This window comes from Somniosus microcephalus, chromosome 19 (genome assembly GCF_052327205.1).
Source record: "Somniosus microcephalus isolate GS21.2 chromosome 19, FLI_Smic_1.0, whole genome shotgun sequence".
Taxonomy (NCBI): Eukaryota; Metazoa; Chordata; class Chondrichthyes; order Squaliformes; family Somniosidae; genus Somniosus; species Somniosus microcephalus.
Genome location: NC_141005.1, coordinates 78,388,026 through 78,674,756, shown reverse-complemented (window position 1 = coordinate 78,674,756; position 286,731 = coordinate 78,388,026). Strand labels below are relative to the sequence as shown.

The window sequence follows — 286,731 nt, the reverse complement described above, 5'->3', positions numbered from 1 at the left end:
CTCTCTCCCCCGTCTCTCTCTCTCTCCCCCGTCTCTCTCTCTCTCCCCGTCTCTCTCTCTCTCCCCCCGTCTCTCTCTCCCCCCAGTCTCTCTCTCCCCCCAAGTCTCTCTCTCCCCCCCAGTCTCTCTCTCCCCCCCAGTCTCTCTCTCCCCCCAGTCTCTCTCTCCCCCCAGTCTCTCTCTCCCCCCCCAGTCTCTCTCTCCCCCCCAGTCTCTCTCTCCCCCCCAGTCTCTCTCTCCCCACCAGTCTCTCTCTCCCCCCAGTCTCTCTCTCCCCCCCAGTCTCTCTCTCCCCCCCAGTCTCTCTCTCCCCCCCAGTCTCTCTCTCCCCCCCAGTCTCTCTCTCCCCCAGTCTCTCTCTCCCCCCCAGTCTCTCTCTCCCCCCCAGTCTCTCTCTCTCCCCCAGTCTCTCTCTCCCCACCAGTCTCTCTCTCCCCCCCAGCCTCTCTCTCCCCCCCAGTCTCTCTCTCCCCCCCAGACTCTCTCTCCCCCACACTCTCTCTCTCCCCCACAGTCTCTCTCTCCCCCACAGTCTCTCTCTCCCCCCCAGTCTCTCTCTCCCCCCCAGTCTCTCTCTCCCCCACAATCTCTCTCTCCCCCCCAGTCTCTCTCTCCCCCCCAGTCTCTCTCTCACCCCCAGTCTCTCTCTCCCCCCCAGTCTCTCTCTCCCCCCCAGTCTCTCTCTCCCCCCCCAGACTCTCTCTCCCCCCAGTCTCTCTCTCCCCCCCAGTCTCTCTCTCCCCCCCAGTCTCTCTCTCCCCCCCAGTCTCTCTCTCCCCCCAGTCTCTCTCTCCCCCCAGTCTCTCTCTCCCTCCCAGTCTCTCTCTCTCCCCCGTCTCTCTCTCTCTCCCCCGTCTCTCTCTCTCTCCCCAGTCTCTCTCTCTCCCCCCGTCTCTCTCTCTCTCCCCCGTCTCTCTCTCTCTCTCTCCCCGTCTTTCTCTCTCTCCCCCGTCTCTCTCTCTTCCCGTCTCTCTCTCTCTCCCCCGTCTCTCTCTCTCTCCCCCGTCTCTCTCTCTCTCCCCCGTCTCTCTCTCTCTCCCCCGTCTCTCTCTCTCTCCCCGTCTCTCTCTCTCTCCCCCGTCTCTCTCTCTCTCCCCCGTCTCTCTCTCTCTCCCCCCGTCTCTCTCTCTCTCCCCCGTCTCTCTCTCTCTCCCCCGTCTCTCTCTCTCTCCCCCGTCTCTCTCTCTCTCCCCCCGTCTCTCTCTCCCCCCCAGTCTCTCTCTCCCCCCCAGTCTCTCTCTCCCCCCAGTCTCTCTCTCCCCCCCAGTCTCTCTCTCCCCCCCCAGTCTCTCTCTCCCCCCAGTCTCTCTCACCCCCCCAGTCTCTCTCTCCCCCCCAGTCTCTCTCTCCCCCCAGTCTCTCTCTCCCCCCCAGTCTCTCTCTCTCCCCCAGTCTCTCTCTCCCCCCCAGTCTCTCTCTCCCCCCAGTCTCTCTCTCCCCCCCAGTCTCTCTCTCCCCCCCAGTCTCTCTCTCCCCCCCAGTCTCTCTCTCCCCCCAGTCTCTCTCTCCCCCCCAGTCTCTCTCTCCCCCCCAGTCTCTCTCTCCCCCCAGCCTCTCTCTCCCCCCCAGTCTCTCTCTCCCTCCCAGTCTCTCTCTCCCCCCCAGTCTCTCTCTCCCCCCCAGTCTCTCTCTCCCCCCCAGTCTCTCTCTACCCCCCAGTCTCTCTCTCCCCCCCAGTCCAATTCCAATTCCAATTCAAATGCTTTATTGGCATGAAAGTTTACAGAGAACCATATTGCCAAAGCTTACATAGCAAAAAGGTACAGTTTTCCAACATTCTGTAGGTGTCAATCGATTTGACATTTGTTGGGTACATACAATATTACTTTTAAACAATATTAATTTTAAACAGTCTTTGTACTTCATTTGGTACGTTCAATATTAATTTTAAACAGTCTTAATTTTAAACAGTCCTCAGGTTGTGACATGTTGTTACATATTTGGCCCCAAGGTATGGTCTGTCTCCTTCTCCTAGGACTAATCTCAATTTTGACAGGTCATCCAATTCCTTGAAATCTGGGGTTGTTTGGCTTAGCTTGTTGAATAATATGTTTCTTGATGTGTTGAATTTTTCGCATTTTAGGAGGAAATGCATCTCTGTTTCAACCTCGCCGGCCAGACATTGATCGCATATTCTATTCTCTCTAGGCTGCCAGGATTTCTTGTATCTGCCTTTTTCAATTTCCAGTTGGTGGTCGCTTAGTCTGTACCTGGTGAGGGTCTGTCTCTGTTTTGTGTCTCTGATGGTCGTGAGGTAGTCTGCCAGTTTATAATCTCTTTTTAGGGCCCGGTAACATTCTAATCTGCTTTGGCTTTCGGTTATTTTGTTCCAATGTTCCAGGTAGGTTTCTTTGCATTTTTTAATGATTTGGTTCACTCGGATTGGTGTTTGGACGGCTGTGTTGTTCTGGGGCTGGTCAGGGTCCGGCTGAGTACTTAGTTTCAGTAGCAGCTGACTCAGGGGACTCTTTTCTGGGTTTAGCTCTTGGGTCTGAAAGGCTTTGAAATGAAGGGTGTCTGGGGAGCTAGATTTGAGGTGATTTAGGAAGTTTAGTGCTCGTTTTTGGATGTTTATTATCAGTGGGTATCTGCCTAGTTCGGCTCTGCATGCATTTGTTGGCGTTTTTCTTTGGGTGCGAAGGATGCTTCGGCAGAATTCTGCATGTAGGGCTTCTATTGTGTGTTTTTCCCATTTAGTGTAGCTTTGGTGATTTAGCGGGCCCTATACTTCACTACCGTACAGTGCAATGGGCAGGATTATGCTGTCAAATATTTTGAGCCAGATTTTGATTGGGATTTGGATGTTGTAGAATTTTCTCTCTCCCCCCCAGTCTCTCTCTCCCCCCCAGTCTCTCTCTCCCCCCCCCAGTCTCTCCCTCCCCCCCAGTCTCTCTCTCCCCCCCAGTCTCTCTCTCCCCCCCAGTCTCTCTCTCCCCCCCAGTCTCTCTCTCCCCCCCAGTCTCTCTCTCCCCTCCAGTCTCTCTCTCCACCCCAGTCTCTCTCTCCCCCCCAGTCTCTCTCTCCCCCCAGTCTCTCTCTCCCCCCAGTCTCTCTCTCCCCCCCAGTCTCTCTCTCCCCCCCAGTCTCTCTCTCCCCCCCAGTCTCTCTCTCCCCCCCAGTCTCTCTCTCCCCCCCCAGCCTCTCTCTCCCCCCCAGTCTCTCTCTCCCCCCCAGTCTCTCTCTCCCCCCCAGTCTCTCTCTCCCCCACAGTCTCTCTCTCCCCCCAGTCTCTCTCTCCCCCCCAGTCTCTCTCTCCCCCCCAGTCTCTCTCTCCCCCCCAGTCTCTCTCTCCCCCCCAGTCTCTCTCTCCCCCCCAGTCTCTCTCTCCCCCCCCAGTCTCTCCCTCCCCCCCAGTCTCTCTCTCCCCCCCAGTCTCTCTCTCCCCCCCAGTCTCTCTCTCCCCCCCAGTCTCTCTCTCCCCCCCAGTCTCTCTCTCCCCTCCAGTCTCTCTCTCCACCCCAGTCCCTCTCTCCCCCCCAGTCTCTCTCTCCCCCCCAGTCTCTCTCTCCCCCCCAGTCTCTCTCTCTCCCCCCCAGTCTCTTTCTCTCTCCCCCAATCTCTCTCTCTCCCCCCGTCTCTCTCTCTCTCCCCATCTCTGTCTCTCTCTCCCCCAGCCTCTCTCTCCCCGTCTCTCTCTCTCTCCCCGAGTCTCTCTCCCTCCCCCAGTCTCTTTCTCTCCCCCAGTCACTCCCTGTCTTTCCCCCCAGTCTCTGTCTCTCCCCCGTCTCTCTCTCTCTCTCCCCCCCAGTCTCTCTCTCTCCCCCGTCTCTCTCTGTCTCTCCCCCCCAGTCTCTCTCTGTCTCTCCCCCCCAGTCTCTCTCTGTCTCTCCCCCGTCTCTCTCTTTCTCCCCGTCTCTCTCTCTCTCCCCCGTCTCTCTCTCTCGCCCCCCGTCTCTCTCTCTCTCTCCCCGTCTCTCTCTCTCTCCCCAGTCTCTCTCTCTCCCCCCGTCTCTCTCTCTCTCCCCCGTCTCTCTCTCTCTCTCTCCCCGTCTCTCTCTCTCTCCCCCGTCTCTCTCTCTCCCCGGTCTCTCTCTCTCTCCCCCGTCTCTCTCTCTCTCCCCCGTCTCTCTCTCTCTCCCCCGTCTCTCTCTCTCTCCCCGTCTCTCTCTCTCTCCCCCGTCTCTCTCTCTCTCCCCGTCTCTCTCTCTCTCTCCCCGTCTCTCTCTCTCTCCCCCGTCTCTCTCTCTCTCCCCCGTCTCTCTCTCTCTCCCCCGTCTCTCTCTCTCTCCCCGTCTCTCTCTCTCTCCCCCCGTCTCTCTCTCCCCCCCAGTCTCTCTCTCCCCCCAAGTCTCTCTCTCCCCCCCAGTCTCTCTCTCCCCCCCAGTCTCTCTCTCCCCCCAGTCTCTCTCTCCCCCCAGTCTCTCTCTCCCCCCCCAGTCTCTCTCTCCCCCCCAGTCTCTCTCTCCCCCCCCAGTCTCTCTCTCCCCACCAGTCTCTCTCTCCCCCCAGTCTCTCTCTCCCCCCCAGTCTCTCTCTCCCCCCAGTCTCTCTCTCCCCCCCAGTCTCTCTCTCCCCCCCAGTCTCTCTCTCCCCCCAGTCTCTCTCTCCCCCCCAGTCTCTCTCTCCCCCCCAGTCTCTCTCTCTCCCCCAGTCTCTCTCTCCCCCCCAGTCTCTCTCTCCCCCCCAGCCTCTCTCTCCCCCCCAGTCTCTCTCTCCCCCCCAGACTCTCTCTCCCCCACACTCTCTCTCTCCCCCACAGTCTCTCTCTCCCCCACAGTCTCTCTCTCCCCCCCAGTCTCTCTCTCCCCCCCAGTCTCTCTCTCCCCCACAATCTCTCTCTCCCCCCCAGTCTCTCTCTCCCCCCCAGTCTCTCTCTCACCCCCAGTCTCTCTCTCCCCCCCAGTCTCTCTCTCCCCCCCAGTCTCTCTCTCCCCCCCAGACTCTCTCTCCCCCCAGTCTCTCTCTCCCCCCCAGTCTCTCTCTCCCCCCCAGTCTCTCTCTCCCCCCCAGTCTCTCTCTCCCCCCAGTCTCTCTCTCCCCCCAGTCTCTCTCTCCCTCCCAGTCTCTCTCTCTCCCCCGTCTCTCTCTCTCTCCCCCGTCTCTCTCTCTCTCCCCAGTCTCTCTCTCTCCCCCCGTCTCTCTCTCTCTCCCCCGTCTCTCTCTCTCTCTCTCCCCGTCTTTCTCTCTCTCCCCCGTCTCTCTCTCTTCCCGTCTCTCTCTCTCTCCCCCGTCTCTCTCTCTCTCCCCCGTCTCTCTCTCTCTCCCCCGTCTCTCTCTCTCTCCCCCGTCTCTCTCTCTCTCCCCGTCTCTCTCTCTCTCCCCCGTCTCTCTCTCTCTCCCCCGTCTCTCTCTCTCTCCCCCCGTCTCTCTCTCTCTCCCCCGTCTCTCTCTCTCTCCCCCGTCTCTCTCTCTCTCCCCCGTCTCTCTCTCTCTCCCCCCGTCTCTCTCTCCCCCCCAGTCTCTCTCTCCCCCCCAGTCTCTCTCTCCCCCCAGTCTCTCTCTCCCCCCCAGTCTCTCTCTCCCCCCCAGTCTCTCTCTCCCCCCAGTCTCTCTCACCCCCCCCAGTCTCTCTCTCCCCCCCAGTCTCTCTCTCCCCCCAGTCTCTCTCTCCCCCCCAGTCTCTCTCTCTCCCCCAGTCTCTCTCTCCCCCCCAGTCTCTCTCTCCCCCCAGTCTCTCTCTCCCCCCCAGTCTCTCTCTCCCCCCCAGTCTCTCTCTCCCCCCCAGTCTCTCTCTCCCCCCAGTCTCTCTCTCCCCCCCAGTCTCTCTCTCCCCCCCAGTCTCTCTCTCCCCCCAGCCTCTCTCTCCCCCCCAGTCTCTCTCTCCCTCCCAGTCTCTCTCTCCCCCCCAGTCTCTCTCTCCCCCCCAGTCTCTCTCTCCCCCCCAGTCTCTCTCTACCCCCCAGTCTCTCTCTCCCCCCCAGTCCAATTCCAATTCCAATTCAAATGCTTTATTGGCATGAAAGTTTACAGAGAACCATATTGCCAAAGCTTACATAGCAAAAAGGTACAGTTTTCCAACATTCTGTAGGTGTCAATCGATTTGACATTTGTTGGGTACATACAATATTACTTTTAAACAATATTAATTTTAAACAGTCTTTGTACTTCATTTGGTACGTTCAATATTAATTTTAAACAGTCTTAATTTTAAACAGTCCTCAGGTTGTGACATGTTGTTACATATTTGGCCCCAAGGTATGGTCTGTCTCCTTCTCCTAGGACTAATCTCAATTTTGACAGGTCATCCAATTCCTTGAAATCTGGGGTTGTTTGGCTTAGCTTGTTGAATAATATGTTTCTTGATGTGTTGAATTTTTCGCATTTTAGGAGGAAATGCATCTCTGTTTCAACCTCGCCGGCCAGACATTGATCGCATATTCTATTCTCTCTAGGCTGCCAGGATTTCTTGTATCTGCCTTTTTCAATTTCCAGTTGGTGGTCGCTTAGTCTGTACCTGGTGAGGGTCTGTCTCTGTTTTGTGTCTCTGATGGTCGTGAGGTAGTCTGCCAGTTTATAATCTCTTTTTAGGGCCCGGTAACATTCTAATCTGCTTTGGCTTTCGGTTATTTTGTTCCAATGTTCCAGGTAGGTTTCTTTGCATTTTTTAATGATTTGGTTCACTCGGATTGGTGTTTGGACGGCTGTGTTGTTCTGGGGCTGGTCAGGGTCCGGCTGAGTACTTAGTTTCAGTAGCAGCTGACTCAGGGGACTCTTTTCTGGGTTTAGCTCTTGGGTCTGAAAGGCTTTGAAATGAAGGGTGTCTGGGGAGCTAGATTTGAGGTGATTTAGGAAGTTTAGTGCTCGTTTTTGGATGTTTATTATCAGTGGGTATCTGCCTAGTTCGGCTCTGCATGCATTTGTTGGCGTTTTTCTTTGGGTGCGAAGGATGCTTCGGCAGAATTCTGCATGTAGGGCTTCTATTGTGTGTTTTTCCCATTTAGTGTAGCTTTGGTGATTTAGCGGGCCCTATACTTCACTACCGTACAGTGCAATGGGCAGGATTATGCTGTCAAATATTTTGAGCCAGATTTTGATTGGGATTTGGATGTTGTAGAATTTTCTCTCTCCCCCCCAGTCTCTCTCTCCCCCCCAGTCTCTCTCTCCCCCCCCCAGTCTCTCCCTCCCCCCCAGTCTCTCTCTCCCCCCCAGTCTCTCTCTCCCCCCCAGTCTCTCTCTCCCCCCCAGTCTCTCTCTCCCCCCAGTCTCTCTCTCCCCTCCAGTCTCTCTCTCCCCCCCAGTCTCTCTCTCCCCCCCAGTCTCTCTCTCCCCCCCCAGTCTCTCTCTCCCCCCAGTCTCTCTCTCCCCCCCAGTCTCTCTCTCCCCCCCAGTCTCTCTCTCCCCCCCAGTCTCTCTCTCCCCCCCCAGTCTCTCTCTCCCCCCCAGCCTCTCTCTCCCCCCCAGTCTCTCTCTCCCCCCAGTCTCTCTCTCCCCCCCAGTCTCTCTCTCCCCCACAGTCTCTCTCTCCCCCCCAGTCTCTCTCTCCCCCCCAGTCTCTCTCTCCCCCCCAGTCTCTCTCTCCCCCCCAGTCTCTCTCTCCCCCCCAGTCTCTCTCTCCCCCCCAGTCTCTCTCTCGCCCCCCAGTCTCTCCCTCCCCCCCAGTCTCTCTCTCCCCCCCCAGTCTCTCTCTCCCCCCCAGTCTCTCTCTCCCCCCCAGTCTCTCTCTCCCCCCAGTCTCTCTCTCCCCTCCAGTCTCTCTCTCCACCCCAGTCCCTCTCTCCCCCCCAGTCTCTCTCTCCCCCCCAGTCTCTCTCTCCCCCCCAGTCTCTCTCTCCCCCCCAGTCTCTCTCTCCCCCCCAGTCTCTCTCTCCCCCCCAGTCTCTCTCTCCCCCCCAGTCTCTCTCTCCCCCCCAGTCTCTCTCTCCCCCCCCAGTCTCTCTCTCCCCCCCAGTCTCTCTCTCCCCCCCAGTCTCTCTCCCCCCCAGTCTCTCTCTCCCCCCCAGTCTCTCTCTCCCCCCCAGTCTCTCTCTCCCCCCAGTCTCTCTCTCCCCCCCAGTCTCTCTGTCCCCCCAGTCTCTCTCTCCCCCCCAGTCTCTCTCTCCCCCCCAGTCTCTCTCTCCCCCCCAGTCTCTCTCTACCCCCCAGTCTCTCTCTCCCCACCAGTCTCTCTCTCCCCCCAGTCTCTCTCTCCCCCCCCAGTCTCTCTCTCCCCCCAGTCTCTCTCTCCCCCCCAGTCTCTCTCTCCCCCCCAGTCTCTCTCTCCCCCCAGTCTCTCTCTCCCCCCCAGTCTCTCTCTCCCCCCCAGTCTCTCTCTCTCCCCCAGTCTCTCTCTCCCCCCCAGTCTCTCTCTCCCCCCCAGCCTCTCTCTCCCCCCCAGTCTCTCTCTCCCCCCCAGACTCTCTCTCCCCCACACTCTCTCTCTCCCCCACAGTCTCTCTCTCCCCCACAGTCTCTCTCTCCCCCCCAGTCTCTCTCTCCCCCCCAGTCTCTCTCTCCCCCACAATCTCTCTCTCCCCCCCAGTCTCTCTCTCCCCCCCAGTCTCTCTCTCACCCCCAGTCTCTCTCTCCCCCCCAGTCTCTCTCTCCCCCCCAGTCTCTCTCTCCCCCCCAGACTCTCTCTCCCCCCAGTCTCTCTCTCCCCCCCAGTCTCTCTCTCCCCCCCAGTCTCTCTCTCCCCCCCAGTCTCTCTCTCCCCCCAGTCTCTCTCTCCCCCCAGTCTCTCTCTCCCTCCCAGTCTCTCTCTCTCCCCCGTCTCTCTCTCTCTCCCCCGTCTCTCTCTCTCTCCCCAGTCTCTCTCTCTCCCCCCGTCTCTCTCTCTCTCCCCCGTCTCTCTCTCTCTCTCTCCCCGTCTTTCTCTCTCTCCCCCGTCTCTCTCTCTTCCCGTCTCTCTCTCTCTCCCCCGTCTCTCTCTCTCTCCCCCGTCTCTCTCTCTCTCCCCCGTCTCTCTCTCTCTCCCCCGTCTCTCTCTCTCTCCCCGTCTCTCTCTCTCTCCCCCGTCTCTCTCTCTCTCCCCCGTCTCTCTCTCTCTCCCCCCGTCTCTCTCTCTCTCCCCCGTCTCTCTCTCTCTCCCCCGTCTCTCTCTCTCTCCCCCCGTCTCTCTCTCTCTCCCCCCGTCTCTCTCTCCCCCCCAGTCTCTCTCTCCCCCCCAGTCTCTCTCTCCCCCCAGTCTCTCTCTCCCCCCCAGTCTCTCTCTCCCCCCAGTCTCTCTCTCCCCCCCCAGTCTCTCTGTCCCCCCAGTCTCTCTCTCCCCCCCAGTCTCTCTCTCCCCCCCAGTCTCTCTCTCCCCCCCAGTCTCTCTCTACCCCACAGTCTCTCTCTCCCCCCCAGTCTCTCTCTCCCCCCCAGTCTCTCTCTCCCCCCCAGTCTCTCTCTCCCCCCCAGTCTCTCTCTCCCCCCAGTCTCTCTCTCCCCCCCAGTCTCGCTCTCCCCCCCAGTCTCTCTCTCCCCCCCAGTCTCTCTCTCCCCCCCAGTCTCTCTCTCCCCCCCAGTCTCTCTCTCCCCCCCAGTCTCTCTCTCCCCCCCAGTCTCTCTCTCCCCCCCAGTCTCTCTCCCCCCCAGTCTCTCTCTCCCCCCCAGTCTCTCTCTCCCCCCCAGTCTCTCTGTCCCCCCCAGTCTCTCTCTCCCCCCCAGTCTCTCTCTCCCCCCCAGTCTCTCTCTCCCCCCCAGTCTCTCTCGCCCCCCCAGTCTCTCTCGCCCCCCCAGTCTCTCTCTCCCCCCCCAGTCTCTCACTCCCCCCCAGTCTCTCTCTCCCCCCCAGTCTCTCACAATTCACAATTCAAATCGTTTTATTGGCATGATAAGTTACATCTTATGTTGCCAAAGCATCAAAATACATTTATGGTTTAGCACATAAACGCAGTTCTATTCATACAGTATATAAACAGGTATATCCCTGAGTGTATAAATATACATTCGCATTGTTTATATCTATTCTTTTCTTAGTTTACTGGTTGTCCCTCTGTTCATGGCAAGCTGTAACATAGTGTGCCGCCAGTGTTATACAGCTTCTCTCCTCTCCCAGTAGGAATGGGAGTTTTTGGTTGTCATTCAGATTTCTGAAATCAGGGCATATTTGTGAGAATTTTTGGTAGAAATTCTCCCTGATGCCCTGATATTTTCCACAAGCTGTGAGGAAGTGCATCTCTGTCTCCACCACTCCCTGACTGCAGTGAGAGCATATCCTGTCCTCTCTTGGCAGCCTGGTCTGCCTGTGTCTGCCTTTTACGATCGCTAGGCTATGTTCGCTAAGTCTGTACCTTGTCAAGGTTCTTCTCAGTTTGTTATCCTTTACCATGGTCAGGTAATCAGCTATGTTGTATTGTCTGTTTAGGGCCAAGTAGCAATTGAGTTTGCTTTGGGTTTTTGTTGTTTCTGCCCAATATGTCAGGTATTTTTCCTTTTGCTTAGCGACGATTGTGTTGGGTCGAATTCTTTGTGTTACCCTGTCACTGTCCTGGGGCTGGTTATTGTTAGTATTGTTAGTAGTTACTTCACTGAGTCCCAGGACTAGTTGACTGAGGGTATTCTTCTTTATGGTCAGCTCTTGGCATTTCAGGGCGTCGTAGTGATAGCATTGGGGATTGCTCATTTGTAGGTGATTCCAAAATTTGGTGGCTCTTTTTTGGATAGTGATTATTAATGGATATTGGCCTAGTTCCGCCCTGCATGCATTGCTTACTGTTTTCCTTTGAGTCCGGAGGATACTTTTACAGAATTCTGCATGTAGGATCTCAATTGGGTGTTTGTCCCATTTTCCAAATTCTTGTTGAGTTAGCGGTCCCCATACCTCACTGCCATAGAGTGCAATTGGTTCAATTACTGATTTGAAAATTTTGAGCCAAATGCTAATTGGGATTTCTATTTGGATTGATTTTTTGATGGCATAGAAAGCCCTTCTTGCTTTCTCTTTCAGTTCATTCACAGCCAGTTTGAAGTTTCCCGTAGAACTGATTTTTAAGCCCAAGTAGGTGTAGTTAGTGGTTTGTTCAATTTTGGTTGTTCCTACTGTGAAATTTATTTTGGGTCCCTGATGTTTGGATCTTTGCTGGAACACAAGGACTTTGGTTTTTTGGGGATTTATTGTCAGGGCCCAAGTCTGGCAGTACGACTCCAGCAGGTCCAGGTTTTGCTGTAGCCCCTCTTTAGTAGGTGACAGCAGTAGCCCAGCCGCCGCTCGGGCTGTGCCTCGTTCGCCGTTCGGGTGCTGGACTGCGGTCGCGGCCGTCGCTCGGGTGCTGGACTGCGGTCGTCGCTCGGAGTGCTGGACTGCGGCCACCGATCGGCGCCGTGTCTCGTTCGCCGCTCGGGCTCCCCGAGTCACCTCGTTCCGGCTGCCGCTGCGTCTCCGTGCGGCCTCCCTGATTCGCCTCGTTTCCCGAAGCGCCTCCCCGAGTCTCCTCGCTCCGGCTGCCGCTGCGTCTCCGTGCGGCCTTCGCGCCTCGGTTCCCGATGCGGCCGAGTCACCTCGCTTCTGCTGCTGCTGTGGCCCCGTGCGGCCGCTGTTCTTTGGTTTGTATATATTTTTTTCCCTTATTTCTTTTTTTTCTTGGCTTTTTTTTTTCTAATTTCCTCTGGTTTTTTTCCTTTGGTGGTCTCTTTGGTGGTCTTTTCCTTCCTTACTTAATCTAGACTAAACTAAACTTAAACTTAACTAAACAAACGAAACTAACTTAAGTAGAACTAAATTTAACTTTAAAACCTTTTAAAACTTGAAATGAACCTTTTTTTTCCCCACTTTAAACACTAAAAACACTAAAAATTCAGCAGCCCATCTTCAGCGTGTGTATTCACTCTGTCTGGCTGTCTGGCTCACAGCTGTCTCTCTCTCCCCCCAGTCTCTCTCTCCCCCCCAGTCTCTCTCCCCCCAAGTCTCTCTCTCCCCCGCAGTATCTCTCTCCCCCCAGTCTCTCTCTCCCCCCCAGTCTCTCTCTCCCCCCCAGTCTCTCTCTCCCCCCCAGTCTCTCTCTCCCCCGCAGTCTCTCTCTCCCCCCCAGTCTCTCTCTCCCCCCAGTCTCTCTCTCCCCCCCAGTCTCTCTCTCCCCCCCAGTCTCTCTCCCCCCCAGTCTCTCTCTCCCCCCAGTCTCTCTCTCCCCCCCAGTCTCTCTCTCCCCCCAGTCTCTCTCTCCCCCCAGTCTCTCTCTCCCCCACAGTCTCTCTCTCCCCCCAGTCTCTCTCTCCCCCCAGTCTCTCTCTCCCCCCCAGTCTCTCTCTCCCCCCAGTCTCTCTCTCCCCCCCAGTCTCTCTCTCCCCCCCAGTCTCTCTCTCCCCCCCAGTCTCTCTCTCCACCCCCAGTCTCTCTCTCCCCCCCAGTCTCTCTCTCCCCCCCAGTCTCTCTCTCCCCCCAGTCTCTCTCTCCCCCCAGTCTCTCTCTCCCCCCCAGTCTCTCTCTCCCCCCCAGTCTCTCTGTCCCCCCCAGTCTCTCTCTCCCCCCCAGTCTCTCTCTCCCCCCAGTCTCTCTCTCCCCCCCAGTCTCTCTCTCCCCCCCAGTCTCTCTCTCCCCCCCGTCTCTCTCTCCCCCCCAGTCTCTCTCTCCCCCCCAGTCTCTCTCTCCCCCCCAGTCTCTCTCTCCCCCCCAGTCTCTCTCTCCCCCCCAGTCTCTCTCTCCCCCCCAGTCTCTCTCTCCCCCCCAGTCTCTCTCTCCCCCCAGTCTCTCTCTCCCCCCCAGTCTCTCTCTCCCCCCCAGTCTCTCTCTCCCCCCCAGTCTCTCTCTCCCCCCCAGTCTCTCTCTCCCCCCCAGTCTCTCTCTCCCCCCCAGTCTCTCTCTCCCCCAGTCTCTCTCTCCCCCCCAGTCTCTCTCTCCCCCCCAGTCTCTCTCTCCCCCCCAGTCTCTCTCTCCCCCCCAGTCTCTCTCTCCCCCCAGTCTCTCTCTCCCCCCCCCAGTCTCTCTCTCCCCCCAGTCTCTCTCTCCCCCCCAGTCTCTCTCTCCCCCCCAGTCTCTCTCTCCCCCCAGTCTCTCTCTCCCCCCCAGTCTCTCTCTCCCCCCCAGTCTCTCTCTCCCCCCCAGTCTCTCTCTCCCCCCCTGTCTCTCTCTCCCCCCCCAGTCTCTCTCTCCCCCCCAGTCTCTCTCTCCCCCCCAGTCTCTCTCTCCCACCCAGTCTCTCTCTCTCCCCCAGTCTCTCTCTCTCCGCAGTCTCTCTCTCTCTCTCTCTGCAGTCAATTCAATTCAATGCAATTAAAATCGCTTTATTGGCATGATAAGGTACATCTTATGTTGCCAAAGCATCAAAATACATTTATGGTTGAACACATAAACGCAGATCTATTCATACAGTGTATAAACAGATATATCCCTGAGTGTATAAATATACATTCGCATAATTTATATATATTCTTTTCTTAGGTTTACTGGTTGTCCCTCTGTTTATGGCAAGCTGTAACATAGTGTGCCGCTAGTGTTACACAGTTTCTCTCTTCCCCTAGTAGGTATGGGAGTTTTTGGTCGTCATTCAAATTTCTGAATTCAGGGCATATTTGTGAGAATTTTTGGTAGAAATTCTCCCTGATGCCCTGATATTTTCCACAAGCTGTGAGGAAGTGCATCTCTGTCTCCACCACTCCCTGACTGCAGTGAGAGCATATCCTGTCCTCTCTTGGCAGCCGGGTCTGCCAGTGTCTGCCTTTTTCGATCGCCAGGCTATGTTCACTAAGTCTGTACCTTGTCAAGGTTTTTCTCAGTTTGCTATCCTTTACCATGGTCAGGTAATCAGCCATGTTGTATTGTCTGTTTAGGGCCAAGTAGCAATTGAGTTTGCTTTGGGTTTTTGTTGTTTCTGCCCAATATGACAGGTATTTTTCCTTTTGCTTAGTGACAATTGTGTTGGGTCGAATTCTCTGTGCTACGATGTCACTGTCCTGGGGCTGGTTATTGTTAGTAGTGTTAGTGGTTGCTTCACTGAGTCCCAGGACTAGTTGACTGAGGGTGTTCTTCTTATGATCCTCTCTTGGCATTTCAAGGCTTCGTAGTGATAGCAGTGGGGGTTGCTCATTTTTAGGTGTTTCCAAAATTTGGTGGCTCTTTTTTGGATAGTAATTATTAGTGGATATTGGCCTAGTTCTGCCCTGCATGCATTGTTTACGGTTTTCCTTTGAGTCCGGAGGATACTTTTACAGAATTCTGCATGTAGGATCTCAATTGGGTGTTTGTCCCATTTTGCAAATTTTTGTTGTGTTAGCGGTCCCCCACACCTCACTGCCACAGAGTGCAATTGGTTCAATTACTGATTTGAAAATTTTGAGCCAAATGCTAATTGGGATTTCTATTTGGATTGATCTTTTAATGGCATAGAAAGCCCTTCTAGCTTTCTCTTTCAGTTCATTCACAGCCAGTTTGAAATTTCCCGTAGAGCTGATTTTTATGCCCAAGTATGTGTAGTTAGTGGTTTGTTCGATTTTAGTTGTTCCTAGTGTGAGATTTATTTTGGGTCCCTGATGTCTGGATCTTTGCTGGAACACGAGGACTTTGGTTTTTTGGAGGTTTATTGTCAGGGCCCAGGGCTGACACAACGACTCCAGCAGATCCAGGTTCTGCTGTAGACCCTCCTTAGTTGTGACAGCAGAACCAGGTCATCTGCATAGAGGAGGAATTTAACCTTGGATTCATATAGGGTGAGGCCGGGTGCTGTAGATTGTTCAAGTAGTTTTGCCAATTCATTAATGTAAATATTAAAGAGTGTCAGTGAGATTGGCGAGCCCTGCGTCACCCCCCGCCCCTGTGGGAAGTATTTTGTTTGTTTGTCTCCAATTTTAACTGCACATTTGTTTAACTGCACAGTCTCTCTCTCTCCGCAGTCACTCTCTCTCTCTCTCCGCAGTCTCTCTCTCTCTCCCAGTCTCTCTCACTCCCCAGTCTCTCTCTCTCTCCCAGTCTCTCTCTCTCTCCCCAGTCTCTCTCTCACTCCCCAGTCTCTCTCTCACTCCCCAGTCTCTCTCTAACTCCCCAGTCTCTCTCTCTCTCTCCTTTAGTCTCTCTCTCTCTCTCTCCCCCAGTCTCTCTCTCTCCCCCAGTCTCTCTCTCTCTGTCTCCCCCAGTCTCTCTCTCTCTCTCTCTTTCCCAGTCTCTCTCTCTCTCTCTCCCCGTTTCTCTCTCTCTCTCTCCCCCAGTCTCTCTCTCTCCCCAGTCTCTTTCTCTCTCTCTCTCCTCCCCAGTCTCCCTCTCCCCCCAGTCTCTCTCTCTCTCCCACCCCGTCTCTGTCTCTCTCTCTCCCCCCAGCCTCTCTCTCTCTCTCTCCCCCAGTCTCTCTATCTCTCTCTCCTCCCAGTCTCTCTCTCTCCCCCAGTCTCTCTCTCTCCCCCAGTCTCTCTCTCTCTCCCCATCTCTCTCTCTCTCTCCCCAGTCTCTCACTCTCTCTCCCCAGTCTCACTCTCTCCCCAGTCTCTCTCTGTCTCCCTGTCTCTCTCTCTCTCTCTCCCAGTCTCTCTCTCTCTCTCCCTCCCACCAGTCTCTCTCTCTCTCTCCCCCAGTCTCTCTCTCTCTCTCTCCCCCCAGTCGCTCTCTCTCTCTCTCCCCCAGTCTCTGTCTCTCTCTATCCCCCCAGTCACTCTCTCTCTCTCTCCCCCAGTCTCTCTATCTCTCTCTCTCCCCCAGTCTCTCTCTCTCTCCCCCAGTCTCTCTCTCTCTCTCTCCCCGTCTCTCTCTCTCTCTCTCCCCGTCTCTCTCTCTCTCTCTCCCCAGTCTCTCTCTCTCTCCCCCCAGTCTCTCTCTCTCTCTCTCTCTCCCCCAGTCTCTCTCTCGCTCTCTCCCCCAGTCTCTTTCTCTCTCCCAGTCTCTCTCTCAGTCTCTCTCTCCCTCTCCCCAGTCTCTCTCTCTCTCTCTCTCTCTCTCCCAGTCTCTCTCTCTCTCTCTCTCTCTCTCCCCCAGTCTCTCTCTCTCTCCCCCCAGTCTCTCTCTCTCTCTCTCTCCCCAGTCTCTCTCTCCCCAGTCTGTCTCTCTCTCTCCCCCAGTCTCTCTCTCTCTCCCTGATGTGCCTCAATAATTCCGAGACTCGAAGTTAGCAGAACAAAAACAAGGCTTTTATTAGCTTAGAAAGTAACACGCAAATCAATATCTCTAAGGATATGGTGTTAAGGAAGCTAAAGGGATTGAAGGTGGACAAATCCCCAGGGCCTGATAACATGCATCCTAGGGTACTGAAGGAGGTGGCCCTAGAGATAGCGGATGCACTAAGGATGATTTTTCAGAATTCATTAGACTCGGGAACAGTGCCGATGGATTGGAGGGTAGCTAACGTTACCCCACTATTCAAAAAGGGGGGTAGGGAAAAAGCAGGTAATTACAGACCTGTAAGCCTTACATCAGTTGTGGGCAAAATGCTGGAGTCCATCATTAAGGATGAAATAGCGGAGCACTTAGCAAATGGGGACAGGATAGGACAGAGTCAACATGGATTTACAAAGGGTAAATCGTGCTTGACTAATCTATTGGAATTTTTTGAGGGAGTAACTGGTAGAATAGATGGGGGAGAGCCAGTAGATGTGGTGTACCTGGACTTCCAAAAGGCCTTCGATAAGGTCCCACATAAAAGATTAGCATGGAAAATTGAGGCTCATGGGATAAAGGGGAAAGTTTTGGCGTGGATAGGGAACTGGCTGTCAGATAGAAAACAGAGAGTTGGAATAAACGGCTCATTTTCTGAATGGCAGGCAGTAACAAGTGGGGTACCACAGGGATCTGTCCTGGGCCCCCAGCTGTTCACAATTTACATTAATGACCTGGATCAGGGAGTCGGATGCAGCATTTCCAAATTTGCAGACGACACTAAACTAGGAGGGGGGGTGGGCTCAGAGGAAGAGACCAGGAAGCTCCAGAGCGATTTGGACAGACTGGGCGATTGGGCGGATAAATGGCAGATGCACTATAATGTGGACAAGTGCGAAGTTATCCACCTTGGGTGCAGGAACGGGAGGGCAAATTATTATTTAAATGGCAATAGATTGGGAGAGGGGGAAGTACAGAGAGACCTGGGTGTTCTTGTACACCAGTCACTGAAGGCGAGCATGCAGGTGCAACAGGCGGTCAAGAAGGCAAACGGTATGCTGGCCTTCATAGCAAAAGGGTTAGAATACAGGAACAGGGATACCTTGCTGCAGCTGTACAGGGCACTGGTGAGACCACACCTCGAGTACTGTGTACAGTTTTGGTCGCCTCATCTGAGGAAGGATGTTCTTGCCATGGAGGGGGTGCAGCGGCGATTCACCAGGCTGATACCAGGAATGGCGGGAATGACCTATGAGGAGAGACTATGTAGTTTAGGGATGTACACACTGGAGTTTAGAAGATTGAGAGGGGACCTCATAGAAGTGTATAAAATTCTGACAGGTCTAGACAGACTGGATGCAGAAGGAATGTTTCCCTTGGCGGGTGAGAACAGAACTAGAGGACATAATTTAAGGATAAGGGCTAAACCATTTAGGACAGAGATGAGGGGGAATTTCTTCACTCAGAGAGTGGTGAACCTGTGGAACTCATTGCCACAGAGGGCAGTGTATGCCAGCTCATTAAATATATTTAAGAGGGAATTAGATATATTTCTACGGGCAAAAGGGTTAAGGGTTACGGAGAGAAGGCGGGGACGGGATACTGAATTAAAGGATCAGCCATGATCTCATTAAATGGCGGAGCAGGCACGAAGGGCCGAATGGCCTACTCCTGCTCCTATCTTCTATGTATCTATGTATCTATGTAAGAGAGAGAGATGTCTTCCTTCTGGAGACTGGGGCTAGACTGAAGCTAGCTTACAAACGGGGCCAGGTATGGGCGGAGCCCTACACACAGCACATTCCAGCACATTCCAGTATACAATACAGCACATTCCAGTACACAATACAATGAGGTCTGGGGGAAGGGAAATGACACTGAAACCGATCTCAGTCACAGGCAGTGGTGAATGGAATATTTCATCACATTCACCCCTTCTATAGATTTAGTCTGTTCGGGGGTTTGATAGTCCTCTGCGACCGACGTGGCTGTTGCGGTGCCGCGGGTGTCGGCTGGGTGTCCCCGGTAGCCTCCTGGGTCTCTGCCGGGGGTGCCGCCAGGGTTGTTGGAGGGGTAGTTGGTGGGGGTGCCGTTGGTCGGTGTTCTTCCGGGGGTGATGAAAGAGTAGTGGGTGGGTAAGAGTTGCTGTGATCGTCGTTGCCGCTATTGCCGTGGTTGTTGTCGATGCCGGCTGGGGCGACGTCTTTTATGGACACGGTGTCCTCCCTTCCGTCGGCGTGCCGGACATATGCGTATTGGGGGTTGGCGTGGAGTAGGTGTACTGGCTCCACGAGAGGGTCCGTCTTGTGGCCCCTCACATGCCTTCGCACGAGTACCGGACCTGGGGTGGAGAGCCATGACGGCATGGATACGCCTGAGGTGGATTTCTGGGGAAAGACAAACATTCGTTCATGAGGCGTGGTATTAGTGGCCGTACACAATAGCGACCGTATCGAATGGAGCACATCCGAGAGGACTTCCTGCCAGCGGGAGATAGGGAGGCCCTTGGTCCTTAGAGCTAGAGTGACTGCTTTCCATACTGTCCCGTTCTCTCGCTCCACTTGGCCGTTACCCCGGGGGTTGTAGCTGGTGGTACGGCTCGTGGCGATCCCCTTGGACCATGTACTGGCGTAGCTCTTCACTCATGAAGGACGCCCCCCTATCCGTATGGATGTAGCTCAGCATACCGAACAGGCAGAACAGGCTGTTGAGGCATTTAATGACCGTGGCGCTGGTCATGTCTGGGCAGGGGAAGGCGAATGGGAACCGGGAGTATTCGTCCACAATGTTCAGGAAGTAAACATTGCGGTCGACGGACGGGAGGGGGCCCTTGAAATCTAAGCTGAGCCGCTCAAAGGGCCGTGTAGCTTTGATTAAGTGGGCTCTATCTGGGCGGTAGAACCGAGGCTTGCACTCAGCGCAAGTGCGGCAGTTCCTGGTCAGGGACCGAACTTCCTCAATCAAGTAGGGTAAGTTACGGGACTTTATGAAGTGGAACAGCCGTGTGACCCCTGGGTGGCAGAGGTCGTTGTGGAGGGTCTGTAGCCGATCCCCGGTGGCGCTGGCACACATCCCTCGTGAGAGGGCGTCAGGGGATTCGTTAAGGGCCCCTGGCCGGTAAATGATGTCGTACTCGAAGGTGGAGAGCTCGATCCGCCACCTAAGAATCTTATCATTTTTAATCTTCCCCCTCTGTTTATTATTGAACATAAACGCTACCGACCGCTGGTCGGTAAGTAGGGTGAAGCGTTTTGCCGGCTAGGTAGTGGCGCCAGTGGCGCACTGCCTCCACGATGGCTTGGGCCTCCTTTTCCACGGAGGAGTGTCTGATCTCGGGCCCTTGGAGGGTCCTCGAGAAGAAAGCTACGGGCCGCCCCGCCTGGTTGAGGGTGGCCGCCAAGGCGAAGTCAGACGCATCACTTTCCACTTGAAATGGAGTGTTCTCGTCCACTGCCTGTAGCGTGGCCCGCTCAATATCCTGCTTAATGCTTTTGAAGGCGGCGTGGGCCTCAGCAGAGAGCGGAAAAGAGGATGCTTTCAAGAGGGGGCTGGCTTTGTCGGAGTAGTTGGGGACCCATTGGGAATAATAAGAAAATAACCCCAGGCACCTTTTCAGGGCTTTGGGAGTGTTGGGCAGGGGCAGCTCCCGTAGGGGGCGCAATCGGTCGGGGTCTGGCCCGATTTCCCCATTCTCCACCACGCTGCCTAGTATGCAGAGGCGCGTGGTGTTGTAAACGCACTTGTCCTCGTTGTAGGTGAGGTTGAGTTTTTGTGCGGTTTTCAGGAACCTCTCGAGGTTCGAGTCGTGATCCTGCTGGTTGCGACCGCAGATCACAGAAATCAGAAATCACAGAAACCCCACAGTGCAGATAGAGGCCATTTCAGCCCATCGAGCCTGCACCGACACATATCCCACCCGATCCCCGTAACCCCTACACCAACACATATCCCACCCTATTCCCGTAACCCCACATATTTAATCCCCCTAACACTAAGGGTCAATTTATCATAGCCAATCAACCTAACCCGCACATCTTTGGACTGTGGGAGGAAACCGGAGCACCCGGAGAAAACCCACGCAAACACGGGGAGAATGTGCAAACTCCACACAGACAGTCGCCTGAGGCCGGATTCGAACCCGGGTCCCTGGTGCTGTGAGGCAACAGTGCTAACCACTATGCCACCGTGTCTGCCGATGGTGACGTTGTCGAGGTAGGGGAAGGTTGCCTGCAAGTGGTGGTCATCGACCATGCGGTCCATCTCCCTCTGGAAGACCGAGACCCCATTCGTCACCCCAAAGGGGACTCTGAGGAATTGGTGGAGGCGTCCGTTCGCCTCGAAGGCGGTGTACGGGCGGTCCTCTGGTCTGATAGGGAGCTGGTGGTACGCTGACTTGAGGTCGATGGTGGAGAACACCCGGTATTGGGCGATTTGGTTCACCATTTCTGATATGCGGGGTAGCGGGTAGGCGATAAACCGCCTGTCCTCCCAGCTGTACCTCCTGCTTTTGGTCGCTATTGGCCGGCAGTTGGGAGTAAGGTTCGTGAATAGCGAAGGCGGCTTTACCTTCAGGGTAGCCAGACCGCACACTGTGAGGGGCGGCTAGGACCCAGCGTACTTGAGCGTGATGCTTTGGTGGTTGCACTGGAATCCAGGCCCAAGATCACGCTCGCACATAGGTTCTTCATGATTAATACTTTTAAATTATCATATACAGTTCCGTTAACGCACAATTGTACCGTGCAGTAACCCAGAATGGTCGATGTCTGGGTTTTATCAGCCATAGAGATGGTACCCTGAGTAGGGACCACCTTTAGGGAGAGTTGTTGTGCCAGTTCTGGGTGGATAAAGCTCTCCGTGCTTCCACTGTCAATTAAGCATTTAACCCGGCACCCGTTTACCTCGATGTCCACCATTGATCTGGATAGCGGGTGCGGCCTGGTCTGGTCCACTGTGACCGATGCCACTGTAGGGCCCTGATCGATACAAGATGGCGTCCACGCTGTCTGCTCACAAGATGGCGGACCCCACGAGGTCGGGCAAGATGGCGTCCAAGATGGCCGCTCCTACGGCGCACACGCGGCGGTGGCGGGTTTTCCAGCGGTTGGTTTTCCGGCGGGGTTCCCTCTGCACACCTTCCCGAAGTGCCCCTTCTTACCGCACTTAAAGCAGGTGGTGCCTTTCACCGGGCACAGGTTTCTGGTGTGCTTTGGCTGCCCGCAGAAGTAGCAGTTGGGTCCCTGACGCGTCGCGGCTGTCGTTGGGCTTCTGGGGGGAGAGCGGGGCCCAGCCGGTGTCGGGCTGTCGGGCGGGGAAGATGCCTTCCAAGATGGCGGCGCCCTCGGTGCACACGTGGCGGCGTGGACGGCGCGGGCTGAAGAGTAGGCGTCCGAGTTTCTCTGGGCCACATCCAGGGATCGCGCGGTGTCTGCAGCCTGTTTCAGGTCCAACCCCGTTTTTTCCAGCAGTCTTTGCCGGACGTAAGTGGAGCTGAGGCCTGTGATGAAGGCATCGCGAACAAGCTCGTCAGTGTACACTGCGGCTTTTACATCTCGGCACTTGCAGTCTTTGCCAAGCATTTTCAGGGTGCTTAGGAACTCCTCCACCGATTCCCCAGGTCGCTGTGCGCGGGTAGCGAGCAGGTGCCTAGCATACACCTCATTCGTAGGCTGCTGGTAATGCGCCTTTAAGATGTCGCAGGCGGCCAGGTACGTCTCGGCGTCTTGGATGAGGGGGTAAACCCGGTGGCTTACCCAATTCCGCAGAATTCCGAGTCTCATCCTCGCAGCGTCCGTAGCGTCTTTGACGGCTGCGGAATTGTCCAGGAAGAATTCCATACACTCAAACCAGTGTCCGAAGCGTGCTGATGCGTCCGGAGCATGTTGATCCAAATCCAAACGTTCGGGTTTCAGGAGTTGATCCATAGTGTTGAAAAATAAGCTCATAAAATTGATGTGCCTCAATAATTCCGAGACTCGAAGTTAGCAGAACAAAAACAAGGCTTTTATTAGCTTAGAAAGTAACATGTAAGAGAGAGAGATGTCTTCCTTCTGGAGACTGGGGCTAGACTGAAGCTAGCTTACAAACGGGGCCAGGTATGGGCGGAGCCCTACACACAGCACATTCCAGCACATTCCAGTATACAATACAGCACATTCCAGTACACAATACAATGAGGTCTGGGGGAAGGGAAATGACACTGAAACCGATCTCAGTCACAGGCAGTGGTGAATGGAATATTTCATCACACTCCCCCCAGTCTCTCTCTCTCTCACCCCCTCTCTCTCTCTCCCCCAGTCTCTCTCTCTCTCTCCCCCAGTCTCTCTCTCTCTCTCCCCCAGTCTCTCTCTCTCTCTCCCCAGTCTCTCTCTCTCTCTCTCTCCCCCAGTCTCTCTCTCTTTCTCTCCCCCAGTCTCTCTCTCTCTCTCTCTCCCCAGTCTCTCTCTCTCTCTCCCCGTCTCTCTCTCCCCCAGTCTATCTCTCTCTCCCCCAGTCTCTCTCTCTCCCCAAGTCTCTCTCTCTCCCCCCAGTCTCTCTCTCTCTCTCCCCCCAGTCTCTCTCTCTCCCCCCAGTCTCTCTCTCTCCCCCCAGTCTCTCTCTCTCTCCCCCCAGTCTCACTTTCTCTCCCCCCCGCCATCTCTCTTTCTCTCCCCCCCACCGTCTCCCTTTCTCTCCCCAGTCTCTCTCTCCCCCAGTCTCTCTCTGTTTCTCTTCCCCAGTCTCTCTCTCTCTCTCCCTCCCCCAGTCTCTCCCTCTCTCTCCCCATCTCTCTCTCTCTCCACCAGTCTCTCTCTCTCTCTCCCCCAGTCTCTCTCTTTCTCTTCCCCCAGTCTCTCTCTCTCTCTCCCTCCCCAGTCTCTCCCTCTCTCTCCCGTCTCTCTCTCTCTCCACCAGTCTCTCTCTCTCTCTCCCCCAGTCTCTCTCTTTCTCTCCCCCAGTCTCTCTCTCTCTCTCCCCCAGTCTCTCCCTCTCTCCCCCAGTCTCTCTCTCCCCGCCAGTCTCTCTCTCTCTCTCCCCCCCAGTCTCTCTCTCTCTCCCCCCCAGTCTCTCTCTCTCTCCGCCCCCCAGTCTCTCTCTCCCACAGTCTCTCTCTCTCTCCCCCCAGTCTCTCTCTCTCTCTCCCCCAGTCTCTCTCTCTCTCCCCCAGTCTCTCTCTCTCTCTCCCCCAGTCTCTCTCTCTCTCCCCCAGTATCTCTCCCCCCAGTCTCTCTCTCTCTCTCCCCCAGTCTCTCTCTCTCTCTCCCCCAGTCTCTCTCTCTCTCCCCCAGTCTCTCTATCTCTCTCTCCCCCAGCCTCTCTCTCTCCCCGTCTCTCTCTCTCTCTCCCCCCCAGTCTCTCTCTCTCCCCCAGTCTTTCTCTCCCCAGTCTCTCTCTCTCCCCAGTCTCTCTCTCTCTCCCTTCCCAGTTACACTCTCTCTCTCTCTCTCCCCAGTCTCTCTCTCTCCCCAGTCTCTCTCTCTCTGTCTCCCAGTCTCTCTCTCTCTCTCTCCCAGTCTCTCTCTCTCTCTCTCTCCCCCCAGTCTCTCTCTGTCGCTCTCCCCCAATCTCTCTCTCTCTCTCCCTCCCCCCAGCCTCTCTCTCTCCCCCCCAGTCTCTCTCTCTCTCTCTCCCCCCAGTCTCTCTCTCTCTCTCTCCCCCAGTCTCTCTCTCTCTCTATCCCCCCAGTCACTCTCTCTCTCTCTCCCCCCAGTCTCTCTGATGTGCCTCAATGAATCCGAGACTCGACGTTAACGGAGCAAAGCAAGGCTTTTATTAACTAAGAAAGTAATGCACAGTGGAGATGTGTCTCCCATCCAATGATCTGCTGCACTGTCTGTGAGACAGTGCAGCCTGCTTAAGTAGTGGCCAGGTATGGGCGGAGCCCTACACACAATACAGTACCGGAGGGGAAATGAAACTGAAACTAAACTAAACACAGAGAATACAGTGCCTGAGAACACAGAGAATACAGTGCCTGATGAATGGCATATTTCATCACATTCACCCCTTCTATAGATTTAGTCTGTTCGGGGGTTTGATAGTCCTCTGTGACCGACGTGGTGCCGCGGGTGTCGGCTGGGTGTCCCCGGTGGCCTCCTGGGTCTCTGCCGGGGGCGCCGCCAGGGTTGTTGAAGGGGTAGTTGGTGGGGGCACCGTTGGTTGATGTTCTTCTGGGGGTGATGAAAGAGTAGTGGGTGGGTAAGAGTTGCTGTGATCGCTGTTGCTGTTGTTGTCGTAGTTGTTGTCGTTACCGGCTGGGGCGACGTCTTTTATGGACACGGTGTCCTCCCTTCCGTCGGCGTGCCGGACATACGCATATTGGGGGTTGGCGTGGAGTAGGTGCACTGACTCCACGAGAGGGTCCGTCTTGTGGCCCCTCACATGCCTTCGTACAAATACCGGACCTGGGGTGGAGAGCCATGACGGCATGGATACGCCTGAGGTGGATTTCCGGGGAAAGACAAACATTCGTTCATGAAGCGTGGCATTAGTGGCAGTATACAATAGCGACCGTATCGAATGGAGCACATCTGGGAGGACTTCCTGCCAGCGGGAGATAGGGAGGCCCTTGGTCCTTAGAGCTAGAGTGACTGCTTTCCATACTGTCCCGTTCTCTCGCTCCACCTGGCCGTTACCCTGGGGGTTGTAGCTGGTGGTACGGCTCGTGGCGATCCCCCTGGACAGCATGTACTGGCGTAGCTCTTCACTCATGAAGGACGCCCCCCTATCCGTGTGGATGTAGCTTGGCATACTGAACAGGCAGAACAGGCTGTTGAGGCATTTAATGACCGTGGCGCTGGTCATGTCTGGGCAGGGGAAGGTGAATGGGAAATGGGAGTATTCGTCCACAATGTTCAGGAAGTAAACATTGCGGTCGACTGACGGGAGGGGGCCCTTGAAATCTAAGCTGAGCCGCTCAAAGGGCCGTGTAGCTTTGATTAAGTGGGCTCTATCTGGGCGGTAGAACTGAGGCTTGCACTCAGCGCAAGTGCGGCAGTTCCTGGTCAGAGACCGAACTTCCTCAATCGAGTAGGGTAAGTTACGGGACTTTATGAAGTGGAACAGCCGCGTGACCCCTGGGTGGCAGAGGTCGTTGTGGAGGGTCTGTAGCCGATCCCCGGTGGCGCTGGCACACATCCCTCGTGAGAGGGCGTCGGGGGACTCGTTAAGGGCCCCTGGCCGGTAAATTATGTCATACTCGAAGGTGGAGAGCTCGATCCGTCACCTGAGAATCTTATCATTTTTAATCTTCCCCTTCTGTTTATTATTAAACATAAACGCTACCGACCGCTGGTCGGTAAGTAGGGTGAAGCGTTTGCCGGCTAGGTAGTGGCGCCAGTGGCGCACTGCCTCCACGATGGCTTGCGCCTCCTTTTCCACGGAGGAGTATCTGATCTCGGGCCCTTGGAGGGTCCTCGAGAAGAAAGCTACGGGCCGCCCCGCCTGGTTGAGCGTGGCCGCCAAGGCGAAGTCAGACGCATCACTTTCCACTTGAAATGGAGTGTTCTCGTCCACTGCCTGTAGCGTGGCCCGCTCAATATCCTGCTTAATGCTTTTGAAGGCGGCGTGGGCCTCAGCAGAGAGCGGAAAAGAGGATGCTTTCAAGAGGGGGCGGGCTTTGTCGGAGTAGTTGGGGACCCATTGGGAATAATAAGAAAATAACCCCAGCCACCTTTTCAGGGCTTTGGGAGTGTTGGGCAGGGGCAGCTCCCGTAGGGGGCGCAATTGGTCGGGGTCTGGTCTGATTTCCCCATTCTCCACCACGCTGCCTAGTATGCAGAGGCGCGTGGTGTTGAAAACGCACTTGTCCTCGTTGTAAGTGAGGTTGAGTTTTTGTGCGGTTTTCAGGAACCTCTCGAGGTTCGAGTCGTGATCCTCCTGGTTGTGACCGCAGATGGTGACGTTGTCGAGGTAGGGGAAGGTTGCCTGCAAGTGGTGGTCATCGACCATGCGGTCCAGCTCCCTCTGGAAGACCGAGACCCCATTCGTCACCCCAAAGGGGACTCTGAGGAATTGGTAGAGGCGTCCGTTCGCCTCGAAGGCGGTGTACGGGCGGTCCTCTGGTCTGATAGGGAGCTGGTGGTACGCTGACTTGAGGTCGATGGTGGAGAACACCCGGTATTGGGCGATTTGGTTCACCATCTCGGATATACGGGGTAGCGGGTAGGCGTCTAGCTGGGTGTATAGATTAACCGTCTGGCTATAATCTATCGCCATCCACTTCTTCTCGCTACCCCTCACCACCACCACTTGGGCGCGCCACGGGCTGTTGCTGCGTTTGATAATGCGCTCCTTCAGGAGCCTGTCTACCTCGGTCGCGATAAACCGCCTGTCCTCCCAGCTGTACCTCCTGCTTTTGGTCGCTATTGGCCGGCAGTTGGGAGTAAGGTTCGTGAATAGCGAAGGCGGCTTTACCTTCAGGGTAGCCAGACCGCACACTGTGAGGGGCGGCTGGGACCCACCGTAATTGAGCGTGATGCTTTGGTGGTGGCACTGGAAATCCAGGCCCAAGATCACGCTCGCACATAGATTCTTCATGATTAACAATTTAAAATTATCGTATACAGTTCCGTTAACGGACAATTGTACCGCGCAGTAACCCATAACGGTCGATGTCTGGGTTTTATCAGCCATAGAGATGGTGCCCCGAGCAGGGACCACCGTTAGAGAGAGTTGTTGTGCTAGTTCAGGGTGGATAAAACTCTCCGTGCTTCCACTGTCAATTAAACATTTAACCCCGCACCCGTTTACCTCGATGTCCACCATTGATTTGGATAGCGGGTGCGGTCTGGTCTGGTCCACTGTGACCGATGCCACTGTAGGGCCCTGATCGAGACAAGATGGCGTCCACGCTGTCTGCTCACAAGATGGCGGACCCCACGAGGTCGGGCAAGATGGCGTCCAAGATGGCCGCTCCCACGGCGCACACGCGGCGGTGGCGGGTTTTCCAGCGGGGTTCCCTCTGCACACCTTCCCAAAGTGCCCCCTTCTTACCGCACTTAAAGCAGGTGGTGCCTTTCGCCGGGCACAGGTTTCTGGTGTGCTTCGGCTGCCCGCAGAAGTAGCAGTTGGGGCCCCGACGCGGCGCGGCTGTCGTAGGGCTTCTGGGGGGAGAGCGGGGCCCCGACGATGTCGGGCTGCCGGGCGGGGAAGATGCCTTCCAAGATGGCAGCACCCTTGGTGCACACGTGGCGGCGTGGGCGGCGTGGGCTGAAGAGTAGGCGTCCGAGTTTCTCTGGGCCACATCCAGGGATCGCGCTGTGTCCACAGCCTGTTTCAGGTCCAATCCCGTTTTTTCCAGTAGTCTCTGCCGGATGTAAGTGGAGCTGAGGCCTGTGATAAAGGCATCACGAACAAGCTCGTCAGTGTACACTGCGGCTTTTACATCTTGGCACTTGCAGCCTTTGCCAAGCGTTTTCAGGGTGACTAGGAACTCATCCAGCGATTCCCCAGGTCGCTGTGCGCGAGTAGCGAGCAGATGCCTAGCGTACACCTCATTCGTAGGCTGCTGGTAATGCGCCTTTAGGATGTTGCAGGCGGCCGGGTACGTGTCGGCGTCTTGGATGAGGGGGTAAACTCGATGGCTTACCCAATTCCGCAGGATTCCGAGTTTCATACTTTCGGTGTCCGTAGCGCCTGTGACGGCTACGGAATTGTCCAGGAAGAATTCCATACACTTAAACCAGTGTCCGAAGCGTGCCGATGCGTCCGAAGCATGCTGGTCCAAATCTAAACGTTCGGGTTTCAAGAGTTGATCCATTGCGTTGAAAATTTAGTTAATAAAATTCATGTGCCTCAATAAATCCGAGACTCGACGTTAACGGAGCAAAGCAAGGCTTTTATTAACTAAGAAAGTAATACACAGTGGAGAAGTGTCTCCCATCCAAAGATCTGCTGCACTGTCTGTGAGACAGTGCAGCCTGCTTAAGTAGTGGCCAGGTATGGGCGGAGCCCTACACACAATACAGTACCGGAGGGGAAATGAAACTGAAACTAAACTAAATACAGAGAATACAGTGCCTGAGAACACAGAGAATACAGTGCCTGATGAACGGCATATTTCATCACACTCTCTATCTCTCTCTCTCCCCCCAGTCTCTCTCTCTCTCTCCCCCAGTCTCTCTCTCTCTCTCTCTCCCCCCGGCTCTCTCTCTCTCTCTCTCTCCCCCCAGTCTCTCTCTCTCTCCCCCCAGTCTCTCTCTCTCTCTCCCCCAGTCTCTCTTTCTCTCTCCCAGTCTCTCTCTGTCTCTCTCTCCCTCTCCCCCAGTCTCTCTCTCTCTCTCTCTCTCTCCCCCAGTCTCTCTCTCTCCCCCCCGTCTCTCTCTCTCTCTCTCTCCCCAGTCTCTCTCTCTCTCCCCAGTCTGTCTCTCTCTCTCCCCCAGTCTCTCTCTCTCTCTCTCCCCCCCAGTCTCTCTCTCTCTCTCCCCCAGTCTCTCTCTTTCTCTCTCCCAGTCTCACTCTCCCTCCCCCAGTCTCTCTCCCCGTCTCTCTCTCTCTCTCCACCAGTCTCTCTCTCTCTCTCTCCCCCAGTCTCTCTCTCTCTCCCCCCAGTCTCTCTCTCTCTCTCCCCCAGTCTCTCTTTCTCTCTCCCAGTCTCTCTCTGTCTCTCTCTCCCTCTCCCCCAGTCTCTCTCTCTCTCTCTCTCTCTCCCCCAGTCTCTCTCTCTCCCCCCCGTCTCTCTCTCTCTCTCTCTCCCCAGTCTCTCTCTCTCTCCCCAGTCTGTCTCTCTCTCTCCCCCAGTCTCTCTCTCTCTCTCTCCCCCCCAGTCTCTCTCTCTCTCTCCCCCAGTCTCTCTCTTTCTCTCCCCCAGTCTCACTCTCCCTCCCCCAGTCTCTCTCCCCGTCTCTCTCTCTCTCTCCACCAGTCTCTCTCTCTCCCCCAGTCTCTCTCTCTCTCTCTCCCCCAGTCTCTCTCTCTCTCTCTCTCCCCGTCTCTCTCTCTCTCCCCCCCAGTCTCTCTCTCTCCCCCCCATCTCTCTTTCTCTCTCCGCCCCCCAGTCTCTCTCTCTCTCAGTCTCTCTCTCTCTCCCCCAGTCTCTCTCTCTCTCTCCCCCAGTCTCTCTCTCTCTCTCCCCCAGTCTCTCTCTCTCTTTCCCCCAGTCTCTCTCTCTCTCTCTCCCCCAGTCTCTCTCTCCCCCAGTCTCTCTCTCCCATAGTCTCTCTCTCCCCCAGTCTCTCTCTCCCCCAGTCTCTCTCTCCCCCAGTCTCTCTCTCCCCCAGTCTCTCTCTCTCTCCCCCAGTCTCTCTCTTTCTCTCCCCCAGTCTCACTCTCCCTCCCCGCCTCTCTCTCTCTCCACCAGTCTCTCTCTCTCTCCCCCAGTCTCTCTCTCTCTCCCTCCCCCAGTCTCTCTCTCTCTCTCTCTCCCCGTCTCTCTCTCTCTCTTCCCCCCAGTCTCTCTCTCTCCCCCCCATCTCTCTCTCTCTCTCCGCCCCCCAGTCCCTCTCTCTCTCAGTCTCTCTCTCTCCCCCAGTCTCTCTCTCTCTCTCCCCCAGTCTCTCTCTCTCTCTCCCCCAGTCTCTCTCTTTCCCCCAGTCTCTCTCTCTCTCTCTCCCCCAGTCTCTCTCTCCCCCAGTCTCTCTCTCCCCTAGTCTCTCTCTCCCCCAGTCTCTCTCTCCCCCAGTCTCTCTCTCCCCCAGTCTCTCTCTCCCCCAGTCTCTCTCTCCCCCAGTCTCTCTCTCTCTCCCCCAGTCTCTCTCTCTCTCCCCCAGTCTCTCTCTCTCTCCCCCAGTCTCTCTCTCTCTCCCCCAGTCTCTCTCTCTCTCCCCCAGTCTCTCTCTCTCTCCGCCCCGTCTCTCTCTCTCCCCCGTCTCTCTCTCTCTCCCCCCTAGTCTCTCTCTCTCCCCAGTCTCTCTCTCTATCTCCCCAGTCTCTCTCTCTCTCTCTCTCTCTCCCCCAGTCTCTCTCTCTCTCTCCCCCAGTCTCTCTCTCTCTCCCTGTCTCTCTCTCTCTCCCTGTCTCTCTCTCTCTCTCCCCCAGTCTCTCTCTCTCTCCCCAGTCTCTCTCTCTCTCCCCCAGTCTCTCTCTCTCTCTCTCTCTCTCCCAGTCTCTCTCTCTCTCTCTCCCCCAGTCTCTCTCTCTCTCCCCCCGTCTCTCGCTCTCTCTCTCCCCCAGTTTCTCTCTCTCTCTCTCTCCCCCAGTCTCTCTCTCCCCCAGTCTCTTTCTCTCTCTCCTCCCCAGTCTCTCTCTCACTCTCTCTCTCCCCCAGTCTCTCTCTCTCTCTCCCCCCAGTCTCTCTCTCTCTCTCTCTCTCCCCCCCAGTCTCTCTCTCTCTCTCCCCCCCAGCCTCTCTCTCTCTCTGTCCCCCAGTCTCTCTCTCTCTCTCCCCCAGTCTCTCTCTCTCTCCCCGTCTCTCTCTCTCTCTCCCCGTCTCTCTCTCTGTCTCCCCCATGTATTGATTTCTTTGTGGGTTCAATGACGAGACATTTGTGAAAGAGAATGGCCTAGAAATTGAGTTTTGGCGCAGCCAGGGCTTTAGCGCCGGAAGTTAGTGCCGGAGCTAAGTCGCGCTGGTCGGGCCCAAAATTCAATAGTTCTGCGCCCAAACGGCTGCCGGCGCTGCTGAGAGGTGTTTGCGCCTGAAAACTGGCACTACGCGCTGAATATCGGCGCTATTCCGGCGCTGCGGCGCCCGCTGCGGTGCGGCAGGTTCGGGAAGTGCAGGCCTCCTCCTTCCCTTAAGGAGGAGCTGCCTGCACCCGGCCGCGGCCCGCGAAAATCGTTCTAAAAATGAGCCCGGCACCTCGGACAAGTGCCGGGCTTGCTTCTGTTCCGGGGGGGGGGGGGGGGAAGTCCGGGGAGGGAGCTGCGGCCAGGCGGCCGGCGGGAAAGCGGCCGGCCGCCGTGGGGCCTTTAATGCGCCGGCGCAAAGTCAGGTAAGACTCTGTTGCCAGAGTCTTAGTTGCGGCTGCCACGGGCGAGGCGGCCGCAACTGAATTTTGGCGCTGGGGCCCGTCGCCATGGCAACCGGGACGCTGCGCACACCGATGACGTCATCGGTGCCGGCGCAGCGCTACCGGTCTAGCGCGGCGGAAGGGCCCCAGGCAATTTCGGCGCCGGCGCCAATTGCAGCGCTAGGCCCTCTAGCGCCCCAAAAGCGGCGCTAAGGCAACTCAATTTCTAGGCCACTGTCTTTTAATCTAAAGTCTGTTCAACTCTTTATACAGCTTTACAGGAGACACGATGCTAGTGATGCATCTAGAACGAAACTGAAACTAAACCGAACTGCCTTGCTTGTCTCTGTCACATGCCCTCTGCTGGTCAGGCACAAGCAATCAATACATGCAAACATGCTGTTAAGGCATCATAATCAAACAGGCAAATACCATCTCTATTTGCTGATATCATTACATCTCCTTTTCTTAAAACAAATGTATTTTACTTTTAACTAACAACATGTTTTCTTTGTATTAATCTGCATTTTAACTGTAACACTTAATGAACTTACATTATCATTATCATGATCAAGGTTTTTTAACCTTGCTCTGTGTGTTCACATGAAATATGTCAATACGCTAGAACTTGAAGAAAGAATAAGATAACATTACTTCCTTCTATAACAATAGTCCTTAAATTTGCTCAATGAGTCTCTCAGGAGGCTTCACGTGTCTTGAGGATTTTCTGATTGATTGTCCTTGAATCTGAGTTGTTGCCTCAGATGATGGTTTCTCAGCTGTGTGATCAGGTTGTTCAACAGTATCAGTCTCTTGACCTGCTGTGGCTGGTCCCATGAGAAGATCTCGACGATTTCTTCTCAGAACAGCACCCTCATCTGTCTGAATGGTGTATGATCTTGGTTGAACTTCACTCAGGACAGTTCCCTTCTGAGTCCATGTGTTTGTTTTGTCTTTGAACCTTACTTGGTCACCAGTGTGGAGTTCAGGTAGGTTTTGTGTTCCTCTGTCATAGTAGTACTTTTGCTTTTCTTTCTGTTGCTCTTTGAACTTCCTCACTTTCTCCCCCTCTTTTGTTTTCAGGAGGTTCTCCGGGATGGGTAGGTTTGACCTTAGCCGACGTCCCATAAGGAGTTGGGCTGGTGACATACCACACTCGAGCGGCGTTGTGCGGTATACAAACATGCTCTGGTAGAAGTCAGTTCCACTGTCTTTTGCCTTGTACATCAGTCTTTTCACTGTCTGGACCGATTTTTCCACTAGACCATTGGACTGTGGAAAGTGAGGACTTGACGTTGTGTGGACAAAGTCCCACTCTTTGGCAAAGTGTCGGAAACTTGCATTGTAAAACTGGGGTCCGTTGTCTGTGAAGACCTCGCTTGCCACGCCATGTCTGGAGAATATGGCTTTCATACATGTTATCACAGCATCTGCAGTGGTGGTGTACAGTCTACAAACCTCTGGATACAGGAAGTAATAGTCTGTGACTACAAGATAGTCCTTCCCTTGACATACGAATAGGTCAGCGCCTACCTTCTGGTAAGGTCTGTCTGGCGCTGGGTGTGGCTTTAGTGGTTCTACCGGATTGCTTGCTCGATATTTCAGGCATATTGTGCAGTTTGACACCTCATTTGTCACATCTTGGTTGATTCGTGGCCAGTACATCACCTCTCGTGCTCTTTTCTTACACTTTTCGATTCCCAGATGTCCTCCATGGATCTTTTTTAACATCTCTTTTCTCAGACTCTTTGGGATAACTATTTTACTTCCTTTGTAGATGATGTCTTCGACCACTGATAGTTCCGCCCTGCAGTTCCAGTACTCTGCCATGTCAGGTGAGCAGTCTTGCTTCATGTTGGGCCATCCATCCAAGATGCTTTTTCTCAGTCGTCTCATTGTTTCATCTTTGTTTGTCTCAGTCTTTATGAGCTCCATTTTTGCATCTGCTATGGGCAGTGCACTTGTGATCATGTCCACGTAGGCGTTCACTTTTTCATCCATTGTGGTGTTTGCGGGCTCACTTGGGTCAACAGCTCTGGACAACGTGTCTGCTGTATATATCAGTTTACCCGGTGTGTACGCAACATTCAGTGTATAGCGTTGCAGCCTGATCATCATTCTTTGTATTCTAAGCGGACAGCTATTTAGTGGCTTTTGGAACAATGCAATCAAGGGCTTATAGTCAGTCTCTACACTGATTGCTTGTCCTGCCACAAACTGGTGAAATCTTTCACAGGCGTATGTGATGCTGAGCAGCTCCTTTTCTATTTGAGCATATCGCATCTCCGCGTCTGTCATTGAGCGCGATGCATATGCAATAGGTTGCCAGTAGTCATATTGTTGCAGAAGAATGGCACCGAGCCCACTCTGTGATGCATCTGATGATATCTTGATGGGTCTCGCTGGGTCATAAAACCTCAGAACTGGTTCCTCTGTGAGCAGTTTCTTTAGATCGCTCCATGACTTCTCATGCTCATGATTCCATTCCCATTCTATGTTCTTTTCAGTTAGTCTTCTCAGTGGCGCCATCTTTTCTGAGAGGTTGGATATGAATTTCCCCATGTAGTTGATCATTCCATTAAACCTCTGCACGTCCTTTTTGCATTGTGGCTTTGGCATATTCTCAATGGCGGACACCTTTCTGGGATCTGGTCTGATGCCCTCACTGCTAAGGATATCTCCCACGAATGTCAGTTCTGTCACCCCGAGCTGGCATTTCTCTCTATTCAGCTTCAGGTTTGTTTTCCTTGTTGCTTCCAGCACTTTTTTCAGTCTCTCGTCATGCTCAGTTCTCGTGGTTCCCCATACTATGATGTCATCCATTGATGTATCAACTCCCTCCAGGTGCTCATAGATCATATGGATAGTTTTGTGATACACTTCAGGAGCTGAGGCAATGCCAAATGGTAACCTTAGGAATCTGTATCTGCCAAATGGACTGTTGAACGCGCACAGTCTTGAACTTGCTTCGTCCAATTTCATCTGCCAAAATCCTGATGATGCATCTAACTTGCTGAAATACTTTGCATTTGCAAACTGTGCCATGATTTCCTCACGTGTAGGAAGCTTGAAGTGCTCTCTCTTTATTGCTCTGTTTAGATCTCTTGGATCCAGGCAAATTCTGAGCTTTCCATTCTTTTTGTCCACTACGACGAGGGAACTCACCCACTCAGTTGGCTCATCTATCTTCCGAATCACGTTCAGGCTTTCCATCCTGTCCAACTCTGCCTTCAGTTGCTTTTGAAGAGCAAACGGGACTTTTCTGCATGGATGTATGACCGGTGTCATACTTTTATCTACTCTGATCGTGTGTTCTCCTGGAATGCAGCCTAGACCCTTAAATAGGTCATTATACTCTTTCATGAGTTCATCATAGACTTTCTCTCCTTCGCTTTCCACAATGAGGACTCTCTTTACCAGGTTCAGTCTCTCACAGGCTTTTAAACCTAGTATGGCTTGCACATCCTTTGGCACCACGATTAATGCTAGCGTGTGCTCTCTGTCCTTGTGTGTTACTTTGACAATGCATCTTCCTTTCACTGGTATATCAGTACTTGAGTATCCTGTCACTTTCACTTTTATTCTATGTATCTTTGGTCTGGGTCTAATTTTCTTTAAAGCAGTCTCTGATATCACATTAACTTGTGCTCCAGTATCCAATTTAAATGGAATGTGTATGTCATTCACTTTTAGTGTCAACATCCAGTCTCTTTCTTCTTTTTTGTTTTCAGACACCACATCTACATATGTCGCTTTCATCTACTGCATGGACCTTGCTTTGTTGCACTTGGTTCTTGCAGCAACGGGCATAATGGTTGTTTTTGTTGCAACAATTGCATGTTTTACCATATGCTGGACACTTTTTTGGTGGATGCTGTGTACCACATCGACTACATGTCTTTCGATTGTCCCTTTCATTTTCGTTTGCTGGCCACGCCTCTTTTTTCACATTGGCGCTCTTTTTGTTAACCAGTTTGTGTCCGTTCATTCTCACTGCATCCACGTTGCAGCAATTGTCACTGAACAGCTCCTTTGCCTGCAACTTCACAGTCTCTGTAGCCCTACACAGTGCTATGGCTTTTCCCAGGTCTAGATCTTGCTCTCTTAGCAGTCTTTCCCTTAGACCATTATCTGGAATACCACACGCCAGTCTGTCTTTTATCAGCGAGTCTGTCAGTCCCCCAAATTCACACGATTTGCTTCTGTTTCTCAGTTCAGTCACATACTGATCAATAGTCTCACCCGTTTTCTGTACACATGTGACAAATCTGTGCCTCTCAAACGTCACGTTACGTTTAGGTATGCAGTAGGCCTCAAACTGTTCCATTATTTTATCTAGCTTCATTTTGTCTCCATCAGCAGTGAATGTGAAGTTATTATACACCTCCAGCGCTTCATCACCCACGACATGTAAGAACAGTGACGATTTCTTTTTATTACCTTTCTCGTCAGCTCCGATTGCTGATAAATACAACCCCACACGTTGTTTGAATCTCCTCCAATTTTCAGCCACATTACCTGTCAACTGAAGCGTCGCCGGTGGGTGTAAACTTTCCATTTTTTCACTTCGTTAGCTATTCTCCAATGGTAAGCAACGATGTTCTCTTTTGGCTTGCTAATTTGTGGAGAGCTGATTTAACTTCAGATTTTTTCTCTTCATCTCTTTCAATCACTTCTGACACCATGTATTGATTTCTTTGTGGGTTCAATGACGAGACATTTATGAAAGAGAATGTCTTTTAATCTAAAGTCTGTTCAACTCTTTATACAGCATTTATAGGAGACATCATGCTAGTGATGCATCTAGAACGAAACTGAAACTAAACCGAACTGCCTTGCTTGTCTCTGTCACATGCCCTCTGCTGGTCAGGCACAAGCAATCAATACATGCAAACATGCTGTTAAGGCATCATAATCGAACAGGCAAATACCATCTCTATTTGCTGATAACATTACACCCCAGACTCTCTCTCTCCCCCAGTCTCTCTCTCTCCCCCAGTCTCTCTCTATCCCCCAGACTCTCTCTCTCTCCCCCCCAGTCTCTCTCTCCCCCAGTCTCTCTCTCTTTCCCCCAGTCTCTCTCTCTTTCCCCCAGTCTCTCTCTCTCTCTCCCCCAGTCTCTCAGTCTCTCTCTCTCTCTCTCTGTCTCTCTCTCTCTCTCCCCCAGTCTCTCTCTCCCTCTCCCCAGTCTCTCTCTCTCTTTCCCCCAGTCTCTCTCTCTCTTTCCCCCAGTCTCTCTCTCTCTCTCCCCCAGTCTCTCTCTCCCCCAGTCTCTTTCCCACAGTCTCTCTCTCTCTCTCCCCCCAGTCTCTCTCTCTCTCCCCAGTCTCTCTCTCTCTCTCCCCAGTCTCTCTCTCTCTGTCCCCCATCTCTCTCTGTCCCCCAGTCTATCTCTCCCCCAGTCTCTCTCTCTCCCCAGTCTCTCTCTCTCCCCAGTCTCTCTCTCTCCCCAGTCTCTCTCTCTCCCCAGTCTCTCTCTCTCTCCCAAGTCTCTCTCTCTCTCTCTCTCACCCCGTCTCTCTCCCTCTCCGCAGTCTCTCTCTCTCCGCAGTCTCTCTCTCTCCGCAGTCTCTCTCTCTCCGCAGTCTCTCTCTCTCCCCAGTCTCTCTCTCTCCCCAGTCTCTCTCTCTCCCCAGTCTCTCTCTCTCCCCCCAGTCTCTCTCCCCCAGTCTCCAATTCCAATTTTTTTCCAATTAAAATGCTTTATTGGCATGAAAGTTTACAGAGAACCATATTGCCAAAGCTTACATAGCAAAAAGGTACAGTTTTCCAACATTCTGTAGGTGTCAATCGATTTGACATTTGTTGGGTACATACAATATTACTTTTAAACAATATTAATTTTAAACAGTCTTTGTACTTCATTTGGTACGTTCAATATTAATTTTAAACAGTCTTAATTTTAAACAGTCCTCAGGTTGTGACATGTTGTTACATATTTGGCCCCAAGGTATGGTCTGTCTCCTTCTCCTAGGACTAATCTCAATTTTGACAGATCATCCAATTCCTTGAAATCTGGGGTTGTTTGGCTCTCTCTCTCTCTCCTTCCCTCTCTCTCTCTCTCCTTCCCTCCCTCTCTCTCTCTCTCCTTCCCTCCCTCCCTCTCTCTCCCTCTCTCCTTCCCTCCCTCTCTCTCCCTCTCTCTCCCTCCCTCCCTCTCTCTCCCTCCCTCTCTCTCCCTCCCTCTCTCTCCCTCCCTCTCTCTCTCTCCTTCCCCCTCCCTCTCTCTCTCCTTCCCTCTCTCTCTCCTTCCCTCCCTCTCTCTCCTTCTCTCTCTCTCTCTCTCTCTCTCCTTCCCTCCCTCTCTCCTTCCCTCCCTCTCTCTCCCTCTCTCTCCCTCCCTCTCTCTCTCTCTCTCCTTCCCTCTCTCTCTCTCCTTCCCTCCCTCTCTCTCTCTCCTTCCCTCCCTCTCTCTCTCCTTCCCTCTCTCTCTCTCTCCTTCCCTCTCTCTCTCTCTCCTTCCCTCTCTCTCTCTCCTTCCCTCTCTCTCTCTCTCTCCTTCCCTCCCTCTCTCTCTCTCCTTCCCTCCCTCTCTCTCTCTCCTTCCCTCCCTCTCTCTCTCTCCTTCCCTCCCTCTCTCTCTCTCTCTCCTTCCCTCTCTCTCTCTCCTTCCCTCTCTCTCTCTCTCCTTCCCTCCCTCTCTCTCTCTCTCTCTCTCTCTCCTTCCCTCCCCCTCTCTCTCTCTCTCTCTCCTTCCCTCCCTCTCTCTCTCTCTCTCTCCTTCCCCTTCCCTCCCTCTCTCTCTCCTTCCCTCCCTCTCTCTCTCCTTCCCTCCCTCTCTCTCTCCTTCCCTCCCTCTCTCTCTCCTTCCCTCCCTCTCTCTCTCCTTCCCTCCCTCTCTCTCTCTCTTTCTCTCTCTCTCTCCGCAGTCTCTCTCTCTCTCCGCAGTCTCTCTCTCTCCCGTCTCTCTCTCTCCGCAGTCTCTCTCTCTCTCTCCGCAGTCTCTCTCTCTCTCCCAGTCTCTCTCACTCCCCAGTCTCTCTCTCACTCCCCAGTCTCTCTCTCTCTCCCCAGTCTCTCTCTCACTCCCCAGTCTCTCTCTCTCTCCCCAGTCTCTCTCTCGCCCTCCAGTCTCCTTCTCCCCCCAGTCTCTCTCTCCCCCAGTCTCTCTCTCTCTCCCCGTCTCTCATTCTCTCTCTCCCCGTCTCTCTCTCTCCCCCGTCTCTCTCTCTCCCCCGTCTCTCTCTCTCCCCCCGTCTCTCTCTCTCCCCGTCTCTCTCTCTCCCCCGTCTCTCTCTCTCCCCCGTCTCTCTCTCTCTCCCCATCTCTCTTTCTCTCCCCCGTCTCTCACTCTCCCCCCGTCTCTCTCTCTCTCCCCATCTCTCTCTCTCTCCCCATCTCTCTCTCTCTCCCCGTCTCTCTCTCTCCCCAAACTCTCTCTCTCCCTCCCCAATCTCTCTCTCTCTCTCTCCCCAATCTCTCTCTCTGCCCCAATCTCTCTCTCTCCCCCCAAACTCTCTCTCTCTCTCCCCCAGTCTCTCTCTCTCTCCCCGTCTCTCATTCTCTCTCTCCCCGTCTCTCTCTCTCCCCCATCTCTCTCTCTCTCCCCCGTCCCTCTCTCCCCAGTCTCTCTCTCTCTCCCCAGTCTCTCTCTCTCTCTCCCCAGTCTCTCTCTCTCTCTCGCCAGTCTCTCTCTCTCTCCCCCAGTCTCTCTCCCCAGTCTCACTCCCTCCCCCGTCTCTCTCTCTCTCCCCAGTCTCTCTCTCTCTCCCCAGTCTCTCCCTCTCCCCAGTCTCTCTCTCTCCCCAGTCTCTCTCTCTCCCCAGTCTCTCTCTCTCCCCAGTCTCTCTCTCTCTCCAGTCTCTCTCTCTCTCCCCAGTCTCTCTCTCTCTCTCTCTCTCCGCAGTCTCTCTCTCTCCGCAGTCTCTCTCTCTCCCCAGTCTCTTTCTCTCCCCAGTCTCTCTCTCTCCCCAGTCTCTCTCTCTCCCCAGTCTCTTTCTCTCCCCAGTCTCTCTCTCTCTCTCTCCCCAGTCTCTCTCTCTCCCCAGTCTCCCTCTCTCCCCAGTCTCTTTCTCTCCCCAGTCTCTCTCTCTCCCCAGTCTCTCTCTCTCTCTCCAGTCTCTCTCTCTCTCCCCAGTCTCTCTCTCTCTCTCTCTCCGCAGTCTCTCTCTCTCCGCAGTCTCTCTCTCTCCCCAGTCTCTCTCTCTCTCCCCAGTCTCTCTCTCTCTCCCCAGTCTCTCTCTCTCTCTCTCCCCAGTCTCTCTCTCTCTCCCCCCAGTCTCTCTCTCTCCCCAGTCTCTCTCTCTCTCTCCCCTGTCTCTCTCTCTCTCTCCGCAGTCTTTCTCTCTCCGCAGTCTCTCTCTCTCCCCAGTCTCTCTCTCTCCCCAGTCTCTCTCTCTCTCCCCCAGTCTCTCTCTCTCCCCCCAGTCTCTCTCTCTCCCCAGTCTCTCTCTCTCCCCAGTCTCTCCCTCTCCCCAGTCTCTCCCTCTCCCTAGTCTCTTTCTCTCCCCAGTCTCTCTCTCTCTCCCCCAGTCCAATTCCAATTTTCCAATTAAAATGCTTTATTGGCATGAAAGTTTACAGAGAACCATATTGCCAAAGCTTACATAGCTCTCTCCGCAGTCTCTCTCTCTCCGCAGTCTCTCTCTCTCCCCAGTCTCTCTCTCTCTCCCCAGTCTCTCTCTCTCTCCCCAGTCTCTCTCTCTCTCTCTCCCCAGTCTCTCTCTCTCTCCCCCCAGTCTCTCTCTCTCCCCAGTCTCTCTCTCTCTCCCCCCAGTCTCTCTCTCTCTCCCCCCAGTCTCTCTCTCTCTCCCCCCAGTCTCTCTCTCTCCCCAGTCTCTCTCTCTCTCTCTCCCCAGTCTCTCTCTCTCCCCAGTCTCTCTCTCTCCCCAGGCTCTCTCTCCCCAGTCTCTCTCTCCCCAGTCTCTCTCTCTCCCCAGTCTCTCTCTCTCTCCCCAGTCTCTCTCTCTCTCTCCCCAGTCTCTCTCTCTCTCTCGCCAGTCTCTCTCTCTCTCCCCCAGTCTCTCTCCCCAGTCTCACTCCCTCCCCCGTCTCTCTCTCTCTCCCCAGTCTCTCTCTCTCTCCCCAGTCTCTCCCTCTCCCCAGTCTCTCTCTCTCCCCAGTCTCTCTCTCTCCCCAGTCTCTCTCTCTCCCCAGTCTCTCTCTCTCTCCAGTCTCTCTCTCTCTCCCCAGTCTCTCTCTCTCTCTCTCTCTCCGCAGTCTCTCTCTCTCCGCAGTCTCTCTCTCTCCGCAGTCTCTCTCTCTCCCCAGTCTCTCTCTCTCTCCCCAGTCTCTCTCTCTCTCCCCAGTCTCTCTCTCTCTCTCTCCCCAGTCTCTCTCTCTCTCCCCCCAGTCTCTCTCTCTCCCCAGTCTCTCTCTCTCTCTCTCTCCGCAGTCTTTCTCTCTCCGCAGTCTCTCTCTCTCCCCAGTCTCTCTCTCTCCCCAGTCTCTCCCTCTCCCCAGTCTCTCCCTCTCCCTAGTCTCTTTCTCTCCCCAGTCTCTCTCTCTCTCCCCCAGTCTCTCTCTCTCTCCCCCCAGTCTCTCTCTCTCTCCCCCCAGTCTCTCTCTCTCCCCCCAGTCTCTCTCTCTCTCCCCCCAGTCTCTCTCTCTCCCCCCAGTCTCTCTCTCTCTCCCCCCAGTCTCTCTCTCCCTCCGTCTCTCTCTCTCCCCCAGTCTCTCTCTCTCCCCAGTCTCTCTCTCTCCCCAGTCTCTCTCTCTCCCCAGTCTCTCTCTCTCCCCAGTCTCTCTCTCTCTCTCCCCCCAGTCTCTCTCTCTCTCCCCCCAGTCTCTCTCTCTCTCCCCCCAGTCTCTCTCTCTCCCCAGTCTCTCTCTCTCTCTCCCCCCAGTCTCTCTCTCTCCCCAGTCTCTCTCTCTCCCCAGGCTCTCTCTCCCCAGTCTCTCTCTCCCCAGTCTCTCTCTCTCCCCAGTCTCTCTCTCTCCCCAGTCTCTCTCTCTCCCCAGTCTCTCTCTCCCCCAGTCTCTCTCTCTCTCTCCGCAGTCTCTCTCTCTCTCCGCAGTCTCTCTCTCTCCCCAGTCTCTCTCTCTCTCCGCAGTCTCTCTCTCTCTCGCCCCAGTCTCTCTCTCTCTCTCTCTCCCCAGGCTCTCTCTCTCTCTCCACAGTCTCTCTCTCTCTCCCCAGTCTCTCTCCCTCTCCCCAGTCTCTCTCTCTCACTCCCCAGTCTCTCTCTCTCTCCGCATTCTCTCTCTCTGCAGTCTCTCTCTCTCCGCAGTCTCTCTCTCTCTCTCCGCAGTCTCTCTCTCTCTCCCAGTCTCTCTACTCCCCAGTCTCTCTCTCTCCGCAGTCTCTCTCTCTCCGCAGTCTCTCTCTCTCCCAGTCTCTCTCTCCCAGTCTCTCTCTCTCCCAGTCTCTCTCTCTCCCAGTCTCTCTCTCTCCGCAGTCTCTCTCTCTCCCCAGTCTCTCTCTCTCCGCAGTCTCTCTCTCTCTCTCCGCAGTCTCTCTCTCTCTCCCAGTCTCTCTACTCCCCAGTCTCTCTCTCTCCCTCCCCCAGTCTCTCTCTCTCTCTCTCTCCCCCCCAGTCTCTCTCTCTCTCTCTCCCCCCCAGTCTCTCTCTCTCTCTCTCCCCCAGTCTCTCTATCTCTCTCTCCCCCAGTCTCTCTCTCTCCCCCAGTCTCCCTCTCTCCCCAGTCTCTCTCTCTCCCCCAGTCTCTCTCTCTCCCCCAGTCTCTCTCCCCGTCTCTCTCTCTCTCCCCGTCTCTCTCTCTCTCTCTCCCAGTCTCTCTCTCCCCAGTCTCTCTCTCCCTCCCCAGTTACACTCACTCTCTCCCCCTCCCCAGTCACTCTCTCTCTCTCTCTCCCCCAGTCACTCTCTCTCCCCAGTCTCTCTCTCTCCCCAGTCTCTCTCTCTCTCTGTCTCTCTCTCTCCCCCCGTCTCTCTCTCTCTCCCCCCCAGTCTCTCTCTCTCTCTCCCCCAGTCTCTCTCTCTCTCTCTCTCTCCCCCCAGTCTCTCTCTCTCTCTCTCTCTCCCCCAGTCTCTCTCTCTCCCCCCCAGTCTCTCTCTCTCTCCCCCCAGTCTCTCTCTCTCTCTCTCTGCCCCGCAGTCTCTCTCTCTCTCCCCAGTCTCTCTCTCTCTCTCCCCAGTCTCTCTCTCTCTCTCCCCAGTCTCTCTCTCTCTCTCCCCCACAGTCTCTCTCTCTCTCCCCCGCAGTCTCTCTCTCTCTCCCAGTCTCTCTCTCTCTCTCCCCCAGTCTCTCTCTCTCTCCCCCCAGTCTCTCTCTCTCTCTCTCTCCCCAGTCTCTCTCTCTCTCCCCAGTCTCTCTCTCTCCTCAGTCTCTCTCTCTCCCCAGTCTCTCTCTCTCTCTCTCTCCCCCAGTCTCTCTCTCTCTCTCCCCCAGTCTCTCTCTCTCTCTCTCTCTCTCCCCTGCAGTCTCTCTCTCTCAATTTTCAATTCAATTCAATTCAATTCAAATTGCTTTATTGGCATGACAAGGTACATCTTATGTTGCCAAAGCATCGAAAAACATTTATGGTTGTACACATAAACGCAGATCTATCCATACAGTGTATAAACAGATATATCTCTGAGTGTATAAATATACATTCATATAATTTGTATATACTCTTTTCTTCGATTTAATGGTTGTCCCTCTGTTTATGGCAAGCTGTAACATCGTTTGCCGCTAAAGTTACGCAATTTCTCTGTTCCCCTAATAGATATGGGAGCTTTTGGTGGTCATTCAAAGTTTTGAATTCAGGGCATATTTTTATGAATTTTGGGTAGAAATTCCCCCTTATGTCCTGATAGTTTCCACAAGTTGTGAGGAAGTACATCTCTGTCTCCACCACTTCCTGACTGCAGTGAGAGCATATCCTGTCCTCTCTTGTCAGCCAGGTCTGTCTGTGTCTGCCTTTTTCGATAGCCAGGCTATGCTCACTAAGTCTGTACATCATCAAGGTTTTTCTCAATTTGCTATCTTTTACCGTGGTCAGGTATTCAGCCATGTTGTATTGTCTGTTTAGGGCCAAGTAGCAATTGAGTTTGTTTTGGGTTTTTGTTGTTTCTGCCCAATTTGACAGATATTTTTCCTTTTGCTTAGTGACAATTGTGTTGGGTCGAATTCTCTGTGCTACGATATCACTGTCCTGGGGCTGGTTATTGTTAGTAGTGTTAGTAGTTATTTCACTGAGTCCCAGGACTAGTTGACTGAGGGTATTCTTCTTTATGGTCCTCTCTTGGCATTTCAGGGCTTCGTAATTATAGCAGTGGGGGTTGCTCATTTTTAGGTGTTTCCAAAATTTGGTGGCTCTTTTTTGGATAGTAATTATTAATGGATATTGGCCTAGTTCTGCCCTGCATGCATTGTTTACGGTTTTCCTTTGAGTCCGGAGGATACTTTTACAGAATTCTGCATGTAGGATCTCAATTGGGTGTTTGTCCCATTTTGCAAATTCTTGTTGTGTTAGCGGTCCCCACACCTGACTGCCATAGAGTGCAATTGGTTCGATTACTGATTTAAAAATTTTGAGCCAAATGCTAATTGGGATTTCTATTTGGATTGATTTTTTAATGGCATAGAAAGCCCTTCTTGCTTTCTCTTTCAGTTCATTCACAGCCAGAGGAAAATTTCCCGTAGAACTGATTTTTAAGCCCAAGTATGTGTAGTTAGTGGTTTGTTCAATTTTAGTTGTTCCTAGTGTGAAATTTATTTTGGGTCCCTGATGTCTGGATCTTTGTTGGAACACAAGGACTTTGGTTTTTTGGAGGTTTATTGTCAGGGCCCAGGTCTGGCAGAACGACTCCAGCAGAACCAGGTCATCTGCATAGAGGAGGAATTTAACCTTGGATTCATATAGGGTGAGGCCGGGTGCTGTAGATTGTTCAAGTAGTTTTGCCAATTCATTTATGTAAATATTAAAGAGTGTCGGTGAGATGGGCGAGCCCTGCGTCACACCACGCCCCTGTGGGAAGTATTTTGTTTGTTTGTCTCCAATTTTAACTGCACATTTATTGTTTGTATACATTGATTTAATTACATCATGTTTTTCCCCCTACACCACTTTCAATAAGTTTCAAGAATAGACCGTCTCTCCCCCGCAGTCTCTCTCTCTCCCAGTCTCTCTCTCTCCCCCAGTCAGTTCAGTTCAGTTCAGTTCAGTTCAGTTCAAATGCTTTATTGGCATGAAAGTTTACAGAGAACCATATTGCCAAAGCTTACATAGCAAAAAGGTACAGTTTTCCAACATTCTGTAGGTGTCAATCGATTTGACATTTGTTGGGTATATACAATATTACTTTTAAACAATATTAATTTTAAACAGTCTTTCTACTTCATTTGGTACGTTCAATATTAATTTTAAACAGTCTTACTTTTAAACAGTCCTCAGGTTGTGACATGTTGTTACATATTTAGCCCCAAGGTATGGTCTGTCTCCTTCTCCTAGGACTAATCTCAATTTTGACAGATCATCCAATTCCTTGAAATCTGGGGTTGTTTGGCTTAGCTTGTTGAATAATATGTTTCTTGATGTGTTGAATTTTTCGCATTTTAGGAGGAAATGCATTTCTGTTTCAACCTTGCCAGCCAGACATTGATCGCATATTCTATTCTCTCTAGGCTGCCAGGATTTCTTGTATCTGCCTTTTTCAATTTCCAGTTGGTGGTCGCTTAGTCTGTACCTGGTGAGGGTCTGTCTCTGTTTTGTGTCTCTGATGGTCGTGAGGTAGTCTGCCAGTTTATAATCTCTTTTTAGGGCCCGGTAACATTCTAATCTGCTTTGGCTTTCGGTTATTTTGTTCCAATGTTCCAGGTAGGTTTCTTTGCATTTTTTAATGATTTGGTTCACTCGGATTGGTGTTTGGACGGCTGTGTTGGTCTGGGGCTGGTCAGGGTCCGGCTGAGTACTTAGTTTCAGTAGCAGCTGACTCAGGGGACTCTTTTCTGGGTTTAGCTCTTGGGTCTGAAAGGCTTTGAAATGAAGGGTGTCTGGGGAGCTAGATTTGAGGTGATTTAGGAAGTTTAGTGCTCGTTTTTGGATGTTTATTATCAGTGGGTATCTGCCTAGTTCGGCTCTGCATGCATTTGTTGGCGTTTTTCTTTGGGTGCGAAGGATGCTTCGGCAGAATTCTGCATGTAGGGCTTCTATTGTGTGTTTTTCCCATTTAGTGTAGCTTTGGTGATTTAGCGGGCCCCATACTTCACTACCGTACAGTGCAATGGGCAGGATTATGCTGTCAAAAATTTTGAGCCAGATTTTGATTGGGATTTGGATGTTGTAGAATTTTCTTTTTATTGCATATAGGGCTCTTCGGGCTTTTTCTTTTAGTGCATTCACTGCTATGCTGAAGCTCCCTGATGCTGTAATAGTTAGACCAAGGTAGGTGTAGCTCATAGTGTGTCCTATAGTGGTATCACTGAGGGTAAACTGGTATTTGTTTTCCTGACATCTGGGTCTTTTCTGAAAAATCATGATGTTGGTTTTCTTTAGATTTACTGTTAGAGCCCAATTTTGGCAGTATTTGTCGAGTAGGTCTAGTTGTTGCTGTAATCCCTGTTCTGTGGGAGACAGCAGAACCAGGTCGTCCGCATAGAACAGGGACTTCACTTCTCCATCCAGGAGACGGAGACCTGGTGACTCGCTTTGCTCCAGCATGTCTGCTAATTCATTTATGTATATGTTGAACAGGGTCGGGCTCAAATTGCAGCCCTGCCGGACGCCTCTTCTCTGGGTGAAGAAATCGGTGCGTTTGTCTCCAATTTTGACCCCGCATTTGTTTTTCAGATACATTGATTTAATAAGGTCATAGACTTTGCCCCCTATTCCACACTGAAGAAGTTTATAATAGAGCCCTTCGTGCCATATAGAGTCAAAGGCTTTCTTGAAGTCGATGAAACAGGCGAATATTTTCCCATTTTTTGTTTGGTGTTTATGTTTTTCAATGAGGGTGTGAAGGGTATAGATATGGTCGGCGGTGCGGTGTTTTGGAAGAAAGCCTATTTGGTTTTTTCTGAGGATATTATGTTTGTTAAGAAAATCAAGTAATCTACTATTTAGAATACTGCAGAATAACTTCCCTAGACAACTGTTGACACAGATGCCGCGGTAGTTATTTGGGTCTGATTTGTTTCCACTTTTATATATGGGGGAGATTAGTCCTTGGCACCAGATATCGGGAAAACAGCCTGAGCGTAATATGATGTTGAATAGTTTGAGTATCGCACCCTGCATCTCCATATTGCTGAACTTTAGCATTTCATTTTTGATGTTGTCTGGGCCACAGGCTTTCTTTAGGTGGAGAGATTTTGTTTTTGTGGCCAGTTCTTTCCATGTGATTGGGGAGTCTAGAGGGTTTTGGTTGTCTTTAATTGTTGCTTCTAATGTGTGGAGTTTTTCTGTGACCTGATGTTGACTTGGGTTTGTTTTGTTTTTTGGGATGTCTTTGTAGAGGTTTTCAAAATGTGTTCTCCAGATGTCGCCATCTTGGATTGGTAATGCTTGCAATTGTGTTGTACTCAGGTTATTCCACATTTCCCAGAATTGTTTTGGATTGGTGGAGTTTTCAATTTCTTCGAGTATTTTGTGGGTATAGTTTTGTGTTTTGTTCCTAATGGTGTGTTTATATCTTTTGAGGGTTTCATTGTATCTAGTACGTAGGTCCGGATTGTTTGGTTGCCGATGCTTTTGGTTTGATATTTTTCTCAGGTCTTTTCTGGCATTTTTGCATTCGTGGTCAAACCATTTCATATTTTTATTTTGTCTTTTGTGATGCTTCCTCTTCTGTTTCACGAGGTCGGCTTTTACAGCTGCCTCATGGAAGATCATATTTATATCCTCTATGGCCGTGTTTACACCATCTCTGGTGATCTCATATAGATTTTCTTTAAATTTTGAAATTTTACTTGTGAGATCAGGTGAATTTAGTGCTGTGATGAATTTATCTCCACTGTCTCTCTCTCTCTCCCCCAGTCTCTCTCTCTCCCTCCCAGTCTCTCTCTCCCGCAGTCTCTCTCGCTCTCTCTCTCTCTCTCCCCCAGTCTCTCTCTCTCTCTCCCTCCCCACCCATGTGACTCCCCTGGCGCGCGGTGCTGTCACGTGCTCCCCTCACGCACTCTCACGGCCAGGGGGCGGGGTGTGGCGGATTCAGCCAATCAGGAGGAGGAGGGGGCGGGCCTGCTGGACGCTGGCGGTTGTTGGGCTGCAGCCGCGCAGGAGACGAGCCGCTACCGACCGCGCCTGACAAACACAGCAAACATGGCCGCGGCAGAGTTCAGCTCGCTGGAGGAATATCTGGAGAGTCACTTGCCCCCGGAGCAGCTCCGCCAGGTCAAGAGCCTTCTTTACGGCAAAGAAATCAGGTTAGCCGCGGGGAGCTGTGGGAGGTGTAGTTTTCCCGCACTGTCGCTCGGTCCGCGCTGAGGCTCCGTGAACTACAACTCCCAGAGGGCAGCGCGTAGCCAGCTGCGCAGCCGTGGTGGGTGTGGAGTGGAGCATCCAGCTGTGAGCCTGATGTTAATGCCTTTGTCACTCGCTGCTCCCAGAGCTTCATTTCAGTTTTTTCTATAATCTGAAAAAATAGTAATAATCAGATACAGACTTCATAAAAACATTGCCCACCCTTCTCCCCCACCAAAAAAAAATTATTTTTCTATATTATTAAGCCAAATAGAGCAGTACTGAGGGAGTGCTGCACTCAGAGGTGCCATCTTTCCCACGGGTGGGCAATTATCTGGGCTGGAGGGCTAATTAACAAGATCTGTTGAGGGCCGCACACCCATGTCCCTCCTGTGGTGTGCTGCCACGCCAATTGCCTAGTCCCGCACAGGCCACTCACCAGCTCCTTCCGCTGGAAGAGATACTGCGCATGCGCTATTGTTAAGTGGCCCTCCAGCCCAAACAATTGGCCACCTGAGTAAGAGATTTTGAAACCAGCCAGCTACATTTTCACTGTCTTTGAAAACATACAGGGGTTACATGTGTGACCGTGTAGCTGGCCGCCTGCCATATTATTTCCAGTACCCCATGCAGGTATCCATTGCCCCTTATTTTGCTATCTGATTTCAAGGCTATTTCTGTATGAGGCTATTCTCGAAACGATACAGGGCGCAAAACCCTTTATCAGCCCCAGCACAGTCCAGACTCCACAGAAGTTCCAGTTAACATGAACACTAACCCAGTGAGCAGAAATAAACCCACATCACATCCCCTGGCTAGAGCAAGGTTGAAATGAAAAGCCCTCCATTACCACAGAAACAATATTGACCACAAAAATGATGGCAGACTGAACACGCTGCTCCACAAGCAATGAGGCCATGCACAGTATCTATAATTGTGTGCCATTACCTGGAGTCATAAAGTCATAACGGCACAGAAAGAGGCCATTCGGCCCATCGAGTCCGCGCCGGCTCTCTGTAGAGCAATCCAGCCAGTCCCATTCCCTCATAGTCATAACTTGTGCTCCGGGATCCACTCCCGTGTCTAAGATGGTGATAAGAACTCCCCGGTTGTCGTACTCTGGGTACCGGGAGAGGAAATAAGTAGCACCGGTCTCTTCAGTAAAAGAGTCATCGAGATGAGCAGCCATGACTCGATTCTAAAGTGGATAGGGCATATTCATAGACGCTCTGAATGCAGATGTCCCCCATTGGGGCCCAGAATCGTGGAACGGATCCTCTTAAGATCGGGCCGGGGATAATCACTTTTGCAAATTGATAAATTGAATCAAGTATTACTGTGTGTGCCCTAGCTGCAGTTCGGTTCCATCTCTGTCCCACTAGAAGTGAAAGGGAAGTGTAAGACTAATGTGCAACTCGAGCTCCAGCTCGCGTTCTATTTCTGTTCCGTCCGGCGGGCCGGATAGAATGACTTGGTGGGCCAGTAGTTTGCCCACCACTGGTCTTTCGGATGAGATGTTATACCGAGGCTCCGCCTGCCCTCTTGGGTGGATGTAAGAGATCCCATAGCACTATTTTTAAGAAGAGCATGGGAATTCTCCATGGTGTCCTGGCCAATATTTATATTCCTTAATGAACATTACTAAAACAATTACCTGGTCATTATCTCATCGCTTGTTTGTGGGATCTTGCTGTGCACAAATTGTCTGACGTATTTCCTACATTACAACTGCAACTACACTTCAAAAGTAGTTAATTGTCTGTAAAGTGTTTGGGACGTCCTGAGGTTGTGAAATGCACTGTATAAAATGCAAGTCTCTCTTTCATCTTTCAAAATGACCAAATTGGCGCGCTAAATAGTTGTTCAAATTGTTTTTCTTAACCTGACCCTGAAACAGATTTGTTAATAACTGACCTTGTGTTTACAGATTAACAGGGACAAGTAGAAATTTAATGACCCTGCTAACCCATTCCTCCGGTCCAAAGACCACTGGCTGCATTTACAGTGGAGAAAGGATTTGAAATGCCATAGTACTTAGCAATTGTGCAAGTGACTTTAATTATTCCATAGCTTTGCTGAGCTTATGGATTTTTAGATTGTTGAATGCTGCAACAACTTGTATAGCGCCTTCAATGTAGAAAATGTGCCGAGGCGCTTCACAGCTGGGCGATGGAGTGGCGGATGAGCTAGAAAGACTGAGATTAGAAGACGAGATAGAAAGCATGGCTGAAGAGTTGGGTTATGGGAAGATTTTATAGGTGGAAAGAGAGACCGAGAGCTCATGGGAGAGTTCCAGAAAACAGGATCAATGCGACCGAGAGCTCTACCACCAGTGGTGGGTCATTGGGAGGGGAGCGAGTAGAAGGCCAGACTCCGAGGAGTGGAGTGTGGCCCAAGGACTTTTGCTCCAGTGTAGCTGGGTGTTCATTTTAGGTTCCCACAGGAGCAGCAGACCAAGCTGCTGCAAATGCCACGTGATATTTGAAGGTTTTGGATGAGCAAGTGAAGGATTGGTTGGAGGTTGGAGCTGCCAGCAGAACCACCTGGCCATTCCTGGCGTGACGCCTCGGAGCAGGGCTGCCCATCAGTCACAAATGGCAAGTCTGGAGGCCAAGGCATAGGCTGCAGTACTTTTGTGGTTTCTGCTGGGGTACCAGAACCCATACCTTGGTCTGTGATACATCCATAGCTGGGATTCAGAGTGTTCGTTGTAAGCACCCTCTGGCACCAAGAACTTCCTCAGTCGTGATCCTGCCTCCCAAACTCACCTTTGTCTAATTGGACTCAGTCTTCCCCAGAAATGATCATCAGCAAAGTTATTAGTCTCAATATCAACCCCCACGATGAGTGGGAAAGTGTTGGTTGGGGATGTAGGTTAAAATATAAAATCCGCGTAACCCCACCCCAACATCCACGCCCGCTGGCATTTGTACGGTGGCGGATATCGGGGTGTCCGAAAATGTTCCCTTTAATTTTTTAGGGGTGCGTGGTCCCTTTAAGGGGCTGCACGGTCCATTCAAGGTACTGCACATGCGCGATTTTTCCCATTTAAAAGCCGATCAGCCGGCTGTTGGTGTCCCACCGTGGAGAGGCGGGATGCTTATTACCATATTTAAATTGGGCCCTTGCAGTGTAATTGGGAGCCCGATTTGAAATGAACTGGTGCGGCACAGTTTTCCCAGGGGTGGGGAATCTCTGCAGTGAAACAGTGGCAGGAGCTCTTTTAGCACTCTTTGTAGGCCCCTCAAGGAAGTCTTCAGCCTCCCCAGCACCAATCTCCACCCTCCCACATCCTTTCCAATCGCAGGCCCCCTCGTCCCCTGCCCACTGGCCAGGCTGTCCATTGGCCGGCTACCAGGTGGGAGGCGGACCTACAAGATGCAGATGAGACCCTGCCGTTAAGATAGGCTGTTTTCGGCCTCACCCACACCCTCCCCGGTTCCCTGTAAATATCAGGACCATTATCTTTGTTTGCAGGAGGAGCCTCCATGTTCCTTTTATTGTTCTACTCTCCAGCTACTTAAACTGGTGGTAGTACAACGGGCTTCTATCCTCCACCGCAGTTGAGCAGGCTCCTGCAGACCAGGTGACTTTTCGTCACACTATTTCACGGGTTTTCAACTTGCAATTATTAAGCGCCTTTAATGTAGAAAAATGTCCCAAAGAGCTTCACAGAGGCGTAATTTAACAAAAATAAACACTGAGCCAAAGGAGGAGTGACCAAAAGTTTTTTTTATTCGTTTATGGGATCTGGGCGTCGCTGGCAATCCCAGCATTTATTGCCCATCGCTAGTCGCCCTTGAGAAGGTGGCGGTGAGCCGCTTTCTTGAACTGCTGCAGTCCGTCTGTTGAAGCTACTCCCACAGTGCTGTTAGGGAGGGAGTTCCAGGATTTTGACCCAGCGACCATGAAGGATCGGCGATATACTTCTACGTCAGGATGGTGTGTGACTTGGAGGGGAACTTGGAGGTGGTGGTGTTCTCATGCGCCTGCTGCCCTTGTCCTTCTAGGTGGAAGAGGTCGCGGGTTTGGGAGGTGCTGCCGAAGAAGCCTTGGCGAGTTGCTGCAGTGCATCTTGTAGATGGTACACACTGCAGCCACGGTACGCCGGTGTTGGAGGGAGTGAATGTTTAAGGTGGTGGATGGGGTGCCAATCAAACGGGCTGCTTTTTCCTAAATGGTGTCGAGCTTCTCGAGTGTTGTTGGAGCTGCACTCATCCAGGCAAGTGGAGAGTATTCCATCACACTCCTGACTTGTGCCTTGTAGATGGTGGAAAAGCTTTGGGGAGTCAGGAGGTGAGACACTCGCCACAGAATACCCAGCCTCTGACCTGCTCTTGTAGCCATAGTATTTATGTGGCTGGTCCAGTTAAGTTTCTGGTCAATGGTGACCCCAGGATATTGATGGTGGCGGATTCGGCAATGGTAATGCCGTTGAATGTCAAGGGGCAGTGGTTAGACTCTCGCTTGTTGGAGATAGTCATTGCCTGGCACTTCTGTGGCGCGAATGTTACCTGCCACTCATCAGCCCAAGCCTGAACGTTGTCCAGGTCTTGTTGCTTGCGGGCATGGACTGCTTCATTATCTGAGGAGTTGTGAATGGCACTGAACACTGTGCAGTCATCAGCGAACATCCCCATTTCTGACCTTATGTTGGAGGGAAGGTCATTGATGAAGCAGCTGAAGATGGTTGGGCCTAGGACACTGCCCTGAGGAACTCCTGCAGCGATGTCCTGGGGCTGTGATGATTGACCTCCAACCACCACAACCATTTTCCTTTGTGTTAGGTATGACTCCAGCCAGTGGAGCGTTTCCCCTCCCCCTGATTCCCATTGACTTCAGTTTTACTAGGGCTCCTTGATGCCACACTCAGTCAAATGCTGCCTTGATGTCAAGGGCAGTCACTCTCACCTCACCTCTGGAATTCAGCTCCTTTGTCCATGTTTGGACCAAGGCTGTAATGAGGTCGGGAGCTGAGTGGTTTTGGCGGAACCCAAACTGGGCATCAGTGAGCAGGTTTTTGGTGAGTAAGTGCCGCTTGATAGCACTGTCGATGACACCCTCCATCACTTTGCTGATGATTGAGAGTAGACTCATGGGGAGGTAATTGGCCGGGTTGGATTTGTCCTGCTTTTTGTGGACAGGACATATCTGGGCAGTTTTCCACATTGTCGGATAGATGCCAGTGTTGTAGCTGTACTGGAACAGCTTGGCTAGAGGCGCGGCTAGTTCTGGAGCACAAGTCTTCAGCACGATAGCCGGGATGTTGTCGGGGCCCATAGCCTTTGCTGTATCCTGTGCACTCAGCTGTTTCTTGATATCACGTGGAGTGAATTGAATTGCCTGAAGACTGGCTTCTGTGATGGTGGGGACCTCAGGAGTAGGCCGATATGGATCATCCATTCAGCACTTCTGGCTGAAGATGGTTGCAAACGCTTCAGCCTTGTCTTTTGCACTCACGTGCTGGGCTCCATCATCATTGAGGATGGGGATATTCATGGAGCCTCCTCCTCCTGTTAGTTGTTTAATGGTCCACCACCATTCACGACTGGATGTGGCAGGACTGCAGAGCTTTGATCTGATCCATTGATTGTGGGATCGCTTAGCCCTGTCTATAGCATGCTGTTTACGCTTTTTAGCATGCAGGTAGTCCTGTGTTGCAGCTTCCCCAGGTTGGCACCTTATTTTAAGGTACGCCTGGTGCTGCTCCTGGCATGCTCTTCTACAATCCTTATTGAACCAGGGTTGGTCCCCTGGCTTTGTGGTAATGGTAGAGTGAGGGATATGTCAGGCCATGAGGTTACAGATTGTGGTGGAATACAATTCTGCTGCTGCTCATGGCCCACAGCGCCTCATGGATACCCAGTTTTGAGCTGCTAGGTCTGTTCTGAATCTATCGCATTTAGCACGGTGGTAGTGCCACACAACACGATGGAGGGTGCCCTCAGTGTGAAGACGGGACTTCGTCTCCACAATACTATGCGGTGGTCACTGCTACCAATACTGTCATGGACAGATGCATCTGCGACAGGTAGATTGGTGAGGACGAGGTCAAGTAGGTTTTTCCCTCGTGTTGGTTCTCTGACCACCTGTCGCAGACCCAGACTGGCAGTTATGTCCTTCAGGACTCGGCCAGCTCGGTCAGTAGTGGTGCTACTGAGCCACTCTTGGTGATGGACATTGAAGTCCCCCACCCAGAGTACATTCTGTGCCCTTGCTACTCTCAGTGCTTCTTCCAAGTGGTGTTCAACATGGAGGAGTACTGATTCATCAGCTGAGGGAGGGCGGTAGGTGGTAATCAGCAGGAGGTTTCCTTGCCCATGCTTGACCTGAAGCCATGAGACTTCATGGGGTCCGGAGTCAATGTTGAGGACTCCCAGGGCCACTCCTTCCTGACTGTACACCACTGTGCCGCCACCCCTGGTGGGTCTGTCCTGCTGGTGGGACAGGACATACCCAGGGATGGTGATGGAGGAGTTTGGGACATTGGCTGAAAGGTATGATTCTGTGAGTATGACTGTGTCAGGCTGTTGCTTGACTAGTCTGTGGGACAGCTCTCCCAATTTTAGCACAAGTCCCCAGATGTTGGTGAGGAGGACTTTGCAGGGTCGACTGGGCTGGGTGTGCCGTTGCCGTGTCCGTAGCCAGTGCCGAGGTTGATGCTGGGTGTCTTAAAGGAGGCGAATGAGCTGGAGAGATGGAGTGGGTTTAAAGGAGTGAATTCCAGAGTGTGGGGCCTAGACAGCTGAAGGCACAGCCATCAATGGTGGGTGAAGAGAGGGGGCTGCACAAAAGGCCAGAGTTAGAGGAAGTATTGGTTATAGCCTGGAGGATAGCCTGCCAGCTACAGCAACTCGAGCTCTGGGTTTCGGAGCTTGAGCGGCGGCTGGAGTCACCTGCGGTGCATCCGCGAGGCTGAGAGTTACGTGGATAGCACGTTTCTAGAGGTGGTCACCCTGCAGCTTAAGAGTGTGCAGGCAGAGAGGGAATGGGTGACCGTCAGACAGAAGAGGAGGATCAGGCAGGTAGTGCAGGAGTCCCCGGAGTGCATCGCACTTTCCAACCAGTATTCTGTTCAGAGTACTGGTGAGGGCGATGGTTCCTCTGGAGAATGCAGCCAGAGTCAAGTCCACAGCACCACAGGTGACTCAGCTGCACAGAGGGGGGAGGAAAAAGGGTGGATGAGCAATAGTGGTAGGGGATTTGATAGTTAGGGAAGCAGACAGGCGTTTCTGTGGCCGTAGACGTGACTCCAGGATGGTATGTTGCCTCCCTGGTGCCAGGGTCAAGGATGTCACTGAGCGGCTGCAGGATACTCTGAGGGGGGGAGGGTGAACAGCCAGAGGTCGTTATCCATATCGGTACCAATGATATAGGCAAAAAGAGGGATGAGGTCCTGCAGGCAGAGTTTAGGGAGCTAGGAGAGAGATTAAAAAGCAGGACCTCAAAGGTAGTAATTTCCAGATTACTCCTGGCGCCACGTGCTAGTGAGTACAGGAATAGGAGGATAGAACAGATGAATGTGTGGCTGGAGAGATGGTGCAGGAGGGAGGGCTTTAGATTCCTGAGGCATTGGGACCGTTTCTGGGGAAGTGGGACCTGTACAAGCCGGACGGGTTACACCTCAACGGAGCCGGGACCAAAATTCTCGCAGGGAGGTTTGTTAGTGCTGTTGGGGAGGGTTTAAACTAGCTTGGCAGGGGGAGGGGCACCAGCATATAGGAGTAGAAATGAGGAATAAGGTGCATAAAAGAGTGAGTGTGTTGGATAGTACTAGAGGCAGTAGTAGTACCATATTAGATATTGGATGATCAGCCATGATCGCATTGAATGGCGGAGCAGGCTCGAGGGGCCGAATGGCCTACTCCTGCTCCTATCTTCTATGTTTCTAGATAGGAGCAGACTAAGAAAGACTACGAAAAATTCAAAAATGGGTTTAGAATGCATGTACGTAAATGCACAAAGTGTGGTGAATAAGGTTGGTGAGCTACAAGCACAATTAGATGTGTGGCAATATGATGTTGTGGCAATAACAGAAACGTGGCTTAAAAATGGTGAGGACTGGGCACTTAATATTCAAGGTGTTCAGAAAAGATGGGGAAAGAAAAAAGAGAGGTGGGGTGGCTGTGCTGATTAAGGAAGACATTGTAGTGTTGGAAAAGGAGGATGTTCTTGAGGGGACAAGGACAGAATCCATTTGGTTAGAGTTGAGGAGCAAAAAAGGTCTGATCATGCTATTGGGGGTATTCTATAGGCCTCCAAATAGTAAGAGGGAGGTAGAGGAGCAAATCTGCAGGGAAATCGAAGAGATATGCAAGAGCTATAGAGTGGTGATATTGGGGGACTTTAATTACCCAAATATCGATTGGGATAATGCTAGGGTAAAGGGAAAGGAGGGGGAGGAATTTCTGAAATGTGTTCAGGAGAATTTCCTTGACCAATATGTTCTTGGCCCAACTAGGAAGGAGGCATTGCTGGATCTGGTGCTGGGGAATGAGGTGGGCCAAGTCGACCAAGTGCCTGTGGAATAAGACTTTGGTACGAGTGATCATCGTACCATAAGATTTAGATTAGCAATGGAGAGGAGCAAGGAACAATCTAGAGTGGAACTTCTAAACTGGAATAGGGCTAACTTCAATGGGATGTGAAAGGATCTAGCCAGGGTAAAATGGAACCAAAGACTGACAGGAAAAACTGTAACGGAACAATGGGTGATCTTTAAGGAGGAGATGTTCCAAGTACAGGCGAGGTACATTCCAACAAGAGGTAAGGGAACCAAAGCAAGGGCTCCTTGGATGACGAGGGAGATAGAGAAGATGATGAAACAAAAAAAGAGGGTGTATGATGAATGTCAGGTGAATTCTTCAAGTGAGAACCAGACCAAATACAGTAAGTTGAGAGGGGATGTGAAGATGTAAATAAGATTGGCAAAGCGAAAATATGAGTAGAATGGCAGTTAACATAAAAGGGAATCCAAAAGTCTTCTACCGGCGTGTAAACAGTAGGCGGGTAGTAAGAGGCGCGGTGGGTGCTATTAGGGACAAAGAAGGTGATATATGCTTAGAGGCACAGGGCAAGGCTAGAATACTCAATGAGTACTTTGTATCGGTGTTTACTAAGGAGGTGGATGCTGACAAAATATCGGTAGAAGTGGAAAAGGTAGAAGCAATGGAAGGGGTGAAAATTGATAGACAGGATGTACTTAAAAGGCTGGGTATGCTTAGAGTGGACAAGTCGCCTGGTCCAGATGGCTTGCATTCCAGGTTGCTAAGGGAATTGGAGGAGGGGATAGCGGAAGGGCTTGCCATAATTTTCCAATCGTCCCTAGATGCAGGGGAGGTGCCTGAGGATCGGAAAGTGGCAAATGTGACACCATTGTTCAAGAAAGGGTGTAAAGACAATCCTAGTAACTACAGTTTAACATCAGTGGTGGGTAAATAATAATAATAATAATTCAACTTTATTGTCATTGCACAAGTACATGAACAACGAAATGTGATCTTGCAAGCTCCCATGACTGGGAGAAGCAAAGCCGCTGCGTCGGTGCGCGCCGCCATTCCATTTCCACCATTCCTCCTGTCCGACAATCTTCAGCCCAATGCCCGGGCCTGCTCACCAGCCGCTCCTCCTTCCGTGACCTTCTCACCAACCGCCCCTCCTCGGGGCTCCTTCCGTGACCTTCTGCACCTGGTCTTCCCTGATGGTCACCCCTCCAGGTACTAACCAGGCCTGGCTCTGCTTAGCTTCCAAGCCTTGCCATTGACACAATAATCAAGGAAAAAATTAACGGCACTTGGAGAGGTTTAAGCTAATTAAGGAGAGCCAACACGGGTTTGTAAAAGGCAGATCGTGTTTGATTAATCTAATTGAATTTTTTTTTATTCGTTTATGGGATGCGGGCATTGCTGACAAGGCCAGCATTTATTACCAATCCCTAATTGCCCTTAAGAAGGTGGTGGTGAGCTGCCTTCTTGAACCGCTGCAGTCCGTGTGGTGAAAGTACTCTCACAGTGCTGTTAGGTAGGGAGTTTCAGGATGATGTGCGACTTGGAGGGGAACTTGGAGGTGGTGATGGTGTTCCCATGCCTCTGCTGCCCTTGTACTTCTAGGTGGAAGAGGTCGCAGGTTTGATGAAGTAATGGAGAGGATTGTTGAAGGGAATGCAATGGATGTTGTCTACATGGATTTTCAGAAGGCATTTGACAAAGTACCACATAGAAGGCTGGTTAACAAAATTGAGGCTCATGGAATAGGTGGGTCAGTGGCAGCTTGGATAAGGAATTGGCTTAAGGACAGAAAACAGCAAGTTGTGGTAAATGGCTGTTTCTCAGACTGGAGGATGGTAGACAGTGGTGTTCCCCAAGGGTCAGTGCTGGGGCCACTACTTTTTTTGATGCATATAAATGATCTGGATATTGGAATACAGAGTAGAATTTCTAAATTTGCCGATGACGCCAAACTTGGGGGTGTGGCAAACAGTGATGATGATATCAATCGATTGCAACAGGACATAGAAAGGCTAGCAGAATGGGCAGACAAGTAGCAGATGGAATTTAATACAGAGAAGTGTGAGGTGATGCATTTTGGCAGAAGGAACAGGGAGAGGCAATATACCCCTATTGAGTACAAAAGTAGAGAAGTTATGCTGAACCTTTATAAAGCGCTGGTTAGGCCACAACTGGAGTATTGTGTCCAGTTCTGGTCACCACACTTTAGGAAGGATGTGAAGGCCCTTGAGAGGGTGCAGAGGAGATTTACCAGAATGGTTCTGGGGATGGGGGATCTTAGCTACAAGGACAGGTTGGAGAAGCTGGATTTGTTTTCATTAGAGCAAAGGAGGTTGAGGGGTGATTTGATCGAGGTGTACAAGATTATGACGGGTTTGGATAGGCTAGACGGGGAAAGGCTGTTCCCACTAGTTGATGGTACAAGGACTAGGGGACACAGATTTAAGGTTTTGGGCAAGAGATACAGGGGGGATGTGAGGGAAAACTTTTTTACGCAGCGAGTGGTGAGGACCTGGAACTCGCTGCCGACGGAAGTGGTGGAAGCGGAGACACTCAATGTTTTCAAGGGGAGACTGGATCGGCACTTGAGGGGAATAAACTTGCAGGGCTACGGGGATAGAGCAGGGGAATGGGACTGACTGGATTGCTCTACAGAGAGCCGGCACAGACTCGATGGGCCGAATGGCTGCCTTCTGTGCCATTATGACTCTATGACACTAGGTCAGTAAGCACCAGTGTGGTAATTGAACAGGACCTGGTGTATAATGCTATACGGGCTGGATGAGCTCAAGTTTAAGGAAACTGGCGGTTGGGAGTCTGACCAGGAGAGCGTTGGAATAGTTGAGTCGGGAGGTGATGACAACAAAAGATGAGCTTCAGTAATAAGTGGGCTGAAGTATAGATGGAGGCAGACGGATGTAAGTTGTTTTGGTGATGAGCGGATATGGAGAATGGAAGCTCGGCTCAGGGTCAAACAGGCAATCAAAGTTGGGAATAGTCTGGTTCAGCCTGAGACAACGATCGGGAAGAGGATGGAATTGGTGGCGAGGTTCTGGAGTTTTGGCTGGAGATGATGACTTTGGTTTTCATGATCTGGACAAAATTGTGGCTCATCCATAACTGGGTATTGGACAAGCAGCGTGACAAGTCAGTGAAGAGGTCGAGAGAGGTCGAGATGGATGTCATCAGCGCACATGTCTACGGTTGATGTCGCCGAGGGACAGCAGGTAGATGAGGAAGGAGGGTGTCAAGGATAGCTTCTTGGGGGCTCCAGAGGTAACCGTGTGGGGACAGGAAGAGCCGCCATTGCTGGCGATGCTCTCGCTATGATTGGATAGATAAGAGTCGAACCAAATGAGGACAATCCCATTGAGCTGCACAATGGAGGAAAGGCATTGGAGGAAGATAGTATGGTCAGCCGTTTCAAAGGGTACAGAGAGGTCAAGGAGAGATAATGCACCACGATCACCGTCACAGAGGATGTCATTTTTGAGTTTTGCTGGGACGATTTCAGAGCTGTGGCTGGGGCGGAAACCTGATTGGAGAGATTGAAACGTGGAGCTTTGGGAAATATAGATTTGGGAGGTGAGAATGTGTTTAAGAACCTTGGAGAGAAAGGGGAGGTTGGAGATGGGGTGGCAGCTTGCAAGGACGAGTTGTCAGAGCTGTTTTTTTGAGAAGGAGGTTGATGGTGGTGGTTTTTGAAAGCAGAGTGACTGCTGCCAACGACCAGAAGCTGTGTTGGTTTAAGTATTAATGTATAATAATGTAATATCTCATAAATCTGTGGCGCTCTGGGTTGGTCTAATAATAATGTATAATAATATCGTGGGTTGGTTTAAGTATTAATGGGCCAGAAATTAGAATCGGGAGCTTGCCGCGCGTGCAAGCCCCCGATGTGCACTCACCCGGCGCGCCGACATCTGAAGCCTGGGCCTGCTTGGAATTCCTGTCACTGGCCCGGTTCAGATGTCGGCGCGATGTGCTTACCTGATCCAGCGGCGTAGTTAGTGCGATGTGCCGGCTGGGATCAGGGGAGCACTCTGCAGCCAATCAGGGGAGGGGAAACTCATTCATGAGCTTGATAGTAAAGACTGTCAAACTCATGAAAAGTACGGGCGTCCAAAAGACTAGTTTAACTTTAAATAAAATTTTAAAAAACATCCCAATAATTAAATAAACTATAACTAACTTAAAAACTATTTTAAACAATTAATAAAATTTTTGAAAAATTTTTTTTTACGAAATCGGGTCTAAAAATAAACTTACCTTACTGTAAAGTCCTTAAAAACAATGAAGCTGTGGAAAAAATGTAATAATTTTAAATAATAGACCACTTACCTTCAAGAATCCACTCCTTACGCCTCCTTTTTATATGTCTAAAAAGTTTAGGCCCTTGCACACGCGCAAACCTGTCAAAAAGAAGGAAGTTCAACGCGTGCGCGCAGAGTGCTGTGCGCACGCGTTGGACCTCTGAACCCCTTGGAGGAAATGCCGGTTTCCCGCGCATGCGTTGTGCATGCTGAAATCCGGCACTTCCAACGGGCCCACGCGTGAGTACACCGTCCGTACTCACGCGTTGGGACCGGAATTACTGGGCCAATGTATAATAATTTCATGGGGGGAGGGTTGTGGAGATTTATTTGTTCAGAGCGTGAGCTATGTGTGAAGAGAGAGGAGAAGAAAATTAATAAAAATGGATGTTTGCTGAGTTTTGCTGGGGCAGATTTTCTTTTCCTGATGTGGCTCTGTTCGGCAGTAGCGATGCTGCTGACCCACTCGGTGCAGAAGCGGGGCGTGTAGGTTCTCGTTTGGGGCTTGAGGCCTATACCGGGTTTTTACAAAGCCTCCCCACCGGTTCCATTGCTCCCCTGCGCCCCACCACCTTCTCCCTGCTCCGAAATCTTCTCTCCGCCTTGTCTCCAACACTTGACTGGCGATACTGCTCACCCGCCCCCCCGCACTGAGCCTTCTCCGAGCACTAGGCCCCTGCAGTGTTTATAGGGCCTATTCTATCGCTGGGAGTGTTCGGGGTAAAAAGCATTTCAAGCTGCGCATGCGCAACTACTTCAACTTCGTTGTCGGCGTTCGCTGCCTTTTGAAAGAGGGGGACAATTCCTGAGGAGTGGGAAGCAGTTACAATGTCAGCTAGCATGGGGGCCACAAGGGGAAGTTGGGTGATGAGCAGTTTAGTGAGACTGAGGCTCAAGGGAGCCGGAGTGGGAGGCCTCATGGACAAGATGAGCTCAGAGACTGCATGGGGGGAGATAGCAGAGAAGCTGAGAAAGACGGAAGAAGTAGTGGGGGGTGGGGGGAAGGAGGATCCATTGGTAGGAATGTATGGGGGTTGGGGGAACATCAGAGGCAGCAGAATGGTCTGAATCTTAATGATAAAGAAGTCCATGGGCTCCTTGCATTTTTTTTTTGGAGAGGGGGTGGAGGGGGAAAAGGAGAGGGGTTTAAGGAGAAGGTTGGTAGTAGAGAAAAGTTGGGTTGTCTATTCTTTCCAGGGTGATGCTGGAGTAGTGGCTGGTTTTGGCAGAGGAGAATGAGTCTTGATAGCAATTGCAAAGGTCCAGTCCGATCTGGTGATAGATGGTTAAATTAACTGTGCCTGAGCTAGGCTGGTCAGTGCCTCTCGTACTTGAGGAAGTGAAGATGGGGGCCATACAGGGCAAGCAACTGGGGTGGGAGAAAGTAAAGGTTTTACTGGGGACAGGGGCATCAAAGGTAGACGTGAGCCGAGTGGTTGAGCAGATCAGTGGCTGCAGAAGTATCGTGGTGAATGGAGGGCCAAAGGATGTCAGACCTCTGAATAAGGAGTGAGGTTCAAGAATCAATGTTCAAAATGATGGTGGGTTCTCCTATTATTCATACAGTGTGCACAGGAGACTGACTACTACAATTAGACTAAAAGGATGACTCCATTCACATTTACTTTCTTATTCAGGTTTCAGTTTTCAAGATCCTAGCTACCAGTACCATCTGCACCCGCCTTTTCATCCACTCCTCAGGCCCCATGGTCACCATGAAAGGTGTCCCTGTTAATGCAGCCCACTTGCGCTACAACAGGTGCCTATCTATCAGAAGTGGAAATCCTGCCTGCTTATCCTATCCCTAGTTCTGGGAAACTGAAAACCTGCTGCTGCTATAACTGAGATTGGCTGGCTCAGCAGTGAACAGCCCCTTGGCACATGAGGTGATTTACCCCTTTGCACTTGGATCCTCGAAGGTTTGATTTTTTTTCCTTGGCCAACTATATTCCAGAAATTAAGATTTTGAAGAAGGCACAGCAGTATATATAAATAAAATTAAAAACCAAGCTTTCAGATTGTCAAACTTTGATTATAATTGTTTGCTTTGCTCTTTTTCAGAAAGCTGGATTTTCCCAAGTGTGCTGTGGGAGCATCCGTGGAAAAAAATTTTGAGCTGCAGGGTTTTGGGTTTGAGGCAGCCCCGGAGCAGCTCCGTCAGCCTCGGATTGTCAGAGTGGGAATTATTCAGAACAAGATTCTCCTTCCTACCGATTCACCTGTGTCTGAGCAGGTGCGGGAAATGCATGGGCTTATTTTAATGTTTAAATTAAAACCGATATAATGAATATGTGGATGTCATAAGGAATATAGAATTACATAGAACTTGCAGCACAGAAACAGTCCATTCGGCCCAACTGATCCATGCCGGTGTTTATACTCCACATGAGCCTCCTCCCACCCTACTTCATTTCACCCTATCAGCATGTTATCCTTCTACAGGAAACTTTGGTTTATCCGGAGGTTAACTGTCCAGAATGCTCGAGCCACCGGCAAAATTCAGGAGTCGGTTCAGTAAGTTTTTTTTCTTTTCGTTGCTTTTTTTTCACCAGTCAGGCTCTGCAAGGTCTAGCTAAAGCTGTTGCTTAGCTACAGAGACGCTTGCAAGCTACGGCAGACTGTTTAGAAGCTGTTGAGCAACAGGGTTTGTTGCTAGATACAGAGCTCAAAAGCTTCCGTATGTTTTAACATTAGCGCTGGTTTGTCCAGCAGTTTTGATGGGCCGGCAACAGCTCGGTCCCATCGGTGCCGGATAGCACAAAGTTTCCTGTATTCCTTTCTCCCTCATGTACTTATTTAACTTTCCGTTAAATGCATCTATGCTATTCACCTCAGCCACTCCATGAGGTAGCAAGTTCTACATTCTCACCACTCTCTGAGTAATCAAGTTTCTCCTGAGTTCCTTATTGGATTTATTAGTGACTATCTTATATTTATGGCCCCTAGTTCTGGTCTCCCCCACAAGTGGAAACATCTTCTCCACATCTACCCTATCAAACCTTTGCATAATCTTAAAGACCTCTATCAGGTCACCCCTCAGCCTCCTCTTTTCCAGAGAAAAGAGCCCCAGCCTGTTCAGTCTTTCCTGATGGGTATAACCTCTCAGTTCTGGTATCACCCTTGTAAATCCTTTTTGCACTTTCTCCAGTGCCTCTATATCCTTTTTGTAATATTGAGACCAGAACTGTGCACAGTGCTGCAAGTGTGGTCTAACCAAGGTTCGATACAGGTTTAGCATAACTTCCTGCTTTTCAATTCTATCCCTCTAGAAATGAACCTCCGCGCCTTGCTTGCAATTTTTATGGGCTTGTTAATGTGGATTGCTACTTTTAATGATTTGTGAATCTGTAATGTACCATAACAGAATGCTGTGTAATATGAGAAATATGCTAGGCAATTTAATAATAACTTAATGTTTAACAGCTGGGAAATTATAATCTTCGCAGTTCTACCTAATAGTTGTGCCTGGGGTTTGAGAAGATGCAGGCGCAGCAATTGTCTGGCAGTCGGTGATCAATCTAGTGGCTCTGAGGAGATGGTAAATTGCAAGAATGAAATTCAAACAGTTGGTAAACATCAGCAGAATAGGCAGATTGAATTATTAGATCAGGCACACTGACAGAGAGTGGCTGTTCTTTATAACCTATAGTCCATTTTTAAAGTAAACTTTCTGTAATGGTAAGTGGATGAAAGGATAATTGGTGATAGTGAGAGTAAACCCTATTATGGGATGAGTAGACTGCACCGTGAATTAATAACAACTTGCATTTATATAGTGCCTTTTGTGATAATAATAATAACTTCCGGGAAGTTATGTCATCACTTCCTGTGAACTATGAACTGTGTACATACCTCACTTCCTGTCATATGTCACTTCCTGTTGGACTGGTATAAATACTGGACTGTTCAGTATTGTAAGAGGCTTCTACCAGAGGCATGGTAAAGACCTCTCTTGTATATAGTGTGTTTGTAAGTTGCTTAAAGCTTACCTTAAAGTTACTTGATGTGTAAGACTCCTTTTCTTACATCACCTTTATTGTAGTAAAACGTCCCAAGGCCGTTCACAGGAGCATTAATCAGCCAATGAAGGAGATAATAGGGCAGGTCAAAGAGTTAGGTTTTAAGGAGCATCTTAAAGGAGGAGATAGAGGTGGAGAGGTTTAGGGAGGGAATTCCAGAGCCTAAGGCCTAGGCAGCTGAAAGCACAGCCACCAGTGGTGGGGCGAAGGGAGTGGGGGATACGAAAGAGGCCAGAATTAAAGGAACGCAGAGTTCTCGGAGGGTTATAGGGCTGGAGGTGGTCACTGATAAGACTGAATAACTGAAATAACCATCTGATAGGTGAGTTACAAAGGCTTTCGTCATTCGTGGGCCAAAACTAAATTTCATAGTTATCATTATGCTATGGGTTTTTAAAGTACTTTTTTTTGGAATTTTGACCTCAAGGTAAGGGATATCCACAGTGGGGAATGGGACACATGCTCATTTCAGGCACTGAATGTTAGCATTGAACTCTCCCAGGTCAGGTATAGTGCAGTTGGTTGTAGAGTAAAGCTCCAGTGCTTGTATATCCGGTACAGCAAGCTCGGATACAGAATAACATCCCCTCTACTCTGCCCCAACACTGTGCTAGCCAACCTGGACCTCTCTCTGAAATGGGGTGCTCTGGGTGCCTGCCTGTTAGAAGCAGGATTGAGACTGGGTCAGACACATTTCATATAGGATCCTTACCGCCAGCAGACGGAGACTTTCATCTCCTGTGTCAGGGCTGGATTTGATCCAGGGCCTAGATTTTCCTTGAAATGAACCAACTTCCCACCTCCTCCTTGATCAGGTAATCCTGATGGATGCTGCACCTCATGAATCTCAGTCTAATGGACCCTGAGTGCATTAGCAGTGCCAAACCAGGAAAATCACAGCTGCTGCACCACTGGCTCTCACTCTGACGTACATCAATGAGGCCAGTGGGGACTCAGTGGACGGATCACAAGAAGGCTCAAAAAGCACGAGCAGTCTTGCCGGGGGATGGGGGAACATTCTAAAGTTGCGCCCGCGATCGTAGCGGTTTCCAGCCAAATTTCCTTGCTAAAACACAGTCTTGTGACATTTATGCAATGCTATTGCCCTGAAAATGATGAGGAAATTCACCCCCAGGTCCCAACAGTAGCCAGTGTCTAATAACCCACGGCACTCTCCTGTCTCCTAAATCTTCTCAAATAGATTTTGTGTAATTGTAATGGAGCTATTAGAGCACAATGGGCATTTAATTCTTCCCAACATCATTTCCTCTTTTAATTTCTCTTGAAAATCTCCTGGGCAGAGAAAATTGGGTGAAACTATTTAGTTATATGAGTGCATTTTAGTTAAAGTTGGTCTTGAAGCTACTGATTACAGTTTAGCTTCAGGAGTAAACAAATGTGTTTTCTTACGAACTTTAGTGTTTTGCTTCAAATCGGAGATGCTCTAAATGTCTCTATTAAAATCCTTACTAACATTAACAGCATCATTCCCATACAGACATGGCCACAATCTGTATTGGGGACCCTTTAATAGGGTCTTCACCCAGAACATTAGCCTATCTTTACTCTTTTCAGATGCAGAAGGACCTACTGTGTGCCAGTAGTTATGTTTTTTCCTCAGTATTTATTTTCTTTGTGGCCATGGAGCATTGGGGTAGATTTTCAACTTGCCGCCCAGGTGTAATTCTGGTGATGTGGATTGACTGCCTGTTCGAGAAATTGCCCGATCTTCATTTCCACTAAAATGAACAGAAATGAAAACCCGGCGCTTTACCTAACTAAAATAAAAACAGAAAATGCTGGAAACACTCAGCAGGTCAGGCAGCATCTGTGGAGAGAGAAACAGAGTTAACGGTTCAGCTCGATGACCCTTCGTCAGAACTGGAAAAAGCTGGAGATGGAACAGGTTTTTAAGCAAGTGTGAGGCAGGGAAAGGGGGGAGGGGAGGAAAGAACAAAAGGGAAGGTCTGTGATAGGGTGGAAGGCGGGAGAGATTGAGAGACAAAAGGGATGATGGTGCAAGGAGAAAGGAGATGGTAATGGGACAAGTTTAAAAAAAAAAACAAAAGATGACTCTAGATGAGGTGTAAATGGCACTGGCAGAATGATCAACAGCTGCCGTGTGAGAAAAAAAATGGGGAAAAAAGGTTGGGGCCGAGGTTATGGTCTGAAATTGTTGAACTCGATGTTGAGTCCAGAAGGCTGTAAAGTGCCTAATGGAAAGATGAGGTGCTGTTCCTCGAGCTTACATGAGCTTCATTGGAACAATGTAAGAGGCTGAGGACGGTGAGGTGGGAGTGGGAGTGGAGCGGAGCGGTGAATTAAAGTGACAGGCGACCGGAAGCTCGGGGTCCCCCTTAAGGACTGAACGGAGGTGTTCCACAAAACGGTCACCCAATCTGCGTTTGGTCTCCCCAATGTAGAGGAGACCGCATCGTGAGCAGCGAATACAGTATAGTAAATTGCAAAAAGTACAAGTAAATTGCTGTTTCACCTGGAAGGGGTGTTTGGGGCCCTGGACAGTGGGAAGTGGGGAGGTAAAAGGGCAGGTGTTGCATCTCCTGTGTTTGCATGGGAAGGGGTGTTGGGGGGGATAGAGGAGTGGACCCTTTGGAATGCTGAAAGGGGAGGTGGGGGGAAGATGTGTTTGGTGGTGGGGTCATGCTGGAATTGGCGGAGGATGATCTGTTGAATGTGGAGGCTGGTGGGGTGAAAGGTGAGGACAAGGGGAACTCTATCGTGGTTCTGGGTGGGAGGGGAAGGGGTGAGAGCAGAAGTGCGGGAAATAGAACGGACACAGTCAAGGGCCGTGTCAACCACGGTAGAGGGAAATCCTCAGTGGAGGAAAAAGGAAGACATGTCTGAAGCACTAGTATGGAAGATGGCATCGTCAGAGCAGATGCGGCGGAGATGGAGAAACTGGGAGAATGGGATAGAGTCCTTACAGGAAGCGGGGTGGGAGGAAGTGTAGTGCAGGTAGCTGTGGGAGTCAGTGGGCTTGTAGTGAATGTTTGTCAATAGCCTATCCCCAGAGATGGAGACAGAGAAGTCGAGGAAGGGAAGAGTCGGAGATGGACCATGTGAAGGTGAGGGAAGGGTGAAAATTGGAAGCAAAGTGAATGAAATTTTCCAGTTCAGGGCGAGAGCAGGAAACGGCACCGATACAGTCATCCACAGATGCTGCCTGACCTGCTGAGTATTTCCAGCATTTTCTGTTTTTATTTCAGATTTCCAGCATCCACTGTATTTTGCTTCTGCTTTATCTAACTGTTGGGCAATCTGGACCACCAGTTTTACTCCTCGGCGGTAGGTTGAAATTCTACCCCAATGTGCCTTGCCAAAGAAAATCCCCTTCCCTTAGAAGTGTCACTTTGGCTCAGGGATAGCTCTCTTTCCACTGAGTCAGAAGGCGGTGGGTTCAAACCCCACTAACGGAATTGAGCACCTGATTTCAGCTGACACTGCAGTGCAGTACTGAGGGAGTGCTGCAGTGCCGGAGTTGCTGTACTTTGAATGAGATATTAAACTGAGGCCCCATCACCCTTATCAAGTGGAGGTATAACATGTCATCGACATTTTTTTGAAACGGAGCAGAGTTCTCCTGACGTCTTGGCCATCCCTCAACCAACACCACTAAAACCAATAAATCTCATTTCCCATTTGTGGGAACTTGCTGTGTGTGCATTTGCGGCTATGTTTGCCGATAAAACAACAATGATTACACTTCAAAAGTAACTTATTTGCTGTGAAATGCTTTGGAACATAGGAACAGAAGTAGGCCATTCAAAATAACAGAAAATGCTGGAAAAACTCAGCAGGCCAGGCAACATCCGTGGAGAGAAATTCGAGTCAACGTTTCGGGTCAAAACCCTTTATCAAGACTAAAGAGGCACAGGGAATGAAATAGATCGAAAGGCAGGGCTGGGAGAGAACAAAAGAGAAGAGACATTAAGAGGTATTCAAAACGAGACGAGATGGTGATAGGACTGGTGGAGACAAAAGACGGCTCTAGATTAGGTGTGAAATGCGCTGGCAGAATGGGAGACAGCTGTTCGATCATGGCTGATCTGATGTGTACCTCAACCCTATTTTCCCACCATTGCTCCATATCCCTTGATACCCTTACCCAACAAAACTCTCAAATCAATGTCCTGAGGACGAGAATGGTGAGTCTAGAAGATGGAAATGAATAGAATATTCAGGGATATAAAGTGCTTAGAAAACAGTGTAGATAAAGAGGGAGGTGGTGCAGCCCTATCTGTAAGTGATATACTGGGAGGTAAACACATTTGATCATGTAGGAGTTAGAAAGTGACAAAATTAACTGCTCTAGTTAGACAAGCCAACATGAGGGTTCTGCTACAGACCATCAGCTCAGCATAAGGAGGAGGATACTTTGCTTTATGCAGAGATCGCAAGGGTATGTGAGAACAGGAAAGTTATTTTAATGGGAGACTGCAATCAACCAAATATAAACCAGGAAAACCAAGTAGTTTAGAACCGAAGTTGGTAGATGCAGCACATGACCATTTCTGGACCCAGTGTGCCAAGGAAGCCATGAGAGTTAATGTTCATCTTGATCTGGTATTCATTAATGTCCCAGAAAATGTACAAGAAATGGAAGTTGTAGCACCCCTCGGAGACAGCGACCAAAGCATGATAATGTTTAACATGATCAAGGAGTCAGAAATACCTAAGACCAGGAGCCAATGAAGGAACAACTAAAGCAAATAGATTGGAGGAGGTTCTTCAACACAATTCAACAGAAGGCAAGTGGAACACATTTAAAGGAATATCACTGAGCATGCAGAATAAGTAGGAACATAGGAACAGGAGTAGACCATTTAGCCCCTCGAGCCTGTTCCGCCATTCAATGAAATCATAGCTGATCTGTGATCTAACTCCATATACCCACCTTTGCCCCATATCCCTTAATACCTTTGGTTAACAAAAATCTATCAATCTCAGATTTAAAATTAACAATTGATGTAACGTCAATTGCTGTTTGCGGAAGAGAATTCCAAACTTCTACCACCCTTTGTGTGTAGAAGTTTTTCCTAATTTCACTCCTGAAAGGTCTGGCTCTAATTTTTAGACTATGCCCCTCGTCCTAGACTCCCCAACCAGCGGAAATAGTTTCTCCCTAGAGAATTCCAAAGATTCACTCAGAGGGTTGTGAATCTTTGGAATTCTGTGCCCCAAAGTGCTGTGGAGGCTCAGTCGTTGAGTACATTCAAGGTTGAGATGGATAGATTTTTGGACTCCAGAGGAATTGAGGGATATGGGGATAGGGCAGGAAAGTGGAGTTGAAGTTGAAGATCAGCCATGATCTTATTGATTGGCGGAGCAGGCTCGAGGGGCCAAATGGCCGACTCCTGCTCCTAATTCTTGTATTTTTATCTACCCTATCTGTTCCCTTTAATATCTTGAAAGCTTCAATCAAATCACTCTTCAACCTTCTAAATTCTAGGGAATACAACCCTAGTTTGTGTAATCTCTCCTCGTAATTAAATCCTTGAAGTCCGGGTATCATTCTGGTAAACCTTCGCTGCACTCCCTCCAAGGCCAATATATCCTTCCTAAGGTGTGGTGCCCAGAACTGCTCCCAGTGCTCCAGGTGTGGTCCAACCAGGGTTTTGTACAGCTGCAGCATAACTTCTACCCCCTTGTACTCTAGTCCTCGAGATATAAAGGCCAGCATTCCATTAGCCTTTTTGATTATTTTCTGTACCTGTTCATGACCTTTTAATGATCTGTGTACCCGGACCCCCCAAGTCTCTCTGGACCTCCACTGTTTTTATCCTTTCACCATTTAGGAAGTACCCTGGTCTATCCTTTTTAGGTCCAAAGTGGATGACCTCACATTTGCCTGCATTGAAATCCATTTGCCACAGTTTTGCCCATTCACTTAATCTGTCAATATCCCTTTGTAATTTTATGCTTTTTCATCTACACTGCCTACAATGCCACCTATCTTTGTGTACATTCCCAAAACTAACGATTAGATTAAACAAACGTGACGCTAAATGGATTAACAAATAAATTATAAATGAGATAAAGAGGAAAAATGGCCTCTATAAATCCTCCAGGGAAAAAGGAGAAGGGGCTCGCTCACTAAGATGACTAGAAGAGCATTCAAAAACTTGTTAAAAGGATGATCAAAGGGGCAAAAAGCATAGCCGCTGACGCTGAGGCTAAACTTAACAAGTAAAAGGAATTCTGTCAGTACACAAAATACTAAATATTCTGAATAATTACTTCCTCCAAGTATTCACAAGAGATGAGCAACATGCCTTCTACAAATGGGTATCGCAAGTAAAATCAGTGGCTCTGGTATAAATAAGGTAGAACTCCAAGACAGGCTAAGTGGGCTCAAAAACCAACAAATTGCCAGGGTTACAGCGTGTCCCAGAGTGCTGAGAGAGACTGGGGAGGACAGTTGTGAGGCACTGACCATCATTATGAGGGAGTCACTGGACACTGGGTGGGAGATGGCAGTAGATTGGAAACAGGACAACTACAGACCAATGTTCTCTCTAAGCTGCGCGGCCGTGCAGTAATGGGAAAGGTCCCACGCAGGCTGCTCACCAGCTTTTCCATTGTAAATACCGCACATGTGCAGAAATTTAAAGAGACCACGCATTTAAAAAAAAAAAAACAGGCCACACAGAACAAAGCGCAGCTTACAGGGAACATTGCTACAGGCCCATTAATATCACTTCCATTTGTGTAAAATAATAATGTTGAAAAGAGAAGGCTGAGGGGTGACCTAATAGAAGTCTTTAAAATGCTGAAAGGTTTTGATAGAGTAGATTGAGTGTTTCCACTTGTGGGGAAGAGTAAAACTAGAGGCCATCAATATAAGATAGTCACCAAGAAATCAAACAAGGAAATCAGAAAAAACTTCTTTACACAGGGAGTGGTTGAGGCGAATAGTATGGATGCATTTAAGGGGAGGCTAGACAAGCATATGAGGGAGAAGGGAATAGAGGGTTATGCTGATAGAGTTAGATGAGGAAAGACGGGAGGAGACTCGAGTGAAGCATAAACACTGACATGGACTGGTTGGGCCGAATGGCCTGTTTCTGTGCTGTATATCCTATGTAAATAGGCCTGATTATTCAGAATAAATGTAAGAATGATTTGTACAGTGATAACCTAGTAAACAGCAGTCAGTATGGATTCAGAAAGGAAAGATCCTACCTGACAGCCTCCTTGACTTTTTTGAGGAAGTGACAACCCAAGTGGACTGTGGACATGGTGCACCTAGACTTCAAAAAGGCTTTTGATAAAATTCCATACAGAAGGCTATTTGTTAAGCTCAAAGCTTTGGCAATTCAGCGTGAACTCTAGGAATGGACACATAACTGGCTAAAAGGTAGGAGTGGGGGGAGCTCGTTAGTGGGGAGGGGGCAGAGCTCGTTAGTGGGGAGGGGGGAGAGCTTGTTAGTGGGGAGGGGGGAGCTCGTTAGTGGGGAGGGGAGAGCTCGTTAGAGGGGGGAGAGCTCATTAGTGGGGAGGGGGGAGAGCTCGTTAGTGGGGAGGGGGAGAACTCGTTAGTGGGGTGGGGGGAGAGCTCGTTAGGGGGAGAGCTCGTTAGTGGGGAGGGTGGAGAGCTCGTTAGTGGGGAGGGGGAGAGCTCGTTAGTGGGGAGGGGGAGAGCTCGTTAGTGGGGAGGGGGAGAGCTCGTTAGTGGGGGGAGAGCTCGTTAGTGGGGAGGGGGAGAGCTCGTTAGTGGGGGGAGAGCTCGTTAGTGGGGAGGGGGAGAGCTCGTTAGTGGGGAGGGGGGAGAGCTTGTTAGTGGGGAGGGGGGAGAGCTTGTTAGTGGGGAGGGGGGAGAGCTCGTTAGTGGGGAGGGGGGAGAGCTCGTTAGTGGGGAGGGGGGAGAGCTCGTTAGTGGGGGGGAGAGCTCGTTAGTGGGGGGAGAGCTCGTTAGTGGGGAGTGGGGGGAGAGCTCGTTAGTGGGGAGTGGGGGAGAGCTCGTTAGTGGGGAGGGGGAGAGCTCGTTAGTGGGGAGGGGGGAGAGCTCGTTAGTGGGGAGTGGGGAGAGCTCGTTAGTGGGGAGGGGGGAGAGCTCGTTAGTGGGGGGGAGAGCTCGTTAGTGGGGGGAGAGCTCCTTAGTGGGGAGTGGGGGAGAGCTCGTTAGTGGGGAGTGGGGGAGAGCTCGTTAGTGGGGAGGGGGAGAGCTCGTTAGTGGGGAGGGGGGCGAGCTCGTTAGTGGGGAGGGGGAGAGCTCGTTAGTGGGGGAGCTCGTTAGTGGGGAGGGGGGAGAGCTCGTTAGTGGGGAGGGGGGAGAGCTCGTTAGTGGGGAGGGGGGAGAGCTCGTTAGTGGGGGGGAGAGCTCGTTAGTGGGGTGGGGGGAGAGCTCGTTAGTGGGGAGGGGGGAGAGCTCGTTAGTGGGGAGGGGGGAGAGCTCGTTAGTGGGGAGGGGGGAGAGCTCGTTAGTGGGGAGGGGAGAGAGCTCGTTAGTGGGGAGGGGGAGAGCTCGTTAGTGGGGAGGGGGAGAGCTCGTTAGTGGAGAGAGCTCGTTAGGGGGAGAGCTCGTTAGTGGGGAGGGGGGAGAGCTCGTTAGTGGGGAGGGGGGAGAGCTCGTTAGTGGGGAGGGGGGAGAGCTCGTTAGTGGGGAGGGGGAGAGCTCGTTAGTGGGGGGAAAGCTCGTTAGTGGGGAGAGAACTCGTTAGTGGGGGGAGAGCTCGTTAGTGGGGAGGGGGAGAGCTCGTTAGTGGGGAGGGGGAGAGCTCGTTAGTGGGGAGGGGGAGAGCTCGTTAGTGGGGAGGGGGAGAGCTCGTTAGTGGGGAGGGGGAGAGCTCGTTAGTGGGGAGGGGGAGAGCTCGTTAGTGGGGGGGAGAGCTCAGTGGGGAGGGGAGAGCTCGTTAGTGGGGAGAAAGCTCGTTAGTGGGGGGAGAGCTCGTTAGTGGGGAGGGGGCGAGCTCGTTAGTGGGGAGGGGGGAGAGCTCGTTAGTGGGGAGGGGGAGAGTTCGTTAGTGGGGAGGGGGGAGAGCTCGTTAGTGGGGAGGGGGGAGAGCTCGTTAGTGGGGGGGAGAGCTCGTTAGTGGGGAGGGGGGAGAGCTCGTTAGTGGGGAGGGGGAGAGCTCGTTAGTGGGGAGGGGGAGAGCTCGTTAGTGGGGAGGGGGAGAGCTCGTTAGTGGGGGGGAGAGCTCGTTAGTGGGGAGGGGGAGAGCTCGTTAGTGGGGAGGGGGAGAGCTCGTTAGTGGAGAGAGCTCGTTAGTGGGGGGAGAGCTCGTTAGTGGGGAGGGGGAGAGCTCGTTAGTGGGGAGGGGGGAGAGCTCGTTAGTGGGGAGGGGAGAGCTCGTTAGTGGGGGGAGAGCTCGTTAGTGGGGAGAGAGCTCGTTAGTGGGGGGAGAGCTCGTTAGTGGGGAGGGGGGAGAGCTCGTTAGTGGGGAGGGGGGAGAGCTCGTTAGTGGGGAGGGGGAGAGCTCGTTAGTGGGGGGAGAGCTCGTTAGTGGGGGGAGAGCTCGTTAGTGGGGAGGGGGAGAGCTCGTTAGTGGGGGGAGAGCTCGTTAGTGGGGGGAGAGCTCGTTAGTGGGGGGGAGAGCTCGTTAGTGGGGAGGGGGAGAGCTCGTTAGTGGGGAGAAAGCTCGTTAGTGGGGGGAGAGCTCGTTAGTGGGGAGGGGGGAGAGCTCGTTAGTGGGGCGGGGGAGAGCTCGTTAGTGGGGAGGGGGGAGAGCTCGTTAGTGGGGGGAGAGCTCGTTAGTGGGGTGGGGGGGAGCTCGTTAGTGGGGTGGGGGGAGAGCTCGTTAGTGGGGAGGGGGGAGAGCTCGTTAGTGGGGAGGGGGGAGAGCTCGTTAGTGGGGAGGGGGGAGAGCTCGTTAGTGGGGAGGGGAGAGAGCTCGTTAGTGGGGAGGGGGAGAGCTCGTTAGTGGGGGGGAGAGCTCGTTAGTGGGGAGGGGGAGAGCTCGTTAGTGGAGAGAGCTCGTTAGTGGGGGGAGAGCTCGTTAGTGGGGAGGGGGGAGAGCTCGTTAGTGGGGCGGGGGAGAGCTCGTTAGTGGGGAGGGGGAGAGCTCGTTAGTGGGGGGGAGAGCTCGTTAGTGGGGTGGGGGGAGAGCTCGTTAGTGGGGTGGGGGGAGAGCTCGTTAGTGGGGAGGGGGGAGAGCTCGTTAGTGGGGAGGGGGGAGAGCTCGTTAGTGAGGAGGGGAGAGAGCTCGTTAGTGGGGAGGGGAGAGCTCGTTAGTGGGGGGGAGAGCTCGTTAGTGGGGAGGGGGAGAGCTCGTTAGTGGGGAGGGGGAGAGCTCGTTAGTGGAGAGAGCTCGTTAGTGGGGAGGGGGAGAGCTCGTTAGTGGGGAGGGGGAGAGCTCGTTAGTGGGGAGGGGGGAGAGCTCGTTAGTGGGGAGGGGGAGAGCTCGTTAGTGGGGAGGGGGGAGAGCTCGTTAGTGGGGAGGGGAGAGCTCGTTAGTGGGGGGGAGAGCTCGTTAGTGGGGAGAGAGCTCGTTAGTGGGGAGGGGGAGAGCTCATTAGTGGGGAGGGGGAGAGCTCGTTAGTGGGGAGGGGAGAGCTCGTTAGTGGGGAGGGGGGAGAGCTCGTTAGTGGGGAGGGGGGAGAGCTCGTTAGTGGGGAGGGGGAGAGCTCGTTAGTGGGGGGGAGAGCTCGTTAGTGGGGAGAGAGCTCGTTAGTGGGGAGGGGGAGAGCTCGTTAGTGGGGAGGGGGAGAGCTCGTTAGTGGGGAGGGGAGAGCTCGTTAGTGGGGAGGGGGGAGAGCTCGTTAGTGGGGAGGGGGAGAGCTCGTTAGTGGGGGGAGAGCTCGTTAGTGGGGGGGAGAGCTCGTTAGTGGGGAGGGGAGAGCTCGTTAGTGGGGAGAAAGCTCGTTAGTGGGGGGAGAGCTCGTTAGTGGGGAGGGGGGCGAGCTCGTTAGTGGGGAGGGGGGAGAGCTCGTTAGTGGGGAGGGGGGAGAGCTCGTTAGTGGGGAGGGGGGGAGAGCTCGTTAGTGGGGAGGGGGAGAGCTCGTTAGTGGGGAGGGGGAGAGCTCGTTAGTGGGGAGTGGGGGGAGAGCTCGTTAGTGGGGAATGGTGGGAGAAAGCTCGTTAGTGGGGAGTGGGGGAGTGCTTCATTTGGTGGTGGCACTCTAGATTAAAATTAGCCAGACTGAGAGATTTGGTTCTGATTATTTGATTTGATATTGAAATTTAATTTATGTTAAAGAGAGATTGAGCACCGGGGTGGGGGACGGGTGAAATTTCTCTTTTTGACTAAATGTAATTACTGACACCCGTTTGTGAAATCATGGCGATACACAGCTTTGAAATAGGTCTTCCAAGAATGCAGTATCATTACTGGGGCAGTAATCACAGAGAGACCGACATTCTCCTTTTATCATTGAGAGAATTCTCCTTCACTACCTTTCAGCGGTGACAGGTTAAGAAAGGTGTTGGAAAAACAAGTTGGCGGAGCTTCAGTCACCAAGGCCAAAATAACGGCAGCTTTTGTAAAATATGAACTTTTTAAAAATGAAGACTAGTATTCTACTGTGCGGATAATAACTGGGCTGTTTCTCTGTTTTTATTTTAAACCCTCAGGTTTCAGCAATTCAGAAACGAATCGGGGACCTTGTGGAAGTGGCTGCCATGTGTGGAGTAAATGTCATCTGTTTCCAGGAAGCCTGGAGTAAGTGATCTCGCCATACAAAGCCCAATGAAGTATAACCGGCAATGCCCAAGGATTCCGTTTGCACAATTCATGCCTTGGGTTTGCTTAGCATCTGCCTGCTGACAGCCTGCAGGGGCATGGGAATAATGTTAGTGAGGTGCCTTCATATCTGTGTCAGCTGTGCTCAGTGGGTAGCATTCTCACCTCGGAGTCAGAAGGTTGTAGGTTCAAGTCTCACTCCACATAATCTAGGCTGACGCTCCCAGTGCAGTGCTGAGGGAGTGCTGCACTGTCGGAGGTGCCGTCTTTCGGATGAGACGTTAAACCGAGGCCCCGTCTGCCCTCTTGGGTGGACATAAAAGACCCCATGGCACTCTTCAAAGAAGAGCAGGGGAGGTTTCCCTTATCTCCTGGCCAATATTTATTCCTCAAACAACATCTAAACACAGATTATCTGGTCACTATCTCATTGTTGTTTGTGGGAGCTTGCTGTGCACAAATTGGCTGCCACGTTCCCTACAGCACGGTGGCATAGTGGTTAGCACTGTTGCCTCACAGCGCCAGGGACCCGGGTTCAAATCCGGCCTTGGGTGACTGTCTGTGTGGAGTTTGCACATTCTCCCCGTGTTTGCATGGGTTTCCTCCGGGTGCTCCGGTTTCCTCCCGCAGTCCAAAGATGCGCGGGTTAGGTTGATTGGCCATGATAAAAAAATTGACCCTTAGTGTTAGGGGGGATTAAATACGTGGGGTTACGGGGTTACGGGGATAGGGCTTGGGTGGGATGGCTGTCGGTGTAGGGACCGGGTGCTAGGGTTTGGATGATCAGCCATGATCTCGTTGAATGGCGGAGCAGGCTCGAAGGGCCGAATGGCCTACTCCTGCTCCTATCTTCTATGTTTCTATTACAACAGTGACTACACTTCAAAAGTACTTCGTTGGCTATAAAGCGCTTTGGGATGACTTGAGGTTGTGAAAGGCGCAATGTAAATGCAAGTTCTTTCTTTCTGTACACCCATTTTGTAGTTTTAAGGGGTGATTCTGCGATCTGGCGCTCCCAGTGAGTAACGCGCATTCACAGAGTGCATCTTGTGGAAATAGTGGGCTTGCACCCCGTGACTTTCTGTCAATAAACAATAGAATTTCATCTGCTGCACACTCGGGATTTCCTCAGATACGGTCCCACGGGACAGTCAGATTGCAAAATCGCCCCGTTGTCTGGCAGGGTTGGATATTCCATGTAGATATTCCATGTGTTGACTCTGGTCGGTGTCTGCAGCCCATACTGTGCTCATTAAGGTAAAGTGCCATTCCTGCCCTTGTGTTTATAAACCGCTCCCTAGTGTCGGCTCGGTTGGTGACATTTTGCCCTCTGAGTCAGAAAGTTGTGACTCCAGGACCTGAGCACAGAATCTAGGCAGCGCCGAGTGACAGCTGCAGTGTCGAGAGGTGTCGTACTTTGGATGAAAGGCGGAGTCATTGTTCCGTCTGTCTGTTTCAAAAGAAAAGCCGCGCGAGTCCTAGTCTGCTCAGTATTCTTCCTTCAGCCAACACCACCAGAAACAGATTCATTGGTTATTTGTCTCATTGCTGTTTGTGAGATATTGCTGTGTGCAAATTGGCTGCAACTTCCACCAACATAATGGTGACTGAATACAAAGCAGTTCATTGTATGAGAAGTGTCTTCGGATGTCCTGATGAGGCACTATACAAATTCTCTCTTTCGCTGGCTCTGCCTTATGACTCAGTGTATCAGAGTGTTGGGGGGTGCGTCAAAGAGTTCGTCTGTACGTGATCGATCCATAAGCCACACACCTAGTAACTGTCTTTTGGGGTCCCTGCTACCCTTCTTACTCTGGCTTTCAAAGCTTAGATCACTGTCTTGAGCAAGTCTCAATTCTTCATCACCCCCCCCACCACACCCGCAAACCCTTGCGAGTGTCTATCTTAATCTTGAAATCACAAAGCTGGTTGTATCTACTGAACGAAGTGTCTTGCTAAGCAGAGTGACAACGGGCATTTGGTGAGAGTGGGAAGTCGGTGCAGAGGGGGAAAGGAGGTGCTAAGTGTTTAAACCAGGGGACAACAGTAAATAGATTTATAATCAGAGTCATTGATTAAATCTAAAGGGATAAAATTAAAATTAACTAAGTTGAGGATACCAACATTAAAAGGATCTGAATTGCATTAAAGAAAAATCTGGTATACATAAAATAATCAAATAATAAATAGGAGTAAGGGGATACTAAACTGAGAATATCTATATTATATGTAGATAGACTTTTAAGCAAATTGATGGGACAGCTGAGACCCGTTGCCTGCAATTCCTGTGTCATGTGGGAACGCCAGGCTGCTCCATGAGTCCTGGATAACCACGTGTGCAGGAAGTACCCCCAGTTGCTCGAACTCTAGCTCGGGGTTTCTGAGCTTGAGGAACATCTGGAGTCACCGCAGAGCATACGGGAGGCTGAGAATTTCCTGGAGCGCACGTCACCCCGCAGCTACAGAGAGTTCAGGAGGATAGTAAGTGGGTGGCCATCCGGCAGGGTATGAAGAAGCAGACAGTGCAGAAATCCTCTCGGAGTGTGGCGCTCTCAAACCGTTTTCAGTGCTGACAGTGATGACACCTTGGGGGAGTGCAGTCTAGAGCACGTCCACAGCACTGTGGGACAAATGACTGCACAGGATAGCACAGCAAAGTATATAAATGCAGTGGTCATAGGGGATTCGATAGTCAGGGGGATAAGCTGACATTTCTGCAACCACCGAGTCCTGCATGGTGTGTTGCCTCCCTGGTGCCAGGGTAAAGGACATCACTGAGAGGGTTCAGAACATTTTGAGGGGGGAGGGGGAACAGCCAGAAGTCGTAGTCCATGTGGGAACCAATGTCATAGGAAGGAAAAGGGTTGTCGTCCTGCAGTCAGTAGTTTAGGAGCTCTGGAGGAAATTCAAGAGCAAGACCTCAAAGGTAATAATCTCTGGCTTACTCCCAGTGCCACGCATTAGTCAGTATAGGAATAGTAGACAGGTTAACACGTGGCTGGAGAAATGGTGTAGGAGGGAGTACTTGAGATTCCTAGGGCATTGGGGCAGGAGGGACCTGTTCAAGGTGGACGGGTTGCACCCCAACAGAGCGGGGACCAATGTTCTCGCGGAAAGATTAACTAGGGGTGGGGGGGGGGGTTTAAACTAATTTTGGTAGGTGGATAGACACCAGGATGAAACATTAGAGAGGACAAGCAAGGTACACAGAGGACTGGGAGAGACAAATAGCACTAGACTAAAGAATTGTTCAGAAATGTGAGGGATCAGTCAGGGGACAAGTGGCCATGATTATGGGTTGGGGAGTTTATATGGAGGGAGAGATTAAGGGCGGATAGGAGGGTAGTGAACTCCGAGGAGAGAGCGCATAATGAGTTGAGATGGAGGTTGAACTCACGGAGGATGAGAAGTCGTTCGGTGCAGGGGCTGAGGGAGGAAAGCAGTGAAGATATCTCAGTGAGAAATTTGGCATGGTACGGCACTTGGGTTTGCGGTAGAGAATGAGTATTTTAAATGAGGCAAGAGGGGTGGAACAAGGTGAGATGCTCAAAGGAGGAGAAAGTGCCAGAGGAGTAGGGGGACAGAGCAAGGTGTGATTTGGTGATAAGAGCCACACCGCCTCCACGGTTGTCTGGGCGGGGCAAGTGATGGAAGGTGTAGCCAGGTGGGGAGGCTTCATTTAGGGGAAGGTGTCATCACCCCTCAGCCAGATTTCCGTCAAGGCCATGATGTCGATGCAGTCATCCACAATATGCTCGTGGATGGCAAGGGCCTTGTTCGCAAGTCAACGGACATTCTGGAGGAAGATGCGGAGAGGGGCGGTGCTAGCTGATGCAGTGGCAGAGTCCACAGGGTTAGCCTTGGGAGGGGTGAATGGGACGGGAAGGAGGCAAGAAAGATTAGCCCCCAATGGGCACGCTGGTCAGGAAGGATGGCGAGAGAGTAGGATGGGCCGTTGAGGTTGCTGCTTGTAAGGAGGCAGCGATGAGTGCCTCGATGGGCCCTTCGGAGGATACAAGAGAGGCATAGAGTGAAACTGTGGGCTTGTTCAAGAGGGAGTCAAGGCGGCAGGAGAGTCGGAAGGTCGAGGAGTGCTGAAGGGTTGGGGTAGGGATTTGGGAGGGCAGAGTACCCGAGAGGGGAGAAATGAAAGGAGGTGTGATGACAGGAGAGAGGGCTCTAGGAGGGGTAAAAAGAAAAGAAGATAAAAGGGGGAGAAAGAAAGGGGAAATAGAAGTAATGGGCTCGGGTCTGGAGCAGCAGCCAAAACGCGCACGCGAATGGACACAGGGAAAACTCAAATTACATAGGCCTGGTTACGTAGCAAGATTAGGATAGCTACGTCCTGGAGAAATGGGCTTCGGCCCAGGAGAGTGTATTTCTGGCCAGGAACCAGACTGTAGCTGAAGCTGAAAAGCCAGTCGGACAGTCAGAGGCTCGGCAGGTAATCGCAGCGGCAGGGGATGGACAAAGTTACTTTAAAAATGAAACAGCTGAATAGTAGATCAGAGACACAGCAGTTGGGTCTTGCGGTGTGGTCCTGCGCAGAAGCCTCGTCTTGATGTCCAGAGAAATCCAGGAATTTGGAAGCCAAATTTGAGCAACGATCCAGTGTTCACTGAGGAAACCAAGGAGCAGGCGTGGTTGGGGGATCGGCACTGGGCCCAGGTAACTTGTAGTCAGGGCTAGAATGCACCCTCTATTACAGCCAGGGGTAGGTAAACAGTGGAAGAGAGGAGATTGGGGTGAAAGGACAACGGATGGCCAAGGATAGATTTGCACAGCAAAAGAGCTCAGTCGGTAGCTGCCAGCCCAGGAACCATCTTGAATCCTGCCTGTGTCAGCACGCTGGCTAACAAACTTCAGGAGGACAGAGACAGACTGGTGAAATGGGCAGACACATGGCAGATGAAATTTAACACAATTGTGAAGTGATATATTCTGGTAGGAAGAATGAGGAGAGGTAATATGAACTAAATGGTACACTTTTAAAGTGGGTGCAGGAACAGAAGAGACCTGGGGGTGTATGTACACAAATCTTTGAAGGAGGCAGGACAAGTTGAGAAGGCTGTTTATAAAAAATTAAAACAAATATGGGATCCTTGGCTTTATGAATAGAGTACAAAAGCAAGGAAGTTATACTAAACCTTTTTAAAACACTGGTTAGGCCTCAGCTGGAGTATTGTGCTCAATTCTGGGCACCACACTTTAGGAAGGATATCAAGGCCTTGGAGAGTGTACAGAAGAGATTTACTAGAATTACACAGGATTACATAGGATATACAGCACAGAAACAGGCCATTCGGCCCAACCAGTCCATGCCAGTGTTTATGCTCCACTCCAGCCTCCTCCCGTCTTTCCTCATCTAACTCTATCAGCATAATCCTCTGTTCCCTTCTCCCTCATATGCTTATCTAGCCTCCCCTTAAATGCATCTATACTATTCACCTCAACCACTCCCTGTGGTAGCGAGTTCCACATTCTCACCACTCTCTGGGTAAGGAAATTTCTTCTGAATTCCCTATTGGATTTCTTGGTGACAACTAATATTGATGGCCTCTAGTTATGCTCTTCCCCACAAGTGGAAACACTCTTTGTATCTACTCTATCAAAACTTTTCATATTTTAAAGACCTCTATTAGGTCACCCCTTCGCCTTTTTTCAAATGAAAAGAGACCCAGCCTGTTCATCCTTTCCCGATATGTAAACCCTCGCATTTCTGGTATCATCCTTGTAAATCTACTCTGCACCCTCTCCAGTGCCTCTATATCCTTTTTATAATATGGCGACCAGAACTGTACTCCGTGGTCTAACCAAGGTTCGATACAGGTTTAGCGTAACTTCCCTACTTTTCAATTCTATCCCTCTCGAAATAAACCCTAGTGCTTGGTTTGCTTTTTTTATGGCCTTGCTAACCTGTGTCGCTACTTTTAGTGATTTGTGTATTTGTACTCTGACATCTCTTTGCTCTGCTACCTCACCCAGACTCGCACCCTCCAAGTGATGTGACCTCCCTATTCTACCTACCAAAATGTAATACCTCATATTTATCTGTGTTGAATTTCATTTGCCAATTATTTGCCCATTCTGCAAGTTTATTAATGTCCTCCTGTAATTTGCTGCAGTCCTCCTCAGTATTAACTATCCCCTCCGCCATATTTGGTGTCATCCGCAAATTTAGAAATTGTTTTTGAATCCAAAGTCTAAATCGTTTATATAAATTGTGAACAACAGCGGTCCCAGCACTGATCCTTGTGGAACACCACCCACCTTCTGCCACTGTGAATAGCTACCCTTTACACCTACTCTCAGCTTTCTGTCTTGAAGCCAGCCAGCAATCCATTCTGCTACTTGTCCCCTGACTCCGCATTCTCTGACCTTGTTCATCAGTCTATTATATGGTACCTTATCGAAGGCCTTTTGAAAATCTAGATAAATTACATCTACTGCATTACCCTTGTCTACTCTCTCTGTTACCTCTTCAAAAATTCAACGAGGCTGGTCAAGCAAAACTTTCCCTTTTGAAATCCATGCTGACTGTTCATTATTATATTTTTGGTTTCTAGATGTTCTTCTATTTTTTCCTTTAGTAAGGATTCCATTATTTTTCCTACCACTAATGTTAAGCTGACTGGTCTATAGTTCCCTGGACATGTTCTATCTCCCTTCTTAAATATCGGTATTACGTTAGGTTCATAACTCTCAACAAAAATATATTCCAGTGAGAAGGAAAGACTTTACTAGAAGGGAGAACCATCCGTGGCTAACTAAGGAAGTAAGGGATGGTATCAAATTGAAAACAAAGGCATACAATGTTGCCAAGATTCGTGGGAGGCCAGAGGATTGGGAAATGTTTAAAAACCAGCAAAGGACAACTAAAAAAATAATAGAGAGAAGATGGATTATGAGAGTAAACTAGCAAGAAATATAAAAATGGATAGTAAGAGCTTCTACAAGTATATAAAAAGGAAGAGAGTAGCTAAAGTAAACGTTGGTCCCTTAGAAGATGAGACTGGGGAACAGGGAAATGGCAGAGACATTGAACAAATATTTTGTATCAGTCTTCACGGTAAAAGACACTAAAACCATCCCAATAATACATAATCAAGGGGCCATAGGAAGGGGGGAACTTAAAACAATCACTATCACTAAAGAAAAAGTACTCAGTAAAATAATGGGACTAAAGGTGGATAAGTCTCCTGGATCTGATGGCCTGCATCCTAGGGTCTTCAAAGAAGTGGCTGCAGAAATAGTGGATGCATTGGTTGTAATCTACCAAAATTCCCTGGATTCTGGAGAGGTCCCAGTAGATTGGAAAACCACAAATGTAACGCCCCTATTTAAGAAGGGAGGGAGACAGAAAACAGGAAACTATAGACCAGTTAGCCTAACATCTGTAGTTGGGAAAATGCTGGAGTCCATTATTAAGGAAGCAGTAGCAGGACATTTAGAAAATCAATACAGTCAAGCAGAGTCAGCATGGTTTTATGAAAGGGAAATCATGTTTGACAAATTTGCTGGAGTTCTTTGAGGATATAACGAGCAGGGTGGATAAAGGGGAACCAGTAGATGTGGTGTATTTGGATTTCCAGAAGGCATTCGATAAGGTGCCACAAAAGGTTACTGCACAAGATAAGAGCTCACGGGGTTGGGGGTAATATATTGGCATGGATAGAGGATTGGCTAACTAACAGAAAACAGAGTCGGGATAAATGGGTCATTTTCCGGTTGGCAAACGGTAACTCGTGGGGTGCCACAGGGATCAGTGCTGGGGCCTCAACTATTTACAATCTATGTTAATGACTTGGATGAAGGAACTGAGTGTAATGTAGCCAAATTTGCTGCTGATACAAAGATAGGTGGGAAAGCAAGTTGTGAAGAGGACACAAAGAACCTGCCAAGGGATAGAGACAGGCTCAGTGAGTGGGCAAACATTGGGCAGATGGAGTATAATGTGTGAAAGTGTGAGGTTATCAACTTTGGTAAGAAAAATAAAAAAGCAAATTATTATTTAAATGGAGATTACAAAATGCAGAGTGACCTGGGGGTCCTTGTGCATGAAACACAAAAAGTTAGCTTGCAGGTACAGCAATTAATCAGGAAGGCAAATGGAATGTTGGCCTTTATTGCAAGGGGGCTGGAGTATAAAAGTAGGGAAGTCCTGTTACAACTGTACAGGGTATTGGTGAGACCACACCTGGAGTACTGCGTACAGTTTTGGTCTCCTTATTTAAGGAGGGATATACTTGCATTGAGGCAGTTCAGAGAAGGTTCACGAGGTTGATTCCGGAGATGAGGGAGTTGTCTTATGAGGAAAGGTTGAGCAGGCTGGGCCTATAGTCATTGGAGTTTAGAAGAATGAGAGGGGATCTTATTGAAACATATAAGATACTGAGGGGGCTCGACAAGGTAGATGCAGAGAAGATGTTTCCCCTCATGGGAGAATTTAGAACTAGGGGGCATAGTTTCAGAATAAGGGGTCGCCCATTTAAAACTGAGATGAGGAGGAATTCCTTCTGAGGGCTGTGAATCTGTGGAATTCCCTGCCCCAAAGAACTGTGGAGGCTGGGTCATTGAATATATTTAAGGTGGAGATAGACAGATTTTTGAACAATAAGGGAGTGAAGGGTTATGGGGAGCGGGCAGGGAAATGGAGCTGAGCCCAAGATCAGATCAGCCATGATCTCATTAACTGGCAGAGCAGGCTCGAGGGGCCAAATGGCCTACTCCTGCTCCTATTTCTTATGTTTCTTATGTTCTTATGTTAGCTATCCACCAGTCCTCTGGCACTACACCTTTTTCTAACGAATTATTAAATACGTGTAGTAATGCCTCTGCTATCTCTTCCCTAGATTCTTTTAAAATGCGCGGATGTAATCCATCCGAACCAGGGTTTTTTTCCTCTTTGAGTTTGATTAGTTTATTTCAAATATCTCTTTATTTTAAATGCAGTTATATCATTACTAATCTCATCATCCAATGTCCTCTCCACCTGTTCTATCTCCCTGGTAAATACTGAGGCAAAGTTATTATTTAATATTTCTGCCATCTCTTTATCACTGTCTCTGACATTATCCTGTCCATCCCTTAGTGGCCCTATTCCTATCTTCCTTTTTTTATTGATGTGCCTGTCATTTTTTTAACTCTCTTGTTTTATGTTCCTTGATAATTTAATTTCATTGTTCCTCTTTGCCTCCCTAATTGATATTTTGATTTCTCTCCTAATCTTTTCTTATTCTCTCTTATCATACACTCCCCTGCTGTCTATGTACTTAATGTATGCCTCTTTCCTTACCCTCAATTATTCCCTTATGGCTTTATTCATCCATGGTGTCTCATTAGTGTTTAGCTTGTTCTTGTTTTTTAGTGGAATATATTTTTCCTGGACTCTGTTGAACACCGTTTTAAATGTTTCCCATTGCTGTTCAGCATCATTGTTTGCCAATATTGTTGTCCATTTTTATTTTCCCAAGTTCTATTGTCAGCCCCTCAAAATCAGGTTTTCTCCAATCTATTACCCTGGTCTTCGTCATACTTATGTCCTTCTCAGTTATTATTTTAAAGTGTATTATATTATGGTCACTATTGCCTAGATGCTCCCCTACTTTTACTTCTCTTATCTGCTCTGGTTCATTCCCCATTACTAGATCCAATAGCGAATCCTCTCTTGTTGGGCTTTTTACATATTGGGTTAGAAAGGAGTCCTGTACACATTGTAGGAACTTCATTCCCTTATCCCCTTTACCTACCTCTTCTGTCCAATTAATATCGGGGTAGTTGAAATCCCCCATGATGATTATTCTATGTTTTTTACTAATTTCCCTAATTTGTTTACATATTTCTTCCTCCACCTCCCTTCCACTATATATTAGGTGGCCTGTCGACGACTACTATTAGTGTGATTGATCCTTTATTATCATTTATCTCTAGCCACATGGATTTTATTTCTGTCTTGCTGATAGCTGCGTCTCTTTTTTCTACTGCCATTATGTTATCCCTAATAAGCACAGCTACTCCACCCCCCCCTTTTTCCCCTCTCTATCTTTTCTAAATATGTTATACCCTGCAATGTTTAATTCCCAGTCCTGATTTTTCTGTAACCATGTCTCAGTAATCCCTACTATGTCTGGTTCCTCGCAACGCATGATTGCCTCCAGCTCTCCTGTTTTATTACGGACACTGTGTGCATTGCTGTACAGACAGTTGAACTCATTTTTAATAGCAGTTCCTTTCTCTTTATTGTTAACCATCTTTATACACTCCTGTTCTATAACTCCATTTATTCCCTGGCCATCAATATCCTAACAAATCTAGAGCTCCCTGGATGTCCAGGGGCATACAGGGTAGGATAAAGAAAAAAAGGGAAGCCTATGACAGATACCGAGGACTCAGTACTGCAGAAAGCTGAGAGGAGTATAGAAAGTGCAGGGGTGAAATCAAAAAGGAAATTTGGAAAGCAAAGAGAGGGCATGAAAAAATATTGGCAAGTAAAATCAGGGAAAACCCAATGATGTTTTATAAATACAATAAGAGCAAGAGGATAACTAAAGTAAGAGTAGGGCCTTATAGGGACCATAAAGGTAACTAACCTGTGTGTAGAAGCGGAAGACATGAGTATGGTTCTTAATGAATAATTTGCATCTGTTTTCACAAAAGAGGGGGACGATGCAGACATTGCAATCAGGGAGGAATGTGAAATATTAGATGAAATAAACATAGTGAAAGAGGAAGTATTAAGGGGTTTAGCATCTTTGAAAGTGGATAAATCCCCAGGCCCGGATGAAATGTATCCCAGACTGTTGAGAGAAGTAAGAGAGGAAATAGCAGAGGCTCTGACCATCATTTTCCAATCCTCTCTGGCTACAGGTGTGGTGCTGGAGGACTGCTAATGTGGTACCGTTGTTTAAAAAGGGAGAAAGAGATAGAGCGAGCAATTACAGGCCAGTCAGCCTAACCTCGGTGGTGGGAAAATTATTGGATAAAATTCTGAGGGACAGGATAAATCTTCATTTAGAAAGACGTGGATTAATCATGGATGGTCAGCATGGATTTGTTCAGGGAAGGTTGTGTCTGACTAACTTGATTGAATTTTTTGAGGAGGTAACAAGGAGGGTCGATGAGGGTAGTGCGTTTGATGTTGGCTATATGAATTTTAGCAAGGGTTTTGATCAGGTCTCGCATGGCAGACTGGTCACGATAGTAAAAGCCCATGGGATCCAAGGCAAAGTGGCAAGTTGGATCCAAAATTGGCTCAGAGGCAGGAAACAACGGGTAATGGTTGATGAAATAACAACAGAAAACGCTGGAAAAACTCAGCAGGCCAGGCGACATCCGTGGAGAGAGAAACCGAGTCAACGTTTCAGGTCGAAACACTTCGTCAGAACTGAGGAAAAAGGCAAGAAATGAAACAGATTAAAAGGCAGTTTGGGGTTTCTTTACCTGTCCTATTACTATCTCGTCTCACCTTGAATATCTCTTAATGTCTCTTCTTTCATCCCCTCCCCCATTTCCCAGCCCCCAAACTGCCTTTTAATCTGTTTCATTTCCTGCCTTTTTTTCTCAGTTCTGTGGAAGGGTTTCGACCCGAAACGTTAACTCTGTTTCTCTCTCCATGGATGTTGCCTGGCCTGCTGAGTGTTTCCAGCATTTTCTGTTGTTATTTCGGATTTCCTGCATCCGCAGTATTTTACTATCGTCGGTAATGGTTGATGGGCGTTTTTGTGACTGGAAAGCTGTTTCCAGTGGGGTTCCGCAGGGCTCAGTACTTTGTCCTTTGCTTTTTGTGGTATATATCAATGATTTGGACTTGAGTGTAAGGGGTTTGATTAAGAAGTTTGCAGATGATACAAAAATTGGCCGTGTGGTTGATAATGAAAAAGAAAGCTGCAGACTGCAGGAAGATATCAATGGACTGGTCAGGTGAGCAGAACAATAGCAAATGGAATTCAATCTGGAGAAGTGTGAGGTAATGCATTTGGGGAGGGCTAACAAGGCAAGGGAATACAGTATAAATGGTAGGATACTGAGAAGTGCAGAAGATCAGAGGGACCTTGGAGTGCATGTCCACAGATCCCTGAAGGTAACAGGACAGGTAGATAAGGTGGTTAAGAAGGCATACGGGATACTTGCCTTTATTAGCCGAGGCATAGAATATAAGAGCAGGGGTTTATGCTTGAACTGTATAAAACACTAGTTAGGCCACAGCTAGAATACTGCGTGCAGCTCTGGTCACCACATTACAGGAAGGATGTGATTGCACTAGAGAGGGTACAGAGGAGATTTACCAGGATGTTGCCTGGGCTGGGGAATTTTAGCTATGAGGAAAGATTGGATAGGCTGGGGTTGTTTTCTTTGGAACAGTGGAGGCTGAGGGGAGACCTAATGAGGTGTATAAAATTATGAAGGGCCTAGATAGACTGGCTAGGAAGGACCAATTTCAGTTAGCAGAAGGGTCGATAACCAGGAGGCATAGTCGGAAGTTTAGAAAGGATTTGAGAATTTTCTTCACCCAGAGGGTGGTGGGAGTCTGGAACTCACTGCCTGAAAGGGTGGTAGAGGCAGAGACCCTCATCATATTTAAAAAGTACTTGGATATGCACTTGAAGTGCCGTAACCTACAAGGCTACAGACCAAGTGCTGGAAAGTGGGATTCGGGTGGATAGCTCTTTGTCGGCCGGCGCGGACACGATGGGCCGAATGGCCTCCTGTGCTGTAAATTTCTATGATCCTCCCTTACTTTATGGTACCAGAGATGAGGGACTACAGTTCTGTGGAGAGACTGGAGAAGCTGCGGTTGTTCTCCTTAGAGCAGAGAAGCTTAAGAGAAGATTTGATAGAGGTGTTCAAAATCATAAATGGTTTTGATAGAGTAAATAAGGAGAAACTGTTTCCAGTTCTAGAAGGATCGGTAACCAGAGGACACAGATTTAAGGTGATTGGCAGAAGAACCAGAGGTGACATGAGGAAACATTTTTTTACACGGCGAGTTGTTGTGATCTGGAATGCGCTGCCTGAAAGGGCGGTGGAAGCAGATTCAATAGTAACTTTCAGTAGAGAATTGGATAAGTGCTTGAAGGGGAAAATTTACAAGTCTATGGGGAAAGAGCAGGGGAGTGAGATTAATTGGAGAGCTCTTTCAAAGAGCCGGCACAGGCACGATGGACCGAATGGCCTCTTTCTGTGCTGTATCATTCTATGATTACAGCAGACTTTCTTTTAAGTTTGAAATATTAAATAAGAGAAATCTAATAGTGATAGAGTGCAAAGCAGAAAGTCTAATGTCTAACTCCTTCGCAGAAAATAACTAAAAGGGATCACAATTAAATGCTAAACTATTCCCTTACTTCTATATACAGCCCCCACCACTTAAACTGCACACGTTTACATCTGGCAAATAGCGCAAACCATTTGCCATTACCATTATTGTCCCTTATAGTCACTGCTCACAGCGTGTGCAGTGCGCCGGCTATTCTGGGCAGAAACCGGTGTTGAGTGAGCAGTTTGCACCTTGTTAAAAAGGGAAATCACCTTGTATACTTGATCACCTCTAAGGGAGATGGGTTACAGCTTGCACTGATTGCAGTAACCAACATGTTCAGTGAGTATTTTGCAGCTTGTTGCAGTGCAATTACTTTGTGTACTTCACCCCTCTAAGTGGAAAGAAATTTATTCAGGCACTTGAACTTGCTTTGAAACATAGAAACATAGAAGATAGGAGCAGGAGTAGGCCATTAGCCCTTCGAGCCTGCTCCGCCATTCAATGGGATCATGGCTGATCATCCAAATTCAGTACCCTGTCCCTGCCTTCTCCCCATATCCCTTGATCCCTTTAGCCTCAAGAAATATATCCAACTCTTTCTTGAATATATTTAATGAACTGGCCTCCACCGCCCTCTGTGGCAGAGAATTCCACAGGTTCACCACTCTCTGGGTGAAGAAATTCCTCCTCATTTCAGTCCTAAATGGTTTACCCCTTATCCTTAGACTATGACCCCTGGTTCTGGACTCCCCGGCCATCAGAAACATTCTTCCTGCATCTAGTCTGTCCAGACCTGACAGAATTTTATAGGTTTCGATGAGATCCCCTCTCATTCTTCTAAACTCCAGTGAGTATAAGCCCAATCGACACAATCTCTCCTCATACGTCATTCCTGCCATCCCAGGTATCAGCCTGGTGAATCTTCGCTGCACTCCCTCCATGGCAAGAACGTCCTTCCTCAGGTAAGGTGACCAAAACTGCACACAATACTCAAGGTGTGGTCTCACCAAGGCACTGTACAACTGTAGCAAGACATCCTTGTTCCTGTACTCGAACCCTCTTGCTACGAAGGCCAACATACCATTTGCCTTCTTAACCGCCTGCTGCACCTGCATGCTTACCTTCAGCGACTGGTGCACAAGGACACCCAGGTCTCTTTGCACTTCCCCTTCTCCCAATCTATTGCCATTCAAATAATCTGCCTTCCTGTTTTTGCCACCAAAGTGGATAACCTCACATTTATCCACATTATAGTGCATTTGCCATGTTTCTGCCCAATCACCCAACCTGTCCAAATCGTACTGGAGTTTCACGACATCCTCCTCACAGCTTACCCTCCCACCCAGCTTTGTGTCGTCTGCAAATTTGGAGATATTACATCCAATTCCCTCGTCCAGATCATTAATATATATTGTGAACAGCTGGGGTCCTAGGACCAATCCTTGCGGTACCCCACTAGTCACTGCCTGCCACTCGGAAAACGACCCGTTTATTCCAACTCTTTGCTTTCTGTCCGCCAACCAGTTCTCTATCCAAGTCAATACCTTGCCCCCAATCCCATGTGCCTTAATTTTGCACGCTAATCTCTTATGTGGGACCTTATCGAAAGCCTTCTGAAAGTCCAAATACACCACATCCACTGGTTCTTCCTTATCTATTTTACCAGTTACATCCTCAAAAAATTCCAGTAGATTAGTCAAGCATGATTTACCTTTTGTAAATCCATGTTGACTTTGTCCGATCCTGTCACTGCTTTCCAAGTGCTCTGCTATTACATCTTTTATAATAGACTCTAGCATTTTCCCCACTACCGATGTCAGGCTTACCGGTCTATAATTCCCCGCTCTTTCTCTACCACCTTTTTTGAATAGTGGGGTAACATTAGCTATCCTCCAATCCATGGGTACCGTTCCAGAGTCTATCGAGTTCTGGAAGATGACCAGCAATGCATCTACTGTCTCTAGGGCCACTTCCTTAAGTACTCTGGGATGTAGACCATCAGGCCCTGGGGATTTATCGGCCCTCAGTCCCATCAATTTTCCTAACACCATTTCCCTACAAATACTGATTTCTTTCAGTTCCTCCCTTTCATCAGACCCTATGTTCCCCGGCATCTCTGGGAGGTTATTTGTGTCCTCCTTTGTGAAGACAGAACCAAAGTATGTATTTAGTTGGTCTGCCATTTCCTTGTTTCCCATTATAAATTCCCCTGATTCTGACTGCAAGGGACCTACGCTTGACTTCACCAATCTTTTTCTCTTCACATATCTATAAAAGCTTTTACAGTCAGTTTTTATGTTCTGCGCTAGCTTACTCTCATATTCTATTTTCCCTTTCTTAATTAATCCCTTTGTCCTCCTTTGTTGACTCCTAAACTGCTCCCAATCCTCAGGATTATTGCTTTTTCTAGCCAATTTATATGTCCTCTCCTTGGATCTTATGCTATCCCTAATTTCCCTTGTTAGCCACGGTTGAGTCACCTTTTTTGTTTTATTTTTATGCCAAACTGGGATGAACAAATTCTGTAGTTCATCCATTCAGTCTTTGAATGTTTGCCTTTGCCTATCTACCGTCAACCCTTTGAGTGCCATTCCCCAATCAATCCTAACCAACTCGCTCCTAAGACCATCGTAGTTTCCTTTATTTAAATTGAGGACCCTTGTCTCTGAGTCAACTACTTCATTCTCCATCTTAATGAAGAATTCGATCATATTATGATCGCTCTGACCCAAGGGGCCTCGTACAACAAGATTGCTAATTAATCCTTTCTCGTTACATAATACCCAGTCTAAGATGGCCTGATCTCTGGTTGGTTCCTCGACATATTGGTCCAGGAAACCATCCCGTAAACACTCCAGGAATTCCTCCTCCACAGTATTGTTACTAATTTGGTTGGCCCAATCTATATGTAGATTAAAGTCACCCATGATGTCTGCTGTGCCCTTATTGCACGCTTCTTTAATTTCCCTTTTAATGCCATCCCCAACCTCCGCCTTACTGTTTGGAGGTCTATATACCACTCCCACTAATGTTTTTTTCCCCTTAGTATTTCTCAATTCTACCTATACAGATTCCATATCATCAGAGCTAATATCCTTCATTACAATTGTATTAATCCCTTCTTTAACCAGTAATGCTACCCCACCTCCCTTTCCTTTTTGCCTATCTTTCCTGAATATCGAATTCCCCTGGATGTTGAGTTCCCAGTCTTGGCCATCCTTGAGCCACGTTTCCGTAATCCCAACCAAATCATAGTCATTTACCTCTATTTGCGCAGCCAATTCATCCACCTTATTACAAATGCTCCTCGCATTAAGACACAAAGCCTTCAGGCTTGTTTTTTTAACGCTCTTAGACCTATTAGAATTATTATTTACTGTGGCCACGTTTGATTTAAACCGTTGATTTCTCTGACTGCCACTTTTGTTTTTCTCCTTCCTATCTTTTGCTTTTATCCCTGTTTTCCTTTCCTCTGTCTCCCTGCTCAGGTTCCCAACCCCCTGCCATTTTCGTTTAAACCCCCCCCCCGAACAGTGCTAGCAAACCTCCCCGCAAGGATATTTGTCCCGCTCTGGTTCAGGTGCAACCCGTCCGACTTATACAAGTCCCACCTTCCCCAGAAGCAGGCCCAGTGATCCAGGAAACTAAAGCCCTCCCTCCTGCACCAACTCTTTAGCCACGCATTCATCTGCTCTATCCTCCTATTCCTATATTCACTAGCACGTGGCACCGGGAGTAATCCAGAGATTACAACCTTTGAGGTCCTACTCTTTAATCTGCTACCTAGCTCCCTAAATTCTTGCTGCAGGACCTCATCCCTATGTCGTTGGTCTCAATGTGAACCACGACCTCTGCCTGTTCACCCTCCCCCTTCAGAATGCCCTGCAGCCTTTCAGTGACATCCTTGACCCTGGCACCAGGGAGGCAACAAACCATACTGGAGTCACGTCTACGGCCACAGAAACGCCTATCTGTTCCCCTTACGATAGAATCCCCTACCACTATTGCTCTCCTACTCTTTTTCCTCCCTTCCTGAGCAGCAGAAGCACCCCTGGTGCCAGGAAGTTGGCTGCTGCTGCCTTCCCCTGGTGAGTCATCCCCCTCAACAGTATCCAAATTGGTATACCTGTTTGAAAGGGGGATGGCCACAGGGGTCCCCTGCACTACCTGCCTGCTTCTATTGCTCCGCCTGGTGGTCACCCATTTCCCTTCTGCCTGTGCAGCCCTACCCTGCAGCGTGACCAACTCATCAAACGTGTAATCCACGACCCTCTCAGCATCGTGAATTTGCAAGTCCAGTGGAATCTTGTTGCATTCAATAGTTTGGGCAAACAAAAATATTGAACGTAATTAAATTCATATAAAAACCATCCACTGCATATAGTGGGTAGATCGCGCTAGCACGCGCACACCCACTGTATGAGGTGGGGTCTGTGCACCCACTGTATGGGGTGGGGTCTGTACACCCACTGTATGGGTGGGGACTGTACACCCACTGTATGGGGTGGGGATTGTACACCCACTGTATGGGTGGGGACTGTACACCCACTGTATGGGGTGGGGATTGTACACCCACTGTACGGGGTGGGGATTGTACACCCACTGTACGGGGTGGGGTCTGTACACCCACTGTACGGGGTGGGGCCTGTACACCCACTGTACGGGGTGGGGCCTGTACACCCACTGTACGGGGTGGGGCCTGTACACCCACTGTACGGGGTGGGGCCTGTACACCCACTGTACGGGGTGGGGTCTGTACACCCACTGTACGGGGTGGGGTCTGTACACCCACTGTACGGGGTGGGGCCTGTACACCCACTGTACGGGGTGGGGCCTGTACACCCACTGTACGGGGTGGGGCCTGTACACCCACTGTACGGGGTGGGGTCTGTACACCCACTGTACGGGGTGGGGTCTGTACACCCACTGTACGGGGTGGGGTCTGTACACCCACTGTACGGGGTGGGGCCTGTACACCCACTGTACGGGGTGGGGCCTGTACACCCACTGTACGGGGTGGGGCCTGTACACCCACTGTACGGGGTGGGGTCTGTACACCCACTGTACGGGGTGGGGTCTGTACACCCACTGTATGGGTGGGGACTGTACACCCACTGTATGGGGTGAGGACTGTACACCCACTGTACGGGGTGGGGACTGTACACCCACTGTACAGGGTGGGGACTGTACACCCACTGTACGGGGTGGGGACTGCGCACCCACTGTATGGGTGGGGACTGTACATCATCTTTGCCTTTACTTGTGATCTTTTCTGACTGCGGGGGCCACCTGGTCCCCCTTTCCTTTTCCTACGAAGATTCCGATTGGTTTGACTGTCTTTATCAACTCGTTTAATGAGCAGATCTTGCCATCTATACCCTTTCACCAGTAGCTGAATCTTTCTTTATCACAGGCTGTTGCCTGTTTAAAGTTCAGCATGTGCCCCCTTTTTAAAGGGGCACAAGCAATAAAGACTGTAACTTAAAAAACAATGTAAAAGGAAACTTAACAAATTAAATGAAAATTCAATTTCTGGTGGTGATGATACGTTCCAGTCCCTGCGGTGCCCACCGGTCGTGAAAGGCCTCGAGCGTGCCGGCGGACACTGCGTGCTCCATCTCCAGGCCCGCCCGGGCGCAAACGTGGCCGCGGAGGAGAGGCAGGCAGTCGGGCCGAATGGCCCCCTCGACCGCCCACTGCCTGGACCAGTTGATGGCCACCTTGACCAGGCCCAGGAGCAGTCCTAGGAGGAGGTCCGCCGATCTGCCCGCTCCCCTCTGCACCGGGTGACCAAAGATCAGGAGCATGGGACTGAAATGCAGCCAAAAATCGAGGAGCAGCCCCATCAAATAATGGAAGAGGGGCTGCAACCTCTTACACTGAACATAAACATGGAACACGGTGTCCTCCAGGCCGCAGAAAAGGTGGGTGGCCTGGGATTCCGTGAACTGACTTAAAGCCTTATTGTATGGGACTGCTCCGTGCAACACCCTCCAGGCCAAGTCCCCAATAGATAAAGGGAGGACTCCCGCATAGAGAGCCCTCCATTGGGGACCCCCGCCTCCTCCGGACGGCAAGATGGTGCGCCAAGGCGTGTCCGGACAGCAGACGAGGATGACCAGTTGTTGTGGCTTGTTTCGATTCTCATAAATTGGCACCTGAATTCAGGAATAGTTGGCTATCTTGCATTTAACTGATGAAATCACGCAATCTGTGTTTGTTCAAAAGTAGCTTGGTTCCTTCCCTTAAGCCTATAGTTTGGAAACCCAGTTTGATCTGCCCTCATAACGTACGCAGCAAATTCAGTTGGGATGTGGACCTATCTTTTGTAACTGCGGTTGGTTTAAAACTCCTGTGTAGTGTGACTGGATTTAAAGGGACAGACACCGAGACAAAAAAAGTATACATTTTTGTCACTGATGTGTATGTCCATCTGTCACTCATTGAGAAAGGCATGTTCCTTTTGAGTTGAATATTTAACCTGATTTGATGCATGTAAATTTGAAAAACAGGTCAAATAAAATCTGCTTACATTGCTTGACAATCTACACCACTCTTCCGTTCCTAATACGTCCCTGGTATTGAAGCTTTGGCCTCAGATTGCTGTCATGAGGTTTTGGGGTATTTTGTTTGGGTCCATTTCTGTTTGTAGTGGTCTGTGATACTAGAAACTGTGAGAAATCGAGCCACATAAGGATGCACAACATTTCTGAACAGTTGGTGTTCCTTGGTTGTAGTTTTTATTTTTACCTTAACTTACCACATACTGTTCCCCGTAGGGGGACTCACTGCCCAAGGCGAAGTGCTGGAGAATAACTGAATCTTTTTGCCTTTCCTTCCTACTGTGTACTGAGGGAGTGCTGCACTGTCGGAGGTGCCGTCTTTTGGATGAGACATTAAACCGAGACCTCGTCTGCTCTCTCCATTGGATGTAAAAGATCCCATGGCACTATTCGAAGAGCAGGGGAGTGATCCCTGGTGTCCTGGCCAATATTTATCCCTCAACCAACATTACTAAAAGGCAGACTATCTGGTCATGATCTCATTGCTATTTGTGGGACCTTGCTGTGCGAAATGGGCTGCTGCATTTCCTACATTACAACAGTGATTACACTTTAAAAGTACTTCATTGGCTGTAAAGTGCTTTAGGACGTCCTGAGGTTGTGAAAGGTCTTTCTTTACTTTTTCTCCTGATGGGTGTTGGAGGATGGCGGAGTGGGGGGTGAAGCCCCTGGCTCTTTGCTGGATGCTTCCCCAGAGAGGGCCGCTGAGATCATGAGTGTTCCCCTGAAGACAATGTGTAACTGAGCCATAGAAATCAGAAAGTCCCAGGTTACATCCTGGTCTGTGCCAGTTAGTTGCTGTCAATTTGGGTGTCACTAGGGCTTCTACAATTGGCCGCAGTGTTCCTAGAGTTCAGAGAGGGGAAAATCGCCAGATACTCTGCTGGAAAATCAGCATGAGGACAGGATCGAGCTTGAATGTGATGTCCCTATGGTTGAATAGCCTGACGCTCTCATTTAGTCGCACAAGTGAAGATTGGCCAGTTGGGTGAAGCAGTGGCGTGTACTTGTTGTCCATAGAGCTGTACCTCAGCAGGAGTCAACAGCTTCAGGGCGGAGGGGCAAATTTCCCCCCAAAAACCAAACTGAGATCAGGAACTCGGCGTGTGGAACTGTGAGCGTGAACCCGTGTACAACTACTCCACGGTACATTGTGTTGGAGCCGTCACACTGTCCTCGCTCACCTCGGCTGAGGAAGAGAGGAGCATTGATGTGCTGACTGGCCTTTCCTCCTCCTCTTACTCTTCTTCAGTTCCTGTGATCCCTGAGCATATCCCACCTCCTCATCCCTGGCATATTCAAGTTACTAAAGAGCTCCAGGTGTCTTTTTGAAGATATTTTGAGAGCCGTGCTCAGTTGTATTTCTCGGCTAGAACTCATTGCAATGTTTCTTTTTGTAGCTATGCCCTTTGCCTTTTGCACCAGAGAAAAGTTGCCGTGGACAGAATTTGCTGAATCTGCCGAAGATGGTCCGACAACTAGATTTTGCCAAGAGGTGAGTGGTTACCCTAAATTAATGTGAACTATTTACATATTTTCAAGAGGAAAAAATTAACGTTTAAGTTCAGTTGGTCTGAAACTTCCATTTGCACACGGCTTGCTTGCTCAGATGGTGTCGATTGGGGCTGTGTTGATTTTTTTTTTTGGCTTGGCGAATAACCTAAACCTTTTGAGCGCTGCATATCTTTACAAAGACATGTCCTAGTGTCCAAGATTTGAATTGGAGATCTTGCTGGGTTATTGAAAGAGGTGCTGCCCGAATGTGTGGCATTGCACATTTTACCCAGGCTAACCTGTGAGTAAATTTGCAAGGTGAGATACCGATGACTGTTCCACATTAAGTTTCTCACTTGTTTGTAAGAATATTGTGCTACACCTTGGAGGTGCAAGTCAGGAGCTGGGAGGACTGAAAGCTTGGACATTTAAACCTGACACCAGGCGTGGTGGGAACATTGTGACGTGACGCATCCTGTAATCTATTACAGATACCTAGATCTCCCATAGTTCAATAAGGAGTGTAGAAGAGCATGCCAGGAGCAACTCCAGGCGTTCCTAAAAATGAGGTGCCAACCTGGGGAAGATGCAACACAGGACTACGTACATGCTAAAAAGTGGAAGAAGCAGTAAACTTATAGACAGGGCTAAACGATCCCACAATCAACGGATCAGATCAAAGCTCTGCAGTCCTGCCACATCAAGGGAGGAGGAGGCTCCAAGAATATCCCCATCCTCAATGATGGTAGAGCCCAGCACGTGAGTGCAATAGACAAGGCTGAAGTGTTTGCAACAATCTTCAGCCAGAAGTGCAAGTGCATGACAATATCGGCCTCCTCCTGAGGTCCCCACCATCACAGAAGCCAGTCTTCAGCCAATTCGATTCACTCCACGTGATATCAAGAAACGGCTGAGCGCACTGGATACAGCAAAGGCTATGGACCCGACAACATCCCGGCTGTTGTGCTCCAGAACTAGCCGCCCTTCGAGCCAAGCTGTTCCAGTACAGCTACAGCACTAACATCTAGCCAACAATGTGGAAAACTGCCCAGGTATGTCCTTTCCACAAAAAGCAGGCTAAATCCAACCCAGCCAATTACCGCCCCATCAGTCTACTCTCAATCATCAGCAAAGTGATGGAAGGTGTCGTCGGCAGTGCTATCAAGCAGCACTTACTCACTAATAACCTCCTCACTGATGCCCAGTTTGGGTTCTGCCAGGACCACTCGGCTCCCGACCTCATTACAGCCTTGGCCCAAACATGGACAAGGGAGCTGAATTCCAGAGGTGAGGTGAGAGTGACTGCCCTTGACATCAAGGCAGCATTTGACCGAGTCTGGCATCAAGGAGCCCTAGTAAAACTGAAGTCAATGGGACTCGGGGGGTGGGGGGGGGGGGGGACGGACGGACGCTCCACTGGCTGGAGTCATACCTAGCACAAAAGAAGATGATTGTGGTGGTTGAAGGTCAATCATCACAGCCCCAGGATATTGCTGCAGGAGTTTCTCAGGGCTTTGTCCTAAGCCCAACCATCTTCAGCTGCTTCATCAATGACCTTACCTCTAACATAAGGTCAGAAAATGGGGATGTTCACTGATGACTGCACAGTGTTCAGTGCCATTCACAACTCCTCGGATAATGAAGCAGTCCGTGCCTGCATGTAACAAGATCTGGATGACATTCAGGCTTGGGCTGATAAGTGGCAGGTAACATTCGCGCCACACAAGTGCCAGACAATGACTGTCTCCAACAAGCAAGAGTCTAACCACCGCCCCTTGTTATTCAACGGCATTACCATCGCTGAATCCCCCACCATCAACATCCTGGGGGTCACCATTGACCAGAAACTTAACTGGACCAGCCACTTAAATACTGTGGCAACAAGAGCAGGTCAGAGGCTGGGTATTCTGATGGGCAAAATATGAAAGTATAAAAGAAGAACCTTAGCAAAGAGGCGTTTGAAGTTCCGGCATCCATCTGAGCTGTTTTCCACTTGTCAGCCTCCATCCTTGTCTACAATCTGCAAAGTCCTGCCAGACTGCTCATGACCGTTAACGTGCTGAAACGCTTTTAGTGACGGCACACACGGGCGTGCTTTAGAGAGGGCGGCAATAGGAGCGGCGAACTCCAAAATGGATGAGCGGGCATCAACTCAGCATTGCACGCCGATTGATGTCACGCTCCGACTCATTAAAATACTTTGGGCGAGCGCAGGCAGTGGCAGCGCTGCTGACCTGCCGAAAATGCCGGCCGCTGCAGAACCCGCCGGAAGCGGCGAAAGTGCGACGGCCGCCATTTTTTTCCCACAAATCGGGCGGTAACGGCCGGTGCTAAATCCCTGAATTTTTATCCCAATATTTTTTAAGCAGGGGTCAGGAATCAGGAGCTGGACTCCAGACTGAATCTTTTTTCCTCCTTAGCCTGGGGATGCGGAGCGAACCGTCTGGACCAGGGATTGAAACTGGCCTCTTCCAATCAGTTTGGCTCAGTGCCACAACACATGATGCATTTTCCCATTAGAGCCTCGCATGACTGATTTTTTTAATATATAAATTAGTAACCAAGCTCAGACACATATATTAATCTACAGAATGTGACCTTTCATTTTATGACATTTTGGGCAACAACTTAATTTCTGATCCCAGGGTTTGTGTTTTGATTGATTTTGAGTGCCAGGTTCAATGATATTTTTCTATTACAATTGCAATATAATTTAGCAATCATTTTACCATTTGTGCTTTCCTGTCAGTGTTTTCTGTCAGTATTTTCCATTTGTTTTTAAAAATACAATACAGAGCTCAATTCTGCCGACTCTGGTAGTGCATTAGGCAGAGAGTAATTGGTTTGGGGAGCTCGTGGAATGAACTTTACCTCATGTACAGAGTTATATTTTGACTCGACTCGCAGTTTTACATTGCTGAGAAATAAGGAAGCTGGAGTCACTTAGTTGAACATTGATGTTGTCAGCCCTGTGAATGCAGTTGGTTGTGATTTTAGTGCATGCGCTATGAGAGCCTTTGATAGGAGAATCTGTTTCCACTGGCAGGAGGGTCGGCAACCAGGGGACACAGATTTAAGGTAATTGGCAAAAGAACCAGAGGGCAGATGAGGAGAAATATTTTTATGCAGCGAGTTGTTGTGATCTGGAATGCACTGCCTGGAAGCAGATTCAATAATAACTTTCAAAAAGGAATTGGATAAAAACTGGAAGAGATGTATTTGCATGGTTATGGGGAAAGGGCAGGGGAGTGGGACTAATTGGAGAGCTCTTTCAAAGAGGCAGCACAGGCACGATGGGCCGAATGGCCTCCTTCTGTGCTGTGTGGTTCCATGAATGTTTTGTGAAGTTCAGATCTCTATTGCTGTGTTCTGTACTGCTGATGTAGTACCCCCTAAGCTTAAGCACCATCACAATGAATAAGACCTAATGTATGGAGGCAGAGGGTATGGCTGAGGCACTAAATGAGTACTTTGCATCTGCCTTCACCAAGGAAGGGGATGCTGCCACAGACATAGTAAAGGAGGAGGTAGTGGAGACACTTGATAGGATAAAAATTGATAAAGAGGAGGTATTAGAAAGGCTGGCTGTACTTAAAGTAGATAAATCACCAGGAGCAGATGGGATGCATCCTAGGATGCTGAGAGAATTGAGGGAGGAAATCGAGGAGGTACTAGTCATAATATTCCAATCCTCCTTAGATACGGGGGTGGTGCCAGAGGACTGGAGAATTGCAAATGTTACACCCTTGTTCAAAAAGGATGCAAAGATAAACCCAGCAACTACAGGCCAGTCAGTTTAACCTCGGTAGTGGGGAAGCTTTTAGAAGCAGTAATCAGGGACAAAATTAACAGTCACTTGGACAAGTGTGGATTAATTAAGGAAAGTCAGCACAGATATGTTAAAGGCAAATCGTGTTTAACTAACTTGATTGAGTTCTTTGATGAGGTAACAGAGGGTTGATGAGGGTAATGCGATTGATGTGGTGTACATGGATTTCCAAAAGGCGTTCAACAAAGTGCCACATAATAGACTTGCCAGCAAAGTTGAAGCCCATGTAATAAAAGGGACAGTGACGGAACTAGCTAAGTGATTGGAAACAGAGAGTAGTGGTGAACGGTTGTTTTTCAGACTGGAGGAAGGTATACAGTGGTGTTCCCCAGGGGTCGGTTCTAGGACCACTGCTTTTCTTGATATATATTAATGACTTGGACGTGGGTGTACAGGGCACAATTTCAAAATTTGCACATGACACAAAACTTGGAAGCATAATGAACAGTGAGGTGGAGAGTGATAGACTTCAAGAGGACATAGACAAGCTGGTGAAATGGGTGGACACGTGGCCGATCAAATTTAACGCAGTAAAGTGTGAAGTGATACATTTTGGTAGAAAGAATGAGGAGAGGAAATATAAACTAAATGGTACAATCCTGAAGGGGGTGCACGAACAGAGAGACCTGGGGGTATATGTACACAAATCGTTGAAGGTGGCAGGACAGGTTGAGAAAGCGGTTAAAAAGGCTTACGGTATCCTGGGCTTCATAAATAGAGGTATGGAGTACAAAAGTGCAGAAACTATGATGAACCTGTATAAAACACTGGTTCGGCCCCAACTGGAGTATTGTGTCCAATTCTGGGCACCGCACTTTAGGAAGGATGTGAAGGCCTTGGAGAGGGTGCAGAAAAGATTTATCCAGGAACGAGGGACTTCAGTTACGTTGATAGACTGGAGAAGCTGAGGTTGTTCTCCTTGGAGCAGAGAAGATTGAGAGGACATTTGATCGAGGTGTTCAAAATCATGAGGGGTCTAGACAGAGTAGATGGAGAGAAACTGTTCCCATTGGCAGAAGGGTCGAGAACCAGAGGACACAGATTCAAGGTGATCGGCAGAAGAACCAAAGGCGACGTAAGAAAAAACTTTTTTACACAGCGAGTGGTTAAGATCTGGAGTGCACTGCCTGAAAGGGTGGTGGAGGCAGATTCAATCATGGCTTTCAAAAAAGAGTTAGATAAGTATCTGAAGGAAAAGAATTTGCAGGGCTACGGGGAAAGGGCAGGGGAGTGGGACTAGCTGAAGTGCTCTTGCAGAGAGCTGGCATGGGCTCAGCGGGCCGAATGGCCGCCTTCCATGCTGTAACCATTCTATGATTCTAAGGTGGTCCTTGTGTCGCCCTGTGGAGTAGTCTACTGTCAGAATGGTTACCGCCATGTGCATTCATTCCCTTAAGAAACTGGAGCAATAGCTGAGAGATTGGGGCTCTGGGGATGAGCGTGGATGTGGATGGGCTGTGGACACTGTTGCTTCAGTCCTGATTGCACTGTGGAATTGTTACCCGGCAGCGTTGGACCTTCCACCTCTAGGGGGTTAAGGAGAATGTTCTGATTTTTCTTGGAAATGTTACAACAACAACAACTTGCATTTATATAGCACCTTGAATGTAGTAAAACATCCCAGGGCGCTTCACAGGAGCGATTATCAAACAAAATCTGACACCAAGCCACATAAGGAGATATTGGGGCAGGTGACCAAAAGCTCGGTCAAAGAGGTAGGTTTTAAGGAGCGTCATAAAGGCGGAAGGAGAGGTGGAGATGTTTAGGCAGGGAATTCCAGAGCTTAGGACCTCGGCAGCTGAAGGCGTGGCCGCCAATGGTGGAGCAATTAAAATGGGGGATGCTCAAAGGGCCAGAATTGGAGGAGTGTAGATACAGGAAACTCGACTTACCGGCACCTAAATAACCGGAAATCTCTGTTAACCGGTAAAATTCAGGAGTAGGTTCAGGTAAGTTTTACTTCATATTAGTGGCCGTTCCTGGATCTGTGGCTGTGTAACTGGGGTTCCTGTACTTGTTGCTAAGCAACAGGGACGCTTTGTCTGTGGCCAGGGTTCCTGCACCTGTTGCTAAGCAACAGGGAAGCCTGGATTTGTTGCTGTGTATGGAGCTCTCGTACCTTTTAACTATAACTCTCTGTAATCCGGACTTTTTGATAAACCGGCACCACGCCGGTCCCGTCGGTGCCGGATAAAAAAGAGTTTCCTGTATCTCTGGGGGAGGGGAGGTTGTCAGACCGGAGGAGATTACAGAGATAGGGAGGGTTGAGGCCATGGAGGGATTTGAAAGCAAGGATGAGAATTGTAAAATTGAGGCGTTTCTTAACCGGGAGCCAATGTAGGTCAGGGAGCACAGGGATGACAGATGAACGGGACTTGCTGCGGGTTAGGATATGGGCAGCAGAGATTTGGGTAATGACCTCCCTGAACAGATGAAGCAAGTGATGGTTAGTTCATATACATTGTACGTGGTCTATTCAATGGAATTTAAACAGTCGAAGTGTCTTCTTTTACATTCCTGTATTCAGAAACAGCTATCACTTGAACAAGTTGCATACATTCCACAAAGGACAAGGAGAATTTGCGAATAATGTGCCACTGAGCTGAGGAAAAGTTCAACTAACTTGTGACTGTTGCAAGACCTATTTCCATTTATGATACACTCTAAAGAATTGGCCAGGATTCCTGCTCCTGGGCCAGGCTCTGATGCCCTCCAGGGACAATATCCCTACAGAGACACGCGCTGTCCATGCTCACACATTAAGAATGTACCTGAAAGCTGCCAGTGCCCCATGAAGCTGTACCCCACCAAGAGTCAGTGCCTTCGGGAGAGAGGGGAGAAAATGTTAAAAAAAACAATGACTCTGCCATTAATTTCCTCTTCATTTTATAATTTAAATAAAACTAGAAGCAATAACCGTAGTCCATTACACACCAAAGACTTGCAAACAAGTAAAAAGAACTTTCATGTCTTCAGGACATCCTAACTGCTTTACATCCAATGAAGTACTTTTGAAGTGTACTCAATGTTCTAATATGGGGAAATTTGGCAGTCAATTTGTGTACAGCAAGGTCCCACAAACAACAGTGAGATAAATAACTAGTTAACCTGTTCTAGTCATGTTGGCTGAGGGATCAATGTTGGCGAGGACACCAGGGAGAAACCTCCTGCTCTTGAAATGTGCCATGGGATCTTTTACATCCACCTGACAGGACAGGCAGGCTTTGATTTAACACCTCATCTGAAAGACACCACCTCAGACAGTACAAGACTCCCTCAGTACTGGATTGTAGTGTCAGCCTAGATTACATGCCCAAATCTCTGGACTGGGGCTTGAGCCCACAACCTTCTGACTCTGGCGAGCGTGCTACCACTGAGCAAAAGTTTGGCAATGGAGCATGTTAGTGCTGTAATTAAATGGGATGGTTCGGGGTTATATTGAAGATTTCTTCCTTATTGAGATAACATGCTCAGCTAAACTATCCATGACACAAAGATAAAATACTGGGGATGCTGGAAATCTGAAATAGAAACAGAAAATGCGGGAAGTACTCAGCAGGTGGGAATTGAATGCTGCCTGACCTGCTGAGTATTTCCAGCATTTTCTGTTTATAGACTATCCATGAGTTGCGCAGAAGCATGTCCCCACAGAGAAGGAAAGAAGGAGGGAGTGATGGGAACATTTGAAGACGAGTCAACCCAGGCTGTTCTTGTACACTGCCTCGCAACTGGTTAGCGTGCTATTGGTGAAAATTTGGGAGCAAGTTCTCGGAGCAGAGCATATTACTAATCATGCAATGTAGGGGCAAGAGCAAGAGAAAGTTGATTTTTTTTTTTTTTTTTTAAAAGGAGAGGGTAATAAAAATAACAGAGATGGCATCCGCATTGAATATCCATCATCATGCTGAGCTGACACTGTGCTGGAAACAGCTTGCACTGATGGCACAGGGTCTCTGATTAAAGGTGTGTTTTCAGATCCTGCATTGCTACAACTGAGTGTGTGTAATCTGGTGTTTAAAGTAACGAGACGAAAAGGAACAAGAAAGCAGTCCAACAGCCCCCAGCTCTTGGACAGAAAGCCAAGAGGGACAAGTGTTACGATGTGGCCTTGAAGGCCACTTGGTCACAGTTTCCTTTCTGCAGAATGACTGGCAAGGACTTGCTCTTCACTGTCTGCTTAGATTCCACTGAGCAAAGACTGGAGAAATGGCCGGACAAGTTGATAAAGCTACGAAAAAAGCAGACGGGATTGTAGGTTTTATAACGAGGGGCACGGAGTACAACATCAAACAGGTAATGCTAAGCTTATGTAAATCATTGGTTAGGTTGTAGTCAGTTGTGTCCAGTTTTGGGGGCATTATTTTAGGTCAGATGTCAAGATAACGTCGAGGCATAAATTTAAGACCATCACCAAAAGAACAAAGGGAGAGGTCAGGGGATTTCTTTCTATGCAAAGGGTTATGCCATATCAGAAAATGTAGGGAAGTAGAATCCACAATCGCTGTTATAAGGGAAGTGGATAAATATTTCAAAAAGAAAAAAATAATAGAGGGATATGGGGAAAGAGCAGCGGTATGGGACTATGTATAACTCTGAGTGTGCATAGGAACGATGGGCTGAATGGCCGCTTCCTGTGCTGTTCATAAGAAATAGGAGCAGGAATAGGCCACTTGGCCCCTCGAGCCTGCTCCGCCATTCAATAAGATCATGGCTGATCTTGGGCTCAAAGCCACTTCCTTGCCTGTTCCCCATAACCCTTCGCTCCCTTATCTTGCAAAAATCCGTCTATCACCACCTTAAATGTATTTAATGGCCCAGCCTCCACAGCTCTCTGGGGCAGCGAATTCCACAGATTTACGACCCTCTGAGAGAAGAAATTCCTCCTCATCTCAGTTCTAAAAGGGCGACTCTTTATTCTGAAACTATGCCCCTGAGTTCTAGATTTCCCCACGAGGGGAAACATCCTCTCTGCATCTACCTTGTCGAGCCCCCTCAGTATCTTATATGTTCAATAAGATCACCTCTCATTCTTCTAAATTCCAATGATTATGGGCCCAGCCTGCTCAACCTTTCTTCATAGGTCAACCCCCTCTCGGGAATCAACCGTGTGAATCGTCTCTGAACTGCCTCCAATGCAAGTATATCCTTCCTTAAATAAGGAGACCAAAACTGTACGCAGTACTCCAGGTGTAGCAGGACTTCCCTGCTTTTATACTCCAACCCCCTTGCAATAAAGGCCAACATTCCATTTGCCTTTTTTGATTGCTTGCTGTACCTGCATGCTAACTTTTTGTGTTTCATGTACAAGGACCCCCAGGCCCCTCTGTACTGTAGCATTTTGTAAAATCTCTCCATTTAAATAATAATTTGCTTTTTTATTTTTCCTGCCAAAGTGTATAACCTCGCACTTTCCCACATTATACTCCATCTGCCCAATGTTTGCCCACTCACTTAGCCTGTCTATATCCCTTTGGAGATTCCTTTGTGTCCTCTGCACAACTTGCTTTCCCACCCATCTTTGTATCATCCGCAAACTTGGCTACATTACGCTCGGTCCCTTCATCCAAGTCATTAATGTAGATTGTAAATAGTTGAGGCCCCAGCACCGATCCCTGTGGCACCCCACTAGTTACCGTTTGCCCACCGGAAAATGACCCATTTATCCCGACTCTGCTTTCTGTTAGTTAGCCAATTCTCTATTCATATTACCCCCAACTCCGTGAGCTCTTATCTTATGCAGTAACCTTTATGTGGCACCTTATCGAATGCCTTCTGGAAATCCAAATACACCACATCTACTGGTTCACCCTTATCCACCCTGCTCGTTACATCCTCAAGAACTCCAGCAAATTTGTTAAACATGATTTCCCTTTCATAAAACCATGCTGACTGCTTGACCGAATCACCATCTCCTAACTTGCCTCATCCTGTCTCCAGTTCAGTGCCTTAGCTGGTGTCACATTCTATAGGCCTGGCTTCTTCCAGTTTAAAAAAAAAAAAGAAAGTTTACAGTAACATTTGCAAGTGGGTGTGTATTTTTTAAATCACACATTTCAGCTATGTTCTAAAAGGCTGATTGGCCATTCTCCAAGCAGCACTATTTATTTTCCCCTCTCCTCAGCAGAACATTTTGTGAATTCTGCTTATATTTCAGGTTCATAATATCCTGCCTGATGTTGTACATCAAAAACCAAAGTGGCAACATCAGTTCCGAGAGGCCAAACAGTCGCGGTGTATTCAGAACGTGCGCCACATTCCATTATTTGCACATCCTCAGAAGATGTATCTGAGAAGAAAGTGATAAAATGTGAACTGAAGTCTGTCCAAAAAAAGTAATAATGATACAAAAAGCTATTTGGATATTCCATAGCAACAGATGCTATTAAGAATGCGATGTATTCAGTCCCCTTTGGCAGTTATGAGAGAACGTTGATTTAAGAGTGCTCTCTTTCAATGCAGTGGTAGATTTTGTTGAGGAGGTGCACTTGGATTTAGTGAAACCAGTGAAAGATGTATTTGAAAGTCAGCCAGTGACAAAACCAAGTGTTATTAAATTGCTGCTTCCTACATTTGCTTAGTGAAAGGCTTCATGAAAAGAACCAGACCAATATTTTCACAGAATCATAGCTACATCAATTTGCCCACGGGTAAAACAAAAAGCGGAACAAAACCAGAGCATGCCACACTCAGCGGGTCAGTCGGCACCTTGTGGAGAGAATAGACCAGTTAATATTTCATTAGTCCTGATGAATGGTTACACCCAAAATGTTAACCTCCCTAGAATAGAATCTTAGAATGATAAGCACAGAAGGAGGCCATTCGGCCCATCGTGCCTGTACCGGCTCTTTGAACGAGCTCTCCAATTAGTGCCACTTTCCCCATAGCCCTGCAAATTTTTCCTTTTCAAGCATTTATCCAATTCCCTTTTGAAAGTTATTATTGCATCTGCTTTCACCATCCTTTCAGGCAGTGCATTCCAGATCACAACAACTCATCTCCTCCCGGTTCTTCCTTAAATCTGTGTCCTCTGGATACCGACCCTCCTGCCAGTGGAAACAGTTTCTCCCTATCGACTCTTATCAAAACCCCTCCTGATTTTGAACACTTCTATTAAATCTCCCCTTAACCTTGTCTGCTCTAAGGAGAACAATCCCAGTTTCTCTAGTCTCCACGTAACTGAGGTCCCTCATCCCTGGTACAATTCTGGTAAATCTCCTCTGCATCCTCTCCAAGGCCTTCACATCACTGCTGTGCCTGATGTGCGGCTTTTGAAATGCTTTATTTGCTTTGCCCTGGCCACGCATTCAATTCTGACGTGAGAGATGCAGAATAACCGGAGGGGACCAGTAATAACAATGAGCAGCCTTCCTTCCACTCTGACTTGGCTAATCGAGGTAATTTTAATTAAATATATCACATTAACTATTAATTGCTGGCTGTGCAGTAAGAATTCTGCATTTTCTTTTTCATTCACGGGCTGTGGGCATTGCTGGCAAGGCCAGCATTTATTACCCATCCCTAATTGCCCTTGAGAGGTGGTGGTGAGCCGCCACCTTGAACCGCGGCAGTCCGTGTGGTGAAGTTGCTCCCACAATGCTGTTCGATAGGGAGTTCCATTTGGGAGGCCATTTATTCTTTGTGGCGGTTTGATACAACTGAGTGGCTTGCTGGGCCTCTTCAGAGGGCAGTTAAGAGACAACCACATTGGTGTGGGACTGGAGTCACATAAAGGCCAGACCGGGTAAGAACAGCAGATTTCCTTCCCTAAAGAACATTACTGAACCATTTCGGTTTTTATGACAGTCCGACAGCTTTATGGTCACTTCTACTGATCCCAGCTATTTATTTCCAGATTTTTTTAAACTGAATTCAAATTGATAAAGTGCCATGCTGGAATTTGAACTCGCGTACTCTGGATCATTAGTCCAGGCCTCTGGATTACTAGTCCAGTAATATAACCACTACTCTACTGTACCTGTAGCATTGGGCAACTTTATAGGGGCAGGGGGGAGAGGCACAGGGCTGGGAGGGTATGGGGTTGTGGAGTGGCTCTGGTCCCAGGTAAATTTTTAGTGTGATGTGACCTCCTCTACAGCTGCATAATGCGGTCATCGCCTATTTGAATGGAAGTCAGGGGCCTAACCAGCCATGCACACAGACGTCCAGTGCCCGATTAACTGGCCCCACATTGGGGCACGCTGGTCACTTTGGATTACACCCTCTAAAAGTTCTCCATTGAGCTGCCACGAACAGCAGTGGGTTTGTTTTCCCTCCAAATTCTTTTTCAGTCTCTCGTGCTCACTCGGTCTCTTTCTGGCGCATGCTTTCTTCCTTTAGCATGCGTCCTCTCTTTCCCCCCTCAAAAATGTATAATTCTGTTTGACTTTAGACAAGGACAGAATTTATATCGGCGTAAAATTCTGAAACAGCTCTAGAAAATAAGTATAAGTTTTTGTGGTAGAAGCCGTGGGGTAGATTTTCACCGGGTACAAAACTGTCGCTGCGGATTGGCCGCCCGTTCTAGAAACTGCCTGATATTCACTTCCACTAAAATGAATGGTGATGATAATCAGGCGGTTTCTATAAAGGTGGCCGATCCGCAACACCAGTGTAACGCCCAGGAAGCAAGTTGAAAACCTACCCCATCTGCCCAATCTTCACGTTGAGTAGCTTGTCATTCCTTCCAATGTCTGAAAAGCAGCCCTTGAAAGAAACACTCTCTTACTTTCTCTCCCTGTCTCATTCCCCCTCTCCTTACTGAGAGCAGCTTTTGTTTCATTAACCCCAGTGGCTGTGTAACTCCACCTAACCCGATCTCATTTCTTTGCTGCTACGTTGAAGCTTTCTGCTTTTTCTGGTAGCTCCCATTTTTCTCATTTGTTGAGTTCCAGACCAATTAACTGTTTAAAAGCACAGTGTAAATGGTCGGCCTCCCCCGCAATTGTATCTGGATCAGGCTAAAATTGGACAAATCAAACATATTTCCACAAACATATGAGTTGATAAACTGGCTTATCTCATAACAAGATCATTGCAGAATCATCATTAGTAAATCAGTAAAACCATGATCTGTGTGCACTCCTTTCCAAGTGGCCCCTGTTCATGGGAAATGGCAGTTTCATTGCAATGCTGCTCATTATTTTGTCTTTTTTCGATCATCTGAACTCAAGGAATGGAACACATTGCAGTTGCCTGTTTCAACAAACTGAACCGTTTCTAAAAGAAAGGCTAGCATTTATATAGCAGTGTAGGAATTACCAAATTCCTATCTGAAGTACTGAGACCAGGCAACTCTGGTAATTAAACGATGTTTAATACAAACTGGTGGAAGTAACAGTTAAAACGCAAGAGAACTAAACAACAGGTGTTTGCTTAAGGCTGACTCCACGAGGACTGATTCTGGAAGCTTCCCCGCTGACGTCATGACATCATCACGTTTCCCGCCGTTGGGAACGTCACGTGACCTGTGTGATGACGTCATCGTGTTCGGTCTACATCTTAAAGGGACCGTGTTATTTACATACAGCAAACAAATACAGGTACCGATTCACTCTGTTAAAGGCAATTATGTACATCCATATAAGAGTCCCTTGGTGGCTCTGCCACATGCGCCCCCCCCAGAATTGTCCTTAACAGTGAAAGTCAATCGAAGAGGAGGTCGGACGAGCCTGTTCGAACGACTCCTATATTCCCGGAGTCTCCAATCGCCATCGCAGCCGTGGGGCATACTGCAGGTTCGGTCTTCCTTTCGCGCAGCTGGTGCTGGTAGTTTTTGGTTGCCTTGGGCGTGAAACTGCAGGGCGGGCGGCAGCATCTGGCCTTCACGCCGAAATGGGCGTGGTAATAACACAAGGCGGATGGTGGAGGCGTCGGGGTGGGGTCCCGTGGGGAAGGATGCCTCGAGGTGGCGCAATGTTGCTGCATGACCGCGTAAATAGTATCAGCTTCGTCCGCAAGCGCCACACAATCCGCGATTTCCGACCGTGCGAGGGCCGCCTGTACCTGCTCGGGCAACTGGCTCAGGAACAACTCCCGAAAGAGGAAACATTGCGGTTCAGACCCGAGGAGTGTGAGCATCTGGCTCATTAACTCCGACGGCTTGGAGTCGCCTAGCCCGGGCAGCGTGAGCAATCATCGTGCACGCTCTGCCTTCATGAGGCCGAAAACCTGAAGTAGCCGCGCCTTAAGGGTATCATACTTGCTGTCGGCCGGGGGTTTTCCAGCAGGTTGATGATCCTCGAAGCCGTGGAGCTGTCGAGTGCGGAGACCACGTAGAGATACCGGGTCTGATCCACCACGATATTCCGAAGCTCGAACTGAGCCTCCGCTTGCACAAACCAGGAGGCCGCCTGTTGTTTCCAAAACCGAGGGAGCTTCAAAGCCACTGCGTTTGCATCCATCGTGTCACTGTGTCTCGCTTCCTCCGCGAAGATCGTCCGCGAAGATTCAGGGTCACCACTGTAGCAATTGCCAAATTCCTATCTGAAGTACTGAGACCAGGCAACTCTGGTAATTAAACGATGTTTAATACAAACTGGTGGAAGTTAAAACGCAAGAGAACTAAACAACAGGGGCTAGAAATTCAGTAGGCTTTGCGCCCAGTTTTCGCCCAAAGAGGGCTTTTGCGCCACTTGCTGAGCTTTCGCCGATATTCAGCGCTGCGGTAATGGCGGCGTTAGCCAGTAGCGCTGCGCCGCCACCGATGACGTCATCGGTGTGCGCAGTGCCCCGCTACCGGCCCGACCGCCATATTTAGTTGCGGCTGCCTCTTCCGCAGCGGCCGCAAACAGCGATCAGAAAACGGGGCCGTCCTGTAGCGTTAGTGGGGCGAGTTAAGGCGGAGGTGCGGTCGGCCGCTTTTTCGGCGGCCGCCTGCCCGCACCTCCTTCCCCGGCCTCCTCCACCACCCCCCCCCCCCCGCGGCATTGCCGGCTGTTTTCCGGGAGCCCGGCACTTCTCCGTGGTGCCGGGCTCATTTGCTGGCACTAGCGAGCGGCGATCTCGCTGTTGCAGGCACCTCCCCCTTAAGAGAGGGAGGAAGGCCTGCAGTACCGCAGCCTGCCGCTCCGCAGCGGGTGATGCTGCGGCACCTAGCGCGCCGATATTCAGTTTCAGCGCCGAAACCCTTGAATAGCGGCCGCCTTCGAGTTGGGGCGCTGAAACTGAATTTCCGGCGGGCGCAAGTGGCTCCGCGCGCAGCGGTACTTTCTGGGCGCGAGCGAGCTGGCCGCCCCAAACTGAATTTCTAGGCCCAGGTGTTTGCTTATGGCCTACTCCACGAGGACTGATTCTGGAAGCTTCCCCGTCACGTTTCCCGCCGTTGGGAACGTCACGTGACCTGCGTGATGACGTCATCGCGTTCGGTCTACATCTTAAAGGGACCGCGTTATTTACATACAGCAAACAAATACAGGTGCCGATTCAATCTGTTAAAGGCAATTATGTACATCCATATAAGAGTCCCTTGGTGGCTCTGCCACAGCAGCTTATTATATCTCTCAGTGCTTCACATACAATGAATTACTTTGACGTAATCATTTTGCATACAGCAAGATCTCTCAAACAATGAGATGAATGATCAGTTTTTGGGGTCTGTTTTGGGAATAATTGGAGTCATTTTTGGAAAAATTGAACTTTTCCTTCCATTTTCATTCCCATGACAAAATATAAAGTCAGCCATGAGGGAGTTCTGCTAATTGAAACTAATTGCTTGGCCTGCTGGACTCGACATTGAGTTCAACAATTTCAGATAATTATCCCTGCCCCCATTTTTCATGCAGTATGATTTTTGCCACTCCCATTTGCAACATTTTATCTTTCCTGCCTCTTACAAAAGCACAGGATGTTCTTTCAATTCCTTCCTCCCCTCCTAACCGCACCCCCCCCCCATCTCTGCACCTGCTTAATATCTGTTACATCTCCAGCTTTTTCCAGTTCTGATGAAGGGTCCCAGACCTGAAACGTTAACTCTGTTTCTCTCTCCACGGATGCTGCCTGGCCTGCTGAGTATTTCCAGCATTTTCTGTTGTTATTTCAGATTTGCAGCATCTGCAGTACAGGAAACTTTGTGCTATCCGGCACCCACGGGACCGAGCTGCTGCCGTTGCCTCAAAACTGCCGTACTCTCCAGAGTTAATGTTGAGAGATACGGAGATTCTTATCTCCGTATTTGACAACAAACACTGTTGCTTAGCAACAGCTTCTAAACACTCGGGTGTGACCTGCAAGCTCTGTAGCTGAAGCTGTTGCTATAGCTACAGACCTTGCACAGCTTGACTGTTCAAACAAAGCAAAAAAAAACAAACAAAAAGAATAAAAAACGGCTGCTGATTTCTGCCGGTGGCTCCAGATTGCCGGATAGCTCACCTCCAGATAGCACAAAGTTTCCTGTATTTTGCTATTATAATTGCTTGGCTCGTTGGCAACACTCTTTACCTCTGAAAGCCGTGGGTTCAAGTCTCAGTCCAAAACTTGAGCACGCAATCTAGTTGGCACTCTAGTGCTGTACTGAGGGAGTGCTGCATTGTTGGAGATGGGATGAGATGTTAAACTGAGACGTGTCTGCCTGTTGCAGTGATTCGGATGGATGTTAAACATCCCATGGCACTGTCCTGTCAACATTCATCACTCAACTAATGCCGCCAAAAATGAGAAAACTGGGAGTAACACTGCTAAGAGCAGCTTCCTGTGGGTGGCGGAGCGGGCCCAGGGGCCGCGTAGCCTGGTCCTGCTCCTACTACTTGTGTTCTAATTCTGTGTTAGATTTCAGGAGATGGTTCTAGTCACAGGGATTAGTGGAGACGTTGGGAACAGGCTGCCAGCTAGGAGTCCTTCAAGAGTAAATTGGGCCTGTTCCTGGCTGGGGTGGAGATCACCTCTTACAGAAGGTAAGTACTGCAGGAAATACAGGGACAGAGTGATCTCCTGGACGAGTTTCGATCACCTGGATGGGTCGGAGAGGAATTTCCCAGATTTTTTCTCCCAAATTGGCCATTGGGTTTTTTATCTGGTTTTTCGCCTCTCCCGGGAGATCACATGGGTTCAGGTGGGATGGAGAGTGAAAGTAGATTTGAGGTTAGGATCAGATCAGCCATGATCTTATTGAATGGCGGACCAGGCTCGAGGGGCCGATTGGCCTACTCCTGCTCCTATTTCTTATGTTCTTCAGGGTTGCGGGCATCTGTAACAGGAAAGAAACAAGGCGGAGGTACCTGGATTTAACAAGAGCACCGTGGGTGATTACAAAGGAAACCTACAAGATAAATCTGCAGCATTCAGGAGATGTGCTTGCTGCCTCTAATCTGTCCCCTCTTTTTTCTTTTATAATGAGATAAATATTGTAATAAATTGTATGATGTGTAGTGAGAACATTAGTTAGGATACCAAACATGTTCACTTAAAGAATTTTCTGATTACATAGAAACCTAGAAACATAACATAGAAGATAGGAGCAGGAGTAGGCCATTCGGCCCTTCGAGCCTGCTCCGCCATTCAATGTGATCATGGCTGATCATCCAAATTCAGTACCCTGTCCCTGCCTTTTCCCCATATCCCTTGATCCCTTTAGCCTCAAGAAATATATCCAACTCTTTCTTGAATATATTTAATGAACTAGCCTCCACCGCCCTCTGTGGCAGAGAATTCCACAGGTTCACCACTCTCTGGGTGAAGAAATTCCTCCTCATTTCAGTCCTAAATGGCTTACCCCTTATCCTTAGACTATGACCCCTGGTTCTGGACTCCCCGGCCATCAGAAACATCCTTCCTGCATCTAGTCTGTCCAGACCTGACAGAATTTTATAGGTTTCGATGAGATCCCCTCTCAATCTTCTAAACTCCAGTGAGTATAAGCCCAATCGACACAATCTCTCCTCATAAGTCATTCCTGCCATCCCAGGTATCAGCCTGGTGAATCTTCGCTGCACTCCCTCCATGGCAAGAACGTCCTTCCTCAGGTAAGGTGAGCAAAACTGCACACAATACTCAAGGTGCGGTCTCACCAAGGCCCTGTGCAACTGTAGCAAGACATCCTTGTTCCTGTACTCGAACCCTCTTGCTACGAAGGCCAACATACCATTTGCCTTCTTAACCGCCTGCTGCACCTGCATGCTTACCTTCAGCGACTGGTGCACAAGGACACCCAGGTCTCTTTGCACTTCCCCTTCTCCCAATCTATTGCCATTCAAATAATAATCTGCCTTCCTGTTTTTGCCACCAAAGTGGATAACCTCACATTTATCCACATTATAGTGCATTTGCCATGTTTCTGCCCAATCACCCAACCTGTCCAAATCGTACTGGAGTTTCCCGACATCCTCCTCGCAGCTTACCCTCCCGCCCAGCTTTGTGTCGTCTGCAAATTTGGAGATATTGCATCCAATTCCCTCGTCCAGATCATTAATATATATTGTGAACAGCTGGGGTCCTAGGACCGATCCTTGCGGTACCCCACTAGTCACTGCCTGCCACTCGGAAAACGACCCGTTTATTCCAACTCTTTGCTTTCTGTCCGCCAACCAGTTCTCTATCCAAGTCAATACCTTGCCCCCAATCCCATGTGCCTTAATTTTGCATGCTAATCTCTTGTGTGGGACCTTATCGAAAGCCTTCTGAAAGTCCAAATACACCACATCCACTGGTTCTCCCTTATCTATTTTACCAGTTACATCCTCAAAAAATTCCAGTAGATTAGTCAAGCATGATTTACCTTTTGTAAATCCATGTTGACTTTGTCCGATCCTGTCACTGTTTTCCAAGTGCTCTGCTATTACATCTTTTATAATAGACTCTAGCATTTTACCCACTACCGATGTCACGCTTACCGGTCTATAATTCCCCGCTTTTTCTCTACCACCTTTTTTGAATAGTGGGGTAACATTAGCTACCCTCCAATCCATGGGTACCGTTCCAGAGTCTATCGAGTTCTGGAAGATGACCAGTAATGCATCTACTATCTCTAGGGCCACTTCCTTAAGTACCCTGGGATGTAGACCATCAGGCCCTGGGGATTTATCGGTCTTCAGTCCCATCAATTTTCCTAACACCATTTTCCTACAAATACTGATTTCTTTCAGTTCCTCCCTTTCATCAGACCCTATGTTCCCCGGCATCTCTGGGAGGTTATTTGTGTCCTCCTTTGTGAAGACAGAACCAAAGTATGTATTTAGTTGGTCTGCCATTTCCTTGTTCCCCATTATAAATTCCCCTGATTCTGACTGTAAGGGACCTACACTTGACTTCACCAATCTTTTTCTCTTCACATATCTATAAAAGCTTTTACAGTCAGTTTTTATGTTCCCTGCCAGCTTACTCTCATATTCTATTTTCCCTTTCTTAATTAATCCCTTTGTCCTCCTTTGTTGACTCCTAAACTGCTCCCAATCCTCAGGATTATTGCTTTTTCTAGCCAATTTATATGTCCTCTCCTTGGATCTTATGCTATCCCTAATTTCCCTTGTTAGCCACGGTTGAGTCACCTTTTTTGTTTTATTTTTATGCCAAACTGGGATGAACAAATTCTGTAGCTCATCCATTTGAATGTTTGCCATTGCCTATCCACCGTCAACCCTTTGAGCGCCATTCCCCACTCACTCCTACCCAACTCGCTCCTCAGACCATCGTAGTTTCCTTTATTTAAATTGAGGATCCTTGTCTCTGAGTCAACTACTTCATTCTCCATCTTAATGAAGAATTCGATCATATTATGATCGCTCCAACCCAAGGGGCCTCGTACAACAAGATTGCTAATTAATCCTTTCTCGTTACATAATACCCAGTCTAAGATGGCCTGATCTCTGGTTGGTTCCTCGACATATTGGTCCAGGAAACCATCCCGTAAACACTCCAGGAATTCCTCCTCCACAGTATTGTTACTAATTTGGTTGGCCCAATCTATATGTAGATTAAAGTCACCCATGATGACTGCTGTGCCCTTATTGCACGCTTCTTTAATTTCCCTTTTAATGCCATCCCTTTAGCCTTAAGAAATATATCCAACTCCTTCTTGAGTCTAAGCAAATCATTTATTTTTTTCCATGTACAAATTGGAATTATAACCCTGGGCATTCATTATAGCCCTGGGCATTAATATTCCAGATAAGCAACCAGATGGTTTTGAGTTACGTTTCCACTGACGATAATGCAACACCTGCAGAAATTACCTGCACTCCATGAAATTTAGCCCAGTTGGAATAGATCAGGTTCCGATGACTTCATTAACAATTAGAGCAATTATTAGGGATGAGTAAACAAGGGGGAGCGCCATTTGTTAGTGCTTGCAATCAATCAGTTTTCAAGCGGGGTTTCATATTGCCAACTCTCCAGCACTTTCAGATGTATTGTATGTGAATAATTCAGGCTATAGGTAAGTCACTAACATTAACTATTATGTAATCTCTGATGCATTCTTAGCCCTCAAACAACATCACTCAAACATTATCTGGTCATTATCTCATTGCTGTTTCCAAATTGGCATTTCCTATTTTTAACAGTGACTACACTTCAAGAAGTACTTCATTGGCTATAAAGTGTTTTGGGACATCCTGAGGTCATGAAAGGCGCTGTATAAATGCAAGTCTTTCTTTCATTGTCTGATATTTTTTACCTATTGGCCTTGAATATATTGAGCCAGGATATGCGGTTGGTCTGGCGCCGTACTCTCCGAGCACACTGTCCTACCGCCTTTCAAATGGACAGCAAGTTCGGGATTTCTGCATGCGTTAAATCCCGAACTCGCGATCTGTCAAATTCCAACCTGACAGATGATCCGCACGGACATTGAAACCCTAATTTCTGGCGCAGAGTTGAGCTAATTGCCCAGCAATTACGTATGAAAATGTAACGGCTGGTGCACAGGCACGGGGCCTGTTTGCATAGCATAAGGGGATACCAGCTGATAAGATAATTAAGAAATTGCACTCCCATTAATTAAAAAGGAAGGTTAAACAGTAATATGAAGTGGTGAAAAGAGCTTTCCAATTTGTACATGGAAAAAAATAAATGATTTGCTTAGACTCAAGAAGGAGTTGGATATATTTCTTAAGGCTAAAGGGATCAAGGGATATGGAGAGAAGGCAGGAACAGGGTACTGAATTTGGATGATCAGCCATGATCTCATTGAATGGCAGAGCAGGCTCGAGGGGCCGAATGGCCTACTCCTGCTCCTATCTTCTATGTTTCTATGTAGACGATTCTGAAATGCAAAACGGGATGAGGTCCTAAAAGCAGAATATAGGGAGTTAAGAGGTAAATTAAAAAATAGGACCTCAAAGGTAGTAATCTCAGGATTGCTACCAGTGCCACGCGCTAGTCAGAGTACAAATTGGAGGATATTTCAAATGAATACGTGGCTAGAGGAATGGTGCAAGGGGGAGGGATTCAAATTCCTTGGACATTGGAACCGGTTCTGGGAGAGGTGGGACCAGTACAAACGGGACGGTCTGCACCTGGGCAAGGCCTGGACCGATGTCCTAGGGGGAGTGTTTGCGAGTGCTGTTGGGGAGGGTTTAAACTAAAGTGGCAGGGGGTTGGGAACCTGAGCAGGGAGACAGAGGAAAGGGAAACAAGGAAAAAAGCAAAAGACAGGAAGGAGAAAAACAAAATTAGAAGGCAAAGAACTCAACGGTTTAAATCAAACATGGTCACAGTAAATAATAATTCATATAGGTCTGAGAGCGTTAAAAAAACAAGCCTGAAGGCTTTGTGTCTTAATGCAAGGAGCATTCGGAACAAGGTGGATGAATTAGCTGCGCAAATAGAGGTAAACAAATATGATTTGATTGGGATTACAGAAATATGGCTCCAGGGTGGCCAAGGCTAGGAACTCAACATCCAGGGGTATTCAATATTTAGGAAGGATAGGCAAAAAAGAAAGGGAGGTGGGGTAGCATTGCTGGTTAAAGAGGGGATTAACACAATTGATGATGCGGAATCTGTATGGGTAGAACTGAGAAATATCAAGGGGCAGAAAACGTTAGTGGGAGTGGTATATAGACCTCCAAACAGTAATACGGAGGTTGGGGATGGCATTAAAAGGGAAATTAGACAAGCATGCAGTAAGGGCACAGCAGTCATCATGGGTGACTATAATTTACATATAGATTGGGCTAACCAAATTAGTAAAAATACTGTGGAGGAGGAATTCCTAGAATGTTTACAGGATGGTTTTCTGGAACAATATGTCGAGGAACCAACCAGAGATCAGGCCATCTTAGACTGGGTATTATGTAATGAGAGAGGATTAATTAGCAATCTTGTTGTACGAGGCCCCTTGGGTCAGAGCGATCATAATATGATAGAATTATTCATTAGGATGGAGAGTGAAGTAGTTGACTCGGAGACTAGGGTCCTGAATTTAAATAAAGGAAACTACAATGGTATGAGGCGCGAATTGGGTAGGATTGATTGGGGAATGTCACTCAAAGGGTTGACGGTGGATAGGCAATGGCAAACATTCAAAGACCGCATGGATGAACTACAGAAGTTGTTCATCCCAGTTTGGGATAAGAATAAAACAAAAAGGGTGACTCAACCGTGGCTAACAAGGGAAATTAGGGATAGCATAAAATCCAAGGAGAGGGCATATAAATTGGCCAGAAAAAGCGGTAACCCTGAGGATTGGGAGCAGTTTAGGATTCAACAAAGGAGGACAAAGGGATTAATTAAGAAGGGGAAAATAGAATATGAAAGTAAGCTTGCAGGGAACATAAAAACTGACTAAGAGCTTTTATAGATATGTGAAGAGAAAAAGATTAGTGAAATCAAGTGTAGGTCCCTTGCAGTCAGAAGCAGAGGAAGTTATAATGGGGAACAAAGAAATGGCAGACCAATTAAATGCATATTTTGGTTCTGTCTTCACAAAGGAGGACACAAATAACCTCCCAGAGATGTTGGAGAACATAGGGTCTGATGAGAGGGAGGAACTGAAAGAAATCAGTATTTGTAGGGAAATGGTGTTAGGGAAATTGACGGGATTGAAGGCCGATAAATCCCCAGGGCCTGATAATCTACATCCTAGGGCACTTAGAGGTGGCCCTAGAAATAGTAGATGCATTGCTGATCATCTTCCAAAATTCGCTGGAATCTGGAACTGTACCCATGGATTGGAGGGTAGCTAATGTTACCCCACTATTCAAAAAGGATGGTAGAGAGAAAGTGGGGAATTACAGACCAGTAAGCCTGACATCAGTAGTGGGGAAAATGCTAGAGTCCATTATAAAGGATGTAATAGCTGAACACTTGGAAAACAGTGACAGGATCGGACAAAGTCAACATGGATTTACAAAAGGTAAATCGTGCTTGACTAATCTACTGGAATTTTTTGAGGATGTAACTGGGAAAATAGATAAGGGAGAACCAGTAGATGTGGTGTATTTGGACTTTCAAAAGGCTTTCGATAAGGTCCCGCATAAGAGTTTAGTGTGTAAAGTTAAAGCACATGGGATTGGGGGCAAGGTATTGACTTGGATAGAGAACTGGTTGGCGGACAGAAAGCAGAGAGTAGGAATTAACGGGTCTTTTTCCGAGTGGCAGGCAGTGACTAGTGGGGTACTGCAGGGATCGGTCCTTGGACCCCAGCTATTCACAATATACATTAATGATCTAGATAAGGGAACTAGATGTAATATCTCCAAGTTTGCAGACGACACAAAGCTGGGTGGGCGTGTGTGCTGCGAGGAGGATACCAAGAAACTCCAGGATGATTTGGACAGGTTGGGTGATTGGGCAGAAGCGTGGCAGATGCAATATAACGTGGATAAATGCGAGGTTATCCACTTCGGTGTCAAAAACAGAAAGGCAGACTATTATCTGAATGGCAATAGATTGGGAGAAGGGGAAGTGCAACTGCAACGAGACCTGTGTGTCCTTGTGCACCAGTCGCTGAAGGTAAGCATGCAGGTGCAGCAGGCGGTGAAGAAGGCAAATGGTATGTTGGCCTTCATAGCGAAAGGGTTTGAGTACAGGAGCAAGGATGTCCTGCTGCAGTTGTACAGGGCCTTGGTGAGACCACACCTTGAGTACTGTGTGCAGTTTTGGTCGCCATATCTGAGGAAGGATGTTCTTGCCATGGAAGGAGTTCAGCGAAGATTCACAAGGCTGATCCCTGGGACGGCAGGAATGACGTATGAGGAGAGATTGAGTCGATTGGGCTTATACTCGCTGGAGTTTAGAAGAATGAGAGGGGATCTCATCGAAACTTATAAAATTCTGACAGGTCTGGACAAACTAGATGCAGGTAGAATGTTCCCGATGGTCGGAGAGTCCAGAACCAGGGGTCATAGTCTAAGGATAAGGGGTAAGCCATTTAGGACAGAGATGAGGAAGAATTTCTTCACCCAGAGAGTGGTGAACCTGTGGAATTCTCTACCACAGAAGGCGGTTGAGGCCAAGTCTTTAAATATATTCAAGAAGGAGTTCGATATATTTCTTATAGCTAAAGATATCAAGGGATATGGGGAGAAGGCAGGTACGGGGTACTGAGTTTGGATGATCAGCCATGATCTCATCGAATGGCGGAGCAGGCTCGAGGGGCCGAATGGCCTACTCCTGCTCCTATCTTCTATGTTTCTATGTAGACGATTCTGAAATGCATATTATGGAAGATCCCGGAGACTATAGGAATTCCAGTGTGTATAAAAAAGCCGCACTTCAAATTTGCTTCGCAGAGAGCAAACTTCTCCAGCTCCACTCGCAGCAGGTCTGGGGCCAGTCCTCTCTGGATGGAAGCATTCTAACCGGAGAACACTTGGTTGTGGGCAGCCCAGAAAGGTAGTGGTGATTTTCAGTCTGAATTATTGGAAATGGAACTTGCTCTAAATCAGTACTTTTTTAAAAAGCAAAGTAGCACCACAATTTCGAGCTATCCATACTTTTTTTTAAACACTCCAGACCCCCCAAATCCAAATTAAAGTATATTTTTGAAGTATTGAAGTTTAAATGGAGAATAGCCCTACAATCTCGAATAGTATTAATGAGAGACCTTCTATTTGCTGATTGGGGCACCGGCCCACGTGATCCCAGGTTCGCTTCCGCACACGGTGCACCCCTGGGATCCGTGGGCCACCACGCTGTCTTCTACTCAGCAATATCTGACAGCAACATCTTATAGGAGGGTCCCCATCAGGTATGTGTGCATTCGGTTCGGATGCCGGCAGCGTAATCCTTCAATATCCGGGCCATTATGTTCTAACGAAGGAGTCTCAGTTGTTGGGATGATGGGAGGAGAGCCTGATCTTGGCCGCACATATTGCATTGGAAGTCAGACGAGGCAGGGAGACAAGTTGCCTTGTGTTCCAGGCGCTTGGCGTCAGATCCCGCAGCCTCGAACACATTCAGAGAGACCCGGCAGGTGTGCTGCCATCGTGGTCTGCCGGTGGCTGTGTCCATCCAGGTGTCGCAGTTAATATTGCAAGATTTCAAGGTTGACCTTTAGTGTGTCTTTATAGCGTTTCATCTGCTTACCTCTGTTGCGATATCCAGACTACAGCGAGTTGGAAGATGTAACTAAAAGTGAGGTTGAAAGGTCACTTTTGAGGAATTTGTTGAAGGTGGACGAGAGAAGCAAGGTGGAGGGGTTTTGGGAGAGTTTTTGAGAGTAGGGTTGTGATGGCTATGGTCCAGATTCAGGATGAAAATTTAAAGTCCATATCGAAAAGCTGGTAGTTTGTTTCACTTGTGTTTTTTTTAAAAAGCAGTCCCACTCCATTCACAACAAGTGATGGAGAACTGAGGCACGGCACCAAAGGAGATACAGGACCCACAGGAAAATCAGACAATTCAATGGGGGAGAGGAGAAGGGAAGCTGGGAGCAGGCCGACAAGTCTTTTAAAGCAGAACAGGCAGGGGAGAAAGATTGAGTCTACAAGAAAGAGAAGATTGGAAATTTGGCCGAAGTAGAGAGGTGGCAGAGAACCACGGAGCGAGAGAGAAAGGCAGGGCAGTGACTCGACCCTCCCGTGTCCCCCGCAACACCTCTCCCCACTGAGAAATGGAAGTGGGCAGGTTTGGATCTTTGTAAAGTCAGCAAAGCCCTTCCTTTTTTAGGTTAGCATTAGAACGGACATGCTGCACTAGTGCAGTTAGGGCATTTCACCCCTTGCCCTTTATTCCCTGATATGGAAAGGTTCTTTTAGATTTTTTTACCTTTTCCTTCTCTGCCCCTCCTGTTCGTCACCTTTCCGCTGTCCCTTGGTGGGGACATCAGTCCCTATGATGTTGGTTGAGAGAGTACTGTTGGCCAGAACACCTTGTTCTACAAATAGTGCAATAGGAACTTTTTACATCCAACTCAACAGAGAAACAGGGCCTCGGTTTAACGTCCCACCTTTGACAGTGCAGCACTCCCTCGGTACTGTACTGAAGTGTCAGCCTGGATTATGGACCCACAACCCTCTGATGCAGAGATGAGAGTTCTACCAACTGAGCCAAGTTGACACTTCGATCCGGTTCTGTTATTGCATGTTTACTGTTATCTTTTTTTATTTGTATTACCCTGTATTAGGCACCTTAAGAAACATCTGCCCTATCTCACCCATCTACATAATTGCTTCAAATCTCTCTGAAGATATTCTATCTCCTTTCTACTAGTTTCATCCCACAGACCTTTGTGTCATCAGTAAATTTAGAGACATATTCACAAATATTGTAAATAGCACGGGTCCTACAACAGATCCCTGTGGCACTCCTTGGTTACTATATCCTTGGCAGGACATTTTCCATTTATCACCACCCTCTCTGACTTCTGCTACCAAACCAGTTCTTAATCCATCTAGACGATTTATTCATGAGCCTTAAGCCTCCTGAGGAGCTTTAATTTGAAAATCCAGGTAAACTATATTTACTGAATTAGCCTTTTGCACTAGCTTAGTTACTTCCTCAAAAAAGGTTTGTAAGACCTGAGCTGTTATTTCTAAAACCATGCTGACTGCTCCCTGTGATACCTGCGCCCTTCAGATGTTCACCTTTGGCACCCCGTTGAACACCACCAACCATTTTGCCTACTATGGTTATTAGGCTGACTGTCTGCGATTACCAGGTTTGTGTTTTTACTCATTTCTCTGAATATTGGAACTACAGTTGGCATTCTGCAGTCCTCAGCTACTCCAGTATTTATGGATCTTAAAAAAAAAAATTAAAAAAAAAAAAAAATCAACCAAAGCATCATTATGATGTTGGCCATGGCTCAGTGGAAGCACTCTTGCCTCTGAAGGTTGTGGGTTCAAGACCCACTCCAGAGACTTGAGCACCAAATCTAGGCTGACACTCTAGTGCAGTGCTGAGGGAGCGCTGCACTGTCGGAGGTGTCCTCTTTCAGATGAGACGTTAAACCGAGTCTGCCTCTTGGGTGGATGTAAAAGATCCCATGGTACTATTTTGATGTCGAGCAGGTGAGTTCCCCCCGGTGTCCTGGCCAATATTTATCCCTTAACCAACATCAGTGAGAAAAAAAATGATCTGGTCTCATTGCTGCTTGTGGGAGCTTGCTGTGCGTAAATTGCCTGCTGTGTTTCCTACATTACAGCAGTGGCTACACTTCAAAAGTACTTCATTGGCTGTAAAGCGCTTTGGGACATCCTGAAGTTGTGAAAGACGCTATATAAATGCAAGTTCATGTCTTTCTTTCCCTTTTCTTTTTCCTTGAATTCCTTGAGATTGTATCCCATCTAATGCGGGAGCTTTGCGGATATTTAATGCTTCCAGTTTAAAATTACGCTCAGCTAGCTCAGCACAGACTGGGGAATCACACCTGAGACTTTCTGGTGTGTGGCTTGTTGCAGCACCAGGCGATGCCTTTACACGTTAAGTAATGGGTAGTTTTCTGATTATTGTGTTACACTTGTGGTTAAAACCAGCAAAATCTGAAACTGGGAGGTTTTAGGTATTTATGTGCAGCATATCTCAAGTAAAAGCTACTGCCAGTATTCTATATAGAACGTATACAGTTATGAGATACTAAATTGAATGCTTCTCCATCAGCATTTCAACAGGTCTTGCTCAGAAATCTTGGCTGCTCTATGACGAGGTATGATCTCCAGTGTATACACAGCAGAAGGTGCCAGATTTAATTCCTGGTCTGGTGCGAAGGTAAATGATCTCAGCTGGCACTAGGGCTGCCACAGTTAGCCTCAGAGCACAAGGGATAGGAGGGTCGAATCACCCAACGTTCCCACTTCTGATCACTGCTGAAGGCTGTGCATTGGGTGAAGACCGGATCCAGTTTGGCTGTGATGGCCTCTGTGGTCAAATAGTGTGCTAGCAATCATGATCTAGGCTCGCACGCGAGTAACAGCCACCTGAAGGAAGTACCATAGGGCAACCGGTGGCTGTGGAACTTTTACCTGGTGAGTTATAAATGTAGAACTCGGAGCGAGAGGCAGAGGTGCACAGAGAGACAGGGGCGCGAATGATCCAGTAGTTGATGTGACCTGTTTTTTATACCATGTATAGTGTAACTTTGCTAGATTTGCAGGGAATTAAAGTAAACTGCAAGATAAACTATTCCCTGTCACACAGCTGCTGGATTTGTGGACATTTATCCCAAAGACATAAATAGCTTCCCTGCACCCCTTCAGCTAAATCATGTTTTCCAAGTTGATAACAATTATCTGCACAGCATAGAGGCGAGCTGCTACCCGACATGAAGTGAGGGAGAGACAGTGGGCCACTCACCTCAAGGCAATCTCGCTTACCACATTCAGCCTGTGACAGAATGAAACAGTGTGTAAAAATAGCAGAAATTGATACTTAAAATTGCTCATTTTTGAGATGTTGCAACCCAGAAAGGGAGGAGAGACATTGCGATCCATCCGACAGATTTTTTTACCCTCCGATTTTGCAGCCCCTCCCCTCCCCTCCCCTCCTGCTAGGGATATGGTGCCACTGGTGTCAGTAACTCTCCACTGCCTCACCCGTCACGTGTGAGCCGAGACTTGGAGCGTCAGCAGGATATTTAAAATTGAAGTGCACCACAATCTGTCCTTGCTCGGCATCCACAAGCACACTCACACACTGACTCACTCACACACTGACTCACTCACACACTGACTCACTCTCACACACTGACTCACTCTCTCACACTGACTCACTCACACACTGACTCACTCACACACTGACTCACTCTCTCACACTGACTCACTCTCACACTGACTCACTCTCTCACACTGACTCATTCTCTCACACTGACTCGCTCTCACACACTGACTCGCGCGCGCGCGCTGACTCGCTCGCGCGCTGACTCGCTCTCGCGTGCTGACTCGCTCGCGCGCGCTGACTCACTCTCTCTCTCTCTCTCGCACACACTCTCTCTCTCCCGCAGTCTCGCTTGCCCGCAGTCGCCCTCGCTCGCCCGCAGTCGCCCTCTCTCACCCGCAGTCTCGCACTCACTCACTGGACAACAATCAGGAGCAGGAACCTCGGCTGATGTTACCCCTCATTAGCCCAGGAGGCCCTGATTAAGGCCAGTTGTAACACCGCACTGAATGTCCTGCTGAGATCTGCTAACTCAACAGGGTTCAAACCTGTGACTTTCTGATCTGTATGTACATTAAAGGGTGGTGCCTTTAATCACTGGGGAGCTGGATAATGTATTTATTCAGTGGACAGAACTAGTTGAATTTTTTGGGTTGCTTCATGTGGGGTCTGGTTTTTCAATGAACGAGTACTCTGTGCTTGCTGCTTGCACTGTAAAGAAAATGCTAACCTGTAGGTAAAGTTAAATTTAAAAATCTTGAACTAAAGGCTGATGTTCTGTAGGTGCGAGTTACATTGTGTGTGTTTTTTTTGTTTTATTGACTGTGCCATGACTAATTGCACATTTCTCAGTGTATGAATCAACGGACATTGATTTTCCCGCTGCTCTTCAGTGACGTGAAAACCTTTTTTCTTTTAACTGTTCAAAGATGCAAATCCTTCATTAAATATAAACAGAAAATGCTGGAAATAGGCAACAAACTCCTAAGCTTCTGAAGGAGAATAAAAACAGGTTAATGTATCAGGGGGAGAGTGTGTGTCGAATAATCCACACAACGTCATTTCATTTCCCACTGTGCCAGTTTCACATTTTGAATTCACTTTAAAAAGACCGACTGGTTCACTAATGCCCTTCAGGGAAGGAAGCCTGCCGTCCTTACCTGGTCTGGCCCACCTGTGACTCCAGGCCCGCACCAACGTGTTTGATTCGGAACTGCCCTCTGAAGTGGCCTAACAGTTGTACAGGGCAACTAGGGATAGAAACATAGAAACATAGAAGATAGGAGCAGGAGTAGGCCATTCGGCCCCTCGAGCCTGCTCCGCCATTCAATGAGACCATTGCTGATCATCCAAACCCTAGCACCCGGTCCCTACACCGACAGCCATCCCACCCAAGCCCTATCCCCGTAACCCCACGTATTTAATCCCCCCTAACACTAAGGGTCAATTTTTATCATGGCCAATCAACCTAACCAGCACATCTTTGGACTGTGGGAGGAAACCGGAGCACCCGGAGAAAACCCACGCAAACACGGGGAGAATGTGCAAACTCCACACAGACAGTCGCCCGAGGCCGGATTTGAACCCGGGTCCCTGGCGCTGTGAGGCAACAGTGCTAACCACTATGCCACCGTGCTGCAATAAATGCCGGCCTTGCCAGCGCCGCCCACATCCTGAGAATCAATTATAAAAAATCGTGTCACGTCAAGCACTGTGATGCACTCCACAGTTGCATAGTCTCGTGACAAACTGGGTTCGCCCACGGTGAATGACCACCCGGGAAAAGTACAGCAGGGCTGCCAGTGCCTGTGGGACCGTATCCCAGCAAGATTCAGCACCAGGCCTCAGGAAGGAGAAACAACTGGGAAGGCAATTGGCACATAAGCAAGCATCATCCATCTATATGTGTATTTAACAATTACTCAGACAATTTTATGATCCCTGTATTGGAAAGACACACTGACTTCCCATTTCCGTTCCTTTCCCATATTTCACTCTGGGGCTATTAAAATGGTGTATCCAGCGCACAGATTATAACAGCTGTTGTACCTTTCCACTTGCCAACCAGGCCAGTCTCTAAATTCTGCCTGAACACAGTTTTGTAGAATGTCCAAACCTAAGGGTGTAACTTTTGCTTTGATGAGCGTGTATGTGGCCACCTGGGCTCAGTTTTTGTGGCAGTGCAGAGTCGCACTGGATTTTATCATCCAGAGTGCCAAAGGGACCCTCAGAAAGGGGTTCTTGTACATCTCTTGGTCTGTTTCCAAGATGAAGCTGTCAAGGTGGAAGAAGCTGCCTTTGGCCCTTTCCATTTGTACATTGTTGAGCACGAGGTTTTACGACCACTGAAAATATTTATTTGTTGAGAGAAGCTGCTGTTGTTTTTACTACTGATCCTGTGCAGCAGCCTTTAACACACAGCTTTACTTAAATCAGTACATAAAAATGAGTAAATACATTTAAAAACAAATTTCCCCTTCCTCTCCTGAAGCTGCAGACTTTTGCTGGGAATAGTTTCATGGGCATTGACAGGCCTTTGATGGCTCACCCGTATGTAAGCCTAGACAGTGAAAACTGGCAGACTGTTCTACCAAGGGAGGCATCACTGCCAATTTTTAACATTTTATATATATATAATATATATATGATAGGAAGTTGTTAAGTTTTCAGTAACTGTTCTTGTGCAAACCAGACTATGCAAAGTAAGTTGTACATGAGATAAACACAGGCACTTCAGAGCCAGTGTAGCAACTCACGTACCCTGTAAGAGCAAACACATGGCTATCATGGCTATGTGGGGTACAGCAGATACTGGAGTTGGGAGTTATATGGCCGCCCCAGTGCTTGTGGTCATCGCAGGTGGAAGAGGAGGAAGATTGTGTAGTTCTGTGTAGAGTGACTTGGCACAGGCTGACACTTACCCTGAGAGTGACCTGACACACACTGGTTCATATTCTGGTAGTGTCGCTGGCTCCTGACGCTCAGGTCTTGCAAAGCTAGCGGTAACCCCAGAGTAAACTTGCCAGAATGGCTAAGGCCGGGCCGGGAGGACCTTTTTTTTTTTTAAACGGGCTTTAGTGGATGTGGCAAATTTACTTTACTGGCTGTACGAACACTATTCTGAGACTTTCTGCTAAGAAGGATGCAGAAGTGGCGTGGACATGCCTATTCCCCTGGTTTTTCTCTCTGGGCAGAAAGGGGTCCTTGGTGTCTCCCAACAGTTGCTGAGCTGAGACTGGCAATTCCACATGGAGGATGGTCATGGTCCAATCACATCCCCCTGCTCAGTGACAGAGCTGGTTGGTGGCTTGCACTGTCCCGGTTTCAAACGTTCTCATGTTGAGCTTACAGTTGATAAAATATGGCATGTATGTGGAACTGGTTTGGAGGTTCTTGTTGTGTATGTACCTTTAAGGGAAGAACTGGTTTTAGACTGCAGTACCGGCAGTGACCACCCCTGTATAAAAGGCCCTAGCAGGCTTCTGTATTTCAGACTGACGTTGCCCTCCTGTTCAGTAAAGTACCTGTTAAACTGTTCTCCCGAAGTCCGTGTATTATTGAGGCGTTGACTTTACAGTGGCGACGAGTAAGTTTGAACTCACCTGCAGTGTGGCATCATCTCACGGGGATCTCGCCCTGAGAGGAGGTTTCTTGGAGGTCGTAGTCTGAGCAACGGGCGTCGACCGCGGGCAACCGCCCAAAGAATTCATCGGTGTTCGGAGAATTGCGGGAGAGACTGTGGAGAGCTGTGCTTGGCTCCCCAGTTAGGGTGTTCCAGCAAATTGTGCTGGTAGCAGGTAGTGCGCTGACCCTTCCGGACTGCGGCGGGCTCAAGCTCGATCGAGCGGCTCTACAAAACGGGCCGCGCAGCGTCGGTGGGAAAAGAAAACGAGAGAGAGAGAGGGTGGAGCGCACAGGGCGCGGTCGGTGCTCAAGAACCGGGCAGCGGAGAGAAAATAAACAGGGGGGAAGGAAAGCGAGACGCGCCGAAGCCGCGGGTCGCCGCCATTACCCTGTAGAACGCTAGGAGCAGCGTGGCAGCAAGGGGAAGAAGGAAAAGCGCGGGAGGCGCCATTTTATCCCGTTGGGGAAGAAGGAAAAGCGCGGGAGGCGCCATTTTATTCCATTGGGGAAGAAGAAAAAGCGCGGGAGGCGCCATTTTAAATCACCCAAGATGCCGAAAAGTGGCAGTATCACTGCTTTCGACAATGAGGTAGAAGACTAGACCACGTATGTGGAAATAATTGAAGTGTACTGCAAGGCAAATGAGGTGGCCGATGGAAAGAGGGCGTCGGTATTATTGAATTTGATGGGCGCGAGTACGTTCGGCCTATTGCGGAATTTAATTACCCCAGCTAAACCAATGGAGAAAAGTTTTGAGGTGATTGTTAATATCTTACAGGAACACCTAAACCCTACACCGCTGCTGATAGCAGAAAGATTCAAGTTCCATAAAAGAAACCAGCACAAAGATGAGAGCAATGCTGACTATCTTACGGAACTATGCAAGTTATCGAAGCACTGCCAGTTCGGAGCAGGACTGGCAGACACCTTACGGGATAAGTTTGTCTGCGGGCTCCAGAGTGAAGGAACCCAGAAACGACTACTTTCAAAAAAGGACCTGACGCTAGAACAGGCTTTCAGCGTGGCAGTATCCTACGAAGCAGCAGCACGGGGAGCTGCGGAAATACAACAGAAACCACAAGAATACAGCTAACGAAATGGCGTATGGAGCAGAAAAGTGCTATCGCTGCGGCAGAACAACCCATGATCAGAAGGACTGCTGGTTTAAGGACAAAGTATGCAGGCAATGCGGAAAAATGGGACATATAGCAAGAGTCTGCAGGTCGGGAAAAAAAACCAACACGACAAGAACTACTAAGGAAAAATACAGGAAAGTAAAGAAACTGACAGACAGTAGTTCGGAAGATCAGGAGAGTGATAAGGACTCCGGGAGCAGGAGACTAAGTTGTCTAAAGTTACACAACGTGATCGCAAAGGAGGATCACCGAACCATTTGGGTCACCCTCACGATAGCAGGGTAGCAGGGTCCCCAGTAAAGATGGAATTGGACACAGGATCAGCCCTAACTGTCATGAATCGACGAGACTATGAGCGGCTATTCTCACACACGTCCATTGTACTGAAGACATACACGGGGCAAAAGGTCTACCCCAGAGGAAAAATAAGGGTGCCAGTTAAATATAACGGCAAGGAAACACAGAAACTATATATGTATATACTACGAGATGGAGGACCACCATTTTTGGGATGTGAATGGATCCGAAAAATACAATTGGATTGGCATTCCATTCAGGCACTAACTGTGACTGACAAAAAAGATGATGACATCGCACCTGGATGTCTGTCACAAATTCTATCTGACGCGGAAGAGGTATTCCAACAAGGACTTGGGACTCTAAAAGGAGTAAAGGCAACCATAAAGATTGAAGATAACGCAAACCCAAAATTTTTTAAGGCCAGACCGGTGCCATACGCGATCCGCCCAGCCGTTGAAGCTGAACTGGAGAGTCTGGAGCGTTCGGGTGTGCTATCCAAGGTGGACTGGAGCGAGTGGGCCACACCCATCGTTCCTGTAATGAAGAAAGCATTGAGCAGCACGCCTGGGGAGCCAAGGAAGGTTCGCATCTGTGGGGACTTCAAGGTGACTGTGAACCCAGTCCTGCACACAGTACAGTATCCACTTCCGCGGATAGAAGATATTTTCGCCTCACTATCTGGAGGGAAACGCTTTACGAAGATTGATCTGGCCCAAGCGTATCTACAAATGGAGGTGGAAGAAGCATCTAGAAAATATCTCACGATAAACACTCACAAAGGCCTTTACCAGTACAATCGACTGGTATTCGGGGTAGCATCAGCCCCGGCTATTTGGCAGAGGGCGATGGAACAAGTCCTGCAAGGGATCCCGGGGACCCAGTGTTATTTGGACGACATCCTGGTTACGGGCGAAAATGACAATGAACACCTTGCCAACCTGGAACAGGTGCTCACGAGATTGCAGGAATATGGGCTACGAGCCAACCGCCCCAAATGCGAGTTCTTCAGGAGACAAATCTCGTATTGTGCCACATGATTGATGAGGAAGGGTTGCATAAGTCGCCGGACAAGATTGAGGCTGTAGTCAAGGCTCCAGCACCGGAAAATGTGTCGCAACTGAGGTCGTTCCTCGGGTTGGTGAACTACTACCATAAGTTCTTGCGGAATTTATCTACAATTCTGCACCCACTGAACGCCCTGCTGCAAACTGGAGTGACATGGAAATGGAGTGATGAGTGTAAGCGTGCCTTTCAGAAATGTAAATGCCTAATCACTTCAAAAGAAGTATTGGCCCACTACAACCCAACACTACCGATTCGGTTGGCATGTGAGGCGTCACCCTACGGCATTGGAGCGGTACTGTCACACAAATTCCGTGACGGTTCAGAGAGGCCAATAGCCTTTGCGTCGCGCTCGCTAACCTCAGCCGAGCGTAACTACACCCAGATTGACAGGGAGGCCCTCAGCCTGGTGTGGGGGGTGAAGAAGTTCAATCACTATCTGCACGGGCAGAAATTCACCCTACTGACTGACCATCAGCCCCGGTCTCCATTTTTAACCCAAAGAAGGGCGTTCCGGTGATGACGGCGCAACGGCTGCAAAGATGGTCACTTTTTCTAGGGGCACATCAGTATGACAAAGGTACGAAACAGCATGGAAACGCTGATGGGCTGTCGCACCTACCATTGCCTACGGTAGAAGAAGCACCTGCAGTGGACCCTGTTGAGATAGTCCATGCGACTATAGTCGAATGTTTGCCTGTTACAAACTCGAGCATCGAGAAGGAAACCCGAAATGACCCGACACACTCTCAGGTGTATGATTTGACGGTGAAGGGATGGCCAGCATATGGCGACTCACTGTTGCCAGCATTCTCGCCAAGGAGAGAACAGCTGTCAGTGTGCCGGGGGACCTTGATGTGTGGATCCCGAGTGGTAATTCCACCCAAGTTGAGAGAGAGAGTGCTCAATGAGCTTCATGAGGGTCATCTGGGAGGGGTAAAAATGAACAGCCTAGCCAGGGCGTTTGTGTGGTGGCCGGGAATCGATAAAGAAATCGAGGATATGACCAAGAGATGCACAGGATGCCAGAAGGTCCAAAACGCTCCACCACAGGCCCCGCTACATCCATGGGAGTGGCCCTCATCTCCATGGCAATGGGTACACATTGATTTTGCTGGTCCATTTATGGACTCAATGTTTCTAATTGCTGTGGATGCCCATTCGAAATGGCCAGAGGTCATTAAAATGTCCTCCACCACCACGGAGAAAACTATTGCAGTCCTAAGGACCATCTTCGCCAGGAATGGGTTGCCAGAACAGATTTGCTCCGACAATGGGCCACGGTTTGTGTCTGAGGATTTCCGGAGGTTCCTGAAGAATAATGGGGTGAAACATTACACATCTGCCCCATATCATCCAGCCACAAATGGATTGGCTGAGAGGTTTGTTCAGACCTTTAAAAAGGCCATAAAGGCAATGTATAATGACGACATACCACTACAACACAAGGTGGATAGTTTCTTGTTTGCTTACCGGAATGCGACACGTGCAGTAACCAACCAAGCTCCAGCCGTACTGTTCTTCAACCGAAGGCTAAGATGTCGCCTGGATTTGCTCAAACCAAACATAAGACGAGATGTTGAGGATAAGCAATTCCAGCACATAAATGAGAAGCCAACCCGGAGCTTCAAGATAGGGCAACCAGTCTTGGCCCGCGACTACCGAACAGAAAAATGGCAGCCAGGAACGATATGCACACAGCAGGGACCACTAATGTACGCAGTGGACGTTGGAGAGAGCATTGTGAGGCGCCATGCTGACCAGATTCTAGAGTCACAGGAACAAGCCAAACCCGTACCACGAGAAGGTGCACCTGGTAATCAAGCCGAAGTACAGATTGAGTCTACCTCGGAAGCAGTGGTATTGGAAGCTGACGAACCAACCAATGACAATGAACCAGAATCCGCTCCGCCGCAAGAACAGGATACTCGAGAAAGGTGCTATCCAGTCAGGATCAGGAAGCCTCCTCAAAGACTGAACTTATAAATGATTATTTCAGTTGATGTATATAATATCCAGAAAGTTGTAATTAGTTATTATTTAGTTGTTAAATGAATGTTATGTACTGTTTATCTAAAAGGGGAGGAATTGTTGTGTATGTACCTTTAAGGGAAGAACTGGTTTTAGACTGCAGTACCGGCAGTGACCACCCCGTATAAAAGGCCCAAGCAGGTTTCTGTATTTCAGTCTGACGTTGCCCTCCTGTTCAGTAAAGTACCTGTTAAACTGTTCTCCCGAAGTCCGTGTATTATTGAGGCGCGGACTTTACAGTTCTGCTCCTTTAACCTTTTGGCTTTCAGCCTAAAACTGAAAGCTATAAACCTAAAACAAAAGCAAAATGCTGCAGCTGCTGGAAATCTGAAATAAAAACAGAAAATGCAGGAAACACTCAGCATCTATGGAGAGAGAAACAGAGTTAACGTTTCTGGTCGATGACCTTTCATCAGCTACAAGCCTAGTTCTATATGTATTTTTGTTTTATCTTCTTTGTCTTTCTTTCTCTCTCTCTTGTCCCCTCCCTCCTCCCCCATCCCTCCCTCCTGCAGCTTGCAAGAAAATACAACCTGGTTGTGGTGTCCCCGATCTTGGAGCGAGATGAGGTTCATGGAGAGACACTGTGGAACACTGCAGTAGTGATTTCTAATTCCGGCAACATTCTTGGCAAGACCAGGAAGAACCACATTCCCAGGGTCGGAGATTTTAATGAGGTAAGAACGTGGAGTTAAATGGTGAGTACAACGTGTAAAACCCATGAGAATTGCAGCGATGGACAGTTCGATCTTGTGAATATCCTATATCCTGGTCTTTTTGGCTAGTCAAAATGGCAACATTCTTACAATTGTAGTGAGATTGTGCTCCCTGGGTGACTCAGTGGGGTAAAATGCTCCCACTAGCGTTGGAACTGAGCCAAACAGCACAGGAAGCTCCCAGCTTAAATCTCTGCTCATGTTGAGTAGGCTCATCGTAGCTGGGGTGGTGACATCATCACCTCTGGTCTAGGGAAGGGTTCCTGCTCCAGGTTGCTATCCATTGATTCGGATTGGGGCTTGGGGATTGCATTGGGGATTGGATTGGGGATTGCATTGGGGATTGGATTGCGGATTGGGAATTGGGGCTTGGAGATGGTGACAACTAGATACTAGGTTTTGTTGTACAGATTATCCTCAAGTTTACCCCAATAAGTGATTCCATTATTTTACATGGAATGGAAGTGCGACTAATAAGTCTGTAGTGCCTGTTTAGCCTTCCTTTTTGAGCATTGGCACCACAGTAGTCTGTTTCCAATCTACTGGTCGTTCCCGTGTGTTCAGTGAAGCCTCGTAATAATTGTCAGTGCCTCACAAATCTCCTCCCTGGTTTCTCCTAGCACTATCAGATAAGTACCATATATTCCTGGTGATTTATTTATTTTAAGCTCTTTTAATATTTCTGGGGCATCAATGATTTACTTGGCTTCTCTCTGTTTGGAGCGGGCATGTTGCTCATGTCTTTCCTTGTGATGCTTGGAGGGAAAAGCCATTCAATATAATTATTATCTGGTGTTCATCCTCTGTTTCAAGCCCATTTTTATCTTTTCTGACTGCCTTCTTACAGTTGAAGTACTAGAAACATTTAGTATTTTATTTACTTCCAGAGCGTGGGGCCTAGACAGCTGAAGGCACGGCCACCAACAGTGGGGTGGATACACAAAAGACTAGTCAGAGGAACGGAGAGCTCGGGGCCGAGGGTTAAAAGAAAAGAAAGACTTGAATTTATATAGCGCCTTTCACGACCTCAGGATGTCTCAAAGCACTTTCCAGCCAATGAAGTACTTTTGGAGTGTAGTCGCTGTTGTAATGTGGGAAACGTCGCAGCCAATTTGCGCACAGCAAGCTCCCACAAACAGCAATGTGATAATCAGATAACCTATTTTTGTGATACTGATTGAGGGATAAATATTGGCCAGGACACCGGGGATAACTCCCCTGCTCTTCTTCGAAATAGTGCCACGGGATCTTTTACGTCCACCCGAGAGAGCAGACAGGGCCTCGGTTTAATGTTTCATCCGAGAGACAGCACCTCCGACAGTGCAGCGCTCCCTCAGCACTGCACTGGAGTGTCAGCCTAGATTTATGTGCGCAAGTCCCTGGCGTGGGACTTGAACCCATGACCTTCTGACTCTACCCACTGAGCCACAGCTGACACTGTGGGTTGTAGGTTACAGAGATAGGGAGGGGCGAGGTCATGAAGTGATTTAAACAGGAGGATGAGAACTTTAAATTGGAGGGATTGGGGGACTGGGAGCCAATGTAAGTCAGCGAACACAAGGGTGAAGGTGAGCGGGACATGGTGTGGGATAATTAGGGGTCAGCTGCAGCCTCTAAGCCACTTGGTGCACACTAGGGATTAGACATCAGACCATTCCTGGTCAATGAATAAACTTACTGAGGCATTTGGGAGCTCACGTTGTGTAGACATTTACGACTTTACATCCTTAACAGACGAATTATAGTAAATGTCATCCGTGAAATATCTGCACTGTGACGTGACTGAGCCCAGAGGCAAAAGCAATTATCCACACAGCCACAATGAGCATTTATCTACCGTTAAATGCAATGGGGCTCTAAATATAGGATAACAGATAGCTGGCAGCGAGTCAGTAGCCACTAATGCCAAGAACGTCACTAGTGCACTTTATTAACATTGGCAAATATGCTCAATTGAATTGCTGCCTAATCTGGTATTTTTTTAATACGATGCAGCATCTTTTGTGTAAACAAACAAGAAGCAGTCTAGATGAGTGTGGGAGAAGTTAAGTGGGGTCAGAAAGGGCAGTAAAGCAATGCAGAGTTTGCTTCAGCAGATTACTGAGAAATAGCCTATATGCAACATATTTTATTAAAATTATTTATTGTTTGTGCCTTTTCCAAATCATTTCTGACTCTCCACATTTTATAAACTGTGATACAGTAGTTCATTAGGTTTTCTCTGGCTATTATTCCTATTACTTTCTGATATAACATTCCTATTTATACCATGTAACCAACGTTCTCTCTAAGCCATGCAGCCCGGGACCGGCTTTTCCAATGAAACTTTGAATGGGCCGCGCAGCTTGTTAAAAGAACCGCGCACCTAAATTTAAAGTTAGGGGGAACATTGCATGTAACCTGTACTCACTCTGTCTCCCCCACCCTGTGTAATAATTCCACACATATCAGTGCCCCCCCCTCACAAAATTAAACACACTCCTGTACATCAGCAAATGCTTTTCACATTTTCTTTTGAACCATAATTTACCCTGTAAATTTAACCATATCTTGGCCATTCCCCCGATATGGCCGCTATCTTCACTCCCTTTAGTCCAAGGCGTGCAGATTTGAGAGTATTTGGTACACAACTGGTTTAACTATCCTTCGCCAGATTTGACTGGACCACATCGAGCGCTTCGGGGCCCCTCTCTCCTCTGCCAAAACTGCTCACTGTGGTTTTCTTCTTTACTCCATGATCAACCGTCTCCTCAAACCCTTCACCCCTGCCCCCTCCATTCTTGTCTTCAACAAGTGCAAGAAGCTCATACATTTTTTTGTTACTAAAAAGAAAGAAAGACTTGCATTTACATAGCGCCTGTCACGACCACCGGACGTCCCAAAGCACTTTACAGCCAATGAAGTACTTTTGAAGTGGAGTCACTGTTGTAATGTGGGAAACACGGCAGCCAATTTGTGCACAGCAAGCTCCCACAAACAGCAATGTGATAATGACCAGATAGTCTGTTTTTGTTATGTTGGTTGGGGGATAAATATTGGCCGGGAGAATTCCCCTGCTTTTCTTTGAAATAGTGCCATGGGATCTTTTACGTCCACCTGAGAGCAGACAGGCCTCAGTTTAACGTCTCATCCGAAAGATGGCTCCTCTGACAGTGCAGCACTCCCTCAGCACTGCACTGGAGTGTCAGCCTAGCTTTATGTGCTCAAGTCCCTGGTATCTAAGACAGTGACTATACATTCAGCTACCTCTGCTGCTACCTCCTTCTCCTTGCCCACCAAGACTCCACTCTGCCCTAGCCATGAACCTGTGTCTCCGTCTATTTTCTCTCCTATTTCCTTCTGCCCTCTCCAAGCTCATCCATGAGATCCACCTCTTGCTCTCTTGATCCCATTCGCACTAAGCTGCTGACCACCCAACTTCCTTCCTGGTCCCCATGCCAGCTGAGGCGTTGTTCCACAGGTGCTGACAGCCAATGTAGGTCGGCAAGGACAGGGGTGATGGGTGAGTGGGACTTGGTGTGGGATAGGATACAGCAGCAGAGCTTTGGATGAGCTGAATTTTGCAGAGGGTGGCCAGCGTTGCTTCCTAAATCCTTGCCCATCTTTTCCGCAACTTTGTTTGAATCTATCCAATCCAGTTTCTGCCGCTGTCACAGCACTGAAACGGTCATAACAAAAGTCACAAGTGACCTCCTCTCTGACTGACGAGCCCTCCTCGAGATCTCTGCAGCCTTTGACATGTTTGACCAGACCATCCTCCTCCAACGCCTCTCCTCCTTTATCTAGCTCAGTGGGACTGCCCTGGTTCCACTCTTACCTACCTAACAATGACAATAAAAGTTGATTTGATTTGATTTGATTTTAATATCTTCAGACGTGGCCTCTCTGACCCTGCACCATAATCTCTGGAGTCCCCAAGGAGCTAAGCTTTGACCTTGTCTGAGGTTTGTTTGGCACAAGGCACCCAATCAGTATCAGTGGCAGGTTTCATTCCAGGCGCCTGGCATGCATGGAACCGAATCTCAGCATCTTCAGGAATGGAGGGATTTCAGAACCTCAGGAAAAATACTAATACTTACCAGGTCGCATAGGGCGCGGTAAGGGCAGGAGGAGAAAAATGTCCATCAGGATTGCTTGCACCTGATGCTGAGGCTAATAGATATTTAAAGGTACAAAAGTATGTGGTTAGGCCAGTGTTGTTTAGTCTGGTGGTTAAAAGACTGACTGTCATTTAGTAGCAGACCACTCCCTAATTCTGCCAAGAGCCGTTCTTTCTACTTCACTGGGAGGTTCACGGGAGAGACTTCAAGCCAATTGGGTTATTTTCCCCTTTATCCTTTCTTCTCCCTCCTTGTGGGGAAGTGCCTGATCTCAGCTCACCACCTTATCCAAGCTCGCACGGCCGAGATCGGAAGCTCACCACATCCCATCAGCACAGCGTGTCGCACACCATTCTTACCATTTTCAAGAAGGTATCTAGCAGTCCAACTATGTGCAATCTACAGCTGTGCCCCCGATAGCTGTGAAGTGAAACCTGCCTCTCCAAGTGAAATGTAAAGCAACCCGCTCATGATAATGGAAGTGATTAGCTTTGTTTTCAAAAGCATTCAGCTGTCTTCTGTGTGAGAAATTAGATTGCTGCATCAATGCTAAAAGTTCAATCTTGGCTTACAGATCGAGTTTTCTAATTCCAATTTCTCTCCAAAGAAAGACGATAATTTCAAGTCGTGGATTTGGTTTCAGACTAACAATAGCTGCCGACGGTTTTAGAAACAGTGGGATTGCTTACAGATGGGTCACTTGTGTGTAATCACTGATGTGTCAGGAATAATAACCCCTATTTTAGAAACTCAAAAGCCATTAAAGTAGTTAATTGTATTTTATAGCTGGTCCTTTAAAAATGGTTCAATGTGCCTTGATTTATGGGAAGACGTTAAATAGATCCATTAAAACCGACTGAACCTTGCATTGTACAATAGGCAGGAAACCTCTGGAGGTGTATAAATGGCATTGCTGCCACTCCATGTGATACCTGCTCAAAAATCTTAGGCATTCTTTATACCCAACTGCCTGCAATAAGTGACTTTGATACTTTTATCTCTTTACTGCACTTTTGATCAGCTGAAAAGATGTCACATCTCTGCCAAATACCCGTTTCTACTGAAACTGCTACAAGTATGGGGTAATTTTCACTTCAGGTGCAGGTAGAAAACCGGCGGGTTGTGGATTGGTTGTCTGTTATACACCCTGCCCGATTTTCCAAGTGTGCCATTCCATCAACTGTGACCAACGGCCATAATCCGTGCTTGCATCCCAACATGGCATTACTGCACGTCATATTAGCCTCGGAGTTCTGGTGATTTGATGGGAAAGAATTGCAAGAGGCATAAACATGATGGCCATTCCCTGTCAGCTGTTGGTGTGAATCCACTCGTACCAAGTCCATCGTAGGCCAAAGAAATCATCAGAGTAAACAGATACTGATCTCTCCCATTCTGGAGCCAACAACTGGAATGAAACCTGCCTCACAACGTGGGGAGCCATTGATACTGATTGGGTGCCTTGTGCCAAACAAACCTCAGACAAGGACTCCGGCTACTCCGGGCTGGTCATCTCTAGTTTCCCAGCAGCATTGGTTGTATTGTGCACCAGACAGGCCTCATCTCTTCAGCTGCACCCAAGTAAAATGAAAGATTTTACCCCCACCTTCAAAAGCCTCCTCAACCTACTTTTCAACTGTACTTTCAGCCACCTCCCCTAGTTCTCCTCCTGCTGCTGATCGGGTTTGACTCCAAATTGTGAAGTGCCTTGAGACATTAAAGGCACTATATAAATATACAATTGTTGTTAGATCCTCAGCTGTATATTATGGATATTATTTCCTTCTGCTGATCCTCAGTCCACTCACTGCAACTCCTGAAGGTGTCCAGCTGCTCTTCAGCCACTGGCCTTCAACTCGGATGTCAAGATCCCTGTGCTAGTCACCAAAAGCAAGTTGAAACATCACCTCTCTTTTTCCAGGCTGGTGATTAGTGGAAGTGCCTACTTGTTGATGCAGAGTGGTCCGTGATGAGTTGAAGATCATGCTCTTACTAAGCCACCAAGACGCAGTCCTCTGTAACATAAATGATAGACCTTCATTCAGAATAACATAAGAATTAGGAGCCGGAATAGGCCATACAGCCCCTCGAGCCTGCTATGCCATTCAGTAAGATCGTGGCTGATTTTCAACCTCAACTCCACTTTCCCGCCCTATCCCCATATCCCTTAGTGCTCAAAACTCTAGCGATCTCTGTCTTGAACATACTCAACGACTCAGCATCCACAGCCCTCTAGGGTAAAGAATTCCAAAGATTCACAACCCTCTGAGAAAAGACATTTCTCATCATCTCAGTCCTAATTGACCGACCCCTTATCCTGAGACTATGCCCGCTAGTTCTAGTACAAAAGCAAAATACTGCAGATGCTGGAAATCTAAAATTAAAAACAGAAAATGCTGGAAATACTCAGCACGTCAGGCAGCATCTGTGGAGAGAGAAACAGAGTTAATGTTTCAGGTCGATGACCTTTCATCAGAACAGTTCTGACGAAAGGTCATCGACCTGAAACGTTAACTCTGTTTCTCTCTCCACAGATGCTGCCTGACCTGAGTATTTCCAGCATTTTCTGTTTCTACCCCTAGTTCTAGTCCTTCCAGCCAGGAGAAACAGCATCTCAGCATCTATCCTCTCAAGCCCTCTAAGAATTTTATACATTTCAATGAGATCACCTCTCATTCTACTAAACTCCGAAGAATATACGCCCATTTTACTCAATCTCTCCTCATAGGGCAGCCCTCTCATCCCAGGAAGCAATCTTCGTTGCACCCCCTCTAAGGCAAGTATATTCTTTAAGTAAGGAGACTGAAACTGTGCACAGTACTCCAGGTGTGGTCTCACCAAGGCCCTGTACAATTGCAGCAAGACTTCCTTACTCTTATACTCCAACTCCCTTGCAATAAAGGCCAACACACCATTTGCCTTCCTAATTGCTCGCTGTACCTGCATGTTAACATTCTGTAATTCATGTACAAGGACACCCAAATCGTTCTGAATACCAACATTTAATAGTCTCTCACCTTTTAAAAAATATTATGTTTTTCCATTCTTCCTACCAACATTTCCCCACATTATACTCCATCTGCCATCTTCTTGCCCAATAACTTAGCCTGTCTATATCCTTTTGTAGCCACTTTCTGTCCTCCTCACGGCTTACTTTCCCACCTAGCTTTGTATCATCAGCAAACTTAGATACATTACACTCAGTCCCCTCGGATATCTAAGTCATCGATATAGATTGTAAATAGCTAAGGCCCAAGCACTGATCCTTGCAGCACCCCACTAGTTACACCCTGCCAACCCGAAAATGACCCGTTTATTCCTACTCTCTGTTTTCTGTCCGTTAACCAATCCTCAATCCATGCTAGTATATTACCCCAAATCCCATGACCCCTAATCTTGTGCAACAACCTCTTGTGTGGCACCTTATTGAATGCCTTCTGAAAATTCAAATATACTACATCCACTGGTTCCCCTTTATCTACCCTGCTAATTACACCCTCAAAAAACTCTAATAGATTTTTCAAACACAATTTCCCTTTCCTAGAACCATGTTGACTCTGCCTAAACACATTGTGATTTTCCAAGTGCCCTGTTACCATGTCCTTAATAATGGACTCCAGCACTTTCCTGACTACTGATGTCAGGCTAAATGGCTCATAGTTCCCTGTTTTCTCTCCCTCCTTTCTTGAATAGCGGGGGTTACATTTGCTACCGTTCTAGAATCCAGGAAATTCTGGAAGATCAAAACCAATGCATCCACTATCTCTTTTAAAACCCTAGGATGTAGGCCATCAGGTCCTGGGGATTTGTTGGCTTTTAATCCCATTAATTTCTCCAGTACTTTTTCCTTACTAATATTAATTACTTTAAGTTCCTCTCTGTCATTAGACCCTTGGTTCCCCACAATGACCAGTATGTTCTTTGTGTTTTCTATTGTGAAGACGGATCAAAAATATTTGTTTAATAGCTCTGCCATTTCCATTATTATAATTTCTCCTGTCTCTGCCTCTAAGGGACCCACGTTTACTTTTGTTATTCTCTTCTGTTTTGCATACGTCTAAAAGCTCTTACAATCTGTTTTTATATTTCTTGCTAATTTACTCTCATTCTATTTTCTCCCTCTTTATCAATTTCTTGGTCATCCTTTGCTGATTTTTAAAATCCTCCCAATCCTCAGGCTTACTACTCTTTTTGGCAACATTGTAAGCCTCTTCTTTTAATCTAATACTATCCATAACTTCTTTAGTTAGCCATGGTTGTACCACTTTTCCAGTGGAGTTTTTATTCCTCAGGAGAATGTATATTCGTTGGTAATTATGAATTATTTCTTTAAATATTTGCCATTGCTCATCTCCCATCATATCTTTTAAATGGAGTCCGTCCCAACTGAACAGCTCCCTCCTTCCTCAGCACTGGTGCCAGTGCCCCATGCAGTGAAACCCCTGCCTCCCACACCACTCTGTCAGCCACAAATTTAAACCTCTAATCAGTTTGTCTTTATGCCAATTTGCGCGTGGCTCAGGTAGTAATCCAGATATTACTACCTTTGGGATTCTGCTTTTTAATTTGTACCCTAGCTCCTCAAGCTCCCTTAGCAGAACCTCATTCCTAGTTCTATCTATGTCGTTGGTTCCTATGTGGACCATGATAACTGGATCCTCCCCCTTCCCACTCCAAATTCTTCTCCAGCCGCAAGGAGATATCCTTAACCCTGGCACTGGGCAGGCAACACAGCCTTCGGGACTCCCGGTCATGGCTGCAGAGAACAGAATCTCCCTGATAATACTGTCCCATACCACTGCAACATTCCTTTTCGCTCCGCTTGAATGGCCTCTTGTACCAGAGTGCCGTGGTCAATTTGCCCATCGTCCCTGCAGTCTTTGTTCTCATCCACACAGGCAGCTCATACCTTTTGGACAATGGCAAAGGCTGAAGCTCCTCCACCATTACATCTGCGGCCCCCTTACCTTCCTGACTCTCAGTCACACCCTCCTGTCCCTGACCACTAACCAGAGCTATTCCACTACCTAACCTAAGAGGTGTGACTGCCTACTGGATCAAAATGTCCAGGTAACTCTCCCCTTTCCCTGATGCCCCGCAATGTCTGTGCCTCGGACACCAGCTGAACAACTCTGAGCCGAAGTTCCCCGAGTTGCAGACACTTACCACAGATGTGGTTGCCTGGGATCACGCTGTTCTCCACAAACTCCCACATGTTGCAGATGCAGCACACCTCCTGCACAGCCATCTCTATCTAACCTTGTTTTAGATATTTAAATAATTAAAGTTTTATGTAATTAATTCACTTGGCTTATTTTTAGTTTTTTAAACCAATTAATTTATCAAGTTTAAATTATTAATTTAATAAGGTATTAGTTATAGGTTCCTACTTTTCAGCTTAAACCACTCCCCTAAGCTTAGAGAGCAAAAAAATGTATTCCTCACCAACCAATCACCAACCTGCTGCCCAGTGACGTTACTGGGTCACAGAGTTGTTTACCCAGCCGAATGGACACTACTGGAAAATCTCGCTCTTTTTTAAAGTCAGTTTAATTATCCTAGTTCTTTATCTTTGATTTGATTCATGCCCAAAGCTGGTTCAGTCATCCTGAAGCTGATGTAGATCCCAACATTTCCATCAAGATGGCACGGTGCTTCAGCAAGATAGCAGCTAAGAACAGTATGAAATAGTTGGGGAAGGCTTCTGAACAGTCGTTGTCTGAGATCAGTCCGCCACTGTGGAGCCCTGAGGCAATGCTGATAAGCTTGGTGCGACACCACAATGTGGCCAGGAAATATGAACATACGAAATTGATGGGCAGGAAAAAAGCAGCTGGTCCATCAAGCCTGCCCACACCATGATGTCTGGAGCATCATGAATAGAGACTTCTTCCCAACCCCATCCCTGCAGCCATGTAATTTCCTGGAAGCGGCAAAAGGAATAAGAAAAAACCCTGGGCCAATAAGGGAAAAAATACACTCAAATTCCTCTCCGACCCCCTCAGGCAATCGGAACCAGTCCAGGAGATCACGCGGGCCATGTGTTATCTATAAAGACACTGCCCTTCTATATGAGACAATCTCTGCCCCAGTGTAGAGCCGGTCCAGCTCCCTCTTGAAGGCAGAGAGTCAGCACCCACCACACCAGCTGGCAATGTATTCCAGAGCCTCACTACTCTCTGGGAAACAAAGAAATACCCAACATCCAGCCTATTCCTACTCTTACACAGTTTAAACTCATGTCCCTTGATCCTCCCCAATCTGTTAAACTGGAATAATCTATCAATAGGGATGCTATCCCTTCATTATTTTACAGCCCTCTATCAGGTCACCTCTCAGTCTACGCTGCTCTAAAGTAAATAGACCAAGGTTCTTGAGCCTCTCTGAGTAGCTGAGGTTCTTTAAGCTAGGAATCATTCTCTTCGCTCTCCTCTGAACATTTTCCAAGGACACTATCGCCCACCATGTGGGGGGACCAAAACTGGGCGCAGTACTCTAGAATCGGTCTGACCAGCGACCTGTCTAATGACCGAATAGCGTCCTTTGATTTATACTGTGTGGTTCTATTAATACAATCTTGTTAGCTTTAACTACAGTTTCTCTATATTGGTCATGACCTTAAGTGTACAATAACACCAAGATCTTTTTCTCTCTCAACCTCTCTATATTATAAAAAGGATATAGAGGCACTAGAGATGGTGCAAAAAAGATTTGCAAGGATGATACGAGAATTGAGGTTATTCCCATCAGGAAACACTGAACAGGCTGGGGTTCTTTTCTCTAGAAAAGAGAAGACTGAGGGGGTGACCTGATGGAGGTCTTTAAGATTATGAAAGGGTTTGATAGGGAGGACACAGAGAAGATGTTTCCACTTGTGGGGGAGACCTGAACTATGGGCCATAAATATAAGATAGTCACTAATAAATCCAAGAGGGAATTCAGGAGAAACTTCTTTACCAGAAAGTGGCAAGAATGTGAAATCGCTACCACAGGGAGTGGCTGAGGCAACTAGCATAGATGCATTTAAGGAGAAGCTAGAGAAACACTAGGGAGAAAGGAATAGAAGGTAATGCTGACAGGATTAGATGGAGGGGTGGGAGGAGGCTCATGTGGAGCATAAGCACCAGTACAGACCAGTTGGGCCAAACGGTGTGTTTCTGTGCTGTACATTCTGTGTAATCATTCTATATAGCCTTCCTGTACTTCACTTGTGAATTATGTGTAAGTAAATAAACATCTTGAATAGGTCCTCTGAAAGAGAACGGCTGACCAGAGTCCACTTCTGCATTCGGTGCTCAGGACCAATTATACCATTACATTCCATTTCATTTTACTCAAATGCTGTCGCTCCTAAAGTAAAATTGAATAGCCCCGGTTGAATGTGTTGGTACTAACACGGACACTCCTCTACCTCTTCTGTGATCATACTGGCAGGTGGCAGCAGATTGAAAAACCACAATCATTTTAAAGAAACTCTCAGAAACCTCGGCACTCCATCAGATTGTTCTGAGAAATTTTAAAATGGAATAAGTTTCTTCAATTTAGGTCTAACAATTTATTTCCAGGTAGCTAATTTTATTCAGTAGTTGATGGTTTTCTTTAGATTCATCGAGGTGAGGAATATCAATGTTGTGCAACCTCAGGCATCCAATGGCAACATCAAGGACTCCCATGTTCGATATTGTACGGCAAAATGCAGAGTAAAGCTCCCTCTATGGAGCACCATGATATGCACCAGTGTGACATTTTCCATTACCCACACACTGATGAAAGGTAATCGATCTGAAACGTTAACTCTGTTTCTATCTCCACAGACGCTGCCTGACCTGTTGAGTGTTTCCAGCATTTTGTTTTATTCCAACCATCGTGTAACCATGCTGAGTCAGGTTGCCAACTTAATGACAGATGGTCCCACTTTGGTGCTGTGAGCCCACAGTTAAAGGAACAGGTTGAGACTTCCCAAAGCAGCAGATACAGAGAATTTCATCCCATCTGTATTGGAGCCCAGGTCCCAGAGATGCAAATGGATAACCTGTTGCATCATGCATTCCACCCAATATCAGTCTTTATCAGAGCCTCATAGGATAATATTGTCGCAATCATAGAATGGTACAGCACAGAAGGAGGCTATTCGGCCCATCGAGTCTGCACTGTTGCTTTTGAGGAGCAATCCAGTTAGTCCCTTTCCCCAGCTCCCTGCAATTTTTTCTCCTTCAAGTATTTATCCAATTCCCTTTTGAATCTGTATCCACCACCCTATCAGGCAGCGCATTCCAAATCCTAACCACTCGTTGCGTATAACAGTTTTTCCTCATGTCGCCTCTGGTTCTTTTGCCAATCACCTTAAATCTGTGCCCTCTGGTTATCGACCCTCCAGCCATTGGAAACAGTTTCTCTTTATTTACTCCATCTAAACCCTTCATGATTTTAAACCTCTATGTGGTTAAATTTTAAATTCTAAGGGCTAAAAATTCAGTTTGGGGCGCCAAGCTCGCCTGGGCGCCGGAATTACCGCTGCGCGCGGAGCCACTTGCGCCATCCGGATATTCAGTTTCTGCGCCTCAAATGGAAGCGGGCCGTTAAACGAGGCTTCCCGCGCCCCGCTTGGGGCGCTGAAACTGAATATCGGCGCGCTAAGGGCCGCAGCGCCACCCGCTGCGGCACGGCAGGCTGCGGTACTGCAGGCCTTCCTCCCACTGTTAAGGGGGAGGTGCCTGCAACAGCGCGATCCCCGCTCGCGAGTGCCGGCAAATGAGCCCGGCACCAAGGAGAAGTGCCGGGCTCTCGGGAAACAGCCGGCAATGCCGCGGGGGGGTGGGTGTAGGAGGCCGGGGACGGAGGTGTGGACAGGCGGGCGCCGAAAAAGCGGCCGGCCGCACCTCCACCTTAACTAGCGCCACTACCGCCACAGGTAGGCCCCTGTGTACCGGTCGCTATTTGCGGCCGGCGCTGAAGAGGCAGGGGCAACCAAATATGGCCATCGGGGCGATAGCGGGGTGCTGCGCACACCGATGACGTCATCGGTGGTGGCGCAGCGCTACAGGCTAACGCCGCCATTAGCGCCCCGCTAAATATCGCGGTAGGTGTGGCCAGTGGCGCAAAAGTCACTGAGTGCCCTCTTTGGGCGCAAACTGGTGGCGCAGGCCACTGAATTTCTAGGCCTAACATCCTAAGTGAAAGGAATGATGAATGGCCATTTGGCCTCCCTGGCTTTCCTTTATTTGTCGTCTAGGTCCATAATATCGATCCTGTTGGTCTATTTTCATCTCCCTCCTTCCTTGGTTGGCATTCAGTTGCTTCTCTAATTGTTAGGAGGTGCAGCATTCATCATTGTTGGTCGAGCAGCAGTGTCTGCCTTCATACTGTGGGTAAATGTACGGGGCAAACACATATGGGGCACAGGTTAACGGAAGCTGAACCATGGGATTCTTGGTCAGCATTAGAACGGGGGCTGTAGGATCCAAGTAAACCAGTGTTGGGAAAAGAGAAGAGTAGCAATAAGGCTGCAGGATCAGAAAGTCCAACACTTCTCCTGTCTCCTGTGGGAGTCTCACGGCTCTATAAAATTAGAAGAGTGAAAAATGTTTTTCTTTTAAAGATTACAATGAACAAAAAAGGAATGATTTTTGGGAAAAAAATAAAATGGAACTCTGAAATGAAAACCAAAAATGCTGGAAATACGTAGTGGGTCAGTCAGCATCTGTAAAGACAAAAGTTTTTTTTCATTCATTCTCGCTTATCCAAACATGGGTAAAGTTAGCAAGACCGCCATTAGTTGCCCTTCTTTAGTTGCCCTGGAGAAGGTGGTGGTGGGTCTTCTTGAACTGCTGCAGTCCGTGTGTTAGAAGGTACTCCCACAGTGCTGTTAAAAAGGAGTTCCAGGATTTTGACTCCGTTATGATGAAGGAACGACGATATACTTCCAAGTGGTGTGTGACTTGGAGGCATTTTGAGTGTGTACCATAAGAACATAAGAAATAGGAGCAGGAGTAGGCCAATTGGCCCCTCGAGCCTGCTCCGCCATTCAATAAGATCATGGCTGATCTGATCCTAACCGCCAATCCACTATCATAGAACCATCTCCTGAATCTAACAGAATTAGACACACGAAATAGGAGCAGGATCAGGCTACACGGCCCCTGGGCCCGCTCCGCTACCCACAGGGCCATGACCGATCCGAACCTAGACTCGTGTCCAAATCCCTGCCCGCTCCCCATAACCCTTAATTCCCTTTACTTCTAGGAAACTGTCTATTTCTGTTTTAAATTTATGTAATGATGTAGCTTCTACAGCTTTTTGGGGCTGCCCATTGGTACCTTAAATTTGAGTCGTGTTCTGATGTACCCTTCATCAGAATTGCTACTTGTGACTTTGGTTACAGATGTCTTTCTTTTTCCGTAGTCTACATACTACATGGAGGGAAACACGGGACACACGGTGTTTCAGACTCAGTTTGGACGGATTGCTGTTAATATCTGCTTTGGTCGGCACCACCCTTTGAACTGGTTAATGTACAGCATCAATGGAGCAGAAATTATCTTCAACCCCTGTGCTACTGTGGGGGAGCTGAGGTAAGAGAACAGTGCAACTGAATTTAATGGTAACTTATGGCCACATTTTACTCTCAGCTTGGCGAGAGCCCTGAATTGTTTTAGCCAAATAGCTATTGATATACGAGAGCACATCGCTCCCACTGATTAGTTTCATTATGCTAGCATTAGGCAGAACAGATGGGCATGACTTTCTCACTGTAACTCTATTCATCATGAACTTTACACAAGTTACCTAAAATGAGTACTGTAATTTGATGGTGAAAGTTTGTTGTGTTTTCTAATTTCCCCCGTCCCTAAATATTGGAAATCTTTCAAATTGAGTATCTGGGGTGGGTGGAAGAAGGAGATCTCTTCCTATTTGTACTTAGCTTTAAATTACAAACCCATATTGTCTGATTAGCCTGTAATGCAAACCCAATTAACCAAACGAGGATATTATCAGAAAGCTATGCAAGGAACAGATGGAAGTCCTCTTCACCAGATGGAACCTTTCTAATTCTTTGTGAACATGTTCTCACATTTAAATCCAGCACACAAGATTATTGTATCTCTCAGCTGTTGCAAAGTGACATTGGTGGAGCAGTTTTAACAGTGACATTTAATTGATAAGGTCTCTGTACACTATTGTCAGGTATGATCCTGAGTGATAATGTGAGCTGTGTATTTTGACAGTGCTGTGCACGAAATGAACTCCTAACTTTGGAATAAATGTGTGGAGCTGTAGCTGGAGGGCAGTTGCTGCAGTTTCTGTTAAAGGCAAGTTAGGTTGTTGAGAGAGTGCGGTGCACTTCACTGGGGCTGGGATGAAGAATGGGCTGAGCTTTGGGTCAAAATCCAGGAACGAAAAGCATGCGATTCCCATTCCTGCAGCACAGAGATCACAGACTGAACTCGGGGCTGGCATCAAAAACGTGTATCTCGAGCCTTTCACCTGACCCAAAATATCGGGGCGATGTTCAGACAGGCAGTGGGAGGAGCGCTCGCATTGTCTGCCTGAAGTCCTTGCCGTGAGGGCCGGGCCTCGTTCGGTTACTGCTGGCGAGCTACAAGAGCTGAATCAGTGCTCACGGGCAGCTCGCTAGTTGGGGGGTCGGGAATTCCGGAGGCGCCAATGTGGAGCCAAGCCAAGCCAGAAGTTAGATCTTAAGGGGGGAGGGGGCATTCATGCTTCTCCTGGCCCCACAAACATCTTTAAAACAAATTTACCTGGGCTGTTTTGTGAGCAGCCTGTAATGGTCCCTCCGCTCAACACCCAGTACCAACGGGCAGAGGATGTGCAGTGCACACCCTGCCCATTGGTACCTTAAATTTGAGTCGTGTTCTGATGTACGTTATAGGATCCCGATTAGCAGGTTGCAAGTAGGCCCCCCACCTGGGCTGCCCATGTGAAGGCCCCAATACCGGTGGATGGATCGGGAGTGGGAACAGATGCTAAGTGTTTCGCCATCATTTTCAGGGTGCTGTCGCCTTGTTCCTGCTGGGTGGAGGCCCTCAAAATCGGGCCAATTGCCTCTTGGGGCTGTGGTGCCACAACTCATTTCCTCGAACCGATAGGATTCTGTCAGAGGCCTGGATAGTACTGCCCTCCACAGCACCAGTCCTTTTTTTAAACTTTAGCTCTGAACATGTTTTTCCAGTAAAAAGCCAAACAGCACAACAAAAGCCCACAAATCTAAGCAAGTACACCATTTCCTTTAAACCATGGCCTGGTGTTTTCTCTTTAGAAGCATTGCATGATTTTTATAGGAACTGCGGACGTTAATGAACAGCACTTGGCTTTTAATGTTACTGTGGGAATAGATTGCTCAAAGACAGCGAATTATTGACATTTCATGCTTCAAATCAAAGTTACAGAACTGCAATGTTTTGATAACTTCAATTGAGTATTTTTTGATTAATAAAAAGACGATGTATTTTAAACGTACTGTTACTATCCCAAGCCCCCAGTTGTGGTAGTGAGATGTATGGACTAGGAAGGTCGCAGGTTCGATCCTTGCTCTGCTCTGTGCTGAGTCTTTGGGCAAATAACTGAAATTCTCAGCTACAACAGGGAAGACTTACTTTGGTCCCTGTGTAATGAAATCACAAAGGTGTTCTTTTTCAATACACTTAGGATTCCATAAGTCTACCTCAACTCCATTGACCAGCCTTTGCTCAATATCTCTCGATAGCCTTACCCAACAAAACTCTATCACAGACTTGACATTTTGAATTGACCAAGCATCTTTTGGGGGAGAGTTACAGATTTCTACTACCCTTTGTGTGGAAAAAGTGCTTCCTGATTTTTCTCCTGAACGGCCTGGCTCTAACTTTAAGATTGTGCCCCCTTGTTCTGGATTCCCCCACCAGAGGAAATAGTTTTTTTCTCTCTCTACCCTATCGAATCCCTTTATCTTTTTAAACACCTTGATTACATTACTCTCAATATTCTAAACTCAGGGAATACAAGCCAAGTTTGTGCAAACTGTCCGCCTAATTGAACCCTCTAAGCCCCGGGATCATTCTGGTGAATCTGTGCTGCGCCCCCTCCAAGGCCAGTATACCCTCCCTGAGGTGCGGGGCCCAGAACTGAACGCAGTGTCCAGGTGGGGTCTGACCAGAGCTCGGTACAACTGAAGCATCACTTCCTCCCCTTTGTGTTCCCACCACCTTAAAATAAAGGCCAACATTTCATTCGCCTTTTTGTACCTGTCCACTAGCTTTTAGTCATCTGTGTAGATGGACACCCAAATCCCTTTGTTCCTCCACAGCTCTGATTCTCTAACCATTAAGAAAATATTTTCATTTGTCTTTCTCAGATCCACTTCCCCACATTGAACTCCAGTTGCCACAGTTTTGCTCACTCACATCTGTCTGTATCCCTTTGTAACTTCCTGCTCCCATCTACACAGCTTACTGTGCCTCCTAACTCAGTGTTCGAGATAATGTTAAACACATACAAATCATTGCCTAGGTTAGAATATTATATTCTGCTTTGGGAGTGTTACTTTAGGAAAGGTGTCAAGGTCATGGAAAAAATGCCGAAGAGATTTACTGAGATGCCGCAATGGATAAGAGGCTTTCGGTAAGAGGAGAGGCTAGAGAAAGTGGGGTTCTGTTCAGTAGTGGAAAGGTGTTCAAAACTGTGATGCATTTTGATAAGGTAAATAGCTTTCTCTATTTATCTTGTCAAAATGCATCACAGTTGGGTGAGCCAGTAACTAAAGGGCCGCATTATACTTAACTCTGCCCTGTAACCTTCATATAATATTGGCTTTTGTTCATTGATATTTGTTGCTTTTGTAGTTCTGACTGTCTGTCTGATTACAGAAGGATTCTATAAGCACTTGATTGTAGCCATGTAAAATGTCAGGAAAGGCATAAGTCATTAACAGGAGCCAGATTATTTTCTGTCCTGGTCTTCAATAATCACAGAAATCACAGAATCACAGAAACCCCACAGTGCAGATAGAGGCCATTTCGGCCCATCGAGCCTGCACCGACACATATCCCACCCGATCCCCGTAACCCCTACACCAACACATATCCCACCCTATCCCCGTAACCCCACGTATTTAATCCCCCTAACACTAAGGGGTCAATTTATCATAGCCAATCAACCTAACCCGCACATCTTTGGACTGTGGGAGGAAACCGGAGCACCCGGAGGAAACCCACGCAAACACGGGGAGAATGTGCAAACTCCACACACAGTCACCCGAGGCCGGATTCGAACGCAGGTCCCTGACGCTGTGAGGCAACAGTGCTAACCATTATGCCACCGTGCTGCTGGTAGATTGGGTTGTCAGCTGCTCCCTGCAAACAGACCATCTCCCAGATGCTGCTGTTGAGAAAAACCCAGAGAAGTTTTAACTGTATCATGGGTTACAATCTGGGGAATGTTTGTTCCAGTGCAACTATGACACTGGCGACTGCCCAGGTACATCCAATCTACAAAAAACAGGATAACTCTAACCTGGTCAATTACTGCCCTATTGGCCTTTCCCAGAAATCAGTGAAGTGATGGAAGGAGCTATCAATACTGCCGTCAAGTGACACATACTCACCAATAACCTACTCACTGACATGCCGTTCCAGTTCTGCTGGAACCACTTTGCTCCAACCCTTATCACAGCCTTGATCCAGACGTGGACTCAAGCTGACTGCCAAAGGAGAAGTGAGAGTAACTGCCCTTGACATCAAGGCAGCATTTGAGCGAGTGTGGTACCAAGGAGCCCGAGCAAAACTGAGGTCAATGGGGTTTAAATGGAAAACGCTCCAATGGCTGGAGTCATATCTGACTCAAAGGAAGATGGTCATGGTTGTCAGAGGCCAATCATCTCAGCCCCAGGACATCACTACAGGAGTTCATCAGGGAAGTGTTCTCGGCCCAACCAACTTCAGCTCTTCGTATGACCGAAGGAAGGTCAGTTTAGGTCAGGAGTGAGGCTTATTTGTTGACAATTCCACAATGTTCAGTTCCATTCATACTCCCCCCGTACCAGCCGACAATAGAAACGGCTAATTGTCGGAGCCCATGGCTTCCAGAGTATGGCTCAATCTCCCTTATACATTTATTTTCAGACAGATTGGCCAATTATTGCAATATTTCTGTGTGAGTGAAACTGCTTTTTAACTCCTTGGCCCGGATTTTCCGGGGCCTGTGACAGTGTACGCACAACGTAAGTACCCCGCAGGTTCCGGGTTTCTGCACGCGATGCGCATACGCGAAAACCCAGAACTTGCGATCTGTCGTACCCGTCTGCTACAAATTCACTTTCGCTGGCAGAGTGGGGCTATTTGCCCAACTACCGCCCAGCGAATACCCACCAAACCCTTACGCCTGGTAAAAGCAGGCGTAAGGCCTTCTTTTATCAGCATAATGGTTCAAATAAATGTTAAAATAATATTTTTTAAATGATTTAAACATTCACTTACATTTAAAATTAGGTTAGGTTATTTTTGTCCTGTTAAAAATGTTTAAATTTATTTTTCACAATATAAAATTTTTATTTTAAATGTTTAATTAAAGGGTATTTTAATTAATTTTGCACCTGTGATTATTTATTTTTATCTCCGTGTTGTGAAATTGTGTTTATTGGGTGAGTTCTATTATGCTCATGGAATTCCGTACGTAAATGGAATCCAATAAGCATAATGGGAATCTCCCTTTGTCATTGGTTGGCCTGGCCCGGCCCACCAACACTTGCGAACCGCCTGCGCTCCTGCAATACATGGGCCTTTACCCAGGCGTACGCCCGCCGGCCCGGCATCGCAAGAGTCCGAAGCTCCAGAGACACCAGGTAAGTACGGAGTTTTCTTGCGGTTCAGAGGCGTACGTGGGCAGCAAGCTTCCGACCGCAATTTCCAGACCATTGTGTACAGTGACACAATTACAGAAGCCAATACCGTACTAAATCTTCGAGAAATCTGCTTCCTTTTTGTCACGAGCACATTGTTAGGTGTAAGGCAAGTTTACCTTCCGTTACTTGGCAGCTACACTTGGCCTAGATTTTTCTTTTAGGAAGTTTTTATTAATGGCCCAGAAATTCAGGTCTCCACGGGTGAGTCCGCACGGGGTACTCACCCGTAGGCCCGATGGAAGTGCCGGTTTCCTGCATGCACTGCGCATGCGCGGGGAAACCGGCACTTCCATTCCTCTGAACGAAGAGGTTCAGAGGTCGAACGCGTGCGCGGGAGAGGCTGCGCGTGCGCATCAAACTTCGTTTTTTTTTCCAGGTTTTCCCGGGAGGGTAAACCTGCAGAATTTAGAAATTTAAAAAGCAGGCGTAAGGCCTGCTTTTTACAAGGTAAGTGGTGAATTAATTAAAATTAAAACATTTTTTCCACAGGTTTATTATTTTTAAATACTTTAAAGCAAGGTAAGTTTATTTTTAGCCCCGTTAGAAAATAAAATTATTTTTTTCAAAAATTTAAATTATTGTTTAAAATAGTTATTTCATGTAATTTATAGTTTATTTTAAAAATGTGATTTTTTTTTTTTTTAATTTATTTGAAGATTTAGTGCTATTTTGGGGCCGTAGTATTTATAAGCTTTGGCAGCACTTCCTGTCAGACTTATGAATGGAGCATTCCCTGCTCCGATTGGCTCCCCACGGCCCATGTGATCCCAGGGGATGCTTCGAATTAACTGCGCCCCTGGGATACGCAAGCACTGCGCGCCGGCAGTTGGAGCAGGCCCAGGATCGGAATTCCACGGTGGCCCACAGCTCAACAGCCGACGCGCTAGATAAGTGCAGGTCGGGGGCTTGCACCTGCGGGAAGCCCCTGACCCGAATTTCTGGGCCAATGTTACATATAATGGCTGCAGCTTCCGCGACGGTTCCCCAATCTCTTGCTGTCACTTCGGCAGAAACCCTGAAGCAATGGTTCCTCCGTGGTTTCTGCCATTTACAGTGGGAGATCAGCAGACACTCCCTGCGGAGAATTCCAGGCCAGGGTATTTTTACCTCCTCCCGTCGGGTGCAATGATTTTCCCTCTACCAAATCCATGCCCTATCCAATGAAGTGCTTCTTTAAGTTAACTGTTTGTTGTTGTAAATGTTCCAGTGAACCCATGTGGCCCATTGAAGCCAGGAACGCAGCCATTGCCAACCACTGTTTCACCTGCGCCATCAACCGAGTAGGATCGGTGAGTAGCAACTTCTAATCTTACCCTGCGCCTGCCGACTGGTCAGTGGGCCAGGACCTCGGGACACAGTAACGCTCAAACCTGACGTCTTTGCTGTCTATGGGGGAAGTACATGCTGGAGCTTCCTTTCACTGATTCAATGCTACAAACAATAAAACAAATCCCAGGGATATAGTTCTTTATAATTTCACAAATCACTTACTAGACTGCTTAAATTGACAACGGGTGTTGGGCTGAGTTGTAAGTTTTTAGCGATCTTTATCAATTCATGATGAGATTTATCTCTTATTTGTGTTCACAATCTGCCCTTGGTTGCTAATCTACTAATCAAATTACTGTAATAAAGCATTAACTATTCTTTCTGAATCTCCATTTAAATGTAGTTCTTTAAGGACGTGGCGATAAAAGATTTATGACATAGCTGAACAATTTGTGTCTAAGACTGATAAGAAACAACAACTTGCATTTATATAGCACCTTAAACATAGAAAAACAACACCAGAGCACATTCAGACAAAAATGGAGGCCCAGCCAAAGAAAGAAATATTAGGAGGGGTGACCAAAAGCTTGGTCAAAGACGTGGGTTTTAAGGACGGTCTTAAAGGAGGAGAGAGAGGCGTAGAGGTTTAGTGAGGGAATTAGAGCTTAGGGCCTAGATGGCTAAAGGCACGGCGGAATGCAGTGTTCTGGGGGACAGGATGCAGGGCTGGAGGAGGTTACAGAGTTAAGGAGGGGCGAGGCTGTGAACGGATTTAAACAGGACCAGCTAAAAAATAGTTTAGGAACAGTTCAAACAGTTTAAAAAAGAAAACCCATCATACTGAAACATCCATCTTATTTATAAAATACCTTGTACAAATGTAGAAAGCTTCTCACAGGAGTCCTGAAAATACAACCTCCATGTTTAATGCGTTTGCAGTAGTTAGTATCTGGAAAGGCATCATTTGCAAACAAGCTTGTCGTATTCTGTTGTCTTTTGCCAACTTTTATCTTAGCAAGACAGTCATTTTATACAATGATAAATCAGACATCAATAGGAAAGTGGGGAGTATTAAAAGCAACTTTTCAAGAGGCAACTCACCAGGTGTCTCTTCAGTTAAAGATTTGGGAGCTCATTTTCCACAAAGGAGTTAATTACAGTTACGTGGATAGACTGGAGAAGCTGGGGTTGTTCACCTTAGAGCAGGGAAGGCTAAGAGGATATTTGACAGAGGCGTTTAAAATCACGAAGGAGTTAGTTAGATAGAGTAAATAAAGAGAAACTGTTTCCAATGGCTGAAGGGTCGATAACCCGAGGGCACAGATTTAAGGTGATTGGCAAAAGAACTAAAGGCAACATGAGGAAAAACATTTTTACACAACGAGTGGTTAGGATTTGGAATGCGCTGCCTGATAGGGCGGTGGAGGCAGATTCAATAGTAGCCTTCAAAAGGGAATTGGATCAATACTTGAAGGAGAAATAATGGCAGGAATATGGAGAAAGAGTGAGGAGTGGGACTAACTGGATTGCTCTTCGAAAGAGCCACACAGACGCGATGGTGCAGCCCAAATGGCCTCATTCTGTGCTGTACCGTTCTGATTCTCTGAAAGGATCAGTGGGGAGCAGCGCACAGAGGATTACACACCTGTTAACCCCCGCCGATCTTCTGTCCATTAATACTTTAAACATTTTCAAGGATCACTTTTATATAGGTTTTATTCTTTGAATATTATTTGCCCAGAGTGGCACTGAACAAAATATCTGCAAGAGCGACAGAAGACCATACAAGGCAGGTTTTTTTAATTCATTTATGGGATGTGGGCGTCGCTGGCAAGGCCGGCATTTATTGCCCATCCCTAGTTGCCCTCGAGAAGGTGGTGGTGAGCCGCCACCTTGAACCTCTGCAGTCCGTGTGGTGAAGGTGCTCCCACAGTGCTGTTAGGGAGGGAGTTCCAGGATTTTGACCCAGCGACGATGAAGGAAGAGTGATATATTTCCAAGTCAGGATGGTGTGTGACTTGCTGCCATGTAGTATATAAAATAATGTTATTGTAAATATTTTATCATTAATGTAATTTCTATAAACTATTCATTTTCAAAGCATGTCCTGTTAAAATGTTGGAGGCTGGTACAACAGTGGGTTAACCCCTTTACCTCTGGGTTTGAATCCAACCCCAACTGATGGGGTGAAAGTCTCTGGCTATAAAGGAATGTGAAATGAGTTTGATCATGAGAGGGGCCTGACGCTGCTGTGGAGGATAGCTCCTTGACTAGCGCAGTAAATGCTTTGCTAACCAAATCACTCCATTCCTAGTCGTGTAAAAATATATATTGTGAAATTAGTTTTCTTCTGTCCTTGCGGGCGGACATTCATTCGGAGGAGTGCAGAAGTTGGAGTTAGGGCCAGTGCTAAGCTCAGCTCTGATCAGAGGATCTAAGGGACAAGCAGTAAGGCCATGGAGGTTGAGAAACCCAGGTGCTACCTTTTTTCACAGAGCTGTTGGAACACACTCAGGGTTGGAGACATCTGGATATTGTCTATGGACATCAGCCAGAAGGCCCCGGAGCCTCAGCCCATGTCACCCCCTGATTCCAGGTGCAGGACCTGCGAGGGCAGACCTACACAGGGGTGATGATAACCTGAACCCAGAAAGGCAGGTAGGCTCAGGTCATATCAGGCAGTGTGCACATCGTGCACTCCTGACTTGGGAAGCCTAGATATTAATACTTGGCTCCAGAAATGGAAAAGTGTCCATCTTGGCAGAAAAAGAGCAAGTCATCAGTTGATGATCGCTCTGAGAGAGACCTTATATTCAAGACTTTACAACTATAACTTTTCAACTTTTATCGTCATTGTTAGTGCACAAGTGCAGTACAACGAAATGTAGGCTTGCGGCTCCCGAGAGTGTACATTTGGATTAAGACATTTAAACATTCAACATACATTTGGCTTGTAGTATATTAACATAAACATAACCATAATAAAGTGCATTGGCAGATGTGCAGGCTTTAGAGTTTATTTGTGGAGTTCAGTAGGATGACAGCCCTGGGAAAGAAGCTGTTCCTAAATCTGGTCGTACGGGTGCGAATGCATCTGTAGCGTCTCCCAGATGGCAGGAGGGCGAACAGACTGTGGCTGGGGTGGGTAGGGTCTTTGATGATGGACCGTGACCTCCGTAGACAGTGTGCTATGTGCTATGCCTGAAAATCTCATCCCAGAATGTGACCCATCTTGTTAGTGTGGCTTTGATCCCTTCTCCCTAGTGGTAATACTGACCCAGATTGGACTGTCCTGGGCAGCTTTGACCTCTCTCTATATGTCAACATATGGCTCAGTTAATATAGCTGAAACATTGGGTCACCTCTCGGAATGCCCCAGGCATCCAGAGAGCCAGCTGAAGAACAGCTGAGTGCTCTCTTCTTCCCTGAAGGTGAAGCTAAGGAATATGATTGAGAGGAGGACCAGGACATAATAGGAACAGGAGTAGGCCATTCAGCCCCTCGAGCCTGTTCCTAATAGCAGAGCACTTAGAAAGCAGTGACAGGATCGGACAAAGTCAACATGGATTTACAAAAGGTAAATCGTGCTTGACTAACCTACTGGAATTTTTTGAGGATGTAACTGGTAAAATAGATAAGGGAGAACCAGTGGATGTGGTGTATTTGGACTTTCAGAAGGCTTTCGATAAGGTCCCACACAAGAGATTAGCGTGCACAGTTAAGGCACATGGGATTGGGGGCAAGGTATTGACTTGGATAGAGAACTGGTTGGCGGATAAAAAGCAAAGAGATGGAATAAACGGGTCGTTTTCCGAGTGGCAGGCAGTGACTAGTGGGGTACTGCAAGGATCGGTCCTAGGACCCCAGCTGTTCACAATATATATTAATGATCTGGACGAGGGAATTGGATGTAATATCTCCAAATTTGCAGACGACACAAAGCTGGGTGGGAGGGTATGCTGTGAGGAGGATGTCGTGAAACTCCAGTACAATTTGGACAGGTTGGGTGATTGGGCAGAAACATGGCAAATGCACTATAATGTGGATAAATGTGAGGTTATCCACTTTGGTGGCAAAAACAGGAAGGCAGACTATTATTTGAATGGCAATAGATTGGGAGAAGGGGAAGTGCAAAGAGACCTGGGTGTTGTTGTGCACCAGTCACTGAAGGCAAGCATGCAGGTGCAGCAGGCGGTTAAGAAGGCAAATGGTATGTTGGCATTCGTAGCAAGAGGGTTCGAGTACAGGAACAAGGATGTCTTGCTGCAGTTGTACAGGGCCTTGGTGAGACCGCACCTTGAGTATTGTGTGCAGTTTTGGTCGCCTTATCTGAGGAAGGACGTTCTTGCCATGGAGGGAGTGCAGCGAAGATTCACCAGACTGATACCTGGGATGGCAGGAATGACGTATGAGGAGAGATTGTGTCGATTGGGCTTATACTCACTGGAGTTTAGAAGATTGAGAGGGGATCTCATCGAAACCTATAAAATTCTGTCAGGCCTGGACAGACTAGATGCAGGAAGGATGTTTCTAATGGCCGGGGAGTCCAGAACCAGGGATCATAGTCTAAGGATAAGGGGTAAGCCATTTAGGACTGAAATGAGGAGGAATTTCTTCACCCAGAGAGTGGTGAACCTGTGGAATTCTCTGCCACAGAAGGCAGTAGAGGCCAATTCATTAAATATATTCAAGAAGGAGTTGGATATATTTCTTAAGGCTAAAGGGATCAAGGGATATGGGGAGAAGGCAGGGACAGGGTACTGAATTTGGATGATCAGCCATGATCGCATTAAATGGCGGAGCAGGCTCGAGGGGCCGAATGGCCTACTCCTGCTCCTATCTTCTATGTTTCTATGTTCCGCCATCTGTACCTCAACTCCATTTACACACCGTATCTGTATATCCCTTGATACCCTTACAAGTGATGAGTTTCCCTCTCGGGCCTCGGGGGATCCTGGCCAAGCTAGCTGGATGAAAGTCATTTTATTAGTTTAACACCAGGATAACTTCCCAGCTAGCCATGGCCTTGGGCGTAGTCTGGTAAGGACAAGGATATTATAATGGACACGGTAGAGGTGGCTGTTGAGTGCCCGTTTGTAGAGTTGATTTGTGCCATGTAATTTGCAACAAAGATCGTCTGTGAGAGTTTGCCCCAGATGGCAGTGGTGGCATTCAGGCCAGATAACCTGTGCCATGCAGCAAAGGTCTCTGATCAGGTAGCCGCTGCTGACCTGGAGACAAGTACTTGAATGTGCGCCAAGGTATTGGTTCTGTTGTTTGGCTTGGAACATAGATTTGCAAGAAAGGTTGCAGAAGTTACTCTTCTGGGTCCCAGATCTTTGAGGGACCTTACTGAGGCAACTTAAGAGGCAGACCTTATGGCTCATTACAGGAGTTACCCTGGCAAAATCAGCATCAGGCCCGGCATTCTGGAATTAATAAGCAGCAGTATTTAGGTCTAAAGGCACTAAATGACTCACCAGTGTAACGATCAGGGCTTCAGAAAGAGGAAGCCCCATTGTCCGCCATCTACATCACCTGCCCAGTAAATACCTGCTGTGGGGAACCTCATCACCCAGACCCTGGATGGCACTACCCTGGGTGATTACTTCAGGAATGGCCTTCGATTCCCAAGTGCTTGGGTAGCGGATGCACTAAGGATGATTTTTCAGAATTCATTAGACTCGGGAACAGTGCCGATGGATTGGAGGGTAGCTAACGTTACCCCACTATTCAAAAAGGGGGGTAGGGAAAAAGCAGGTAATTACAGACCTGTAAGCCTTACATCAGTTGTGGGCAAAATGCTGGAGTCCATCATTAAGGATGAAATAGCAGAGCACTTAGCAAATGGGGACAGGATAGGACAGAGTCAACATGGATTTACAAAGGGTAAATCGTGCTTGACTAATCTATTGGAATTTTTTGAGGGAGTAACTGGTAGAATAGATGGGGGAGAGCCAGTAGATGTGGTGTACCTGGACTTCCAAAAGGCCTTCGATAAGGTCCCACATAAAAGATTAGCATGGAAAATTGAGGCTCATGGGATAAAGGGGAAAGTTTTGGCGTGGATAGGGAACTGGCTGTCAGATAGAAAACAGAGAGTTGGAATAAACGGCTCATTTTCTGAATGGCAGGCAGTAACAAGTGGGGTACCACAGGGATCTGTCCTGGGCCCCCAGCTGTTCACAATTTACATTAATGACCTGGATCAGGGAGTCGGATGCAGCATTTCCAAATTTGCAGACGACACTAAACTAGGAGGTGGGGTGGGCTCAGAGGAAGAGACCAGGAAGCTCCAGAGCGATTTGGACAGACTGGGCGATTGGGCGGATAAATGGCAGATGCACTATAATGTGGACAAGTGCGAAGTTATCCACCTTGGGTGCAGGAACGGGAGGGCAAATTATTATTTAAATGGCAATAGATTGGGAGAGGGGGAAGTACAGAGAGACCTGGGTGTTCTTGTACACCAGTCACTGAAGGCGAGCATGCAGGTGCAACAGGCGGTCAAGAAGGCAAACGGTATGCTGGCCTTCATAGCAAAAGGGTTAGAATACAGGAACAGGGATACCTTGCTGCAGCTGTACAGGGCACTGGTGAGACCACACCTCGAGTACTGTGTACAGTTTTGGTCGCCTCATCTGAGGAAGGATGTTCTTGCCATGGAGGGGGTGCAGCGGCGATTCACCAGGCTGATACCAGGAATGGCGGGAATGACCTATGAGGAGAGACTATGTAGTTTAGGGATGTACACACTGGAGTTTAGAAGATTGAGAGGGGACCTCATAGAAGTGTATAAAATTCTGACAGGTCTAGACAGACTGGATGCAGAAGGAATGTTTCCCTTGGCGGGTGAGAACAGAACTAGAGGACATAATTTAAGGATAAGGGCTAAACCATTTAGGACAGAGATGAGGGGGAATTTCTTCACTCAGAGAGTGGTGAACCTGTGGAACTCATTGCCACAGAGGGCAGTGTACGCCAGCTCATTAAATATATTTAAGAGGGAATTAGATATATTTCTACGGGCAAAAGGGGTTAAGGGTTACGGAGAGAAGGCGGGGACGGGATACTGAATTAAAGGATCAGCCATGATCTCATTAAATGGCGGAGCAGGCACGAAGGGCCGAATGGCCTACTCCTGCTCCTATCTTCTATGTATCTATGTATCTATGTAAAAGCTGGGAGCGAAGGCTACTCATAGAAACATAGAAGATAGGAGCAGGAGTAGGCCATTCGGCCCCTCAAGCCTGCTCCGCCATTCAATGTGATCATGGCTGATCATCCAAATTCAGTACCCTGTCCCTGCCTTCTCTCCATATCCCTTGATCCCTTTAGCCTTAAGAAATATATCCAACTCCTTCTTGAATATATTGAATGAACTGGCCTCTACTGCCTTCTGTGGTAGAGAATTCCACAGGTTCACCACTCTCTGGGTGAAGAAATTCCTCCTCATCTCAGTCCTAAATGGCCTACCCCTTATCCTTAGACTGTGTCCCCTGGTTCTGGACTCCCCGACCATCGGGAACATCCTTCCTGCATCTAGTCTGTCCAGTCCTGTCAGAATTTTACTCCTTACTTATTGTGAGGTCTCTGCAGTTGTTAGCCTTGCCTCAGTTGGTAGCACTCTAACCTGTGAGTCAGAAGGTCGTGGGTTCAAGAAAGACTCACGCTAGAGACTTGAGCACATAAATCTAGGCTAACACTCCTGTGCAGTACTGAGGGAATGCTGCACTGTCAGAGGTGCCGTCTTTTGGATGAGATGTTAAACAGAGGCCCCGTCTGCCCTATCGGGTGGATGCAGCAGATCCCATGGCACTATTTCGAAGAGTGAATGCTGAGTCGTTGAGTATATTCAAGGCTGAGATTGATAGATTTTTGGACTCTAGGGGAATCAAGGGGTATGGAGATCGGGTGAGAAAGTGGAGTTGAGGTCGATGATCAGCCATTATCTTATTGAATGGCGGAGCAGGCTCGAGGGGCCATATGGCCTACTCCTGCTCTTATTTCTTATGTTCTAAGAGCAGGGGATTTCTCCTCGATGTCCTGGTCAATATTTATCCCTCAACCAACATCACTAAAAACAGATTATCTGGTCACTATCTCATTGCTGTTTGTGAGATCTTGCTGTGTGCAAATTGGCTGCTGTGTTTCCTACATTACAACGGTGGCTACACTCCAAAAGTACTTCATTGGCTGTAAAGCGCTTTGGGACATCCTGAGGTCGGTAAAGGTGCTATATAAATGCAAGTTCTTTTATTTTTTTATCGGTATCATTTTCATGGGCAGTTTAAGGATCATCTGCAACATGATCAGAAATCTGTTTCTAAGAGGAACAACAGAAAAAGTTCCCCAGGGCCAAGAACATTATTTTACTCCTCTTACTTGGTTTTCAGAAGTGTGGGAAGTTTTTGGCTAATTTTTGACCTTCGGGCTCTAGGTGCTTTCATCTTGAAGAAGTAATCTGGGACTTTGGTCACTAAGCATGATCATTTTGGTTAGCTTGCAGTTCCAACCACCTCCTGAGTTTCTTCCACATGTGAAATATATCTCTCCTGTGGGACATTGAAGTTGCCTGCTGTAAGCATGGGAACAAGACATATCAGGGCCCTCACGTACAATACTTGGCAGAGGAAGACGCTTCCTACATTATAACAGTGACTACACTTCAAAAGTACTTCATTGGCTGTGAAGTGCTTCGGGACATCCTGAGGTTGTGAAAGGCGCGATAGAAATACAAGTCTTTCATTTTTTCTTTTTCCTTAATACAAACATGTTGGTGTTGGTGTCAAAGGGTAAGTTTAAAACAAGACTGTGAGGTGTACACCAGCAACATGACCCTGGTCTACTTCTGGTCTGTCACATCAGCAAGAAAGGTGGTCTCCGCCCCTGCCTCGATAGATTACAGTATAAATGTTCTCAAAAGGGAAATCTGGAGAGCGTTGGAGTGAGCTGGGGGAGCTTGCCATATCAGAGAGAGAGAGCACCCTGTAGTTGGCAGCAGATTTCTCAGTAGCTTGATTTGGAGACTGTTAAACATGGTGTCAGTCAGCTGGGTGGCGAATGTCACCTGATCAATAAAGGAAGGGATAGCGGAGAATGGGGAGAGGCCAACTGGCAAAGAGGAGGATGAGGAGCAGGAGGACTAGCTCGGCAGAATGCCCAGCTGAACAACAACAACTTGCATTTATGTAGCGCCTTTAACATAGTAAAACGTCCCAAGACGCTTTGCAGGAGCGATTATCAAATAAAATTTGACACTGAGCCACAGGAGATCTTGGTCAGAGGTAGGTTTTAAGGAGCACCTTAAAGGAGGAACGAGAAGTAGAGAGGCTGAGAAGTTTAGGGAGGGAATGCCAGAGCTTAGAGCCCAGGCAGCTGAAGGCACGGCCGCCCATGGTTGAGCAATTAAAATCGGGGATGTGCAGGAGGCCAGAATGAAAGGAACGCAGAGGTCTCAGAGGGTTGAGGGGCTGGAGGAGATTACAGAGATGGGGAGGGGCGAGGCCATGGAGAGATTTGAAAACAAGGATGAGAATTTTAAAATCAAAGCGTTGCCGATCCGGGAGACAGGCCTGTGGGCCCTCCCCTTGGTACCTACACCTCCCTGTCTGCAGGTTCCGGTGGGAACGACTTCACTGTGGCCCTCAGCAATGCTTAAGAAAGTTGTGTGGCCCTCGGGAAGTAATAACTGACAGCTGCGGAAACAACTCATAAAGGAGACCTTCAGCTGGTGACCTAAGCCCACTGCCTAATGAGTCCTGCCATCACCGCCCTGATGTGTAGCTCTCCTCTGCAACTACTGTACCAAGTTTTCCATTTGGTGCTCAGTTTGCTCCTCATTCACACTAGTTCTACTCCCACCTTGCATCTATCCCATTAGTGACACAAACATCTCGCTGAAAACATCTGACAATATTCCTACTGTTCAGCACCACTGTGTCTCCCATTGTGTGTCATTCTTGTGTGTCTTTTCAACCACAGCCTCCTACTTCCACAGTGGCTGGAGGGTCTGAGGTATGTGGCTGGCTGAGGGTTTGTAATAGGAGCTTTGGGGGATTCAGGTGGTCCTTGCCTTTTACTACGTTAAAGGCGCTATATAAATGCAAGTTGTTGTTTTTGGTCTTGGGCTCTTTCTCCTTTAAGAAAGTAGAGTGTGACGTGCTCTGTGTGACGTGCTCTGTGCGACGTGCTCTGTGCTCTGTGCGACGTGCTCTGTGCGACGTGCTCTGTGCGACGTGCTCTGTGCGACGTGCTCTGTGCGACGTGCTCTGTGCGACGTGCTCTGTGCGACGTGCTCTGTGCGACGTGCTCTGTGCGACGTGCTCTGTGCGACGTGCTCTGTGCGACGTGCTCTGTGCGACGTGCTCTGTGCGACGTGCTCTGTGCGACGTGCTCTGTGACGTGCTCTGTATGCCATGATATGGAATGAAGCCCAAGTTTCAGAAGACATTCTGTAATGGGGGTGAAAACAGATGCTGCCAATGCAATAACTAACATGTGAGTCGTCCATTATGAGTTTTCCTGTGTGTAAAGGAACACTGGCAGGAGCAGGAAGGGGTTGCCAGGGGTATTGTGGTACCTCCTCATATAGGTGGTAAGTTGCAGATAGTGTTCAACTTGGGGAGGGCATGCTTAGTGCAGTGCATTGTTACAAGGTATGAACACCTACTGTTACCTTGGCTATCCTAAGATTCTGCATTCACTGTCAAGGCCACTTCCTTCCATGGACCTCCTTCCCTCAAGGCCAAAAGTCTGGGCCTTCATTTTCTGGATTACTAACAGCAACACGTTGACTGAATATCTGTGGACTTGTTGCCCTGAAGAAACATCAGCCTCAGACACTGTGGTGAACCACATTGTTACAGACACAAAGTGGCTGCCTCGGCCCTTTCACTGCAGCAACACTGGTTTTTCCTCCCCAGAGGGTGTTTATGGCTGTGAATATTTAATGCAGGCTTTTGGCAGTGGGACGCCGGCGGGAGAACGTGCAGCTCGAGTACACTCCTGGCATTAACCCGCCCAAGGGGTTAGAGTTTAAGTCCATGTTCCCATGAACTTGCAGATGTCTCAGCTTGCTGATACTCACAGATTTTGCAGTACTGATTGAGGGTTTGTCCACCATTGAGGTAAGAGTGTGGGAAATCGCCCTTTCCAAACCTCTAGCCTCAATGTTCAAATAGAACAAGCCAGAAAATCAGAACTATCAGCACAGATGGGACTGAGTGACCTGGGCCTTGAGGGCTGGATTACCTGGCCTGGGGGGAGATCTCGCCCCCAGGGGCTCAGGTTGGAGCCCAATCCCCCACACGTGTACCCACACTCCTGCATTGTCTCCCTCAGATCCATCTCTTGTAGACACTATGAAGAAATGCCATTAGACAAATAGCATTTCCAGAATGGAATCATCGTTTTGCTGACAGTCTGAAATCCCACTTCACTCAGCCTAATCCGGCAGGATTGCTCCTAACTGTTTGTTCATCCCAGTAATGATTACTTGCAGGAGCAAAGTCTGCGGCATCTGTAAGCTCAGGAGGCCTCACCTTTGAACCTCAGGAACCATTGTCGTGTCTCTGCCTGTTCATTATCTAAATATACATTCATCCAACTCTTTATAAAGATTTTGTTTAATACACACGGACTACACATCCGCTGCACACAGTGTGAAGGTTTTAATCACCACACTGAGCCTTTTTACAATATTTAATGGGGTGCACTCCATTGCTCACGTACTTGAGAACCTTTAGATAGAGAAACATGCCCCGTCTTCATGGATCAGCCCCACTTACCCACCTTCTAACTATATCTCGCATTCCTTCGTGTCCTGAACCATTTTATACAGTCTGCTTCACTATTCTTCCCTAGTAATCTGCACAATTCTCTACCCTTTGTTTGAAATCAGCCACTGTCCCAGACTCCTCCATCACCATCCCTGGGTATGTCCTGTCCCACCGGCAGGACAGACCCACCAGGGGTGGCGGCACAGTGGTAAACAGTCGGGACGGAGTGGCCCTGGGAGTCCTCAACGTTGACTCCGGATCCCATGACGACTCATGGCATCAGGTCAAACATGGGCAAGGAAACCTCCTGCTGATTACCACCTACCGCCCTCCCTCAGCTGATGAATCAGTACTCCTCCATGCTGAACACCGCTTGGAAGAAGCACTGAGAGTAGCAAGGGCACAGAATGTACTCTGGGTGAGGGACTTCAATGTCCATCACACCAAGACTGGCTCGGTAGCACCACCACTGACCGAGCTGGCCGACTCCTGAAGGACATAACTGCCAGACCGGCCAGCGGCAGGTAGTGAGAGAACCAACTCCTGTTTTGAAGAAGGGTTCGACCCGAAACGTCAACTCAAATTTCTCTCCACGGATGTTGCCTGACCTGCTGAGTTTTTCCAGCATTTTCTGTTGTTATTTCGGATTCCCAACATCTGCAGTATTTTGCTATCGTCCTGTTGCAGTGTGTTGGTGCTCCAGTGGGCGGCGCCATTGTGCTGCTCCAAGTCACAGCCACAGTGGAGGAGCTTTAGTAAACAGCCCCGCTGATCCTCATTCCCTGAAATTACATCGGATATACAGCACAGAAACAGGCCATTCGGCCCAACCAGTCCATGCCGGTGTTTATGCTCCACTCGAGCCTCCTCCCATCTTTCCTCATCTAACTCTATCAGCATAACCCTCTATTCCCTTCTCCCTCATATGCTTGTCTAGCCTCCCCTTAAATGCATCCATACTATTCGCCTCAAATGTCATTAGCTGCTCACAGATACATGAGGCTGCAGCACCCCCCTGTGGGGGAAGGTGTCTTCAGCATTCACAGTTGGCAGCAGTTCCACAGAAAAGTTTCACAGAAGTATTTGTGTGAAGAGCTCTCCATCCTGATCGGACCTGCTGTAATAGTGAGGCAGCTTCCTGCTACAGCATAAAACAACGCTGACCTTTTCAATCTATACAAAGCCTGCAAGAAAAGCGTAGCGGTGAGGTAGGGTTGTCAACCCTCCAGGATTGTCCAGGAGTCTCCAGGAATTAAAGGTTCATCTTCTGGAGAATACTGCGCACATCCCAGGAGTGAAATCACAGAGGCATTGAAAAAATGTCATTTGCTTTGAACACTTTAATGAATTAGTTATAAAAATATTGGAGATGAGGAAAAAAGTCTGTTTGAGTGTGCGGGATGATTGGAGGTGGGATGAAACCTCCAGGAATATGTCCAACTCGAGTTGGCAAGCCGAGGTGAGACTCTGGGTCCGGGGCAGGAGGGAACCCCCCTATGGAGAGTTGAGCGAGAGGCCTGGGCCATTTTAACCCTGAGGCCTGAGGCGAAGAGTCCATCGCCGTCTCCCGCCCGAAGCTTGCGGTGGCGAGAGTGGGAAGCCAGGCGGGAGGCCGGCGGTGGGGAGGCTTCAAACTGCTGGCGGTGCTGGGAGGGGGAGGCAAGATTGCGGCGGGGGAGGCCCAAGGATTCCTTTTGGGGCCTGGAGGATCCTTCCAGAAATTTGCCTCTTCTGCTCACTTTGCCGCCTCGCGCAGGCCGAGCCGAGTTAAAGTCGGGGCTTGGGGATAGAGGAATTTGGTAATTCAGGTTAAAAAGCTCAGTAAGGGTGCCGAAAATGACCAAGTGATGAATATAACAAGGTACCTTTCAATATCATCATGAAAAAGAATGGTTGGGAAGGAAGATACACAGTGACGTAATAAAACTCACTACACACTTGGTCTGAGCATAAAGCAAGGCTTTAATCAACTTGTTTCGATTCGTGTTCATCGAGGTAGGTATTGGACGAATTGCCTACTAAATAATCGAGTTCGACTTCAGGAGAACAATAAATAAGTTCTTTAATGCAGAAAACAGATGGAATACAGCGACGATACAGATGGATGCAGGAGAGCCAGCAGGTAGGTCTTGTCCCAGCGGGGACGCCACGAGGACTGAGTTCACAGTCCTGTGGATTGCGTGATGACATCATCACGTTAGCGTCGTGACGTCATCACATTGTCCGCGTTTCCCGCGCTTGGGGCGTCACGTGACCTGCGTCGTGATGACGACGCGTTCGCCCGCGCTTGGGCGGTCACGTGACCCTCGTCGACGCGTCTACCCGGCACTGAGGCTGGCCGTTGCGGCCGAAGTCGCGAGCGCGCGAGGCACCTGGCACTGAGGCTGGCCGTTGCGGCCGAAGTCGCGGGAGCGGGAGAGGCACCTGGCACTGTGGCTGGCCGTTGCGGCCGAAGTCGCGGGAGAGGCACCCGGCACTGTGGCTGGCCGTTGCGACCGTCGAGGGAGCAGACGGCCGAACTGGGCCGGCGGCCGACGCGTTTAGGTGAGTCACGTGATGCGTGACGTGACGTCAGCGCGTTACGTCGTGTTCTTAAAGGGGCAACGGCCCAAACAGGTAAGTTATGTACATACATAGGTAAGTTAAAGTGAATTATGTACAATATAAGTAAGGGACACTCGGTAGTACCGCCACAGTACTTCACTAGTTCCTTGTCTTACAAAATGTCCCTGGAAAGCTGGGGCCGACGCCCGAGTATTTATACTCCTTGGACGGCGCCACCAGCTGGCCGTCCAGTGTTATTTCACGAGTAGTTTCTTGATGAATGATGAGATTTATAACACACATTAAAGGATGAAAGTGGCGGTGAAATTGCAGAGAAGGAACTTGCATTTATATAGCACCTTTCACATCCACAGGACATCCCAAAGTGCTTCACAGCTAATGAAGTACTTTTGAAGTGTAGTCACTGTTGTAATGTGGGAAACCCAGCAGCCACTTTGCGCACAGCAAGCTCCCACAAACAGCAATGTGTAAATGACCAGATAATCTGTTCTTTAGTGATGTTGGTTGTGGGATAAATATTGGCCAGGACACCAGGGAGAACTTCCCTGCTCTGCTTCGAATAGTGTCATGGGATCTTTTATGTCCACCTGAGAGGGCAGTTTAAAGTCTCACCCGAAAGACGGCTCCTCCCTCGGTACCGTACTGAGATGTCAGCCTGGATTATGTGTTGGGATTTCTGGAGTGGGCCTTGAACCCACAACCTTCTGACGCAGATGTGAGAGAGCTACCACTGAGCCACAGCTAATACTCGAGAGGATCAGCAGGTCTGCAAATAGCAAGTCTAGTGTCTTAATTTAAAATGGCAGCCATTCTGACCCAGGCACCTCGAGGTTCATTAACCTATTATCAGGTAAAACAATAGAATCTGTTCTAAGGAGTGCCTGTCTGGTACTTCTCGTCTCGTCTCACCCTGACGTGGTCACCTCAGGCATGCTCCAAGGCATTTGTCGTGATGTCATGGGTATTAACCAGCTGCCCATAGTTTACACACACAACACATTTTGCCAATGATAGATCACCACAACATGAATGATTTGCCATTTACAGCTTCAGTCCAGCTCAATGGGCCACACTATCTCACTTGAAGTAGAATACACCAGACTTCTACATAAAAAGGCTAATTCTGCCCTTCTAATCGGGAAGACATGCTTTAAGGGGACACAAGCCAGAGATGAGGATAAAGGAAAAAAAAGGTGTATGACAGATACCGAGGGCTAACTACTCCAGAATCTTTAGAGGAGTACAGAAAGTGCAGGGGTGCAATTAAAAAGGATATTGGGAAAGCAAAGAGAGAGCATGAAAAATTCTTGGCAAGTAAAATCAAGGAAAACCCAAAGATGTTTTTATAAATATATTAAGAGTAAGAGGATAACTAAATTAAAGGTAGGGCCTATTGGAGATCATGAGGGTAATCTGTGTGTGTGGAGGTGGGAGACGTCGGTAGGGTTCTTAATGAATACTTTGCGTCTGTTTTCACAAAGGAGAGGGGCAAAGCAGACACTGCTATCAGGGGGAGGAGTGTGAAATATTAGATGAAATAAACATCGTGAGAGAGGAAGTATTAAGGGGTTTAGCAGCTTTAAAAGTGGATAAATCCCCAGGTCCGGATGAAATGTATCCCAGGCTGTTAAGCGAAGCAAATGAGGAAATAGCAGAGGCTCTGGCCAAAATATTCCAATCCTCTCTGGCTTCAGGTGTGGTGCCAGACGACTGGAGGACTGCTAATGTGGTACCCTTGTATAAAAAGGGAGAAAAGGATAGACCGAGTAATTACAGGTCAGTCAGCCTAACCTCGGTGGTGGGAAAATTATTGGAAAGAATTCTGAAGGACAGGATAAATCTTCATTTAGAAAGACACGGGTTAATCAAGGATAGTCAGCACAGATTTGTTAAGGGAAGGTCGTGTCTGACAAACTTGATTGAACTTTTTGAGGAGGTAACAAGGAGGGTAGATAGAGGGTAGTGCGTTTGATATAGTTTATATGGACTTTAGCAAGGCTTTTGATAAGGTTCCACATGGCAGACTGGTCACGAAGTTAAAAGCCCATGGGATCCACGGCAAAGTGTCAAGTTGGATTCAAAACTGGCTCGGAGACGGGAAGCAGATGGTAATAGTTGATGGGTGTTTTTGTGACTGGAAGGCTGTTTCCAGTGGGGTTCTGCAGGGCTCAGTACTAGGTCCCTTGCTTTTTGTGGTATATAACAATGATCTAAACTTGAATATAGTGGGTATGATTAAGAAGTTTGCAGATGATACTAAAATCGGCTGTGTGGTTGGTACTGAAGAAGGAAGCTGTAGACTGCAGGAAGATATCAATAAATTGGTCAGGTAGGCAGAACAGTGGCAAATGGAATTCAATCCGGAGAAGTGTGAGGCAATGCATTTGGGGAGGGCTAACAAGGAAAGGGAATACACATTAAATGGTAGGACACTGAGTAGTGTAGAGTAACAAAGGGACCTTGGAGTGCATGTCCACAGATCCCTGAAGGTAGCAGGCCAGGTAGATAAAATGGTTAAGAAGGCATACGGAATGCTTGCCTTTATTAGCCGTGGCACAGAATACAAGAGCAGGGGTGTTCTGCTTGAACTGTATAAACATAGAAGATAGGAGCAGGAGTAGGCCATTCGGCCCCTCGAGCCTGCTCCGCCATTCAATGCGATCATGGCTGATCATCCAAATTCAGTACCTGGTCCCTGCTTTCTCCCCATACCCCTTGATCCCTTTAGCCTTAAGAAATATATCCAACTCCTTCTTGAACATATTTAATGAACTGGCCTCCACCGCCTTCTGTGGCAGAGAGTGCCACAGGTTCACCACTCTCTGGGTGAAGAAATTCCTCTTCATTTCTGTCCTAAATGGCCTACCCTTTATCCTTAGACTGTGTCCCCTGGTTCTGGACTCCCCGACCATCGGGAACATCCTTCCTGCATCTAGTCTGTCCAGTCCTGTCAGAATTTTATAAGTTTCAATGAGATCACCTCTCATTCTTCTAAACTCCAGTGAGTACAAGTCCAATCGACCCAATCTCTCCTCATACGTCATTCCTGCCATCCCAGGTATCAGCCTGGTGAATCTTCACTGAACTCCTTCCATGGCAAGAACATCCTTCCTCAGATAAGGTGACCAAAACTGCACACAATACTCAAGATGTGGTCTCTGTACAACTGCAGCAAGACATCCTTGTTCCTGTACTCAAACCCTCTCGCTACAAAGGCCAACATACCATTTGCCTTCTTAACCGCCTGCTGCACCTGCATGCTTACCTTCAGTGACTGGTGCACAAGGACACCCAGGTCTCGTTGCACTTCCCCTTCTCCCAATCCATTGCCATTTAGATAATAATCTGCCTTCCTGTTTTTGCCACCGAAGTGGATAACCTTACATTTATCCACGTTATATTGCATCTGCCATGTTTCTGCCCAATCACCCAACATGTCCAAATCATCCTGGAGTTTCTCGACATCCTCCTCACAGCACACACGCCCACCCAGCTTTGTGTCGTCTGCAAATTTGGAGATATTACATCTAGTTCCCTTGTCCAGATCATTTATATATATATTGTGAATAGCTGGGGTCCAAGGACCGATCCCTGCGGTACCCCACTAGTCACTGCCTGCCATTCGGAAAAAGACCCGTTTATTCCAACTCTTTGCTTTCTGTCTGCCAACCAGTTCTCTATCCAAGTCAATACCTTGCCCCCGATCCCATGTGCCTTAACTTTACATGCTAATCTCTTATGCGGGACCTTATCGAAGGCCTTCTAAAAGTCCAGATACACCACATCCACTGGTTCTCCCTTATCTATTTTACCAGTTACATCCTCAAAAAATTCCAGTAGATTAGTCAAGCACGATTTACCTTTTGTGAATCCATGTTGACTTTGTCCGATCCTGTCACTGTTTACCAAGTGCACTGCTATTACATCTTTTATAATGGACTCTAGCATTTTCCCCACTACCGATGTCAGGCTTACCGTTCTGTAATTCCCCGTTTTCTCTCTACCACCTTTTTTGAATAGCGGGGTAACATTAGCTACCCTCCAATCCATGGGTACTGTTCCAGATTCCATCGAATGTTGGAAGATGATCAGCAATGCATCTACTATTTCTAGGGCCACTTCCTTAAGTACCCTAGGATGTAGATTATCAGGCCCTGGGGATTTATCGGCCTTCAGTCCCGTCAATTTCCCTAACACCATTTCCCTACAAATACTGATTTCTTTCAGTTCCACCCTTTCATCAGACCCTATGTTCCCCGGCATCTCTGCGAGGTTATTTGTGTCCTCCTTTGTGAAGACAGAACCAAAATATGTATTTAGTTGGTCTGCCATTTCTTTGTTCCCCATTATAAATTCCCCTGATTCTGACTGCAAGGGACCTACGTTTGACTTCACCAATCTTTTTCTCTTCACATATCTATAAAAGCTTTTACAGTCAGTTTTTATGTTCCCTGCAAGCTTACTCTCATATTCTATTTTCCCCTTCTTAATTAATCCCTTTGTCCTCCTTTGAATCCTAAACTGCTCCCAATCCTCAGGATTATAGCTTTTTCTGGCCAATTTATATGTCCTCTTCTTGGATCTTATGCTATCCCTAATTTCCCTTGTTAGCCACGGTTGAGTCACCTTTTTTGTTTTATTTTTATGCCAAACTGGGATGAACAAATTCTGTAGTTCATGCAGTTTTTGAATGTTTGCCATTGCCTATCCACCGTCAACCCTTTGAGTGACATTCCCCAATCAATCCTACCCAACTCGCGCCTCAGACCATCGTAGCTACCTTTATTTAAATTTAGGACCCTAGTCTCTGAGTCAACTACTTCATTCTCCATCTTAATGAAGAATTCGATCATATTATGATCGCTCCGACCCAAGGGGCCTCGTACAACAAGATTGCTAATTAATCCTTTCTCGTTACATAATACCCAGTCTAAGATAGCCTGATCTCTGGTTGGTTCCTCGACATATTGGTCCAGGAAACCATCCCGTAAACACTCCAGGAATTCCTCCTCCACAGTATTGTTACTAATTTGGTTAGCCCAATCTATATGTAGATTAAAGTCACCCATGATGACTGCTGTGCCCTTATTGCACGCTTCTTTAATTTCCCTTTTAATGCCATCCCCAACCTCCGCTTTACTGTTTGGAGGTCTATATACCACTCCCACTAACGTTTTCTGCCCCTTGGTATTTCTCAATTCTACCCATACAGATGCCACATCATCAGAGCTAATGTCCTTCCTTACAATTGTGTTAATCCCTTCTTTAACCAGTAATGCTACCCCACCTCCCTTTCCTTTTTGCCTATCTTTCCTGAATATCGAATACCCCTGGATGTTGAGTTCCCAGCCTTGGCCATCCTTGAGCCACGTTTCCGTAATCCCAACCAAATCATATTCGTTTACCTCTATTTGCGCAGCCAATTCATCCAGCTTATTACGAATGCTCCTCGCATTAAGACACAAAGCCTTCAGGCTTTCCACACCATGTTTTTTTTTTAAATTATTATAATTATTATTTACTGTGGCCACGTTTGATTTAAACCGTTGATTTCTGACTGCCACTTTTGTTTTTCTCCTTCCTATCTTTTGTTTTTATCCTTGTTTCCCTTTTCTCTGTCTCCCTGCTCAGGTTCCCAACCCCCTGCCATTTTAGTTTAAACCCTCCCCCAGAGCACTAGCAAACACTCCCCCTAGGACATTGGTTCCAGCCCTGCCCAGGTGCAAACCGTCCGGTTTGAACTGGTCCCACCTCCCCCAGAACCGGTTCCAATATCCCAAGAACTTGAATCCCTCCCCGTTGCACCATTCCTCTAGCCACATATTCATCTGAAATATCCTTCTATTTCTACTCTGACTAGCACGTGGCACTGGTAGCAATCCTAAGATTACTACCTTTGAGGTCCTATTTTTTAATTTACCTCCTAACTCCCTATATTCAGCTTTTAGGACCTCATCCCGGTTTTTACCTATATTGTTGGTGCCTATATGCACCATGACAACTGGCTGTTCACCCTCCCCTTCCAAGATGTTCTGCAGCCGCTCTGAGACATCCTTGACCCTTGCACCAGGGAGGCAACACACCATCCTGGAGTCTCGTTTGCGGCCGCAGAAACGCCTATCTATTCCCCTTACAATAGAATCCCCTACTACTATAGCTCTACCCCTCTTTCCTCCCGTCCTGTGCAGCAGAGCCACCCCTGGTGCCAGGAAGTTGGCTGCTGCTGCTTTCCTCTGATAAGCCATCCCCCCCCCCCCCCGCAACAGTACTCAAAGTGGTGTATCTGTTTGAGAGGGGGATGTCCACAGGGACACCTGCACTACCTGCCTGCGCCTAGTACTCTGCCTGTTGGTCACCCCTTCCCTTTCTGCCTGTCCAACCTCTACCTGCGGTGTGTCCAACTCCGTAAACGTGCTATTCACGACGTCCCGAGCATTGCGAACGCTCCAGTATGCATCCAATCTCAGCTCCAGTGCCGCAATGCGGTCTGTCAGTAGCTGCAGCTGGATGCACTTCCTGCACACGTAGTTGTCAGGGACGCAGGAAGTGTCCCTGAGTTCCCACATATCGCAGGAGGAGCATACCACGTGGCCGGGCTGTCCTGCCATGACTTACCCTTCAACTAATTGAAATTAAATTAAATCAATCAATCCCACTAATTACACTACAGTTAAATGGTTTACCAACAGTCCCCGCTACACCAGAGAGACCTTAGCAACTATAAACCATAAAGTTTAAGTTTAAAAAGAGAGAAATACTCACCAACCAATCACTTACCTGCTTCCTGGTGACGTCACACTTTGATTACTTTTTACCTCTCTTCCCCCGCTGCTGAATTGGTCGGGCCTCGCCTTGCTGTTCCTTTTAAGCCGCGCTCCTCACACCCAGGTCCGCTCCGCCGCTCTGGTCGGGCCTCGCCTCGCTGCTCCTTTTAAGCCCTAGTTAGGCCTCAGCGTGCAGTTCTGGTCACCACATTACAGGAAAGATGTGATTGCACTAGAGAAGGTACAGAGGAGATTTACAAGGATGTTGCCAGGAGTAGAGAATCTTAGCTATGAGGAAAGACTGGATAGACTGGGTCTGTTTTCCTTGGAACAGAGGAGGCTGAGGGGAGACCTTATTGAGGTGTATAAAATTATGAGGTGCATAGATAAAGTGGATAGAAAGGACCCATTTCCCTTAGCAGAGGGGTCAAAAACCAGGGGGCACAGATTTAAAGTAATTGGTGGAAGGTTTAGAGGGGATTTGAGGGGAAATTTCTTCACCCAGAGGGTTGTGGGGGTCTGGAACTCACTGCCTGAAAGGGTGGCAGAGGCAGGAACCCTAACCACATTTAAAAAGTACTTGGATGTGCACTTGGGATGCTGTAACCTGCAGGGCTACGGACCAAGAGCTGGGAAGTGGGATTAGGCTGGATAGCTCTTTGTTGGCCGGCGCGGACGCGATGGGCCGAAATGGCCTCCTTCCGTGCTGTAACTTTCTATGATTCTATGAGGCGAAAACATTGTAGCCCCAATTCTCTGACCCTTGCTCCCTGCCCACTGGGAGTGCGCGATCATTGATTAAGCCCAGAAGGTCCCACACAAAATGCTGGAAATTACACAAAATAAAGTGACAGAAAATCAACATTGTCTTGGGGGAGAGGAATCGGCATTCCCAAAGCCCTTCCCAGAAAATAAATTGCGTAGGTGATGTACCATATACCCACTTTTCACATCGCTGCATGGAGCGGGCAGTTGACCAGGCTTGACAATCATTGACCTGACATTACAGGTGTTTCTGGGTATGGGAGTGGATCACTGGGTGTCAGAATGACTGGAGAGCAAGGAGATTTTGTTGCTAATCTGTCTGTCTCAAACGGTAGCCATCCCTGTCCTCCTTTTGGTTACCCAAGGATCTGACCTGTGGAAACTCATCACCTTGTTTTAAAAATCTCTCAAACTTCAGGAGGACAGATACTTGTGAAATGGACGGACACATTGTACAAAAGTAAGGAAGTTATGCTGAACCTTTATAAAACACTGGTTAGGCCCCAACTGGAGTATTGTGTCCAATTCTGGGCTCCACACTTTAGGAAGGATGTCAAGGCCTTGGAGAGGGTGGAGAGGAGATTTACTAGAATGGTACCAGGGATGTGGGACTTCAGTTCTGCAGAGAGACTAGAGAAGCTGGGATTGTTCTCCCTGGAGCGGAGAAGGTTAAGGGAGAGGTGTTCAAAATTATAAACAGTTTTGATAGAGTAGATAGGGTGAAACTGTTTCCAGTGGCAGAAGAGTCAGTAACCAGAGGACACCGATTTAAGGTGATTGGCAAAAGAACCAGAGGGGAGATGAGAAATTTTTTTGCACAGAGAGTGCGCTGCCTGAAATGGCGGTGGAAGCAGATTCAATAGTAATTTTCAAAAGGGGAATTAGATAAATACTTGAAGGGGAAAATTTGTAGGGCTCTGGGGAAATAGCGGGGGAGCGGGACTAATTGGATAGCTCTGTCAAAGAGCCGGCACAGGCATGATGGGCTAAATGGCCTCCTGTGCTTTATCATTCTATGATTCTATAATAGATATACTAGTGGAATAGCCATACTTATAGTGTATCTATATATATCTATATGAAACTAGGACTGTTGTAGTTGTAAGGGTTAATGACAAGGGCACTAGTCTGAGTGTGCTGAGACAAGCAGGGATCAGAATAGAACAAGTGACACAAGATCTGGGTTTGAATTGAGTGGCTTGGCTCCTCCCTCAAGCAACCTGTTCAGTGTCCAACCGAACAACAGCCACAGCATTTTATCGAGTTAAGCTGGGACATGATTTCAGTGAGTGAAGCTGGCTTTTAACTCCTTATCTGCTGTGGCAGAATTGAAGAAGCCAGGCATTCTGGAACAGCCAGTGAGCTGTGGGGCACATGTCTGGCCTGTTGGTTCCAAGGTCCGATTTCTCCAAATCGTCCGTGCTTCCTGTAACTAACAGACAGTTACAGTGAGGCTGTGATACAGAAATGAGGAGGAATTTCTTCACCCAGAGAGTGGTGAACCTGTGGAATTCTCTACCACAGAAGGCAGTAGAAGCCAATTCATTAAATATATTCAAGAAGGAGTTGGATATATTTCTTAAGGCTAAAGGGATCAAGGGGTATGGGGAGAAAGCAGGGACAGGGTACTGAAATTGGATGATCAGCCATGATCGCATTGAATGGCGGAGCAGGCTCGAGGGGCCAAATGGCCTACTCCTGCTCCTATCTTCTATGTTTCTATGATACAAGAGACTGTGTAATGTGGATTATCTATTCACAAGTGGGGTGTGTTATTTGGGAAGTATTACACTGGGGAGGAGGGAGTGATATATCGGAGCATTTTGTGAGGGGTGTGCCATATCTCAGATTGGCTGTGATGTATGAGAAATGGTATAATGAGCTGGGAATATGCAGAGTGTTACAGTAAAGTATAGCAGAGATTGGTACAATAAGGGCTGGGGAATATCAGTGTGTTATACTGAGGGGCGTTTTGTAGTGAGTGGAATGTTATAGGGAGGGGCGTGCTGGAGGGAGGGGAGTGCTGGAGGGGGGAGGTGTGTTTCAGCAAGGGGAGTGACGCTGGATGGGAGGCCTTGGTGCAGGAGATGGACAGGGGGAAAGAGGTCCTGTATCAACAGGAGGCCCACTAGACAAACTCTGAGAAGGCAATCGGAGCAGATAGCAGTCGCAGTCAATGCCAGCAGTGTAGTCCCGAGGAACTGGATGCAGTGCCACAAGCAGTTTAATAACCTCACACGAGTGGTCAACGTCAGTGAATTTATCTTCAAATGCCATATCCTTGCAACTGAACCACTAGCCTCACACACTGCTCAATTCACCACACCCCCTTCACTCACCTACCAACAATCTCTACCAATCACGACTCATCACGATTCATAGCTTCACCTCACCTCACACGTACCACTGCTGCAAGCCTCACACCCACATTATTTATTCGCTTATGGGATGTGGGCGTCGCTGCAATCCCAGCATTTATTGCCCATCCCTAGATGCCCTTGAGAAGGTGGTGGTGATCCATCTTCTTGAACCGCTGCAGTCCGTGTGGTGAAGGTACTCCCACAGTGCTGTTAGGCAAGGAGTTCCAGGATTTTGACCCAGTGACGATGAAGGAACGGCAATATATTTCTAAATCAGGATGGTGTGTGACTTGGAGGGGAACTTGGAGGTGGTGGTGTAAGAAAAGAATATATATAAACAATGCGAATGTATATTTATACACTCCGGGATATACCTGTTTATACACTGTATGAATAGAACTGCGTTTATGTGCTAAACCATAAATGTATTTTGATGCTTTGGCAACATAAGATGTAACTTATCATGCCAATAAAGCGATTTGAATTGTGAATTGTGAAAAATTGTTCCCATGCGCCTGCTGCCCTTGTCCATCTAGGTGGAAGAGGTCGCGGGTTTGGGAGGTGCTGCCGAAGAAGCCTTGGCGAGTTGCTGCAGTGCATCTTGTAGATGGTACACACTGCAGCCACGGTGCGCCGGTGGTGGAGGGAGTGAATGTTTAAGGTGGTTGATGGGGTGCCAATCAAACGGGCTGCTTTGTCCTGGATGGTGTCGAGCTTCTCGAATGTTGTTGCAGCTGCACTCATCCAGGCAAGTGGAGAGTATTCCATCACACTCCTTACTTGTGCCTTGTAGATGGTGGAAAAGCTTTGGGGAGTCAGGAGGTGAGACACTCGCTGCAGAATACCCAGCCTCTGACCTGCTCTTGTTGCCACAGTATTTGTGGCTGGTCCAGTTAACTTTCTGGTCAATGGTAACCCCCCAGGATGTTGATGGTGGGGGATTCGGCGATGGTAATACCGTTGAATGTCAAGGGGCGGTGGTTAGACTCTCGCTTGTTGGAGATAGTCATTGCCTGGCACTTCTGTGGCACGAATGTTACCTGCCACTTATCAGCCCAAGCCTGAACGTCGCCCAGGTCTTGTATGCGGGCATGGACTGCTTCATTATCTGAGGAGTTGTGAATGGCACTGAACACTGTGCAGTCATCAGCGAACATCCCCATTTCTGACCTTATGTTGGAGGGAAGGCCATTGATGAAGCAGCTGAAGATGTTTGGGCCTAGGACACTGCCCTGAGGAACTCCTGCAGCGATGCCCTGCGGCTGTGATGATCGACCTTCAACCACCACAACCATCTTCCTTTGTGCTAGATATGACTCCAGCTAGTGGAGAGTTTTCCCCCTGATTCCCATTGACTTCAGTTTTACTAGGGCTCCTTGATGCCAGACTCGGTCAAATACTGCCTTGATGTCAAGGGCAGTCACTCCTCACCTCACCTCTGGAATTCAGCTCCTTTGTCCATGTTTGGACCAAGGCTGTAATGAGGTCGGGAGCCGAGTGGTCTTGGCGGAACCCAAGCTGGGCATCAGTGAGCAGGTTATTGGTGAGTTAGTGCCACTTGATAGCACTGTCAATGACACCTTCCATCACTTTGCTGACCTCACAGCTTGCACACACTGCTAGCTACTTAACCATGACAGGCATATCACCCAAACACATTGCACCACACTCACTGACACGCTTCACCCAAAAACATTGCACCACACTCACTGACACACACATCACCCAAACACATTGCACCACACTCACTGACACACTTCACCCAAACACATTGCACCACACTCACTGACACACTTCACCCAAACACATTGCACCACACTCACTGACACACACATCACCCAAACACATTGCACCACACTCACTGACACACTTCACCCAAACACATTGCACCACACTCACTGACACACTTCACCCAAACACATTGCACCACACTCACTGACACACTTCACCCAAACACATTGCACCACACTCTCTGACACACTTCCCTTTCTCTTGCAGGACAAGGTGGCTCTTAACTGGAGGCAGTAGGGGCTACCCGCAGGGAGACAAGCGAGCCTGCATGACCTAACCCCATGGAGGCGACGATGCTGGAGATTATTGTAATGGTCATCGCTGAGTTCGTGGCTAGCGGCAGGGCTGAAACAATCCAAGATGCCAGTATCCTCATACCTACACCTCCTTCTCACAGCCCACTTCCCCCTCATCCCACAATCTCTTCTGATTTACAAGCTGCAGATGGTGTGAGCATGCACCTCTTGCTTTACCCACTCTCCTCACTGCAACCCTACCCTTGTGTCTTTCTCTTCTCCGATAACCAAGAACTGCAACCTGGCCAGGTAGTGGTGGAGGAGCAGGAACTATGATGCAGCGTCTGGTGGCCAATGTCTCAGCTTCCATTGCATTGTCACTCGATTTCACAATCGCAGCCACCAGCTCAGATACTGACACTCCGCGTACTTTAGAGGATAGCTTAGACGTGGGATCTACATGTGGTGAGACACCGGGCACGAGTGGGTTGCAGCCAGGGCAGGGGAAAGGGTAGTGCAGGTGCCAGCTCCCCAGAGGGTGAGGTCGCACACGAGTTCTGCTGCACAGGACTCGGATGAGGACTTCGATGGGGCGGCCTACAGAAGAAGGCTGATGTGTAGGCACAATGAAATGCTTGGTACATTGGCAGGCCTGCCAGAGAGCCTGAGTGCAATGTCGGGGAGCATGGAGGAGTCCGGCACCAACCTTGCACAGGGCTTTGCGCAGAGCTTGGAGCCCATGATTTCCAGCATGGAAATGATGGCCAACTCCATTAGCACACTTGTGGACCCAACCATGATGCAGCGACTGGTGGCCAATGTCTCGGCTTCCATTGCAGCACAAACAGAAGCCACCCAACGTCTGAGTGCTGCAGTGGAAGCTCAGACTTGGTCATGCAGGCTCAGCTTTCTGCCACGCAAGATCAGACTACTGCCATCGTGGCTGCAATTAACAGTGTTGATGAGGGCTTGCGGGGTGTCATAGCAGTCCAGCAATCTGTCCTTCAACAGAATACTAGAAGTGCTGAGGCGCTGTTCCAGGGGAGTGACAGTGGCTCTATGGATGACAGCATTCGTCCTCCCATCCCTGCCACTCCGCCAGTGCCCTTGCTGTTGCCCGTCAGCCGGCCAGCCCAGACTGCTGCCGCCCATGACAAGATGGTGCAGTCCACAGCCGGGCCTTCTAGGCCCTGAGCTGCTCGAGATCATCCTCCAAGGCCATCTGCAGTATCCCCCACTGAAAGTCAGCAGCCTTCCAGCAGCCATGCTGCAGCCACTGGGGTAGCACTGCGTAGGAGCACTAAGACTGGCAAAAGGCACATGGAAGACACGTACTAAGGAAATGCTCAAGGGTGATTAGTTGACTTTGGTATGTAATATTGGACAGTTTGATTTATAAATTTGGTTTGGAATGTTTGTTTTGTGGTGGCTTTTATTGTAGCATTGTGGCCAAGAAGACGCAGTGATGGTCAGTAACAGAGGGAAAGTAAGGTGTGGGATTGTTGATGAATGGGGAATTGGAGTTGTGTTTACTGGGACCGCAGTCGGATGAGTCGATCACGGGCAGCCTGGCCAGAAAGGGGGTGAGTTGGTTGTTGCAAGGAGGGGTGTGTTGCAGCGAGGGGTGTGTGGCTGGGAGGGGTGTGCAACGGGGAGGGGTGTCATAGAATCATAAAATCTTACAGTACAGAAGGAGGCCGGTTGGCCCATCGTGCCTGTGCCGGCTCTTTGAAATTTAGTCCCAGACCCCAGCTTTTCCCCATTACCCTGCAAATTAGTCTTTTTCAAGTACTGTTTAATTGCCTTTTGAAAGTTCCGATGGAATCTGATTCCACCACCCTTTCAGGTAGTGCATTCCAGGTCCTAACAAGAAATTTCTTCTCATGTCCGCTCTAGTTCTTTTGCCGGTTATTTTAAATCTATGACCTCTGGTTACTGACCCACTCTTTAACAAAACCCCTCATAATTTTGAATTATTAGGTCTCTCCTTAACCTTCTCTGCTCTAAGGAGAACAATCCCAGCTTTTCCAATCTCTCCACATAACTGAAGTCCCTCATCCCTGGTATCATCCTGGTAAACAATTTTGTACCCAAGTTACCACCATCCCTTTAATGCCCTGTGCTTCTATTTTCCAAATAAGTCTGTATGCGGTACTTTATCAAATACCTTTTGAAAGTCCATATACACAACATCCACAGCACTACCTTCATCAGCCCTCTCCCTGTTACTTCATCAAATGACTGAATCAGGTTAGTCAGATACGAGTTGCCTTTAAAAAATCAGTGCTGTCTGTCCCTTATTAACCCATGCTTCTCCAAGTGAGAATTAATTTTGTCCATGACACTGGTCTCTAGTAGTTTTCCCACCACTGACGTTAGACTGATTGGCGTGTAGTTACCAAATTTATTCCTCTCCCTCTTTTTTGAACAGTGGTGTAACATTTGCAGTCCTCTGGCACCATTCCCATATCCAACGAGATTGAAAGATTATGGTCAGAGCTTCTGCTATCTCCACCAATGTTCCCTCTAATTTTTTTTTGTACTGAGCGGGCCACGAACTCCTCTGAGCGTGACCTTTTCGTCCGTGGGCAAATTCTACAACAACTTTTACACCGACAACTTTTACACCGACAACTTTTACACCAACAGCAACCACTTAAAAGCATATGTACAATAATGCCATATTGCCACCCCACTGGCTCTAATTGTGAGACAATCAGACAAGGTTCTATACACTTCTCTGCTTTTGAATTCTATTCCTCTAGAAATGAGCCCCGGTGCTTTATTGCACTTTTATGGCTTTTTTAACCTACTTTTAATGATTTGTGAATCTGTACCCCGAGATCCCTTTGTACTCCATTTAGACTCTTATTTTCCAAGGAGTAGGTCGCCTCCTTGTTCCCCCTACCAAAATGCACCACCTCACACTTCTCTATATGGAAATTCATTTGTCATTTACGTGCCCACGCTGCAACTTTGTTTACAGTAAAATTAATATCGCTTTCCTGTTTTTTTTCGGCTTTAACCAATTTTCCAAATTAAAAATTAAAAATCATGTTTTTGTTTCTGACAAAGGCAACCTGTGTTGCCCCCAGGCAGTCTGAATTATCAGCAGACAGATGTGCTAATTGGGTCGGCCTCTAGAAAGTGAGATGCCTCAACATTTCTAAAAATATAAACCTGACGTCAGAATTCTGATTTTCAAAAGTAAGCTCCAGTTTTCCCCACTTTTTAATGTTATTAAGGTTTTTATGAACTTTCATCAGCAACAAGACTAAAACCATAAATCCACCCCTGGTGCTTTATTAAAAAGTAGCAAATAAAAGTAAGTTAAACTTGTGTTAATCGCTTTTCTTCCTTCTGCTAAAACGTTTCCTTGCTTCACCTAATGAGTGAAAGCCTGATCTTACAAACCCATCTGCAGTAGGATCATTTTATTTTAAAAAGCGGATTCACCTACAGCTCAAAATTCACACAAACTTGTTTCTCATTTCCTCCCCTAAAACATGTCACTGCCATCTGACAGCAACAAAGTCCCTTCTTACTCACCTGTTGCAGGTAAACCTCGACGACTCACCTGTAACAGGTTAATAAAATGAGGTACACGTGGTTATCTACCGATCTCCCACCAATTTTTAAAGCTTCGTCCAGCCCCACAGCCACGGCTGCACTGAGCTGGCCCCGCCTGCGGAGTTTGTGTAACACAGGCCCCGGAACTGTGGCCCAAAGGACAAGGAGGGAGACGCTGCCCTCATCACCATGGCAACTGGCTGAGCGCGGCTCCTCAACAGCTTCTGCCTGCAGCACCTGGAACTCCCCAGAGAGCGACACCACCAACCCCGCACCCACTCCCTTATCGTGTGGCCACTGCCCCAACTCTCTTGTTACTTTCCAATTGGGATCGGCTCTGAGGTCGCAAGACTCGCAAACGACTCTGTCTGCATTCCGGGCCATTGTGTATTGGGCCCCTCCCCCACTCCAGCTGTCCAGTTCTCTGTGCGGCATTTAATTTGAAGTCCGCATGAGCTCTGGGACTTGGAGCGAACAGTGATCTCCACCCGAGCTTCCCTCAGCAACCTCCGATGGATCCCATCTGGACCGGGTGACTTGTTAACTTTGAGTGATGCCAACCTATTTACTACCTCCATTCTATCTATTTTTATCCTATCCGCTATCTCTCTTCCCCCCTCCTCCACTGTACATTAACTTCATCCACTTCTTTTGTGAAGACAGATGCAAAGTATTCATTCAGTACCTCAGCCATGCCCTCTGCCTCCACAAGAACATTTCTTTTTTTGTCCCTAATCGGCTTCACCATTCCTTTAACTATCTTTTTTTTACATGTTTATAAAAGATTGTTGGGTTCCCTTTTATTTTACCCGCTAATCTTCTCTTGTACTCTCTCTTTGCCCTTCTTATATCATTTTTCAATTTACCTCTGCACTCTGATTCTGCCTGGTTTTATACTGTATTCTGTACTGACATTTGTCATAAACCCCCCTTTTTTCTGTTTTATTTTAACCACTATCTCCTTTGTCATCCAGTGAGCTCTAGCTTTGGAAGCCCCATATTTCCTCCTTATGGAAATTTGCTTGATTTGTACCCGAACTATCTCCACCTTGAAGGCCTGCCATTGCTCATGCACTATTTTCCTGGCAAATCTTTGTTTCCAGTCCACCTGTCTAAATCCCTTGTGGCGATGGGTGGGGAGGGTGGAGGGGAGTGGCGCGATGAGGGGAGGGGAGTGGGGAGGGGTTTGGTGTGGGGAGGGGATTGGCGCGAGGAGGGGAGCGGTGCGGGGAGGGGCGCGGGATGGGGAGGGGCGTGGGGAAGGGAGGGGAGCGGTGTGAAGGGTTGAGGGGAGGTGGAGGGTTGAGGCGTGGGGAGCGGAGAGTGGAGGGGGAAGGGGTGTGGTGCGGGGGGAGAGTGGGGAGGGGAGCGGCGAGGGGAGCAGGGAGGGGTGAGGTGAGGGGGGTGGGAAGTGGAGTGGCATGGCGCGGGGAGGGGAGAGGGATGGGGAGGGGTGAGGGGGTGGCGCGGGGAGGGGTGAGGGGAGTGGAGGGGGGAGGGGAGGGACGGTGAGGGGGTGGGGCGGGGAGGGGGGAGGGGAGTGGAGGGGGGAAGGGATGAGGGGAGTGGAGGGGTGAGGGGGTGGGGCGCGGGGAGGGGCGGGGTGAGGGGCGCGGGGAGGGGCGGGGTGAGGGGCGCGGGGAGGGGAGCGGCATGGGGAGTGGGGTGGGAAGTGGAGTGGCGCGGAGGGGAGGGGAGCGGTGCCACGATGATCTTTTGTCTGGTTTCTCAGCTACCTATATTCTGCTCTGTCTGAGAATGTTGTTGTGAACTCCTACTAGAAAAACAGGAGCAGGCCCTTCGAGCCTGCTCCACCATTCAATATGATCATGGCTGATCCTCCATCTCAATACCATATTCCCGCGCTCTTCCCATACCCCTTTATGCCTTTTGTGTCTAGAAATCTATCTATCTATCTCTTAAATATATTCAGTGTATTCTTAAATATATTCAGTGTGACTACATGTCTAAATATAGATGTAACTTTTCCAGAGTTAGATTTTATTTATTGTGAACTGTAACTGTGCCCAGTGTGGGCAGTTCGTACCATAACTGAGTGGAACAATACCTGACCAGCAGCCTCAGCCTGCAGTTATCCAGCCATGGCTAAGTAAAGAAATTAAGGATAGTATTCGACTAAAAACAAGGGCATATAAGGTAGCCAAATCTAGTGGGAGGATAGAGGATTGGGAAAACTTTAAAAGACAGCAAAAAATAACAAAAAGATTGATTAAGAAAGGGAAGATAGATTATGAAAGTAAATTAGCAAAAAATATAAAAACAGATAGTAAGAGTTTTTATAGTTATATTAAAAGAAAAAGGGTGGCTAAAGTAAATGTTGGTCCCTTAGAGGATGAGACCGGGAAATTAATGGTGGGAAATATGGAGATGGCAAAAACACTGAATGAATATTTTACATCAATCTTTACAGTAGAAGACACGAAGAATATCCCAACACTGGACAAACAGGGGGCTAAAGGGGAGGAGGAGCTAAACACGATCAAAATCACTAAGGAAGTGGTACTCAGTAAAATAATGGGACTCAAGGCGGATAAATCACCTGGACCTGATGGCTTACATCCTAGGGTCTTGAGGGAAGTGGCGGTAGGGATTGTGGATGCATTGGTAATAATTTTCCAAAACTCCCTGGACTCGGCAAAGGTCCCGGCAGACTGGAAAACTGCTAATGTAACACCCTTATTTAAAAAGGGCAGTAGACAGAAGGCTGGAAACTATAGACCGGTTAGCCTAACATCTGTGGTAGGTAAAATTTTGGAGTCCATTATTAAGGAGACAGTAACAGGACATTTGGATAATAATTTAATAGGACAAAGTCAGCATGGTTTTATGAAGGGGAAGTCATGTTTGACAAATTTGGTGGAGTTCTTTGAGGAAGTAACATATAGGGTGGATAAAGGGGAACCAGTGGACGTAGTGTATTTCGACTTCCAGAAGGCATTTGACAAGGTACCACACAAAAGATTATTGCTTAAGATAAAAAAATCACGGGATTGGGGGTAATATTCTGGCATGGATAGAGGATTGGCTATCTAACAGAAGGCAGAGAGTTGGGATAAATGGTTCATTCTCAGACTGGCAATCAGTAACTAGTGGTGTTCCGCAGGGGTCAGTGCTGGGTCCCCAACTCTTTACAATCTATATTAACGATTTGGAGGAGGGGACCGAGTGTAACATATCAAAGTTTGCAGATGATACTAAGATGGGAGGGAAAGTAGTGAGTGAGGAGGACATAAAAAACCTGCAAGGGGACATCGACAGGCTAAGTAAGTGGGCAGAGATTTGGCAGATGGAATACAATACTGGAAAGTGTGAGGTTATGCACTTTGGCAGGAAAAATCGTAGAGCAAGTTATTATCTTAATGGCAAGAAACTGGAAAGTACTGAAGTACAAAGGGATCTGGGGGTCCTGGTGCACGAAACTCAAAAGGTTAGTATGCAGGTGCAGCAAGTGATTAAGAAGGCCAATGGAATGTTGGCTTTCATTGCTAGGGGGATAGAATATAAAAATAGGGAGGTATTGCTTCAGTTGTACAAGGTATTGGTGAGACCGCACCTGGAATACTGCGTACAGTTTTGGTGTCCATACTTAAGAAAGGACATACTTGCTCTCGAGTCAGTACAAAGAAGGTTCACTCGGTTAATCCCGGGGATGAGGGGATGGACATATGAGGAGAGGTTGAGTAGATTGGGACTCTACTCATTGGAGTTCAGAAGAATGAGAGGCGATCTTATTGAAACATATAAGATTGTGAAGGGGTTGGATCGGGTGGATGCGGGGAAGATGTTCCCGATGATGGGTGAAACTAGAACTAGGGGGCATAGTCTTAGAATAAGGGGCTGCTCTTTCAAAACTGAGATGAGGAGGAACTACTTCACTCAGAGGGTGGTAGGTCCATGGAATATGCTGCCCCAAAAAGCTGTAGAAGCTACATCATTACATAAATTTAAAACAGAAATAGACAGTTTCCTAGAAGTAAAGGGAATTAAGGGTTACGGGGAGTGGGCAGGAATTTGGACATGAGTCTAGGTTCGGATCGGTCATGGCCCTGTGGGTAGCGGAGCGGGCCCAGGGGCCGTGTAGCCTGATCCTGCTCCTATTTCGTGTGTCTAATTCTGTTAGATTCAGGAGATGGTTCTGTGATAGTGGATTGGTAGTTAGGATCAGATCAGCCATGATCTTATTGAATGGCGGAGCAGGCTCGAGGGGCCGATTGGCCTACTCCTGCTCCTATTTCTTATGTTCTTATGATTAGAGCCCAGCCCCCCTCACTGCTCTACACGGTGTAGCTGCTCCTTACGCTCAAAGAACTTTGTCTCATCTTCTTTTACCACCCAGGAGCATTTCAAGAATGAATTTACATCGGGCGATGGACAGAAAGGTAAGCAGGAAGCTTTTCCAGATTGTTTTTTCTTTTTGTGAGTTGTATTCTGGTGTCACTGTTATTACTAACAATCATTCCTGTAGCTTTCATTAGTAACACATCTCTTGTGAGTTAGTATGGTATAATATAACATCAATTTTTGAAGCAGCTTGGTTTATTGAGCTGATTTTGCCTGTGCTGGAAGGTACAATACTATCCCGTAACTCATTCATCCAATCACCTGCAAATCACCAACATACAGAAACTTGTTTTGAACTGCTTACAACCACCTCTGACCCACTCCGTGTAGCGCCTTTACCCACCTCTGAAACCTGTGCAGGAGGGACTCAGGTTCTTGTCCTGCCTCAGTTATACTGGGTTCAAACTGCACTCAGTGTGGGTTCCATCTGAGATGAGAGGTGCAGTATTAACTGGGCAAATGAGACCAGTCTACTCCATCGACCAGTAAACATAAGAACTTAAGAAGTAAGAGCAGGAGTCGGCCATACGGCCCCTCGAGCCTGCTCCGCCATTCAATAAGATCATGGCTGATCTTCGACTTCAATTCCAGTTTCCTGCCCAATCCCCATATCCCTTGATTCCCCTAGAGACCAAAAATCTATCGATCTCAGCCTTGAATATACTCAACGATTGAGCCTCCATAGCCCTCGGGCAGAGAATTCCAAAGATTCACAACCCTCTGAGTGAAGACATTTTTCTTCATCTCAGTCCTAAATGGCCGACCCCTTATCCTGAGACTATGCCCCCTAGTGCTAGACTCTCCAGACAGGGGAAACAGCCTCTCAGCATCTACCCTGTCAAGCCCTCTAAGAATTTTACACGTTTCAATGAGATCACCTCGCATTCTTCTAAACTCTAGAGAATTAGGCCCATTCTACACAATCTCTCCTCATAGGACAGCCCTTTCATCCCAGGAATCAATCTTCATTGCACCCCCTCTAAGGCACCAATATCCATCCTTAAGTAAGGAGACTGAAATTATGCCCAGTACTCCAGGTGTGGTCTCACCAAAGCCCAATATAATTGCAGCAAGACTTCCTTACTCTTATACTCCAACCCCCTTGTAATAAAGGCCAACATACCATTTGCTTTCCTAATTGCTTGCTGTACCTGCATGTTAACTTTCTGTGATTCGTGTACAAGGACACCCAGATTCCTCCTGAATACCAACATTTCCCAATCTCTCACCATCTAAAAAAATATTCTGCTTTCCTATTTTCCTACCAAAGTGGATAATTTCACACACTCTCACCTTTATTGCCCACTCACTTAGCCTGTCTATATCCCTTTGCAGGCCCTTTGCATCCTCCTCACAGCTTACTGTCCCTCCTGGCTTTGTATTGTCAGCAAACTTGGATACATTACACTCGGTCCCGTTATCTAAGTCATTGATATAGATTGTAAATAGCTGAGGCCCAAGCACTGATCCTTGCGGCACTCCACTAGTTACACCCTGGCATCCCAAAAATGACCCGTTTATTCCTACTCTCTGTTTTCTGTCCGTTAACCAATCCTCAATCCATGCTAATATATTATCCCCAATCCCATGAGTCCTAATTTTGTGTAATAACCTCTTGAGTGGCACCTTATCAAATGCCTTCTGAAAATCCCAATATACTACATCCACTGGTTCCTCCTTATCTACCCTCAAAAAACTCTAACAGATTTGTCAAATACGATTTCCCTTTCATAAAACCGTGTTGACTCTGCCTAATCATACTGTGATTTTCTAAGTGCCCTGTTACCATATCCTTAATAATAGATTCCAGCATTTTCCCTACTACTGACGTCAGGCTAACTGGCCTGTAGTTCCCTGCTTTCTCTCGCCCTCCTCTCTTGAATAGTGGGGTTACATTTGCTACCTTCCAATCCAGAGGGACCGTTCCAGAATCGAGAGAATTCTGGAAGATCACAACCAATGCATCCACTATCTCTGCTGCCACCTTTTAGAACCCTAGGATGTAGGCCATCAGGTCCAAGGGATTTGTCGGCTTTTAGTCCCATTAGTTTCTCGTACTTTTTCTTTACTAATACTAATTACTTTAAGTTCCTCACTCTCATTTGCCCCTTGGTTCCCCACTATTTTTGGTATGCTTTTTGTGTCTTCTACTGTGAAGACAGATACAAAATATTATCAATCTCTTGGTCATCCTTTGCTGAATTCTAAAACCCTCCCAATCCTCATGTTTACTACTCTTTTTGGCAATATTGTAAGCCTCTTCTTCTTTTAATCTAATACTATCCTTAACTTTTCTAGTCAGCCATGGCTGTACCACTTTTCCAGTGGAGTTTTTATTCCTCAAGAGAATGTACATTCGTTGCGAATTCAAAATTATTTCTTTAAATGTTTGCCATTGCTTATCTATCATCATATCTTTTAATCTAATTTCCCAATCTACCTCAGCCAACACACCTCTCATACCTCTGTAATTAGCTTTGTTTAAATTTAAGACCTAGTTTCGGATTTAACCACATCACTCTCAAACTTAATACGGAATTCTATCATATTATGATCACTCTTCCCCAGAGGCTCCTTTACTATAAGTTTACTAATTAACCCTGTCTCATTACATAGAAGGTAGGAGCAGGAGTAGGCCATTCGGGCCCTCGAGCCTGCTCCGCCATTCAATGCGATCATGGCTGATCATCCAAATTCAGTACCCGGCCCCTGCTTTCTCCCCATACCCCTTGATCCCTTTAGCCTTAAGAAATATATCCAACTCCTTCTTGAATATATTTAATGAATTGGTCTCTACTGCCTTCTGTGGTGGAGAATTCCACAGGTTCACCACTCTCTGGGTGAAGAACTTCCTCCTCATTTCTGTCCTAAATGGCCTACCCCTTATCCTTAGACTGTGACCCCTGGTTCTGGACTCCCCGACCATCGGGAACATCCTTCCTGCATCTAGTCTGTTCAGTCCTGTCAGAATTTTATAAGTTTCAATGAGAACCCCTCTCATTCTTCTAAACTCCAGCGAGTACAAGCCCAATCGACCCAATCTCTCCTCATACGTCATTCCTGCCATCCCAGGTATCAGCCTGGTGAATCTTCGCTGAACTCCTTCCATGGCAAGAACATCCTTCCTCAGATAAGGCGACCAAAACTGCACACAATACTCAAGATGTGGTCTCACCAAGGCCCTGTATAACTGCAGCAAGACATCCTTGTTCCTGTTCTCAAACCCTCTCGCTACGAAGGCCAACATGCCATTTGCCTTCTTAACCGCCTGCTGCACCTGCATGCTTACCTTCAGCGACTGGTGCACAAGGACACCCAGGTCTCGTTACACTTCCCTTTCTCCCAATCTATTGCCATTCAGATAATCTGCCTTCCTGTTTTTGCCACCAAAGTGGATAACCTCGCATTTATCCACGTTATATTGCATCTGCCATGCTTTTGCCCAATCACCCAACCTGTCCAAATCATACTGGAGTTTCTCTGCATCCTCCTCACAGCACACACGCCCACCCAACTTTGTGTCGTCTGCAAATTTGGAGATATTACATCTAGTTCCCTTGTCTAGATCATTAATATATATTGTGACTAGCTGGGGCCCAAGGACCGATCCCTGCGGTACCCCACTAGTCACTGCCTGCCACTCGGATAAACGACCCGTTTATTCCAACTCTTGACTTTCTGTCTGCCAACCAGTTCTCTATCCAAGTCAATACCTTGCCCCCAATCCCATGTGCCTTAACTTTACACGCTAATCTCTTCTGTGGGACCTTATCGAAAGCCTTCTGAAAGTCCAAATACACCACATCCACTGGTTCTCCCTAATCTATTTTACCAGTTACATCCTCAAAAAATTCCAGTAGATTAGTCAAGCACGATTTACCTTTTGTAAATCCATGTTCACTTTGTCCGATCCTGTCACTGTTTTCCAAGTGCTCTGCTATTATATCTTTTATAATGGACTCTAGCATTTTCCCCACTACCGATGTCAGGCTTACCAGTCTAATTCCCCATTTTCTCTCTACCACCTTTTTTGAATAGTGGGGTAACATTAGCTACCCTCCAATCCATGGGTACTGTTCCAGATTCCATCGAATGTTGGAAGATGATCAGCAAAGCATCAACTATTTCTAGGGCCACTTCCTTAAGTACCCTAGGATGTAGATTATCAGGCCCTGGGGATTTATCGGCCTTCAATCCTGTCAATTTCCCTAACACCATTTCCCTACAAATACTGATTTCTTTCAGTTCCACCCTTTCATCAGACCCTATGTTCCCCGACATCTCTGGGAGGTTATTTGTGTCCTCCTTTGTGAAGACAGAACCAAAATATGTATTTAGTTGGTCTGCCATTTCTTTGTTCCCCATTATAAATTCCCCTGATTCTGACTGCAAGGGACCTACGCTTGACTTCACCAATCTTTTTCTCTTCACATATCTATAAAAGCTTTTACAGTCAGTTTTTATGTTCCCTGCAAGCTTACTCTCATATTCTATTTTCCCTTTCTTAATTAATCCCTTTGTTGAATCCTAAACTGCTCCCAATCCTCAGGCTTACTGTTTTTTCTGGCCAATTTATATGCCCTTTCCTTGGATCTTATGCTATCCCTAATTTCCCTTGTTAGCCACGGTTGTACACAATACAAGATCTAAAATAGCCTGTTCCCTAGTTGGTTCCTCAACATTTTGTTCTAGAAATCTATCTCGAATGCTTTCCATGAACTCGTCCGCCAAGCTACTTTTGGCAATTTGGTTTGCCTAGCCTATAGGAAGACTAAAGTTCCCCACGATTATTGCATTACCCTTGTTGCATGCTCCTCTCATTCCCTGATTTTTACTCTGTCCAGCACTATGATTACTGTTAGGGGGCCTATAAACTACTCCCAGCAGTGTTTTCTGTCCTTTGTTATTCTGTAACTCCACCCATACTGATTCTACATCCTGATTTTTTTGGGCTAAGACCATTTCTTACTACTGCCTTTATCTCATCCTTTATCATCAGAATAAATGAATTACTTTCAGTCCGTGGGAAACGTAAGTCAGCTGGGTTCCTGTAGCTAGTAGTATTGTAGCAGCAATAATTTTAGTAACAAAGTACAAGATTTTGGTTACATGTTCACACACATTTCCACAGGTCTGTTCTAACACTGGCGCATTGTTCTAGGGGGGAAGTTGTGTTGTTTCCGGGGGTGGGTGGGGGGGGCGGCGGGGTGGTGTTATGTTGTTTGTACAGATGTTGTGTGTTTGCATTAATGCTTTTTCTCTGTTTCCTTTTGAAAGCTCACCATGACTTTGGCCATTTCTATGGCTCCAGTTACATTGCTGCCCCTGATGGTAGTCGGACTCCTGGTCTGTCACGTACCAAGGACGGGCTGCTTGTTGCCGAGCTGGATCTTAACCTGTGTAGACAGATGAGTGATAAATGGGCCTTCAAGGTGAGTCAAAGCATAGATAAATGCCATGTCTTTAGTGCCATGCTGTCCAAGCCCCTATATCGCCTCCTTTTAAATGTTTCCCACTGGAGTTACAAGCTCTTGTTTCGTGCGCACTGACCCCAGGGTCAGCTTCCTCCCTCCACGTCCAATCAGTTAATATTTACTTCCTTTCCCCTCTGAAATATGACCCATCTCTACTGCCTCTCGCTCACCCAAACCCTAATGCTGTGCTTGCTGGCTTTCTCGCCCCCACCCTCCAGAAGGTACTAACCACCCCATCGCTGTAGCTTGTGCCCTGACCTGCACCGAGACCTGTACACCCATCACACTGGTCCTTGCTCAGCTCCCAGTCACCCAGAAAATCAACTTCAAGATCCTCATGTTCGCGCCCCTCCTGTGGCTTCCTCACTGACCTCTCGCACTGTCCCAATCCCCATTTCCCACTCGCACTGTCCCAATCCCCAATCCCACTCACACTGTCCCAATCCCCATTTCCCACTCGCACTGTCCCAATCCCCATTTCCCACTCACACTGTCCCAATCCCCATTTCCCACTCACACTGTCCCAATCCCCATTCCCCACTCACACTGTCCCAATCCCCAATCCCACTCACACTGTCCCAATCCCCATTCCCCACTCACACTGTCCCAATCCCCATTCCCCACTCACACTGTCCCAATCCCCAATCCCACTCACACTGTCCCAATCCCCATTCCCCACTCACACTGTCCAAATCCCCATTCCCCACTCACACTGTCCCAATCCCCATTCCCCACTCACACTGTCCCAAGTCCCAATCCCCAATCCCACTCACACTGTCCCAATCCCACTCACTGTCCCAATCCCCAATCCCACTCACACTGTCCCAATCCCACTCACTGTCCCAATCCCCAATCCCACTCACACTGTCCCAATCCCACTCACACTGTCCCAATCCCCATTCCCCACTCACACTGTCCCAATCCCCATTCCCTACTCACACTGTCCCAATCCCCATTCCCCACTCACACTGTCCCAATCCCCAATCCCACTCACACTGTCCCAATCCCCAATCCCACTCACACTGTCCCAATCCCCATTCCCCACTCACACTGTCCCAATCCCCATTCCCCACTCACACTGTCCCAATCCCCATTCCCTACTCACACTGTCCCAATCCCACTCACACTGTCCCAATCCCCAATCCCACTCACACTGTCCCATTCCCCATTCCCCACTCACACTGTCCCAATCCGCAATCCCACTCACACTGTCCTATTCCCCAATCCCACTCACACTGTCCCATTCCCCATTCCCTACTCACACTGTCCCATTCCCCAATCCCACTCACACTGTCCCATTCCCTATTCCCCAATCCCACTCACACTGTCCCGGTTCTTTATGCACACCTGGCTGTTTTTTGTTACTGTTTTTTATTGACACCAACAGTTCAGGGAGGAGGGATTCGAGCCCAGCCTGAAACTCGGGCACTGATGGTCACTCTATTGCAAGCAGTGACTGCAAGACTGGCTCTCCATGAGTGACCTGAAGAACGGGTTTTCCCTCATCCTAATCAGGAAGCCCAGAGGAAGTATCCCAGGTTTCACATCGTTCGGGTATCTGCGGGAGAAGGTTCTGCCAGTGAGCCTTCCCTCAATCCTCCTGCCTTTACCCAGTGTCTAGGTGTAGTTCAACTCCCCGAATGTTTACCTGGACTTGGACTGATACGGGTACCTCACCAATAGAGCAGGGGAAGTGATCCAACTGGGGGTCACAGTCAATCATAGAGTCCCAGTTGGGCCGGAGTAGGACTTGTCCATCGAAGAGGTCCAGTTCCAGGCAGGGTGAGTGATGCGCTATCTTCTCCATGGACCACTAGACAGTTTTACCACTATCCAAACAGAATCCTCTCCAAATCAGGTGGGCTCCTGAATTCGGTGATTGACAGCTGGTGCCACCACCAATAAGAAAGGGAGCCTTAAACAGGACACAGCCAATAAACTGCAAATTAAACCAAATTTAAATGAAACTTGACAAATCAAATCAAAATGTTGTTACCGGGGGTGATGATGCACTCCAGTCCTTCCGGTGCCCACCGGTTGTGGAAAGCCTCGAGCGTACGTGCGGACACCGCGTGCTCCATCTCCAGGGACACCTGGACGCGAACATAACCAGGCAGTCCGCCCGAACGACCCCCTCGACCGCCCGCTGCCTGGACCTGTTAATGGCCACCTTGGCCAGGCCCAGGAGCAGTCCTACGAGGAGGTCCCCCGACCTGCCGGCTCCCCTCCACACCGGGTGACCAAAGATCAGGATCTTGTGACTGAAGTGCAGCCAAAAATCGAGGAACAGCCCCATCAAAAATTGGAAGAGGGGCTACAACCTCTCGCGCTCAACGTATACATGGAACACGGTGTCCTCCAGGCAGCAGAAAAGGCAGGTGGGCTCCTAGCTATGAGAACAGATTTACTTGCACACACAGCCTAATGGAGCCAACGGTGGTGCACATACACCTGGTGACCACCAGCTACAGCTGAAGATTCTCATACATTGGTTCCTGCACAGTCCACCACAGATCAAAATGCATTCAACACTCCAGTGGGACTGGGTGGAATGGTACAATCTGTATTAAGGGCTCTCTATAGGCTCTGTCCTGGGCTAGCTCCTCTCTGCCCTCTAGCTGAGTTGGCACTGGCAGAGGTCTGGGACTGGGCACATGACAGTCTGAGTCCAGGACAGAAAGACTGACTCTAAGAGGCTAATGGCAGCGTGGGGGTTGGTGGTGGCGTACACGGTAACGTTAAGCTACAAATAATAGGAGGCGTGATTAGAAATGAAAGGATGTCCTTGACTTTCAGTGAGCTCGACAGTTAGAGGAGTTGGGCAGGAAATTTCTCCATTTGGTAAGTTATTCCTGACCCCTGATTCTGTTTCTTACTACTTCCTTTTTCAGATGACGGGGAGGTTTGAGTCATACGCTGAAGAACTTGCTTGGGCAGTGCAGCCTGACTTTCAGCCCAACGTGGTCATGGAGTAATGACGTTACTGGGCACTGGATGGAGGCTCCGACTGCAGGAGCCGGAGATGAGCAGTGTTTAAGCATGAAATAATGTCGATTCGCTGAGTCACGTTCTCCTATTTCCCACTTCCTTTTGCCCAAGGACATTGTTATGATTTTACACCAGGTATTTTCTTGGGTTCATTGTCACCCCCGCTCCAGTGCACTGAGCTCACCTCTTATCCCGTACAACAGGCTAGCGTTTGAAAACTTCCTCAGCTACTCTGCGAGCTGGGCTAAAACTTCAAAACACCGAACACTTGGTCCACTCGCTACAAGCCTGAAACTGACACATGACGCCCAATATACTTCCTTCATTGGAAACCTCAGGAAAGCAAAATGGGCTCCATCCAATGGGTAACCTTGCTCCTTCTCAAAGGCCTCCGACAGAGCTGCCAAATCAAACCCACAATCCGGGCTCAAGCCTGTTTCCTTGCTCTGTGTCATGGTGGCAGAGCACCACCTCTGCAGCTATACTGAAACAAACCGCGGCATCGCCCTAATTACAGTAGATCAATCAAAAGATGTTTGTGATGAATGTGATGGCTCTGGATCAATTAAATGATTAATATCTCAGACAAGCTATTGTGTTTGCCCCAGAAACTTGCACCTTGTGGAGCCCCCTTCAGCCAACATGTCCCGTCTGAGCTGATGCTGATCTGTTGAGAGCCTGGGTGTTAACCAACCCCGTACATGCTGTTTCTGACGATACAAAATACAAGTTAAAAATTTAACAGACAAAAAGTACACTTTTATCACAGAAATCCATTAAAGCTGTTTTGAGGTGTCAATTAGATCTTTCATTTTCTGGTTAGCAAAGTGTCTGACAGGCAAAATAAATCCCCAAGTTTAAGAGTGTCTTAATTCAACTTACTGAGAAATCTGCAGCCATCAGTCAAGTTCCTGTGCGCGCTCTCCCTGTAGGGTCAGGGCCCACTTCACAGGGAGTGTCCGCTGGGGTCAGGGCCCACTTCACGTGGAGTGTCCGCTGGGGTCAGGGCCCACTTCACACGGAGTGTCCGCTCTCCCTGTAGGGTCAGGGCCCACTTCACGTGGAGTGTCCGTTCTCCCTGTAGGGTCAGAGCCCACTTCACAGGGAGTGTCCGCTCTCCCTGTAGGGTCAGGGCCCACTTCACAGGGAGTGTCCGTTCTCCCTGTAGGGTCAGGGCCCACTTCACGCGGAGTGTCCGCTCTCCCTGTAGGGTCAGAGCCCACTTCACAGGGAGTGTCCGCTCTCCCTGTAGGGTCAGGGCCCACTTCACGTGGAGTGTCCGTTCTCCCTGTAGGGTCAGAGCCCACTTCACAGGGAGTGTCCGTTCTCCCTGTAGGGTCAGAGCCCACTTCACGTGGAGTGTCCGTTCTCCCTGTAGGGTCAGGGCCCACTTCAAGTGGAGTGTCCGTTCTCCCTGTAGGGTCAGAGCCCACTTCACAGGGAGTGTCCGTTCTCCCTGTAGGGTCAGAGCCCACTTCACAGGGAGTGTCCGTTCTCCCTGTAGGGTCAGGGCCCACTTCAAGTGGAGTGTCCGTTCTCCCTGTAGGGTCAGAGCCCACTTCACAGGGAGTGTCCGTTCTCCCTGTAGGGTCAGAGCCCACTTCACAGGGAGTGTCCGTTCTCCCTGTAGGGTCAGAGCCCACTTCACGTGGAGTGTCCGCTCTCCCTGTAGGGTCAGAGCCCACTTCACAGGGAGTGTCCGTTCTCCCTGTAGGGTCAGGGCCCACTTCACGTGGAGTGTCCGTTCTCCCTGTAGGGTCAGGGCCCACTTCACGTGGAGTGTCCGTTCTCCCTGTAGGGTCAGGGCCCACTTCACGTGGAGTGTCCGTTCTCCCTGTAGGGTCAGGGCCCACTTCACGTGGAGTGTCCGTTCTCCCTGTAGGGTCAGAGCCCACTTCACGTGGAGTGTCCGTTCTCCCTGTAGGGTCAGGGCCCACTTCACGTGGAGTGTCCGCTCTCCCTGTAGGGTCAGAGCCCACTTCACAGGGAGTGTCCGTTCTCCCTGTAGGGTCAGGGCCCACTTCACAGGGAGTGTCCGTTCTCCCTGTAGGGTCAGAGCCCACTTCACAGGGAGTGTCCGTTCTCCCTGTAGGGTCAGGGCCCACTTCACGTGGAGTGTCCGTTCTCCCTGTAGGGTCAGGGCCCACTTCACGTGGAGTGTCCGCTCTCCCTGTAGGGTCAGAGCCCACTTCACAGGGAGTGTCCGTTCTCCCTGTAGGGTCAGGGCCCACTTCACAGGGAGTGCCCGCTCTCCCTGTAGGGTCAGAGCCCACTTCACGTGGAGTGTCCGCTGGGGTCAGGGCCCACTTCACGTGGAGTGTCCGCTCTCCCTGTAGGGTCAGGGCCCACTTCACGTGGAGTGTCCGCTCTCCCTGTAGGGTCAGAGCCCACTTCACGCAGAGTGTCCGCTCTCCCTGTAGGGTCAGGGCCCACTTCACAGGGAGTGTCCGTTCTCCCTGTAGGGTCAGGGCCCACTTCACGTGGAGTGTCCGTTCTCCCTGTAGGGTCAGAGCCCACTTCACGTGGAGTGTCCGTTTTCCCTGTAGGGTCAGGGCCCACTTCACGTGGAGTGCCCGCTCTCCCTGTAGGGTCAGGGCCCACTTCACGCGGAGTGTCCGTTCTCCCTGTAGGGTCAGAGCCCACTTCACAGGGAGTGTCCGTTCTCCCTGTAGGGTCAGGGCCCACTTCACAGGGAGTGTCCGTTCTCCCTGTAGGGTCAGGGCCCACTTCACAGGGAGTGTCCGTTCTCCCTGTAGGGTCAGGGCCCACTTCACGTGGAGTGTCCGTTCTCCCTGTAGGGTCAGGGCCCACTTCACAGGGAGTGTCCGTTCTCCCTGTAGGGTCAGGGCCCACTTCACGTGGAGTGTCCGTTCTCCCTGTAGGGTCAGAGCCCACTTCACGCGGAGTGTCCGTTCTCCCTGTAGGGTCAGGGCCCACTTCACGCGGAGTGTCCGTTCTCCCTGTAGGGTCAGGGCCCACTTCACGCGGAGTGTCCGTTCTCCCTGTAGGGTCAGGGCCCACTTCACGTGGAGTGTCCGCTCTCCCTGTAGGGTCAGGGCCCACTTCACGTGGAGTGTCCGTTCTCCCTGTAGGGTCAGGGCCCACTTCACAGGGAGTGTCCGTTCTCCCTGTAGGGTCAGGGCCCACTTCACGTGGAGTGTCCGTTCTCCCTGTAGGGTCAGGGCCCACTTCACAGGGAGTGTCCGTTCTCCCTGTAGGGTCAGGGCCCACTTCACGTGGAGTGTCCGTTCTCCCTGTAGGGTCAGAGCCCACTTCACGCGGAGTGTCCGTTCTCCCTGTAGGGTCAGGGCCCACTTCACGCGGAGTGTCCGTTCTCCCTGTAGGGTCAGGGCCCACTTCACGCGGAGTGTCCGTTCTCCCTGTAGGGTCAGGGCCCACTTCACGTGGAGTGTCCGCTCTCCCTGTAGGGTCAGGGCCCACTTCACAGGGAGTGTCCGTTCTCCCTGTAGGGTCAGGGCCCACTTCACGTGGAGTGTCCGTTCTCCCTGTAGGGTCAGGGCCCACTTCACAGGGAGTGTCCGTTCTCCCTGTAGGGTCAGAGCCCACTTCACAGGGAGTGTCCGTTCTCCCTGTAGGGTCAGAGCCCACTTCACATGGAGTGTCCGCTCTCCCTGTAGGGTCAGAGCCCACTTCACGCGGAGTGTCCGCTCTCCCTGTAGGGTCAGGGCCCACTTCACGTGGAGTGTCCGTTCTCCCTGTAGGGTCAGAGCCCACTTCACGCGGAGTGTCCGCTCTCCCTGTAGGGTCAGGGCCCACTTCACGTGGAGTGTCCGTTCTCCCTGTAGGGTCAGGGCCCACTTCACGTGGAGTGTCCGTTCTCCCTGTAGGGTCAGGGCCCACTTCACAGGGAGTGTCCGTTCTCCCTGTAGGGTCAGAGCCCACTTCACGTGGAGTGTCCGCTCTCCCTGTAGGGTCAGGGCCCACTTCACGCAGAGTGTCCGCTCTCCCTGTAGGGTCAGGGCCCACTTCACGTGGAGTGTCCGTTCTCCCTGTAGTGTCAGGGCCCACTTCACGCGGAGTGTCCGTTCTCCCTGTAGGGTCAGGGCCCACTTCACAGGGAGTGCCCATTCTCCCTGTAGGGTCAGGGCCCACTTCACGTGGAGTGTCCGTTCTCCCTGTAGGGTCAGGGCCCACTTCACGCGGAGTGTCCGTTCTCCCTGTAGGGTCAGGGCCCACTTCACGTGGAGTGTCCGCTCTCCCTGTAGGGTCAGGGCCCACTTCACAGGGAGTGTCCGCTCTCCCTGTAGGGTCAGGGCCCACTTCACAGGGAGTGTCCGTTCTCCCTGTAGGGTCAGGGCCCACTTCACGTGGAGTGTCCGTTCTCCCTGTAGGGTCAGGGCCCACTTCACAGGGAGTGTCCGTTCTCCCTGTAGGGTCAGGGCCCACTTCACAGGGAGTGTCCGTTCTCCCTGTAGGGTCAGGGCCCACTTCACAGGGAGTGTCCGTTCTCCCTGTAGGGTCAGGGCCCACTTCACGTGGAGTGTCCGTTCTCCCTGTAGGGTCAGGGCCCACTTCACAGGGTGTGTCCGTTCTCCCTGTAGGGTCAGGGCCCACTTCACGTGGAGTGTCCGTTCTCCCTGTAGGGTCAGAGCCCACTTCACGCGGAGTGTCCGCTCTCCCTGTAGGGTCAGGGCCCACTTCACGCGGAGTGTCCGCTCTCCCTGTAGGGTCAGGGCCCACTTCACATGGAGTGTCCGTTCTCCCTGTAGGGTCAGAGCCCACTTCACGTGGAGTGTCCGTTCTCCCTGTAGGGTCAGGGCCCACTTCACAGGGAGTGTCCGCTCTCCCTGTAGGGTCAGGGCCCACTTCACAGGGAGTGTCCGTTCTCCCTGTAGGGTCAGGGCCCACTTCACAGGGAGTGTCCGTTCTCCCTGTAGGGTCAGAGCCCACTTCACGTGGAGTGTCTGTTCTCCCTGTAGGGTCAGGGCCCACTTCACGTGGAGTGTCCGTTCTCCCTGTAGGGTCAGAGCCCACTTCACGTGGAGTGTCCGTTCTCCCTGTAGGGTCAGAGCCCACTTCACGTGGAGTGTCCGTTCTCCCTGTAGGGTCAGGGCCCACTTCACGTGGAGTGTCTGTTCTCCCTGTAGGGTCAGGGCCCACTTCACAGGGAGTGTCCGTTCTCCCTGTAGGGTCAGAGCCCACTTCACAGGGAGTGTCCGCTCTCCCTGTAGGGTCAGGGCCCACTTCACAGGGAGTGTCCGCTCTCCCTGTAGGGTCAGGGCCCACTTCACGTGGAGTGTCCGTTCTCCCTGTAGGGTCAGGGCCCACTTCACAGGGAGTGTCCGTTCTCCCTGTAGGGTCAGGGCCCACTTCACGCGGAGTGTCCGTTCTCCCTGTAGGGTCAGGGCCCACTTCACAGGGAGTGCCCGTTCTCCCTGTAGGGTCAGGGCCCACTTCACGTGGAGTGTCCGTTCTCCCTGTAGGGTCAGGGCCCACTTCACGTGGAGTGTCCGTTCTCCCTGTAGGGTCAGGGCCCACTTCACAGGGAGTGTCCGTTCTCCCTGTAGGGTCAGGGCCCACTTCACGTGGAGTGTCCGTTCTCCCTGTAGGGTCAGAGCCCACTTCACAGGGAGTGTCCGTTCTCCCTGTAGGGTCAGGGCCCACTTCACGCGGAGTGTCCGTTCTCCCTGTAGGGTCAGGGCCCACTTCACAGGGAGTGTCCGTTCTCCCTGTAGGGTCAGAGCCCACTTCACGCAGAGTGCCCGCTCTCCCTGTAGGGTCAGGGCCCACTTCACAGGGAGTGTCCATTCTCCCTGTAGGGTCAGAGCCCACTTCACGTGGAGTGTCCGTTCTCCCTGTAGGGTCAGGGCCCACTTCACAGGGAGTGTCCGTTCTCCCTGTAGGGTCAGGGCCCACTTCACGTGGAGTGTCCGTTCTCCCTGTAGGGTCAGGGCCCACTTCACGTGGAGTGCCCGCTCTCCCTGTAGGGTCAGAGCCCACTTCACGTGGAGTGTCCGTTCTCCCTGTAGGGTCAGGGCCCACTTCACGCAGAGTGTCCGTTCTCCCTGTAGGGTCAGGGCCCACTTCACGTGGAGTGTCCGTTCTCCCTGTTGGGTCAGGGCCCACTTCACGCAGAGTGTCCGTTCTCCCTGTAGGGTCAGGGCCCACTTCACGTGGAGTGTCCATTCTCCCTGTAGGGTCAGAGCCCACTTCACGTGGAGTGTCCGTTCTCCCTGTAGGGTCAGGGCCCACTTCACAGGGAGTGTCCGTTCTCCCTGTAGGGTCAGGGCCCACTTCACAGGGAGTGTCCGTTCTCCCTGTAGGGTCAGGGCCCACTTCACACGGAGTGTCCGTTCTCCCTGTAGGGTCAGGGCCCACTTCACAGGGAGTGTCCGCTCTCCCTGTAGGGTCAGGGCCCACTTCACGTGGAGTGTCCGTTCTCCCTGTAGGGTCAGAGCCCACTTCACATGGAGTGTCCGTTCTCCCTGTAGGGTCAGGGCCCACTTCACAGGGAGTGTCCGTTCTCCCTGTAGGGTCAGAGCCCACTTCACGCGGAGTGTCCGCGCTCCCTGTAGGGTCAGGGCCCACTTCACAGGGAGTGTCCGTTCTCCCTGTAGGGTCAGGGCCCACTTCACAGGGAGTGTCCGTTCTCCCTGTAGGGTCAGGGCCCACTTCACAGGGAGTGTCCGCTCTCCCTGTAGGGTCAGGGCCCACTTCACGTGGAGTGTCCGTTCTCCCTGTAGGGTCAGAGCCCACTTCACACGGAGTGTCCGCTCTCCCTGTAGGGTCAGGGCCCACTTCACGTGGAGTGTCCGTTCTCCCTGTAGGGTCAGGGCCCACTTCACACGGAGTGTCCGCTCTCCCTGTAGGGTCAGGGCCCACTTCACGTGGAGTGTCCGCTCTCCCTGTAGGGTCAGGGCCCACTTCACAGGGAGTGTCCGTTCTCCCTGTAGGGTCAGGGCCCACTTCACACGGAGTGTCCGTTCTCCCTGTAGGGTCAGAGCCCACTTCACGTGGAGTGTCCGTTCTCCCTGTAGGGTCAGAGCCCACTTCACATGGAGTGTCCGTTCTCCCTGTAGGGTCAGGGCCCACTTCACAGGGAGTGTCCGTTCTCCCTGTAGGGTCAGAGCCCACTTCACAGGGAGTGTCCGTTCTCCCTGTAGGGTCAGAGCCCACTTCACGTGGAGTGTCCGTTCTCCCTGTAGGGTCAGGGCCCACTTCACAGGGAGTGTCCGTTCTCCCTGTAGGGTCAGGGCCCACTTCACAGGGAGTGTCCGCTCTCCCTGTAGGGTCAGGGCCCACTTCACAGGGAGTGTCCGCTCTCCCTGTAGGGTCAGGGCCCACTTCACAGGGAGTGTCCGTTCTCCCTGTAGGGTCAGGGCCCACTTCACAGGGAGTGTCCGTTCTCCCTGTAGGGTCAGGGCCCACTTCACGTGGAGTGTCCGCTCTCCCTGTAGGGTCAGGGCCCACTTCACGTGGAGTGTCCGTTCTCCCTGTAGGGTCAGAGCCCACTTCACGTGGAGTGCCCGTTCTCCCTGTAGGATCACAGCTGATTCACATGGAGTGCCGCTATTTTGGTCAATCATTCATTCCTGGACTACTCGGGTATCGGGTTACTGGGTTTACCATAGAGGGTTGACTTGTTTCTGAACTTCCATCGTCGGGCCTGTTATCTTGGAGCCACCTTGACCTAAAGAACCCTGCATACCTCTCCCGCCCCCCCCCCCCCCCCAAAGGAGGATAGTTATTAGTGGGTCGTCTAACGACCCACTAAGTGCATGTTTGAGGCCTCACTTGCTGGGCAGTAGATACCGGGAGCTCCACACAGGCGCGATGGTGAGCAGCACAGCTCAGCACAAATTCTGATCCTTATGGTCTATCTGAACGTAGGATACACTCCAGGCATCCACACTTACAACAGAAGCTTACACTCACACAGCACCTTTAACATAAAAAATGCCCCATGGCACTTTAAAAAGTCATAGCAAGAGGAGTGGAAATGCCAAACCAGCGGGAGAATGTAGGAGGAGTGATTGAAAGCTTGGCGGTAAAGATAGCTTTTTAAAACAGGATAAAGAGCTAGAAAGGCTGGGGGCTCTCACAAGGGAGTTTCAGAGAGCAGGGCCTAGGCAGCGTGGAAGAAAGGCAAGCAAGGAATAATCGGATGTGGAGCATGGGTAAGAGTTTCAGCAGCAGAGGTGCTACGGCAGGGATGTTGCAGAGGTGGGATTAAGCAGTCTTGGTGATGGAGAGACCCTGGGGTTTAAAACACACCTCAAGGCCAAAGAGGATGTCAAGGTTCCTTTTTTATTGTACCCGAGTGCGAGGCCAGGGAATGGGAAGGAGTCGGTGTCAAAGGAGCGAAGTTTGTCACAGGTACGGAGAACTGTGGCTTAGCTCGTCCCAACGTTCAGCTGAAGGAAGTTATGGCTCATCCAAGACTTGATATCTGACAGCACCAAGTGCATAATGGGTGGAGAAGAACTGGGTATTATCAGCATGTATATAGAAGCTGACACCATACTGCCGGCGATGCACCTTGTGGAGCCCCCTTCAGCCAACATGTCCCGTCTGAGCTGATGCTGATCTGTCTCGTTGCCTTAAACAACAGATTACACACACACACATCCAGAGGCAGGGTCAGGTCTTTATTAAGATATCATACTTCAATATTCCTGTGTGAGAGCTGCTATACCGAGACTCTGGCATACGGTACACCATTTCTACCTTTGATCACGACATTCCATGCATACCACCAATAAATAAGAGTAAAATAAAGATACATACAAGGGACAAAAAAAATAACAAACATAAACCCAGCAAAAATGCACTTATCCCTTCTGATCTCTTCCAACCATTTTATTACCATGGTTATATTGCCCTCGTAAACTCATCCAATCATTTTATTACCGTAACCTGATCCCCAGCCTATCGCACGCAGGTCCGCCTTCAGATCTGTGGAGAAACATTTGCCTTAAACCCCCGACACAATTTACAACCCCATGCTCAGCAGAAAGCCGTTTTAACTCATCGTGCGCTAGTCCCACAGACTGCCCAGGACATTGAGGTACTCGGGTAGTGTGAACTCTCGTTCCCACAACACCAAGGAGCAACAAGGAGATAAGCAAAAGGGAGGGGAAAGCAAGAGAAGCCATTGCTGGAGATGTGCTGGCTGTGTTAAAAAGGTAGGAGTGCAACCAACACAAGAGAGGTCCCACAGAGCTGGGCAATACAAGAGAGGTCCCACAGAGCTGGGCAATACAAGAGAGGTCCCACAGAGCTGGGCAATACAAGAGAGGTCCCACAGAGCTGGGCAATACAAGAGAGGTCCCACAGTGCTGGGCAATACAAGAGAGGTCCCACAGTGCCGGGCATCGCAAGAGAGGTCCCGCAGAGCTGGGCAATACAAGAGAGGTCCCACAGTGCTGGGCAATACAAGAGAGGTCCCACAGTGCTGGGCAATACAAGAGAGGTCCCACAGTGCCCGGCAACACAAGAGAGGTCCCACAGAGCTGGGCAATACAAGAGAGGTCCCACAGTGCTGGGCAATACAAGAGAGGTCCCACAGTGCTGGGCAATACAAGAGAGGTCCCACAGTGCTGGGCAATTGAGAGGTCCCACAGTGCTGGGCAATACAAGAGAGGTCCCACAGTGCCCGGCAACACAAGAGAGGTCCCACAGAGCTGGGCAATACAAGAGAGGTCCCACAGTGCTGGGCAATACAAGAGAGGTCCCACAGTGCTGGGCAATACAAGAGGGGTCCCACAGTGCCCGGCAACACAAGAGAGGTCCCACAGAGCTGGGCAACACAAGAGAGGTCCCACAGAGCTGGGCAACACAAGAGAGGTCCCACAGAGCTGGGCAACACAAGAGAGGTCCCACAGAGCTGGGCAACAAGAGAGGTCCCACAGTGCTGGGCAATACAAGAGAGGTCCCACAGTGCTGGGCAACACAAGAGAGGTCCCACAGAGCTGGGCAACACAAGAGAGGTCCCACAGTGCTGGGCAATACAAGAGAGGTTCCACAGTGCTGGGCAACACAAGAGAGGTCCCACAGTGCTGGGCAATACAAGAGAGGTCCCACAGTGCCGGGCATCGCAAGAGAGGTCCTGCAGTGCCGGGCATCGCAAGAGAGGTCCCGCAGAGCTGGGCAATACAAGAGCGGTCCCACAGTGCTGGGCAACACAAGAGAGGTCCCACAGTGCCAGGCAACACAAGAGAGGTCCCACAGTACTGGGCAACACAAGAGAGGTCCCACAGTGCCGGGCATCGCAAGAGCGGTCCCACAGTGCTGGGCAATACAAGAGAGGTCCCACAGTGCTGGGCAATACAAGAGAGGTCCTACAGTGCCGGGCATCGCAAGAGAGGTCCCACAGTGCTGGGCAACACAAGAGAGGTCCCACAGAGCTGGGCAATACAAGAGAGGTCCCACAGTGCTGGGCAATACAAGAGAGGTCCCACAGTGCCGGGCATCGCAAGAGAGGTCCCACAGTGCTGGGCAACACAAGAGAGGTCCCACAGTGCTGGGCAATACAAGAGAGGTCCCACAGTGCTGGGCAATACAAGAGAGGTCCCACAGTGCTGGGCAATACAAGAGAGCTCCCACAGTGCTGGGCAACACAAGAGAGGTCCCACAGTGCCAGGCAACACAAGAGAGGTCCCACAGTACTGGGCAACACAAGAGAGGTCCCACAGTGCCGGGCATCGCAAGAGCGGTCCCACAGTGCTGGGCAATACAAGAGAGGTCCCACAGTGCTGGGCAATACAAGAGAGGTCCCACAGTGCTGGGCAATACAAGAGAGGTCCCACAGTGCCGGGCATCGCAAGAGAGGTCCCACAGTGCCGGGCATCGCAAGAGAGGTCCCACAGTGTTGGGCAACACAAGAGCAGCACAGTGCCGGGCATCGCAAGAGAGGTCCCACAGTGTTGGGCAACACAAGAGCAGTACTGGAGGATGAACCATGTCAAACACTGCAGGAAAATTGAGAAAGGTAAGGAGGGTCAGTGTCGCAGAGGGTGCCACTCAAGGTTTTGATGAGAGTAGTCTCTGCTGTGACTTGGGCAAAAGCTAGACTGGAAGGATTCCAACAGGGCGTTTCTGGAGATAAGCTAGCAGGTGACAACATGCACTAAACAGGGAAAGGGAGGTTAGAGAAGGGGCGATGCTTAGAGAGGATGGATGGGTTGAGGGTGGGGTTTTTGAGTAAGGGGTTGATGACAGAGGTTTTAAAGAGGAGAGGGATAGTGCCTGTGGAAAAGAAACTATAAACACCAGCTAGCATGGGGGCCAGAATTGGTAATTGAGTGATCAGGGGTTAGGTGGGGGGAGATATCGGGAGCAGGAGGATGGATATGGAGAAGACAAAGGGGAGAGATGGGGAAGGGTTGGAATGGGAATAGTTGGGAGAGTTGAGGAAGGTCTGGAGTAGAGAGAAAGGAAGAGGCAGAGGCGGCTGTAAGGATAATCTCAGTCATGGAGACAAAACATTCCATGCGTTTGATATGTCATCGAATTACAGTATGCAGACGATGCTTGCGTCTGCGCACACTCTGAGGCCGAACTCCAAACTATCGTTAACACCTTCACCGAAGGTACGAGAGCATAGGTCTTACACTAAACATCCGTAAGACTAAGGTCCTCTAAAAACCTGCCCCCGCCACACAGTACTGCCCCCTGATTATCAAAATCCATGACAAGGCCTTGGACAACGTGGACCGCTTTCCATACCTCAGGAGCCTACTGTCAACAAGGGCAGACGTCGATGACGAAGTCCAACACCGCCTTCAGTGTGCCAGTGCAGCCTTCGGTCGCCTGAGGAAGAGAGTGTTTGAAGACCAGGACCTCAAACTCAGCACCAAGCTCATGGTCTACAGAGCAGCAGTGATACCCGCCCTGCTGTATGCTTCAGAGACATGGACCATGTACAGCAGGCACCTCAAAGCACTGGAGAGGGACCACCAACGCTGCCTCTGCAAGATCCTGCAAATCCATTGGCAGGATAGGTGCACCAACGTCAGTGTTCTTGCTCAGGCCAACATCCCCAGCATCGAAGCTTTGACCGCTCGACCAGCTCCGATGGACGGGCCACATCGTCCGCATGCCCGATACGAGATTCCCAAAACAAGCGCTCTACTCGGAGCTCCGGCACGGCAAGAGAGCCCCAGGTGGGCAGAGGAAATGCTTCACGGACACCCTCAAAGCCTCCTTGAAAAGGTGCAACACCCCCACCGACACCTGGGAATCCCTGGTCCAAGACCGCACAAAGTGGAGGAGAAGCATCCGGGAAGGTGCCGAACACCTCGAGTCTCTTCACCGGGAGCAAACGGAAGCCGAGCGCAGGCAGCGCAAGGAGCGCACGTCAACCCAAGCACCCCACCCACCTGCCCCTTCAACCACCGTCTGCCCCACCTGTGACAGAGACTCTAGGTCCCGCATTGGACTCATCAGTCACCTGAGAACTCATTTTTAATGTGGAAGCAAATTATCCTCGGTTCCGAGGGACTGCCTAAGAAGGATAGGGTCTAGCCGAATCCGCCAATTGATAACGAGGCTGGTAGTGTGCCAGTTACACTTGAGTTAGTGCCCTTCAGATTAACAAGCAGAGATAGGGTTAAACCAGGGAAGTGACAAGAATGTGGGAAAATAATTGCTTTGCTGGGAACAAGGGTGGAGGTGTGGGAAGAGCTTAGGAGCTCGGCAACAGCAGAGGTGCCATGACAGGTGGTGAGCCAGAGGAGAGGGAGCTGGGAGCTCGAGGGAGCTCATGGGGAGGTATCTCCAGGAATGAATGTTGAGGGGAGTGGGATTGGGCGAGAATAGGGGAATGAGAGTGTTAACAGAAATGAGGAAATGATCAGACATGCCTTATCGGTGATCAGAACATTAGGTACAGAGATGGCGAGGTCTAGGTGGTAGCCGTGGGGAACGTACGGAGAGATTAGGTGAGGATTAGAGGGTCAGAAAGTTGGAGGAGCGGGGTTAGGGGAGTTTGGGAGAAGGCTGATTTAATTCCAGGACAGTCTTGGAGGGTTAGCAACCATACTTAGAGCAGGAGCCGTGCCTGAAGAGCTGACTATTTTGATGAAACTTAACCCTATCATTTCTACCAAGTCTCCCTGTCACCTTCACTCAGCACTGAGTCTATTGATTTAATCAGTGATTGAAAATAATTGACCATAATCCAGTACGAGCTGAAATGGATCTCTGTCGGGAAAATAATTTTTTTGCGTGGAGTCACAGCACGAGAACTGCAATGAGAAGCAATGGTCCTTTTATTTACGAGGGTCACAGCAGTCGGCTTGCTGGCAAGCAAATGCCAACTGTTCCTGAATTACAAACAGGCTGTCAAATACGCTACGTGTATGAATCTGTGTAATTCCCGTAGACCAACAAAGGTTCGACAGAAGTCAAAAACAGGCCACAGTGTCGCTTGCCAAATTCCCACATAATCGTTTAGCTTTTGTAGGTTTTATTTTGGGAGTTGGGCCTCTTATGATGCAATACAAAGACCCAAGGGGGGGCGGGAAAGTCTTCATTTCACATCATGTGAGCCTAACCGTGTGTGACCGTTAAATAAAGGAGATCGGGGTCCCGGAGCTACGACTGTGCCCAGAGTTAAAAAAATAAAACCGTAGAGGATGGTGAGACTAATTTAGGCTGACCATACGTCCCCGGATTAAGTACTGTGCCCCCAGGCAAACAATGTCCCCGCAAAGCTCATGCCCGTATACTCTGAGTGTTTTGTTCAATGTGAATACACAGAAACTCCAGGGGGAGATTCTCGGCCGGTTTCCAGGGGCCGGTTGAACGGAGGTGACAATGGCGACCCCGCCTTCCCACAATGCAGCGCGGCAGTGACAAGGCCGCATCGATAGCTCGGGCCGCACTACACTCTGGGTGATTGAGTCAGCTGACCTCGAGTTTTGGCCAATAGTGACTGGTCGGAGGGCGGAGCCTTTAAAATGCACGGGAGAAGCTGCAGGCGCAGTGAGAGCTGGTGGGTGAGTGGATTTAGATTTACTTGTCCTGTATATGGTGCAACGTGTTTTTTTTATTGAATAAGGCAAGCTCTACGTTCTCCCACCGGGAAGAGGTTTCTGAAACCTTCTGAGGCAGAGGGTGTTTCACACCTTATATGGAAAATCTCAGTCTGTTTGGAACAGATTTAAAATTGAGAAATTTAAAGTTCGGGTATTCGGGGACGAGTTAGATGGGACAGCACTATTGCCAGAACACACGCAAGACTCATGATTCGGTGTCTGTCAAGTGAAAATGGTGTTGCCAAAAAAGCGTAATTGCTGCTTTAATATCCAACTTCAAAAGGATTTTCCATATTTACAACCAACCAGAAAAAAATCATCTGTATTATATTCAATAGGCCAGTCAGTAGTTTCCATTTCGAGTGGAGGCAGGACATCTATAAAAGAACACAACGGTGCCACCAAACATAAAGCTGCTCCTACAGTGCCTGCTAGTTCAAGTTTTGTTGCCGATATTTTTCGCAAAGTTGAGCCAACACAGAGTGAGTATGACCTTGCTTTGCAAGAAAAAATATATGCACATCATACCGTTCGACATAATCACAGTTTCAGGTCAATGGATTGTATTTCCAATTTAAATTTTAAAATTCATCAACCCAAATTTCTCATGTGTGTGGACAAATGTTTTTGCTCCCGGGGCAAATGATGAAGTAATTGAAGACCTGAAAGATAGAAACATAGAAGATAGGAGCAGGAGTAGGCCATTCGGCCCCTCGAGCCTACTCCGCCATTCAATGAGATCATGACTGATCATCCAAATTCAGTACCCTGTCAAATTCAAATTCAAATCGCTTTATTGGCATGATAAGGTACATCTTATGTTGCCAAAGCATCAAAATACATTTATGGTTGAACACATAAACGCAGTTCTATTCATACAGTGTATAAACAGGTATATCCCTGAGTGTATAAATATACATTCGCCTTGTTTATATATACTCTTTTCTTAGTTTACTGGTTGTCCCTCTGTTCATGGCAAGCTGTAACATAGTGTGCCGCCAGTGTTACACAGCTTCTCTCCTCCCCCAGTAGGAATGGGAGTTTTTGGTTGTCATTCAGATTTCTGAATTCAGGGCATATTTGTGAGAATTTTTGGTAGAAATTCTCCCTGATGCCCTGATATTTTCCACAGGCTGTGAGGAAGTGCATCTCTGTCTCTACTACTCCCTGACTGCAGTGAGCGCATATCCTGTCTTCTCTTGGCAGCCTGGTCTGCCTGTGTCTGCCTTTTTCGATCGCTAGGCTATGTTTGCTAAGTCTGTACCTTGTCAAGGTTCTTCTCAGTTTGTTATCCTTTACCATGGTCAGGTAATCAGCTATGTTGTATTGTCTGTTTAGGGCCTGTCCCTGCCTTCTCCCCATATCCCTTGATCCCTTTAGCCTTAAGAAATATATCCAACTCTTTCTTGCATATATTTAATGAACTGGCCTCCACTGCCCTCTGTGGCAGAGAATTCCACAGGTTCACCACTCTCTGGGTGAAGAAATTCCTCCTCATTTCAGTTCTAAATATCCTACCCCTTATCCTTAGACTATGACCCCTGGTTCTGGACTCCCCGACCATCGGGAACATCCTTCCAGCATCTAATCTGTCCAGGCCTGACAGAATTTTATGGGTTTCGATGAGATCCCCTCTCAATCTTCTAAACTCCAGCGAGTATAAGCCCAATCAACACAATCTCTCCTCATACGTCATTCCTGCCATCCCAGGTATCAGCCTGGTGAATCTTCGCTGCACTCCTTCCATGGCAAGAACGTCCTTCCTCAGATAAGGCGACCAAAACTGCACACAATACTCAAGGTGCAGTCTCACCAAGGCCCTGTAGAACTGTAGCAAGACATCCTTGTTCCTGTACTCGAACCCTATGTGTCACTATCTGTTGATGCAGCAAATAACGGACATGGAAAGTTGCTTCCTGTCTTGGTTCACTATTTCAAGGCTTGTGAAGGCAGTCCGTGTGTGCAAACTAAACTTGTGGATTTTGTCGAACTTAAAGGAGAGACATCAGAACTTGTTGCAGCTGAGATAATAAATGTCATGAATAAGTATGGAATCGAAAATCAGGTTGTGGTATTGTCAGCAGATGATACAAACTCAAACCTTGGCAGCCGACACAGACATGGAAGAGAAAATGTACAACCAAAGTAAAGGCGAGCGTAGAACGGGAGTGATAGGCTGTTCTGTCCTCACGACTATGATTCGACAGACAGCTAAACCCTCATCACCAAACAGGAGGCGTTGTTACTTTTAATCCAGTTTAATGACACAGGGTGAAACTACAAGAGAGCAAGAAATTACAACATCAAATAAGGCCGATTGGTCTTACAATCACGATCTGAATACACAAAATAAACCTAGGATAGTAGAACGAAACGTTACCACTATAACTCAACGGTTCTATTACAATTTGAGGTAAATCTGATACAACAATCAAAGGTCTAACACATGAATGCCAGGAGAAAGACTAATAGCCAGCCACATGGAAACTCCACAAAGTGCAATATTTTAACTCATCTGGCCACAAATATCAAGAAATGGTGACATAGATCAAACATAAAGACATCTGATAAAAGGCTACTTACAGACAATGCCAGTCAAAGGGGGAAACTAAGAAGGATGGCGTTAGATACTGTATACATCACCAGCCATGAATTGTGGGCTCCCTCGTGGTTGTGTTTTACTTTCGCTTTCTCATCATGTCACATGACATAAATCAACAATAAGGAGGTATGTAGTAAAACCACTAGGGGGAGACAAAACACAGTACTAAAAGTCTCATAGGGGACATAACATAGGCCTTGGATGCCCTGCTCACCTTGCGCACAACTGTGCCCAAACTGATAGGGAAGCAATCCCAGTAGACGCTGAGAACATTCTAATTTTAAGATTTTCGGATATATTCACTGTTCACGCGGAAAGACTGAAAAGTTTTTGTGAGTATGTGGGACTAGAATATCAGAATACTGTGATCAGATGGCTGCCAATGTTACCTGCTTTAGAGAAGATCCATCAACTTCATGAGTCGTTGAAGTCATTTTTCTTGTCAGAGGAAAAGTGCCCAGTTGGTCTTCACACAATATTTGAAGACCCACAGACCGCACTCAGTCTTCACACAATATTTGAAGACCCACGGACCGCACTCGGTCTTCACACGATATTTGAAGACCCACGGACCACACTCAGGCTTCACACAATATTTGAAGACCCACGGACCGCACTCGGGCTTCACACAATATTTGAAGACCCACGGACCGCACTCGGGCTTCACACAATATTTGAAGACCCACGGACCGCACTCGGGCTTCACACAATATTTGAAGACCCACAGACCGCACTCGGGCTTGCTTATAGCCATGCAAACATGACACCTTGTCACAACCCAATCAGACTGCTTGAGGGAGATGATCGCTGTGCAGTGGAGTCAGCGATATCTTAAACAATCTCGAAAAGAAGCTGATTACAAGGTATGAAGAAGACTTTGTGTCTGAGAAAACTACTTGGAGACTTAGAAGAAGCGGGATTGTGACATGTCAGCGCGATCTTAATGTGCCAAGATCTTTCTTCGATACAGCCGTAAAATACATGCGTGCACGGGGAAAGCACACCGATTGAGCTTAGAGGTGTCTGCTTTTAAATAAAGTTCCTTTAAGATCCGAGATTGAAACAGCAGTTGAGTTACTGCAGAAGAAATGCCCGAATGTGACAATTGAGGATGCACAGTTTGATGAAGTAACTCTGTTAAGTGAGGTTGTGACAGGGAAACTGTGTCAATGGAATAGCAAACTACAACAATCACAGCACGTGGCAGATGGGATGAAGTAATCAAGCATTTCAGGGAATCCTCAGTAGCACACGCAAATATAAAACACATGGCAGAGCTGATGCTGTAATAACAACAGAAAATGCTGGAAAAACTCAGCAGGCCAGGCAACATCCGTGGAGAGAAATTAGAGTCAATGTTTCGGGTCGAACCCTTTTTCAAAACTGGAAAGGAAATGAAATGGATCGAAAGGCAGGGCTGGGAGAGAACAAAAGAGAAGAGACATTAAGAGGTATTCAAAACGAGACGAGATGGTGATTGGACTAGTGGAGACAAAAGACAGCTCTAGATTAGGTGTGAAATGCGCTGGCAGAATGGGAGACAGCTGCCATGTGGGAGAGAGGAAAAAAAAGAAAGGGGGGGGAGGGAAAAACCAAAACAAAGGGGTGGGGAAAAAAATATAAATAAAAATGTAATAGGGGCCGAGGTTATGATCTGAAATTGTTGAACTCGATATTGAGTCCGGAAGGCTGTAAAGTGCCTAATCGGAAGATGAGGTGCTGTTCCTCGAGTTTATGCTGAGCTTCCGTGGAACAATGCAAGAGGCCAAGGACGGTGAGGGCCGAGTGGGAATGGGGCGGTGGGGCTGATGCTGTGCCTGCCTGGCAGGAATGCTTCCGTCGAGAGGGGGTTTTCCTGTCATGAACGGCCTGAGGACAGCAGAAACATCCAGATACAAGGTTGAAACTGTGAAAGCTATTTTTGCTGTCAAAGTAAACTTCACTCTGCCCTGTCCTGAATTCTGAGCAAGAACATTCAAATTCTAAAACAGATACGCTCATCAGAGAAATACAGCTATTAATCCAGCGAGCTGCAGTAACACTATTCTTGTGTGTGTTTAGGGGTGGGAGTTTTTTGTCTCTAGACAATTTCCGTCTCCTAGACATTTTTGGGGAACTGTGAAAATTAAGAGTGATGTTTTTTGTATTGCTGTGCATACAAACTATCAAATCATTTTGTTTGTAGTTTTATAATGTGCCACTAGGTGGCGAATATCATTTCTGTCAATTCTCATTAAAATTGTAACATTTGTTATATCGACATTATCATTGACTGTGATGGTTGATAGAGGTTAATCTTTACGCGTATTTCACTAGCAGAAGCAACAAAGTTGTCATGCCGGTTTTCTTGAAACGTGTCCTGGCTACGTTGCTGTTCCAACGTGAAATTTTGCGCATGCGTGAAACTTTGAATCGGCCGCGCAGCCCGTTAAAGGGGCCGCTCACCCAAAAGAAAATTAAGGGGACTATTGCCAGTGTCTCCCCGGATTCAGTTTAGAAAATATGGTCACTCTAGACTAATTCATCTGTTCAGAAATCATAGTTTTATACAATTCCTCCACAGCTGAGACCTTGCTTTATTGAAGGAGGATTAGGACAGAAATGTGCATCACAAACCCCATACATCAATCATTACAGGGCATGACAGAGCCAAGAAAAGAAAGGGGCTGGAGGGCATGTGGGATAAATGGAGCTTTGAAGGGCATTTGGTCCCACACACCTGCCCCCTTGTGGTCAAAAAAGTTGTCGCTTCTTCCCAAGGGGCATCTCTCACACCCTGGAAGCTGCCCTATAGCACCCGTCTGTTGCCGGAGTTTGACTTCAGATCACTGTGTGGGTAAGTGCAGGCACAGAATAGTATCCCATCATGAAGTGAGTGCACTAATGGGACTAAGAGCTGACAAATCCCCTGGACCTGACGGCCTACATCCTAGGGTTCTAAAAGAGGTGGCTGCAGAGATAGTGGACGCATTGGTTTTGATCTTCCAGAATTCCCTAGATTCTAGAACAGCCCCCACAGATTGGAAGGCAGCAAATGTAACCCCGCTATTCAAGAAAGGAGGGAGAGAGAAAACAGGGAACTACAGGGCAGTTAGCCTGACATCAGTAGTAGGGAAAATGCTACAATCTATTATTAGGGACATGGTAACAGGGCACTTAGAAAATCATATGATGATTGGGCAGAGTCAACACGGATTTATGAAAGGGAAAATGTGTTTGACAAATCTGTTCGAGTTTTTTTGAGGGTGTAACAAGCAGGGTAAATAAGGGGGAACCAGTGGATGTAGTATATTTGGATTTTCAGAAGGCATTCGATAAGGTGCCACACAAGAGGTTGTTGCACAAGATTAGGGCTCATGGGATTGGGGGTAATATACTAGCATGGATTGAGGATTGGTTAACGGACAGAAAACAGAGAGTAGGAATAAACGAGTCATTTTCGGGTTGGCAGGCTGTAACTAATGGGGTATCGCAAGGATCAGTGCTTGGGCCTCAGCTATTTACAATCTACATCAATGACTTAGAAAAGGGGACTGAGTATAATGTATCCATGTTTGTTGATGATACAAAGCTAGGTGGGACAGTAAGCTGTGAGGAGGACACAAAGAGGCTGCAAAGAGATATAGACAGACTGAGTGATTGGGCAAGAAGGTGGCAGGTGGAGTATAATGTGGGGAAATGTGAAATTATCCACTTTGGTAAGAAGAATGGAAAAGCAGAATATTTTTTCAAAGGTGAGAGACTAGTAAATGTTGGTGTTCAGGAGGGATTTGGGTGTCCTTGTACACGAACCACAGAACATTAACATGCAGGTACAGCAAGCAATAAGGAAGGCAAATGGTGTGTTGGTCTTTATTGCAAGGGGGTTGGAGTCTAAGAGTAAGGAAGTCTTGCTACAGTTGTACAGGGCCTTGGTGAGACCACACCTGGAGTACTGTGCACAGGTTTGGTCTCCTTATCTGAGGAAGGATATACTTGCTTTAGAGCGGGTGCAACGAAGGTTCCCGAGATTGATTCCTGGGATGAGTGGGTTGTCCTCTGAGGAGAGATTGTGTAGATTGGGCCTATATTCTCATTGAAACATACACATTTTTAGAGGGCTTGACAAGGTAGATGCTGAGAGGCTGTTTCTCCTGGCTGGAGAGTCTAGAACTAGGGGTCAGAAAGGTTATAGCATAGTGGTTATGTTACTGGACTAATAAATCCTGAGACCTGGACTAATGATCCAGAAATATGAGATCAAATCCCACCACAGCAGCTGGGGAATTTAAATTCAGTTAATTAAATAAATCTGGAATAAAAAGCTAGTATCAGTAATGGTGACCATGAAACTATCGGATTGTCATTAAAACCCATCTGGTTCACTAATGTCCTTTAGGGAAGGAAATCTGGCCTCTATGTGACTCCAGACCCACAGCAATGTGGCTGACTCTTAACTGCCCTCTGAACTGGCCCAGCAAGCCAGTTTCAAGAAGGCGGCTCACCACCACCTTCTCTAGGGCAATTAGGGATGGGCAATAAATGCTGGCCTTGCCAGTGATGCCCACATCCCGTGACTGAATTTAAAAATGTCTTTGGATAAGGGGTCAGTTATTTAGGAATGAGGATAAATTTCTTCACTCGGAGGGTTGTGAATCTTTGAAATTCTTTACTCCAGATGGTTGTGAAAGCTCAGTTGATGAGTATATTCACAACAGAGTGACATGAATCTTGTCATTCCTGTGGAAATGACTGACGAAATAATACTGGGCAGCCTGCGGGTGGCGCTGTCCAGGGAGAGTATAAATACTCGGGCACGGGCCCAGCTTGCTCAGGACATTCTTAACAGGAACTAGTGAAGGACACAACTAGATCTCCATGTTGAAAAACAGTTGATTAAAGCTTTGTTTAACGCTTAGACCAAGTGCCTCGTAGTTTTCTTACGTCACAGAGATCGATAGATTTTTGAGCACTAAGGGAATCAAGGGATACGGGGGATCGGGCAGGAATGTGGAGTTGATGTAGAAGTTCAGCCAGGATCGTGATCTGTTGGGGTCAGTGTAAGATAAATGCCGACCCTGATTGTGATGAATCACTTTGGTTTTACTCTAGAGCCTCAGGGGCCACATACAGAGTTTGATTGAATTTACAGATATCTCCAGTTTGCTGATACTAATGGATCTTGCTCTAATTTAGGATTTGTCCACCACTGAGGAAACAGTACTGAGAACAGCCCTTTCCAAACCTGCAAACAAGACCAACCAGGATTAGGGTTCGGACCAACCAGGGGTAATATAAGCACCAACAGGAGCGGGTTGCCTGGATTTGGAGGCCTGGAGTGTCAGGCTTTGCGGGCTGTCTATGGCCCACAGGCACAGCATCGTAAGGGCTGCCAAGAAATGAAATCACCAACAAATCATTTAATAACCATCCCTTCAATAAACTGGATAAGCAGCATCAACATGGCGACTGCTAAATCCCATCAGAATCCGGGATAACCCGGCATGCTAGGTGAGCTTAGTAACCACACCTCAACCACTGGGGGTTCTCCAGACCCCACACTTCTAGTCTTCACTCCTGTTAATTTTGCGTGCATCAGTCAGGAAGTGTCTGCAGTGAGGTGAGGCCCAGCACACTGCTCGGCTTTCAACCGGAATACTGCAGCAGTGTTAATTCCTGCCCTCGACACGATGGATTCCAGTACGGCAGCAGGAGACAGGCATTGAGAAAGACTTGCCCTGACGTAGCCCAGGCAGGGGAGTATCCGTGGGGGGGGTTTAGAGGGAGGGGAGTGTCTGTGGGGGGGAGGGGAGTGTCTGTGGGGGGGGGTTAGAGGGAGGGGAGTGTCTGTGGGGGGGGTTAGAGGGGGGGGGGAGGGAGCGGAGTGTCTGGGGGGGGGGAGGGAGCGGAGCGTCGAGGGGAGCGTCTGGGGGGGGCGTCCGCGGGGGGGGGGGGGAGAGAGGGGAGCGTCCGCGGGGGGGGGGGGGGGGGAGGGAGGGGAGCGTCCGCGGGGGGGGGAGGGGAGTGTCTGTGGGGGGGGAGGAGTGTCTGTGGGGGGAGAGGAGTGTCTGTGGGGGGGAGGGGAGTGTGTGGGGGGAGGGGAGTGTCTGTGGGGGGGAGGGGAGTGTCTGTGGGGGGGGGGGGGAGGGGGGAGTGCCTGTGGGGGGGGGGGGGGGGAGTGTCTGTAGGGGGGGGGGTGTCTGTAGGGGGGGAGGGGAGTGTCTGGGGGAGGGGAGAGTGTCTGTGTCTGTGGGGGGGGGTTTCAGGGAGGGGAGTGTCTGTGGGGGGGGGGGTGTGGGGGAGTGTCTGTGATCAGTGTGGAGATGATTTCAGTGGCAGTATTCTAAATCATAATGTCTTCAATTCCCGTCCCACTCCAGAGGCTGGAGCACATAATCCAGGCTCACCTTCCAGTGCCGTGCTGAGGGAGTGCTGCACTGTCAGGTGAAGTCTTCTGAATGAGACGATAAACCGAGGCCCCCATCTACTGCCTCAGTTGGATGCAAAAGATCCCGCGGCACTTTTTGAAGAAGGTGGTGAGTATCCTGGCCAATATTTATCCTTCAACCAACATCATCACAGATTATCTGGACATTCATCTCAGTTGCTGTTTGTGGGATCTTGCTGTGTGCAAATTGTCTGCCACATGTGCTGCACTACAAGTGACCCATGTTCCCTCTAATTTTTTTTAATGTGCGGGGCCCCTTTAACTGGCCGCGCGGCACGTTCACATTTTCACGCATGCCCAGTTTTTTCCATTTAAGAGCTGGTGAGCAGCCTGTGTAGGACCTCCAGACCGCTGCGCGGCCACTTATAGAATGGTTACAGCACAGAAGGCGGCCATTTGGCCCGTCGAGCCTGCGCCGGCTCTCTGCAAGAGCAGTTCAGCTCGTCATAAGAACATAAGATGTAGGAGCAGGAGTCGGCCATTTGGCCCCTCGAGCCTACTCCGCCATTCAATAAGATCATGGCTGATCTGATCTTAGCCTCAACTCCACTTTCCTGTCCGCTCCCCATAACCCTCGACTCCCTTACCGTTCAAAAATCTGTCTTATCTCCACCTTAAATATATTCAATGACCCAGCCGCCACAGCTCTCTGGGGAAGGGAATTCCAAAGTCCCACTCCTCCGCCCTTTCCCCGTAGCCCTGCAAATTGTTTTCCTTCAGGTACTTATCCAACTCTCTTTTGAGTGGGAACATTGCAAGTGTCAACTCTTCAAAAGTACTTAATTGGCTGTAAAGTACTTCGAGACGTCCGAGATAAATGCAAGTTCTTTCTTTGAACTCACCCATCAGAAGTCCCCACAGATTCCACTGCAGCATCGGATTGTTTATCCGATTCCAGAGCCTTCGCCCCACTGCTGTATCTGGGAGTACATTCCATGTGTGGGTCACTCTTTGTCTGAAGAAGAACTTCCTGATATCGGTCCCTTTACTAGTTTGAGCCCGTCTCCTTGTCCTACTCTTGCAATTTAAGGTAATTTAGCAGATTCGCCTTTAACTAGATTATCTCCCACTGTAACATCACCTCTGAGACGCCTCCTGCCAAATCTGAAAACCCAGGTTTCTCCAATCATTCTGACCTCCGACCAAGGGTCAATCTTGTGCCTCTATTCACATTCTTTTGCCTGGTTGCTCTGCATTGGTTGGACTGTTAACCATTCAGCCTACTAAGATACAAAAGATCTCCTTCAACTTCATCCATATTTATTTCACACTGTTCGTACAGTACGCGTCACCTATGTTTTTCCTTCCAACGTACGGCACTTTACACTTGTCTGCATTAAATTTTCTCTGCCATTGTTCTGTCTGCTTACATACCTTGTCCAATTCATTCTGTAATTTCACAGCTCCCTCTTCTAATTCTACTATCTCTCCTAGTTTGGGATCACCTGCAAAATTTGACCAATTTGGACTGAGTTTCTAAAGCCAAGAGATTGATGTAAATTATAAACAGTAGTTTTCTCAACACCAAGCTCTGGGGCAACCCCACTTGGTACCTCCACCCTGCTGACACAACTCCTCGAACAAATATCTGTTGTTTTCTATCCTTCAGCCAATTTCCTGTCCATTCCCAACGTTTATCCTGAATTCCCACAAATTTGAATTTCGCTAACAACCTTTCCTATAGAACTTTGTCAAGTGCATTTCTGGAAGTCCAGGCACATCAGAGGGCTTCCCACAAGCCACTTGGGTTGTCACTTCCTCAAAGAGGTCGACGAGATTGGTCAGACAGGGCCTCCCTTTCTCAATCCATGTTGTCTGTTGGTAACTCAGTTATTGCTGTACAGAGAATCTTCAGGTTTACTCCTGATAATCTATCCCTATATTTTACATGATTGAAGTAAAACTAACGGGGTTATAGTTGCTGGTGTCTGATTCGCCCGTTTTGAATATCGGCACCACATCAGCCCTTTTCCAATCTACTGGTATCCCCTGCCCAGTATCTCGAGACTCCTCATAATGATAGTGCCCCACAAACCTCCTCCTCAATCTCTCTCAGCTCTTTGGGATAAATAACATGTATCCCTGGGATATATTTGTTTTGAGCCCTTTTAGTCTGTCTGGGGCATCCAACTCTTGGTATCAGTCACTGATTTTACTCAGGTTCTGTGTGTTTGGAGAAGACTGTTGCTCGTGTCTTCCCTTGAGAATGTTTGTAAGCAATCATTCAGAATATTTACTATTTTATGCTCACCCTCAGTTTCAATCCACATTGCATCTTTTCGGGCTTTCACCTTTTCTCTGATGCCCTTTTACTGTTGCAATACTGAAACAATTTTTTTTACCTTTATCTTTAGTCTCTGCTGCCTTGTTGGCCCTCTGATCATCCTTTCAACATGTTTCTTCATTTTACATAGGATATACAGCACAGAAACAGGCCATTCGGCCCAACCAGCCCATGCCGGTGTTTATGCTCCACCCGATCCTCCTCCCGTCTTTCCTCATCTATCAGCATAACCCTCGATTCTCTTCTCCCTTATATGCTTATCTAGCCTCCCCTTAAATGCATCTCACAGAAATCACAGAAACCCCACAGTGCAGATAGAGGCCATTTCGGCCCATCGAGCCTGCACCGACACATATCCCACCCGATCCCCGTAACCCCTACACCAACACATATCCCACCCGATCCCCGTAACCCCTACACCAACACATATCCCACCCGATCCCCGTAACCCCTACACCAACACATATCCCACCCTATCCCCGTAACCCCACGATTTAATCCCCCTAACACTAAGGGTCAATTTATCATAGCCAATCAACCTAACCCGCGCATCTTTGGACTGTGGGAGGAAACCCACGCAAACACGGGGAGAATGTGCAAACTCCACACAGTCACCCGAGGCCGGATTCGAACCCGGGTCCCTGGCGCTGTGAGGCAACAGTGCTAACCACTATGCCACCGTGCTGTACTATTCACTTCAATCACTCCGTGATAGTGAATTCTACATTCTCACCACTCTCTGGGTATGTTTCTTCTGAATTCACTATTTGATTTCTTGATGACTATCTTATATTGATGGCCTCTAGTTATGTTCTTCCCCACAAGTGGAAACTCTGTATATACTCTAAAACCTTTCATAATTTTAAAGACCTCTATTAGGTCACCCCTCAGCCTTTTTTTCAAGAGAAAAGAGACCCAGCCTGTCCATCCTTTCCTGATAGGTATACCCTCGCATTTCTGGTATCATCCTTGTAAATCTTCTCTGCACCCTCTCCAGTGCCTCTATATCCTTTTTATAATATGGCGACCAGAACTGTACGCAGTACGCCAAGTGTGATCTAACCAAGGTTCGATACAGGTTTAGCATAACTTCCCTACTTTTCAATTCTATCCCTCTAGAAATAAACCCTAGAGCTTGGTTTGCTTTTTTATGGCCTTGTAACCTGGGTCGCAACTTTTAGTGATTTGTGTATTTGTACTCCGAGATCTCTTTGTTCCTCTACCCCACCCTCCAAGTGATAAGTGACCTCCATATTCTTCCGACCAAAATATAGTACCTCACATTTATCGGTGTTGAATTTCATTTGCCAATTATATGCCCATTCTGCAAGTTTATTAATGTCCTCCTGTAACTTGTTGCAGTCCTATTAACTATCCCCCCTGATACTCATCCTAGTGGATCCCTTCCTCTCTCCCTCACCAGGATTTGTACAGGTTCTTTTATCTCCTTAATTCACGTATAATTTCGTTGATAATCCATTTAAGACTATGCCTCATTAGCCTGAGCTTGCTGGTTCTTGGGATGTATTTATCCTGCATGCTCACCATTATTCCTTTAAAGGTCCTCTACTGCTGTTCTTGAACAAGCTCCACAAATCAATTTGCTCAACTTGTTCCTTTGTTTTTTGGGTTTTTTTTTGAGTTTAGCCCTTTTAAAGTTGTTTACCTAACTCCTGATTGTTGGTATTTCTGACTCGCAAATTTGAACTTGATCATTCTGTGGTTGCTACCCCCCCAGAGGTGCTAAGGCTTCCATTTCCTGGGTCATTAATGTGTACCAGGTCAAGGATGAGCAATGCTTCTTGGGGCTTCCTTGACTCACTGGGTCAAGAAACAGACATGCATTGCATCTGCCAACTCTAATTCACCAGGGTTTTCCCAGTTTATTTTAGGTTAAGAACATAAGAATTAGGACCAGGAGTCGGCCATACGGCCCCTCGAGCCTGCTCCGCCATTCAATAAGATCATGGCTGATCTTTGACCTCAACTCCACTTTCCCGCCCAATCCCCATATTTCTCGATTGCCCTAGAGTCCAAAACTCTATCGATCTCAGCCTTGAATATACTCAACGACTCAGCATCCACAGCCCTCTGGGGTAGAGAATTCCAAAGATTCACAACCCTCCTCATCTGTCTTAAATGGCCAACCCCATTAAAATAATGTTCTTGTCCCTTACCCCTCCTATCTCGAGTGGACAAACGGTCTTCCTTATGCTAACCTGGTGGTCTTTTGCACGTGTGGTGTTAGCTTGGATCCTTTCGTATTAGAGATATCAATTCAGCGTAGTTCATTGTGACCCTTTCTACCTCCCATAGGATCAATCCTTATACTTCCTATGTGTACCAGACATATGGAACGACACCACCTCCTTTTCTGAACACACTGTACCCGTGATTGCGTCCTTGCGTTAATATTCAACAGTTCATCTAGTTCCCTTGAAGATCTTCAATATCTCAACAAAGCCATTTCTTAGACATATTTTTTTTAAATTTAAATACCGTACATTTATATAATAGGTTTAAAGTAGAAAACGTCCCAAGGAGCTTCACGTCGAAATAATCAAACATTGACATGGAGCCAAAGAAGGAAGCATTAGGACAAGTGACTAAAATCTTGGTCAAAGATAAGCTTTAAGGAGGGTCTAAAAGGAGGTGGAGGAGTTCAGGGAGTACCAGAACGTGGGGCCGAGATGGTTGACGGTATGGGCACCAATGTTGGGGGCGAAGGGATTGGGGACGTGCAAGAGCCCAGAGCTGAAGGAACGGAGAGTTCTGCTAGGGTTACAGGGCTGGAGGACGAGCGATATATGGGGGATGGAGGTTGAGGTAATGAAAGGATTTAAACACAAGGATGAGAATTTTTAATTGGAGACGTTGGGGGACTGGGAATCGCTTGGGACTTGACGCGAGTTAGGATACGGGCAGCAGAGTTTTGGATGGTGGTTTATGGAAGGTGGAAGATCGGCCAGGAGAGCATTGGAATAGTCGGGTCTGAAGGTGACAAAGGCATGGATGAGGATTTCAGCAGATGAGCAGAGGCAGAGAAGAGCGCTATGGAAGTCTTGGTGACGGAGAGGATATGGGGCAGGAAGCTCAGCTCAGGGTCACGTAGGGCACCGAGGCTGTGAACAGTCTGGCTCAACCTGAGACAGTGGCCAGTGAGAGGGATGGGATCAGTGGAGAGGGTACGGAGTTTGTGGCGGGAACTGAAGACAATGGCTTTGGTGGTCTTGATGTTTAACTGGAGGAAATTACAGCTCATCCAGGACTGAATATCAGGCAAGCAGTGTGACAAATCAGAGGCAGTGGAGGGGTGGCGAGAGGCAGAACTGCGTACGTGTGGAAACTAACCCCGTCTTAGAATAATGTTGCCAAGGGGCAACAAGTAGGTGAGAAATAGGAGGGGGCCAAGCATAGATCCTTGGGGGACTCCAGAGGTAATGGTGCAGGAGTGGGAAGAGAAGCCGTTGCAGGTGATTCTTTTGCTTGGAACCAGGCGAATACAGTCCCACCCAGCCAGACAACGGACAGAGGAGATGCGTTGGACGAGGATGGGGTGGTCAACCACGTCAAAGGCTGCAGACAGGTCGAGAAGGATGAGGGATAGTGCACCATGGTCACAGTCACACAGGATGTCATTTTTAACTTTGATGAGCGGTTTCAGGTTGTGGCTACTCCCTAGCACTCAGTCTTTCCTCGTCATTCATGTGCACAGTCCCATTATTAACTTAGTTGCCTTTACACCCACCAAGTCCAGAATTTCCACACCCACTACCAGGGAACTCTGGCACAGGCTGGGAACGCATCAAAAAATATTCAAAGGTCTGCCATACCCCACCGCACGGTGTAATTAAACAGTGAGCCACTGGGGGAGCTGTTTGTAGTGTCCTTTTATATGAAGACCAACTAATCCCCTCAATGAGTCACAAAGCAATGCCCCAATCAAGGGCTCAATGTTACCTGACTGGATTCCGGCCGATATAGGTGAGCTGGGAAGCACTAATCCAATAAAGTGCGAGAGTCACAAGCAATTAGCGCTTCACATCGGTAACAAATTGCATGGAGTGCGACCTGGTGCTGTCTGATACACCAGCCTGGCATTCCTCAGCTTGCTTCATGGTGCAGCAATACCGCATTGTGACCCGGGAATGGCAGTCATTGTTGCACTTCGAGTAAATTAGAGGAAAATCCACTCCTTCACACACACACATCAGGTTTTGGCAGGGAGCTGGGATCAAATTACTTAAACACTTCACTTCACTTGTACCAACACCTAATGTTCTGGTACAGAGTCCTCCTCTCCATTCCTTTCAACGAGTTCAAATAGCACACATTGGAGTTTAGGACCAGTGTTTAAGCTCCAATCGGTTATATGGAGAATGAATGCCCATTCTTCCACATAAATAATGACCGATAATGAGAAAAAAACAGAAACTGCAGGAAATACTCAGCAGGTCCGGCAGCATACGTGGAGAGAGAAAGAGAGTTAATGTTTCAGGCCGATGACCTTTCAGCGACCTGAAACATTAACTCTGTTTCTCTCTCCACGTATGCTGCCGGACCTGCTGAGTGTTTCCAGCAGTTTCTGTTTGTTTCTATTTCAGATTTCCAGCATCCGCAGTATTTTGCTTTTGTTTTAGCGGATAATGAGGATTGTCATCACAGAAATGGCAGGTTCCAAAGTTGTGCGTTCCTGCAATGTTGTTAACGGTCGTTAATTCCAGATAAATAAATGCAGCTTTCTTTTGTTATAAGGGAAATGTAAGCTGCCTGGTTTTCCCTAAGCTGTACACATCCCATTTATCTGCAGCCCCCATGACTGCACACACGTAGAACACAAACCATTAGCCAGAAACTGCAGAACAACTTGTGTTTATATAACCCCTTTAACGAGAAAAATGTCCCAAGGAGCTTCACAGGAGTATAATCGGACAAAAAGTTGACACTGAGCCAAAAAAGGAGATATTAGGACAGGTAACCAAAAGCTTGGTGAAAGAGGGAGGTTTTAAGGAGCATCTTAAAGGAGGGGAGAGAGATCGTGCGGCGGAGGGGTTTAGGGAGGGAATTTCAGAGCTTAGGGCCGAGATAGATTCAGGGACGCAGCGCTCCCTGCAGGAATCAGGGACTTCACTGAACTCTTATTAAAATAAGGACATAAGAAATAGGAGCAGGAATAGGCCACTTGGCCCCTCGAGCCTGCTCCGCCATTCAATAAGATCATGGCTGATCTTGGGCTCAAAGCCACTTCCCCGCTCGCTCCCCATAACCCTTCACTCCCTTATCTTGCAAAAATTTGTCTATCTCCACTTTAAATGTATTTAATGACCCAGCCGCCACGGCTCTCTGGGGCAGAGAATTCCACAGATTTACAACACTCAGAAGAAATTCCTCCTCATCTCAGTTATAAAAGGGCGACCCTTTATTCTGAGACTGTGCCCCCGAGTTCTAGATTTCCCCACGAGGGGAAACATCCTCTCTGCATCTACCTTGTCGAGCCCCCCTCAGTATCTTATATGTTTCAATAAGATCACCTCTCATTCTTCTAAATTCCAGTGAGTATAGGCCCAGCCTGCTCAACCTTTCCTCATAAGTCAAACCCCTCATCTCTGGAATTAACCTCGTGAACCTTCTCTGAACTGCCTCCAATGCAAGTATATCCTTCCTTAAATAAGGAGACCAAAACTGTACGCAGTACTCCAGGTGTGGTCTCACCAATACCCTGTACAGTTGCAGCAGGACTTCCCTGCTTTTAATACTCCAACCCCCTTGAAATAAAGGCCAACATTTCATTTGCCTTTTTGATTACTTGCTGTACCTGCATGCACAAGGACCCCCAGGTCCCTCTGAACTGTAGCATTTGTAATCTCTCGCCATTTAAATAATAGTTTGCTTTTTTATTTTTCCTGCCAAGGTGAATAACCTCGCACTTTCTGACATTATACTCCATCTGCCAAATGTTTGCCCACTCACTTAGCCTGTCTATATCCCTTTGCAGATTCTTTGTGTCCTCTGCACAACTTGCTTCCCCACCTATCTTTGTATCATCTGCAAACTTGGCTACGTTACACTCGGTCTCTTCATCCAAGTCATTAATGTAGATTGTAAATAGTTGAGGCCCAGCACGATCCCTGTGGCACCCCACTAGTTTCCGTTTGCCAACCGGAAAATGACCCATTTATCCGACTCTCTGCTTTCTGTTAGTTAGCCAATTCTCTATCCATGCTAATATATTACCCCCAACTCCGTGAGCTCTTATTTTATGCAGTAACCTTTTACGTGGCACCTTATCGAATGCCTTCTGGAAATCCAAATTAAATATTTGTCCAAGAAAAGATTGATGAGAAATCCAGCCTGGAATACTTATCAAATCACCTTTTAATTAGACCCTGTGATATTCAAATAAACCTTATTGTAAACACGCAAACATTGATTATAACGCCACCAACAAAAAGGAGAACCTGCACCTGGGACGAGCCGTCTCAATATCCTGGGATCATGGCCCAAAACCTCCGAGAGAAATTCTTCAGCGTATCCAACAGCCTAATCACGGAGTCGCCAATATCAGTGATTGGCACCAGGCACGTGATCACTCGAGAGGGCCAGTTAGTGCTTTAGAAACACAGGACCTGACCATAGGGTCACTGCCTGTTGTCATCACTAATTAAACAAGACTTGGGCTGTGGATCCGGTGCCGAACGGGGAGTCGGGGTCTGGGGGGCTGGGCTTTGGGGAGGGGGGGGGGGGGGGGAGGGGCCCGAGCCGGGGGAGTCGGAGCGGGGGCCGATCCAGGGGGTCGGGGCGGGGGCCGATCCAGGGGCCGAGCTTGGGGGGGAGGGGGGGGCCCCCGAGCCGGGGGAGTTGGGCGGGGGCCGAGCCGGGGGAGTCGGGGCGGGGGCTGAGCTGGGGGCGGGGGCCCCCCCCAAGCCAGGGGAGTCGGGCGGGGGCCGAGCTTGGGGAGTCGGGGGGGCTGAGCTGGGGCGGGTGAGGGGCTGATCCAGGGGGTCGGGGTGGGAGCCGAGCTGGGGGCCTCCCGAGCCAGGGGAGTCGGGGCGGGGGCCGAGCCGGGGGAGCTGAGCTGGGGCGGGTGAGGGGCTGATCCAGGGGGTCGGGGCGGGAGCCGAGCCGGGGGAGTCAGGGCGGAGGCTGAGCTGGGGGCGAGCTGAGGGGGGCCCCCCCGAGCCGGGGGAGTCGGGCGGGGGCCGAGCTGAGGGGCCCCCCCCCCGCCCCGAGCCGGGACGGGGGCCGAGCTGAGGGTGGGGGGGGGCCCCCCCGAGCCGGGGCAGGGGCTGAGCTGGGGAGGGAGGCCCCCGAGCCGGGTTTGGGGGCGGGGCTGATGTTGTGATGTTTTGTGTGTGATGGACTTCCACATCACGAGGCACAGAAATTATTAAAAAATTATCTAGATTTTTTGGGATTATCCTCTCTGTTAAATTAAAGGAAATTCTTTGCTAAACGACCATTTAAAAAAAAAATCTTAGACACAGGGGAAAATGTATCCCATTTAGCACTGTACGCCGAGAATCCTATTTGAAAGGTGAGCGGATGGAAATCCCAGTCCTGGCCGAGGTGGGATCGGTCAGCCAAATTTTTCACTCACCCCCTAAAGCAGAGCGTGACCCTGGGCTGCGGACTGCTCCACAGTTAGTGTGCGCGATGCCCTGGATCGACAGCCAGGCTTGGCCTGGGGGTTGTTAACCACCAAGGCAGGCTGGCACTGGGATACGCCACCTTGTGTAGGGGAGGCACACCCAGAGCTTCCTGGATGCCCAGCACCTCATTTCAAACTGCCCGTGGCTTCAGCTGGACTTGTACTGGGTGTTGAGTCTGGTGACCCTCAGCTGAGACAGTGACCCTGACTAAAGGTCATCCGGGCAAAACCAATCCTGAAACAGGACAGCAACCACCAAAATACCCCGCGCTCTGTACCGTACTACATTAAAAGAGAATTTGTGCCCACCAGTTCCTCACCTTCCCCACCTAAAAAAATCATCATGTCGCAGCATTATCAATGCATGAAACCAAAGCATTTGCTGGAGTTAAAGCTCTCCTTAGCTCTATAGCAAAGTCCGAAACTTGGAAAGTCACGTTTGACTCCGGCATTCAAAACCAGTTTAACTCAAAGTGGTTTGTAAGCAGCAAGGCGAGGGGGTCAATGGAAACCTGATCCGATAGCGGGGGGTGCGCGGGGTTATTCCGGTGCTGGATCGAGTTCCTTTTCTCCACGACACGATTTCCCAGCGAGATTCATTGGCATGTTTCGAGCGGCCGACAGGGTCCGGTCCAACCTGTGACCATCATTAGGGGGAACGAGGGGAAACGGGCCTTGGGGGCTGTGCAGCGGCGGGAATCGGTCACGCACTGTGCAAGGCGAGGAATGCATTGCAACACCACCACCTTCCTACATCCTTAGGTCGTAAGTGTTGGAACTGGAGGGAGGGAGGGAGGGTCCTGCCGTGTGATGCTGCAGTCAGCTGTCCTTGTAAACAAACAGGATGTCTTCGTCCGTCCCGTAGCTCATGCGGGCCTCATTGAAGTTACTTACAGTTGTGCAGCAGACTCCTGCAGAGCAGAAACAGGGCAAGCGTAAACAAGCGCTCAACTCAAAAACGGCCCGCATTTTGTGTTTCTAATCCCCCCCCCCCCCCACCCCAAGGCACTGAGAGCTGTGGTCCCCCCACCCCCCCTTAGCCTTTGCCCTGTCAGAATCCGCCCAAGTGTTGGTTAGCTATTTGACCATGAGGACGTTACGGCCAAGCCAGATTCTACCCTCAGTCAATGAGACACACACACATTCCCCACCCCTAGCTCAAGGGTGCAGAGTTCAATTGCAGTCCAAGCCAAAAAAAGGAAAACCCCCAAAATAGATAGGTAAATAGAAAAGACCACAAAAAAATGGATTGAAAAACTCTGGGGAGGGGGGGCAGACTTAGGAATTTACTTAACATGTTAAAGGAAGCATTAGAGCAGGTAATAGAGCCCAGGACACAGGGATAACTGAAGGTGAGAAACACAACACTAAAAACCTTCTTCCAGTGTCACAACAGTTAAAGGCTCGTCGAGAAAGTTGGAACTGAATGAACAAGTAATAGTGAAGACAAAGTAGTTGATATTAAATTAATTTTCACTAGAAATATTCACTAAAGAGGATAACTGCCTTGCTGTCCAGTTTCTGTAAAATACCCAATATCGCGTGTGGCAAGTGCCTGCCTCTCAGGTGAACGTAAAACGTTCTGTGGCTCTGTTCAAAGAAGAGCAGGGGAGTTCTCCCAGTGTCCCGGCCAATATGTAACCCTCAACCAACACCACTGAGAGGCAACTCCCTCTACACTGCCCCATCAAACACTCCCGGGGCAGGGACAGCACGGGTTAGATGCAGAGTAAAGCTCCCTCTACACTGTCCCATCAAACACTCCCAGGGCAGGTACAGCACGGGTTAGATACAGAGTAAAGCTCCCTCTACACTGTCCCATCAAACACTCCCAAGGCAGGTACAGCACGGGTTAGATACAGAGTAAAGCTCCCTCTACACTGTCCCATTAAACACTCCCAAGGCAGGTACAGCACGGGTTAGATACAGAGTAAAGCTCCCTCTACACTGTCCCATCAACACTCCCAGGGCAGGTACAGCACGGGGTCCATACAGAGTAAAGCTCCCTCTACACTGTCCCATCAAACACTCCCAGGGCAGGTACAGCACGGGGTCCATACAGAGTAAAGCTCCCTCTACACTGTCCCATCAAACACTCCCAGGGCAGGTACAGCACGGGGTCCATACAGAGTAAAGCTCCCTCTACACTGTCCCATCAAACACTCCCAGGGCAGGTACAGCACGGGGTCCATACAGAGTAAAGCTCCCTCTACACTGTCCCAACAAACACTCCCAGGGCAGGTACAGCACGGGTTAGATACAGAGTAAAGCTCCCTCTACACTGTCCCATCAAACACTCCCAGGGCAGATACAGCACGGGTTAGATACAGAGTAAAGCTCCCTCTACACTGTCCCATCAAACACTCCCAGGGCAGATACAGCACGGGTTAGATACAAAGTAAAGCTCCCTCTACACTGTCCCATCAAACACTCCCAGGGCAGGTACAGCACGGGTTAGATACAGAGTAAAGCTCCCTCTACACTGTCCCATCAAACACTCCCAGGGCAGGTACAGCACGGGTTAGATACAGAGTAAAGCTCCCTCTACACTGTCCCCATCAAACACTCCCAGGACAGGTACAGCACGGGGTTAGATACAGAAGAAATCTCCCACAGTAACTACATTTCAAAAGTACTTCATTGGCTGTAAAGCGCTTTGGGATGTTGAGAGACCGTGAAAGGCGCTATTGAATCATGTAAAAATTACGACACAGGAGGCCATTCGGCCCACAATATCCGTGCCGGTCGGAAAAGTGCTATCCAGCCTAATCCCACCTTCCAGCACTAGGTCCGTAGCCCTGTAGGTTACGGCTCAAGTGCACATCCAAGTACATTTTAAATGTGGTGAGGGTTTCTGCCTCTGCCACCCTATCGGGCAGTGAGTTCCAAACCCCCACCACCCTCTGGGTGAAACTTTTTTTCCTCATCTCCCACTAACCCTTCTACCAATTACTTTAAATCTATGCCCCCGGTTCTTGACACCTCTGCTAAAGGAACTAGGTCCTTCCTATCCACTCTATCTAGGCCCCTCATAATTTTAAACACCTCAATTAAATCTCCCCTCAGCCTCCTCTGTTCCAAAGAAAACAACCCCAGCCTATCCAATCTTTCCTCATAGCTAAAATTCTCCAGCCCAGGCAACATCCTCGTAAATCTCCTCTGTTCCCTCTCTAGTGCAATCACATCCTTCCTGTAATGTGGTGACCAGAACTGCACGCAGTACTCTAGCTGGGGCCTAACTAGTGTTGTATACAGTCCTAGTATAACTTCCCTGCTCTTATATTCTATGCCTCGGCTAATAAAGGAAAGCATTCCGTATGCCTTCTTAACCACTTTATCGACCTGTCCTGCTACCTTTAACGATCTGTGGACATACACTCCAAGGTCCCTCTGTTCCTCCACACCCCTCAGTATCCTCCCATTTATTGTGTATTCCCTTGCCTTGTTGCCCCTCCCCAAATAAATTACCTCACACTTTTCCAGATTGAATTCCATTTGCCACTTTTCTGCCCAACTGATCAGTCCACTGATATCTTCCTGCAGTCTCAGGCTTTCCTCCTCACGGTCAACCAGACGGCCAATTTTTGTATCATCTGCAAATTTCTTTGCCCCCTACATCCAAGTCTAAACCATTAATATATACCACATAAAGTAAGGGACCGAGTACTGAGCCCTGTGGAACCCCACTGGAAACAGCCTTCCAGTCACAAAACCTCCCCTCAACTATTACCCTCTGCTTCCTGTCACTGAGCCAATGTTGGATCCAATTTGACACTTTCCCTTGGATCCCATGGGCTTTTACTTTTTTGGTCAGCCTGCCATGTCAAAAGCCTTGCTAAAATCCATGTAGACTACATCAAACACACCTCACCGACCCTCCTTGTTACCTCCTCAAAGAATTCAATCAAGTTAGTCAGACATGACCTTCCCTTAACAAAACCATGCTGACTGCCCCTGATTAATCTGTGTCTTTCTAAACAAAGGTTTATACTGTCCCTCAAAATTGATTCCAGTAATTTGCCCACCACCGAGGTTAAACGAACTGGCCTGTAATTGCTCGGTTTGTTCTTTCCTCCCTTTTTAAACAATGGTACAACGTTAGCAGTTCTCCAATCCTCTGGCACCACTCCTGTAGCCAGGGAGGATTGGAAAATGATGGTCAGAGCCTCCGCAATTTCCTCCCTTGCTTCCTTTAGTAGCCTCGGATATATTTCATCCGGCCCTGGCGATTTATCTACTTTCAAGGATGCAAAACCCCTTAATATTTCCTCTCCTGTTATGTTTAACCCGTCCACTATGTCACTATCTTCCTCCTTAACTTCAACGCCGGCATCGTCCCCCTCCTTTGTGAAGACAGCTGCAAAGTATTGAAATGCAAGATCTTCTCTTCTTTCCTAGTTGATAAGTTAAAGGGACTGAGCCAGATGGGATATTTCATCAGGTGCTGAAGGAGAGGGGGGGGGGGGGGGGGGGGGAAAGAGGGGGAAATTTGTGGGGCGCTGGTGAGGTTCCACAGGACCGGTTGATGGTTCAGGGAGCTTCCTCCTCGCTCCCACGGTGGATTGCCGAGCTCCACTTACTGTCAGCGTACGCCGGATTGTTGTAAAAGATGCAGCCCGAGTTCCTATTGTAGCCGCAGACCACAATGAAATGTCCCTGATAGTCCGGCTTCCTGCAGAAACATTTCTGTCCAATGGGCAGGAGGCAACAGAACTTGACTGGAGCCGAGCAGAGGTCACAGACAAGCAGGACCGCATTCACCAGGACGACGACCAGGTGACCTTGGGCCAGGTGCTCCTGGATCTCCTGAATGGTGACGGACCTGTTTCAGGGACAGATAAGAGATCACCTCAGCCTCCAAGAAACGATTAAACACACAGACAGAATCCTACAGCCACCAACAAAAGGCGGAGTCCCATTCCCCACCGTGAGTGCCTGGCTTTGCCGAGCCATGTAGCCAGTACATCTACGAGGTCTGCCGATTCTCCGGGGTGGCGACACTCAGCTCACCCACCAGGTTCCTGACTAATGTCTTCTTATAAAGTGAGGATTGGAGTCATTGTTAACTGTGCTGGGAGCACGCTGGGGCAGGCACAGCGGCTCCGCAGTAACAGGTTCTGCTGCTACCTCACCGTGAGGGCTCCCAATTGCTCTGGAACTTTCCATGGCCCACAGCTACCCCTCCCCGAGGACAATATCCTTTCAAAATAAAACAACCGGGGTCAAATTGACAAGGTTTGTGTGTCAGTGGCTCATAAAAGCAAGCAGTGGAAATGATAACGGATGATCTGCATCCAAGCAGGAACAGCCGAAACTATTTGTTTTCATTTTAAGATTTAAATACTAGGTCACCCATGGTGTTGGTCAGAGGATGTGCAAAGTGTGACAGGATGTAGGTGTGACAGGAAGCAAGTATCTTGTAGGAAATTCAAGCTGTACACAAAATGTTTAATATATTACTAGGAATCTCCTGCGATAGCACCATGTGGGCCAATATGAGCTTTTTGAAGGAAGTGGCTGTAGTGTGATGCACGATGATGTGGTTTGTAGGAATGGGTGGCTTGGTTTGTACAGGTGCAGAAGATGTGTGCAGGTTGGAGGAGTTGAGGGGTGTGTGTGCGTGCGCGTGAGTGTGAGTGCGCGTGTGCGTGCGCGTGAGTGTGAGTGTGAGTGTGAGTGCGCGTGTGAGTGCGCGTGTGAGTGTGTGTGTGTTGGATTAGTTAGATTATAGGCTGACGTGTAGCAAGAAGAGAACAGTGGGGGCAAGACCTTCGGAGAAAGGGAAGGAAGAAAGTGAGCAATGGGAGCGATCAGGACATAAAGAAAAGAAACATGGCACATTACGGAGTTTAGAAGGAGAGAGCCAGGAGTGAAGAAAGAACACAGAAAGGAACAGGCATTGAAGAGGATCAGGAGCTTTCAAAAAGGTGACGGGGGTGGGGGTGGAGGGGGCAGGCTGGGTAAATGTACCTGTCGAGAGTATCTGCAGGACATCAGGCTGTCTGTGCAGTGGAGATGGGAGACCAAGGGGAGGGGCAAGGAGGCCCATGTCACAGGATGCTCTCCAGCCAATCACCAGTAAGTATATGAGTGTGGTACTACAGCGCCACCTAGCTGGGAGGTAGCAGGCCTGACTCGCCAACATTGAAGCACTGAAGCGTGACCGGGCGTGACAATTGTGACACCAGGAAGCAAGTATGGCAAACAGGAAGCGTACACTAGAAGCAAGACTTTTAATACAAGATAGATCAGTGTTCATAATATTCAGACAATTTGAAGAAACACACACACAGCAATAACATTTATCACAATCTGACATCATAGTATAGGCACACAGTTAAGACATATCTTATTACACACAGGATACTGATCAGACATTGAGAACTGCATAACCCAGACATGTTGGAACCTGCTTACAATATAAAGGCCTTTAGAAACCAGCCAACAACGCTCTTCTCTGACCAGTGCGTCTGACAGGGCTTTCTGCACTGTTACACACAATCAGACAGAGAAATGCCTGTATAGCCAGGGGCCAATCACAAGGAAACACTGGAATTATGAGCCAATCACAGGGAGTGCTACGTAACAAGAGAGTCAATGTGTAATCAAGAGCCAATCGTGAAGCAACGCTGTAATCCAACAGCCAATCATATGCTGTATACTCAAGATCCTCATGTCCTCCCATTTGTTGAAGGGTTTATTCAGTTAATATAGTGAGAAAGGCAAAGAAAATAAAAAATTGGCACTGCTCTGAATAAATTGGTGTTTAATTGTGAAAACTGAGAGTAAAGCTCTCTCTACTGCCCAAATACCCCCCCTTAACTTCATCAACCAAACTCCCCACACCAGCCATCTTCGGGGCCCCTCCGAGTGACATTGCCAATCCCTGCGCCTTGTAAATGAACAGGCCTCGAATCTACCTCATTTATCATGGCGTCACGTTAAAGTTACGTACAGCCGCCAGCTCCCTACCTCTTTTCTACCTGAACGCCATTAGCTTCCGCACGAGCAAACAGCTGATTTACACGGTCCTCTTCGGTGTCGAAATGTTTCCGATAGAATGACTGAGCAAAGGAAAGGAAAGGATTCAGTTCAGTTAAGACAAGTCACTTCTCCAAGAGAAATTATACTCCATCGAGCCCCATGAGATAAGCTGGCCAGACACCTGGAGTGCCAATTCATCATGCGACGCAAGTATATTTATAGATTAAAAGTCACACTTCAGATCCACAAATGTTACTTTTTATGTCAACATTTATACTGGAAACTTATGTAAACATTTAGAATGGGAAAACTATATGTAAACATTGCACCATCATCATTTGTCAATGAACCAATCAAATCACTCAAAATTCGTTGTGAAAAATGAGTCCACCATTTCCCAGTAGGTGAGATTACTAATGCCAATACATATAATGTTTTAAACAAGCTGAAAAAATAACACCATTCATTTTTTTTGTGTTTCTTAATGTCTTCCTTAAAGTTTTTACTTCAAGACATAAGCCTGTCACAAAAGCGTGCCCCTTGGCTGGATGCTGCAGTTTCCAGCAACATCTGTGCACGGAGTACGTGCAACTTGTCGAACTTCCCCGCATGCAATCCATGGATCAACAGGAGCCAATGGCTCCGCATCCGATGGGAATGGGAATTTTTCCTTTTTCAAGTAAGAGATGGAATTCTCGAGCTTTATTTCAGCAAGTGATGACATTTATTTGAACTTGGTTAACTGCTGTGTTAGTTATAAACTCCTCACAGACACAATGTGTGATCAGCAGCACGTGATCATAGGTTCGCCAACAGTTAGAAAAGAAAACAAGGGATGTTTATCGAGAATGGATTCCTTTTTAGTTACCTTTATATTGCTGTTGAAACTTTCTTCTGAACCATTTTTCTGACGTATGGATTTTTAAAAAATAAAAACTTAGAAATTGTGCACACAGAATTTTGAGCAATAAAGGAGGAAATGTCTTTTGTTCATGGAAATTGGTGTTACCACAGCGCGGTACCGAGGGAGCGCGCCGCGCTGTCCGAGGGGCGGTACCGAGGGGAGCGCGCCGCCCTGTCCGAGGGGCGGTACCGAAGGGAGCGCGCCGCCCTGTCCGAGGGGCGGTACCGAAGGGAGCGCGCCGCCCTGTCCGAGGGGCGGTACCGAGGGGAGCGCGCCGCCCTGTCCGAGGGGCGGTACCGAGGGGAGCGCGCCGCCCTGTCCGAGGGGCGGTACCGAGGGGAGCGCGCCGCCCTGTCCGAGGGGCGGTACCGAGGGGAGCGCGCCGCCCTGTCCGAGGGGCGGTACCGAGGGGAGCGCGCCGCCCTGTCCGAGGGGCGGTACCGAGGGGAGCGCGCCGCCCTGTCCGAGGGGCGGTACCGAGGGGAGCGCGCCGCCCTGTCCGAGGGGCGGTACCGAGGGGAGCGCGCCGCCCTGTCCGAGGGGCGGTACCGAGGGGAGCGCGCCGCACTGTCCGAGGGGCGGTACCGAGGGAGCGCGCCGCACTGTCCGAGGGGCGGTACCGAGGGAGCGCGCCGCACTGTCCGAGGGGCGGTACCGAGGGAGCGCGCCGCACTGTCCGAGGGGCGGTACCGAGGGAGCGCGCCGCACTGTCGGAGGGGCGGTCCCGAGGGAGCGCGCCGCACTGTCGGAGGGGCGGTCCCGAGGGAGCGCACCGCACTGTCGGAGGGGCGGTCCCGAGGGAGCGCACCGCACTGTCGGAGGGGCGGTCCCGAGGGAGCGCACCGCACTGTCGGAGGGGCGGTACCGAGGGAGCGCACCGCACTGTCGGAGGGGCGGTACCGAGGGAGCGCACCGCACTGTCGGAGGGGCGGTACCGAGGGAGCGCACCGCACTGTCGGAGGGGCGGTACCGAGGGAGCGCACCGCACTGTCGGAGGGGCGGTACCGAGGGACGCCGCACTGTCGGAGGGGCGGTACCGAGGGAGCGCCGCACTGTCGGAGGGGCGGTACCGAGGGAGCGCCGCACTGTCGGAGGGGCGGTACCGAGGGAGCGCTGCGGCAGTACTGAGGGAGCGCTGCGGCAGTACTGAGGGAGCGCTACACGGTCAAAGGGGCAGAACTGAGGGAGCGCTGCACTGTCAGAGGTGCCATCTTTTGGATGAGACGTTAAACCTCTCAGGTGGATGTAAAAGACCCCATGGCAGTATTTGAAGACGGCAGGGGAGTTCTTCCCGGTATTCTGACCAATGATTATCCTGCAACCAATATCACTAAAACAGATTATCTGGACATTAATTTCTTTGCTGTTTGTGGGATCTTGCTGTGCACATTTGGCTGCTGTGTTTCCCACATCACATCAGTGACTACACTCCAAAAAGTACTTCATTGGCTGTACAGCGCTTTGGGGCTTATGAGGTCACAAAAGGCACTGCAGAAATGCAAGTCTTTTATTTTTTTAATCTAACCACAGACAAGACAAAGGCCTAACTAAGGGGTCAATGTGCCAGTAAGGAACTGGGATAATCATCAGCAGGAATCAGGACAGTGAAAAACTTGATCAGACCCTGGGATTCTGGACAGGCAACAGATGGACAGACAGAGAGACAGGCAACAGATGGACAGACACAGAGACAGGCAACAGGTGGACAGACACTGAGAGACAGGCAACAGGTGGACAGACACTGAGAGACAGGCAACAGGTGGACAGACACTGAGAGACAGGCAACAGATGGACAGACACTGAGAGACAGGCAACAGATGGACAGACACAGAGACAGGCAACAGATGGACAGACACAGAGACAGGCAACAGATGGACAGACACAGAGACAGGCAACAGATGGACAGACACAGACAGGCAACAGATGGACAGACACTGAGAGACAGGCAACAGATGGACAGACACAGAGACAGGCAACAGATGGACAGACACAGAGACAGGCAACAGATGGACAGACACAGAGACAGGCAACAGATGGACAGACACAGAGACAGGCAACAGATGGACAGACACAGAGACAGGCAACAGATGGACAGACACAGAGACAGGCAACAGATGGACAGACACAGAGACAGGCAACAGATGGACAGAGACAGGCAACAGATGGACAGACACTGAGAGACAGGCAACAGATGGGCAGACACTGAGACAGGCAACAGATGGACAGACACTGAGACAGGCAACAGATGGACAGACACTGAGACAGGCAACAGATGGACAGACTCAGACAGGCAACAGATGGGCAGACACTGAGACAGGCAACAGATGGACAGACACTGAGACAGGCAACAGATGGACAGACTCAGACAGGCAACAGATGGACAGACACAGAGACAGGCAACAGATGGACAGACACAGACAGGCAACAGATGGACAGACACAGACAGGCAACAGATGGACAGACACTGAGAGACAGGCAACAGATGGACAGACACCGAGAGACAGGCAACAGATGGACAGACACTGAGACAGGCAACAGATGGACAGACACTGAGACAGGCAACAGATGGACAGACACTGAGACAGGCAACAGATGGACAGACACCGAGAGACAGGCAACAGATGGACAGACACTGAGACAGGCAACAGATGGACAGACACTGAGACAGGCAACAGATGGACAGACACTGAGACAGGCAACAGATGGACAGACACAGAGACAGGCAACAGATGGACAGACACTGAGACAGGCAACAGATGGACAGACACAGAGACAGGCAACAGATGGACAGACACTGAGAGACAGGCAACAGATGGACAGACACTGAGACAGGCAACAGATGGACAGACACAGAGACAGGCAACAGATGGACAGACACTGAGACAGGCAACAGATGGACAGACACTGAGAGACAGGCAACAGATGGACAGACACTGAGAGACAGGCAACAGATGGACAGACACCGAGAGACAGGCAACAGATGGACAGACACTGAGAGACAGGCAACAGATGGACAGACACTGAGACAGGCAACAGATGGACAGACACTGAGACAGGCAACAGATGGACAGACACTGAGACAGGCAACAGATGGACAGACACTGAGAGACAGGCAACAGATGGACAGACACTGAGACAGGCAACAGATGGACAGACACTGAGACAGGCAACAGATGGACAGACACCGAGAGACAGGCAACAGATGGACAGACTCAGACAGGCAACAGATAAAGACTCAGATGAGATTTGAATAATAATGTGATGTATTCCTAGGTTATAAAGTGTTTGAGGGCCTCCTGTGGCTGTGATAAGGCACTGTATAAATACAAATCATTGATTCTCTCTAATAACTGCAATCAGACATATAATTCCATCTTCAAACACCTTTCACCCAGGAGAAAGTGATGGACTCCTTCCCCACCCCAATAAAATGGAGGATCATTTGAAATGCAGAAAAGTTCCTGGATTAGACAACACTGAGGCAGAAATAATTCAGTCACCCGGGAAGGTCAGACTGTGGTAAAATGAAGAGTTTGGGAAGGATTCCAGCGGTACTATCAAACAGGGGGCCTGAACTACTGGAGCAATCTACACTGTAGTATTTGTGACAGTCTCAATCTTGTAAATTGGGAAGAGGAAGGTGGTGGGAGAGTGAGTGAGCGAGAGGAGGCTCCATTCATTACTCTCACTCCTCAGTGTTATACACACTGCAGCTGTCAGGATTTCGTTCAGTGACACAAACATTGGTGTTAAATGAAGAAGCCCCCTGTAAGTAATCTTAGATTTATTGCTGCAATGCCACAGATATTAATACTGAATGCATGGCGCACGCAATTTGGCCCTAGGGTGGGGAGCGAAATGTCAACCAAGGCTCCCGCCCCTTAAACACCAAGTCCCGTCAGAAACTGATGAGCATGGGATGAGGACAGGGCCGGACTCCATGGACGAATAGCCCGCCTTCACACATAAGCTGAGGCAGTTGTGCGAGGTGCCAGGGGGCTGCAGTGCCAGTGGAACCATACCCCATCAGGAGAGGTGGGGACTGCATCAGATAAGCCAGATTTCTGTTACGGCCTTAGATTAGTAACGCAGTGTCAGGAAGGAGAGGGGACCATTGGGAAGTAAGATTGTATTCGGTGCGTGCAGCGAGAGTAATTGCGAGCTCACCTGGTATCGATAGCCCTTGTCCACTCCCAGGGTCTGTGTGCAGAATCTGTGCACAACACCAAACTGCTGCATCAGATAAGCCAGGTCTATCGTCCAGACACTTTCACTGAGCTGCAGTCTCCAGCAGGCAGTCTGGAACTCTTCCTCACGCACGGGATGGAGGTACCTTTACAACGGAGAGAGAGAGAGAGAAAGGGTTACAGCTGAGAGTGACCAGTGACTGTACAATGCCCAGTTAAAGTTCAGACAATGTTAGACATCCAGACTGGGCTTTCTCCTGTGCTATGTTCATGAAAGGCTCGTTGATTAAACTCCTGTATTAAATAGGAGGAATTGTAGCACATCAGCAAACACTGGATTTAAATTGCTCCCCTACCCAGAGAGTGGAGCCTTCCAATTCCTTACCCAAGTGGCCATTCTTCATGAGGAGCCCAGACGGTGAGCGGGGGGAGGATCACAGCTTAGCCTCACCCCGACCGTCCCCCCCCCCCATTCACTCTCCGACAGTGGTCTCTCGATAACTATCAGGAATGAAAATCCAGGCCGATTTCTCCTCTCCCGTACCAGGAGAGCCGAGGCCGATGGTAGAGCCTGAATTACTGCCCTGGGTGAGATGGGCTCACTCAGTGCAGGCCAAAGACTGGCCGTGGGCCCTTCTGCTGTGTGTGGCTCAGTACTACCACGTGTGGTGTACGTACACACCGAGCCGGTGCAGCGTTTGCTGAGTGTTTTATTAAAGGGGGGTGGGGGGGGGGGGAGATTGTTCGCCCAAATGGTCATTCTTCAGCTGTGTGCCCAGCCAGCAGGTGCCAGACTATTCAGCCGTGAAGGGAAGCTCCTCTTCGCCCAACGTCCAGCAGGGGGGTCACTGGACAGCCGCAAGCAGCAGGAAACCTGGCCGATTCTCCCCCTCCTTATCCCAGGATTGCACAGGCCAGCTGTAGCACTGGGAACAGCTAACACAGTCCAGACTGGGATTGATCCTCGGCCCCTGGTTCAGTACCACGCTGCTCAGGGCATCTAGAAACGGAGACATTGGCGGAGCCTGACAGGCAGTCTGATGAAACGCAACACAGTACCTGGCTCTGCTCTCTGCTTCGCAGGTTCTTGGATTCACGAGAGAAGCTTCATCAGCTCATTGGTGGCCGAGCGAACTCCAGCGCTCACCTCTGGGCAATCCGCCATGTGGGCTTCAAGTGGAACTTTGCAATTTAAAAAAAGTTCAATTAAGTTTTCTCTCATCCCCAGGGCAGGGAAGGGTGGTGGTGTGGACATACAGTTGGGACAATGCAGTCAGTTACCAAGGGACAGAGTAGGGCAGGGTGCTGGTAGGAGTGTACAGCTGGGACAGGCTGCGATGCAGATGTGGAGGGATTTGCAATGAGGGCAATGACCTTTAAATCAACTCACTGAGGCACAAGGTTCTGGATTACAGTACGAGGTATATAAAGTACTAAACTTCCGCACTATTACGTGACAAGACAAGGGACAAAGATAAAAGGCTAGTTCAGGACTGCTGTCAGGAAGCACAGCTTCACATAAACAGTGATCAATACCGGGAATGAACTTCTGGGGGGAAAAACGCTGGAGTCATTAAAGAGGATACTGGAAGCTGCGATGGAATGACTTGGTTTCTATAGAAGATGAGCTAGATGGGCTGAATGGCCTCCCTTATCTGTTCCACCACTAGGTCAGTGTTGTCCAATACGTTGGCCACTGGGCACGTTTCCACATGTTGCCTCGGTTTGTTGCCACATGTTGTTTTGCCAATCACCTTAAATCTGTGTCCTCTGGTTACCGACCCTTCCACCATTGGAAACAGTTTCTCTTTATTTACTCTATCAAAACCATTCATGATTTTGAACACCTCTATCAAATCTCCTTTTAACCTTCTCTGCTCTACGGAGAACAACCCCAGCTTCTCCACATAACTGAAGTCCCTCATCCCCAGTACCAGTCTAGTAAATCTCCTCTGCACCCTCTCCAAGGCCTTGACACCTTCCTAAAGTGTGGTGCCCAGAATTGAACACACTACTCCAGCTGAGGCCTAACCAGTGATTTATAAAGGTTTAAGCACAACTTCCTTGCTTTTGTACTCTATTCCTCTATTTATAAAGACCAGTATTCCAGATGCTTTTTTAACAGCTTTATTAACTTGTCCTGCCAGCTTCAATGATTTGTGTACATCCCCCCCCAGGTCTCTCTGTTCCTGCACCACCTTTAAAATAGTCCCATTTAGTTTCTATTGCCTCTCCTCATTCTTCCTACTGGAATGTATCACTTCACACGTCTGTTAAATTTCATTTGCCATCTGTCTGTCTGTCTGTCTGTCCTCCTGAAGTCTGTTACTATCCTCTTCATTGTTTACGACATTGCCAAGCTTTGTCAAACGCAAATTTTGAAATTATGCTCCGTATACTCGAGTCCAGGTCATTAATATATATTAAGAGCAGGGGCCCCAACACCGGCCCCTGGGGAATACCACTGTTTACTTCCCTCCAGTCTGAAAAACAACTGTTCACGACTCTCTGCTTTCTGTCCCTTAGCCAATTTTTTAAATCTATGTTACCACTGTCCCTTTAATCCCATGAATGCTTCACTACCTTGGTTAATGAATGGTGGTAGATGCTTGTTCTGTCAGTATACACACGAAGTACAGTTACATGTCTTGCGTGAGTGTGTGTAAGGTGTTTTCTACTAAAATTAGTGCATGGGGCTAAAAGGGTGTTGACAGAGCCACAGCTGTGGTTAGTCAGCAATTTGTATCAGACAGCACTGAATTAGGTTAACGATCTTACCATTCAAGGTACACGTCCCAACGCTGTTCTGTTTACAAAAATGTCTACTTCCCATTTGTGTATACAGGAAACTTTGTGCTATCCGGCACCCACGGGACCGAGCTGCTGCCGTTGCCTCAAAACTGCCGTACTCTCCAGAGTTAATGTTGAGAGATACGGAGATTCTTATCTCCGTATTTGACAACACTGTTGCTTAGCAACAGCTTCTAAACACTCGGGTGTGGCCCTAAAGCTCTGTAGCTGAAGCTGTTGCTATAGCTACAGACCTTGCACAGCTTGACTGTTCAAACAAAGCAAAAAAAACAAACAAAAAGAATAAAAAACGGCTGCTGATTTTTGCCGGTGGCTCCAGATGGCTGGATAGCTCACCTCCGGATAGCACAAAGTTTCCTGTATTAAATTGCGTTGATCCACTCTGCCAGCCTGTCTATAGAAACTTAGAAACATAGAAGATAGGAGCAGGAGTAGGCCATTCGGCCCCTCGAGCCTGCTCCGCCATTCAATGAGATCAGGGCTGATCATCCAAATTCAGTACCCTGTCCCTGCCTTCTCCCCATATCCCTTGATCCCTTTAGCCTTAAGAAATATATCTAACAACTTCTTGAATATATTTAATGAATTGGCCTCAACTGCCTTCTGTGGTAGAGAATTCCACGGGTTCACCACTTTCTGGGTGAAGAAATTCCTCCTCATCTCTGTCCTAAATGGTTTACCCCTTATCCTTAGACTGTGACCCCTGGTTCTGGACTCCCCGACCATCGGGAACATCCTTCCTGCATCTAGTCTGTTCAGTCCTGTTAGAATTTTATAAGTTTCCATGAGATCCCCTCTCATTCTTCTAAACTCCAGCGAGTATAAGCCCAATCGACCCAATCTCTCCTCATACGCCATTCCTGCCATCCTAGGTATCAGCCTGGTGAATCTTCGCTGCACTCCCTCCATGGCAAGAACATCCTTCCTCAGATAAGGTGACCAAAACTGCACACAATACTCAAGGTGTGGTCTCACCAAGGCCCTGTGCAACTGCAGCAAGACATCCTTGTTCCTGTACTCGAACCCTCTCGCTATGAAGGCCAACATACCATTTGCCTTCTTAACCGCCTGCTGCACCTGCATGCTTACCTTCAGCGACTGGTGCACAAGGACACCCAGGTCTCGCTGCACTTCCCTTTCTCCCAATCTATTGCCATTCAGATAATACAGGAAACTTTGTGCTATCCGGCACCGACGGGACCGAGCTGTTGCCGTTCCCTCAAAACTGCCGGACACTCCAGCGCTGATGTTGAAACATACGGAGATTTTCAGCTCCGTGTGAATCAACAAACCCTGTTGCTTAGCAACAGCTTCTAAACAGTCGGCAAGCGTCTCTGTAGCGTCTCTAGCTGAAGCTCTTGCTTAGCTACAGACCTTGCAGAGCTTGACTGTTGAGAAAAAAGCAACAAAAAGAAAAAAAACGGCTCCTGATTTTTGCCAGTGGCTCGAGCTTGCCGGATTTAGCCTCCGGATAACACAAAGTTTCCTGTAATCTGCCTTCCTGTTTTTGCCACCAAAGTGGATAACCTCGCATTTATCCACATTATATTGCATCTGCCATGCATCTGCCCAATCACCCAACCTGTCCAAATCATACTGGAGTTTCTCGGCATCCTCCTCACAGCACACATGCCCACCCAGCTTTGTGTCATCTGCAAACTTGGAGATATTACATCTAGCAGGCAGCGCAAGGAGCGCACGTCAACCCAAGCACCCCACCCACCCGTTCAACTACCGTCTGCCCCACCTGTGACAGAGACTGTAGGTCCCGCATTGGACTAATCAGTCACCTGCGAACTCATTTTTAATGTGGAAGCAAGTCATCCTCAGTTCCGAGGGACTGCCTAAGAAGAAGTAAGAAGAAGATTACATCTAGTTCCCTCATCTAGATCATTAATATATATTGTGAATAGCTGGGGTCCTAAGACCGGTCCCTGCGGTACCCCACTAGTCACTGCCTGCCACTCGGAAAAAGACCCGTTTATTCCAACTCTTTGCTTCCTGTCTGCCAACCAGTTCTCTATCCAAGTTAGTACCTTGCCCCCAATCCCATGTGCCTTAACTTTACACGCTGATCTCTTATGCGGGACCTTATCAAAAGCCTTCTGAAAGTCCAAATACACCACATCCACTGGTTCTCCCATATCTATTCTACCAGTTACATCCTCAAAAAATTCCAGTAGATTAGTCCATGCTGACTTTGTCCGATCCTGTCACTGTTTTCCAAGTGCTCTGCTATTACATCTTTTATAATGGACTCTAGCATTTTCCCCACTACCAATGTCAGGCTTACCAGTCTATAATTCCCTGTTTTCTCTCTACCACCTTTTTTGAACAGTGGGGTAACTTTAGCTACCCTCCAATACATGGGAACTGTTCCAGAGTCTATAGAATTTTGGAAGATGACCAGCAATGCATCTACTATTTCTAGGACCACTTCCTTAAGTACCCTAGGATGTAGATCATCAGGCCCTGGGGATTTATCGGCCTTCAATCCCGTCAATTTCCCTAACACCATTTCCCTACAAATACTGATTTCATTCTATCATATTATGATCGCTCCACCCCAAGGGGTCTCGCACAAGATTGCTAATTAATCCTTTCTCATTACATAATACCCAGTCTAAGATGGTCTAGTCTCTAGTTGGTTCCTCGACATATTGGTCCAGGAAACCATCCCCTATACACTCCAGGAATTCCTCCTCCACAGTATTGTTACTAATGTGGTTAGCCCAATCTATATGTAGATTAAAGTCACCCATGATAACTGCTGTGCCCTTATTGCACGCGTCTCTAATTTCCCATTTAATGCCATCCCCAACCTCTGCATTACTGTTTTGGGGGTCTGTATACCACTCCCACTAACGTTTTCTGCCCCTTGGTACTTCTCAGTTCTACCCATACAGATTCCACATCATCAGAGCTAATGTCCTTCCTTACAATTGTGTTAATCCCCTCTTTAACCAGCAATGCTACCCCACCTCCTTTTCTTTTTTGCCTGTCTTTCCTGAATATTGAATACCCCTGGATGTTGGGTTCCCAGCCTTGGTCACCCTGGAGCCATGTTTCCGTAATCCCAATCATATATATCCGTTTACCTCTATTTGCGCAGCTAATTCATCCACCTTATTACGAATGCTCCTCGCATTAAGACACAAAGCCTTCAGGCTTGTTTTTTTAACACGCTTAGACCTTTTAGAATTATTATTTACTGTGGCCATGTTTGATTTAAACCCATGATTTCTCTGACTGCCACCTTTGCTTTTTTCCTTCCTGTCTTTTGCTTCTATCCTTGTTTCCCTTTCCTCTGTCTCTCTGCTCAGGTTCCCAACCCCCTGCCATTTTAGTTTAAACCCTCCCCCACAGCACTAGCAAACACTCCCCTAGGACATCAGTCCTGTTCCTGTCCAGGTGCAAACTGTCCGGTTTGTACTGGTCCCACCTCCCCCAGAACCGGTTCCAATGTCCCAGGAATTTGAATCCCTCCCCCTGGCACCATTCCTCTAGCCATGTATTCATCTGAAATATCCTTCTATTTCTACTCTGACTTGAACATGGCACTGGTAGCAATCCTGAGATTACTACCTTTGAGGCCCTATTTTTTAATTTACCTCCAACCCTTTATTCAGCTTTTAGGACCTCATCCCGTTTTTTACCTATATCGTTGGTACCTATATGCACCACCACAACTGGCTGTTCACCCCCCCCTTCCAAAATGTTCTGCAGCTGCTCTGAGACATCCTTGACCCTTGCACCAGGAGGCAACATACCATCCTGGAGTCTCGTTTGTGGCCACAGAAACACCTATCTATTCCCCTTACAATAGAATCCCCTATTTGCCAGAAAAAATCAAAGAGCAAGTTATTATCTAAATGGAGAGAAACTGCAAAGTGCTACAGTACAAAGGGATCTGGGGGTCCTGGTGCATGAAACACAAAAAGTTAGTATGCAGGTGCAGCAGGTGATCAGGAAGGCCAATGGAATCTTGGCTTTTATTGCAAGGGGGATGGAGTATAAAAACAGGGAAGTCTTGCTGCAGTTATACAGGGTATTGGTGAGGCCACACCTGGAATACTGCGTGCAGTTTTGGTTTCCATATTTAAGAAAAGATATACTTGCTCTCGAGGCTGTTCAGAGAAGGTTCACTCAGTTGATTCCGGAGATGAGGGGGTTGGCGTATGAGGAAAGGTTGAGTAGGTTGGGACTCTACTCATTGGAGTTCAGAAGAATGAGAGGTGATCTTATCGAAACATATAAGATTGAGAGGGGGCTTGATCGGGTGGATGCGGGGAGGATGTTTCCACTGATGGGTGAGACTAGAACTAGGGGGCAATAATCTAAGAATAAGGGGCTGGCCTTTTAAAACCGAGATGAGGAGAAACTTCTTCACTCAGGGTAGTAAATCTATGGAATTTGCTACCTCAGAGAGCTGTGGAAGCTGCAACATTAAATAAATTTAAAATGGAGATAGACAGTTTCCTAGCAGATAAGGGCATTAAGGGTTATGGGGAGTGGGCAGGGAAGTGGACGTGAGTCTAGATTCGGATCAGCCATGATCCTATTAAATGGCGGGGCAGGCCCGAGGGGCCGTGTGGCCTACTCCTACTTCTTATGTTCTTACTATAACTCCACCCCTCTTTTTCCTCCCGTCCTGTGCCGCAGAGCCACCCCTGGTGCCAGGAAGTTGGCTGCTGCTGTCTTCCCCCAATAAGCCATCCCCCCCAACAATATCCAAAGTGGTACATCTGTTTGAGAGGGGGATGTCCACAGGGGACCCCTGCACTACCTGCCTGCGCCTACTACTCTGCCTGGCGGTCACCCATTCCCTTCCTGTCTGGAGCCTTTACTTGCGGTGTGACCACCTCCCTAAACGTGCTATCCACGACGTCCTCAGCATCGCGAACGCTCCAGTATGTATCCATTCGCAGCTCCAGCGCCGCAATGCGGTCTGTCAGTAGCTGCAGCTTGATACACTTCCCGCACACATGGTCAAGAAACAGATTGGGGTTTAAGCGGGGATGGGGAGAGGTGGGGTGTAAACGGGCAATGCCCCGAGGTTACTCACTGTAGCGCCATCCTGGAGCAGGCGAGGCCGCAATCCCAGTGAAACGACTGCTGAATCACAGGAACGTTCAGCTGAACCAGGTCATCTGGGAGGGGAGACAAGAGGAAAAGAACACAACATGACAGACATCCGCATCGGTGCAGCAACAAGGCCCAGTTCACAGCACAGACCCAAGAACCGCAACCCCGGGGGAGAGGCCCTCAAACCAAACCCTCCCTGCTGGAGCTGCCAGCCCGGCCTCGCCTCTCCCTCCTCCCAGCCCGGCCGCGCCTCTCCCTCCCCCCGGCCCTGCCCGGCACATTTACCCCTCAGGATGTCGGGCTCACTGGGTTTCATCGCCGCCGCCTCTCCTCGGCCTCCCCGGGCCGGGGAGCCGGTATCGCGGTTACACGCTCCCTGACAACCAGGCCCCGGCGCCGCCGAAAGTCCGAGGCCTGGGCCCACAACCCGAGGGCTTCGTTTATTTCTTTATCGGCCGCTTCTCCCCGCCTGGCACCGAAAGGGCGGCGGGCGCTGGGACAAAATACCGTCGCGCGGCCATTACGGGGGAATTGTGGGCTTTGCTCGGCGCGGAACAGCTGCGGCGGCTGATTGCCGGGGGACGGGCTTCCGGGTCGGACTGATTGCGATGGGTGATCGAGAGCTTCCGGTTCAGGGCATTCTGGGATAGCGGAGGACTTTCCCCGCGGTGTATCCTGGGCATTGGAGGACCTGCCCCGCGGTGTATCCTGGGACTGCGGAGGACCTATCCCGCGGTGTATCCTGGGACATTGGAGGACCTTTCCCGCAGTGTATCCTGGGCATTGGAGGCCCTGCCCCGCGGTGTATTCTGGGACTGCGGAGGACCTATCCCGCGGTGTATCCTGGGACAACGGAGGACCTATCCCGCGGTGTATTCTGGTCCATTGGAGGACCTGTCCCGCGGTGTATCCTGGGCCACTGGAGGATTGTTAAGCGCCGGACCGCGCGGTGAGTTTGGGGCCTGGAATCGGAGACGAGCGCCGCCGTATCATGTCGATCGGAGTTCCTATCAAAGTGCTGCACGAGGCCGAGGGCCATGTCGTGACCTGCGAGACCAACACGGGTGAGGTTTACCGGGGCAAACTGATCGAGGCCGAGGACAACATGAACTGCCAGGTGAGGCCCGGGGACTGAGGGCCCCCGGGGGGGTGGAGGGAGAGACAGACAGGCAGGGGCCCCAGTAGGCCAGGGAGGGAGCTGGGGCGGTGAGCCTGGCCCCCGGGGCTGGGGCGGTGAGCCTGGCCCCCGGGGCTGGGGCCGCTCTTTCGTTGCAATATCCCAAGGCAGTGAGTTCCAGATCCCCACCACTCTCTGGGTGAAAAAAATTCTCCTCGAATTCCCTCTAAACCTCCGACCAATTACTTTATATCTGTGCCCCCTGGTTATTGACCCTAAGGGAAATAGAGTGGATAGGAAGGACCTATCTCGGCCCCTCATAATTTTATATACACCTCAATTAAGTCTCCCCTCAGCCTCCAATATACCAAAGAAAACAACCCCCAGCCTATCCAGTCTTTCCTCATAGCTAAAATTTTCCAGTCCTGGCAACATCCTCGTGAATCTCCTCTGTTCCCTCTCTAGTGCAATCACATCCTTCCTGTAATGTGGTGACCAGAACTGCACGCAGTATTCTAGCTGAGGCCTAACTAGTGTTTTATACAGTTAAAGCATAACCTCCCTGCTCTTGTATTCTATGCCTCGGCTAATGAAGGCAAGTATCCCGTATGCCTTCTTAACCACTTTAGCTACCTGTCCTGCTACCTTCAGGGATCTGTGGACATGCACTCCAAGGTCCTTCTGATCTTCTGCACTTCTCAGTGTCCTACCATTTATAGTGTATTCCCTTGCCTTGTTAGCCCTCCCCAAATGCATTACCTCGCACTTCTTTGGATTGAATTCCATTTGCCACTGTTCTGCCCACCTGACCAGTCCATTGATATCTTCCTGCAGTCTGCAGCTTTCTTCTTCATTATCAACCACATGGCCAATTTTTGTATCATCTGCAAACTTCTTTATCATACTTCCTACATTGAAGTCCAAATCATTTATATATACCACAAAAAGCAAAGGGCCCAGTACTGAGCCCTGCAGAACCCCACTGGAAACAGCCTTCCAGTCACAAAAACACCATTCGACCATTACCCTTGGCTGTAAACCGCTTTGAGACGTCTGGTGGTTGTGAAAGGCGCTATATAAATGCAAGTATTTCTTTACCCTTTGTTTCCTGCCTCTGAACCAATTTTGGATCCAACTTTCCACTTTGCCTTGGATCCCATGGGCTTTTACTTTTGTGACCAGTCTGGAATGCGGCACCTTATCAAAAGCCTTGCACTACCCACATCAACCCTCCTTGTTATCTCCTCAAAAAATTCAATCAAGTTACTCAGACACGACCTTCCCTTAAATCCATGCTGACCATCCCTGCTTAATCTGTGTCTTTCTAAATTAAGATTTACCCTGTCCTTCAAAATTTCTTCCAATTTTCCCACCACCGAGGTTCGGCTGACTGGCCTGTAATTGCTCGCTCTATCCCTTTCACCATTTTTAAACAATGGTACCACGTTAGACCTCCAGCACCACACCTGTAACCAGAGAGGATTGGAAAATGATGATCAGAGCCTCTACTATTTCCTCTCTTCTCTCAACAGTCTGGAATGCATTTCATCTGGGCCTGGGGCTTTATCCATTTTCAAAGATGCTAAACCCCTCAATACTATGTTTCTTTCATTTAATATTTCACACTCCTCCTCCCTGGTTGCAGTGTCTGCGTAGTCCCTTTCTTTTGTGAAAACAGACGCAAAGTATTCATTAAGAACCATACCCATGTCTTCCGCCTCCACACACACATTACCTTTATGATCTCTAATAGGCCCTACTCTTACTTTAACTATCCTCTTGCTCTTAATGTATTTATAAAACATCTTTGGGTTTTCCTTGATTTTACTTGCCAATATTTTTTCATTCCCTCTCTTTGATTTCCTAATTTCCTTTTTAATTTCACCCCTGCACTTTCTATACTCCTCTAGGGTTTCTGTAGTATTGAGCCCTCGGTATCTGTCATAAGCTTCCCTTTTTTTCTTTATCCTACCCTATATGCTCCTTGACACAGGGAGCTCTAGATTTGTTAGTCCCACCCTTTTTCTTTAAGGGAACATACTTGCTCTGAACCCTCACTATCTCCTCCTTGAATGCCTCCCACTGCTCTGACACCGATTTACCTTCAGGTTTCTGTCTCCAGTCCACTTTGGCTAAATCACATCTCAGCTTAGTAAAATTGAATTTTGCCAATTGAGAACTTTTATTCCTGGTCTATCCTTGTCCTTTTCCATAACTACCCTAAATCTAACTGAATTATGATCACTAGCACCAAAATGCTCTCCCACTGATTCCCTTTCCACTTGCCCAGCTTCATCCCCTAAAACTAGGTCCAGAACAGCCCCCTCTTGTAGGGCTTGTTACATACTGGCTAAAGAAGTTCTACTGAATGCATTTTAAGAATTCTGCTCCCTCTAAACCTTTCACACTAATTTTATCCCAGTTAATATTAGGGAAGTTGAAATCCCCTACTATTACTGCCCTATTTTTGCATGTCTCAGAACTTTGCCTACATATTTGCTCTTCTATCTCCCTCTGACTGTTTGGCGGTCTATAGTCCACTCCCAGCATTCTGATCGCCCCTTATTTTGTTTTTCAGTTCAACCCACATGGCCTCACTTGATGATCCTTCTAAGATATCATCCCATCTCACAGCTGTAATTGTTTCTTTAATCAATATTGTGACCCCCCCTCCTTTTTTACCTCCCTCTCTATCTCGTCTGAAAACCCTGTAACTGGGAATGTTGAGCTGCCATTCCTGCCCTTTCAACCATGTCTCAGTAATAGCTATAACATCATACTCCCACGTGTCTATCTGTGCCCTCAGTTCATCTGCTTTATTCCCTAGACTCCTCACATTGAAGTATATACTATTTAGCACCACCAAACTCCCTTGTTGTCTATTTTATAGCCTTTCTTTTCTCTGCCTTCCAAACTCACTTACTAATTTTCTGCCTTCCATTTCCAACTTTTCTTCTCCCTTCTGAATCTATTCTCAGGTTCCCATCCCTCTGCCAAGCTAGTTTAAACCCTCCCCACAGCACTAGCAGCCCCCTGCGAGGATGCTGGTACCGGCTCTGTTGAGGTGCAACCCGTCTGGCCTGTACAGGTCCCACCTCCCCCCAGAAACGGTCCCAATGCCCCAGGAATCTAAAGCCCTCCCTCCTGCACCAACTCTCCAGCCACGCATTCATCTGCTCTATCCTCCTATTCCTGTACTCACTAGCATGTGGCACCGGGAGTAATCTGGAGGTTACTACCTTGAGGTCCTGCTTTTTAACTCCCTAAAATCTGCTTGCAGTACCTCATCCCTCTTTCTACCTATGTCGTTGGTACCGATATGGACCACAACCTCTGGCTGTTCACCCTCCCCCCCCCCCCCCCTCAGAATGTCCTGCAGCTGCTCAGCGATATCCTTGACCCTGGCAACAGGGAGGCGACATACCATCCTGGAGTCACGTCCACGGCTGCAGAAATGCCTGTCTGCTCCCCTAACTATCGAATCCCCTACCACTATTGCTCTTCCACTCTGGTCATCCTCTTCTGTCTGGCAGTCAGCCATTCTCTCTCTGCCTGCGCACTCTTAAGCTGCGGGGTGACCACCTCCTGAAACGTGCTGTCCACGTAACTCTCAGCCTCACGGATGCACTGCAGTGACTCCAGCCACCACTCGAGCTCTGAAACCCGGAGCTCGAGCTGCTGTAGCTGGCGACACTTCCAGGCCACGGGAAGCGTCCAGGACTTCCCACATGGCACAGGATGTGCACTCCACGGGACTGAGCTGCCCTGCCATGCCTTTACTTTCTAGACTATTTACTAGAAACACTTACCAGCTACTCGCCAATCAGCTCCTTCCCTGGTTGTGATGTCACGATAGCTGTTTTGCAGTAGTTGTTTTTGTTGGTGGTTCTTTACCTACATAACAAATAGGAGCAGGAGTCAGCCCCTCGAGACTATTCAATAAGATCATGGCTGATCTGATCTTGGCCTTAACTCCACTTCCCTGCCTGCTCCCCATAACCCTTGACTCCCATATTGTTCAAAAATCTGTATCTCCACCTCAAATATATTCAATGACCCAGCCTCCACAGCTCTCTGGGGAAGAGAATTCTAAAGATTCATGACCCTCAGCGAAGAAATTCCTCCTCATCGCCGTTTTAAATGGGCGACCCCTTATCCTGAAACTGTGCCCCCGAGTTCCAGATTCCCCCACGAGGGGAAACATCCTCCCTGCAGCTACCCTGTCGAGCCCCCTCAGAATCTTATGTTTCAATAAGGTCACCTCTCATTCTTCTAAACGACAATGAGTACAGGCCCTTCATAAGACAACCCCTTCATCTCAGGAATCAACCTTGTGAACCTTCTCTGAACTGCCTCCAATGCAAGTATATCCCTCCTTAAATAAGGAGACCAAAACTGTACGCAGTACTCCAGGTGTGGTCTCACCAATACCCTGTACAGTTGTAGCAAGGCTTCCCTACTTTTATACTCCATCCCCCTTTCAATAAAGGCCAACATTCCATTTGCCTTCCTAATTACTTGCTGTACCTGCAATGCTAACTCTGTTTATGTACAAGGACCCCCAGGTCCCTCTGAACTGCAGCATTTTGTAGTCACCCTCCATTTAAATAATTTGCTTTTTTATTTTTCCTCCCAATGTGAATAACCTCACACTTTCACACATTATACTCCATCTGCCAAACGTTTGCCCACTCACTGAGCCTGTCTCTATCCCTTTGCAGATTCTTTGTGACCTCTTCACAACTTGCTTTCCCACCTATCTTTGTATCATCAGCAAATTTGGCTACAGTACGCTCGGTCCCTTCATCCAAGTCATTAATATAGATTGTAAATAGTTGAGGCCCCAGCACTGATCCCGGCGGCACCCCACTAGTTACAGTTTGCCAACCTGAAAATGACCCATTTATCCCGACTCTCTGTTTTCTGTTAGTTAGCCAATCCTCTATCCATGCTAATATATTACCCCCAACTCCGTGAGCTCTTATCTTGTGCAGTAACCTTTTATGTGGCACCTTATCGAATGCCTTCTGGAAATCCAAATACACCACATCTACTGGTTCCCCTTTATCCACCCTGCTCGTTATATCCTCAATAAACTCCAGCAAATTTGGCAAACATGATTTCCCTTTCATAAAACCGTGCTGACTCTGCTTGACTATATTATGATTTTCTAAATGTCCTGCTATTACTTCCCCAATGATGGACTCCAGCATTTTCCCAATGACAGATGTTAGGCTAACTGACCTATAGTTTCCTGCTTTCTGTCTCCCTCCTTTCTTGAATAGAAATGTTACATTTGCGGTTTTCCAATCCACTGGGACCTCTCCAGAATCCAGGGAATTTTGGTAATTACAACCAATGCATCCACGATCTCTGCAGCCACTTCTTCTAAGACCCTAGGATGCAGGCCATCAGGTCCAGGGGACTTGTCAGCCTTTAGTCCCATTTGTTTGCCAAGTACTTTTTCTCTAGTGATAGTGATTGTTTTAAGTTCCTCCCTCCCTTTTGCCCCTTGATTATCTACTATTATTGGGATGGTTTTATTGGTCTACTGTGAAAACGCATACAAAATATTTGTTCAAAGTCTCTGCCATTTCCCATGATTAATTCCCCAGTCTCATCCTCTAAGGGACCAAAGTTTACTTTAGTTACACTCTTCCTTTTTATAAACCTGTACAAGCTCTTGTTGTCTTTTTATATTTCTTGCTAGTTTACTCTCATTATCTATCTTCTCTCTCTCGTTTTTTTGTCATCCTTTGCTGGTTTCTAAAAATTCCCAATCCTCTGGCCTACCACTAATCTTCACAACATTGTATGCCTTTTCTTTCAATTTAATGCCATCCTTAACTAGCCACGGATGGTTCATCCTTGTAGAGTCTTTCCTTCTCACTGGAATATACCTTTGCTGAGAGTTATGGAATATCTCCTTAAATGTCTGCCACTGCTTGTCTACCGTCTTACCCTTTAACCTATTTTCCCAGTCCACTTTAGCCAACTCTACATACCTTTGCAATTGCCTTCATTTAAGTTTAAGACACTAGTTTCAGACCCAAGTTTCTCACCCTCAAACTGAATGTGAAATTCTATCATGCTATGGTCACTCTTCCCTAGAGGATCCTTTACTACAAGATCATTAATTAATCCTGCCTCATTGCACATTACCAGATCTAAAATAACCTGCTCCCTGGTTGGTTCCACAACGTATTGTTCTAAGAAACCATCCCGAATACACTCTATGAACTCTTCCTCAAGGCTACCTTTGCCAATTTGATTTTTCCAATCTATATGAAGATTAATATTGCCCATGATTATTGCAGTACCTTTCTTACGAGCCTCCATTATTTCTTGATTTATACTGTCCTACTATGTAGCTACTGTTAGGGGGCCTATAGAGTACTCCCACCAGTGACTTCTTTCCCTTACTATTTCTTATCTCCACCCAAGCTGATTCTACATCTTGATCTTCCGAGCCAAAATCATTTCTCTCAACTGTACTGATCTCATCCTTTATTAACAGAGCTACCCCACCTCCTTTTCCTTTCTGCTGATCCTTCCAAATTGTTAAATTCCCCTGAATAATCAGTTCCCAGCCTTGGCCACCTTGCAACCATGTCTCTCTAATGGCTCTCAGATCATACCCATTTATTTCTATTTGAGAATGCTGCGTGCATTCAGATGAAGAGCTTTTAATTTTGTCTTTTTACCATTTTTCCCTACTCTGATTCTACTTTCTGATGCACTTATGTTTACACGCTCTGTCCCTTCCTGTCAGGCTCTGGTTATCATTACCCATATCGCTACCCTGCACTACTGCCTTGTCCTTTCTCTTTAACTTTCTAAATTTCACCTCACCTGAACCCTCCCCCCCACTATTTATTTTAAAGCCCTATATACAGCCCTAGTTATTCGATTTGCCAGGACACGAGTCCCAGCATGGTCCCAACAGAACAGCTCCCTCTTTCCACAGTACTGGTGCCAGTGCCCCATGAATCGAAACCCATTTCTCCCACACCAATCTTTGAGCCACGTATTCATCTCTGATCTTATCGATCCTATGCCAATTTGCTCGTGGCTCAGGTAGTAATCCAGAGATTATTACCTTTGTGGTTCTGCTTTTTAATTTAGCCCCTAGCTGCTCATATTCCCTCAGCAGAATCTCTTTCTTAGTCCTACCTATGTCGTTGGTACCTATGTGGATCACGATAACTGGATCTTACCCTTCCCACTCCAAGTTCCTCTCTAGCCCACAGGAGAAATACTCACTAACCAATCACTTACCTGCATTCCTGTGACATCACACTTGGATATTTTTTTCCATCCGCTCTCGCTGCTGGTCTCGGGCCTCGGGCGCTGCCGCTCCTCCCCTGGTCCTGCGCTCTCCGCTGGTCTCGGGCCTCGGGTGCTGCCGCTCCTCCCCTGGTCCTGCGCTCTCCGCTGGTCTCGGGCCTCGGGCACTGCCGCTCCTCCCCTGGTCTGTCCGCTCTCGCCGTGGGCCTCAGGCGCTGCCGCTCCTCTCCTGATCCATCCGCTCTCGCTGCTGGTCTCTGGCCTCGGGCGCTGCCGCTCCTCCCCTGGTCCCGCTCTCTCCGCTGGTCTCGGGCCTCGGGCACTGCCGCTCCTCCCCTGGTCTGTCCGCTCTCGCCGTGGGCCTCAGGCGCTGCCGCTCCTCTCCTGATCCATCCGCTCTCGCCGCTGGTGCCTGGCCTCGGGCGCTTCCTCTCCTGGTCCGCCCACTCTCGCTGCTGGTCTCGGGCCTCGGGCGCTTCCTCTCCTGGTCCGTCCGCTCTCGCTGCTGGCCTCGGGCGCTGCCGCTCCTCCCCTGGTCCCGCTCTCTCCGCTGGTCTCGGGCCTCGGGCGCTGCCGCTCCTCTCCTGATCCATCCGCTCTCGCCGCTGGTGCCTGGCCTCGGGCGCTTCCTCTCCTGGTCCGTCCACTCTCGCTGCTGGCCTCGGGCGCTGCCGCTCCTCCCCTGGTCCCGCTCTCTCCGCTGGCCTCGGGCGCTGCCTCTCCTCCCCTGGTCTGTCCACTCTCGCCGTGGGCCTTGGGCGCTGCCGCTCCTCTCCTGATCCATCCGCTCTCACCGCTGGTGTCTGGCCTCGGGCGCTTCCTCTCCTGGTCCGTCCACTCTCGCCGCTGGCCTCGGGCGCTGCCGCTCCTCCCCTGGTCCCGCTCTCTCCGCTGGTCTCGGGCCTCGGGCGCTGCCGCTCCTCCCCTGGTCCCGCTCTCTCCGCTGGTCTCGGGCCTCGGGCGCTGCCTCTCCTCCCCTGGTCTGTCCGCTCTCGCCGTGGGCCTCAGGCACTGCCGCTCCTCTCCTGATCCATCCGCTCTCGCCGCTGGTGCCTGGCCTCGGGCGCTTTCTCTCCTGGTCCGTCCACTCTCGCTGCTGGCCTCGGGCGCTGCCGCTCCTCCCCTGGTCCCGCTCTCTCCGCTGGTCTCGGGCCTCGGGCGCTGCCTCTCCTCCCCTGGTCCGTCCACTCTCGCCGCTGGTCTCGGGTGCTGCCGCTCCTCCCCTGGTCCTGCTCTCACTGACGCCACTTTTATCCTGCACCGCTCCTTCTGGTCTCTAACCTTTGCTCCTAACACTGACCCTAGGGACCAGCCTCGTGACCGTAGTGCGCACTGTTTCTAGGACACAGTATAGGAGGTGCAGTGAGTGCACTCTGCAGCTTCACAGTCGTACATTTACACTCCATTAGGCTGGCTAGCCGCCTTCACTGCTCTTCTGTTTTGTCCTGTGTCATCAGTTCTGGACATTGGACGGGGTGCTTGGTATAACCGACGCCTGACCTGCAGTATTCCAGGAGTCTTGAGTGCAGTGGGTGCCGAAATCCTTTACTGTCATCAGTTTGTATCTACGGATTCGCAGGCTGATTCACGGGCCGTGACGGGAACACTCGGCTGTAACCATCTTCATACCAGCTGATAGGGTGGTTCCTCCTATATGGTGGGAGGATTTTATGAGATCCCACAACCCAGTGATGAGGGGCTGCCCTCGCCCGCTGGATGTCAACTCCGAATTCCGAGCCGGAGCTCCGGCCTCCACTCACCGGGACTGACTGAAGCGGGTTTCCAACTGGCTCGGAGGTGGGGGTGCTACCGTTGGGCCAAAGCTTGCTCCACATCCCTTGCTGCAGGTTTCTGTCCCAGTCTCACTGGCGCCAGATGCAGTTCTTGTACCCCTGGTGTTTCCGACAGGCTGTGCTGCACGCCAGGAGCTGCTCTTCATGCCAGGTGCAAGTTTCTGGGGGGGCTCTGGGTAATCGCTTTGGAGCTGTGCCGTTCCAGTGGCTTCGGCTAGTTCTGTCCCAATGATCTGACAAACCGAGGCACCATGCTGACTCTACAAATACCACTCCAGTGTTCAAAGGATAGTCACTATCTCAGTTGTATCCACTTTCCACTCATGTTTCCATGCTCTCTGGCTCCCAGGCCAGCCTGTTCTGGCTCTGTATTCTGTCTGCACTTCAATGGGTCATTTCTGTTGTTAACGTGGTTTTGCCTCCTTGTTTTGGAGCTGGTGATGCTGTGGGCCCAGTGCCTGTACTGACCCTCTTCCCCTTACCTCCACAGATGTCCAACATCACCGTCACCTACCGGGACGGGCGTGTGGCACAGCTGGAGCAGGTGTACATCCGCGGCAGTAAAATCCGCTTCCTGATCTTGCCGGACATGCTGAAAAACGCTCCCATGTTAAAGAGCATGAAGAACAAAAACCAGGGGACTGGGGCTGGGCGAGGGAAGGCTGCAATCCTCAAAGCTCAAGGTCAGTGTGTCCGCATCCGCAACCCTCGCCCCGTTGGTCCTTTAAACACTGCCTTGTGCGTTGCCCGTGGGTGAGCTCTCCTGCGCTGGGCCAGGGGTGCTTTGCTGCCTTCGGTCCAGCTGAGGTCACTGCCCAATGCGGGCTGATTCTGTCCTTTCACCCCTGGGGGCTGGGTTATCATCCAGCTCACACTGAGGGAATCAAAGTCTCTTCTGTCTATGACGGCCCTCGGTGAATTGAGCACGAGTAGTTTCAATCCAGATCTTAGGGGGCATGTCTTCCCAGCACACAACAGCACCTTTTTGAATATTAGGCACTACAGTACAGCTGGTTAGGAAATGGTAGAGTGGTGCACGGGTACTTGACTGCGATCGATAGATTTTTGGGCACTAAGGGGTATGGGGAGACTGGGAAAGTGGAGTGGAGGTAGAAGTTCATTGAATGGTGGCGCAGGCTCAAGGGGCTGTATGGCCTACTCCTGCTCCTAATTCTTATGTTAAGATGCAGCACATTGTTGCAGCAGTGTAGAGCGAGCTATCCCGTGCTGTACCTGTCCTGGGAGAGTTTGATGGGATAGTGTAGAGGGAGCTTTACTCTGTATCTAACCCGTGCTGTACCTGTCCTGGGAGTGTTTGATGGGACAGTGTAGAGGGAGCTTTACTCTGTATCTAACCCGTGCTGTACCTGCCCTGGGAGTGTTTGGTGGGACAGTGTAGAGGGAGCTTTACTCTGTATCTAACCCGTGCTGTACCTGTCCTGGGAGAGTTTGATGGGACAGTGTAGAGGGAGCTTTACTCTGTATCTAACCCGTGCTGTACCTGCCCTGGGAGTGTTTGATGGGACAATGTAGAGGGAGCTTTACTCTGTATCTAACCCGTGCTGTACCTGCCCTGGGAGTGTTTGATGGGACAATGTAGAGGGAGCTTTATTCTGTATCTAACCCATGCTGTACCTGCCCTGGGAGTGTTTGATTGGGCAGGGTAGAGGGAGCTTTACCTGGGGTGTACCTTCCCTGAGAGAGCTGACCAATGATGCCTGAAATGAAAGTGTTCTGCTCCTGGCAGCGCCTTGAGCACGAAGCTGACCGAAACGGTTATGAATTGAATGCTGTAAATATTTATTTTGTTCTTCAGTTGCTGCCCGGGGGAGAGGCCGTGGGATGGGCCGTGGCAACATCTTCCAGAAGAGGAGGTGAGGTGGTTCCTGTCCCTCCTGTCCCACAAGGATTTCCAGGATTGCTTTGTGTATTTGTTATTTTATAATTCTGTAGACTGACGTGAAGTCGATTTTGTTGAGATTTGTTGTCAATAAACACTTTGTTTTCAATAAACTATGTCTGTGTTTGGTCCGAGTGTGTGTGTGCAATGAATTGTTCTCCTTGGAAAGCTCCTCGGGTGGGAACCATGCTGAGTGCCACCTTGGTTTGTCCTGTTCCTTTCCCTGTTACCTTTTGCTTTCTGACTTGTCCCACTTTTTCTATTTTGGACTCTTTTTCATCATAGAATCACACAGCACAAGAGGCGGCCATTCTGCCCATCGTGCCTGTGCCAGCTCTTTGAAAGAGCTCTCCAATTAGTCCCACTCCCCCTGCTTGTTCCCCAGAGCCCTGCAAATCTCTCGCTTTTCCCTTTCCCTTCTTTGTGTCAGACCCCAGCCGTGAGCAGTGCCAGCGGGCGGGATCTGGTGTGGAGTCTACTGGTGTAGGAGGTCGAGGATTACCCTCCTTCGCTCAGATGTCCCAGGTGCTGCTCTGCTGAAATTGGCACGCTCAATACAGACTGCAATCTGGGACTGACCAGCCTGTGTTTCAGTGCCAATAAAAGCAGGGTTTAGCCTCAATTGTGCTTTCCCTTGAGCTGGGCTTTCAGGCAGCAGTACGGTGCATTGCTCGGTCTGCCTGTTGTATCTCTGCGGTATTACCATGGTGGTGTTCTTTGACCCAATCCAAGGATCTACAGGATGACTGGTATGGAGAATGGCGGACTCGTAAAATGGGTACTCTTCCGAATTTGGGGCTGAGGTGTGCTGTTGGGGCAAAGTAGAGGGAGCATTGCTCTGCAGCTAACCTGTCCTTGGAATGTGTGAGATTCCATCATCTCCCAATCGGTGTGCACACTGGGGTGGGAGGGGCATCGATGGACTGGTCACTGGTGGGAGTTTTTTTTATTTGTTTATGGGATGTGGGCGTCACTGGCATTTATTGCCCATCCCTAGTTGCCCTTGAGAAGGTGGTGGTGAGCTGCCTTCTTGAACCGCTGCAGTCCGTGTGGTGAAGGTACTCCCACAGTGCTGTTAGAGAGGGAGTTCCAGGATTTTGACCCAGCTACGAAGGGTCGGCAATATATTTCCAAGTCAGGATGGTGTGTGACTTGGAGGTGGTGGTGGTGTTCCCATGCATCTGCTGCCCTTGTCCTTCTAGGTGGAAGAGGTCACGGCTTTGGGAGGTGCTGCCGAAGAAGCCTTGGCGAGTTGCTGCAGTGCAGCTTGTAGATGGTACACACAGCAGCCACGGTACGCCGGTGGTGGAGGGAGTGAATGTTTAATGGGGTGCCAATCAAGCAGGCTGCTTTGTCCTGTATGGTATCGAGCTTCTTGAGTGTTGTTGGAGCTGCACTCATCCAGGCAAGTGGAGAGTATTCCATCACACTTGTAGGTGGTAGAAAGGCTTTGGGGAGTCAGGAGGTGAGACACTCGCTGCAGAATACCCAGCCTCTGACCTGCTCTTGTTGCCACAGTATTTATGTGGCTGGTCCAGTTAAGTTTCTGGTCAATGGTGACCCCCAGGATGTTGATGGTGGGGGATTCGGCAATGGTAGTGCCATTGAATGTCATGGGGAGGTGGTTAGACTCTCACTTGGTGGAGATAGTCATTACCTGGCACTTCTGTGGCGTGAATGTTGCCTGCCACTTAGCAGCTCAAGCCTGAACGTTGTCCAGCTCTTGTTGCATGTGGGCATAGACTGCTTCATTATCTGAGGAGTTGTGAATGGCACTGAACACTACAGTCATCAGTGAACATCCCCATTTCTGACCACCTGTTGGAGGGAAGGTCATTGATGAAGCAGCTGAAGATGGTTGCGCCTAGGACACTGCCCTGAGGAATGCCTGCAGCAATGTCCTGGGGCTGTGAAGATTGACCTTCAATCACCACAACCATCTTCCTTTGTGCTAGGTATGACTCCAGCCCATGGAGAGTATTCCCCTTGATTTCCATTGACTTCTGTTTTACTAGGGCTCCTTGATGCCACACTCAGTCAAATGCTGCCTTGATGTCAAGGGCAGTCACTCTCACCTCACCTCTGGAATTCAGCTCCTTTGTCCATGTTTGGACCAAGGCTGTAATGAGGTCGGGAGCAGAGTGATCCTGGCGGAACCCAAACTGGGCAGCAGTGAGCAGGTTATTGGTGAGTAAGTGCCGCTTGATCGTACTTTCGATGACACCTTCCATCACTTTGCTGATGATTGAGAGTAGACTGATGGGGCGGTAATTGGCCGGATTGGATTTGTCCTGCTTTTTGTGGACAGGACATACCTGGGCAGTTTTCCACATTGTCGGATAGATGCCAGTGTTGTAGCTGTACTGGAACAGCTTGGCTAGAGGCGTGGCTAGTTCTAGAGCACAAGTCTTCAGCACGGTAGCCGGAATGTTGTCAGTGCCCATAGCCTTTGCTGTATCCAGTGCGCTCAGCCGTTTCTTGATATCACGTAGAGTGAATCGAATTGGCTGAAGACTGGCTTCTGTGATGGTGCTTCTGCTTTTTTAGCATCCGACGTGTACAGTTTACCCATGTGAGACACACTCTCCCCGTTCCTGTGGGATAATAAAAATTGATAAAAGAGGAGGTACTAGAAAGGCTGGCTGTACTTAAAGTGGATAAGTCACCAGGACGAGATGGGATGCATCCTAGGATGCTGAGGGAAGTGAAGGAAGAAATCACGGCGGTACTGGCTATAATATTCCATTCGTCCTTAGAAATGAGGGTGGTGCCAGAGGACTGGAAAATTGCAAATGTTCCACCCTTGTTCAAAAAAGGGTGTAAAGAGAAACCCAGCAACTATAGACTGGTCAGTTTAACCTCGGTAGTGGGGAAGCTTTTAGAAACAATAAACAGAGACAAGTGTGGATTAATAAAGGAAAGCCAGCATAGATCTGTTAAAGGCAAATCATGTTCAACTAACTTGGAGTTCTTTGATGAGGTAACAGAGTAATGCAGCTGACGTGTACATGGAGTTCCAAAAGGCGTTCAACAAAGTGCCACATAATAGGCTTGCCAGTAAAGTTGAAGCCCATAGAATAAAAGGGACAGTGGCAGCATAGATACAAAATTGGCTAACTGACAGGAAACAGAGAGTAGTGGTGAACGGTTGTTTTTTGGACTGGAGGAAGGTATACAGTGGTATTCCCCAGGGAGGGTAAGCAGTGAGTAAGGAGGACATAAAAAACCTGCAAAAGGACATAGACAGGCTAAGCGAGTGGGTAGAAATTTGGCAGATGGAATATAATGTTGGAAAGTGTGAGGTTATGCACTTCGGCAGCAAAAACCAAAGAGCAAATTATTATTTAAATGGAAAGAAACTGTGAAGTGCTACAGTACAAAGGGATCTGGGGGTCCTGGTGCATGAAACACAGATGGTTAGTATGCAGGTACAGCAGGTGATCAGGAATCTTGGCTTTTATTGCAAGGGGGATGGAGTGCGAGTCATCAAAGAGTGCTGTGAGTTTGGGTAAGTGAGAGAGTTCTTTAATCATAATCATAATCAACTTTATTGTCATTGTTAGTGCACAAGTGCAGTACAACGAAATGTAGGCTTACGGCTCCCGCGAGTGTACATTTAGATTAAGACATTTAAACATTCAACATTCATTTGGCTTGTAATACATTAACATAAACATAACCATAATAAAGTGCATTGGCAGATGTGCAGGCTTTAGAGTTTATTTGTGGAGTTCAGTCGGATGACAGCCCTGGGAAAGAAGCTGTTCCTAAACCTGTTTGTTCGGGTGCGAATGCATCTGTAGCGTCTCCCAGATGGCAGGAGGGTGAACAGACTGTGGCTGGGGTGGGTAGGGCCTTTGATGATGGTCCGTGACCTCCGTAAACAGCGTTTCTGGTATATGTGCTCTATGGTCGGTAGCCGGGTGCCGGTAATGCGTTGGGCAGTTTTGACTACCCGCTGCAGGGCTTTCCGGTCATAGTAGCTACAGCTGCCATACCATACTGTGATACAGTTCGTCAGGATGCTCTCTATTGTGCAGCGGTAAAAGTTAGAGAGGATCAGGGGTGACAGGTTACATCCCTTCAGCTATTTAAACATAAGAAATAGGAGCAGGAGCAGGCCAATCGGCCCCTCAAGCCTGCTCCGCCATTCAATAAGATCATGGCTGATCTGATCCTAACCGCCAATCTACTATCACAGAACCATCTCCTGAATCTAACAGAATTAGACACACGAAATAGGAGCAGGATCAGGCTACACGGCCCCTGGGCCCGCTCCGCTACCCACAGGGCCATGACCGATCCGAACCTAGACTCATGTCCAAATTCCTGCCCGCTCCCCGTAACCCTTAATTCCCTTTACTTCTAGGAAACTGTCTATTTCTGTTTTAAATTTATGTAATGATGTAGCTTCTACAGCTTTTGGGGCAGCATATTCCATGGACCTACCACCCTCTGAGTGAAGTAGTTCCTCCTCATCTCAGTTTTGAAAGAGCAGCCCCTTATTCTAAGACTATGCCCCCTAGTTCTAGTTTCACCCATCATCGGGAACATCCTCCCTGCATCCACCCGATCCAACCCCTTCACAATCTTATATGTTTCAATAAGATCGCCTCTCATTCTTCTGAACTCCAATGAGTAGAGTCCCAATCTACTCAACCTCTCCTCATATGTCCATCCCCAGGATTAACCGAGTGAACCTTCTTTGTACTGACTCGAGAGCAAGTATGTCCTTTCTTAAGTATGGACACCAAAACTGTATGCAGTATTCCAGGCGCGGTCTCACCAATACCTTGTACAACTGAAGCAATACCTCCCTATTTTTATATTCTATCCCCCTAGCAATGAAAGCCAACATTCCATTGGCCTTCTTAATCACTTGCTGCACCTGCATACTAACCTTTTTAGTTTCGTGCACCAGGACCCCCAGATCCCTTTGTACTTCTGTAAGAAATCACACAACACCAGGTTATAGTCCAACAGCTTTATTTGAAATCACAAGCTTTCGGAGCGCTGCTCCTTCGTCAGGTGAAGTGGAGAAATGCATAAAGACACAGCTTATATAGTCAGAGAATCATGTCAGATGTTTACAGGTAACCTTTCCAACTGCCATTTATCACACCTCGGCAGAGAGATAATCACAGCAGTCAAAGGTGTGAATGGTGTCCAAACAGGTCAGTCAGGGAAACATTACATCAAAGAACAATGAGGTGGGGTCACAAGGGGTCAAATATTGCAGATGCTGGGGTCTGTATGAAAAACAGAAAAAAACATTTTTTTTTTTGGCTGGAAATCACAGCAGGTCCGGCCGCATCTGTGTAGAGAGAACAAGCCAATGTCGACTCGAGTCTGGATGACCCTGCATCAGGTGGGGTTACATGTAGCGTGACATGAACCCAAGATCTCGGTTAAGGCCGTCCTCATGGGTGCGGAACTTGGCTATCAGTTTCTGCTCGACGATTTTGCGTTGTCGTGTGTCTCGAAGGCCACCTTGGAGAATGCTTACCCGAAGATCGGAGGCTGAATGTCCTTGACTGCTGAAGTGTTCCCCGACTGGGAGGGAACACTCCTGCCTGGTGATTGTTGCGCGGTGTCCGTTCATCCGTTGTCACAGTGTCTGCATGGTCTCGCCGATGTACCATGCTCCGGGGCATCCTTTCCTGCAACGTATGAGGTAGACAACGTTGGCCGAGTCACATGAGTATGTACCATGTACCTGGTGGGTGGTGTCCTCACGTGTGATGATGGTATCTGTGTTGATGATCTGGCATGTCTTGCAGAGGTTGCTGTGGCAGGGTTGTGTGGTGTCGTGGTCGCTGTTCTCCTGGAAGCTGGGTAATTTGCTGCGAACGATGGTCTGTTTGAGGTTAGGCGGCTGTTTGAAAGCGAGTAGTGGAGGCGTGGGGATGGCCTTAGCGAGGTGTTCGTCATCATCGATGACATGTTGAAGGCTGCGAAGAACATGGCGTAGTTTCTCCGCTCCGGGGAAGTACCTCCCAGTCGGGGAACACTTCAGCAGTCAAGGACATTCAGCCTCCGATCTTCAGGTAAGCATTCTCCAAGGTGGCCTTCGAGACACACGACAACGCAAAATCGTCGAGCAGAAACTGATAGCCAAGTTCTGCACCCATGAGGACGGCCTTAACCGAGATCTTGGGTTCATGTCACGCTACATGTAACCCCACCTGATGCAGGGTCATCCAGACTTGAGTCGACATTGGCTTGTTCTCTCTACACAGATGCGGCCGGACCTGCTGTGATTTCCAGCCAAAAAAAAATGTTTTTTGTCTGTTTTTTTGTTTTTCATACAGACCCCAGCATCTGCAATATTTGACCCCTTGTGACCCCACCTCATTGTTCTTTGATGTAATGTTTCCCTGACTGACCTGTTTGGACACCATTCACACCTTTGACTGCTGTGATTATCTCTCTGCCGAGGTGTGATAAATGGCAGTTGGAAAGGTTACCTGTAAACATCTGACATGATTCTCTGACTATGTAAGCTGTGTCTTTATGCATTTCTCCACTTCACCTGAAGAAGGAGCAGCGCTCCGAAAGCTTGTGATTTCAAATAAAGCTGTTGGACTATAACCTGGTGTTGTGTGATTTCTTACATTTGTCCACCCCAGTCCAACTCCGGCATCTCCACACCTTTGTACTTCAGTACTTTCCAGTTTCTTGCCATTAAGATAATAACTTGCTCTACGATTTTTCCTGCCAAAGTGCATAACCTCACACTTTCCAGTATTGTATTCCATCTGCCAAATCTCTGCCCACTTACTTAGCCTGTCTATGTCCCCTTGCAGGTTTTTTATGTCCTCCTCACTCACTACTTTCCCTCCCATCTTAGTATCATCTGCAAACTTTGATATGTTACACTCGGTCCCCTCCTCCAAATCGTTAATATAGATTGTAAAGAGTTGGGGACCCAGCACTGACCCCTGCGGAACACCACTAGTTACTGATTGCCAGTCTGAGAATGAACCATTTATCCCAACTCTCTGCCTTCTGTTAGATAGCCAATCCTCTATCCATGCCAGAATATTACCCCCAATCCTGTTATTTTTTATCTTAAGCAATAATCTTTTGTGTGGCACCTTGTCAAATGCCTTCTGGAAGTCTAAATACACTACGTCCACTGGTTCCCCTTTATCCACCCTATATGTTACTTCCTCAAAGAACTCCACCAAATTTGTCAAACATGACTTCCCCTTCATAAAACCATGCTGACTTTGTCCTATTAAATTATGATTATCCAAATGTCCTGTTACTGTCTCCTTAATAATGGACTCCAAAATTTTACCTACCACAGATGTTAGGCTAACCGGTCTATAGTTTCCAGCCTTCTGTCTACTGCCCTTTTTAAATAAGGGTGTTACATTAGCAGTTTTCCAGTCTGCCGGGACCTTTGCCGAGTCCAGGGAGTTTTGGAAAATTATTACCAATGCATCCACAATCCCTACCGCCACTTCCCTCAAGACCCTAGGATGTAAATCATTCTTGATAAGATTACTTAAGCAGTTTAAGTAAAGGGGAAAAGTTAAATATTTGGGATTCTGTTGGTTTAAGAAGAGTAAAACAAGGTTACACTGCAGTCGGAGTAAATTGGCACAGCAGGCAGTGGAAACCAGTTTTCTAACCAATCAGCAGGGGTGACTCATTTGGCTGTAAACAAACAAACAGTATAAAAAGACCAGTCCTAATGCAAGCAAGCATTGAGTGCGAGTCATCAAAGAGTGCTGTGAGTTTGGGTAAGTGTGAGTTAGGGTAAGTGGGGTGTTAGGTGCTCTTTTCAAACTTTAACTCTGTGGGTTGTAGTTAATAAGGCCTTTCTGGTGCAGAGTGACTGTTGGTAAACCATTTAACTGGTGTAACTAGAGGGATTGATTTAATTTAAATCCAATTAATTAAAGGGGATACCAGCATCTAAAATCGGGCAGAGGGTGTCCATAACTAACAATAAAAAATTTAATTAATTACATAGAATGGAGCAGGTGATGTGTTACTGTTGCGAGATGTGGGAGCCGGTGAACCCCATTGAGGCTCACGGTGATTACGTCTGTGACAAGTGTCTGCTGCTACTGGAACTCCAGCTCCATGTTGATGAGCTGGAGTCTGAGCTTCAGACACTGCGACACATCAGGGAGGGGGAGAAGTACCTGGACTCTGTGTATCAGGAGGTGGTCACACCTATGAAGTTAATTAATTCAGATGTAGCCCATGGTCAGGGACAGGACGGTGTGACTACGATTGAGGCAGGTGTGGGGATCCAGGAGGTAGAGCTGGAGGAGCCGCAGCCCTTGCTCTTGTCCAACAGGTTCGAGGTTCTTACTCCCTGTGGGGACAGGAGCAGGGACTGCAGGGAGGATGAGCAACCTGGCCACAGCACCGTGGAACGGGGGGCCATTCAAGAGGGGGGAGTAAATAGAAATGTTGTAGTGGTAGGGGATAGTATTATTAGGAGGATAGATAGAGTTCTCTGCAGCCGAGAGCGAGAGTCCCGAAGGCTGTGTTGCCTGACCGGTGCCAGGGTTAAGGACATCTCCTCTGGGCTGGAAAGAAACTTGCAGTGGGAGGGGGTGGATCCAGTTATCGTGGTCCATGTTGGTACAAACGACGTAGATAGGACTAGGAAGCCGGTTCTGTTAAAGGAGTATGAGCAGCTAGGGGTCAAATTAAAAAACAGAACCTCAAGGGTAATAATCTCTGGATTATTACCTGAGCCACGAGCGAATTTGGCTAGGACAAATAAAATTAGAGAGTTAAATGCGTGGCTCAAAGACTGGTGTGGGAGAAATGGGTTTTGCTTCCTGGGACACTGGCACCAGAGCTGTTCCGTTGGGACGGGCTTCACTTGGCCAGTGCTGGGACTAGAGTCCTGGTGGATCATATAACTAGGGCTGTAGAGAGGGCTTTAAACTAACTAGTGGGGGGGAGGTTGCTAGAGAGCAAATAATAAAAATGACAACAGAGAAGGTCATAGACTTAGGTAGCAGTGGGGAAATTAAAAACCAGAGCGTGTCAGGAAGGGGCAGAAGGTATGGAGTAAAAGGTAAAGTAATAAAAAGGGCAAAAGCAGGAACTAAGTGTCACAAAACATATTTGAAAGTTCTCTATCTGAATGCACGTAGCATTCGTAACAAAATAGACGAGTTAATGGCACAAATAACTACATATGGGTATGATCTTGTGGCCATTACAGAAACATGGCTGCAGGGTGACAATGCCTGGGAATTAAACATACCAGGTTATTTAACGATCAGGAAGGACAGGCAGGAAGGAAGGGGAGGTGGGGTGGCTATGTTAATAAAGGAAGGAATCACTGTAATACAGAGAAATGATATTGGGTCAAAAGAGCAGGATAATGAAACAGTTTGGGTGGAGGTAAGGAATAATAAGGGGAAAAAAACACTAGTGGGCGTAGTCTATAGGCCTCCGAACAGTTGCAACTCTGTTGGACGGAGTATCTATCAGGAAATAGTTGAGGCTTGTAATAAGGGAACATCTATAATTATGGGGGATTTTAACTATCATATTAATTGGACAAATCAAATTGGGTAGGGCTGCCTTGAGGATGAGTTCATTGAGTGTATTAGGGATGGGTTTCTTGAGCAGTATGTAACTGAACCGACCAGGGGGCAAGCAACCTTAGATCTGGTCCTGTGTAACGAGACAGGATTAATTAAAAATGTCCTAGTAAAGGATCCCCTTGGAATGAGTGACCATAACATGGTTGAATTCCATATTCAATTAGAGGGTGAGAAGGTTGGATCTCAAACAAGCGTGCTAAGCTTGAATAAAGGAGACTATGAAGGTATGAGAGCGGAATTGAGTAGAGTGGATTGGGAAAATAGATTAAAGGGTAAGACGATACATGATCAGTGGTGTACATTTAAGGAGTTATTTTACAACTTCCAAAAAATATATATTCCACTGAGAAGAAAAGCGTGTAAAAGAAAAGACAGCCATCCGTGGCTAAGTAAAGAAATTAAGGATAGTATTCGACTAAAAACAAGGGCATATAAGGTAGCCAAATCTAGTGGGAGGATAGAGGATTGGGAAAACTTTAAAAGGCAGCAAAAAATAACAAAAAGATTGATTAAGAAAGGGAAGATAGATTATGAAAGTAAATTAGCAAAAAATATAAAAACAGATAGTAAGAGTTTTTATAGTTATATAAAAAGAAAAAGGGTGGCCAAAGTAAATGTTGGTCCCTTAGAGGATGAGACCGGGAAATTAATGGTGGGAAATATGGAGATGGCAAAAACACTGAATGCATATTTTGTATCAGTCTTTACAGTAGAGGACACCAAGAATATCCCAACACTGGACAAACAGGGGGCTAAAGGGGGGGAGGAGCTAAACATGATCAAAATCACTAAGGAAGTGGTACTCGGTAAAATAATGGGACTCAAGGCGGATAAATCACCTGGACCTGATGGCTTACATCCTAGGGTCTTGAGGGAAGTGGTGGTAGGGATTGTGGATGCATTGGTAATAATTTTCCAAAACTCCCTGAACTCAGCATGGATAGAGGATTGGCTATAGAGTCATAGAGTCATAGAGTTTTACAGCACAGAAAGAGGCCCTTCGGCCCATCGTGTCTGCGCCGCCCATCCATCCCTGTCCAGTCTAATCCCATTTTCCAGCATTTGGTCCATAGCCTTGTATGCAATGGCATTTCAAGTGCTCATCCAAATGCTTCTTGAATGTTGTGAGGGTTCCTGCCTCTACCACCCTTTCAGGCATTGAGTTCCACATTCCAACCACCCTCTGGGTGAAGAAGTTCCTCCTCAAATCCCCTCTAAATCTCCTGCCCCTTACCCTGAATCTATGCCCCCTTGTTATTGACCCCCCTACTATCTTCTTGTACGAGGCCCCTTGGGTCAGAGCGATCATAATATGATCGAGCTCTCAGTCGAGATGGAGAGTGAGGAAATTGAATCAGAGACTAAGGTCCAGAACTTAAATAAAGGGAATTACGAGGGTATGAGACGGGAATTGGGTAAGATTGATTGGGTGGTGTTTCTGGGGGGATTGACAGTAGAGAGACAATGGCAAGCATTCAAAGATAGAATGGAAGAATTCCAGAACATGTTTATACCGGTTTGGCATAAAAATAAACCTAAAAAGGTGACTCAACCGTGGATAACGAGGGAAATTAGGGACAGCATAAAATCAAAAAAAAGGGCATATCAACTGGCAAAAAAAAGCACCAGACCGGAAGATTGGGGGCAGTACAGGATACAGCAAAAGAGGACAAAGGGATTAATCAGGAAGGGGAAAATAGAATACGAAAGTAAACTTGCAGCAAACATAAAGACAGACTGCAAAAGCTTTTATCGGTATATCAGGAGGAAAAGACTGGTAAAATCCCAAGTCGGTCCCTTGCAGTCCGATTCGGGAGAATATATAATGGAGAATAAGGAAATGGCAGACCAATTAAACTCATACTTTGGTTCTGTATTCACAAAGGAGGACACAAATAACCTCCCAGGAATATCGGCAAACATGGGGACTAATGAGAGGGAGGAGCTGACAGAAATTAGTATCTCTAGGGATATGGTGTTGGGTAAGTTGAGGGGACTGAAGGCCGACAAATCCCCGGGGCCTGATAAACTACATCCTAGGGTACTTAAGGAGGTGGCCCTGGAGATAGCAGATGCTCTAAGGATCATCTTCCGGAACTCCATTGACTCGGGAACAGTACCCGTGGATTGGAGGGTAGCTAATGTTACCCCAATATTTAAAAAGGGGGGTAGAGAGAAAGCAGGGAATTATAGACCAGTAAGCCTTACATCGGTTGTGGGCAAAATGCTAGAGTCCATTATTAAGGATAAAATAGCGGAGCACTTGACAAATGGGGAAAGGATCGGACAGAGTCAACATGGATTTACAAAGGGTAAATCGTGTTTGACTAATCTGCTGGAATTTTTTGAGGAAGTAACTGGTAAAATAGATGGGGGAGAGCCAGTGGATGTGGTGTACCTTGACTTCCAGAAAGCCTTCGATAAGGTTCCACACAAAAGATTATCATGCAAAATTAAGGCTCATGGAATTGGGGGCAAAGTATTAACGTGGATAGAGAACTGGCTGGCGGATAGAAAACAGAGAGTTGGAATAAACGGCTCGTTTTCGGAGTGGCAGGCAGTGACCAGCGGGGTGCCGCAAGGATCTGTCCTGGGACCCCAGCTGTTCACAATATATATAAATGATCTGGATCAGGGAATTGGATGCAATATTTCCAAATTCGCTGACGACACTAAACTAGGAGGAGGGGTGGGCTCTGATGAGGATGTCAGGAGGCTACAGTGCGATTTGGACAGGTTGGGGGAATGGGCGGATACGTGGCAGATGCACTATAATGTGGATAAATGCGAGGTTATCCACTTTGGGGGTAAAAACAGGAGGGTAGATTATTATCTAAATGGCAATAGATTGGGAGATGGGGAAGTGCAGAGGGACCTGGGTGTTCTTGTGCACCAGTCACTGAAGGAGAGCATGCAGGTGCAACAGGCGATTAAGAAGGCAAATGGTATGTTGGCCTTCATATCAAGGGGGTTCGAGTATAGGAATAGGGATACCTTACTACAGCTGTACAAGGTGCTGGTGAGACCGCATCTGGAGTATTGTGTACAGTTTTGGTCGCCCCATCTGCGGAAGGATGTTCTTGCCATGGAAAGAGTGCAACGGCGATTCACCAGGCTGATACCTGGAATGGCGGGAATGACCTACGAAGAGAGATTAAATAGTTTGGGCTTGTACTCACTGGAGTTTAGAAGATTGAGAGGGGATCTCATCGAAACATATAAAATTATGGCAGGCCTGGACAGGCTGAATTCAGAGAGAATGTTTCCAATGGCCGGGGAGCACAGAACCAGGGGCCACAGTCTAAAAATAGCGGGCAAATCATTTAAAACAGAGATGAGGAAGAATTTCTTCACTCAAAGAGTGGTGAGCCTGTGGAATTCCCTGCCACAGAGGGCTGTGAAGGCTAATTCAATAAATATTTTCAAGAGAGAATTGGATATATTTCTGAAGGCTAAGGGGATTAAGGGTTACGGAGAAAAGGCGGGGACGGGGTACTGAACTGGTAAGATCAGCCATGATCTCATTGAATGGCGGAGCAGGCTCGAAGGGCCGAATGGCCTACTCCTGTTCCTATCTCTATGTATCTATGTATCTATGAGTCATCCCCCTCAACAGTATCCAAAGCGGTATACTTGTTTGAAAGGGGGATGTCCGCAGGGGTTCCCTGCACTACCTGCCTGCCTTTGTTGCTCCGCCTGATGGTCACCCCCTGTGCTGCCCTACCCTGAGGCGTGAACAACTCGCTAAACGTGCTATCCACGAGCCTCTCAGCATCGCGCATGCTCCAAAATTCATCCACCCGCAGCTCGAGCGCCACAATGCGGTCTACAAGTAGCTGCAGCTGGATGCATTTCCTGCACACATGGCCGTCAGGGACACTGGCAGCATCCCTGACTTCCCACATGGAGCAAGAGGAGCAGAACACGGGTCTGAGCTCTCCTGCCATGACTTACTCCTTTAATTAATTTAAAAATTTATTCAATACCCCAGTTACAGGTATACTCTAGGGCGCTTTATTTACCAACTGTCCCCACTACACCACAGAAATTTAACACCACAGAATTCAAGCTTGTATTGAAAAGAGAGAAATACTCACCAACCAATCACTTACCTGCTCCCTGGTGATGTCACACTTGGATTACTTTTTACCTCTCTCCTGGAACCTGGATTGGTCGGTGCCTCTGACTGCTCCCTCTTATACTCAGCCGCCTCAGGCTGCTCCCGCGCAGGTCCGCTGCTTCTCCAGTCTCGGGGCTGTGGGCCTCGGTGCCTCTGACTGCTCCCTCTTATACTCAGCCACCTCAGGCTGCTCCCGCGCAGGTCCGCTGCTTCTCCAGTCTCGGGGCTGTGGGCCTCGGTGCCTCTGACTGCTGCCTCTTATACTCAGCTGCCTCGGGCTGCTCCCGCGCAGGTCCGCTGCTTCTCCGGTCTTGGGGCTGTGGGCCTCGGTGCCTCGGGCTGCTCCCTCTCAAGCCTTTAAGCTCTCCCGCCTCGGGCTGCTCCCGCGCAGGTCCGCTGCTTCTCCGGTCTCGGGGCTGTGGGCCTCGGTGCCTCTGACTGTTCCCTTTTAAGCCTTTAAGCTCTCCCGCCTCGGGCTGCTCCCGTGCAGGTCCGCTGCTTCTCCAGTCTCGGGGCTATCTAACAGAAGGCAGAGAGTTGGGATAAATGGTTCATTCTCAGACTGGCAATCAGTAACTGGTGGTGTTCTGCAGGGGTCAGTGCTGGGTCCCCAACTCTTTACAATCTATATTAATGATTTGGAGGAGGGGACCGAGTGTAACATATCAAAGTTTGCAGATGATACTAAGATGGGAGGGAAAGTAGTGAGTGAGGAGGACATAAAAAACCTACAAGGGGACATAGACAGGCTAAGTAAGTGGGCAGAGATTTGGCAGATGGAATACAATACTGGAAAGTGCGAGGTTATGCACTTTAGCAGGAAAAATCGTAGAGCAAGTTATTATCTTAATGGCAAGAAACTGGAAAGTACTGAAGTACAAAGGGATCTGGGGGTCCTGGTGCACGAAACTCAAAAGGTTAGTATGCAGGTGCAGCAAGTGATTAAGAAGGCCAATGGAATGTTGGCTTTCATTGCTAGGGGGATAGAATATAAAAATAGGGAGGTATTGCTTCAGTTGTACAAGGTATTGGTGAGACCGCACCTGGAATACTGCATACAGTTTTGGTGTCCATACTTAAGAAAAGACATACTTGCTCTCGAGTCAGTACAAAGAAGGTTCACTCGGTTAATCCCGGGGATGAGGGGATGGACATATGAGGAGAGGTTGAGTAGATTGGGACTCTACTCATTGGAGTTCAGAAGAATGAGAGGCGATCTTATTGAAACATATAAGATTGTGAAGGGGTTGGATCGGGTGGATGCGAGGAGGATGTTCCCGATGATGGGTGAAACTAGAACTAGGGGGCATAGTCTTAGAATAAGGGGCTGCTCTTTCAAAACTGAGATGAGGAGGAACTACTTCACTCAGAGGGTGGTAGGTCCATGGAATATGCTGCCCCAAAAAGCTGTAGAAGCTACATCATTACATAAATTTAAAACAGAAATAGACAGTTTCCTAGAAGTAAAGGGAATTAAGGGTTACGGGGAGCGGGCAGGAATTTGGACATGAGTCTAGGTTCGGATCGGTCATGGCCCTGCGGGTAGTGGAGCGGGCCCAGGGGCCGTGTAGCCTGATCCTGCTCCTATTTCGTGTGTCTAATTCTGTTAGATTCAGGAGATGGTTCTGTGATAGTAGATTGGCGGTTAGGATCAGATCAGCCATGATCTTATTGAATGGCGGAGCAGGCTTGAGGGGCCGATTGGCCTACTCCTGCTCCTATTTCTTATGTTCTTATGTATAAAAACAGGGAAGTCTTGCTTCAGTTATACAGGGTACTGGTGAGGCCACACCTGGAATACTGCGTACAGTTTTGGTTTCCATATTTAAGAAAAGATATACTTGCTCTCAAGGCAGTTCAGAGAAGGTTCACTCGGTTGATTCCAGAGATGAGGGGGTTGACTTATGAGGAAAGGTTGAGTAGGTTGGGCCTCTACTCATTGGAATTCAGAAGAATGAGAGGCGATCTTATCAAAACATATAAGATTGTGAGGGGGCTCGATTGGGTGGATGCGGGGAGGATGTTTCCACTGATGGGTGAGACTAGAACTAGGGGGCATAATCTTAGAATAAGGGGCTGCCCTTTCAAAACTGAGATGAGGAGAAACTTCTTCACTCAGAGGGTAGTAAATCTATGGAATTTGCTAACTCAGAGAGCTGTGGAAGCTGCGACATTAAATAAATTTAAAACGGAGATAGACAGTTTCCTAGCTGATAAGGGAATTAGGGGTTATGGGGAGCGGGCAGGGAAGTGGACGTGAGTCTAGGTTCGGCTCAGCCATGATCCTATTGAATGGCGGAGCAGGCCCGAGGGGCCGTATGGCCTACTCCTGCTCCTGCTTCTTATGTTCTTATGGGTCGGTTCTAGCCGGGCAAGTGGTGGAAGTATCAGTAGGAGAGCATTTTGGCGACAGTGACCATAATTCGGTGAGATTTAAGGTGGTCATGGAAAAAGACAAAGACGGCCCGGAAATAAGGGTTCTAAATTGGGGGAAGGCTGATTTTAATATGATAAGGCAGGATCTGGCCAAAGTGGACTGGGAGCAGCTACTTATAGGAAAATCCACATCAAAACAGTGGGAGACTTTCAGAAGGGAAATAGAGAGAGTACAACGCCAACATGTTCCTGTAAAGGTCAAGGGTGGGACCAAGAAGCAAAGGGAACCTTGGATGACAAGGGAGATACAAAAATGCATTAGGAATAAAAGGGGGGCTTTTGGCAGTTACAAAAGACTAAAGATGGAAGAAGCCCTAGAGGAGTATAAAATGTGCAGGGGCATACTTAAAAAAGAAATTAGGAGGGCGAGGAGGGGCCATGAAATAACACTGGCGAGCAAAATAAAGGAAAATCCTAAGATGTTTTATAAGTATATTAAGGGCAAGAGGATAACCAGGGAAAGGGTAGGGCCCATTAGGGACCAAAGTGGCAATCTGTGTGTAGAGCCAGATGATGTAGGCGGGGTTTTAAATGAATTTTTTGCATCTGTGTTCACTATGGAGGAAGACGATGCGGACATAGAAATCGGGCAAGGGGACTGTGACATACTTGAACATATTAGCATCGAGAGGGAGGAGGTGCTAGCGGTTTTAGCAGGCCAAAAAGTGGATAAATCCCCAGGCCCGGACGAGATGTATCCCAGGCTGCTGTGGGAGGCAAAGGAGGAGATTGCAGGGGCTCTGACACAAATTTTCAGAACCTCTCTGGCCACAGGGGATGTACCAGAGGACTGGAGAACAGCTAATGTAGTACCATTATTCAAGAAGGGTAGCAGGGATAAACCAGGGAATTACAGGCCAGTGAGCCTAACATCTGTGGTAGGGAAATTATTGGAAAAAATTCTGAGGGACAAAATTAGTCTCCACTTGGAGAGGCAAGGATTAATCGGGGATAGTCAGCATGGCTTTGTCAAGGGTAAATCATGTCTGACAAATCTGATTGAATTTTTCGAGGGGGTGACTAGGGGGGTGGATGAGGGAAATGCTGTGGATGTGGTTTACATGGACTTCAGTAAAGCTTTTGACAAAGTCCCGCATAGGAGACTGGTCAAGAAGGTAAGAGCCCATGGGATCCAGGGAGCCTTGGCGAGTTGGATCCTAAACTGGCTGAGTGGCAGGAGGCAGAGGGTGATGGTCGAAGGTTGCTTTTGTGACTGGAAGCCTGTGTCCAGTGGGGAACCTCAGGGATCGGTGCTGGGTCCCTTGTTGTTTGTGATCTACATAAATGATTTGGATGAGAATGTAAAAGGTATGATCAGTAAGTTCGCAGATGACACGAAAATTGGTGGGGTGGTAAATTGCGAGGAGGAAAGCCTCAGGCTACAGGACGATATAAACAGGTTGGTCAGATGGGCGGAAAAGTGGCAAATGGAATTTAACCCTGAAAAGTGCGAGGTGATTCATTTTGGACGGGCAAATAAGGCAAGGGAATACACAATGAGTGGTAGGACCCTAGGAAGTACAGAGGGTCAGAGGGACCTTGGTGTACATGTACATAGATCCCTGAAGGCAGCGGAACAGGTAGATAAGGTGGTTAAAAAGGCATATGGGATACTTGCCTTCATTAGCCGAGGCATAGAATATAAGAGCAGGGAGGTTATGATGGAGCTGTACAAAACGCTGGTAAGGCCACAGCTGGAGTACTGTGTGCAGTTCTGGTCGCCTCACTATAGGAAGGGTGTGATTGCTTTGGAGAGGGTGCAGAGAAGATTCACCAGGATGTTACCTGGGATGGAGCGCCTCAGCTATGAAGAAAGACTGAAGAGGCTGGGGTTGTTTTCCTTGGAGCAAAGAAGGCTGAGGGGGGACCTGATTGAGGTGTACAAAATGATGAGGGGCATAGATAGGGTAGACAAAGAGGAACTTTTCCCCTTAGTAGGGGGGTCAATAACAAGGGGGCATAGATTCAGGGTAAGGGGCAGGAGATTTAGAGGGGATTTGAGGAGGAACTTTTTCACCCAGAGGGTGGTTGGAATGTGGAACTCAATGCCTAAAAGGGTGGTAGAGGCAGGAACCCTCACAACATTCAAGAAGCATTTGGATGAGCACTTGAAATGCCATTGCATACAAGGCTATGGACCAAATGCTGGAAAATGGGATTAGACTGGACAGGGATGGATGGGCGGCGCAGACACGATGGGCCGAAGGGCCTCTTTCTGTGCTGTAAAACTCTATGGGCTGAAAATTCAGTAGGGTTAGCGCCCCATTTGAGGCGCTAGAGGGCCTAGCGCCGGAGTTATGGCCGGTTTGTAAATTCAGTGGGGCCCTGCCATCGGCGTTAGACCGGTTGCGCTGCGCCGGCACCGATGACGTCATCGGTGTGCGCAGCGTCCCGGTTGCCGTGGTGACAGGCCCCAACGCCGAAATTGAGTTGCGGCCGCCTCACCCGTGGCAGCCGCAACTAACGATGTTTCAGCAGAGTCCTACGCGAGTTAGCGCCGGCGCATTAAGGTCGCGCGGCGGCCGGCCGCTTTCCCGCCGGCCGCCTGCCCGCACCTCCCTCCCCGGACTCCTCCAACCCCCCCCGCGGAACAGATGCGTCTGGCCTGCGAGCCCGGCACTTCTCCGAGGTGCCGGGCTCATTTTTTTCAAGATTTCAACAGCCAGTGGGTGGGTGCAGGCAGCTCCTCCTTAACTGAAGGAGGAGGCCTGCACTTCCCCAGCCTGCCGCACCGCATCGGGTGCCACAGCGCCGGAATTGCGCCGCAATGCGGCACTCAGCGCCCATTTCGAGGCGCTGACACCCTCCTGTAGCGCCGGCAGCCGTTTGGGCGCGGCGCTACTGAATTTTTGGTGCGCGCAGGGGGACTTAGCGCCGGCGCTAAATTTCCGGCGCTAAAGCCCTGGCGTGGCGCCAACTGAATTTCTAGGCCTATGACTCTATGACTCTATGACTCTATGACTGCTTTTCTTGATATATATTAATGACTTGGATGTGGGTGTACAGGGCACAATTTCAAAATTTGCAGGTGACACAAAACTTGGAAGTATAGTGAACAGTGAGGAGAAGAGTGATTGACTTCAGGAAGACACAGACAGGCTGGTGAAATGGGCGGACACGTGGCAGATTAAATTTAATGCAGAAAAGTGCAAAGTGATAGATTTTGGTAGAAAGACTGAGGAAAGGAAATATAAACTAAAGGGTACATTCCTGAAGGGGGTGCATGAACAGAGAGGCCTGGGGGTATATGTGCACAAATCTGGAATAAAAAGCTCGTATCAGTAATGGTAACCATGAAACTACAGGATTGTCGTAAAAACCCATCTGGTTCACTAATGTCCTTTAGGGAAGGAAATCTACCGTCCTTACCCGGTCTGGCCGGTATGTGACTCCAGACCCACAGCAATGTGGTTGACTCTTAACTGCCCTTTGAAATGGCCGAGCACGTCAGTCAGTTGTAACTAACCGCTATGAAACATAATAAGAATGAAACCGGACGGACCACCCGGCATCGACCTCGGCACCGGCTACGGACACGGCAACGGTACACCCAGCCCAGTCAACCCTGCAAAGTCCTCACCAACATCTGTGGACTTGTGCCAAAATTGGGAGAGCTGACCCACAGACTTGTCAAGCAACAGACATACTCACAGAATCATACCTTTCAGCCAATGTCCCAAACTCCTCCATCACCATCCCTGGGTATGTCCTGTCCCACCGGCAGGACAGACCCACCGGGGGTGGTGGCACACTGGTATACAATCGGGAAGGAGTGGCCCTGGGAGTCCTCAACATTGTCTCCGGACCACGTGAAGTCTCATGGCTTCAGGTCAAGCATGGGCAAGGAAACCTCCTGCTGATTACCACCAACTGCCCTCCCTCAGCTGATGAATCAGTACTCCTCCATGTTGAACACCACTTGGAAGAAGCACTGAGAGTAGCAAGGGCACAGAATGTACTCTGGGTGGGGGGCTTCAATGTCCATCACCAAGAGTGACTCGGTAGCACCACTACTGACCGAGCTGGCCGAGTCCTGAAGGACATAACTGCCAGTCTGGGCCTGCGACAGGTGGCGAGAGAACCAACATGAGGGAAAAACCAACTTGACCTCATCCTCACCAATCTACCTGTCGCAGATGCATCTGTCCATGACAGTATTGGTAGCAGTGACCACCGCACAGTCATTATGGAGACAAAGTCCCGTTTTCACACTGAGGACACCTTCCATCGTGTTGTGTGGCACTACCACCGTGCTAAATGGGATAGATTCAGAACAGGTCTAGCAGCTCAAAACTGGGCATCCATGAGGTACTGTGGGCCATCAGCAGCAGCAGAATTTTATTCCAACACAATCTGTAACCTCATGGCCCGGCATATCCCTCACTCTACCATTACCATCAAGCCAGGGGACCAGCCCTGGTTCAATAAGGAGTGTAGAAGAGCATGCCAGGAGCAGCACCAGGCGTACCGAAAAATGAGGTGCCAACCTGGGAAAGCTGCAACAGGACTACATGCATGCTAAAAAGTGGAAGCAGCATGCAATAGACAAGGCTAAGCGATCCCACAATCAACGGATCAGATCGAGCTCTGCAGTCCTGCCACATCCAGTTGTGAATGGTGGTGGACCATTAAACAACTAACGGGAGGAGAAGGCGCCATGAATATCTCCATCCTCAATGATGGTGGAGCCCAGCACATGAGTGCAAAAGACAAGGCTGAAGCGTTTGCAACCATCTTCAGCCAGAAGTACCGAGTGGATATTCCATATCAGCCTATTCCTGAGGTCCCCACCATCACAGAAGCCAGTCTTCAGCCAATTTGATTCACTCCACGTGATATTAGGAAATGGCTGAGCGCACTGGATACAGCAAAGGCTATGGGTCCCGACAACATCCCAGCTATCGTGCTGAAGACTTGTGCTCCAGAACTAGCCGCGCCTCTAGCCAAGCTGTTCCAGTACAGCTACAACACTGGCATCTATCCGACAATGTGGAAAACTGCCCAGGTATGTCCTGTCCACAAAAAACAGGACAAATCCAATCCGGCCAATTACCCATCAGTCTACTCTTAATCATCAGCAAAGTGATGGAAGGTGTCATCGACAGTGCTATCAAGCTGCACTTAATCACCAATAACCTGCTCACTGATGCCCAGTTTGGATTCCGTCAGGATCATTCGGCTCCAGACCTCATTACAGCCTTGGTCCAAACATGGACAAAGGAGCTGAATTCCAGTGGTGAGGTGAGAGTGACTGCCCTTGTCATCAAGGCAGCATTTGACCGAGTGTGGCATCAAGGAGCCCTAGTAAAATTGAAGTCAATGGGATTCGGCGGGAAAACTCTCCACTGGCTGGAGTCATACCTAGCATAAAGGAAGATGGTTGTGGTGGTTGAAGGTCAATCATCACAGCCCCAGGACATCGTTGCAGGAGTTCCTCAGGGCAGTGTCCTAGGCCCAACCATCTTCAGCTGCTTCATCAATGAACTTCCCTCCAACATAAGGTCAGAAATGGGGATGTTCGCTGATGACTGCACAGTGTTCAGCGCCATTCACAGCTCCTCAGATAATGAAGCAGTCCATGCCCGCATGCAACAAGACCTGGACGACGTTCAGGCTTGGGCTGATGAGTGGCAAGCAACATTTGCACCACAGAAGTGCCAGGCAATGACTATCTCCAACAAGCGAGAGTCTAACCACCTCCCCTTGACATTCAACAGCATTACCATCGCCGAATCCCCCACCATCAACATCCTGGGGGTCACCATTGACCAGAAAATTAACTGGACCAGCCACATAAATACTGTGGCAACAAGAGCAGGTCAGAGGCTGGGTATTCTGCGGCGAGTGTCTCATCTCCTGACTCCTCAAAGCCTTTCCACCATCTACAAGGCACAAGTAAGGAGTGTAATGGAATAATCTCCACTTATCTGGATGAGTGCAGCTCCAACAACACTCGAGAAGCTCAACACCATCCAGGACAAAGCAGCCCGCTTGATTGGCACCCCATCCACCACCTTAAACATTCACTCCTTCCACCACCAGCGTACCGTGGCTGCAGTGTGTGCCATCTACAAGATGCACTGCAGCAACTCGCAAACCTGCGACCTCTTCCACCTAGGACAAGGGCAGCAGGTGCATGGGAACACCACCACCTCCAAGTTCCCCTCCAAGTCACACACCATCCTGACTTAGAAGTATATCGCCATTCCTTCATCGTCGCTGGGTCAAAATCCTGGAACTCCCTCCCTAACAGCACTGTGGGAGTACCTTCACCACACGGGCTGCAGCGATTCAAGAAGGTGGCTCACCACCACCTTGTCAAGGGCAATTAGGGATGGGTAATAAATGCTGGCCTTGCCAGCGATGCACACATCTCATAAACGAATTAAAAAAAAACTATTGAAGGTGGCAGGGCAGGTTGAAAAAGCAGTTTAAAAAGCTTACGGGATCCTGGGCTTCATGAATAGCGGTATAGAGTACAAAAGCGTGGAAATTATGATGAACCTGTATAAACATAGAAACATAGAAGATAGGAGCAGGAGTAGGCCATTCGGCCCTTTGAGCCTGCTCCGCCATTCAACGAGATCATGGCTGATCATCCAAACCCTACACCGACAGCCATCCCATCCAAGCCCTATCCCTGTAACCCTGTAACCCCACGTATTTAATCCCCCCTAACACGAAGGGTCAATTTTTATCATGGCAAATCAACCTAACCCGCACATCTTTGGGTTGTGGGAGGAAACCGGAGCACCCGGAGGAAACCCACGCAAACACGGGGAGAATGTGCAAACTCCACACAGTTCGGCCTCAACCGGAGTATTGTGTCCAATTCTGGGCACCGCACTTTAGGAAGGATGTGAAGGCCTTAGAGAGGGTGCAGAAAAGATTTACAAGAATGGTTCCAGGAATGAGGGACTTCAGTTATGTGGATAGACTGGAGAAGCTGGAGTTATTCTTAGAGCAGAGAAGGTTGAGAGGAGATTTGATGGAGGTGTTCAAAATCACAAGGGGTCTGGACAGAGTAGATAGAGAGAAACTGTTCCCATTGGCGAAAGGGTCGAGAACCAGAGGACACAGATTTAAGGTGATTGGCAGAAGAACCAAAGGCGACATGAGGAATTACAGGCCGGTGAGCCTAACATCTGTGGTAGGGAAATTATTGGAAAAAA

The 286,731-nt window shown here is 48.8% G+C and overlaps 3 protein-coding genes and 1 long non-coding RNA gene across 7 annotated transcripts; 3 read left to right on the top strand and 1 right to left on the bottom strand.

The window, feature by feature from the left end:
- Window positions 1-46,763: 46,763 nt before the first annotated feature.
- On the top strand, window positions 46,764-199,183 carry upb1 (ureidopropionase, beta). 2 transcript variants are annotated; one of them, XM_085962088.1, is made up of 11 exons: window positions 46,764-46,971; window positions 61,890-62,061; window positions 75,378-75,465; window positions 96,708-96,802; window positions 110,008-110,169; window positions 134,265-134,426; window positions 148,967-149,136; window positions 155,668-155,749; window positions 189,918-189,960; window positions 195,200-195,354; window positions 198,288-199,183. In XM_085962088.1, the coding sequence occupies exons 1-11, from the start codon at window positions 46,868-46,870 to the stop codon at window positions 198,369-198,371; spliced, it is 1,317 nt and encodes a 438-aa protein (XP_085818214.1). In that variant the 5' UTR covers window positions 46,764-46,867; the 3' UTR covers window positions 198,372-199,183. The 2 variants fall into 2 exon arrangements, with proteins under 2 accessions (XP_085818214.1, XP_085818215.1); XM_085962089.1 differs by lacking the exon at window positions 110,008-110,169.
- A 10,067-nt stretch (window positions 199,184-209,250) lies between these two features.
- LOC147104946 (uncharacterized) lies at window positions 209,251-239,287 on the top strand. 2 transcript variants are annotated; one of them, XR_015072378.1, is made up of 4 exons: window positions 209,251-212,866; window positions 220,162-220,476; window positions 221,346-221,501; window positions 238,829-239,287. It is a non-coding gene; the product is annotated as an uncharacterized LOC147104946 (long non-coding RNA). The 2 variants fall into 2 exon arrangements; XR_015072377.1 differs by lacking the exon at window positions 209,251-212,866 and having other exon boundaries at window positions 216,600-220,476.
- Window positions 230,055-251,968, bottom strand: gucd1 (guanylyl cyclase domain containing 1). 2 transcript variants are annotated; one of them, XM_085962085.1, is made up of 6 exons: window positions 251,602-251,968; window positions 251,297-251,381; window positions 243,401-243,566; window positions 238,318-238,409; window positions 235,926-236,167; window positions 230,055-232,256 (listed from the first exon to the last, which is right to left on the bottom strand). In XM_085962085.1, exons 1-6 carry the CDS (start codon window positions 251,630-251,632, stop codon window positions 232,165-232,167), a joined length of 708 nt encoding a protein of 235 aa, XP_085818211.1. In that variant the 5' UTR covers window positions 251,633-251,968; the 3' UTR covers window positions 230,055-232,164. The 2 variants fall into 2 exon arrangements, with proteins under 2 accessions (XP_085818211.1, XP_085818210.1); XM_085962084.1 differs by having other exon boundaries at window positions 251,623-251,813.
- Window positions 251,969-252,190: 222 nt separating this feature from the next.
- Window positions 252,191-263,542, top strand: LOC147104944 (small nuclear ribonucleoprotein Sm D3). The gene is made up of 3 exons (XM_085962086.1): window positions 252,191-252,433; window positions 262,004-262,196; window positions 263,330-263,542. Exons 1-3 carry the CDS (start codon window positions 252,308-252,310, stop codon window positions 263,389-263,391), a joined length of 381 nt encoding a protein of 126 aa, XP_085818212.1. The 5' UTR covers window positions 252,191-252,307; the 3' UTR covers window positions 263,392-263,542.
- Window positions 263,543-286,731: the final 23,189 nt, after the last annotated feature.

Excerpts from the sequence above, each read along its gene's own strand:
- upb1 (XM_085962088.1), top strand. The coding sequence starts at position 46,868 with ATGGCCGCGGCAGAGTTCAGCTCGCTGGAGGAATATCTGGAGAGTCAC. Across the intron at positions 96,803-110,007 it reads CAACTAGATTTTGCCAAGAG|GCTGACTCCACGAGGACTGA; the intron begins GTGAGTGGTTAC and ends TGTTTGCTTAAG. Across the intron at positions 149,137-155,667 it reads GCTACTGTGGGGGAGCTGAG|TGAACCCATGTGGCCCATTG; the intron begins GTAAGAGAACAG and ends TAAATGTTCCAG.
- gucd1 (XM_085962085.1), bottom strand. The coding sequence starts at position 251,632 with ATGAAACCCAGTGAGCCCGACATCCTGAGGG. Across the intron at positions 251,382-251,601 it reads TGAGCCCGACATCCTGAGGG|ATGACCTGGTTCAGCTGAAC; the intron begins GTAAATGTGCCG and ends CTCCCCTCCCAG. Across the intron at positions 238,410-243,400 it reads ACAAGGGCTATCGATACCAG|TCATTCTATCGGAAACATTT; the intron begins GTGAGCTCGCAA and ends TCCTTTGCTCAG.
- LOC147104944 (XM_085962086.1), top strand. The coding sequence starts at position 252,308 with ATGTCGATCGGAGTTCCTATCAAAGTGCTGCACGAGGCCGAGGGCCAT. Across the intron at positions 252,434-262,003 it reads AGGACAACATGAACTGCCAG|ATGTCCAACATCACCGTCAC; the intron begins GTGAGGCCCGGG and ends TTACCTCCACAG. Across the intron at positions 262,197-263,329 it reads TGCAATCCTCAAAGCTCAAG|TTGCTGCCCGGGGGAGAGGC; the intron begins GTCAGTGTGTCC and ends TTTGTTCTTCAG.